Source organism: Megalobrama amblycephala, linkage group LG6, assembly GCF_018812025.1.
Source record: "Megalobrama amblycephala isolate DHTTF-2021 linkage group LG6, ASM1881202v1, whole genome shotgun sequence".
Taxonomy (NCBI): domain Eukaryota; kingdom Metazoa; phylum Chordata; class Actinopteri; order Cypriniformes; family Xenocyprididae; genus Megalobrama; species Megalobrama amblycephala.
The window spans coordinates 35,082,813-35,371,170 of NC_063049.1; the positions used below are offsets into that span (position 1 = coordinate 35,082,813).

A 288,358-nucleotide genomic window follows, 5' to 3' on the forward strand; every position below is an offset into this window, starting at 1 on the left:
GTTAATTTCTAAAATATTTTTGGGTTAATTTTTTAGCGAGCAATATAGTAATTTTTAAACAATAGTTGAGTTAAAACTACCCATCAGGTTGGGTTAAATGTTTGGGCTCTTTTGACCACTGGGTCAAAACAACCCCTCACTGGGTTATTATATATATAATACTGTTGTTGTTCATAATAAAACAGCTGATGCAACATTTAAAAATTGATTAGGATGCTAAGGAGATGGAGGCCCTCAGGTGCCCTGGGCAGAACATTTAGTCAGCGCCCACAGTGACCTGCGCTTAGCTCCCTGTGAGCTTGTTGAAAATCCAGCCTGGCATTTGTTTTCTATATTATCTGCAGTCCTGCCCGTCCTTCCAGATGGAACCAAATATCATCTCACCCTCCCAACAGCTCTCTACACTCAAGGGTTCTGCTTCCTCCTCCATCCCCCTTGTAATTACTCACCCAATGGACAAATAGACGGTTCCATTATCCGAGTCATTATCGTTCGTATAGGCCAGCAGCATCAGGCAATTTCATGCCCCAGCATTTGTCAGCTTTGTGCTCTCATAGAGATGCAAGGGTTGCGAAAGAAAAATATCTCATTTTTCATTATTGCTAATTATCCTCTACACACTGCCCTCTACTTCTTACATTCTGTTTAGTACATTTCCCAGGCTGTTAGCAATGAATGCCGAAAATATGGCCTAAAAAGGCACTCGACAGAAAATCTCTTTTGTCTTTCTGAGACGCACTCAATGCATTTTCATTAAAATTTCCACTGCAATAAAGAAGTGAACTTGAAAGCAACATATAAAAGCTGTTCCACAAACCAATTTAATTTGCCAACTCCTAAATGAGACAACAGAATTCATCAACACTGCACGCCAACACTCCTCCGTTATGACTCAAAGCCACCCACGACATGGTCAAGAAATAAATAACAAAATTAAATGCTTAAGCCACAAGACTTCTTACAGTGTTAAACCTATGTGCTAACCAATTAAATTTTTGTTAAAGCATATCACCATGTAAAAAAATCCAGAACAGCCCGATAAACAATATTTACTACACATCTCCTCAACATCGGACAAAGTAAATTTCAATGGCTTACATAAACAATGGACGAAAATACCCACTGTGCTAGTCAAACATACAAGGTCAAGGTTTGACTGATTAGCAAGACCCAATTAGCCCCTGCTAGATACTGTAACTACACCATCTGGACCCCAAAAAACTCAATCTTTTTCCATTGATAAATATGAACAAGTAAAATGTTTTGCAATCAACATATCTACAACACTTCATTGTACTATAGGGATCTTAGTGTGTAAATAAAAACAACTAAGATGTCATAGCCTTACAAGATTAAAGGTGCCCTCGAATGAAAAATTGAATTTATCTTGGCATAATTACGTAACAGTCGGGGTGTACGCCCCCAATATTTGCATATGCCAGCCCACGTTTCCAACATTATAAAAGGCATTAGACAAGGGCAGCCAGTATTAATGTCTGGATGTGCACAACCAAATCATCAGACTAGGTAAGCAAGCAAGAACATAAAAATGGCAGATGGAGCAATAATAACTGACATGATCCATGATAACATGATATTTTTAGTGATATTTGTAAACTGTCTTTCTAAATGTTTCGTTAGCATGTTGCTAATGTACTGTTAAATGTGGTTAAAGTTATCATCGGTTATTACTGTATTCACGGAGACAAGAGAGCCGTCGCTATTTTCATTTTTAAACACTTGCAGTCTGTATAATGCATAAACACAACTTCATTCTTTATAAATTTCTCCAACAGTGTAGCATTAGCCGTTAGCCACGAAGCACTATCAAACTCATTCAAAATCAAACAATATAACAGTATACAATACTCACATAATCTGACACATGCATGCCGCATGCATGACGAACACTTTGTAAAGATCCATTTTGAGGGTTATATTAGCTGTGTGAACTTTGTTAAGGCACTGTTCAAGGCAAGCGCAAGCTCTGTGGGCGGAGAGCACGGGATTTAAAGGGGCCGCAGCATAAAATCGGCGCGTTTATAATGATGGCCCAAAATAGGCAGTTAAAAAAATTTACTAAAAAAAATCTATGGGGTATTTTGAGCTGAAACTTCACAGACACATTCAGGGGACACCTTAGACTTATATTACACCTTTTAAAAACATAATCTAGGGCACCTTTAACATAACAATGTTTTGAGAGAATAAAGTCAAAATTATGTGTATAAAATCATTCATTATGAACTAATATTATGAGAATAAACTAAAATCGTGAGAATAAAATCATTGTATTGTGAGATTAAAATATTAATATTGTGAGGGGAAAAAGGGGGTAAGAACTGCTAAAAGAAAGTACCAAAGTGATGTTAATTTCTGCCTATTCCTAATCTATGATATATAATCACACCTTTTCTCACAATTGTGTTTGTTTTTTTTTCTAAATATTTCTTCTCCATTTCACACAATATAACTCATTTGATCTTCCAATTGTATGACTTTGTTCTCCAAAAGCATGGGTTAATCCACATAACTGTGCCATAATTGAGGTAGCACATGATGTTTATTCAACAGAGGAATAATTTTAACAGTCATGAATAGGCCATGACTATAACGCATTCAAAACTGACAATTAATTATTTACTTCAAAGCACCTACAATGTGCCACAAACAATTTCAAAGCGACACGCTATTTAGGTTAATCATCATGACTATTTTTGAGAAAACGATAATCTAAACGTACATTACATTATAACCATGCAAAATGCCATAAAATCTATAGAATTCATTCTTGGGCATACATTATGTTCTCTAATGTCGTCTGACTCTCTAAATCCTTATTCTAATTCTGCCAGCAGAGGTTGGTCATATAGAGAGGCTGTCAGGCTGAGTGCAGAGGCAGAATTCTCTTTTTGAAGAAAGATAAAAGAATAGAGAGCATCCTAAGCACTCTGGCTAATTGCATTTGACCAACAAGTCCATCCTTGCCAGCCATGTTCTCCTCTGAGGTTCAGCATGGTTAGACAGAACAAAGAGCTGGATTCACAGGTTTGTGAAAAGAGAGGGACTTCAGTAGCAAAGACAGGCGTTCGGCTTTGATCCCACATGAGGCCAACACTGACAATCCCCTATCCATTTGTCTTTGGCAGCATAAAAATTAGTTAATGATCTCAGCACTTGTTCAAAAGTTGCCAGAAGATGGTAGTAAATTGATTTTTAATTACGCACCAAGCAAAAGGAAGTTGTGCCGTGAGTTTGTTTAAAACATGACTCAGTCTGCCTTCCTATTTATAGAGTGGTCATTTTAGCCAACCACCTCGTCTGTAAACATAAATATTGATAGCCATTAACAACAGCTCATATTCTGCTACCGGGACTAGTTGTCACAGGTATTAAATCTCAGTCAATAATATATATATATATATATATATATGACTTCGATACCAAGTCGATACTGAAATTTTAAAAATGTGACGCTTTGAGTGCTGTTGAGCAGATTCGTAAACACCTCTGACTGGCCATTGTTTTCACATGCTCAACATATATGTCTGTGATTGGCTACAATGATCAATGCACAGGAGTGTTTGAAAGCAGTTTGAAAGTGAGAGCGGGAGAGTTTAAAAGCAGGCATCTGTCAGCGGACCGGTGCCTGCTTTCAAACGCTCCCGCGTATATCTGTTTAAGCGCTTGATGAAGAGCGTCATTGATGACTATTTACAACATGTTTTTTTAAGCGTTGATCATTTTAGCCAATCAAAGACATATATGTTGAGCACTTGAACACAATGGCCAATCAGAGGTGTTTTCTAATCTGCTCAACAGCGCTCAAAGTGTCACATTTTTAAAATTTCAGTATCGACTTAATATCAAAGTCTGTACTTTTGACAACACTAATATATTGTAAAATGATAGAAGTATGGGGCTAATTTATACCATTTAATAAAATAATTTTATATAACCCTCTACAGCACATCGTTGCCCTCAGGCAACGGAAAGTTTTATTAAGATGCAGGGTTCCTGGGTGCGCAGAAACACCCAAAGTGATGTGCAAAAATTGTAACATACACCTCTATTTCACAACAGAGAAGAACTGCTTTTTGAAGTTTCGGACGGAGTGAAATCTTATTACATGTAGTACATTATATGGCATGACACCCTACATGATACAGACCTATGCATGTATCAAATTCAATATATCAATGTCTTTCAAGTTTTTTTTCCCTTTTTACTTAATGATTTCTTGATATTTAAAAAAAAATATATATATATATTTTGATGATAATTTTCTCTATGATTCTGTACCACTGTTGCACAACGTTGCCCTGAGGCAACGAAAAAATATTTTGGGGTGGGGGGGCCAAAAAAGTTTTTATCAATAAAATGTTCCCAAATGAACCAAAAAATTATGTGGACTATTTTTTTTTCATGTGCCATCAACATGTGTGCAGTAGTGGGATAATTTATACACTTTATTATTTACAATATTTGATATTTTTACCTTTAACATTTCTGTTTCACTGTTTAAAACCTACAATAGACTGTTTAATAGCAGGCTCTATTAAAACTTATATACTGTGAAAACATGCCCCAGTATTGTGGCTGCAAAAAGTGACTGTAAGTTAATGGAAGTAGGAACTCTCTTTAAGCAAAATATGCATGCATAACTACCATTTATCTTCTTCTATCTTCTGTTCATTTGCCTCCCATCATGTGATTTACGGCTAATTGAACTCTCAGCGATAACAACAGCAAAAGGTTGTATTTCAAACCGCTGCAGTAAAAACAGCAGTATCTATAATTTAGTAAAACATCCCATTATGGTCCAATCCACCTCATTGGTATGTGAACAGCATAAGACCTGCCTTTAAATCAACAATATTACCAGCGAGAATTACCTACATGCTTGGCTTTTTTTCTCAAAAGTATACTTGTCTTATCCACTAAAATGCTGTTTATTTGATTTTAATTTCAGGACATGCATGCTTATTATCATACAGTTAACTCTGTGGTGATGTGCATATGGAATCATTAAATTGACAACTACAAATTTCAAAACAAACTCAAATGTAGTTTACTATTTAGCTGTCTGTGAATAGACATGGACATATTTTCTATATATGTGTGGTGTGTAGAGAATACGAACCGACGTCACGCCTCGTTGCATGCCGGTGTTACGAGATTTTCGGTTTCTGAGATTTTCGGTTTCAGAAGGCGGATCTTACATGAATATTAATGAGTTTCGCAGACATGCGCGATTGCACGTGCAACTGAGAATTTTAGTTCACATTGTATCTCAAGACATTAGTGGATTATTCCATAAAGGTAATTATATTCTCAGCGTCGCGGCTGACTTATGCCTAAACTACAGTTGTTTTCAACACGTAACAGTTTATAATGTGCTCATTAGTATGCACGATTTGTGCAGTCGTCTGTAACAATGACAGACGTTTCGTGTAACAGCAGAACACCTTCAGCTATCGTCTATAAGTTTAGCTAGTTGTGCTCTTCCATAGGCTACCTTGCGATGTAACTGCTGATCCCATATAAATGTGTCTGTGTGTGGACATAATATTTTTTGTCATCTACAGACTACTGGTGTGATTATACATGAGTTAGCTTACCTGTTCAGACTAATATTCTCTGGTTTTCCGGTTGGTGAAAAATTCTGAAAATATTGCTGAAAATATATTGTCTTTTCATGGTTTCCGTTTATATATATTAAAGAAAGATACACTGACACCACAAGGTTTAATTTTTCAATTACTCAATAAAACCAAGCATCCCAGAACACCTGAATGAGTTGAAGTAGATTATACTGATTTCATATAACAAATAAATGGGAAAATAAATAAATAACACATTGTTAAAAAATATGCAGTTGCCATTTCAATGATGTATTGCTATGTTCTTCTGTTAGCTAACCTTATGAAGATTTAAAATTAGGTCATCCCTCTGGAAATCAAAGAAATAATGTCTAAAATCAGTGGCCTAATAAAGATTTTTGCAACCTTTTGTTATTCTCTGCCATGCGTTGTTTTGACCATGTGTGACTTGTCTACCTGGATATACAATGATGATCAGTGATATAAATGGACAATTTATTTTGATACACAAACATTCATTATTTGACATGTATTAAGGTTGATCGGGAAACTTTTTCCCAGTCATCTCAATGGCCAAAAGTGTCCCAGTCAACCTGAATTCACTGGTCATTAATGTTCATAAACATGCATGTTCTTCATGGGGTTTTAATTAGGGGCACATGAAATTTTGAAATTGAAATTTTGAAAGAAAAAAAAATTAAACTATGTCAAAACATATATCACAAATCCTGGAATAAAGATGGCAATATGGCCTTGATTTGCTTTTGATTAATAGATGCTTTGTATAATGTGTGATGGAGTGAACATATGATATTATGTGAGACATTTAATGACATTTTGTTTTTGTACAAAAAGATGGGCATGGACTTGCCAACAACAAACTTTAGCTACTGTAGCAGTCCCTTAATATATGAAAATATGACACATAGGAAAGCTATTCTCAGATCAAAAAATTACATTTTTAGTCAAAGATTGACATTTTTACCTCTCTTTGAATTTTAATGACTTTATTTACTTAAAACTATTTTTATTACAACAAGACGTTATCTTTTTACAGACAGTGGCCCCCAAATAATTTACACAAATGCATTTGCATTAAATTACTATTTGAATGTCTGGAATCACTGTAGTTTTTTGTTTGTTTTGTTTTTTAAGAAATGAATTTCACAAAGATGAAGTTTATTCAACAAGGATTAATTAGATTTTTTTTTTTTTTTTTTTAAAGGGGGAAAAAACATTTCTAATGTTACAAAAGATTTCAATACTGTTCTTCAAACTTGCTGTTCTGTGAATCAACAGGCACTGTATCATGGTTTCCTTGTTTTCAGCACTGATAATAGTAGCATGTTTCTTGAGCAGCAAAACAGCATATTAGAATGATTTCTGAAGGATCATGTGACACTGAAGACTGGAGGAACAGGAATAAACAGCCATTTAAAATATATTAGAATAGAACACAAATTGCAATATTACTGTTTTGCCTATTTTTGATCAAATAAATGCAACCTTGGTGAGCCTAAACATAAATAATTTTAATCCTTTTGAAGAGCAATAGGCCTACATCATATCAAAATGAACAAGAATTTAAGAACAATACCAGAATAGATATAGCTAAGTCCTCAAAAACATTTATACAGGTTTATTTCAGTTGTTTCAGGCAGTGATGTACTTAATAACAACCAATAAAATACCGAGTTTTAAAACATTGCAAAGGAAGAGCACAAGGAGCAGAACTTATTGTAGACGATAGCTGAAGGTTGTTACACGAAGTATCTGTCATTGTTACAGACGACTGCACAAATCGTGCATACTAATGAGCACATTATAAACTGTTACGTGTTGAAAACAACTGTAGTTTAGGCATAAGTCAGCCGCGACGCTGAGAATATAATTACCTTTATGGAATAATCCACTAATGTCTTGAGATACAATGTGAACTAAAATTCTCAGTTGCACGTGCAATCGCGCATGTCTGCGAAACTCATTAATATTCATATAAGCCCCGCCTTCTGAAACCGAAAATCTCAGAAACCGAAAATCTCGTAACACCGGGGCGGCGCCGCCATTTTGACAGGATCGCCCTCTATTACTCGTACTGAAATTAATACGGATTCTTGCTTACCTTTTGTTTTGTTTCTGCCATTAAGTGGAACGTTAACATTTTCAATGGTATCGTTTGCAGGGAATAGAAGCTATTTTATCGCATCGCAGGATCATTTTATTTATTTATTTATTTTCACTGAAGTTTTGTAGAATTTAATTTACAATGTTGATCTGTTTACCGTGTCGCACGCTGGACGCTCACCGCTGCTTCAGCCATCGTATGAATATCCAAATAAATTCATGTGATCAACACACTGAGAAAGTCGATTCATTTATTTGTTTGAAACGTTTAAATGATGCTTAAATGAGCATATTGAGGAGGCATACAACTGTTGTCATTGTAATTCCCCTTTTCCACGATCACAGATGAGGAGAATCAGAGATTATGGGTCAAATTCAGAAAGAAAATGCTTGCATTTTAAGGCCCCGTCCACACGGAGACGCGTTTCAGTGAAACCGCAAAACCTTTTTTATCGGATAGGCGTTTCGTCCACACGGATCTGGCATTTTCGAAAGGTGAAACCGGTATTTTTTGAAACCGGGTCCCAGAGTGGAAACATTTGAAAACGCCGGCTTGCCGTTGTCGTGTGGACGGGGCAATCCGTATATTTTCTGAAACGATGATGTCATCACCCCACGTGTCGACCCCTAGTCAGACGCGCTAACAGCACCAACAACAGCAATAGCAGACTCTACATGCTTGCGTTCATGCTGCAGAAGCTACTGAACCAAAATAAAGTGTTATTTCTAAGCTTTGCTAAAGTTTGTATTCAGCGCGCAAGGTTTATGCGCATGCTCCAAGTCTTCTTCGCTGCTTTAAGTGCATTTCTGCGGCAGAATTACAGCGCCACATAATGGTCTGGCATGTATACTACATCGTTTTGAGTCGTTTCAGTGGTTTCGTGTGGACGCAGATATTTTTTGAGACGAGGGGAAAAAAATATCGGTTTAGGGTAAGCTCCGGCTTCGTGTGGACGTAGCCTAAGTGATACTGAAAGTTTATATTTTGGTCTCATCCGTTTTTTTCTGCATGTGCTTTATTTGTAAATAGAATAGAGTGCCCCAGGGATGATGCGTTTTTGTAGGCAAAACCCAGAAGCGAGTTAGCATTTTAGGACTTCCGGTTCCAACGCCGTCAAGTCTATGGGTTTTTTGAATGAGTTTTTGCTAAATCACCTGAAATAAGGTCTGTGGTTAACAAAGCCTCTAAATACTTTCACGTTTTGATCTATGACATAAAACACACCAGTTATAACCCACGTGATTTTTTTAAACTTTTACTGTGTCTTAAAATCGGCGGTTGCTAAAAAATTGCTAAAAGGGACTACTTCCTTTGGCGGGGACTTTAGACGTCATCATGACAAACAGGACATTTGGACAGCATTTCTCATGAAAAAGGGGATAAGTATTCATACACAGCGCAGATCATAATCAGTGAGCATGTTTTTAAATAGAGTTGTTTTCTAAATAAAGTTTGAGGAAGCTTGGTGGTGACGACGTTGATCCGCGACCATGGTGTGCTGTAGTCCGTTTATAGCCTACTGTTAGCCTTTTATATCTGACGACTTTATTTAGGCTTCAAAATCTATAAATGTTGTGTTAACTTGTAAAGATTATCTTGATAGACAAAACGTGTAAGTGTCATAACCCTTTGTTAAACACAGAGCTTATTTTCTGCGATTTTCCAAAAGTCTATGGGAAAAATGAATAGGCTTTCAGTCGAGGGAACCCGTGCGTCGCTAACTTCCGGGTTGGCCTACAAAAACGCGTCATCCCTGGGGCACTCTATTTGGTATCTTTAATATCAGTCTAAGTGCATTAAGTGTTTTGGGCTCATTTGCGTATCTCCACACAGTATGCTTTAATAAATATGTACAGAATTGTTTGTTTGTCACATGAAGCGTTTTTCTTGTTAAGCATTTGAATGTCCCCGTCAAGTTCTGCTAATTCACGAGCGCAGTGAGAGTCAGACTTTCAAAGGTAATGTTAATTATTAAACCAAACGAAATCAAAACACTTAGCAATGTCATTATTTTATTAAGTGATAAGCAGTGGGTTTAATCAGTGCCATTAATAATAGATTTGCCATACGGCGTCTTCTCGTCATCTCCTCGACCTGCTTCCCTTGGTGTTTTTACACTTAGGAAAGGCGAAAAAACGTTTTTCACTGTCTTGTTTTCTCTCAGAACGATGATCTGAGTTACTATCACAATTATCGATGCAGCATTAATGACATACAATGGTGACATTTTTCACAATCATGACAGAAAACAAATTACTGCACTAAACTCAATAACGGAAAGTCTGCGCAATCCTGTCAAGATGGCGGATAAACAAAGAAGTTACCCAGAACTCAATGCGGCGTGATGTCAGATTCGTATTCTCTGTAGTGTTGTGGAAGCTACTTCAAACTGGAGCTTGTCAAACTGTACAATAATCACAATATAAAGTAGTTCATCTACAGTCAATATACCCTGAAAAAGCAGTTAGCTACGCTACAATCTACTGTCAATTAGTAATTAACTACATAGAAGCTACTCAAGTTATATCATTTATAATTGAATCAGATCCATAGTTGGTACAAAAACAAGTTTTTTAATGAAAGAATAAATTGACGTTTGAAACAAACTGATCAAAATAATAAAAAAAAAAAACTTCTCCTTAATATAATACTCCTTAATATAAATAACTACGAGGTGGCTAATTCGTACAAATTCGTACAACCTAACTTGTAACAGGTAGGTTTAGGGGCTGGGTTAGGGGTAGGTCATTTGAACGAATTCATACAAATTTGGTAACTCATAAAATACATACAATTTAGCAAAAAACATACAAATTCATATGAGTGAGGTTGTATGAATTCGTAAGAATTAGCCACCTTGTAAAATACATATGAATTGCCTTCCTTGAGATCAGCTTGTTTTGACTGAATAAAGATTTTTATTTATTTATTTTTTTTTTTAATTGTCTACATAGTATTTATTAATTTTTATTTCAGTTTTAGTTTTTTAGTTCTCAAGTTAAACTAAATTAAAATGTTGCCTTGGCAACTAATTTTGTTGTTTTTGTTATTCTTTTGAACTGTCCCTTTAAATCAAACAACAACAACAATGTATATGGCCAATGTATAAGCCATGTAGATTAAACATTAATATTGGAATCACAGCAGTCAAGTCATAACAGAACATCTATCACATCACAATTTAGCCCATTTTCCTCATCACTGACAGCTTATATTCTGTGTGTAATATCCTCATGTTGATGTAGTTAAGCTTTGCCTCTATTTATTAATTCATGAATTCACATAAATTCACATGAATCTCTCAGCTTCCCTGACTAGATGCAGAGTAACAATGTGGGGAATTATGCTACCACAGATTGGTACACAAACAGTGGGCACTGCAAGCTTGGCAGAATATTCTCTGGAGGGAGAGAGATAGATCAGTGTGTGAACAAACTTCAGCTGAGTCAGTGTAAACAAACACAAATTACAAGAGAGTGCGCCATGGTGACACAGCCTTCATTTTTAACATAAGACTCAGACTGGGAATGAGATTTGCAAGGGTAAACAAAAACCACTGAGTAAATGGGTTTGCTATTTTCAAATTTCAACATTGTTCTTCTATTTATAGTTGTTTTTAGCTGCTGAAAAAACAAGGCAAAAAACACCTCCCACACTCACACAATTAAAGGTGTATTATTTCAGTTTTTGATTACCTAATTTTGAGCAACATGACATGACAAAACAAGCCCTCATATTATCAGGGTTCCATTATAATCAACAGGGATGTTCCTTTGCTTTCACTATACATTACATGGTGTAAACAGGAGATTTATTCAGCAGCATAGACAACTTCATTGATTATAATGGGAGTTTTCATGTATAGAAGTTTAGTGCAGCTTCGACAGCTTTGTTGATTATAATCAGAGCGTTCCACCGTAGGTTTGTCGCAATGCTCAATCGCTGTTTTCAAAATTAATTTGAAAAAAAAAAAAGTTTTGTTTTTGATGCTGCTTGGAGAACCGATGTTAAAGGGATAGTTCACCCAAAAATTTAAAATTTCTGGTAATTTACTCACTGATAGGCCATCTTTTTTTTTCTTCAGTAGAACAGTAAAGAAGATTTTTAACTGAAACCGTGGTCTTTAGTGATTCATATGATGTATGTCAATGGCTACTGTCATTTGGGAGTCAAAAAATACATACAGGCATAACAAAATTTAAGGGGTAGTTCATCCAAAAATTAACCCATCATCATTTACTCCCCCTCAAGTTGTTCCAAACCTGTAAAAATTCCTTTGTTCTGCTGTACACAAAAGAAGATATTTTGAAGAATGTTTGTAACCAGAACAAAGAAATGTATACAGTTGTCTATGCTACGCCATTTATATAGGTTGTGACATTCAGTATAAGCACAAGTAAGTACCATTTGGATGAACAATACAATAACTCCCTCTCTGTTGTAAACAAACACAGCGTCGGCTCACGTGTGAGTTTGCTCCTGTACTTACATCATACTGGAACAGGAAGCTCATGCTTCAGCAGTGTTGCCAAGTCAGCATTTTTTCCACGTTTTTGCAGCATTTTAAAACTTTTACACTGTTGCGCAGGTAGTTTTTTTAGTCTGCAGATTGAAGTGGATTGGGACTAGTTTTGGCCATGATTAAGTGGGTTTTGAACGGCAATTGGGTCGGTTTTGTTACACAAACCTGGCAACCCTGTGCTCCAGAATGCACTCAGTACTGTTTGCCAGGGCTGTGGATTACAGGTAATAATGTTGTAAATAATGTTCAGTTTCTTGCACAGACCGATCGTTTCACTTCATAAGACCACAATGTAGGCCTATCGTCAGCAGCCACGGGTATTAATTTTGTTTTGCTTGTATACTTTTTTTGACTCTCAAAGTGACGGTAGCCATTGACTTGCATTTTATAAATCACCAAGAAACATGGTTTCAGCTACAAATCTTATTTTACTGTTCTACTGAAGAAAAAGACACCTACATCTTGGATGGCCTGAGGGTGAGTAAATTAACAGCTAGGAACTATCCCTTTAAGTTGCCTGTTTAGCCACTGTCTTTACTTGTTTTTCTTTTTTTTAAATAACAGTATGACAAAAGCTGTAATAATAAGTGTGATTATAAAATGTTATATAAAAAATGTGTACATCAAATATAGGCTATGGCATGCAGTTGGCCCTCAAGTAATAATAAAAATTATTAAAGGGGTGGTTGATTATGATTTCACTTTTATAAAATGAGTTAGTGTGTAATGTTGCTGTTAGAGCATAAACAACATCTGCAAAGTTATGATGCTCCAAGTTCAATGCAAAGGGAGATCATTTCTTTTAAAGAATTCTCTGTTTAAGGACTACAACAAACAGCTGGTTGGGACTACAATGAGTTTCTTCTCGGGTTAGTGACATCACTAACCCTAATATTGACATAAACCCCGCCCCCAAGAACACTCAACAAAGGGGTGAGGCCATGTTGGGCTGCTTTAGAGAAGAGGAAGAGTTGTTGTAGTAGAGTGTTGTTGCCATGCCATCATTTTTTACGCCGGACTGCTTCACAAACGAGGGTCAATTCAAGGCTGGATTTGCACAAAAGATTAACATGACGGCACATGCTAGTCAATGAGTTGAATCAACTCCACAGCAACTACATAAATGTATCTACTAACCATACAGAAAGGTCCAGATGCATTCTAAAACTTCTTCCTGAGTCTCTCCATCAGTGTCTGACTCCGGTTTGAACAATGTAAGGCTGAACACCGTTAATGACAATCGCCATTTTGGCTGCGTGAGATTCTCCAGCTTTGTTGTTGTTGAGCAACCGAAGCGCGAGCTGTGAAAGCTCTGCCTCTTCTGGAAAGCGGGCCAGCAGCTCATTTGTTTTTGCTCACACCCAACAAGCTATAACAAATGGTCTGTGGGGTATTTTGAGCTGAAACTTCACAGATACATTCTGGGGACACCAGAGACTTATATTACAAAAGGGCATTATAGGTCCCCTTTAAAAAATCAAAAGGAAATAATTAACAACTATTGTTTATGTGCTTTAATCATGCAGCCCTAACATACAGACATTAAAATCTTATTACAAAATGCTTCATTAGTCAAGTCAAATGTTTGGCCTAAAGCTATACTAAATCCAAACCTTATCCCAACTAATGATTGCAGGAGTCTGGATCAATACCCATAATGCACTGGATCTTTAATTCAATTTGTACTCAACTGCAATGCTTAGTATTAAAAAAAGCTAGGTATTTCCCTTTAAACTGTACAAAAATATTGAGATATTGAGTTTAGACCTTTTAGAATGACAGCTTATTAAATCTGAATGAGGCACTGTCAGTCAGTTTGTCTGAGTTCATGTATACCTGTCAAAGTCCTGAAAATGGCAGCTTATATGACATAGGAAGTCATTACACAAAAGCTAAATGCACAAAGTTAACTCCACTGCATGCTGGAAGAATAAACTAATGAGCAGCTAATTAGCAGCTAAAAAACCATTTCAAAATACAATCTTAAAATACCATCTCAGCTACAATCTTAAGATGGATCTTCCGGCAGGCCTCACCTGTATAGCGGAGCATAATTTTCTTTCTGACTATTAAACTTTTTCATTGTTAACATGCAAGAAAGGCAGTTCAAACAGATGTTTCGGAAAATATCAGCCTCAACTTTACAATCTAACTAAATAACAGTCTTTTGAAATCTAGTCATAAGTTCCACCATATTATATGAAATGTAAAAAAAATCTGTTTCTGTATGTCTAACCCTCTGAAGCAGAATAAGAATTTAGCAGCAAGCATCTGTGTGGGAAGCATCCACTCTGTGCAACCCTTCCGACAGATGTCAAAGTCAGAGCTATTTGAATAGATAAACATATGTTGAGTGTTGGAAACACATGCATGCTGTTCTCATTTACATAACAAGATGAATTAAAAGTACAAAGGCTTTACAAGTAAGCTGAGGCATCTTGGGCTGAGATTCTTTTTCTACACATTTCCTCAGTTTCTTCTGGGAAAAGTCAACAAAAGCATTCAATTGCTTATTCTTTTAATTCAATGCATTTTACTTACCCTTTAAAAGTAGCCTTTCCATCATATTATAAACTTTCAGATCATCTATAATTGTATATTTAGGCTTGATGTATTATGAATATAATCTAATGATTTCTGAAGGATTATATGACAACTAAGACTGGAGAAATGGCTGCCTAAAATTAAGCTTTGCCATCACAGGGATACAATATATTCAAACAGAATGCCTAGTTCTGTTATGAAACTCTAGATGGAGCAGGCTGATGGGTCCTTAACCCAAGCTGATGATATTTACAGTTACGTGGCACAAGCTGATTGGTTCATGTTGCATCTGCAGCCAATGAGCTTGCTCAACATTTATCATTCACTATAGCAGTTTGCACCACACTTTCAGAGTTTGTCTAAAACCCTCCACCTTCCCCAGCTCCACCTGTATATCTGCTATAATTGATGCATGCTATTTGTGCAGCAGCAGTATGTGTACTCACAGCAGCATATCGACGTATGTATTGGCAGTAGCAAGTTAATCAAAAACAGCAATAATCAACAGCAGCAGCAATTCAGCAGCAGCAGCTTAGCAGATCTATTCCACCAAAACCAAATACATTAATGGGATAGTTCACCCAAAAATATTCCCATGATTTATTCACTCTCAAGCCATCCTAGGTGTATATAACGATCTTCTCTCAGACGAACACAGTCAGAGTTATATTAAAAAATATCCTGGCTCTTCCAAGCTTTATAATGGTAGTAAATGGCACTAATAGTGAATGATTTTGAAGCCCAAAAAAGTGCATCCATCCATCATAAAAATAATCCACACTGCTTCAGGGGGTTAATAAAGGCCTGTAAGAAAAATATCCATATTTACAAATTTATAAACTATAATAACCAGCTTCTGGCAAACATCCGTACACAAATCGACTTACAGCGGAAGCGTAACCTCTGACGTGACGCATGACGTATTGACGAACACAGCAGCGCAGAGGATAGAGCAAAACAAAACTCCAGTCACAAATTAGAAGTCTAAAATGAGAATTTTTAAATAGAAATGTCGGAGGATTTCAATATAAGAGAAGAGGAGCTTGAGTTTGTTGCACAGCCCTAATTGTTTGAACCGTGAGAGGTGTCTACTCTCACCTACTCCCACATCATAAATAGATTTAAAAATTTTATTATACTTTATTGAGTTGTTCAGTAATAATAATAATAATAATATTATAATATCTGTAGTCATTCATGAGAGTTATGCAGGATAGTTCTGTCCCTGCTGGTTTGTCCTGAGCAGTGAAGGTGCACACTTTTTTTTTTTTTTTTTTTTTTTTTACAAAAAACTTCCAGGAACTGTAAATTCTTTGGTTTTCTTGCATCCTCTGCACATTTGAATTCTGCTCAATAGTGGCTCTATGATGTTGAGATTCAGCTTCACTACTCAGTCAGGACAACTGATGGACGCAAGCACATAAACATTTTGCAAAACATTTGGTTTGATATTGTTGTGAGTCTAAATCAACAGAGGCCAACTTCTAAAAAAGCAATAGAAGCAGGGCTGCTGGCAATGTTATTCCTATGGTCCAAAGAGATTTTTTTTTTTTTTTATAAATATATTGTTTTACCTTCTGCTGCTGGCACCTCATGTCTTCACGACTTTTGGGACTTTGAGAATCTTATTATATGCAGAGCTTGTGTGCATCTCATTTAGAATCATAAAACAGTGCTTTTGACGTGGATCGCTGTTAGAGTCTCTGCGGTTTCATCACCTTGTAATCCCCTCTCTACTTTGTAAGCACAGCACTGACTAGCTGGTGAAAAGAATGCAAAGACAATAGCACAAGCTCTTTGATGGTTCATTTTTTTGTGATGGAGATGAAAGAATCCTTTCTTGAAAGGCGATGGTTATGATGTGCCCCTGTGTGTCCTTGTTGCCGCAGTGGCTGCTGAAGGCAAAAAGCACATATACACACACACACACACACACACACACATTGAACAAGTGTAAAATCATGAGTCATCTATGGAAAATCAATAATTATATACATGAATTATAAATAAGTTTCTGTCTCATTAAATTTGTCATCTACATCAGCTTTTTGTTTTAATATGCAAGCTATAACTAACAAAGTATGTAGCCATAAACTTTGTCTACACTAAAAGTAAAGGCATAGTTTACCCAAAAATGAAAATTTTGTCTAAGCTGCACTTTCCCATACCACAAAGTGGATGGTGATTTATACTCCTAAAAGGACAGAATACACCATAGAAATATAGTCTATATGATTCATGTGCCATACAGTATGTGCTGTTTGAGGAACAGAGAGAAATTCAAAGATGCTATTTGGTTGTGTTCAATAAAGAAAAAGGCTGAGCTCAATGTCGCTAATACCAAACATTATTGGTTCCCACATCATGTGATTGATCAAGATTATGAAGTGGAGTAAATGATGACAATATGTTCATTCTTGGCTGAATTATTTCTATTAATCAAGATGTAATGAGTGACTGACAAGATGATTTACTGATATAACTGAACATTAACGCAGCACGGTATTGTGTCGGTCTCTCACAGTAACTCCATGCTTGCATTGATAATTCACTGATCTTAATGATCCACGAATGATTTGGTTCAGTCTTTTCTAAAAGTCTTTGCTAACTGGTATTTGGGAAAAAATGAAAATAGATGGCTTCCAAGCTCATATAAATTCATAACTCAGGGCATTTATGAGGTACACAGATCAGATCTGAAAGAGATGAGAGGAGATAATGCTGATTCAGCAGTTGCTGAACAGCCAAAGTTATGCAGAAGAAACAACAGTGGAAGAATTTAAGTTGCCCTTTAAAGTTACTCATCTTTCCTAAGAGGAGTAATCAGGTGTGCTAGATGTCACAATTATTCCTAAAAAGGGTCTAATTAAAAAAGTTTAACAAAAACTATATTAAAATATAAACTATAGATCAAAAGCACAATCAGGTGTAGCGTAGCTGGACGTCACAAATTAATCATAAAAAGATTTTTTATTTTAAAAAAATTTAAAAATGTTTTTAATATTATGAATGTTTATTAAATTATAATAATAATAATAATAATAATAATAATAATAAAAAGTTACACAATATTTTAAGGTGCCCTTAAACATTTCATTCATTAATTCAGTTTATTCACTATAGTTTAAAAAAAATGGTAATAAAATATGACAAGATATCAGAGTTAAACTGTGTCAGAAAAATTAATCTTAATTATGTCAGATAACACTTAAGCAAAACATGGTCAGGTCAAAGTGTCTGAATAAGTTTTGGTTCCAAATTTTTGGGTATAATATGTCACAGTTTACATAAATTAACTATAGCACTAGTAAAAATTATGAATAATGAATAATTTTTGGTTTGACTGTATATATATATATATATATATATATATATATATATATATATATATATACTATGTGTGGAGTATTGTTACAATTGTTATCAATTGTTATCTCATTTTTATATATATATATATATATATATATATATATATATATATATATATATATATATATATATATATATATATATATATATATATATATATATATATATATATGATTCCTCCGATTCCGATATATATTTTAGGAAAACACCATGAAGGTTTGATATATAATGTATACTGACACTACACCCACTGTGTCTTGATTCATTGTGCAACATGAGGGTATGTGGAATTTATGTTTTTACATGGCTCTACAGCTGTAAAAATAGGCTGATGATAAAGCAAAACTGTGGGTACAGGGATGCATCCCTCTTGCTTTTCAGAGTTCTGCACACCACCTTTCACTTTCAATCACATATTCATCTGACCCATTCACGGTATCATGGTCAGAATCTAAGAGGAGAGATCAGAGGCAGGGACATGGTTCCCACTCCAGTTAGAAAGAATTTGGAATGATCCGATGTCACCTCGTTGCTTTCAGCCAACCTATTTACCCACGAAATACATGTGTGCTGAGGTGTGTCAGAGGTGGATTGCTTTTGAGCAGCCACTTAACACACCAGTGGATATGGTGAAGAGCGCCAGGCCAGCTGGAATGAAGTGAGCAGAATCTACAATGTCAACACAGGACTCATGGCGAGTACACAAGGGTAGATACATTCAGATCACAATGTTCTGGCATCTGTGACTGCTTCCAAACAGAAAAATCTGTAAACTCAACACTGGCTGCATCTGAAAACTTAGGCAGCGTTTGCGCAACAAGGTACCTCACTAAACTGATTTCAGACAGACTTCTGAGGCAGCGTAACGGTTTGAATAGAGTGAGATTTGGTGAGAACTAAACAAATATTTAATTACTACAGTAGTAATTTCACACTAGAAATGACATCAGAAGTGGAAAATGTTGGTTTACAAACAAACTGACCAGAAACCACAACTTTCAAATGTCATCTTTCTTATTCTAGCTCAACTGTCAAGAATGGAAAGCACAGAACTGTGGGGTATCAAAGGCAGCGAATGATACATCTATGCTACCTTCAAAAATCGATCAGATGAAGGTATCTCAGGAGACAGGAAGTTAAGCTAACATTGGATTCGGAGGTGTCTTGATTCCTTCCTACCTTGGAATGCATCCTCCGAAGGCAGCATTTTCCAGTTTTCGGATGCAGCCACTATCTCTTGCTTCATAATATCTTTCTACATGTTTATTGACCCTGTCAACAAGACAAACATGACTGGTCACAGTATGGCACTAGCAATGTCAAGATCAGGCTCAATTCCCAGGAATGATGAGGAATATCTTGAATGCAATTAATGTAAATTACTTTAGATAAAAATGTCTGTGTTAAATATAAATGTAAAAATGAAAATGCTGTCATTATTTACTCATTCTCATGTCAATCCAAACCTGTCGATTTTTAAAGCCAAAAGGATTTTGAATGCAACTTCTAAAACAACAAGACAAGCAATATTTTACCTCTGATAATTAATAAACTTGTTTGTTGTAGGCAAAACATATTCAGTCCTTCTGGCAAAATTCACAAAATGTCATTTACTCATGAAGAACTGATGAGTTTCATACAATGTATTTAAATGCATATATAATTTAAATGTATATAACGTGTATAAAATATATAATTGGGTCTAATTATTACAGTGAGAACTTGAAAGTTTTATAAAAAGCAATTATTTTATGTGGGTTTGGATGACACTTTTCTCATTATCAAAATGTCAAATCTGCTCAATTTCATGCAATGAAAATGTGTAGATCACTGACCTTCAAGTTCAGTTATAGCCTAATTTTGCTTTGTTTAGAAAAATATTATTACACTGAACAAAATTATAAACGCAACACTTTTGTTTTTGCCCCCATTTTTTATGAGACGCTGGACTCAATGTTGACAAGTGTAAGCTAGCATGTTTTAGGAGGGATTTATTAAACATAGATGCAGAAGAAGGTTCAGAACTGTCCGAATATGTGCAGTCACTGACTCTGCGGGACCGTGACAGCTATTTTTGTAAATTAACTTAAGCTTTGGATATTTCCTAGACAACATATGAATTACTTTCGGGTGGTTCGGGGAATTTTGTCAAGGCTTATTGTCTAATGTAACCTAACGCTGGGCTAACTATGATTATGGCTAGCAATGTGGATTATTTTAAGAGACCATTCAAACGATGGCACACACATCTATCGCTGTATGTTTGTTTAACATTTAAGCTAGCCAGTGCGCTGAAAGTTGGCGACATTTCACCTATAAAACAGAAACTTGCTGATTTGTACTAGATAAAACCAACACACCATTACATATGCATCGATTATTTTACCTGATATGAAGTGTGCACTGCAAACACGAGTATTATTTATGATCGTCTCCGTCCAGTCTGTACGCCGTATTGCATTCAACCACAATTATCTTTTTGATTTCTGTGAAGGAATGTCTGCCGAGATCTGGTAAAACTTTACTTTTGAACCAAAAGTCCTGTTCCTTCTATTCTGGCAGCCAAAAACACAACAAGACGACATTTTAAAGTCAAAACCTCAAACTTTTACCGCGCCTGCTATTAGTTCTTATTTATGTTTTGCCTCCAGCTAGAGCGGTGACGTCACAGTGACGCAGGCGATTAAACAGTCAGACGCGCGCCTCAGAAGAGACGCGCATTTAGGTCTGCGCATGCGCATTAGCTTGATCCAGCCTGAAAAATACAGTTTTTTTTTGTCATGATTCGAGCGTTTAGAAACTAAATTTATGAGCCGGTTGTTGTTAGATTTCATTGGCGATTTCAAATATGAAATTTAATCGTAAGGTTGGCGAACAGTTTTGGAGAATTTGATGTTTCCCCATTCAAAGAGATTGCATGATGCCCAGGATGCCCGAGAGGAGTTTCAAAGATGCCCGCCGAGTGAAATGACTTGTCTTAAAGGGACTTTAGTTCAAGCGAGCAAAGCAAAAGTGAACGCGAGTGTCCCTTCCTCTTTACTACGTTTCAGAACGAAATAAACACGAATGAACATCAGAAATATGTTGAAAGATACAGTACAACTTACCGAAATCCGTATCCTGTCTTTCATGTAATTCCTCAATCAGTGTTTCAACAACGAAAAGATAATAAAACAGTAGTAAACAATATCACGTAACCCAGAAAAGCCATTCGTTCACCATTAACTTGATAGTCAGCAAGAGTCCACTCGCCACCAAGTGGACAGAGTGAGAATTACAGTTACAAGTTACAATAGTGTAATCTATCAAAATGACGGATGGCTTTCAGATTTTTCAGCCACTGCTAAAGAAAAATCCATCAACGACGGATATATATATCCTGACCCTTATCATTATATTATTTTTATGATCAGCTCTGAAAATACTGATGGAGTAAATAATGACAGAATATTAATTTTTGAGTGTACTTTAACCAGCAGGACTATCTTGGTCAGTCAGCTTGACCAATGAGACCCTTCAGATTGAGCATGGAAATTTGAAAAGATGGCCTTTAGACCTGGTTAATCTGCTAATCACTCACTTTAATATCAGAATTATACCAGATCACTATGTGAGGTTGTGTACAAAAGCTTCTTATCAGCAAATGTCAACATGCCACGGTGATGATGGAGAAATCTAGAGTAAGATTTTGGCTTTAAGCGAATGTGTTGTCTGAGAGGTCAAGGGTTAACTATTCTCCTTTCAGGCTATTACTCTGATGATGGTGTGCTGTCGTAAATGAGCGGCAGGCAGAAGGCGTGAACACCCCATCGGGGGCGAGAGGTCAAGTGACTGCTGCTGATTCAGTCAGTCACAGTCTGTCCAGAGACTCTCTTCCTGCTCCTCATCATCATATCTGTTTATGTTTTATTCATTCACTCTCGGCTCTGGAAATACTGATAGGCTCAGCTTAGGGGCTGTTTCAATTTTTCATAAGTTCCTTGATAGGTACAATATCTGATCTGTATGGAAAACACAGTATATCTGATTTTATGGCGTTCACAGCCGCTGAAGAATATGGCGAACAGCACTTCTTCATACTGTAATATCAACAGCTTCAGAGGGGCCTGCGCAAATGGAAAACGCAGCCAGAAATTTTTAGATATGAGCAAATGAATATTTCAAAACATATATTTCAGTTTTGTTTTACATTTCTTGTTTGTTTCATGTAGAGCAAATGACAGTCATAAATATGATCTCATATTGATTTTGCAGTCCAAAGCAAAGCAAAAGTTTAGCTGACTTGAAGTCAACTTAAAGTTTCTCCATCCAATGTTTTTAAAATGACTGGATGATTTCCAAAAAGTTATTGGGCTCGTTTTATAGGCTATTATAGAGATTAAAATATTTTATCTGCTCCTATCAATAAAATACAGGCATTTCTTCCATCATGTGTGGAATTATGCATATGTACGCCAAAGGTTTTTAGCATATCTCTCAAATTTCTGAGAAAGATTCAAAAGATGTAGTTCTTTGTTCTTGTTATGAAAAGGGTCAAAAAACTTCTCAGCCCACCCACTCTTGATACTCAAGGCTAAACAACACGCTGCTGCTGTTTTCTCATAAATCACATGAAAGTGTGAATCATATTTAGTATTAAACAATTACAGTACATTCAATCGCTCTTAAACAAACTGTAACTATATCGAGACGTGGAGCATATGGGAAAAATCAGGCCGTCTCTCCACCCAAGATTTCTGACAACTCAAAATATTGTAAAAAATCCAGGATTAGCATTTGTACATAAAGTGTATACACTTAAAGGGATAGTTCACCCAAAAATGAAAATTTGATGTTTATCTGCTTACCCCCAGGGCATCCAAGATGTAGGTGACTTTGTTTCTTCAGTAGAACACAAATGATGATTTTTAACACCAACCGTTGCAGTCTGTCAGCCGTATAATGCGTGTCAATGGTAACAAAATCTACGAGAGTAAAAAAACATGCACAGGCAAATCCAAATTAAACCCTGCGGCTCGTGACAACACATTGCTGTCCTAAGACACAAAACAATCGTTTTGTGCGACAAACCGAACAATATTTATATAATTTTTTACCTCTAAAACACCACTATGTCCAAGTGCCTTGAGCATCCGGCTAGTAAGGTCAAAAAGCACGTTCTGATGAGGGAAGTGATCTCTCACGCTTTGCTTCAATGAGTGCGAGAGATCACTTCCGTCGTCAGAGCGTGATCAGATTTGATTTGTGCATATTTTTTTGACTCTTATAGATGGTGTTGCCATTGACACGCATTATACGGTTGACAGACAGCCACGGTTGGAGTTAAAAATCATCATTTGTGTTCTACTGAAGAAACAAAGACACCTACATCTTGGATGCCCTGGGGGTAAGCAGATAAACATCAAATTTTCATTTTTGGGTGAACTATCCCTTTAATCTTAGGATATCAATGTATTATTGACAGCATCTAAAACAGATTAGCAAAGCTGAACAATTTGTTGATGTTTTTGTTGATGGAGATTGACAGAAGGCAATGAGTTTATGGAAACCTGCCTGAGTTAGTTGTGTATGAGGTTTGGAACTTATGAAACTACTAAATTTCATAAAGTGAGTCAGTGAGCTGTCAGAGTCAGAATGAGCCTCAGTGGCCCAGGGCATCTCATCACACTCACTTTACCTGAGTTATTTAGCTTTCAAATTCAATTTACCAGTAATACATATGATTGTTTGACCAATTCTCGGCAGGCAAATGTAGCATTACTGGTTGTCACATAAGGCTCACTGTCCTTTTGTGAATATACACATCTAAATGTACATACATGCACATATCCCTCTAGTATGTAATGCAATAGGAGCATCATGCTCATTCAAATGGGATAAATGCTCCCTCAAATTTGATGGAGTTTCTACCCATGCAACAGATATCAAAATGTCAAAGCTGCTCTTTTCCTTCAAAAACTACAAAGTAAGTAAATAAACATACATATAGATACACACACATAATAAACAGAGTAAGCATATATAAATACATATAAACACAGCAATATACATATAAATACACAGACACACACATAAACACATCAGCATATTAAACTGATTTCAGGAGGATCATGTGACATTGAAGACTAGAGTAATGGCTGCAGAAAATTCTGTTTTGCCATCACAGGAATAAATTACGTTTTAAACTTATTAAAATGGAAAGCAGTTTTTTAAGCTGTAATAATATTTTACCATATTACCGTGTTTACTGTATTTTTGTAAAAATAAATGCAGCCTCTGTGAGCAGAAGGAAACATGATGCATTAAGAGCCAGGGGGATGAAAACTTTTGAACAGGATGAATGTAAAAATTTTTCTTGTTTTATTTAAATATCATATTTTTTCATTTAGTACTGCCCTTTGGAAGCAACAGAAGATAATTACATGTTTCCCGGAAGACAAATTAAGTACAGTTTACCTTGATCTTAGTGTGAAAACACCCCCTGGTTCTTAATGCATCGTGTTTCCTTCTGGACCATCAGTGAATGTTTAAGCCTTTTGTAATAGTTGTGTTTGAGTCCCTCAGTTGTCCTCAGTGTGAAAAGATAAATCTTAAAATACAGTCACTGCTGGAAAGGGATCAAATATGCAAAAGATGCTGGAAAACAAAAGAATTTACAGGACCTGGAGGATCATACAGGTAATGACACACAGTATAAAGAATTTGAATGGGGTCATTTTTGTAAATTCAGCTTCTTTTGGGGGGGGGGCTCATTTATAGCCTTTTCTCACAGCAGCTGCAATAATTAAACTTATCATTCAACTTATCATTTTGATGGCGGAATCTAATCCAGAAAGGTCCAAATGACAATCATCAGTGATAACTGGAGATTCACACGTAATCAAAAGCAAAAGACTTCAGACTGCGGAGTGGCTACAGAAATTAAAATCTACAGGTAACGCTAATACACGCTAAATACACATAGTAACACATAGTAATGTTGTTAACATTAACAATTTGAGAACTAAGTATAAAAATAATAATCATTTGCACGGTTTGACGTGATCCAAGCTAAGCGATCGTTAGATTTATTCACTATTGGCAGTGCGATTTGTGTTTTTTTTCTCTCAGATTTGTTTCTTGTTCAGATGACATTTTCTGGTGAAAATTCTTATTTTGGTCATACTTCCAAGATGTAGAATCTGTGATTCTGAAGTACAATATCAACACAGATGTGGTGATTGACACCAAACATTAGATTCATCTGCGCTGAGGAGCCATGCCAATGCACAACCCACGTAAAGGTGGTAATAACTGCAATTGCAGGTTTCAAACAAAGAGGCAAAACTTACAGACTGCAGCTTTAAAGGTGCCCTAGAATCAGAATTTGAATTTACCTCGGCATAGTTGAATAACAAGAGTTCAGTACATGGAAAAGACATACATTGAGTTTCAAACCCCATTGTTTCCTCCTTCTTATGTAAATCTCATTTGTTTAAAAGACTTCCGGAAAACACTCGGATCTCAACATAACACCGACTGTTACGTAACAGTCGGGATCATTAATATGTATGACCCCAATATTTGCATAATGCCAGCCCATTCGACGCATTAGACAAGGAAAGGCAGTATTAACGTCTGGATCTGTGCACAGGTGAATCATCAGACTAGGTAAGCAAGCAAGAACAACAGCGAAAAATGGCAGATGGAGCAATAATAACTGACATGATCCATGACATCATGATATTTTTAGTGATATTTGTAAATTGTCTTTCTAAATGTTTCATTAGCATGTTGCTAATGTACTGTTAAATGTGGTTAAAGTTACCATCGTTTCTTACTGTATTCACGGAGACGAGAGTCGTTGCTATTTTCATTTTTAAACACGTGCAGTCTGTATAATGCATAAACACAACTTCATTCTTTATAAATCTCTCCAACAGTGTGTAATGTTAGCTTTAGCCACAGAGCATAGCCTCAAACTCACACAGAATCAAACGTAACCATCTAAATAAATACTTTACTCACATAATTCGAAGCATGTATACAGCATGCATGACGAACATCTTGTAAAGATCCATTTGAGGGTTATATTACGTTAGCTGTGTGAACTTTGTTTATGCAATGTATATATAGTCGAGAGCTCGTGGGGCAGAGGGAGCGCATCTCTTAAAGGGGCCGTGCTGAAAAAATCAGTGCATAGTTAATGATGCCCCAAAATAGGCAGTTAAAAAAATTTATTTAAAAAAATCTATGGGGTATTTTGAGCTGAAACTTCACAGACACATTCAGGGGACACCTAGGACTTATATTACATCTTGTAAAAAAACAATCTAGGGCACCTTTAAAGATTTTGCAAGGAGTTTACAGACTTTCAAGAAGCACTGTGTGTATATACATACAATATATATAGGAGTAACTTATATGTAAGTTATGTGAAATATACACATAACTTACATATAAGTTACTACTATATACATATATATATATATATATATATATATATATATATGAGTAACTTATATATAATTTATGTGAAATATTGAAGCTGAAATCAAAATGTTTATGTTCAACATACAAATTAAGTTCATTGCATCTTAAGCCTGCACATGACTGATGTCAGCTGTATGCCCATATATTAACTCTGTGATGAAGTTTAGACTCATGGTTAATGGATCTGTCTCCTCATTATTTACTTCCTGCAGACATCTCTGCAGTGCCAGAAGCAGCCAATGGGAGCACAGAGACTCATTCGTATTTGTAAGAACCTAAAACAGTAAAACAAAATTTACCACATTTGTCCAACAAAAGCTAATGGGACTTGTAGAAGCAACCATGAGGAAACCAGTGAGCAATGCCTTTTTAAGAAGTGAACATTGGGCTGGCCAAAGAAAAAGACGAATGGAGTTTACACATTTCCTGGCATTGGAAGAAAAGAGCTTATTCATATTTCGCTGTCAGAGTGGGAGAGATTAGTTTGGAGAGAGAATATTTTTCTACAGCTTCCATTTGAGAGCATATATGAGGTAATATATGGGGTTACAATCACAATCACAAACATCTGGGCAGATCCAGTGTAGGTGAATAGCACACTTGCATTGAAGATTATCAATTGTGGAAAATGGTATTTTTGTATTTTTTGAAATCTATCATTCTACAAACAACAGGCTTACCTTTTCATCCATAGCATTCTGTCAAGAGAAAAAAGCAATGTTTTGTTCATTTATTTTTAAAATGGTAATAATGCAGCCATTTTGGTTTCATAGTTCTATTTGCTCTTAAAGGGGAACTTTTTTTCTTATTTTCTTAGATATTTTGCCCTTTTGCACTAAATGATCAAGACCACTCGATGTTTTATCTGCTACAGTACTGCCGATCAAGACAGCGACTCCCTAACTGTGGCGTTGTGCACTCCATTGAAATAAGCATACTCCTGGGAGTACACAAGAAAAGTGTAACAACATGTACTGCAGATGACAACACACAATGCTGGTCAGGCCTCAAACGTCTAGGAGCAGCTCACAGCAACACTATGATCATCTCATACAGATCCAAGCAGGGTCCCTGAATACAAGTCAGAGTAAATAAGCACAGGGCATTAGTAGTGCAGTTTTTTCTCCAGCGATTACCCAAGAAAACAGTCTGTGAGTGAGGCTGGTCTGCAATAATTCCTCATTCCGGGGTGCAAACAAACTATCAACAGTAATGTTTATTTACAAGCTTCACTGAATCACTAAAGCTTTGTAAAATCCTTTGTGGTTAATTATAACTGAGCTATGTTTTTTAGAGTGAAGCCATGTTATCTTCTCCTTTAAAATCAGTTTATTGTTTATATGAGGACATGCAGTAATATACAGCCATAACAGGATCCATGTCATTTAATGCATCTGTAATGAGTGCAATTCCAATAACACGTAGGACAGAAAAATCCCAGCAGAGATTTCTTAGCCGTTTCTCCTTGACAGCAATGAAATAAAATGGATTACATCAAATAGAGTTTTTCTCAAATCTCCTGCTTATATTTTCTAACTAAAGCAACCACTGAGAGTTTCAGAAGAGATCTCAACGTCTCAAACTGTGTTCAGATTGTTCAATACACCGGACATCTCTAATCACAAGTCAGAGATCTCAATTTGAACTCAAACACTTGATGAACAAATGATCTGATCTATGCTATCCACATTCATTTTCTAGCTCTATCTTCTTACTCTACATAACATAAATACTAGCTCTATATTCTTACACATTTCCTTTCATTTCCCCTTTTGGAAAGAGGACAAAATGTTTGTCACAGATCTTCTAGGAGAAACATCTGAGATGAAGTTGATACTCAAATTAAACCGAAATGAGAAGTGCATAAATCCTCATAAGTCATAATAGAGCAACTTCTGAGAAGAAAAACATTACTTTAGGGGACTCAATTGGCTATTGATAAAAATTCTGTCATCAAGCATTGTCCTTCATGGTGGACTGTATTAGTATTGTGGACTGTCCCAACTAAAGGCCGCTGTCCCACACAGGTGCGTCTGCATAAAGAACATGCCCATCAAGCATTCTTCACAGGGTGCTACCAAGGGATGTTAAATATTCATTGATTGCTATAAAGGCTTTGAACAAAGATATGCCTCACTTTGAAAGGTAATATAGGCAAAAATGAAAACAAATAATAAAGCTAAAAATTCAGGCTCTTCTATTTCAGATTGCATTTTCATTCTCCCCAGCGTTATGGAGATGAAACAGGGGTCCCTGAGCTATTCGTTAGTGCAGTCGCACAGAACATGCTCCCTAATAATGAGCAGGCAGCGGCAGCATCAGTGTACTGGCAAAGGTTAATTAAAATGCAAGAGAATAAAATCAGAGCTGGCTGTCTCCCACAAGGCAGAGTGATAGAGGACAAAGAGGGATCCTGATGCACCCAACAAAACTATCTCTAGATAATGTGTGACAAAGTTTTGATGACCAAAACAATGACCATGGTTTAGGGAATGGGTTTTCAAACTGGGGTCCGGGGACCCCAAGGGGGCACAAGGGAGTGCTAGAGGGTCCGTGGAAAAGTTTAGAGAAAAGCAGTGTAATAATAAATAAATAATAAAAATGTAAACTAATTAATTAAATAATCAAATATATCTTATTAAAATAAGTTGATAAAATAATATATTAATATTGTAATACATAACTAATACAAAAATAACACTAATAAATAAATAAATACATTTGACTAAAATAAATTCTAAAATATAAACATAAAAATAAATACATTTTTATTTTTAATAATACATAACAGTGCAGTACTACAGTAATGTAATGCAATCGACACATTCATAATATACTTTTTCCCAGTATTAATTTGGTCTTTGTACTTGAAAAAATTTAACCAACTTTTAAATTTAGGATTGGGGGGTCCATAGAGGATACTCATATTTGGAGGACCGTGGCATCTAAAAGATTGAAAACCCCTGGTTTAGGGAGTACCGTCTTCCTCACTGCTCAGGGATGATCTGAGGGTAGCACATTTGCGATTGATATATTGCTTTTATTCGAACTTACATATTAATTGCAACATTTCCTGTTACTTTGTCTGTTTTTTGCCCCACCAACGACAATAGTTCCAACAAAGCTGAAGCAGTCCAGTCTGAGCAACAGAATTAATCAGTGTTTTGAACAAATCGGTTGAGTGAATGCTTCAATGACTCGCTCATAAAAAAGATGAAGAAAAAAAAGGCTGTCACTCGTTTTGTTCTTAAATTAATCAGTGTTTGGAGGAATCAACTGAATGAAATGAGTCCATAATTCACTCATAGAGATGGTTACTTTTCGCCACCTACTGGTGTAACTATGTAACGTGCAGAGTGACTAATGCATCAATTTAAGGGGGTCATACAATGCCACTTTTACAAGATGTAAAATAAGTCTCTGATGTCCCTAGAGTGTGTATGTGAAGTTTTAGCTCAAAATACCCCACAGATCATTTTTATAGCATGTTAAATTTGTCACTTTTTGAGGGTGATCAAAAAATGCTCTGTTTTTGTGTGTGTCCCTTTAAATGCAAATAAGCTGCTGCTCCTACGAAGAGGACGGAGTTTCAAGAGCCCCTGTTAGCAGCATTGATTACCTCAGACTCACTGAGTCGGACAATGATAGAGACTCAAAAAGAAGTGACAACATATGCAACTGGACGTTTCTGAATGGTTAGTTGATGAATTTATGTAGCTGATGTGGAGTTAACTATCTTAAAGTTATTGATTGCATATTCTGTCATTATAATCTATAAATCGCTTGTGTGGGAACTGTTGTAAGATGCCTAGAAGAGAATATATGCTGCATAAAGATAGAACAGGTATAGTATAAATAGTTTAATTACTGTTATAATTTGTCATGTTGTCATCTTGCTTTTATGACATGCTATTGCATTTGTTACATACTGTATTGCAGTAACATGGCCTCACCCCTTTGTTGCATGTTGTTAGGGGCAGGGTTTATGTAAATTTTAGGGTTAGTGATGTCACCAACCCGGGAAGACGCTCGTTGTAGTCCCTACCAGCCATTTGTTGTATAGTCCTTAAACAGAGAATTCTTTAAAGGGTTAGTTCACCCAAAAATGAAAATTATGTCATTAATGACTCACCCTCATGTCGTTCCAAACCCGTAAGACCTCTGTTCATCTTCGGAAGACAGTTTAAGATATTTTAGATTTAGCTGAGAGCTTTCTTTCCATCCATTGAAAATGTATGTGCAGTATACTGTCCATGTCCAGAAAGGTAATAAAAACATCATCAAAGTAGTCCATGTGACATCAGTGGGTTAGTTAGTGGTTTTTGAAGCATCTAAAATACATTTTGGTCCAAAAATAACAAAAACTATGACTTAATTCAGCATTGTATTCTCTTCCAGGTCTGTTGTTCATCCGGATTCACGACTCGGGTTCAGTGAACCGCAGCGCACTGCTGACGTAAGACGCTGCTGACGTGTTATCTGGTGCGCCAGAGTTTCGTTTACAGTCTGAGGGAGACGCACGCTGTATTCAAGCTATTTTTAAAAATGGTGCATAAGTGTGCATGTCGCGGATGTCCTAATCGCCAAAAACAACGACGTAAAAGTGCATTACCAACGCTGACAGATGAAAGGATTCAATGGAATCAATTCAGTGGAATCAATTCAATGGAATCAATTCAATGGAAAGGATTCCAGAAGAGAAGACAATGCTGAATAAAGTCGCATTTTTTATTACTTTTGGACCAAAATCTATATAAGATGCTTCAAAAACTTCTAACTAACCCACTGATGTCACATGGACTACTTTGATGATGTTTTTATTACCTTTATGGACATGGACAGTATACTGCACATACATTTTCAATGGAGGGACAGAAAGCTCTCGGACTAAATCTAAAATATCTTAAAATGTGTTCCGAAGATGAACGGAGGTCTTACAGGTTTGGAACGACATGAGGGTGAGTCATTAATGACATAATTTTCATTTTTGGGTGAACTAACCCTTTAAAAGAAAATATCTCCCTTTGCATTGAAATTTGAGCGTCATAACTTTGCAGATGTTGTTTATGCTCTAACAGCAACATCACACACTAGCTAAAGTTAAAAAAGTGAAATTGCAATGAACCACCCCTTTATATAACACAAACAGTGAAAAAATGAAATAAATAACTAAATAATTAAATATCTGAAAGAAAAAAAGAAAAGAAAAAAGTATATATAGGATATATAAAAAAAACAAAATCATTCTTTGTTGGAGGTTGTCTTTTAGATCTCTGAACTCTTTTTTTTAGTCTTTTGTGGTTTTTGACCATTATTCCTTCAGGGGTAGGATTGATTGATGCATAGATTATTTCTTAAAACTTTCACAAAGAAGACTATATAAATGGTAATATGTACACTATATACATTGGGGTGCAAATAGATCTGCTATAAAACCATGTATGGTCTTTTTGGACACTTTGACAATAAATGGATGTTTGCGGTTAAGTCCGACGTCACACCACAAGAAAACAACAAACGGTGCTAATATACACACATGATGTGGTGTAATACTACCAAAAATTATAAACATAATATTTATCTCCATATCAGAATCCCAGATGGCCAGACAGTGATTCATCTTTTATAAATTGTTAAAATATTAATGTCTGTGATGCTGTGAACACGGAGACTGTTGTGTAGACTGTAAGTATTTAAAATGTTTAACTTTTTAAAATGTTAAATGTTTAATATGACTAAATAGCGCTCATAAACAGCCATCGAGATGGCATTCTCAAGTGAAACGACCCAGAAACGATGTTCCTTACGCCACCACTTAACAAGCGGATATCACACCAGTGACAGACTGGAGGAGACAGGAAGTTTACGTAGTCCTCCATATCCTGAGACAGAATGGAAAAGAGATGGTTTTGATATTAATGGATATAGATATATTATAGTTATGCCTACAGGCACAAAGAATCTTAATTCTCTGAAAGCTCATGGAGGTTACCACAGATTCTAATTTCATTTCATTTCATTTGGGGCAGTTTCAGTTAACAATATGAATACAGTACTTTTTAAAAAAAAGATTTAACATTTCATCAATGCTTCCATTCATTCTCCAGAATTCTGCATGATTTTACCTAAAAATCAGCACAGAAAATGTGAGAAAACGCTGAAGATTCTGTCTGGGCTTGTGCTGCATCACCTTTACCTTCATCATCAACACCGGAGGTTGGCAACATCTGAAATGAAGACGCTCTATTATTGTCTAAAACAATAGTAGATACTCACTGGCATGAACAAGACTAATATCAGACATGTTTCCTGCCAGCGGTGTCAGTGAAAGTCCAATCAGTTGATATAAGCAGATATGTGTGATAACCCTTGGGTCTGTACGGTGACTGATGACAGGACACAGCAGAGCATAAATATGCAACTAAATGTCAGGGTGGTGAAGCAGCCATAAATCTGTGAGGGGGAAAGTCTGGTATAACCTCACAGAAGAGCTGAATAATATTTCCAGAGTGTTATAGCAGAGGCTGTCCAATACATTATGCAGTCAGCACAAGCGGTCCCTGAACCATTTAATCACAAGGAATAAGCAGACTATTGTTAAGTGCACACAATGACAGGTCTCAGTCTATATATAGTCTGGGAATACATCTTTGATCATGCTTGGAGTGTCTCGCTGTCATTGTCCATACATACATAGACACGACATGACCAAATGCATGTGGATGCCAGACCAGAGTATGTAAGCAGTGCAGAGTGTAAGTGGAGTTGCTTAGGCTTCTGTTGGACCTATTTTTTGTTGGCAGAAAACAAAAACAACAACAAAAAACATTTGTAATTTTTGCCTGAAATGTAATTATTATTCTGTCATGACAGCTGAGTGTTTGGCATGGTAATGGATATGACAATGTTGATATGTTTGGTCTTGGTGGAATCTGCTACGCTGCTGCTGCTGCTGCTGCTGCTGCTGCTGTTGTTGTTGCTGCAGAGCATGTACGGGACTCGCTACTGCCAATATATACTAGTAAAGTAAGTAAGACATGCTGCTGCTGTACAAAATAACATACATGAATTACCAGTAGGTGATCTATACAGGTGGAGCTGGGGAAGGTGGAGGGTTTCTGAAAGCGTGCTGCAACCGCTACAGCAAATGTTGACCAAACATTTGAAGTTTGAGCATGTGAGCTCACTGGCTACTGATACAGCAGGAACCAATCAGCTGCGCTCTAAAGAGAATGATGTGATTGCAAACAGATTCAGTTAAAGGGTTGGTTCATCCAAAAATGAAAATTCTGTCATTAATTACTCATCCTCATGTCGTTCCACACCCGTAAGACTTTCGTTCATCTTTGGAATACAAATTAAGATATTTTTGATAAAATTCGATGGCTCAGTGAGGCCTCCATTGTCAGCAAGATAATTAACAATTTCAGATGCCCAGAAAGGTACTAAAGACATATTTAAAAAAGTTTATGTGACTACAGTGGTTCAACCTTAATGTTATGAAGCGACGAGAATACTTTTTGTGTGCCAAAAAAACAAAATGACGACTTTATTCAACAATATAAGTGGTTCGTAGTTTGTATCAGACTGCCAAAGTCACACATTAACTGACAGCTCTAAAAATACATTTTATATATTTTTTATAGACCCCACTTTGAAAACTCCTGGTTATACAGTGGGGCAAAAAAATATTTAGTCAGCCACCAATTGTGCAAGTTCTCCCACTTAAAAAGATGAGAGAGGCCTGTAATTTTCATCATAGGTACATTTCAACTATGAGAGACAAAATGAGAAAAAAAATCCAGAAAATCACATTGTCTGATTTTTAAAGAATTTATTTGCAAATTATGGTGGAAAATAAGTTTTTGGTCAATAACAAAAGTTCATCTCAATACTTTGTTATATACTCTTTGTTGGCAATGACAGAGGTCAAACGTTTTCTGTAAGTCTCCACAAGGTTTTTACACACTGTTGCTGGTAGTTTGGCCCATTCCTCCATGCAGATCTCCTCTAGAGCAGAGATGTTTTGGGGCTGTCGCTGGGCAACACGGATTTTCAACTCCCTCCAAAGATTTTCTATGGGGTTGCGATCTGGAGACTGGCTAGGCCACTCCAGGACCTTGAAATGCTTCTTACGAAGCCACTCCTTCGTTGCCCGGGCGGTGTGTTTTGGATCATTGTCGTGCTGAAAGACCCAGCCACGTTTCATCTTCAATGCCCTTGCTGATGGAAGGAGGTTTTCACTCAAAATCTCACGATACATGGCCCCATTCATTCTTTCCTTTACACGGATCAGTCGTCCTGGTCCCTTTTGCAGAAAAACAGACCCAAAGCATGATGTTTCCACCCCCATGCTTCACAGTAGGTATAGTGTTCTTTGGATGTAACTCAGCATTCTTTCTCCTCCATACACGACAAGTTGAGTTTTTACCAAAAAGTTCTATTTTGGTTTCATCTGACCATAAGACATTCTCCCAATCCTCTTCTGGATCATCCAAGTGCTCTCTAGAAAACTTCAGACGGACCCAGACATGTACTGGCTTAAGCAGGGGGACACGTCTGGCACTGCAGGATTTGAGTCCCTGGCGGCGTAGTGTGTTACTGATGGTAGCCTTTGTTACTTTGGTCCCAGCTCTCTGCAGGTCATTCACTAGGTCCCCCCGTGTGGTTCTGGGATTTTTGCTCACCGTTCTTGTGATCATTTTGACCCCACGGGGTGAAATCTTGCGTGGAGCCCCAGATCGAGGGAGATTATCAGTGGTCTTGTATGTCTTCCATTTTCTAATAATTGCTCCCACAGTTGATTTCTTCACACCAAGCTGCTTACCTATTGCAGATTCAGTCTTCCCAGCCTGGTGTAGGTCTACAATTTTGTTTCTGGTGTCCTTTGAGAGCTCTTTGGTCTTGGCCATAGTGGAGTTTGGAGTCTGACTGTTTGAGGTTGTGGACAGGTGTCTTTTATACTGATAACGAGTTCAAACAGGTGCCATTAATACGGGTAACGAGTGGAGGACAGGTGAGCCTCTTAAAGAAGAAGTTACAGGTCTGTAAGAGCCAGAAATCTTGCTTTTTTGTAGGTGACCAAATACTTATTTTCCACCATAATTTGCAAATAAATTCTTTAAAAATCAGACAATGTGATTTTCTGCATTTTTTTTCTCATTTTGTCTCTCATAGTTGAAATGTACCTATGATGAAAATTACAGGCCTCTCTCATCTTTTTAAGTGGGAGAACTTGCACAATTGGTGGCTGACTAAATACTTTTTTGCCCCACTGTATTTGCATAAAACCAATATCACGTTTGCAAACGTAGTGTTTAGGTGTCCACATACTTTTGGCAATGCGGTGTACTCACACTACCCACATTAGGGGTGTCCAGAATTTAAAGTCTTCGTTTAGATGTTGCGTTCTAATGCTCCTGTGCCCCCTGTGAAAATAGGGTTTCTTGTCACATAGCTCATATAAATTCAATATCATTTATATGAGCTTGTGTTTATGGTTCCTCAGAGACTTTCTCATTTCAAAGGCCTGCCTGAACAGTTTGATAGCTGTTTATATGGAGCTGGGTGAGAGGAGGGGCGGGAAGAAGAACCGAGAAAGAGAGAGAGAGAGGTGAATCCATCCGACAGTGGCAGTGGTCACAGAGTGACACGGTGACAGACAGCAGAGAAAAGAGAGGAAGATTGCAATCCTTTAAAGGGCTGAGGAAATGAGAGCGTAACTTTGCTCTGTCAATCACCCGGGCTGGCCTGTAATAAGCAGTGCACAGGTTTCTCCTCCAAACCAGCAACACGCCATCTCTTTGCTCTGGCCAGGCAGCTACTATGACCTGAATTTCAATTTACTCCCAGTCTCCAGAGGCACAGCAGCACAGAGTCTACTCACATCTGAATTTATAGTGGGCGCTTTCAATAATATAGACATTAATGGAGGGGTTCTTTTACAATTTAGGGAGAAAATTGTTAAGAAAACGTAAGCCAAATTTGAAATGTTCTGTGGTGCTTCTGAAAAGCTGTCTAGTCATGGCAGAAGTTGGGTGAGATTTATGATCAAGGGGAATCGGTCTGGTTGGCACCTCCTCAAGGACTTTGGCTGCTACCTATATGGTGGAGATCTACCGAGCCGTCACAATTCACAACCCCTGCACAATATTTTCCAAGAACTTAGGCACTGAATTTATCAAAAGGGCCAGTGCTACATATAGTATACCAGCCCAAAATGCAAATTAATAGAGTTTGGCCCCAGATAGCAAGCAACCATCGAAGTAATGTTAAATCAATGTTAATGTGTCACCGTTAACTGCATTGAATCAATATCCCTTTTGCACCCGCAATTAATGTTGAAAAAATGTTGAAATTTCAACAAAAGATCAATGGTAACAGCAGTGAATCAATGTTACAATGTGATGTTGCAACATCATGCTTGCACTCTCAGAAAATGAAACACAACTACAACAGACTTAAAGCCACACAGCCTGAAATCAACTGAAGATAAAAGAAGACAACAAATCTCTCAAGATCTCAGCAGAAGTTCTTATTGAGAATGAACAGAGGTTTAGATGTTGTTTTTTTGAAAATGTTTGGTCACCATTGTTGTGATCAGTGTTTCATTTAGTTGTGCAGTTTGTGGCCTTTGTAACAGTGCTTACCGAAACACATAATTTGTTGCAAAGAAAACCAGAAACAATGATGATTGAGTGATATAGTTATCATAAAGCAGAATAGCTCACTAATCTTGTTCCTGACCAAAAGTGGTTGTTATTAAAAGATAGTAGTCAACATTTGAAGTGGATCAAAAAAGTTCATCAAGTTGTCCTAAGAAGAAGGTTTTAGGACAACTTTGATGAAAGGTTTTGATCCACTTCAAATGTTGACTACTGTATTAAATTCACCAACAGAACTTTCTTGCCACAGATCACATTCAGAATTTTTTTAAAAATACAATATGAGAAAAAAAAAACCCATTTTGACACACACACAGACATCAAGAATCAGCATATGAATCTCAACAATGGTGACATCCTTCATGCCACAATGTATGCTGGGAGCCACCTTAGTATACAACCCATGACTCCCAGCATGCATTGTGACATGAAGCATGTTGAGATTCATATGTTGATTCTTGATGTTTGTGTGTCTAAAGATTTTTTGCACTTTAAAAGTCAAAATTTAGAATGTCTGATCTGTTGCCAGAAAGTATTGTTGATGAATGTATCATATCAATATTCAAAACAAATATACACTTTTGGTTAGGAGTATGATTAGTAATTGATTTTGCTTTATGATGATGATGATGATTCACCTGATTATCATTTTTTCTTTTTTTGTTTGTATGTTTGTTTGTTTGCAACAAATTATGTTTTAATAAACACTGTGACAAAGCCCACAATCTCACATAAAAAGCCAAGAGTCAAACTGCCCAACTAAATGAAACACTGATTACCAAAATGATTACCAAACATTTTCAATAAACATCAACATCTAAACCTCCGTTAATTCTCAAAAAGAACTTCTGTTGAGATCTTGAGAGATTTATTGTCTTTATTGTCTTTATTGTCAGTTGTGTTTTATTTTCTGAGAGTGCAAGCATGATGTTGAACCAACATCACATTGTAACATTGATTCAATGCCATTACAATTGGTTTTTTGTTGAAATTTCAACATTTTTCAACATTAATTCCGGGTGCAAAAGGGACATTGATTCAGTGCAGTTAACACATTAACATTGATTTACCATTATTTCAATCATTGCTTGTTATCTGGGGCAATAAAGGATAATGTAAAAATCAAAAAATAAACCCCAACAGAATGAGCAGGATCCTGATACGGGCTTATTAGTGACAACTCACCAAATAAATAAATAAATAAATAACAGGACATGAAAAATATTTTTGAGTTGAAATTCTGTGTGTGTGCAACTACATCAATAATATTAATAATACTAAAGTATGAAATGAGAGCATGAGTCCGCAATTTGATACGAAAGACTTGAAAGTAGCACCGGTTTCAGACATGACTCATGGATGACAGTGAGTAAGCAAGAAAGAATTCCAGAGAGCATTGTAAAAAAAATATATTATACAACGGATAGTTCCGGTCCTTGATTCTGATTGGTTGAGCTGCGTTCGAAGCCGTTGTAAAATTCCCGAAAACATACAGCTGACCGCATTACATGAGGATCGCTGCGCCACTGAATGTGTATGTTGCTGCATCTGTCTTAGCAACCACTCTTAGCAACGTAAACATATGTTTGTTCTCTATTGATTTTGTTCACTGAAGCTTACTGCATTTCTGTCAGGACCACTATCGTCAAATATGATAGATAATGCATAGAGTTTGTATTGGCGGTATGGTTCTGTTCTGGGCAAGAACTCCCTGCGCATCCATGCAGCCTAGCATGGATAAGAGCAGGGAGAGCAGCAATAAACCCCCTTAGGGTAAACAGAACAGGACCAACATATGCAGATATCATTAAATGTCATAATTTAAGGAAGACATATTTGAGAATTAGTCTGATTAGGGGAATAATAAGGCCAATCCTGACTGAAGAGAGGAGGAGTTGGGGATGGAGGAGGGCAATTGCTCCTGAGAATGCAATAGCTGCTGATAATACTGAGGAGCTTATATATAGATGCCGTGATAGGCGTCGTATTCCTATAGGTAGACACAAGTCACCTGGGAGTCAGCTGATGCAAGCTTGACTGACGTGACCTGCCAGAACTGACGCTACGCTAGATTGTGTAGAAGAGTATTGTGAGAGAGATACTGAGCGACTGAGTGAATTACCTGGATTCAGATTTAGCATTTTCCTTCAGGTCAGTCCTATGTTCATAATAAAAAATCAGTTTGAATGTCCACTGTGATCTTGTCCTTTTAACATTTAATGGATTTTACTGTGCCCTGCTGACACTGAGATCACAAAGTATTTGTCATATGCGTCTTGTTTCGTGTTCACAACAAGTTTTAATATAAGTTTGCGACTGAGTGACTCGCTCATAAAACAATCTTTGCTGCCATCTAATGGCATAATAAATGTAACTGTTGCTGTTCACAGCCAGGGACTACTTTTTCCAGCGGAAGGAAGGCTTTTAATGATTTTACTTCATTTATTCAGTTGCATTGATACATATTTTTTTGGCTTTAATATTTATATTGTGTGGTAACCGTTTTATAAAAGCAATAAGCCCTGTGAAGCCGTGGTTTACAGTGAATTTATAACAGCTAAGGGGGTAAACCACAGCTCTTGGGGCTTATTGCTTTATTAAGTGTGATAGTGTAAAGACAATAAAATATATATTACCTTACAATACAGATACTTAAGTCCCCTGAGGACATTTTCTCTACAATCGATAAATGATACATTTGTATGAAACTAGAACGCGAGTCCGCGGTGATAAGAGAGACTTGAAAGTAGGCCTAGTGCCGGTAGAAAACGTCTGACCATTGGATGGAGTAATTGATCAATCAGAATCAAGTATTTTAGACAGCAGTGTTCAATAAATGCTGCATGGAGGCTAAAGTTCACAGTAATGACAAATATAGACAAACATCAGTAGTCTACATTAATAGACATACACATTTGTGTTTGCAGTGCAAGCAGAGCGCAAATTAGAATCAACTACATGTAGGAACATTGCTGACAGAATCAATAATATCATTCTAATAAATTATAGAATTAGAGCAAGCTTATTGATTCTCTGTGTTTAATGCTCATTGCTTTGTTATGGTTTATTTGTAGGCTAGGTGATTTCTACTTCTCCAAGAGCAGGCGAAGGCATCGTAATTATTTCAGGATGATATCTTCGCCATATCTTTTGAATCTGATATGATTCTGTCTGCCTGGGTTGCTTATCTCTCCAGATCAGGCCGGTAATTACGCGACATCATGCAAATAACTGATAATGACGGCTGACACGATGAGAAGGCTTACGACGACATTCAGAGTGGGGAGATGAAATAGGTGATCTTGAAATATACATTTGCGTTTGATTTAAACTGTTTGTTTTAAACGTCTAAATGCTATGATCTCACAGAAAGATAAAAAAATAGAGCTGTCAGCTAGTGATGGTGCAGGTGGAAACCTGATCTCTGGGGCCTGCTGCCTGTTCAATGAGTAAACCTGTCATTTAGGGCAGTATATCTCTTTCTGGAAAGATAAAAGATGCAACATCTTTTAGCAGGGTAATCTCATTAGCATTTGTATGTATTTATGCAGTATGTGAACTATACATATTCTGAAACGTGCAAACAGCATGTAAAACATGAAACATTTTACAGATGTACAGCTAGAGGAAAATCTTTAAATCTTTTCTTTTCCTCTGACAGCTAGTTGGAAACAGAAATTCTAAATCAAATTCAATACAGACTTCAGACTTCTAGATCTTGTTCGAACTATTTTAGATATTCTAACTGGAAAATTAAAAGCAAAAAGTTTTTTTTTTTTTTTTTTTTTTTTTTTCTGGCTGTGCAAACAATCCTATATTGCCATTCTTATTTTTTAGTAAGTTGTCAAAATGTATTTAAACCTAAATACATATAGTGAAATGTGGCTGAACATACAAGGGAAACACACTGGCTATGTTATGTATCTCATATTAAAATGTAGATACCAACAGATAGCAACTTAGTGCTGGCCCAAATCCGGCCCACACCTGCCACGCGTGCAAGCGCGTAGGTTTGATTTCAACTTTGGGGGGGTTGAACGTTGGTATGGTTGTATTGTATTGGGGGGGTTGTAACTGATGGATTTGAATATTGGGGGGGTTACCTCTCCCCCACCCCCCCACAAACTACGCCCCTGCAGGCGTGGTATGATGATCTAGGCCACATGTAGCGTGGAATGATGCCACTGGGGCGGACCGCTCCTGTTTACCAAATCTGAGCCACAAGCAGGCAATACACTGTAAAAAAAAAAAAAAAAAAAAAAAGGAAGTTTCTTTAACTTAACTTTTTGAGTTATCTTTTTATATTGATTCAGTTAAGTTGTATTTACTTAGAATTTTAAGTGTTTTCAACTTGACAAATTTAGTTAATTGATCTTATAAAGTTTAGTTGGAATAACTTTACTAAAGTATAGTTTTCAATACCACAGCTCATTCATTTAACCTAATTTGACTTATTTCATAGTTTAAAAGGAAAATATATATTTATATATATATATATATAAATATATTTCTTTACATTGTAAAAAATGTCAATTGTAAATTATTTTATTTCAAATGTTTCAGCCATATTTTGTTGAGATCTTTTGCATTCAAATTCATTTCTATTGCAAATAATAGTTGATCTGATGTCAGCCACTGAAACATCAACTGCAAACAAGTTAAATCTCTCAAGATCTCAGCAGAGGATGATTAAACAACTTGATCCTTGAATTTTCAAAATAACTTTTTTTATGGCTTCTTTAACACTGTGTTTACACACAAAAATGCTTGCTGCATAAAGAAAGTATATGCACTATAAAGTGGTTTGCTTCATTTATCATATCTGAAACCTCATCACTTACTGTTAGGTTTTAGTGTTATTAGTGCCTCTAAATTTTTTGCTGATCTTGTGAGACTGCAGCATTTGCTCCAACAGTGTCAAGGCAATCTGATCATTTAAAGAATTAAAAAAACAAAAACAAAAAAAAAAAAAACATGCTGGACAGTTTTGAAATTCTGTATCATTCAGAAACACACTGACATTAAGAATCAGCATATGAATCTTAACAATGGTGACAATCAACAAAAAGCTTCATGCTGCAGTGCATTCTGGGTGCACCAATTAAAACTCATCCATGGCTCCTAGCATGTATTGCGGCATGCATTTTAGTAAAGTTGTCATCTGTACAAAGAAAAAAACGTATCCGTTTTTAGTACATTGTTGTCGTGTAAACGTGTTAGTTTTTCTCTTGCTGCTGAAATTGTGTTAGCTGTGGCAAAAATAGCAAGGGAAAATGTGGTCAGGTGATGTTGACAACTTGATGATGAAAAGGTTGTCATCATCTAGTGGTCCAATCTTACACAGAGTGTTTTTTTTTTTATCATGTAGATGTAGATTTATAATTCTACGTAAAAGGTATATGGTTGGAAAGATGGTTGAGAAGCTCTGCAGCGGTTAACCTGAAGCTTTCTCCTGCACACCCACTGAAGCTAAGCAGGGTTGAGCCTGGTCAATATCTGGATGGGAAACCTTCTAGGAGACTGGGTATCTGTGGGAAGAGGTGTTAGGGAGGCCAGCGGGTCTGATCAGCCTGTGGCCTGCGTGAGTCCTAACACCCCAGTACAGTCACAATAAACTGTACTTTATAAAGGGTGTCATCCTGGTTTAAAATAGTTCATACAGCACATCACATACTGCCCAACGCCCCAGTACAGTCACAATAAGCTGTACTGAATAAAGGGTTAAAATAATCCCCAGAAAATAAGGGGTGTAACCCTGGGGCAAAAATAATCCCTACATTACATTGCATACCATGCAGGTAGGTAGGTAGGTAATTAGTTAGTTTCACATCACAAATGATATAGTACTTTATTTAGTTCTTACAATTTACATGGAAGCACTCTATTTTTTTCATTACTATTTTTAATGTTTTTGAAAGAAGTCTCATTCTCATCAAGCCTGCATTTATTTGATCTAAAATACGGAATAATATTGTGAAATATTATTAAAATTTAAAATAATGGTTTTCTATTTTAATATACATTAAAATATTATTTATTTCTGTGATGCAAAACTGAATTTTAATCAGCCATTACTTCAGTGTCACATGATCCTTCAGAAATCATTCTAATATGCTGATTTATTATCAATGTTGGAAACTGTTGTGCTGCTTAATATTTTTTGGAATTTGTGATACTTTTTTCAGGATTCATTGATGAATAAAACGTTAAAAAGAACAGAATTTATTCAAAATAGAAAACCTTTCTAACAAGATAAGCCATATCACTTGTAATCAGTTTAACATATCCTTAAATTATTAATTTTGCTTTTAAAAAAGAAAATCGACCGTCATTGAAATTTTGTAAAGGAATAAGACTGACTGTCAAGTTTTGACTCTTTCCTTGTGCAATTCCCCACTTGAAAAGGACAATCCCTCCACATGAAGCTTTTAACTAGATTTCACTCAATAAACAGCCATGGGAACAGTTGCTTGTCTTTTATTTACCATTCCTTGATAGCAGTAAACAGGTGAAAAACCTCAAAAGAAATGACAAATACCAGTTATTATTTGAGCTGACAGCCAAACTAAACAATTTTCACATTCACCTCAGATAAACACAGTACCGTCATTACAAAATACAAGTTTTCCACTTTTAACAAGTACTTTCATAGTAAAGAACTATTCTAAGGCACCATTGTAGCCACACAACTATGTATCCTCTACAAAACAATCAATTGTTATTTCACTTTTTAGAATTTTCTTATCTTTTAACCAAGTATCTTTAGCCAAATAATTTTAGACTATACATTTTTAACTGAATTAAGAACTTGGTTTATTAAGATTTCTACAAAGTTGAAATTACTTTTAACCATTTCAAACCCGTTCTTTGTCAAACAATTAATTTTGGCTTTTCTTACTTTTCCTTTATACCCCACAAACAACAATTGAATTTACAAATACCACTACAAAAAGTCCTATCAAAGTCAACAAGAGTTCAGAGTTTGTGTTTTCCAGAGTACCATTAGCACTGCACTGCTTAAGTCAATCTAGCCAAACATGGCCAATATGATGCTTACCGGCTGTCCTTCACAGTATTGTAGAAGGCTTAATCTTGCACAGTCACCTTGATGACAAAGATAGTTTCCTTAGTCTTGTAGTGCATTCAATGCTCCTTTGACTGCAGTCTAAAGACAACAGAGCCAGATACTGACACGCTCAGATCATCTGGAATGTTTGTTCCACCTGGTTCACCACTGATTGAAGGAGGAGGAGTTTCACCACTGATTGAAGGAGGAGGAGTTTCACCACTGAGGAGCTCCCAGGCAGTTTGTCAGCACACTGACCACCATTGAGATCTCGCAAAGGAACAAAACCAACCGTCATTGAAATCTCGTAATTAAACAAAGGAACAAAATCTACCGTCATTGAGATCTCGTAAAGAAAAAACATCCATCATTGAACTCTCATACCCAACCATAATTGAAATGTCATAATAGAACTAAACAGGCTGCTACTGAAATCTTGTTAAGTCAATTTTATTCCTTTATGAGATCTCAATGACTATCAGTTTTGTTTCGCTACGAGATTTCAATGATGGTTGATTTTGTTCCTTTGCGAAATCGAACAAAACCAACTATCATTGAAATCTCATAAAGGAAAAAAAACAAGATCATCATTAAAATCATGAAGCGGAACAGAACTAACTGTCATTGAGTTCTTATAACAAAACCGTCAACCTTTGAGATATCTGATAACTGACTGTCACTGAGATCTAGTAAAGGAACAAAACCAACCATCATTAAAATTTCGCAATGAAACAAAACCGACCATCATTAAATTCTCGTAACAAAACAAAACCGGCCGGTTTTGTTCCTTTACAAGATCTCAATGACTGTCAGTTTTGTTTCATTACGAGATTTCAATGACGGTCGGTTTTGTTCCTTTGTGAGATCTCACTGAAAACCGACTGTCATTGAAATCTCGTAACCGAACAAAACCGACCATCAATGAAATCTCATAAAGGAACAAAACCGACTGTTCAATGACCATCATTGAAATCGACTGTCGGTTTTGTTCCTTTATGAGATTTCATTGACGGTCGGTTTTGTTCGGTTACGAGATTTCAATGACAGTCGGTTTTCAGTGTCTTGTAAAGGAACAAAACCGTCTGCCATTAAGATCTCACAAAGGAACAAAACCGACCGTCATTGAAATCTCATTAAGAAACAAAAACAGTCTGTCATTGAAATCTTGTCACAAAACAAATCGAGTGACACTGAAATTTCGTAATGGAGAAAACGGTCATTATTGAAATCTCATAGAGGAACAAAACCGACCGTCATTGAAATCTCATAACTGAATAAAACCGACCATCATTGAAATCTCATAAAAGAACAAATCTCGTACAGCAGAGTGGGATGCACTGTGTATTGACACAATTCTCCCATAACCATCATTAAAAATTTGGGTGACTTTTGCCACAGTAGACGTTCTGTTTGCTCAGACCAGATGGGACAGGCTTGGACGGCCAATACCCTGTAACCAGTTTGTGGTTTGTTCCTCCTTGGACTCTAGGTTATCTACCTAGACCAGGCCTGGGCAAACTCGGTCCTGGAGGGCGAGTATGGCAGAGTGCCTATGATGACGTGGTGGCACGTTGGTGGCAGAACTCGACCTTGGACCAGTGGAAGAAGGTCGCCTGATCTGATGAGTCCCATTTTCTTTTGCATCACATGGACCTGGGGAAGTGATAGCAACAGGATGCACTGTGGGATGACAACAGGCCAGTGGAGGAGTGTAATGCTCTGGACAATGATCTGCTGGGAAACCCTGGGTCCGACCATTCATGTGGTCACAAATTTGACACATGCTACCCATCTAAACATTGTTGCAGACCACACTGTCAGAAAAAAATGTACAGTGCTGTCACTTTGTACCCTAAGGTACAAAGGTAAAAAGGTACATCTTTGTACCTTACTTAACCCTAAATGGTGCATATTCGTACCTTAACGAATATGCACCCTTAGGTACATATTAGTACTTTTAAAGTGCATATTTTTACCTTAAAGGTACATATTAGTACCTTTTTACCTTTGTACCTTAGGGTACCGCCCCAGTGACAGCACTGTACCTTTTTTTCTGACAGTGCAGGTACACCCCTGACAATGGTGTTCTCTGGTGGAAGTGGACTCTTTCAGAAGGATATTGCACCCAGCCATACTGCACACATTGCTTATAAATGGTATCTCAATCCAATTGAGCATCTGTGGGATGTGCTGGACCAACAAGTTCAATCCACAGTGGCTCCACTTCGCAACCTACAGGATCTGCTGCTAATGTCTTGGTGCCAGATACTACAGCACACCTTCAGGGGTCTTATAGAGTCCATTCCTCAGTGGGCCTTTGCTGTTGTGGCAGCATGGGGAGGACCAAAAGCATATTTGGCAGGTGGTCATAATGTTTTGGCTTATTTGTTTACTGTACGTGCTTTTTGAAGAAGCACTGAATGAAATGGCTGTCATTGCGGATTTTTATTAGTGGAAATGGGACTTCATTGACTATTTATTTTCTTTGATGGGTCTAGAGAGAATTTAAAAAGGTTTTAAATGAGAAAAATCTTTAATTATTTAAATAAAGTCTTCCCTCTGAAGCCCTGTGAGCCTGGAGGTGTTTTACTTCCTGTGCCCATTTGATTTAACCTGCCTGTTTACACAAGCATATGGTCTACCTGTATTTTTGCTGTTGCGTCTCTTCAGTCCCTGTTTGCTTACGGGTTTATTCACCCTCCAGGCCTTTTTGACTATTTTTAATGTGTTATATAATCCATCAATGGGACATCATTTCACTCACTTCTAAATGACAGAAGTTCAGCTCAAACACATAAATATAACTATAATCTATACACAGCACTGTGGTAGATGGATTCTCATTTTGATGTTTATTGATTTTATGTGTTGTGACATGTATTTTGCATTAGTGGTTAACACATACTCTTTACATGGAGTAGGTACAAAAAATGTTCCTTCTCGAAAAAGAAAAACTCAGATCTCAGGAGTTTTGTGAAGTTCCTGTGTGCAAAAGATTCAAGAAAGTGTAACCACAATACCAGTGCCATCCATCTTACTGTTTGAATCAAATCAAGGCCATTGAACATGCTGAAGTTATGGCTCAAGTTTTACATGACATGCTCAAAAACTTTTAAAAGTGGATTTGAGATGAAAGAGCTAAGATGAGATGAAAAAGCAAGGAAAAGATAGTGAAGCTACATTATAATAGTACTATTTGTGCTCTGGTAAAATATAGTAGTCAACATTTGAAGTGGATCAAAACCTTCTTCTTAGGACAACTTTGATGAACTTTTTCGATCCACTTCGAATGTTACTGTATATTGTGTTCAGTAGTGTGGGTCCTGGCCCGAACTCATATAATATACACAGTAACTGATATAATACATTTCTTGTCATTCTAAAGATTGAAGCATAGCTGTTAGTAACACAATCAATTATCATAATTATGAGGATTGGCATAATTGGATGATTCTGTAAATATAGGCACTTTTTAAACTTTGGGAAAAAAAAAAAAAAAAAAACTCTTAAAGCAAACGTTTCGCTCTCACTATAGTTTATTTTGTCCACTAACAATACAACAGTGTATAAAAATGAGTAACAAGATTTCTGTAGTTTTTGTCATTTATCTGAACATACAAAAATGTAATTTTCATCATACATATCTCAAATTATGTATTGTTCAAGACATTCTCATGGGAATTCGTAACTATTTTACGTTTTGACAAACTGGTAGCAAAACTGTATTTGTACATTTTTGTACAATCTACTTACTCGTCATTGATGGTTAGTTCAGGTGCCTACTTTTTTCTAAAAATTGCATCTTTTTGTACAAATCGAATTGTATGAATTCATACCAATTCGCCAAAATGTAAAATAGTGGTTTTCTAATGAGATCTGGTAGTATTTTTTTTTTATAGCATTATGTGGTGGAAATGACATTTTAAACATTTATGCAATAAAACAATCTTGCTAAGGCTAATTTTAATGTTAACATGTTATGTATCATAAAAAACTAATTATTACATAATATAATTTTTTTTATATAATTTGACAAAATTGAACCTTCACCAGAATTGGGCAGCCGTGGCCTAATGGGTCAGACTGGTAACTCAAAGGTTGCAGGTTCAATTCTGAATACTGGCAGGAAATGGCTGAGGTCCCCTTGAGCAAGGCACCTAACCCCCAATCGCTCCCCGGGTGCCACAGTGAAAATGGCTGCCCACTGCTCCGGGTGTGTGCGTTCACTACCCAGTACTCCTAATGTGTGTGCAATAACTTGGATTGGTTAAAGGTGCCCTAGATTCAAAAATTGTTACGTAACAGTCGGGATCATTAATATGTATGACCCCAATATTTGCATATGCCAGCCCATGTTCCCAACATTATGAAAGGCATTAGACAAGGGCAGGGCATCTGGATCTGTGCAGAGCTGAATCAACAGACTAGGTAAGCAAGCAAGAACAATAGCAAAAATGGCAGATGGAGCAATAATAACTGACATGATTCGTGATAACATGATATTTTTAGTGATATTTGTAAATTGTCTTTCTAAATATTTCGTTAGCATGTTGCTAATGTACTGTTAAATGTGGTTAAAGTTACCATCGTTTCTTACTGTATTCATGGAGACAAGAGGCGTCGCTATTTTCATTTTTAAACACTTGCAGTCTGTATAATGCATAAACACAACTTCATTCTTTATAAATCTCTCCAACAGTGTAGCATTAGCCGTTAGCTACGGAGCATAGCCTCAAACTCATTCAGAATCAATGTAAACATCAAAATAAACACTGTACTTACGCGATTAGACATGCTGCATGACGAACACTTTGTAAAGATCCATTTTGAGGGTTATTTTACCATTATTACCATTAGCGGTTTGAACTTTTTTTTTATGTTGTTTAAGGCAAGCGCGAGCTCTTGGGGCGTTGAGCACCAGATTTTTAAAGGGCCACACACCCTGAATCGGCTCATTTCTAATTATGCCCCAAAATAGGCAGTTAAAAAAATGAATTTAAAAAAATCTATGGGGTATTTTGAGCTGAAACTTCACAGACACATTCAGGGGACACCTTAGACTTATATTACATCTTTTAAAAAAAAATTCTAGGGCACCTTTAAACTTCTAGCTCTGACACTGTTGTCTCCTTGGTAAACAAGTACACTAACTTTTGAAATAAAAAATCTGGTGCAGAAGTCTTGGTCATAATGAAAATGACACCACCAGTTGTAATTTGTGTAACAATTTATATAAGTAATTGTATAATATACATAATATTGAAATGGATTGTTGGTCTTTATTTAGAATATCATAGTTTTAAAATTTTAATATTTTAAAGAATGGCAATTTTGGAGGTTAAAATCTAAATATATCAATACGTCTGAAAATAAATTATGAAGCTAAACATTGTAATGTGACATTCAACCTCTGGGACACAAACGTACCTGTAGTTGAACTCACTTATTATGAAGGCACGTATGAAATATTTAGAGCCGCTGGGTGGATTCAGTCTTTTTATTTATTCGGAGATTAAATGGTATTGAAGGCTTTCATGTTTTGTTCTTTATATCAAACTTAAAAAGAGACAAGCTAGACAGCACAGCACAATCTGAAATTTCCCTTTGTTAGTTAGAAATTTGCGTCGACTACACGGTAGTTTCGTTTGTGATGCTATGAGAGTTCTTCACCGTACAGCTTTGATGGATTGTTTTGAGAAAGTTGCCCAGAATGGCCTGAGGCTCAATTTAATTCTCCTTTCTCAAAAGCATGGCAGTAACTTTTCACATTTCAAGTTTGTGAATTATTGATATGTCCTTTCAGACCTCTCCATCAATCCTCCTGTTAGCTGTAAGTGATTACCCCGAACCAACCAGTAACCAACTTCAAAAGCTGCCTCAGAAAGTTGCACGACTGGGAATTCAGTCGAAAGCTTTAATGTGAGACTAATGTGTCAAATAAGAAAAGTAACCCCATAGCTCAGAGGTACTGAAAGTATCACTGTTATGAGATTAGTTTCTTGCTGGTTTTGTATTAAAGAACACTGATAACTCATGCACTGAGCATAATATTTAATCAGATGTCTGTCATAATTTTAAAAACTAATTAGCGACAAAAGAAGAAACTGTAATTTAAAATCACTGATGTAACAAATGATTGAATTGCAGTACTGATAAGTGCACATCAGGGCAAATAAAAGTGATATTGTGCTCTTGGGGATTCAACTTAGATTCTGGCCACATCCTCGTTTCATTTTTCTCTTGCCCTCTTTTTTTTTTCTTATAACTGTCCTGTCCGTGGAAGCAAAAACTCATAAATAAAAAATAATAAAAAGTTGCTGTCCTGTAGTTGATAAGCACTTTGCTTTACTAGTAATCCATATAACTTAATTTCCATTATATCCTCCTGCAACTCTTCTAAAGATATTTGTTGAGTTAGTTTTTTTTTTTTTCCATGCAGAAAATAAACCACTAATTAAAGTTTAACACAAGAGAAGATCTGTGTCTTCAAATATGCATTTCATTTCATTCTTTAAAGCAGAGGTATATCCACAGGGGTCCTTTCTTTCATCTCTAATGAATTCTGTCTAGTACCTTAAGCACTATAAAAACAGTTTTAATAACTCTCTCACTATTAGTAGTAATAGTCAGGTTTATAATCTTGTGCAAAATTAGACCTGTATGATAATGTCAAGGTAAAGATTTGACACGAGACAGTGGCTCTCAACTGCTTTTGCTTCACTTTACATTATACATCAAATGGCAACCCAACACAGTACCAAAATGGTATATTGTACAAAATATTAATATTAATCAACCCAAGCTTTTTGGGTTTTTTTTTTCACATTGTTAATACGTAGGTATAAATATGTTTTGTGTCTTTAAAAGTTACGTACATCTTTGTACGTTTAGAAAGGTGCTGAAACATACAATATTGATGTATTTATAGCACTTAGACGTAAAAATTCTTAAATACTTAAAATATTTACGAATCTTTCATGTCAAAGATATATATGTATGATTTCCCTTTTATCGTTTTGTAGATAAATGTAAGATCCCTAAACCCCATCCTGAACCTAAACATACCCATACAGAATGTTAAAAGAATAAAACAATGGACAGAAACGTGTAAGAAAATGACAATTTTAGTAAAAATATAACATTAAAAGGATACTTTGAGCCACTAATCCTAAACCTACCCATTACCATTTCTTAAAACTATACTGTTAGAAATAAAAGAATAACAGACAAACAAGTGTAATCACAATAATTTATTTATTGCGAAAATGTCAAAAGTGGTACCAAAAGTAGTTCAAATGATGATGAGTTGCAGTCGCAGCATGCTAACTAGCTAGCTAGCTAGATATCAACCAGTTAGCATTGTTTGAAAATATCGTCATTCGATTTTTCTGGTCGACTTTTTTGGTGACACATTTTTTCCATCTTGTAATAAATGACAAAAACAGTGTTAATTGATTACATATAAATTATATATATTACATTATATATTATATATTGTTAACACTTAATAAAACTTCAACATTAATTATATCTCCATTATATTTTTTTGACACTTTTAAAAACCTTATTTGTCAATGACCCAATATTAATAATTACTAATACTACCATGAACTACATAGGCCCAAAAACTGCAAAATTATTATCATGACTGAAGAGGAAAACTGACAATTGTGTTTAGCAGTAATTAAACTGTTTAAAAATGTGTTTTTAAAATAAATTTCAATCGTTTCTATGCAACCCACCACATAAAACACATCGTGCTTGGCAGAAACCATGTTTACTCTCATTGCAAATTCATATTTGTAGTCTAGGTCATATTTTCTTTTACCTTGCATAGTTGTATTCATAGTTTTGAGGATGAGGATGTCACGCAACCTGCTCATGTTGGCATCTGTGTAATTTGCCTAGCATCTATGCAAGAACTTCCAAATACCGTAAAGTTTGATGAGATGCATGGCCTTGGGCATTAAAAAAACAAGATTTGGAAGGCATTTATCCTCCCTTTTAAAAGTAAACCTGGTAATTAAATGGATAAGCCTATTTATTTTGCTAGCCTAACTATGCACATGTAAATAGTTTTATAGATTTATAAAGATCATTTGAAACCCTAAAGAAAGAAATGCCTCAATCCTCTAAGCTAAAACCACTTATACCATTAGTTCTGAACTAAGCATGTAAAAGCACTTCAGAAGTGCTGCTGTAAGGTTAGTTTCAGAAAAATATTATCACACATGGTCGTGTTTCTCCTGATAGAAACCCATTCCCTGAGGCACCAGCATTCTGTACACACCTCTCAAAACATGAAAAATATGAACAAATCAATAGATTAATTATCCATCAATCATCCAGCTGTCAAATTCACGTTAGGCGCCGTCAGTATTTTTCACTCTGATCAGCCAGTAGTCTTCACACATGAGAAGACACACGTGTTCAGTGAAAATACGGATGCAGGGCTTGTGTGATCATAACACAGCGTAAATCTCCAGAAACCTTTCAGCCATTCGTTTCCATCAGGCCTGGCGGAGTGTGTCTACACTCCAGTCATGAGCGTGAGCAATGGTTTGCCTTTCCCTGAAGCAAATGCCATTATAACTTCACAGCATGTTTTGAACAGACTTAACTCTATGGAGTGGTGGAATAGAGTTACATTAAGGGCAGTTTTTCAATCAAATGAAAATTCCAGGAAAATAAAAAATAAAGACACTCTTATATTAAAATAAAAAAATAATAAAAAAGACCAAGATTGTGAAACTTTTCCAATATGCATACTTTAATAAAAGTCATATGAGGTCAGCTTAATAATTTATCTAAGCTATTTTGTTCTCTGCCTTTATAGGAAGAAATAAAAGTGTTTTCTGATCTTAACATAAAAGCACATAAGATCTATAGAATTAAAATTGAAATTAACATATAGTGAATTTATTTCAAAGTCATTCTCTAGACTAAGTATGCTGCTTGTCTTTCGATCAGATTATCAAAAGGTATTATTTTTTCTGCATTTTACTGAAAAATCTTTATATTCCGTATCTCGCCCAGTGTTCTGAAAAATGTATGACGTTTATGAAAGTATGTTATATATTTTATAATATAAAATAGATTGCATCATAAACAACTGTTTGTCCATAATAATTTATAATGGCTTTATCTTAGTAATTTATTTTTCCTTTAAAGGTAAAGGACAATTACATTTCCTGTGCTTATAAAAATGTATAATTATAACATATAGTTTATATCTTAGCAACTGTACTGATTACTTTTTGCAATGCTACTTTAAATTGTTGCTGTGCTCTTTTAATGACGCTGCAATTGCTTCAATGACAAGAGTGAAACATATATATCCTCGAAAGACATTATTATCCCTGAAATGAAGGGCAGTTAAGCACACTACTCAATTCCCTTCGCGTCAACAAGGTTTTGCAGCGTCGAGGTCCACAGGATGTCTCTGCATCAGAGTAAACTCTAGGGAGATTCATATCCTTTCTTCTCAGAAGGCAGCGTCAGAATCAATCAGGGAGAAGGTGGCGCTGCACACTGGGAATGCAGATTGCCAGAGGGTACTCACATAAAACTACTCTTAGAAAACTTTGGGCTAGGGAAAGGATACACCCTGAGGATGTTTAAAAGTTATCAACTACTGAGTTGCATAATAATGCTGCAAGTATGGGGAAAACTAGAATTGATAATCTCAACACGACCATCTTTGGCCTTACTGTTGACACGTCCCTCCCGGCACACTGACCTGTGTGTTCTCCGACCTTCGATGTACCTGTACTAACAACAACTGTGAAAATAATTTACTGGGGTGTTTTTAAATGACTATCATTTAAATTTGCCCTGTTCACAGTTTTACACCACTTTTTATTCAAAATGTCAAACTTGCCTACGAGGTTGCCGATAAAATGTTGCTAGTAAAATACTTTACTTTCATTTGTGCTTTACTGGCATGACAAATAATGGAACATTTAAACTGACAAAGTATCTGCAGCTTTAGCTACACTGAAATAAAATACATAATAAATATTTTAATTATCACAAATTACAATATAAAACTATTTACTTAAGGAAAATATCAAAAGACAAAACATAATTAAAGTAATTTAAAAAAAGACAGTATTTAGTATGATTTTTATTTTATTTTTGTTCTTTTTGGAGCTTGAAAGACACTGCCAACTACTTAAAAATGTCTTGTTTTGTGTCAGGTTTGTAAAATCATGAGGGTGAGTAAATGATGACAGAATTTTCATCTTTAGGTGAACTGTCCCCTTAAATAGATCAAAAAATGTTAAATTTACAGTTAATAAATATGCTTATCCAGCATACCTACTATTTCATCTTCTCACTCAAGTGCACATTATTACTCTGACTGGACACTAGCAAACATGTCACACAAGAGAGATAGTGTAGCTGAATTATTCAGAGACAACATACTTGCTCCCCTGTCTCCCATATAACAACATACGAGAGGAAAGAGAAAGATTGAGTGCATGGATAAGAGCCAGCTCCAGTACCTACATTCCTCTGCTCGCGTTATCAGTGAACACTAGAGTGGTTTCCAGAAAATGGAGATTTTCTGGGGGAATATATATAAATATACAGTGGGTACGGAAAGTATTCAGACCCCCTTAAATTTTTCACTCTTTGTTATATTGCAGCCATTTGCTAAAATCATTTAAGTTCTTTTTTTTCCCCTCATTAATGTACACACAGCACCCCATATTGACAGAAAAACACAGAATTGTTGACATTTTTTGCAGATTTATTAAAAAAGAAAAACTGAAATATCACATGGTCCTAAGTATTCAGAACCTTTGCTGTGACACTCATATATTTAACTCAGGTGCTGTCCATTTCTTCTGATCATCCTTGAGATGGTTCTACACCTTCATTTGAGTCCAGCTGTGTTTGATTATACTGATTGGACTTGATTAGGAAAGCCACACACCTGTCTATATAAGACCTTAAAGCTCACAGTGCATGTCAGAGCAAATGAGAATCATGAGGTCAAAGGAACTGCCTGAAGAGCTCAGAGACAGAATTGTGGCAAGGCACAGATCTGGCCAAGGTTACAAAAAAATTTCTGCTGCACTTAAGGTTCCTAAGAGCACAGTGGCTTCCATAATCCTTAAATGGAAGACGTTTGGGACGACCAGAACCCTTCCTAGAGCTGGCCATCCGGCCAAACTGAGCTATCGGGGGAGAAGAGCCTTGGTGAGAGAGGTAAAGATGAACCCAAAGATCACTGTGGCTAAGCTCCAGAGATGATCATCTGCACCATCACTGCAGCCCTCCACCAGTCGGGGCTTTATGGCAGAGTGGCCCGACGGAAGCCTCTCTTCAGTGCAAGACACATGAAAGCCTGCATGGAGTTTGCTAAAAAAAAACACCTGAAGGACTCCAAGATGGTGAGAAATAATATTCCCTGGTCTGATGAGACCAAGAAAGAACTTTTTGGCCTTAATTCTAAGCGGTATGTGTGGAGAAAACCAGGCACTGCTCATCACCTGTCCAATACAGTCCCAGCAGTGAAGCATGGTGGTGGCAGCATCATGCTGTGGGGGTGTTTTTCAGCTACAGGGACAGGACGACTGGTTGCAATCGAGGGAAAGATGAATACAGCCAAGTACAGGGATATCCTGGACGAAGACCTTCTCCAGAGTGCTCAGGACCTCAGACTGGGCCGAAGGTTTACCTTCCAACAAGACAATGACCCTAAGCACACAGCTAACAACTCTGTGACTGTTCTTGAATGGCCCAGCCAGAGCCCTGACTTAAACCCAATTGAGCATCTCTGGAGAGACCTAAAAATGGCTGTCCACCAATGTTTACCATCCAACCTGACAGATCTGGAGAAGATCTGCAACGAGGAATGGCAGACGATCCCCAAATCCAGGTGTGAAAAACTTGTTGCATCACCAAAAAGACTCATGGCTGTATTAGAGCAAAAGGGTGCTTCTACTAAATACTGAGCAAAGGGTCTGAATACTTAGGACCATGTGATATTTCAGTTTTTCTTTTTTAATAAATCTGCAAAAATGTCAACAATTCTGTGTTTTTCTGTCAATATGGGGTGCTGTGTGTACATTAATGAGGAAAAAAAAATGAACAAATGATTTTAGCAAATGGCTGCAATATAACAAAGAGTGAAAAATTTAAGGGGGTCTGAATACTTTCCATACCCACTATATCCCCACACAGGCACATACACTATATACATAAATATACATAAATACACTATATACACTATATACATAAATACACACACTTACAAAACCCAGGCATGGCAACAAGACAGTTTAGCACAACTAATAAGACAAAAGAAATATGATGTGATGTTGGTTCAAGAAACTCATAGTGATATTAAAGGGTTAGTTCACCCAAAAATGAAAATTATGTCATTAATTACTCACCCTCATGTCGTTCCAAACACGTAAGACCTTCACTAGATATTTCACAATATTACTGTTTTTGTTAATATTACTATCTTTGATCAAATTAATGCAGCTTTAGTGAGCTTAAGAGACTTCTTTCAAAAACATTTTTAAAGAATCTGAACCCCAACCTTTTGAACGATATGTAAATATAATGAAATTATTTGTAATCTAAATGAATAAGTCTATGTTTTAGCTCCTAAAGTGGCTTTTTCTCAGCCTCTTTGTTGACCTCTTTTGGAGCACAGAACTTTGGACCCTTTTATAATGTTTTACACACCCTGATTTACAAACAAGACTTCCTCAACACTAGAAACACCTATGATGCAAATACAGGTGAATCAGTTCATTTAGTGTTAATATCTCTCTGTATAGATCTAATTAACCTTTGTTTTATACAGGAATCTTCACAGCACCTGTGAGGGGAGTGTATGTATTCCGGGTTTTCTCAAAGGCCGTCGGAAAGCCGTTACCGCAGGCCTGTTTAAAAATGACCAGCATATGATTTCCACACATGGGCACCAACATGGTAGTTTCATCAGTTCTTCAAATGAAGTCTCTCTGCTGCTAGAAGAATGGGATAAAGTAAAGGTAATTCTCTATCCTGACCAATGGATTTTTGACAATGGAGAACACCATCAAAGCACATTCAGTGGACATCTGCTTCTCCCCATGTGATCTTACAGACAGTTTATTCACCCAAAAAAGATTTTCATACCTGTACAATCCTTTCAATTTACTGAAAACAACTAAATATAAAAAGTGGTTGTCATTTTCATATAACAAAAACAAAGCAAATATTCTTCATATCATGGCTTAGTTTAAAGGTGCAGTGTGTACATTTTAGCAGCATCTAGTGGTGAGGTTGCAAATTGCAACGAGCAGCTCAGTCCACCGCTCACCCCTCCCTTTCAAAGCACACAGAGAAGCTACGGTGGCCGACACAGGACAAAGATGTTGTTGTCTGAGACAGCAGAGAGTAGCTAGTCAAGCAATGAAGTTTCTTCTTACTTCTAACAAAGAACGGTTTCTGTTTTTAATAAACCAGTCGACTACTACTACTACTACTACTTCTTCGTGCGTATTCAACGTAGTGACGATGCAAGCTGCCTCTAAAAACACTAACGAAGAAGAAGAACAAAAACATGGTCACAAAATGCGCTCTGTAGAGCGTTTGTCCGTTTAGGGCAACTGTAGAATCATGCCGCCGCAAAATGGCGATTTAAACATGAAAGGGGACCCGTGGTGTATGTAGATAGAAATGGCTCATTCTAAGGTAATAAAAACATAAAGGTTCATTATGTAAGGTCTTTATATACCACTGAAAACATTATGTATATTATATTGCATTTCTGTCAACAGATCCTCCTAAATATTACACACTGTACCTTTAAGGCAATAGTATCATTAGTGCAAAACAAAGGGATAGGGTGCAAGTAAATGAAAATGTACAGAATGCAACATTACAACTGATTAAAGATTACGAATGTACAGACAATGAGGAAATCAACCTCTCCAGGACAGGAAGTACAGCTGACCCTGCATATCTCCGCAAACGAATTCCTTGGGGTTATGAGGGTTCACCTCCAGCACCTTGACAGGGCCTCTACACACAAACATGCCGACCTGAAAATGAGAAAGGAAATGGAATATACACTGGTATCTATGGCGGAAGAGTTGAGGTGATCGCAAATCCATCCCTTCAATATACTGTGCTTAAAAGAAAGAAATAATAAAAATACCTGTTTCTTAGTGTGTCTGTCCCACAGTTTGACGGTTCTGTCGTAAGACGCTGAGATGATGAGGCTCTCGGTTAGCCGCAGTACACTCACTTTGTCTGTGTGTGCCTAGAGACCAGTCAACAGCCCCCCAATTTATCAGCAACCCATGACTTTCATGACATATGATCATTATATCTACCATAGGGGTGCAACATTACACGGTACACGTCTTTTGGTTCAGTACACGTGTACCGACGAATACAGAGTTGTAGCCCATTAACCACTTTTAACCACCATTAAAAACGAATAATTGCAATAAGCTCTGTGTTTTGTTACTTTTGATAAGAAACAAAGTCTCATCCCCCAAATTCTTTCCATTTAATCACAAAATCCAAACAATAAATGCTGTTTTGTCGCTCTTTGATGTGGTGTGACAGATCGCCTTATAGGCGCCTCATTTCAAGCGTCAGCATGGAGCGTGAGTAAACACGATCATCTCTTCCTCTTTAATGCTAGTTACAGAATAAACAAGAATAAACATCTAAAAGGTATGTTGAAAGATACAGTACAACTTACTGAAAGGTATCTTGTGTAATCGTTCGATCAGTGTTTCAACCGCGGAAAGACATCAGTGAAACAGCTTGTAAACAATATGTCATGTATTTACCTCAGAAATGCCATTCAGTGTCCACAGCTTGCTAGTTTGCTAGAGAAATTAAAGGTGCCCAAGAATGCTTTTTCACAAGATGTAATATAAGTCTAAGGTGTCTCCTGAATTTGTCTGTGAAGTTTCAGCTCAAAATACCCCATAGATTTTTTTAAATTAATTTTTTTAACTGCCTATTTTGGGGCATCATTAACTATACACTGATTTTGGCAGCGCGCCGCCCCTTTAATTCGCCTGCTCCCTGCCACACGAGCTCTCAACTATATTACAGTGCATTTACAAAGTTCACACAGCTAATATAACCCTCAAATGGATCTTTACAAGATGTTCGTCATGCATGCTGTATGCATGCTTCGAATTATGTGAGTAAAGTATTTATTTTGATGTTTACGTTTGATTCTGTATGAGTTTGAGGCTGTGCTCCGTGGCTAACGGCTAATGCTACACTGTTGGACAGATTTATAAAGAATGAAGTTGTGTTTATGAATTATACAGACTGCACATGTTTAAAAATGAAAATAGCGACGACTCTTGTCTCCGTGAATACAGTAAGAAACGATGGTAACTTTAACCACATTTAACAGTACATTAGCAATATGCTAATGAAACATTTAGAAAGACAATTTACAAATATCACTAACAATATCATGCTATCATGGATCATGTCAGTTATTATTGCTCCATCTGCCATTTTTCGCTGTTGTTCTTGCTGGCTTACCTTGTCTGTGCAATTACCTTGTCTAATGCCTTGAACATGGGCTGGCATATGCAAATATTGGGGTCATACATATTAATGATCCTGACTGTTACGTAACAGTCGGTGTTACGTTGAGATCCACGTGTTTTCCGGAAGTCTTTTAAACAAATGAGATTTACATAAGAAGGAGGAAGCAATGGGGTTTGAAACTCAATGTATTTCTTTTCCATGTACTGAACTCTTGTTATTTAACTATGCCGAGGTAAATTCAAATTTTGATTCTAGGGCAACTTTAACTCTTTCGCTACATATATGCCCTATATTAGCCTATATATTCATTATATTTTACTTAACCTGTCTTGACTATTTAATGTATATGCTTAATGTATGTTTAAATAAATCTATCATGAACAGATTTAGAAGTCAATGTTTGCATACAATTTTTATGTGTGTGTTGATTATTATATCTAAAAATAAATAGCAACGTAATTTAATAATTTGGGCTCTGTTGTTAATTGTAACCTTTAATATTATAGTAGGCTTAATGAGCAAGAAAGGGCTCCCTGTATATAGTTTACATCATAAGCAGAGCTGGAAGAAAATTTTAATAATAATTGAATTTATTTACAGATAGAGACACAATTTGTTAAGTAAACCACTGTTTAGATTGTACCAAATTTGTACCGAACTGTGACTTCAATACTGTCATTTTTGTGTACCGTTACACCCCTAATCTACCAGGAAAGCTAAAGGATACTTGCCAGGTTTTTTTCAGTCCAGGTGGACAGATTAGGAGGCTGGTTGAACCATATGTTCCCGTTATAATCACCACACACAAAAAAGTCTGCAGAAAGAAAAAAAAAAAAACATGATTTGAAAACAACCAAATCAAGTCATGAACAGTTCACATAATGACCACTAAAAATCAATGGGTCGTTGTTTAGTTTTTTCTTTATTTGTTAAAATACATTCTCTTAACCCAGTTTATTGTTCATTAACTACTATTTGTATGCCACTGTATGCCATTCATGGGTTTATGTTCCCCAAAATTTCCAACATTGAGCCTCCCAGGCACTATCAAAACTATGAGTGCAGTCCGCTCAGATCTGTCAGTCTCTGTATAGCTCAACCTATAGCGAGAGTTTGGGGCATGGCTACTGTAGCAGGCAGAGGCGGAGCACCATGGACGCTTCAATATAACATCATCATGCACCCGTTTGCAAAGACGAATGTACCAGTTTATAATGTTTACTTAGATGTGAACTGCCTCAAACAGTTGTGAATATATTTAAAAGTAATTCATTCTCACAATAAAAGTGAGATATGGACTTGAACAGATAGCTCTCTTCACGTTTTACTGACCTTCTGACAAATTGATTTATTTATACTATATATTAAAGTGTAAGAAGAAAAGGTGTACCGTTTTGCATTGCTGCAGCTGTGATCCAGGACCTAATCGGCGCCGCCTTCCGGCTTGAAATTCGCAGCTTTTCACTTTGTTCCTTTCTGGTTTTCTCCAGCTGATGTTGCGGCTCCTCCTCCTGCTTCTGCTCCTCCTGCTGCTGCCGCGGCTCCTCCTTCCCCTGTTGTTGTGGCCCCTCCCCCTGCTGCTGCGGCTCCTCCTCCTGCATATTATCCCACATCTCCTCTGCCGTCAAATCCTCAGGCCTGTCACCCACCACATCGTCACAAAAGGTTAAGACGTAAGGCTGATTTGGATTCACAGTCAACTGAAAGACAGACCGTTTCAGATCATTTAGTTTTCAGACAGTTTTTACAATGTCAGTGTCACATGATAATGATAGATGATGAACTTACAAGGAAGCAAATGTACAGTGTACTCTTTTTCCGCCCCAACAGCCAAAAGCCCTTGATATCATTTGCCATCACGCCAATAGGACGTACCTTGTCCATCCAGCTTTACAACAAAACACACGTAATGTGTATTCACTTTTAATTACCCAATGAAGTAATGTTAACATTATCACAAAATAAGGCTTAACAGAAGAGTGCAGGACATATTTTATATGGGTAAAAATTATGTGGAATATGAAAACGTATAAGAATACATCTGTTCGCTTAACGGAGTAGTAGAGAACACATGGATGACTTCTCCATTCAGACATGCTCCATACAGACTGCTACAGTGGATCAAAAAGCTCACGGGAGTCTCCACTTTGTATGAAGACATCTTATTGAGCCTGGAACAAAATAAATATTAATGTTTTGTTGAATGTAAACAGATTATAACAATATTAAAAATGGATATTCATTCTGAGATTTAACAATATAAATTGTAATAAATAATATATTACATTTTAAAGACTACCTTTTAGTGATCTAATCCAAAATCACATACACAACATTATTATGAAATAAATATTATTGTGCCTGTAATCACGCTGCTGAATTCAAGAGCAAAATGCATTTTCAAGACTGAAATGAAGATTAAGTTATAATAAATATATATATCATAAAATGCAAAACATCTTCAGTGGTATTATGTTGACAAACCTTTTATTCAAATGCTTAATTCTAAGCCCCTCAACCCCCTTGTAAAATGGCACATTTCTCTAAATCGGCAACAAGTTTGCAAAACTAAAATATGAAAGTGAAGAGGGTTAAAAGTCAATACCCCACAATGCACTTCTTGGTGTCCCTCTCCAGTTTCCAGACAATTACAGAGCAGTCACTATAACCCACGGCTAGCTGATCATCTGGCATACCAGTGACTGCACATAAGCCACCATTACTGACCTTAGTGCAACACAAACAGAGCCGTTCATTCAGACATTTCCAACTGAAAGAAGGTAAAGAGCCCTCACACTATATTTTTAATAACTGTTTAACAAATAATAAACTCAGTTCCCAACCCATGATTACCTTCTTCCAGTAAACCATTGAATTATGATGCCATATCTCCAATCTGCCTGTGTCATAACCACACACCGTGAGCTCATCAGTATCAAGGAAGCACACAGCTCGGACGCCGCCTTTCTGGCAAGGAGGAGCTTCTGCGGATGATTGTATATAATTATTAATGCCAATCAAATATATATGTGGATGTGCAGTTGTAGTTTCATAAGAAACTGCAATGTTGTCATCACTTTAAATTCTGCTTTTGTTCTCTAGCAAAATGTTCTGAGGATTTGTTTGACAGTTTAGTTCAGTGAATTGGGAATGACTATTTTGCCATACCCACTGCCATGGTGACATTCCATGACCTGAGGGAACGATCCACAGAGACAGTGAGAAACTCCAGCAGTCCGGCCTCTTTACACACTAAAGCCTGGATTTCTGCACTGTGACCATGCAGAGATTTATGATGATGTACCTATGAGAACATAATTGAAAAACACATCAACTGGATATTTAATTATAAAATAATTTCCCCATATTTACATACATTTAGATGATCTTTGCAGCCATTAAAAATGCTCAAATTTTTCAAAATTTGACAAAAACGCTAACAGTTTGAATACCTAATAAATGTAATCTTTAGCAAATCTTTATTTTTATTTTGATATTTTATTTTGTCATGTATTACTCACCCTCATGTCGTTCCATACCCATAAGACCTTCATTAATCTTCAGAACACAAATTAAGATATTTTAGTTGAAATCCGATGGCTCCATGAGGCCTCCATAGGGAGCAATGTACACTTCCTCTCTTGAGATCCATAAAGGTACTAAAAACATATTTAAATCGGTTCATGTGAGTACAGTGGTTCAATATTAATATTATAAAGCGACGAGAATATTTTTGGAGCGCCAAAAAAAACTAAATAACGACTTATTTAGTGATGGCCGATTTCAAAACACTGCTTCAGGAAGCATCGGAGCATAAATGAATCAGTGTGTCGAATCTGCTGTTCGGAGCGCCAAAGTCACGTGATTTCAGCCGTTGGCAGTTTGACACGCGATCCGAATCATGATGCGACACACCGATTCATCTGTGCTCCGATGCTTCATGAAGCAGTGTTTTGAAATCGGATCTTGAGAGAGGAAGTGTACATTGCTCCCTATGGAGGCCTCACGGAGCTATCGGATTTCAACTAAAATATCTTAATTTGTGTTCTGAAGATTAAAGAAGGTCTTACGGGTGTGGAACGGCATGAGGGTAAGTAATAAATGACAGAATTTTCATTTTTGGATGAACTAACCCTTTAAAATTTTATACCATTTTATCAAAATAAAAATAAAGATTTGCTAAAGATTACATTTATCAGGTATTCAAACTGTTAGCGTTTTTTTAAAGATTAAATTTGAGCATTTTTAATGGCTGCAAAGATCATCTAAATGTATGTAAATATGGGGAAAATTATTTTATAATTAAATATCCAGTATCAACTGATCAACAATATGCATCTCTAGAATTAATCTCTGGGAATTATTTAAAATATCTGATTTGCAATTCATTTTATTTAAATAAATTATAATTAAATTATTAATGAAAAAGATACAAACATGAGAGTTGGTTACCTGCAGTGGATGCCAGAGTTTAACAGTTCCATCTTCTGATGCTGAAGCTATCAATAAGTCCTCTGGTTTAAAATTGTCTCCCAGATCTGTATGCAAAAAATGGTTTTGCTAAGAAGCAAGATACACTATTTAGAAATCAAGCTGCTGTCTGTGTGTATATTTGTGTATTAGTCATTGTACGTGGCTGAGAGACAACAGTGCAGTGATGGAGACGGGACTTGTGGGCCTGGATCCTGGTGACTTGTACACCTGATTCCCACTTCCAAACCATCAGCAGTCCATCTGTAGAGCCTGCCATAACAAGATCCTCCTACAGACATTAAAAAGTGCATAAATATCAACAGGTTCCCATTTTTGTACGTCTTTGTGACATTTTGTCCACTTTGTTTTAAGGTGCAACTGCCTTACCCAACAGCACAATGTGCTCAAAGATGAACTAGACAGGATCTCTCTGAGCAAACTTCCTGTCTGGATATCCCACATCCGCAGCTTACAGTCACTGGAGCAGCTAAGCTGAGGTGTGAGAGAGGTTTTGCGTTTGGTTACAGACACACAGAGTCAGATGTTATTGAAATGAACTAACTGCACTATACAAATGGATTTCTTACCACAGCAGACGAAGTCCAGGCACATCCCGTAATCCAGTCTCCATGGCAATGGGAAAAAGACTGGGAAAGAACTGGAGGGGAGGCGTTTACGTTCCATAACATCAAAGCCTATTGGAAGAGATTATGATAAAAATTGAGTGAGAGAGATATTGTGTGTTTTCTTCCATTCTTTCCAGTGATAGATGTGGAGTGGACCAAATACCTGATCTTTCCCTCCTGACAGAAGCTCTTTCCCAGTAGGACTGAAGGCAAGGCATGTGACACCTCCATTGTGACCTCTCAGAATACACATCACCTTAGGGACGATCCAGGGCTTAGAAGTCAATTCACTCTTCAACCACAGAGCAATAGTGAAGTCATCTGAAACAAAATTAATTTTTTTAATAAAATAAAATGAAATAAAAAATAAAATACAAATAAAACCAGCTGTTTACTAAATGATCTGATTAATCCACTACAACATATAAAGTACAGTATGAAAATGGATATACATTTTACAGTGTTATTAAATTATTAGTGCTTTTCGATGATGACAAAGATAATGCAAGTGCAAAAATAGGTTGAAAGAGTATGCAAATATTAAATATCCAATATGGACCAAAATCAATTGACAAAATGTTTTGTGTACACTGACCAGAAGCAGATGCCACACAAGTGGAGTTTTGAGCCAGGGCAAGAATAGCTCCATTCTGCACGCCAAAAGATCCTACTGACACAAGGCTTTCCGGATTTTCGCCTTGCTTTTCCCAGACTCTCAGACGGTAGTCCATGCCCCCAGACAGCAGCAGCTCTGTCCCTCCTCCCTCCATCCACACGAGGCAAAGCATGGACACCTGCAGCTCCTCACTGGCCCAGACCTTCTCTCCTACAGCACAAAGCATTTTGGGATGGGTTCTTCATCTGGTTACTCACAGTATTCTCCATTATTATTATAGGGGCAGTAAACAATTTCTGAGAAACGCTGTTGATTTGAAATCACCAAAACAAACACGCCCCTCCCCTAACTTGATAGCTCCGCCCACAAATTCATAAATACGCTATGCAACACAGGAACCCCCCCCCATGAGTGGACACGCCCCTTGCTGCTGATTGGCTACAAGTGTGTTTTGGTGCTCAGTCCAATTCACTTTCAATAGTGTTTCTCAGAAATCACTTACTGCACCTTTAAATTTATTCCATTCATGTTTTTCTCAAGATTGAGAAGCAGTTTAAATGTGAGCTCAGAGTATTTCTGGATGAGCACATTTGTAAATGCTGGATGCAAATATTTATTTACCCGACTTCAAATTGAACATTTTGATACCATCTCCATGGTAACCCACAGTGGCGTAGCCACTGGCCACAACCACACACAGAGCATTAGCTTCATCTTCATTTCCACGTCTGGTGCGCTTTAGTTGCTGCTGCAATACTGGTACCTGCAAATAATAATTCATTAATATCATGTCTGGTTTAGCATATATAAATCAGAGCTGCTTCGGCTGTGCATGAGAATCAATATGTGACAGTCTTTGCAGTGTAAAGAGTGCTATAGTTGGTTTACTAGATGTGAGATACATTATTGAGATACATATACAGTGGGTACGGAAAGTATTCAGACCCCCTTAAATTTTTCACTCTTTGTTATATTGCAGCCATTTGCTAGAATCATTTAAGTTCATCTTTTTCCTCATTAATGTACACACAGCACCCCATATTGACAGAAAAACACAGAATTATTGACATTTTTGCAGATTTATTAAAAAAGAAAAACTGAAATATCACATGGTCCTAAGTATTCAGACCCTTTGCTGTGACACTCACATATTTAACTCAGGTGCTGTCCATTTCTTCTGATCATCCTTGAGATGGTTCTACACCTTCATTTGAGTCCAGCTGTGTTTGATTATACTGATTGGACTTGATTAGGAAAGCCACACACCTGTCTATATAAGACATTACAGCTCACAGTGCATGTCAGAGCAAATGAGAATCATGAGGTCAAAGGAACTGCCTGAAGAGCTCAGAGACAGAATTATGGCAAGGCACAGATCTGGCCAAGGTTACAAAAAAAATTTAAGGGGGTCTGAATACTTTCCGTACCCACTGTAATAAGTAGAACATAGAATATAATCCAATTACATGATTAATTTGATCACATTTATCGCTATTTGCCAAAAAAAAAAAAAAAAAAAAAAAAAAAAAAAAGGGAAAACCATGATTTAACGTTTGAATTATCTTCATTTAGGCCCCCAAATTAAAATATTAAATTCACACTAAACTAAAAAGTTAAATTAACTATCATTATTCAGGTATACAAGTTTACAAAAACCAGCAGATAGCACACCTTGGGGCAGGTTTGGAGTCTGTATATCAAGCAGTTCAGGCTGAATTAATTGTTATATTTAATAACGATTATACTATTTATACTGCTTATAAACTACTTATTATAAATAGCTATTCTAATTTAAGAACATGAAAGTACCTTTTCCTCTCCCAGTACAGCAACAGATCGCCCTAGACCACCAGACCACACATTCACCTAGAAAAAAATAAATAAATATATAAAATACAGAGTATTTTAGGATGTAAATTAAGATTGTAAGATCATATTCCTCACCACACTGTCATGTCCAGCGCTCAGCAAAAGGTTTCCTCCCTGCAGGAAGTTTAGTGACTGCGTGGAGCCGCGGTGAGCATGATAACTGCCCACACATGCAGCTGCTGCCACTGACCAGAGCCGCACTTCTCCTGACAGACAGCCCGAGCACAATATGGAAGAGCAGGGAGAGAAAGACAGACTCCGCACTGAACTCTGATGACCTAACAGAGTCTGTAAAATTGAAAGGGGGAAATTAAGTTTTAGTGTATCAGGCATGGTAACATCTTTGGAGTCATTTCTCACCATAACATTTTTCTGTTCAAGCCAGTTCCACAAGCGAACAGCTCCATCCCAGCAGCCCACTGCTAAGAGATGGCCCTCAAGGTCAAAGTTCACACAGTTCAGAGGGGAGGGATTAATGAGAGAGGCCACCTCTGAGCTCTTCTGCACTGACCACACCTGAGCACGGCCACATAGATGATGAATATTTCAGAACAGTACAACACCACACTTAATTCAGATTTAAGATCATTTCTTTCTTGGTTTTACCTTCAAGTTTAAGTCTAATGAGACAGTAGCAAAGAGTTTTTTGTCTGGACTGACATCACATCCTGTGATCTTGTTGGAGTGGGCATTCATGTGGGCAGTTCTTAAAGTGACAGAAAATTTTGCACAGGTTTGCAACTTTAGTTCTTTTTTTTCTTTTTTTTTTTTTGACAAGTAAACTGTACATATGAGCCGAAAAAACATAAAATACCTGCAACCACTCGCAACATCCCACACCTCCACCTGCCCATCAAACGAGGTTGTTGCCAGAAGCTCCTCCCCAAGGAAGATACATCCAGAGATGCCATCGGCACTGCTCATTAATGACTTCACTTCCTGTTTGAAAAAAGTAATGGAAAAAAAGCCAATTGTGATGTCCACTGAATTATCCTAAAAATGCCAAAAATCATAGTAGGTGTTTGTTTACATCTGTTAACTGTTACCTGTCCAGTCTCTGTATGCAGAAAGTGAAGTGTTCCCTCATCGGTTCCCAATGCTACAAGTTTTCCATCAGGACTCAACACCACACAACTTGGTTCAGAGCGGAAGGTGGAAATCAGCTCACTGAGCAGAAAAAAACAATATTAAAATGCATAGAAAATATCTAGATAAACAACCTTTGCACATAGTGGTGTCCAGGAAGTCTGAAACCACATCATTAAATTTTAGAATTAAAAAAAAAAAACACAGTAAATAAATAAATAAAAATTAAAAGATGCATAAGTGTATGGTTTCTGCACATTTTACGAAGGTAAATTTAAGACTTTTTAAAGACCTTTGTAAGACTAAGTAAAGAAAATTGAAGGAATAAATTGAAGGGAACAAAATATGTTTATGTTCTTTAAATGTAAATTTCTAAGAAGCACAATGAGTTGTATTAGCAACACTTTAGAGTTTAAAAATGCATACATTTTTAAGGCCTTAATTTGTGTAAAGGCAAATTAAAGGGGTACTTCACCCCTGGAAAGATGAATGTGTATTTAAAATTGGTCATTTATGTAGTAGAAATATGAAATTATTTTTGAATTTGGAGCTTTCTAGACTGAGAAAAGGCAGAAAATGTATTTTTGACTAATGTGGATGAAAGACAACAACTCCCAGAATGCACTTGTTTTGCTACCCTTGCGAGGCCACGCCCAAACCACGCCTATCGGTTACAGCCGGCATTCAGGAAAATTCAAACAAATAAATCGTGAGTTAGTTCATACATTTACAGCGAAATGGTGCTAAATTGCTTTGTACCTGGATGTACACCCAAAACCAGGAAAGGACAAGTAAGTTTCCATCATTTTCCGATTAAGTTAAAGATTTGGAGCGATGTAAACAGTGGCTGCGGGCCATCAAACACCCGAAGTTTGGAGATGACACTATTATAGAAAACCTAAAAAAACGCAGAATATGTAGTCTCCATTTCAAGCACGAGGACTACGAACCAAATATCTTTGCAATGAAGAGAACCATTCTGAAGGACACCGCGATACCATCTATATTCACTTTCCCAGAGGACGAACAGCCTGGGCATCTGGTACTAAGCGTATTCGCTCAGAGGTAAGACTCGCTGATACTAGACTGATAACACAGTAGCCTATATGTAGTGTTGTAGGTAGCAGTAAAACTGCAAACTTAGCAAAGTAACGTTAGATAGACAATTACATATAAGTTGCATATAAGTTGACTGTTATTAAAGTAAAGCCTCTGTTCTGTAAAACTGAGTTTATTTATCTATTTATGCTAACGTTACCACAAAAGCCTGTTGCTGTATTGGTTGAGATGACTGCAGAGGCCGATAAATTTGCGAGGTGAACCACTGACCACTGCAGACAAAATAAAGTTAATTACTGTAAGCTTAAAAATATATTGACACCCACTTTTGATAAAATCTTTGATCTATGTCCATGAGTAACCTCAAACGCGCATATGTATGGGCGTGGTGAAAAAATGCGGAACTACCTGCTATTACTGGCTGTAGTTTTAAGCCTCTGGCCAAAAAAGCCTCCGATGACGCAAAATGACGATTTTTGCGTCATCGGAGGCTTTTTTACAGAATAAAAATGCATAAATCTCTCATCTTGGGCTGATATGAAGGGGGAAAGCACGCTAATTCGAAAATACTAGTGGTATTATACTAATACAAAGCTTAATGCTAAATCCTGAAGTAACCCTTTAAGACTTTAAGACTTTTTTAAGACACACAGAAACCTAACTGTGTTTTTATAGGTCAGCCATCATTAATCTGGACTTAGAACTGAATGGTTAAACTCAGAATATGAGAATAATATACCATTAATCATACACAATATTAGTACCTGACTTCTTTTTTTGCTGCATCTGTGAAGTTTAGCCATTTTACAGCATGCACCCCTCCATTTCTTGTCATGCTTTCAGCCCACAAATGTGCAGAGCTGTCACATGGTTCATTAAGAGCTGTTTGTACAAAGAGAGCAGGCCACTGGGAGAGGAGGAAGCTGTGTCGCTTCAGGAAAATGAGACGGTCTTCAAAATTCATCAGGTTACCTGGAAAAACACACATGAATTTGGTATAGGTTTACTGGAAAAACTATAATTTGAAGTTTCAGTACACATCTATTCTGAGTCCTTAATAATATCAGTCTAGTTGGGTTTTCATATTCATACCAAAAGCATAATATAAAAGTAAAATACCTGTTAATTTTTTGGTTCCATATTTTTTGGCTAAATGGATAAAATGAAAAACAATCAATATGAGAACCTGTGAACTAAGCAGGAAAAAAGAAAAATGTAGTAATACAAAACATCAGGCTTTACTGAACAAAATGTAGGTCTCCAGAAGTTGGTGAAGAAGTCCATGCCTCACATTAGCATAGAGGAAGTAGTAACTCGATAGAAGAAAACACAAAGGCTCCCACTGATTACTGCCCATCTGATCGGAGAGAGAGAATAGACATATCTTATGAGTTTAGTATCCACACATTAGACACTGAAGCTGAAAGATCGAAGAAGAGAGTAGGGGGACACTGACCAGGTGAGCAGGGAGATGAGACAGGATATCAGCGTCAGAGTGAAGAAATGTGTCCTTCCCCTGAGGATTTGACCGCACCCAAAGGTGAGCTGGGAAAAAAAGTTATATAGAAACAAATATATAATATAGTTGCGAGCAGCAATTATAGGGGTTCAAAGCTTTAAGGCCTTTAAGCAAATTAATAAAGGTAAAATGTTTTAATTAGCAAGCCTGTAACCATCTTGATCATAGATGGAAAAGACCATTTACAGCCAATAGAGGCAATTTACCACAGGAAATATATGGTTTATAAAGCTTTTTAACAGTTACCGAGGTCGAGTCAAAAACCTAGGACAAAGTTGGTTTTTGAAATAATCTCCATTATTTAACGAACGATTCAAAGGACAGCGGCGGTCATAGAGGTAAAGTTGCTCAGAATGAGGAGTTCTACCATGTGGTATGAATGTCGTGACCGTGTGAAAAATCGTGCCATACACAATTCTTTACACGTGTAAAAAATGCGAAGGCGCCCCCCTGGTGGCCAATTTCTTTAGAATTTCTCACAGGCCTCTAGGGCAGGGGTGGGCAAACTCGGTCCTGGAGGGCCACTGCCTGCAGAGTTTAGCTCCAACCCTAATCAAACACACCTGAACCAGCTAATCAATGCCTTCAGGATTACTAGACAACTACAGGCAGGTAAGGTTTATCAGGGTTGGAGCTAAACTATGCAGGGAAGTGACCCTCCAGGACCGAGCTTGCCCACTCCTGTTCTAGGGTCATGAGTCAAACAGGCCCAGCGAGTTTCATTCCGATAGACCTCCATTGGCCGATGGCAGACATGTTTTTGAGATACATCAATATCCTCAGAGACAATCATGGCACCTGGGACAAAGACACTGTATGCCAATTTTCAAGTCAATCAGACAAAGGCTGATGTAGTTATAGCCATTTTCCTGTCTTTTTCCTGTTATAGCGCCACCAAGTGGCCAGTCACCACGTCCTTTTTCATGCAACCACAGAATGAGAATGACCAATCGCGTGCCTGTCAGTCAAAACGGGGCTTCCCATTGATAAAAATCAGCGTTTATGTCAGTGTGTTTACATTTCTAAGCTTTTTGATTGGTTCTATACAACGTGTAACACCATATTTGGAGAGCAGAGATAGTGACGTTTCAGGGGATACCGGGAAATGCTCATAAGTGACCAGAGGAGTTGAGAAGTTCATTTCCAGTGAATTTAGTAAAACCATGTCAAATTTAATAGCCATTTAAATACCTTTACTCAATTATCTGGACTACGAAACTTTGAGAGATTATTTTTGAAAGTCTGTTCTTTGAAATTATCTTTAAAAAAAAAAAATCTATTTTTTCATTGTTTTTCCACATTATCAGCCCATATCTTAAAATAGAACGTTGCGACTTCCGACTCATTTCGCCAGAGCGGGTCACATAGTTTACGTGGCTGCCACATTCGACCACTCCAGACACGCATCCGCCATCTTGGAATGGTCAACACTTCAGATGCTGTCGTCACTCACAGTAAAAAAAAAAAAAAAAAGTTTTCCAAGAGTTTTCCCTCTGTTTGTAAAAATCAAGATTTAAATTCCCAAAGAAATTAGATAACCTTTCACAAGTGTGAATGTGTTGGTTTGTGTATTTTTATGTATTAAATCAATATTACAGATTTTTGAACCATGGTAATGTTTTAATGTCATGTTAGCTAATGCCTTCGTCTTGTATCCTATGAAAATCATCTGCTGAAGTGTACTGCAGATATAGATATTCATACTTGCGTATAAATATGGTTGCACACACTCAGTCAACTTGCTCTCAGTGTTCATGGCCCGAGTCTTTACTATCACTTTTGATCAATTTAATGCATCCTTACTGCATAAAATTATTAATTGACTTTCTAAGTATTAATAAATAAAAAAAATCTTAGTGTATAAAACACATAAAATGCATCAAAATTGGCATGCATCTTGTTTTACCAGCAATTATCAGATGGCTTCTGGTTCTACTCTCCTCAGTAGACAGGTACAGATGTTCAAAGGCTGACCTCACCTCCGGATGAGTCAAAGTCAGGAGGTCATCCGACCCCTGACCGCGAGACTGTCCAATTAGACTGGCGGTCAAATAAGAATAAATAATTAATTGTCAAAAATAGAAGTTATTTCTTAGGTCCATATATTTCACTGTGCTGTACCTGTGCAAAATTCGTGCCAGCTGAGAGAATATTGCCATAGGAACACGGCTCTGTGGATGCCTGGTGATATGGAGAATCTCCTGCCATGACAACAGCCCACCTCTGGAGTTTAAATCATTGCACATGTTTAATATAGTGTAAAGATCACTCTCGCGCAGCCCTGTCGAAGAAACAGATTAGAGATGAGAAATACTTATTTTAAATATTTATAAGTAAAAATGTTAACAGTTATTTAAATTGTTAAATAAAAAAGAAACATCATACAATTGAGCTTCTAACAACGTTACATTAAAAACTCTATGGCCTGGTTTCACAGACAGGGCTTAGATTAAGGCAGGATTAGGCCTTAGTTCAATTAGGACATTTAAGTAGCTTTTATGAACATACCTTAGAAAAAAAAAAAAAAAACATTACTGGTGTGAATCTTGAGATGGCACTGACATATTATAAGATATGTCAGTGCAAGTTACTTTCACTTAAAACAGCTCAAAGATGCATTTTAGTCTGAGACTAAAGGATTATATTAAAAAGTGAACTGACTTATCAAACTAAGTTAGCGATAAATACAAGGTCTTGTACCGGTAGGGCTGACAGCAAGAGTAGCTAATGCCCATCCCAGTCCTGCTCTGCAATATTCAGTCTCCAGCCTCCGCAAACTACGCTGCACCAGCTCACCAAGGGACTGAGGAAGAGACTGGAGGCTGTCCTTCATCTAAATGACAAATTTCCAGCATCATGTTCAACTTTACATTTCTTAAAGGGATAGTTCACCTAAAACTGAAATTTATCCCATGATTTACTCACCCTTTCAGACAAACACAGTCGGAGTTATATTAAAAAATATCCTGGCTTTTCCAAGCTTTATAATGGTAGTGAAAGGGGCTCGAGATTTTGAAGCCCAATCATAAAAATAATCCATATGGCTCCAGGGGGTTAATAAAAGACCTTCTGAAGCGAAGCAATGGGTTTTTGTAAGAAAAATATCCTTATTTAAAACTTTATAAATTATATCCAGCTTCCAGCAAACATCCGTACACAAGTTGACTTACGGGGGAAATGTAACCTACCAACATATGACTTATTGACAAATGTGGAAGCGCAGAGGATAGAGCAAAACAAAACTCTGGTCATGAATTAGAAGTCTAAAACAAGAAATTTTAAATAGAAATGTCGGAGGATTTCGATATAGGAGTAGAGTTGCCCATCTCTGTTTGTTTTATCCGCGAGAGGTGTCTACTCTCACCCAAGCTTAATCTACTCCTACATCCCGAGTCTTACGTTGGGTCAGAAGCCACTCTCCCGCTGTATGTCAACTTGTGTACGGATGTTTGCTGGAAGCTGGTTATTATAGTTTATAAAGCTTTAAATAGGGATATTATTCTTACAAAAACCCATCACTTCACTTCAGAAGGCCCTTTATTAACCCCCTGGAGCCATATGGATTACTTTTTATGATGGATGTACACTTTTGGGCTTCAAAATCTCAAGCCCCATTCACTACCATTATAAAGCTTGGAAGAGCCAGGATATTTTTTAATGTAACTCCAATTGTGTTCATCTAAAAGAAGATACAGAATACACCTCATTATGTACACCTCGGATGTCTTTAGGGTGAGTAAATCATGGGATAATTTTCATTTTTTGGTGGACTATCCCTTTAAAGGTAAATACAATTTTGTGGATCACTATAAAAGAAATGATTTAACAATTATTTTTTACCTTCTCAAATGAGGCATAATTCCTGAGCTCCTCACAGGCCAAATGGAGGTAGAATGGACTCCCAGAGCCTTTCTTCATCAGCAGTGTCTGAAGCTACAGGGGAACACGACAATGAATTCACTAGCTATGCAAAAACAGGTCTCAATTTTTCCTTATAGTATTCCAACAGCAAGAAAGCAAAGTTCACCTGGTTATTGAAAGCAGAATCGCCCAGTTTCTTTCCAAAGCCAACAAGTTGCTTCTGCACAATCTCCTTCTTGTCAGGTAAAGATAATTGCCCCAGTGGAAATGAAACGACACCTTTCCTTTTGCAAATAGTGTTTTGTAGGGATGATTCTGAAGTAACACTCAGGACCAAACAGACACCCTGAGAGGACAGTGAACACAGTAACTGGTTAATGAGATCATTTTTAACTACATTTATTTAAAGTGTTAGTTCACCCAAAAATGAAAATTCTGTCATCATTTCCATGTCGTCCCAAACCTGTAAGACTTTCCTTTATCTTTGAAGCACAAAAGAAGGTATTTTTAATGAAATCTGACAGATTTCTCTGCCTCCACTGAATGTCGATTCAGTCTATCTGAAAGTTTATTGACATATAAACATTAGCCAGGTTTCCATTACAGATTTGCACAAAACTTTTGCAATATTTTCTAAATGCTGATAAAAAAAAACATTGTAAAATGACAGCATTTCCATTAACTGATGTTATGTGACTAAAATTGTTTTGCGATATATGAGAGTTTTTTGCGAAAATTATGTTTCCATTGGGCGTATTTTCAATTTGCAATTTCAATTTGCGCAATTTGAAGGGTAATGAACCGCAGCCATTGACTGCACATCAAAGCAAGCATGATTGAACTTCCATATACCATATTTGAGTGCTCTATGTATATTCGCTGATCAATGTTTATATGTCAATAAAAGCCTAAATTAAATGTGTTCATCATATAAAGCAATCGTGTTTCTTTTGAAGACTTGGATTAAACTGCTCGATTCATATGGATTTCTTCTTTAATGATCACTTTATGAATGTTTTAAAGCATCAGAGTTTTGGGTGAATAGACTTTCAGTGGAGAGACAGAAATCTCTCAGATTTCATTAAAATATCTTCACTTGTGTTTTGAAGATGAACAAAAGTCTTATAGGTTTGGAACGACATTTTTAGATGAACTACCCCTTTAAGTTTACAGGTTTCTCTCTCACACCTTAGGGATGTGCTGTGGTATCCATTCTGACACCCTCTGACCTCGACCGTCATGGATACGGTCCGCCCCATCAACAAGCAAGGCCAGTGGCCTTTCTTTATTCAAGTCCTTCAAGTTCAAATGGAACTCAGACAACAAGTCTCTGTAATGCACCAAGAGAATAATTCTGAAATGAGTTTGCTTGTGTTTGCATATGACAACGCATGTTACATCAGATTCTTCCTTACTTATAAGATGAGTTTGGAGGCAATTCCACATCATCTTTTCTTTTCCTCAGCCACTGAACAAGACAGCGAAGAAGCTGCTCAACACTGCAAGCTGACTGGCTAGCATCTGTGGAGTAGGATATGACATCACAAAGAGGGGCTTTCTTGTTTTTGACAGAGGTTTTGAGTGCCTGGGCCAGGGCAGCCTTAATAAAACAAAAGATACAGAGAGATGTTTAGATGAACTTCAGTGTACTGCTAGTAATTCATCATACACTGGGCATGAATACATGAATATATAGATGGCCATTTGTACAAATGTACAGTTACCATGAACACAGTTTTGCCCTCTCCAGGCTTTCCCTCAACCATCAGAATTCCTTTTTTTTGCTGACATTCTTGAACTTTTTCTGTTGCCATAGAAATAAGCTTTGCCCTGCCATGAAACTGCCGCTGTTGGTAATCCTGATGGACTTCCTGTTCTTTAATCTCTGAGGTCAAATCTTCATCTGTCTCCTACAAAAAAAAGCAGAAGAAAAAAATTCCTGAAAATCCCTTCACTAATTAATAAATGTAAAAAAAAAAAAAAAAAAAAAAAAAGCACTTGGATGTATGGGGGCCCATATGCAGTGCCAGTCCTCCCTATACGCAAAGTACGCAAGAAAAAAAAAAAAAAAAAAAGTAAAAGCGTATTGACCTGCGAAAGAGACACTGTTCCCCAGGTGGCTTAGCCTGGGTGCCAGCCCGAACCCTGCCCACAACATTTTTTGGACGGGAAGTTCGGTCTGGACTCGATCCATTGTGGAGTAATTATGCTCGGCTCCCAGAAGGCCGAGCCAATCAAATTGCCAGGGCGGGCTTTAATCGATGATGGACAGGCTATCTGCGGTTACGTAACCACCCACGTCATCAAAGAGCGCTTGGGGAGTTTGATTGACAAGTGATCTAACCAATCAGAACGCCGCATCCGCCATTTTGTCCGACAAAGCAGTCAGGAGTTAGAAGATTAACATCGGTGGAGTTAAACTTGAAAAATTGTGCATATTGACGTCTTTCCGCGTTTGAAACAACATTCATTCTCATGTCCATTCATGTTTATTTGATGCTATAAATGGACTAGTAGGAAGAGATGATCGGTTAACGAGCCTCTTGAGCTGAGGCGCTACAGCAATCTGTCACGATCATAGTCACAACACATTAAAGAGCCACAAAAGGTTTTTTATTGTTTGAATTTTTTTAATAACTACACAGTTTGAAAGCTGGGACTTTGTTTAATATCATAAGTAACCAGCTCTGTCTCGTCTGTCGATGTGTTGTCAGTTTCCTCTTTGCTCCGCAATGTATTTTCCACTCTGTGTGGCGTGACAGCGCCACGGCTTGTCGGACAAAGCAACAGTAACTAAGGGGGGCGAGTCTTTGCGAAAGGTCAATTAGTTTACAACAATGATGGCTGTTGTTGAAGAACTGAGATGTGTAGATTCCGCCATCGCGTCCGTTATAGAAGATATCGACAGCGCATTAATTTTAAAAGAGGAACAGAGGACCGCGATCAAGGCATTTGTCGATGGGAAAGATGTCTTTGCCGTCCTTCCAACGGCATTCGGCAAAAGTTTGATTTATCAGTGGCCCCGATGGTCGCTAAGAAGAGTTCTGTTGACAACTATGCGTCGCTCAACATACGTCACTTACTCTATAGCTCTGATTGGTTGTAGGTCTATCCAATTGAGGTCTTTCCTGGATCGGTTGAAATACGCCCCCATAATCAAAGCCCAATGGAGCAGTATCAGACTCATATTCTGACTAGAATTGAGTATGACCACGTCAGGCTACAGGTGGCTTTCTGTGCTCGGAATCCGAGTGAAATTTGCGAATTTGCGCTTAAATGGACAAATACACACAAAAATGTGTCAAAATACCTGTCTTGGCGAGTTTTCACTTAAATGCAGTCGGTTATGTCTTAAGTGAACATAAACAGTTGGGAAGATAATCAAATGCTTGTCAGTATATTAGATCTGAGCATTAGGTCTTAAAGTGACAGCAGCCTAATAAACCGGCTGCTGTCATTTAATGTCAATCAAAAAAAAGAAAGAAAGAAAGAAAGAAAGAAAGAAAGAAAGAAAGAATCATTCACTGAATAACTTTATTAACTTTATTAAGAATCAATGTATATTTAATTCATATGGTGAAAACTATGCAGCTTTTTTTTATACATTTGATTACTTTATTCAATTTCTGTAGAGTAGGCTATTATTATTAGTCGGCTAAATTATGTCATTTTGTATCTTTTTTCAAATGTATTCGTCCTATTGTTTGTACTGACTGTTTCAACTCACTGTTGTGAACTGCTATGAAAGAATAGATTAAGGGGTTGGGGATCATTTTGGGTTTTTTATGACTGACAGGGGCCCCATCACAAAGGTTTGCTTAGGGCCCCCAGAAGTCTAGGACCAGCACTGCTCATATGTCAAGAAAAAAATTAATCAAATAAATTATGAAATGTGTAAACGAAGTTAAAATATAGAGATATGAATAGAATGAACAATTTGATAATCCAAAAATAATCTAATAAAACACTGATAAATAATCAGAAAATATAATGTACCAAATTGATATTATAGAAATAATGACGTGATTATGAAGTGACTGGTAATTGCATATTTAACAAATAATGTAGATAATCCCAATAAGTAGACTGCAGAATACCCTAATACCAATATTTAAGTAGAATATATTAAATATAGGTGAGCACTGAATTTGATTATTATACTTTCAATTTAAGTCTGATCTAAGATTACATTTTTTTTAATGATCAAATTGCAGACTCAAATCTATTTATCCAGATCATCCTTATTCAATGTTTTACATCTTTATCTTTCAATTGATGTATCATTTCTGTGAGTGGCCCCCATAAGAAAACAGTTCTTTTCATATCTTTTAATCAGACTCTGACCTCCACAAACAGCTGCTGTACGGCTTCCCAGATATCCTCCAGCGCTGCCCTCCCAAAGTCTTCCAGCCCTTTCACATAGGGCTTTCCATCCACCACTCCACCCCATTCACAGGGATAACTAAGAGAATATGAAGCAGGGCACAAAGAATAAACACAATGCCATTCCTCACTTGTGCATGGCAAAACAAATGAACAGAACTCACTTTTCTGTCACTTTAAACTCATTGTTCTGGATCCATGTTTTCAGGCTGTTCATTTTAGCTTCAGCTTCTTTGGATTCTGCCACAAAGTCTGTCCTCCATGCCACTGGCACTGAACTAAACATACAAACACACAAAATGTAGCTGTATCATCAGCTTGTGTTGTCCACTATTTAATTTCATTAGGGCCTACATCAAAACTGACTGAGAACAGCCAGCTGTCTGCCAACTATAGAATTTGATCAGCTGACAAATGATAAATTAATGCATACCTGGTGAGGTGGGGCGATCTGAAGTAGAAGAACATGCGGCTTTGGGCAGAGTCTGGATACAGTGCTTGAAATTGTTGAATCTCCATTTCAGTTATGGATAACCCATCAGAAGCAGAGTTCAACTGGCAGAGTGAAGCAAGAAAGCAATTCATGAAACTTCAGGACAAGGAGCTCAAGCCAGTAAACAATGTCACGTTATATTGCTTTGGCTACATATTAGTAATTTAAGGATGAACCGATATTGAAATTCTGGTTGATACAAATAATGTTAAAGGTGATAATGTTATGGCTGATAACTGATAAATGGCAATATTAAAATGCTATGCTTTGTCTAAATTAATTAAATTCTATACTATATTGTCAAAATAAAAGTTAAACAAAAAACTAAAAGCATTTTAAACCTACAAGTGGATCTAGGCATCACAGCATTATAATGTACAGTAACAAATTAATATTCATTTAGAGATTTGCTAAACATTACATTTAACACTGTTAGTAAATTATTTTGTTTTTAAAGATTTACTTTAAGTGAGCATTAGATGATGGCAAATGTTATCTAAATGTAAAAATTAGGTGAAATGACCATGATTAAACATCCAATATGAATCAATACTGATCAATTAAAAATAAATATCAGCATAACTCTTCTTTTTTCAGTGATTATCCTCTGAGCTTTTCTCTTTTGTAATGTCTCTCAGCCATCTCTCTTTCTACAGTCTCTTAAAGGTGCCCAAGAATGCTTTTTCACAAGATGTAATATAAGTCTAAGGTGTCCCCTGAATGTGTCTGTGAAGTTTCAGCTCAAAATACCCCATAGATTTTTTTAAATTAATTTTTTAACTGCCTATTTTGGGGCATCATTAAATATGCACCGATTTTTTTCAGCGCACCGCCCCTTTAATTCGCGTGCTCCCTGCCACACGAGCTCTCGATTATATTACAGCACATTTACAAAGTTCACACAGCTAATATAACCCTCAAATGGATCTTTACAAGATGTTCGTCATGCATGCTGTATGCATGCTTCGAATTATGTGAGTAAAGTATTTATTTTGATGTTTATATTTGATTCTCTATGAGTTTGAGGCTGTGCTCCGTGGCTAACGGCTAATGCTACACTGTTGGAGAGATTTATAAAGAATGAAGTTGTGTTTATGAATTATACAGACTGCAAGTGTTTAAAAATGAAACTAGCGACGGCTCTTGTCTCCGTGAATTCAGTAAGAAACGATGGTAACTTTAACCTCATTTAACAGTACATTAGCAACATGCTAACGAAACATTTAGATAGATAATTTACAAATATCACTAAAAATATCATGCTATCATGGATCATGTCAGTTATTATTGCTCCATCTGCCATTTTTGCTGTTGTTCTTGCTTACCTAGTCTGTTGATTCACCTGTGCAGATCCAGACGTTACTGGCTGCCCTTGTCTAATGCCTTTCATAATGTTGGGAACATGGGCTGGCATATGCAAATATTGGGGCGTACACCCCGACTGTTACGTAACAGTCGGTGTTATGTTGAGAGCCGCGTGTTTTCCGGAAGTCTTTTAAACAAATGAGATTTACATAAGAAAGAGAAAGCAATGGAGTTTGAAACTCAATGTATGTCTTTTCCATGTACTGAACTCTTGTTATTCAACTATGCCAAGGTAAATTCAAATTTTGAATCTAGGGCACCTTTAAATCTTACTCTTGCTCACTCTCTCTCCTCCCCCATGCGTGGACACGCCCCCTACTGCTGACTGGAAGTGCGTTGTGCTGCTCGGTTCCATCCACTTTCGACAGCGTTTCTCAGAAATTGCTTACTGCACCTTTAAACTTGAAGTTGTGCTGCATGAGTGTACGTGACTAATCACCTGTATCACACTTTTGATAAAAGCATCTATCAAATAAATAAATTAAATTATTACCCAGCTGTATTGAGGAAGTTCAGGTAGGGTGGGGCAAGGCGGCACAAGGCCATATCTCTCTCCCAGAATTCCCAGCAACAGCTGGCTACGGCAGACCTCAGATAGACAGAGCTCTACAACACGGTTAGACTCCTCCTCCGTAACGCCCCAGCGCAGCTCCACTTCCTGCAGGTAGAGATAGTGTGCCGCTGCCCGCCTTCTGAGCTCTGGAAACACACTACGCACAAGAACATCCCTCTCCGCATGCATGTCCCTGAACGTAGAAGAGATGAACACTCGCACACCTTTCCATCTATGAAGAGTGAAAGAAAGAAAAGAGAATTGACAAGGACAAATTTTGTTTAGCATTTCATTTCCAATGTACTTATATCTAGTCTGGTCTACATTGGAATATATTCTGGTCCACAACCACCCAACTTAGACTTAAAGTGATTGATGTACATTTTGTTTAATACAAGTAATTCATGGCTATTTGTATGGCCATACCTGAACTTTGGTGCTGCTGGCAGTGTGATGGCATCCGTAGCTCTCTCAAGTTCAGTTTTGCGCCCCTGTGGTGGAGGAATGTTATAGACTCTGTCCATGTGCTCCACGTGCTGCAGCATCCTTGAGGAGCCTCTCTCAGAGACAAACCTTTGGTCAAAGAACACATCTGAATGAACATCTGATACAACTCCAGACATTATCTCTCAAAACAGATTCAAGAGTAGATTGTAAAGATGTAGAATGTTTAATGCAAAAAGTAAAATACATTCTTGTTTAGAAAACAAACACAAAAAAGAGAAAGTTTATCATTTCTATTTACATGCAAACAGCTAAAATTTATTTATTATTAATTTACATTGTCTTAAATGATACACTGAAATGGACAGTTTGATTTTAACTCAACGAAACTCTAAACTCTTTAACTCTAAATCAGTTTTTGCAACTAAAGTTTAAAATAATTATACACTCTTATGAAACAAAAAGCATATAATATCATTGCAATATTCAAAAGTTCAAAAGTTTGGGGTCAATGAAGAAATGAACACTTATTTAGCAAGGATGCATTAAACTGATCAAAAGAGACAATGAAGTCATTTCTAATGTTACAAAAGATTTAAATTTCAAATAAATGTTGTTCTCTGGAAGTTTCTATTCAAAGAATCCTGAAAAAAAAAAAAAATTAGAAGCAGGAAGAAAAAGGAGATAACAATGGCAAAGGAAAAGAAAAGAAAAGATTAAGACAAAGACAAAGATGAAGAAAAAAGACAGAAAAAGTAGAAGACATATAAGAAGAAAAGACGAAGGCGACTACGAAGAAGAAAAGACGAAGACGTTGAAGAAGAAGAACTAAAAGTAAAAGAAAAAAAAGTAGAAGAGGAGGAAAAGACGTAGTAGCAAATCATGAGCAGCATATCAGCAAATTAGAATGAAATCTGAAGGATCATGTGACTCTGAAGACGGGAGTAATGATGCAGAAAATGAATGCATTAAAAAAAAAATAATAATACATTTCAAAAACAACTAAAAATATCTTACCAACCCCAAACTTTTGAACAGTAGTGTATATTGTGAATATTTGGTAGATACTACACTAGCTCTTTCAATTACATGTTTTTGTTTCTTTCAAAAGAAAATCATTTCAATCTTTTAACAAGAGAGAATATATAAGTACAACACAGGAATCAGCTAAAGATCTTACTTCAGGATCTGCTCACTAAACCCCCAGAGTTGTACAGTGTTGGATTCCAGTCTGTATTTCATTTTAATATATGGGCACCTGTTAAAAACAAACAATACAAGATTTATTTGCAACTATGGCAAATTTTGTGACATTTTTGTTCCAAACAGCAGATGCTTAAAGAAATGTTAATTTTGGAAATTGGAGATAGAATAAGTTTCACAGAACCTACCTTTTTCCAAGCAGCACCTCTATCACAACAGCATCAGGGTAGGTATCTTGCCGATAGTTATCGATATCCACCATCAAATCCCTGTTGGTGTAGCACTTTTCAATCACAACTATACGATCCAGCTGTGGGGAAAGAGGTTTTAACAGATATGCCACTTATTTTAACTGGTATAACAATGAATTCAAAGGGCTCACACCTTTATCTTCTCTTCAGTCATCCTAGTAAACAATGTAGAGAACGTTGGGAATTCAGATTCTCTGTCACAGTCTTTTATATCCTAAGAGAGAGAGAGGGACAGAGAGACAGAAAGGATCAAACACCAAAAAGGTGTGAAACCATGCAAAAAATTTCATTAAATGTTAATGTTATTATACAATATTAAATATTTAATTGTACAATTAGTGTTTTACTAATTAAATAAAATACTAATAATTGAATAACAGTAATCTTTAGCAAATCTCAAATTGAATATCCATTTTTCATACTGTACATTATAATGTTGTGATGCCTAACTTCACTTGTAGGATTTAAAATAACTGATTTTATTTTTAGTGTTGTATTTTTATAAATAAAATGCATGCATATTTTAATTGTTTTTCTTTTCTTTTATTGTTTTATTTTTATTTATATTTTCTAAAGGTATATACACAATAAAAGTGAACTTCTTACATTCACTTGCTTCATTGCTTGTCTCACATTATCCAGAAGGACGTCAGACTTGAACTTGAACTCCTGGAAGTCATGCTTTCTATGCAGTACGACTTGGGAATCTTCACTGCAGTAGTTAATCATCATGCATAAAAGCAGTGCAGCTTCCTGTACCTACAAAAGCAAATGAACAATAATTCACAATATGTTTCATTTTGACTAGAAGCCTAAATAATAATTGTCATCATTTATACAACATGTAACACAAAAATATAAATCCACAATCACAAATGTTCATATCTGACCGATGCTGGGAGTTTACTATTGTCAATGTTATCGGTGCTTTCAGGGGGCAAGCAGACGTCCTCAGCGCCACTCCAGTTGCGATCCTCTGAAAAAGTAGCATTACAGATCACAAGAGTGCGTCCAGGGAGAGGGGGGATGTTGTGTTTGCAGGAGATCTGCACAGCTTTCTCCAAAGCACAGCAGTACTTCTTCAGAAGCTCCTGAGTGTACAGTCTCTGACTAACAAATTACATTACAAAAAAAAAGTCAGTTCAGGAGTAAAACAAACTAAAATAATGTATTATATTATACCAATTATACACTGCCCGGACAAAAAAAAAAAAAAAAAAAAAAAAGTCGCTGTTTGGATTTAAATAGGCAAATCCTTAAGAGTTAATGATTGGACCATAATTGCAGTGCTTATGATGTTTCTAGCATGTTCTATGTTTGGCAACAGTTCTTCTAAATCTAATTGATGGAGTGTGTAGCTTTTCATTTCTTAACCATGTAGGAAGACACATCATGGCCATATTCTCCAGCATGACAATGTCAAGATTCATCAAGCTCAAATTGTAAAAGAATGGTTGGGAGGGAGCATGAAGAATCATTTTCACACATGAATTGGCACCTCTGAGTCCAGACCTTAAAAAGTCTTTGGGATGTGCTGGAGGAGACTTTAAAGAGTGCTGGACTCTTGCATTCTCAATACAAGATCTTCACCAAAAAATGATGCACCTCTTGATGGAAACAACATTTCTCATTCTGGAATATGGCCATAAAAAGCTACAGACTTCATCAATTAGGGTTAAAAGAACTGTTGCCAAACATATAACATGCTAGAAACATAATAATCATTGTAATAATGATCCAATTATAGACTCTTAAAGGGTTAGTTCACCCAAAAATGAAACTTCTGTCATTTATTACTCACCCTCATGCCATTCCACACCTGTAAGACCATCGTTCATCTTCAGAACACAAATTAAGATATTTTAGTTGAAATCCGATGGCTCCGTGAGGCCTTCAATAGGGAGCAATGACACTTCCTCTTTCAAGATGCATAAAGATACTAAAAACATATTTAAATCAGTTCGTGTGTGAGTACAGTGGTTCAATATTAATATTATAAAGCGATGAGAATATTTTTGGTGTGCCAAAAACCTCCCAAAAAAACCCAACTTATTTAGTGATGGCCGATTTCAAAACACTGCTTTTGGCACGATTTGGCGCTCCGAACAGCAGATTCGATACGCTGATTCATTTATGCTCCGATGCTTCCTGAAGCAGTGTTTTGAAATCGGCCATCACTAAATAAGTAGTTATTTTGTTTTTTTGGCACTCCAAAAATATTCTCGTCGCTTTATAATATTAATATTGAACCACTGTACTCACATGAACCGATTTAAATAAGTTTTTAGTATATTTATGGATCTTGAGAGAGGAAATGTCATTGCTCCGTATGCAGGCCTCACGGAGCCATCGGATTTCAACTAAAATATCTTAATTTGTGTTTCGAAGATTAACGAAGGTCTTACGGTTGTGGAACGGCATGAGGGTAAGTAATAAATGACAGAATTTTCATTTTTGGGTGAACTAACCCTTTAAGTCTGTTATTTGTAACATCACTTAAGATGTTATTTGTCTATTTAAATCTAAACAGCGACTTTTTTTGTTTGTTTTTTTGGCTGGGCAGTGTATTATGTAATGGTTTTCTTTAATAATAAATACACACTTTGCTTTTCTCAGGAGATTGCGTTTGATGTTGAATTTGCGGTATACGAAGGGCACTTGCATTGTAACCCTCATTCTCTTGCGCACTGTTGTGTTCCAATTGTGTCGTTGGAATCGTTTGGTCTTTGGCAATTTATTCAGAATGTCTCGCAGGATCTCTTTGGAGCTTGGCACCTCTTCCGCAGGCCCACCAGCTGAAAGTGGAGAACATGTCGCTCAAACTTCGTCAAGAACACGTCTATAAAAGACATTTACATTATTGGACTGTGATTCTTGATGAAATTGAAACCAATTAGACTACATGTTTTGTAGATTTAAACACTCTAAAAATCCCTAAAACACCATAAGTAAATCTTTAACATGACTGAATTAATTGTACACTACTGTTCAAAAGTGTAAGGTAAGGTTTTAAAGGATTAGTCCACTTTTAAATAAACTTTTCCTGATAATTTACTCACCCCCATGTCATCCAAGATGTCCATGTCTTTTTTTCTTCAGTCAAAAAGAAATTAAAGTTTTTGATGAAAACTTTCCAGGATTATTCTCCTTATAGTAAACTTGAATGGGCACCAAACAGTTGAGGGTCAAAATTAGTTTCACTGCAGCTTCAAATTGTTCAACACAATCCCAGATGAGAAATAAGGGTCTTATCTAGTGAAACCAGCGCTCATTTTCTAAGTTTTAACCTTAAATGCCCATCTTGAACTAGCTCTCTTCTTCTCTATTTGAATTCCAGCAGTGTAGAAACTGCTAAGTGTATTACTGCCCTCCACAGGCCAAAGTTTGAACTAATTGTTATATACTATTGAACTAGCATATTGCATATAAAAATTAGTTCAAACTTTGGCCTGTGGAGGGCAGTAATACGCTTAGCAGTGTCTACACTGCTGGAATTCAAATAGAGAAGAAGAAGAGAGCTAGTTCAAGATGAGCATTTCTGGTTAAAACTTATATAATTTTCAATTTTTTTCAGAAAATGAGCGCTGGTTTCACTAGATAAGACCCTTATTTCTCATCTGGGATCGTTTTGAACAATTTGAAGCTGCAGTGAAACTAATTTTGACCCTCAACTGTTTGGTGCCCATTCAAGTCTACTATAAGGAGAATAATCCTGGAATGTTTTCATCAAAAACTTGAATTTCTTTTCGACTGAAGAAAGAAAGACATGGACATCTTGGATGACATGGGGGTGAGTAAATTATCAGGAAAAGTTTATTTAAAAGTGAACTAATCCTTTAAGGTTTTTGAAATAAAACAACACTGGTTTGTGTTCTAAAAGATTTTAAAATGTAATTTATTACTTTGATAAATGATTTCTCATCCATCAAAAAACAGTCTAACATGCCTATTTGGTGCTCAAGAAACATTTCCAATGAATGTTGAAAACGGTGTCTACAAAAATACTAAGCAGCACAACTGTGACACATTTTTTTCCAGGATGTTTTGATGACTACAAAGATTAAAAGAACAGCATCAATTGGAAAGAGATGTTTTTTAACATTATAACTGTCTGAACTGTCATCTTTAATCAATTTCATATATCCTTGTTAAATAAAAGTAATAATTTTAACAATTTTGCCAAGCAGGACACGTTTCTGGATCAGTATCTTTTTCCTGATAAACAAAAATAGTCCTAAATTTTAATGACCTCTAAAATCAGTGGTAAATTATAACATGATAATGTTTTTGAAGCACCAACATCCGCTGCACCTAACCCTAAAATCAGTAACACAATCACTCTACACAACCTTACCAAATTTGCTGAGCTCCAAAATGACTTTATAAGCAGACAGGAAACGGAAGGGAAACTGCCTGCTCTGGATTACAGCATTCTGTAAGATTAATTGAAATCCGTAAATGACTTGATCATCCTATGCACGTTCCAGTAAGCGAAAATCTGAAGAAATGCTTCACCTTTGAGGTCAGTCTGTTGAGAATCACAGAATGATGTTTCTCACTGATGCCCACAGAAATCATGTTCCTCAGGTTCCTCAGCATTGCCATGAAAGGAAGAGAATTCCCATCTGCAGTCACAAAAAATAAGTATGTAATTAAGTATGAGTAGATGTTTTTTGGAACCAGTGCATTTTGGACACTCATTCACACCAATGAGTTTCTCCCAGGTGGCAGCTTTGTTTCCTTCCTGACTTAGTCTGCACTCCCATGTGTCGGGTTGCTTAAGTTTCATCCTTTTTCCAGCTCTCTCTCTCTCCCAGACCCCACTCAGACCACTGCGAGAGAAGGCCTTCGGATCACTCGGGTATCTGCATGCAAAAACAGGTAACAGACCTCATGGCTGAAAGTTAGACTGGACAGAGCAATCAGTTCAATAACATTAAACAGATCTGACTAAAATATATATGCCAGTTTGTAGGACTAACTTCTTTCCCAGAATGGCCATGACATGTTCTGCAGATTCTTTGATGTGAAGGCGCTTTATCATTTTCTTGAGGTTGAATTCAGTCTGTTTTTTATCCTTTGTATCATGATTCAGGCTCTCCAACTATATAATAACATACAGAACAGTATCAGAAGACATTTTGACGTGCAATAATCATTTTGTAATGCCGTTACATCAAACAGATGAAACTAAACATGGCAAAGCTCACATATATTTGGAGAATTGAGTCTTCCACTCTGAGATGGTCAGCCCACTTTTTCCACTGCGCAGCAGAGATTTTCTGAAAGAAGAGGGTAGAAAATAGAAGCATTTTAAAAGTCATGTGGAAAGAAAAAATGTATTCAATTATTGTATATTGATAAGATGTATGCTTTTCTAAAGATGTAAGATACAAAAGTATCCAAAAGTTCAAAAGTATTAGACAACATTGAAAATATAGGATTCAGAATATCTTTTTTTAAAAATTAAACCTGGAAATAAACATATTAAAGATTAAAGTATAGAATAAAACATTAACTAGAACAAAATTAAAAGCAAAACAAATATTTTTCAAATAACCATTTTCAGTGAACCCCACAATTTAATCTACAATATTAAATATTAAATGTTTTACCTCTCCTTTCTTTCGTTGCTTGTTGTGTTTGCAGCGATGTTTCCGTGTATCATATTTGGCCAGCTGATATTCAGTGAACTGCTTAAATTTATCCACTAGAGCTTTTTTCAGGCAGGAGGGTAAAGATTTACTGAAACACTGAACAAAAACATTTTTTAAAGCATGAAAAAACAAGAAAGCTCAACAAACAAAAACAACAATTAAAATAATACAGAGGAAGCGAAATTAAATCCTTATTTTGTACATCTACCATGCTAATACCATAATATTTTTTGAAGTACAATGCAAATATCATGGTAAGATATTCACAATATTAACACTTACCATGCTATAGATTCTTGCCACCTCCAGCCAGTCAGACGGCAGCCGCACAGCAGCACAAAAGTACCTATTCAAGTGTGGCTTTGAAGCAGGCAGATGGGCCGCCAGTGCTAGCAAGAAGTTGGCTGTGATACGAATGTTTAGTTGTTGCCTAGTATAGACTGCAACCTAAAACAATGCAAAAATGCAAAACCACACAAGTTGACAACATAACCACCTGACAACATAACCTACGTATGCGAAAACACCAACCTTGAGGAGAAACTCTGGGTCTTCTGTGGTAATCTCAGCGGCCAGGTTCTTAATAATGCCCCACACACTCGTCGTCTTATCCCAGTCCTTCTGGCCCAAGGTACAAGTCTTATTAACCAGGGAGCAGCACACCATATTCAGCAGGTTGTTCTGAAGGAAAAACAAAAGAAATGTTGTTTGATTTCACATTCACCCCTCTGTAAATCAATTATGTGGCATAAGAAGGATTACAAAAAAGTTTTGTCAGTAAGATTTTTCTGAAGGATCATGTGATCACCAATAGCTGCTGAAAATTCAGCTTAGCCATCACAGGAATAAATTACATTTTAATATATATTATAAATAAGTTTTATAATACATAATATGTAAAATCGCATTCATATTAAAACAGAAAAAAATATTACTGTTTTTACTGTAGTTTTAATCAAATAAATGCCTTGGTGAGCATAAGAGATAAATTAAAGGTGCTCTATGTAAGAATGACAGCAAGTGGTTGAAATGGGTACTGCAGTCCAAATTCAAAATATTGTTTGCCCCGCCCCCTTCTGTTCAGACTCGACGCTCTCGCGGGTTGCCAGTTTGAAGACACGCAACAGGAGCAAGCTCAATTGACATTGGAAGGTGAGGAGACTTACACACTGTAAGATAATTAGTTGATTTTTGATTTATGATGAGTTGATATTGCGTTTTAATATGCTCCCGTTCATAGAGATTTTTAGATGGATATTTTAGGTCGGGTAGAATCTGCAATCTCTGACCCAGTTTGTTCGCTGGCTTCCATGGCTGCAATTCGCTGCATGTGTTTTCCGCCAACTGGCAACCCAAATACTATTGGGTTGTGTCTTGCACAGACCAAAACAAAAACAGAAATTCCGACACAGATCGCAAATTTCAAAGTAAAATACAGCGCCCTCCACAAATATTGGCACCCTTAGTAAATATGAGCAAAGGCGGCTGTGAAAAAAAATCTGCATTGTTTATCCTTTTGATCTTTCATTCAAAAAATTCATAAAATTCTAACCTTTCATTGAAGGAAAAGAATTGAAAATGGGGGGAAAAGCTCATTATGAAATAAATGTTTTTCTCCAATACATGTTTGCCACAATTATTGGCATCCCTAGAAATTCTTCTGAGTAAAATATCTCTGAAGTATATTCACATTTACATTTTTTAGCACACCAGGGTGACTAGGAGCATGAAATTGTGCAGCCATGACTTCCTGTTCCACAGGAGTATAAATATGTGTAAACACAAAGGACAAATCACCTTAATCATTCATCACAATGAGAAAAAACAAATAATATAGTTCTGATGAGCAGCAAAAGATCGTTGAGTTTCACAAAATAGAAAATGGGTATAAGAAAAAAGATAACGCATTGAAAATCCCCATTTCCACCATCAGGGAAATAATTAAGAAGTTTCAATCAACTAAAGATGTTACAAATCTGCCTGGAAGAGGATGTGTGTCTAAATCGTCTTAATGCACACTGAGGAGGAAAGTTTGAGTGGCCAAAGACTCTTCAAGCATCACAGCTGGAGAATTGCAGAGATTAGTTGAGTCTTGAGTCTCAGAAAGCCTAAAAAAATTATCAAACAGCACCAACATCCCCACAAGTTGTTCAGAAGGGTTTCAAGAAAAATCCTTCTTTGCTCATCCAAAAACAAACTCCAGCATATTCAGTTGTCAGACAAGACTGGAACTTCAAATGGGACCGGCTTCTATGGTCAGATGAAACTAAAAAAATAGCTTTTTGGCAGCAAACCCACCAGATGGGTTTGGTGCACACATGGATAAAAAGTATCCCATGCCCACGGTTAAATATACTGCTGGATCTTTAATGCTGTGAGCCTATTTTTCTGCTGGAGGTCCTGGACATCTTGTTCAGATACATGGCATCATGGATTCTATCAAATACTAACAGATAAAAAATCAAAACCTGACCGCTTTTGCTAGAAATCCAATATTGGGCAGTGGTTGGATTGTCCATCAGGACACTGATCCAAAACAAACATCAAAACCAACACAAAAATGTGTCACTGAGCACAAAATGAAGCTTCTGCAATGGCCGTCCCAGTTCCCTGACCTGAAACCTAAAGAAAATGAGTGGAGCTGAACTGAAGAGAAGAAGCACCAACATGGAGCTGGAATCTGAAGGATCTGGAGAGATTCTGTATGGAGGAATGGTCTCTGATCTCTCCTCAGGTGTTCTCCAAACTCATCAGGCATTATAGAAGAAGACTCAGAGCTGTTATCTTGGGAAAAGGACATTGCAATAATTGGGTGCCAATAATTGTGGCCAACATGAACTAGAGAAAAACATTTATTTCATAATGAGCTTTTCCACCCATTTTCAATTCTTTTCCTTCAATGAAAGGTTAGAATTTTGTGAATTTTTTGAATGAAAGATCAAAAAGATAAACAATGCAGATTTATTTTCACAGCCGCCTTTGCTCATATTTACTAAGGGTGCCAATATTTGTGGAGGACACTGTAACTGGCTGCAGCAATGGTTTTCAGAGAAACGAGTGTGAACTCAGCATCTTTAATAAATATCTGCAAACATATTATGGTATTTTTATACTTTAGTACAGTCAAAAACTTACATAGAGCACCTTTAAACTAAAAAATTAAATAAGTAGGGCTAGCAAATTATTAATTATTATTTAAACCCCAAAACTGTGACCATTCGGCTCACCTTCCGGTCCATCAGTTCCACAAGTTTCTCATCCTCAGATGCTTCAAGCACCCCAAACTCCTCCTGAGGAGCTACGGTCTGCTCCCACTCTCTATCTAAATCCATATCCAAAACAGGTATCTCAGAGGACAGCATCTGGTCTTCCTCTTCCAAGCTTTCCTTGGAAGGCATCCTGATGGTGTCCTGTTAAGAGACAGTATAGTTAACTAGATTTGTATTTCGCAAAGAAAACACCAGTCCTTGCAAGGTATCTGTACATTTATGCAGAGGCAAAGTTTTAAATGAAATGCTACGTCAGAGTTGTCTTAATCGTATTGTTTCTTAATGTTTTTCAATGTGGTTAAACAGATGTATGGCCTAAAGATTAAATTATCAATAAAATAAATCCTGTATGTTTAGTGGCAAAGTTGAATTAGTAGCAAGAAGAATTAAAGGGGACCTATTATGCCCCATTTTTCAAGAGTGCATGCAAAAACATTCTGTTTTCATGCATGCGTCTTTAAATGCAAACAAGCTGCTTCCTTCAACAGCTCCTGCCTGCATCGGATACTCCGCCAAATACTAACAAGACATCTTCTTGGTTTTGATTATCATCTATATCGCGATCATGGTCACGGATATTGTAGTTCTTCATCATGGAAGTTTATTATCTGTATGCATTTTAAAGCTATATCAGTTTAAACTTCTAATTTATCATTTTCTGAGTGCACACATCTAAAGCACACACACAGAAAACTGGCTGTCAGACGGCACGTCGCAAGAGTATTAAACTAACTTCTCTTTCATGTCTCATAATGTATAAACTGACAAATACATACAAGGTTATGTCAAAAACACACAAAGTCCACAAACACAGTTGGTTATGTCTGTGAACGTAAACAGCAGGGACAGAAATCACATGTGTATATTAGATCTGTGGCGCAATCTCTTCAAAAATAAAACTAATCCACTGCGTCTTCAGCAGCTCAGATGTCAGTAAATGAAGATGTTCACTCTTACAGCCAACAACAAAACACCTCAATCGCTTACAAGACATTCTTGTCGCTACAGCTGCTCCAGCGTCGAGACAATGGCGGACAGTGCACAACTCGCTCAGGGAGGAAACTATGCTAATACGGCAGAGTCTGTCAGCAGTCGTGACGTCACATTAAACAGAAAATTAAAACGGCTGGTCCTACGAGACTGTTGAGGTTTTATGGGGATTAAACAAAAAAAAAAGGAGTGGGTGGATTTTTATGATTATAGGGTGGTTATGTAAACACACTGCCAACACACATTTATGTTCAAACACCATAAAAGTCCCCTTTAAAGAATTAAAAAAAATATATATACCTGTCTGGGTTCCTCACTACACCCCAGCAAGCCTTCAGGTGAGAAAAGCATGTCTTCCACTTCTCTCTTTTCATTTTTGCCTGCTTTATTCTCCTTTGAAGGTGACAAATAGGGGCAGAGTGTTGGGATGGCACTTGCAGTGGAATTTTTGGAGCAAAAGAGTAAAGGATTATGAGAATAGGTGGAGGTTAGGGAGAATGAGACTGGAAGGTGGAGTGGAGGCTCCATTAGAAGGGTATTCTTGGTGCTCAGCAGAGAGGAATGAGAGCTCATCACTGTGGACGACAGAAGAGATGAGGTGGCCTTGGTGGAGGACAGGCTGGTTGGCTGGAGTGCTGGACATGATGAGCAGGTGGAGGTCTGCTTGGCCCAGGATGGAGATGTGTACTGATGGTGAGATAATGCTGAGGGCGCTTGAGTCAAAAAACGGTTTTCCAGCCTTGGACTGCTGTAGTTTTGCTGTAGTCGGGCATCCGTATTCACCTTCAGATCAGACTGAAGAGGAGCCTGAGCCTTCATGTCTGCTTGCTTGAATAAAGGAGAAACATAGAAAGTGTGTTTTTGTCCAAAAACATTGCAAAAGCTAAAAGTACAATGCTAATCACTAATTCTTGAGACATGGTCAAAGTCATTCTTAATTTTATTAATCCTAAAAGTCCTATTTCCATATTTTTAGGAGTTCAACAAGCTCTGGTGAGTATTATGTTTCTGTAGATAATCTTTTGTGCTAACTGTTACAGCTATATGTAGGGCTGGGTATTGATTCAGATGTTCCATTTCAATTCTATTCTGATTCACAAGGCCTCAATTCCATTTAATTTCGATTCTCAATTCAATACATTTTCACTGGCCCCACCACAAAAAAGTAATAAATGAATAAAATAGTTATTGTTTTTGACCCATGTATCCTTATATTGTAATAAATAAGGTTATGACACCCAATTTTTTTTTTATTCAGTGAAGAGCAGGGATTGATTTTCTGTTTGTCTTGTGCAGTTTGATTAACATTAAAACACAGACAGCTGCAGGAAATTCAATATTAGGTTGCTGTCACTTTAAGTGTAATGCACGGGTACAATAATGATACACATGCATTCTTTCTCTGCTGCTTGCCATAACTGTAACCAACTATGGTTACCTAGATACTCACAAAGGTGGGCATTTTGAGATAAATTTTTGTGAATTTGTCTGTTCGGGTGTGTGCTGCAAACTTCTCACACAGCACGCGAGAGTTATGGAAGGATATTCCGGACAATTTTCAAAAGAAATTAAAAATTGAATTTGCATGTGGACGCATAAACTGTGACATAATCCAAATGCAATTAAATTGGCAAAAACGCGTCCAAATGATAAACTTAATCGATCGCTTTTTAAAAAACATTTTGAAATGTTGATTTTTTTTTGCCCAGCCCTAGCTATATGGAGAGGGGTAAATCCATCTGCCATGGAAAGATTTTACTACTACATGTCAACCCTGTCAGAAACTGTAAAGAAACAGTCTGTGATTTTAGATCATTTGCCTCATTTTAAATTAGGCTCTAATAGCTAGCAACACCAGAAAAACAAAATATCTACCCCATGGGTGATATAATAATATCTCAGAAAATTTGACAATAGGGAATAACGTCAGCTGCACATACTTGCCCTCTTCTCTCCGAGACTTCGACACAAAGTGACACACACACGCCTCCTCTCTCTCAGTCGTCTCATTCGCTCTGGTTAAATAGTGCTTATATTGTGCATAATTTTAGTCATTCCCGCAGGTCTCACGCGCTTTGTGTGAGTGCAAAATGAGTGGCTTGCTGCACTTAAACGGTCAAATACATACAAAATGATGTCAAAATGCCCGTCTTGGCGAGTATTTGGAACATTAAATAGTTCAGAAAGTGAACGCATGTCATATATTGGGTCCGTGCATAAACTCTTATAGTGACAGCAGTCCATATTCCTGCTGCTGTTTGTCATGTTAATCAAAGAACAAAAGACAAAGAAAATCACTTTCAGTTCTTGACTGAATATGTTTTATAACTTTAATTGTAGGCATTAATATGTATTTAATTTTTTACAATGAAGACTATCCAGTGTTATTTTACATTTGATTACTTTAATTTCTGTAGTATTTCTTACCTGAATGAAAACCTACTTAACCTGAAAAACTTACAAGTTTCATAGCTCTCTTTATTCTATTGCATTTATTTTTGTTTGTATGCTGTCAATTATAGTTCTTAAAAAAGAAAATCATAATCGTCAAAAATCGTAATCGGCAGGTCACGAACAAAAAACAAACAAACAAACAAACAAACAAGAAAAAAATTATCGGCCAAGAAATTGCAATTGGTGCATCTCTAATCTTAGCAACCACCCCGAATAACCTTGCAATCGCATAGCAACACCTTAGCAACCACCCTGAGTACCCTAACAACTGCATAGAAACACCATAGCAACCACCCAGAGTACCTTAGCAATCACATAGCAACACCTTTCACAACCACCCAGATTATCCTAGCAACTGCATAGCAACACCCTAGCAACCACAGAGCAACAGCCTAGCAATCATCCAGAATACATTAGGAACCGCATAGCAACCACCCAAGTATCTTAGCAACCTCCTAGCAACCACCCCAAGTAGCTTAGCAACCACATAGCAAAACCCTAGCAACCACCCAGAGTACCATAGCAACTGCATAGCAACAGCCTAGCAATCATCCAGAATACCTTAGGAACCGCATAGCAACACCTTAGCAACCACTCAGAGTGCCCAGCAACCACATATCAACCACCCAAGTATCCTAGCAACCTCCTAGCAACCACCCCAAGTACCTTAGCAACCACATAGCAAAACCCTAGCAACCACATAAAATGATACAGTATAACTCTATCTATCTATATCTATATATCCAGCTTTTAAAACTACTACTTTTCCAAGCCAACTTAAAGTTTGTCTATGAACTTTACTCATCTAGTTCATGTTGTTCGCAGTGTCTTTCAAACTGAACATGAAGAAGGCTACGCTCCCTTCGGATTGGAATCTCTCTTAAGATTTCGGAATACGTTATATAGTCTACTTCGCAGGGCACTTACTGTCGATTGGAGTGCGGGACAAAGTCCTCTATCTCATCTGATAATGAATGAAGAACAATGTGTTTTCTCAATGCGGTTCCTCGCCAAATACAATGCAAAATCATCACCACTCCTTCATTCCATTTAATGTTTCAAATGCAATCAAAAAATAAACTTCTGTATCACAGTGTGGCTCGTTAAATATGCAGATACGACAGACACACAGGTTGAGCAGTGATTAGACATGAAAGTTGCCGAGTAACACTGTTGTAAATAAACACACTATATTTGGATTATTACGTTACGTGAGACACGGTCTGTTCAGTGGTGTGACTAAAAAATAAAGACTCAAGAACTCACCTTTAATGCTTTGTGACCATGTATTAGTGTAAAATGAAGTAAACCGGTGAGCTGCTGATTGTACTAGTAAAACTTCATAACTTCCTCACCTGTCATATGTATGTCACTACCGTAATGAACCGAATATAGAAGCATTACAAATCTCAGATAACAAGACGCGACGCGATGCGATGCGATAGACAAGCGATAAAAGGTAGCCTATCTTTTCCATGTTAATCCAAATCAGAGTTTTTGTTCTAACCAGCCGAACAACAACACAAAGTATGACAATAATGATAATCTCGGGTACTGTTTATGTGCTTTCTTTAATGTTAAAAACATAAGTTTGAATATAATTTAGTGTGTCTACTGAAAGCAACAATGGACAATTTACCTCAGATCTTCAAAATAAAAGAAAGGAAACAAGACCGTTAAAGCCCGCCCAAAGCCATCTTTACAGAAGAGAGTAGGCTAAATAATGACAGAATTTCACATAGAGTGAACAAATAAAGTGTGAACTTTGCAGCAAATTTGTCACATTCCTCAAAAGCCTCAATTTACATTCAGCATTTACAATTTAATAAAATTCACATCTAAATCTAAATGCTAAACTAATATGCAAATACCTCTGGTTTAAGTTTAGATTAATTTATTTATTTATTATCACTAAAGCCTTGTCATAAGTTACAAGTCGATATTAAATAACATCAGAGTGTCTTCTATTTAAGTCCTTCAACAAATCAAAATTAACAACTATTCCAGACCCGGAGTACTATACCCAATTTAGTTTGACATTAATACTACAAAAATAAGCGCTAAGCGATTTTCCAGACTAGTGGTTTAAAGAGTTACACCAACTCTGCTTCCCTTGACATGGCAGTGGATCAAACACATCCTGTATAGCAGGTAACTACACACTGAGTAATTTAGTTGTGAAAGGTGACATGTTTATTTGCTGAAACAAGTCTTGGACGTTTCTTTAAAAATGACAAGCGTGGGTTTGGGATATGTCAAAGCCTGCTGCAATGTTTTCTGACAAACACAACTCAGGAGCTCTTCAAAAGGACTCCAGCTGACACAGGAGATTTGATGCACACCCCACAACTGCTTGAGCGGCAATACAATATCAGGGACCTCTCATTGTCTACAATGGAAAAACTCAATAAAACGGTATGATGATTGCAGTACCTCCTGATTGAAGTACCCCCTGAGATTTTAAGTTCAGAAATTAAACAACCCATTGATATGTTCACAGTAAAATATATGCAGTTCTCTCGCAAGCCCATGGAAAATCCCAAGGCAAAGCCACTCTTGACCACTTGTACCATGAAAAAAAAATCAATAAAAAACACTTTACATTATTTTGTGGTTGATTTCTTACCACCATCTTCACCTACACCTCCAAACCTGCCAATCAAAGAATGATGAGAAAGAAAATGAACCTGTGTTCTTGTCTTGAGTAAGACATGATTTCTATTTCAACCGAGATCCAAGGTGACAGCTCTGATGAAGAGGCCCACAGTAATCAATGGGATGAATAGCGGTCATCATCATTAACAGTAAGCTGTCCAATAGCTGAAAAACACTGCCTTTGCACATATGAAGCGATCAAGACATTGGCCAAATCCAGTCTTTGCATAGCATCTTGACTACTAAGAGTTTCCTTTATTTTCTTAAATTCCAAGTATATTTGACCAATTCTACACTCTTAAAAATAATTTGGCATTGATGGTTCCATGAAGAACCTTTAAAGGGGTCATGACATGGACAAATATATATGTGGAAAAAGGATTATTTGCAACCCTCATTCTGACCCTCTTTCTGAAAAGATCCATTTTTAAGGGTCGGCTCCTTTACGGTTTGTTGCTAAACGGCGACTGTTATGATTGGCTAACGTCATTCCATAGGAAACTGTGCAATAAATTTTTTTTTTTTTGAAAACATTATCCACATAAGATCTATCATCATTTACACACATTGCATTATGAAATCGTTTACTTACGGTTTGCATTGTCAGATTCAATACAGCTAACTGCTTCTTCTGTCAACAAAAGTTTCTTAGCGAACTCTCCATTGCACTGTACCACATTTACAAAACAATCTGCAGTCAAATTCTCTGAACAAACATAATCCTCTGTTACGATCCATTATGGCATTAAAATAATCCATCCACTTGTTCATGAGTGTCAGCAGTTAAGTGACATTCATCAGTGGGAGGGGGCCAGGGTCTATTTGTCGATGTCTTGCTCTGGAGGCAGGCATATGCAAATGTATTTGCCCATGTGACTTCACAAATACCACAGTATCCATACAAGCTGTTTCTGGAGCTTGATTAAATGAATGCTTTGATTATAATGAGGATGTTTTAAGCTATAAAACTTGCAGGAAGATTTAATGGTACAAAGATTGATTTAGATTATTATGATTGCTATGATTATTACGATTAATTTCAACCCTCATTCTGAAATGATCCGTTTTTAGGGGGCGGCTCCTTTAAGGCTTGTCTGTAAATGGCGACTGTTATGATTGGCTATTGTCATTGCATAGGAAACTGTAGCAATGCCCACTCGCTATTGCATGTGAGTAAGTGTTTTGAAAACTATCTATATAAAATCATCATTTACAGACAAAGCATTATGGAATTGTTTACTTGCGGTTTGCGAAGTAGCTGCTGTCAGATCCAATACAGCTAACTGCTTCATCTGTCAACAAAAGTTTCTTAGCGAACTCTCCATTGTGCTGTAACTCGTTTACAAAACAATCTGCAGTCAAATTTTCTGAACAAACATATAATCGTCATGGATTGCGCCAGATGGCATTAAAAATAAACCATCCACTTGTTCATGATGCTGGTATCCTTCTGAAGTCTCTACAGAAATTAACTGTTTAAACTGGACGCATCAAAGCAAACGTTCGTTTACGTTTCCATTTACTCTTCTTGGAATACGGACTCGGAATACGTCAGGTGGTGAACGGGCACCTGTATACTGTATTCAGTGTAGACAGCATCAGTAATTATAATGGGTTCTATTTGATTTTGACGAGAAGCTTGCATCTGGTGTAGGCAAGTGTCAGCCGTTAAGCAACTGACAGTGGTGTGATGATGTAAAGCTATTCATTGATGTCTTGCTCTGGAGGCAGGCATATGCAAATGTATTTGTCCGTGTGACGTCACAAATCCCAAAGCCATTTTTGGAGCTTGATTAAATGAATGCTTTGTTTATAATGAGAATGATGATTCTAGACTACTTTTTAAATGTTCACAACATTTAGGAGGACATTAGCATATTGTATAGGTGACCTTAAAGCTAACAGATTGACTAAAAGCCAAAAAGCCAATTTTTCAATCTGCCTTTCAGCACATCACATGTACATGACAATGTGTGTATCAAATGCACTTTTGACCATTTATGTAAGACCATTAGGGTGAGACAATTAGCAAAGTATAGGAGCTCAGGAGGTTTGAGAGAGGGCACAAAAATAGAAAACAGAAAGGGATTTCAGGGATGAGCTGATGAACAGATTTCCAAAATAACAGGATTTATGCTCTGCTGTCTAACCACGAAAAGCTTAAGGCATCTGATTTATTAGCCAGATCAGTTCAACAGTTAGCTCTAGCCAAGATTGTGTTTTAGGAGACAAGCCGGAGAGGATCAATTTATGGTCATATCGTGGGGTGGGTTTTAAGGGCCACAGTCCAGGGCCCATTAGTAATGGGATCTCAATCTCTGCCTCTCAGGAAAAACAGCCCACTCTTACTCTATTACTGGGATAACGAGCAACTCTTTTCCATCTGAGTGCAGCTGAATGGTGGTTGTATGTCAGACCCATCCTGCCTGATGTAAAAATCCCCAGGATGATATTGATTTTGGAGAGTGTGAGGCAACATGCCTCGTCTGTCTGATGAAGAAACCTCTAGAACTGGACAACAGTGATTGCGGTTCGAGGTGATTCTACTGGCATGGAGGGTGTTTCCATTTGTCAAATGACAATGATTTTGCGGTTTTCTCTGACATGTCATGCCATGTTCAATTCAGTTCCATTTATTTGTACAGAACAGTACCTACAGTACATACATATTGTTCCAAAGCAGCTTTTAAAAAAGTGCCTTACAAACCCCCCATAGCGCAGGGGTTTACAAACTTTTAGATGCCTATAATCCACATGGGGACCATCTTCCTTAAATATAAAGGCAGCTATATATTTTCATGCATTATATTGTAAAGACAACAAAATTAAATACTTATTTCCAAAATTAAATAATTATCTTTGTATTAAATAATTGACACTGTACTACAGTGAGTTATAAATATGCAGAAAATATAATGGCTATACCCGTTTATAATAAAAATGTTAACATCTACCAAATTGATCTGTAATTTTATTTAAATTTGGTACATATTTATTATTTGTCACCTGTTACAATAGTAAACTCATCAAAATAACATATTTGAAAATTAAAATGATGTATTACGTGTAATGTGTAGTTCTGTTTTGGTTTAGTTGCATTGTGTTTTGGTTCTCTTTTCCCTGTTCCCATTTGCCTGTGTTCCCTGTCATCGTAGGTTGACCTGCTAGTGTGTGCCAGTTCGTTCCCTTAGGTACTGATTATCGCCACCTGTATCTAATTGAGATCTCATTACCTCCTGTGTATTTATACCACTGGTTCTGTTCAGTTTCTGTCGGGTCTTGTTAATGTATGATTTGCGTTTATCCTGTGCTATCCTGTCTTTGTGAGTGCTGACCAGCAATCATGATATTATGTAACTACAAAATGTTAAATCAAATACAATATTTGAAATCACTATTCTTTGTCTAGATTCCAGCACTACACACTCTAAAGCTTCACTAAACTTCATGAGATTTTTATAAAAGTAATAATATGCATTGAATGCCTCACAGATTTAAAAGATTACACACACAAAATCACTATCTGATTCTTAAAGAGATAGTTCACCCAAAAAATGCATCCATCCATAAAAACAGAAAAACAAAAAAAAACATCCATATGACTCCAGTGGTTAATAAAGGCCTTCTGAAGTGAAACTATGCATTTTTGTAAAGACAAATATCCTTATTTAAAACTTTATAAAGTAAAATGAGCTTCCAGCGCAACAGTCATATGCATTCGACGTACGTCCAAAAAGTGTTAACTTCCACAACGCCATGACATTCTACACAATGGCACAATTTACTACGCGTTAGAGCATATAGTAAATTCATCAAAACAAAATGAGAATTATGTATTATATGTAACGTGTAGTTCTGTTTTAGTTTAGTTTCATTGTGTTCCGTGACATAGTACAAAATGCCGTGACATTCTACACAATGACATGACGTACTACGCGTTACAGTGTAGGACATAGTGTAGTATGTCATGGAAGTTAAAGTTTTTTGGACGTACGTCGAATGCGTATGGCTGTCGGTCCGGAAGCTCGTTATCTTACTTTTTAAATAACTTAAAGTTTTAAATAAGGATATCGGTCTTACAAAAACGCATCAGTTCGCTTCAGAAGGCCTTTATTAACCCCCTGGAGTCTTATGGATTCATTTTTATTTATGGATGCATTTTTTTTTTTTTGTCTTCAAAATGTGGCCACCCATTCACAATCATTATAAACCTTGGAAAACTAACGATATTTTTAAATACATCTCTGTGTTCATCTGAAAGAAGATAGTCATATACACTTAGGATGGTTTGCGGGTAGGTAAATCATGGGAAAATTTCTATTTTTGGGTGAACTATCCCTTTAAAGTTCAACGGACCAAAAATGCCAATGGCCAGGTATTGATGTTAACTGTATTATTATGCAGTAGTAGTAAAATTCTATTTAATCAAAAAGTTTAAGATAAACTCTTCTCAGTCTCTCCATGAAGCTAGGCCAAATTCACGCTGCTGGTAGGGCAATTGATTGTCACAGGAGTGAAATATTCCCACCGTGGAGAAATACAGAATTCAAGAACAAACCCCCCTGCAGTAAGGATAATTATATGGAGCTGTACGTGCATGAAATGTCATCATGCCTCTGAAAGAATGATGGCTATAATTACTCAACCCACAAACAAACAAAGCCCACATGGAATTAAAATCCTCAAAGGCAGGCCAGTGAACAATGAAGATGGGAGATACGAAATAAAAATCAAGCCATAAACAACAGAAGTGTTTTTAAAAGGACGTGCAAGAAGACCATGAGACCTATCCAATTTAACATCAAATGCTCCCACTACGTGTATCGAAAAATTAGAGGTTTCAGTCAATTGAACTGAAATCAAATTAACTAGTGATTTGCAGATTAAATTATTAGAGTGAACTGCAATTATTTGCAATTATTGCATATTTGCTTTTAAAGTCATATGTCACTGAACATAACTCTATCACATGACTTAAAAGCATGAGACTCACCAACAGCAACACATGAACAAAGCTAGACAAAAGACAATGGTAACATGAGGGCTATTTATATAAAAAAGATTACTAATGACTAACATGAAACACCTGAACACAATGAACCAATAAGAAAACAGAACTAATGAATCAAAAACCAATGAGAATCTGACACGTGAAACAAAGGAACCAATCAGAACAGGGGAAGCACATGACAGGATGACATGAGGGGAACAGGGAATCACCAGGAACTAAGACTTAAGGCCTTTGCACACTGAGTCCGAAATTTTCGTATGCATTTTTGCATATTCGTGATCCTAAAAATTCGTCACGCACAGAGACCTTGCACACTGGGTCCAATGCGTATTTTATTGAATCGACGTGGATCAACTTGTCAGATGGCATTCAGGATTTTGGCGTTCGCTTGTACGGTGGCTCTGAATTGTCAAAACATCTCTCAAAATGCATGCCACGGATGCAAAAAATGCAGAAAATCGAACCTAAAAATCAAATCCGAATGTTTTTATGATGGACGAACGTTTCAGAGGCAGTGTGTAAACGTGATTGACAACATGAGATCATATTTATTTTTGAACGTGCGAAAATTGCGGACGCGAATTTCGGAGAATTACAAAATAAAAGACATGAAAACAAACTAAACAAAACCACAAAACAGACATGACACCACAACAGCACTGTCCAAGGCACGCCAAGTAGTACATCTATATGACAATGAAAACATTTCAAAAGATAATCAGTGTAAGATCACATTTTTCATTACTGGCAGCAGTTCACATTTTGCTGTATTGAGAGCATTCATTAAACAAAACGGCACATATTACTTTGCTTAATTAAAAATAACGTGTCATTCTTCATATTAATGCTTCAGTTTAGTATAATGCATTTGGTGTGGAGGATGAACATCTGGCCATTAGTAAGTTTGGCTGAAAATCAATTACTGCTTGCAACAGCAAGGCATGGCCTTCCCATGATGTGCTGTGTTTAGAAGATTCCCAAAGGGTCTGTTCACATACAGGAGAACACAGATCCATCAAACTTTCATCCTACTGTCTCAGGGAGAAATCTGAATCAGATAATGCTTTTCATAGCTGCAAGGTGGAATCAATGACAATTAATTTGCCTAAAAAGATCAGCAATCATGTCGGACTAAAATACAAATTTATACATCACATTGACAGGTTACACACACGCACACAAAAAATGTGAAAAAAAGCTGTGAAACTGTGAATATATTTTACTGTGTAATTACAGTGTGACAACTATCCCTGATCTCTGGCATTTTATCACAAAGCTTGGATGGATGCATGTGTCCTGAATAAATTATTCAATATATAAATAATATAATCAGACCGGTCACTTTATAACCAAAACATAAATAAAATTACATGGGAAGAATCTCCGTAATGCTCATATTCAACCAGAAACCCTCTTTTGGTTTAAGGATTTTTCCTCCCTTTCCTGAGGCATTTAGCATGTTAAATTTCATTATATTTGAGGCAAATATTAATCTCTAATACTAATTTTGTCTTTCCCAGCTCTTGTGTTTACCCATTGTAATTTGATCCTAGTTCATTAACAGGTTCAATGATGACTGCTTATGAATTGTTTAACATTCAGAAATGAAAAAGATGGCTGCCTTGTAAAAAATACCAGAGTTAGAGAGAGCCAGACTGTACATTACCATCACATGAATCAGAATAAAGGATCATTCATCTGTTGATTGATGCAGCACAACAGACACAGATAGCAATTAATCTGTGCAATTTTGAAATGTGACATCATTGTCCACATGACAAAAACGTGGGTCTAAACTATTACGGATTTTCACAGAAACGTGCATTTAAATGCAAATCTCAACTCCAGCCCAAATGCTGAAACAAATGGTGGCAGTTTTAGACATGTGTCGCAGGAATGTATCAGACACTAAATTGAAAGCTTCTGGCTTTGTGCAGGAGTCTTTGTGGCTATTCATTCATGTGCTTTTCCAGCACAAAGCCCTACAATTGCAGGCATAAATCTCCAGATGGGATGAGCTAGGATGTCAGGGGCTCAGCGGAGTGTCCTTTTCAGTGTAACAACATAATATTCAGTATAATAGGAATACTGGACTGGCTGCTCGATTATGGCAAAAATGTCCTCAAAATTATTACACAAGACAAGTAAACAATCAGCAAAACAAAAACGGACAAATAAATACAACTGAACCAAAATACAAATTAAATAAACAGTGATTTAAGTTTTTCAGGAAAATGTACTAACTGTGGTAATCAGATTGAAAAATCAAATGTAAAATAGCACTGCATAGTCTTACTGTACACATTAAATATAGATTAATCCTTATTAAAGTTGCTTAAGTTATTCAGTTAAGATCAGTGAGTAACTGCCTTTGTGTCATTTGTTGTTTGATTATCATTAATGACAGACTGCAGCAGGTATATTAGGCTGCTGTCGCTTTAAGAGCTAATGCACGGATGGATCCAGCATACTGTTACACACACATTTTCTTTCTCATCTGTGTACCTTTATTTAGGACAAAACCCACTGCACTTATGTGAATACCCTCCAAAAATGACATTTTTGTGCATATGCGTTTAGGTGCGTATCTGAAGCCCCTTTGCGTATTCGTGTTCGGCCACCTGGGAAACAGTGTCAATGTCCCTCAGTTTAGCAACAGTAGACTGTATTTTACAACACTCACTTACAGTAGACTATTTGGCTGATTTAGGTGTTAAAGAGTTAGTTCACCCAAAAATGAAAATTCTGTCATTAATTACTCACCCTCATGTCGTTCCACACCCGTAAGACCTTCGTTCATCTTTGGAACACAAATTAAAATGTTTTGATAAAATCCGATGTCTCAGTGAGGCCTGCATTGCCAGCAAGATAATTAACACTTTCAGATGCCCAGAAAGACATATTTAAAACAGTTCATGTGACTACAGTGGTTCAAAATTAATGTTATAAAGCCAAGAGAATGCTTTTTTTGCACCAAAAAAACTAAACAAAAACAAAATAACAAACTTATATCTAGTGATGGGCAATTTCAAAACATGCTTCATGAAGCTTTGAAGCTTTATGAATCTTTTGTTTCGAATCAGTGGTTCGGAGCGTGTATCAAACTGCCAAAGTCACGTGATTTCAGTAAACGAGGCTTTGTTACGTGATAAGTATTTTGAAATTTCAATGGTTCACCACTGGGGGGCGTGACTTTGGCAGTTTGATACACTCTCCGAACCACTGATTCGAAACAAAAGATTTGTAAAGTTTCTAAGCTTCATGAAGCAGTGTTTTGAAATCGCCCATCACTAGATATTGTTGAATAAAGTCGTTATTTAATTTTTTTGGCGCACAAAAAGTATTCTTGTCGCTTCATAACATTAAGGTTGAACCACTGCAGTCACATGAACTGTTTTAAATATGTCTTTTGTACCTTTCTGGGCATTTGAAAGTGTTTCTTATCTTGCTGTCAATGCAGGCCATTTGTGTTCTGAAGATGAACGAAGGTCTTACAGGTGTGGAACGACATGAGGGTGAGTAATAAATGACAGAATTTTCATTTTTGGCTAAAATAACCCTTTAAGTTTGGACTTTTAGGGAGGAACAAAAGCGCACCGCTGTGTAGGAAAGGAAGGTGCGCTGGATGTAATGTGACAGCGGCACAATAATCGTTTTACCTCAATTATCTTGTTTCATCATAATTGGTAGCCATTAATCGATAATCAATTACGATTAATCACACAGCCCTACTGGAAAACTAAATATACCTATTTTTTTAAATCTTCTTTTGTGTTCAATAGAGAAAGAAAGTCAGTAAACGACGACAGTTCAGTTTTTGGGTGAGCTATCCCTTTAAGGTACTGGCTCACATCTAATTCTCACAATCCAGACATTTTTAAGGCTCTTTTTATAATGTTAAGCAAAGGTTGGCTAAACATTTATGTGTAAAAAATAGAGAAAGGGAGAGGAAATAAATTGCAAATACACAAGGATTAATGTTCCTTAAAAATGTTTGTCAACTGCTGCCAGTGTGAAATTGAGCTTTTGGCAAACCTTCTACAGTACATAGCCTGTCATTACCTACTCATATTCACAAATGATGGTCATTTGGTCACCTTTCAGGACCCATGAACACACACCATCATGGCCAGTTTACTTTCCACTATATTATAACTTTATATAATCACAGAGTTCAAGGAAACACTGATTTGTAGCACAAAGACTTTGAAGCCAATACAACAGAAAAGCAAAAGTGCATGTTACAGTATGTGACTAACTGCACACTACAGATTCAACAGATAATATTCATTTAAAAGAATCATATTAAAGGATTATTTCACTTCAGAATTAAAATATCCAGATAATTTACTCACTCCCATGTCATCCAAGATGTTCATGTCTTTCTCTCTTCAGTTGAACAGAAATTAAGTTTTTTGAGGAAAACATTCCAGGATTTTTCTCCATATAGTGGACTTCAAGAGTTACCAAAGGGTTGAAGGTCCAAATTGCAAATTCAATGCTGCGTCAAAGGGCTCTACACAATCCGAATAAGAGTCTTATCTAGCGAAATGGTCATTTTCTTAAAAAAATAAAAATTAGGTAAAAATAAAAATAAAATTAGGTCATGCGTGACGTAAGCGAGCAAGTGTTTACAAAGCGAATGTGCAAAGACCAAGTCAAACAGCCTTTAAAAAAAAAAAAAAAAGTAAAACGATGTCGGACGATTTTGAAGTTGGAGGAGAAAATTAGTTTCTGCCCTACCGCGGTACTCCTGCCTACATCATGCGTGACCTTTCTTGGGGTTAAGCATTGCGCAAGTTGTTGGAAATGTTTTTTTTTTTATTATATTTATGCATTCATTATGTGATATTAAGGTGTGTTTCTAAGGTAGGTTGTGTGTCATTTTGTAAATTCGATGGCATCACACTGAGTAAAAATTGAAGTGTATTTCTTAGTGTGGTGCTGCTTATACCTTTTTCATTTTTGTGAGAATGAAAAGCCACATGAAGCTTTATGCCTTCAGAGCTTTACCACTATGTCAACAATCAATCAGTTCATCCTCCAGAGAAAAGACTTGCCCAGTTTCAGTGAAACCATTTGTTGTGGGATCTATAATTACTTATGTCTTGTTCAGGGATAAAACTCCCTTGCTCTCTGCCAGGGCAAAAATGTTAAAAGTGTTTCCTGTTTTGTACAGAAATCATTTTTGAGGTTTGTAAATATTTTACTCCAATAGTCCAATGGGACCAGTAAAAAACCTAATGTGAATGGGTATTTTAAGTAGCCTATTGACGTTTTATGTATGAGGCAGAATGAAAGTGAAAATCTTTCAATCCCTTGGAATGTTCATCATCAAGAACACATACTGTACACTCATATTTATCCAACTGAGAGTCAAATAGGCCTAACCTTACCTTTACTTCAGAAAATTGATACATTACACTTGGCATGGTTAGTTAAAGGTGCTCTAAGTGATGTCACGTGTTTTTAGGCCAAAAAATTTTTTGTCACATACAGCAAACATCTCCTCACTATCTGCTAGCTGCCTGTCCCCTGAACACACTGTTAAAAAACGCGGTCTCTGTAGTCGCCACAAGCTCCGAAAACAGCAATAAAAATGCGCGTTTTAAATGCGCGTTCATGTTTCAGGAAGCATGGAGGGGAGGGGGAGGAGGAAGAGGAGGGAGGGTCTAGCTAGCCTCTGTTTTGTTTGACAACACTTCGAACGTCAACAGGAAGTTACAGTACATCCACCCAGGATCACTTAGAGCACCTTTAATATGGTCATATTCTTTGGGTTTTTTTTATGTGGTCTATTAAAGAAGTTAGGGTTTTTGATGCCAAGCCTTAAATATGACAACCCTTTTGCATAATCATCATTTGATACTCATCAAAATCATTATTACATTTAAAATGTATAGATTGCTTAAAGGATTAATTCACTTCTGAATGAAAATTTCCTTATAGTTTACTCACTCCCATGTCATCCAAGATGTTCATATCTTTCTTTCTTCAGTCGAAAAGAAATTAAGGTTTTTGAGGAAAACATTCCAGGATTATTCTCCATATAATGGACTTCAGTGGCGTTCACTGGGTGGAAGGTCCAAATTGAAGTTTCAGTGCAGCTTCAAAGGGCTCTACACAATCCCAGACGAGGAATAAGGGTCTTATTTAGCGCAACGATAAGTCATTTTCTAAAAAAATAATAAAAATATATACTTTTTAACAAATGCTCATCTTGCACTAGCTCTGCAATCTGCACACATGACGTAGGTTACAAAGTTACAAAGGTCATGCGTGATGTAGGCGAAAGTACCGATCCAGTGTCTACAAAGCAAACATGCAAAGATTAAGCTAAATGGCCTTTTCAAAAAAAAAAAAAAAAAAAAAAAAAAAGTTTTTTTACTCTACTGCAGTACTTCCCCCTACGTCACGTGTGACCTTTCAACGTAATCCGTGGTGCATCACAGAGCAGTGCAAGATGAGCATTTGTGGTTAAAAAGTACATAAATTTTTATTTTTTTTTAGAAAATGACTGATCGTTTTGCTAGATAAGACCCTTATTCCTGCAGAGTGCAGAGCCTTTTGAAGCTGCATTAAAACTGCAATTTGGACCTTCCACTCAGTGAACCCCACTGAAGTCCACTATATGGAGAAAAATCCTGGAATGTTTTCCTCAAAAACCTTAATTTCCTTTCGACTGAAGAAAGAAAGACATGAACATCTTGGATGACATGGGGGTGAGTAAATTATCAGGAAATTTTAATTCAGAAGTGAACTAATCCTTTAAAGACAATGAGCACTATTGCAGTAATTTTCACAGACATTATTTTAAACTTATACAGTATGCAACAACTTTGAGTTCCAATGCTATTTTAATTATTGACTTTTCTGAGAGGTGGTGGAAAAAGTTCACCTTTTAATATTTAGCATTTTTCTCCTATTTTTCACCTATGTTTAACAGCGTTGTCCCTCTCGAAAGAAGCTGCGCAACTCAAATGTAGTAACACACACAAAGGAGTTTAATGTGTGCTAGGTTTTACCACAAGATAGAGGGCTGTGCCTGAGTGTTTTTTCTGGGTAATTCCATACAGTCCACCCACAGGATTCAACCTGGTTGGCCTGGACAGGTCAGGGGGTGAAGGCGGCTCAGAATGGGACATTAAAGGGTTAGTTCACCCAAAAATGAAAATTATGTCATTAATGACTCACCCTCATGTCGTTCCAAATCGGTAAGACGTTCATCTTCAGAACACAGTTTAAGATATTTTAGATTTAGTCCGAGAGCTTTCTGTCCCTCCATTGAAAATGTTTGTACGGTAGACTGTCCATGTCCAGAAAGGTAATAAAAACATCATTAAAGTAGTCCATGTGACATCAGTGGGTTAGTTAGAATTTGTTGAAGCATCGAAAATACATTTTGGTCCAAAAATAACAAAAACTAAGACTTTATTCAGCATTGTCTTCTCTTCCGGGTCTGTTGTATATATCCGCTTTCACTCCACAGTGATGCTGCTTCTTCTTCTTCTTTCCTGTTTTACGGCGGTTGGTATCCAGCTTATTGGTGCATTACCGCCCCCTTCTGCTCTGGACAGTGACGCGATTAGGACATCCACGACATGCACACCTACGCACCATTTTAAAAAATATAGCAATACCAAAATACAAACAATGTAGAATAGCTTGAATACAGAGTGCGTCTCCCTCAGACTGTAAACGAAGCTCGGGCGCACTAGATAACACGTCCTCAGCGTCACTGTCTGGAGCAGAAGGGGGCGGTAATGCACCAATAAGCTGGATGCCAACCACCGTAAAACAGGAAAGAAGAAGAAGAAGCAGCATCACTGTGGAGTGAAAGCGGATATATACAACAGACCTGGAAGAGAAGACAATGCTGAATAAAGTCGTAGTTTTTGTTATTTTTGGACCAAAATGTATTTTCGATGCTTCAAAAACTTCTAACTAACCCACTGATGTCACATGGACTACTTTGATGATGTTTTTATTACCTTTCTGGACATGGACAGTCTACCGTACAAACACTTTCAATGGAGGGACAGAAAGCTCTCGGACTAAATCTAAAATATCTTAAACTGTGTTCCGAAGATGAACGGAGGTCTTACGGGTTTGGAACGACATGAGGGTGAGTCATTAATGACATAATTTTCATTTTTGGGTGAACTAACCCTTTAAAGTTGTCTTTGAAATGTTTTGCCAGATAGGAAGCTAGGACATGACGGAAGCTCCTATAGACAGTATGTCACATGCATGTGCTTTATCACTACACCACAGCTCTATAACTCAAGCTTCAACAAGACAAACTCTGTGTGACTGAAAATATAGGCATTGCAAATAAGTGCTTTAAAGACTTAAAATTAGCATGGGCAGAATAACAAACACTTGTAAATAATGAGAACAAAAAAGCTTTTAAAAAACAAGGTTTCCTTAGGGGGAAAAATTCCATTAAAAAAAAAAAAAGTATGTAAATATGTTTTATAAAAGGAGATGGAGGCCACAGTCAGATGAATAAAAACATTACACCTGCAACAATCACTTAAAACACCACTTAAAACACCTTCAGTGTATTGATGGTTTTGAATTGTTTTCATAAATTTAAATAATAATTTGAGGGCCTTCTAGACAAACATGACAGTGAAGCGGTGCTCTCCGTGACCTGTCAACAAAATCATTATCTCACCTGTGCATCCCTACCTCAGAAAGCATCACTGAAAGACACTGACATCTCATCAAAATCTCATTCCAGTCTCGTGTTACCTCCTTATACATTTTAATGACTCAGGACTAGATTATTCCACGTACAATGCAGTTAAACAAACTTCATTTTTTCTTCTCCTATTGCAGATATTCTGAGTACTCAAGAACAGCAAGCCTCTTTCTTTACACTGATGATAGCTTGCGGAGTGTCCCGGTGGATCTTTCTATCAGCAAGGTGCTTGTGTTTGGTATGCTGGTGGGTGAATCTTTTTCGAAACAAAGCTTCTATTCAGGTCCATTACTGCACCATTGATTTTCGCTCTAGGAGGTGGGCAGGGACTCCTTACTGAATATTTATGAATACACTGTGTCTCAGGCCACATGGAAGAAGTACAGGGACAAAAGGAAATTATTTTGAAAGGAATTTCAGCTAAGTTCGCTAAAGATAAGGAATGAGACAAATATTGACCGTATCAACAGATATATGATGACAGAAACGATAACTTGAACGCAAGCATTGCTGGTCACCATCATAAGTTGTGTTTACAGTGTATGTTGGTTTCCCTACTAGGCTTCCTCCCTGAACCAGAAACCATGCTCGTTTTTGCTGAAGAACAACATGGCTATGCTGGTCCATCAGAATAACATGGCTATGTTGGTCCATTCTTGGTCTTTTCAGCGGGGTAGATTGAATTAAAAGAAAACACTTGATTTGTAAATTTGTCGATAATTTGTAAACTGACGATACAGGACAAAGAACTAGAGAGAACTCAGGGCTTACAAATAGGGTAATCAATGTAGAAACAGAACAGGGGTGGGGAACTAATTAACAGCCATAGAAACAAACTGGTGGTGGGAAAATGAGAACAAAGGCAACAGGAACTAGAATTAAGGTGCGTTCATGCCATGTCATAATTACCACAATTACGTGATTTCAACTTGTAAAAAGCGTTAACGTCCTCACAGAGCTTGTAATTATAAATCACAAAACCGGCCAATAGTGAAAGCTGTGACGGCATCAGAGCTCGTGCAGCAGCTTTTGAGCAGCTGACTCAGCCGTCTGCTCTCGAATCACTCTCGCGGTTCTTTGATGCCATACGTCACAGTCACATGGCGTTGTCGCCGTCTCAAGTCGGACAAAATTTCTAACCAGCATGCACTGCTTCAAGTCAAACACCGATCGTTCTGCACAGCGCTGCATAAAGTCGAACACACCTAATTAGGATGTGGTTGTACATTCGCTCCTCCTCGCTGGACGTCTAGTGAGGGGGAGCTAACGTAAGCTCCACCCATTTGCTCTGCGGCGAGCACCTTCTCCACATGGAAGCTGGGGGTCAAGATGGCCACCTGTTACGGATTACAAAAACCCAGGCTGCCTGAGAGAGCAGCTGCAGCTGATAAGACCGGCAGCAGGGCCTAATAGAAGGTGTGACAATGGTGAAAGGTGTGTGTGACTGGGAAAAGACATGCACCTGTGTGAAACAAAGAAGATTAAGTTATTTTGTAGTGAGCTGAAGAGATTTAAGTTGAAAACCTTGTGTTTGATTATTAAACCCAGCCTGCATACCGAAGAGACTGTATTTACCGGGAAATTGCACATTACTATACATATATATCATTATATATATATATATATATATATATATGACACACACACACAATACTTTCTTAAAAATATGTATAAGAAGGCCTGAAAACAGCATAATCCAATATGATCCAGCACTACAGTGAACTTAAATGTGCCAATAAAAATGAGAATGTCATTTTTCACACTGTAACAGCAGAACAAACACATATTTCAGCTGTACTGTGTGTGTGACAGGTTTGCACAGACAAAGCGCTTAGAGAATAAAGACGTGATTTTCATCTGGAGTAAAATTGCAGTCTTTTAGAGGTCTCATGTTGTGAAAACTAGCTTTAATTCTGAACAGTTGGCCATAATTACCATAAGCACTCTTTGCAAAGAGGTTTCTTGTTAAGTCGGAGGAGGGGAAACATTATCCCAACGTGCAATCTCAGGTTTTGCATAAGCGGCCATAACTGCTCTCCTGAAAATTATTCCTACATAATTTTGCACAGAATTGCGGTTCTACATTCTGACCTTGTCATGAAAACCACATGAAGATGCTTCTGAAGGTTTGCAGCTTCGCTGGGGAATATAAAACAGTAGTATTTAGACACTAACAAATCCAAACACTAACACGGCCATTTCATGCACTTAAGGGCACTTAAAAAAGAAACAGGCACTGGTAAATCTTATATAAATCACTTCACATTTCATAATATTATTGTTATTGTTATGTTACTTGTTATATGGTGTAGTTATGACAAATAACCAGCAGGAGCAAACTAGCTCATGCTAATCAGCCTAACCTTGATCGCCTGTCAGAATCAGTTCATCTGTGTCACAATGAAAATGACTGTCACAAGAGGCTGTAATTTATCATTTAGTTTAAGGTCTTTGGATGAAAGCATTATGCCATCTCAGCCTCATTTTCCTTTAAGAGATCTGTGTTAAATGTCAAATGAACTGTAATTGCTGTAATCAGCCTGTGTTGGAAATGGGCAATGATCACTATCATATGAATAGCATAAATGACCCTCTAGAGACACATGCACCTCAGAGACTAATGATAATGTTAACACAAACATAATCTGTGATCTGTCTTAATACCTTGTATATCCAGATGTTTGACATAGATTTTATGAGCTCTTTTATTGGCTACTGAAACATCAGCTCTGTTCCGAAACCTATAGTGAGCTGCCTACAGTACTTCCTACTGCCTACATAGGCAGCTACCTTTTAAGGCAGCATCCTAAATGAAATGGAACCTCATTCATGACTGATTCTGAACACTCTGCTCAGCCCGCAACACAAATAGCATTAGACACAAATAGATGACTTAAGAAGTGATCACATTAGCAAAATGTTGAATAAATTGAAAATTGTCAATAGTGTAGCCATGCATGACACACAGTAAACACAAAAGACACTTTCAAAACCAAGCAGCTTTTCTGGTGGTCAACACAGTGAGTCAGAGAAAAACTTGAACCCGTTGCAAAATCTGCACTGATAAATCTTTCGCCTTCACGTGAAATTCCAGTTAGGATTTTACCTGTGAAAATGTGTTGAATACTGGTAAACCACACCTTTAGTGTTAGATGTTAGGATGTTGCTAAGATAGAAACCCAGTACTCAAATAAGCATAAATTACATAGCATACACAAAATATATTTTTTAAATTATATTCAAAACAGTTTAAACGCTGAAAACTATTTTTATTGATACTAGTATTAATTGAAATATAACTGTATAATTGTTTTATTCATTATATAATTTTAATAATTTTTGGCACTATATGAGATTGTCTTGTCTACATTGTATACATGTGATGTTACCTTAAAGTCCCCGTGTAGTCAATTATTTTATCCCTTAAGACTCATCTTTGATCACCAAAATGACATATTTAAAAAAAAAAATTTAAGTGAAAAAAATTTCTGCATGCCTTAAAATATCTTGAATGTAACTCTACACCCTTGCCTCATTTAATATACACGGATCAATGAATATCCAAATTAGCCCCACCTCCACTCGCTTACGCCAGCTCAGAGAGTCTACTGTTGCTCTAGTGATGTGCAATTTATTGTTTGTGTTGTGGATATATAAGAAAAAAGCTTGCTTCGCTTCGTATATTCAGTTTAATTTCTGACGCTTAAATTGTGTTTTAAAGCGGAACTCAGTAAGATTTGCAAAGCTCCCCCTACAGTTTCCTTCAGTGAATCACACTGTCATAAATAATCCAAGCGCAGCTCTGGACTACAACGACTACAACGCTCACCAGCGCAGTAGTTTTGCAAATACAGTACAAGAAATCTCGATGGAGGTGGGTAATTTTCAAAATTGTCTTATAAAGTCATAATATATACATTGTTTTTGTAAAGCATTTTGTCACTCTCGCGTGAACGTGAACATGAGGCGAGATTGTGTCGGGTCGGCGAAGCTCAACTTGCAAGTGCTGTTTTTTGGCATAGACTGGCCAGAGGGGGTTAGTGCTCGCCTCAAACACACCACTACAAGTCAATTAACCATCCTAAGGACTTAGAAAACTATTTATGAAGGTAAAAAAGTTACTTATTTCTGCTTTAAATTATGAATTGTTAAAACGCCTTTGCAAAACGGTCTGAATCCACTTGCATTCGTTTGAACTGCTCTCTCACTGAATCACCTGAAGCGATTTCTCAGTAAAGCAGACAGTATCGAGAGAACATGCGGCAAATGGATGTTTGACAATTTCGTTGCTTTTTGGAGTTTTCAGATTTAAAAAAACATTCAGATGAAATCTTGCAGGCGCCCATGCCTTTTCCGTACATTAAATAAATGCACATCCTTGAATGAGCGCGGATTTCCAGCATATTTACTTGAACTCATCAAGTAGGCTAATATCTATGGTTTGATCCATTCCAGAGGCAGCCAAAATCAGAATTTATAATGGACTGAATAGCTCTCTCATTTGGCGTGCGAGGACACGCTAACTGAATATGCACATGAATCACGGTCACACGCACACGCTCGGAGCAATATTGTTTCAGCTATGTTTTATAGTATTAAAATATTTCAAGACAAAAACATGAACTTTATTGGCTTTATGTCAAATCAGCTGTCACTTTACTTTGGCGCGAGCTCCTATGCGCTCGCACACTTGGCACAGCCCTTGCGACGGTTCTGTCATTAATTAATATGAATTAATATAATTAGCCTTTTGCTTGACTACGTTATCAAACAGCTAATAATGTGTTGTTAATGTTACACACACCGTTCCTGTTCTTTATCTCAGAATCAGACAGCTGCCTTCTAACAATCATTATCCTTACAAATGCTTTGAACAACTCAGAATATTGCTAAATCTACACAATTATTCATATGAAAAGAAAATATACCGGGATAACCTGGCTTCTCTTGAGACTTTCCTGCTTCAGAGCAGTCATAGTTAATGATATGCTAAAGCCTGCCGGCACGTTGTTGTGATTGGTTACAAGGTAGTCTGTGACGTCACAAACACCCACGATTTCAAACCGCGGATTTTAGACTGTCTTTGGTTTACTGCAGTTTCAAACATAAAATACTCAGCAATGGTGCTGACTATTTGCACATGGCTTGTCTTAAAGCATATTAAAAACACTACAGAGACATATAAATAACATTAAAAACTTGATTTTCACCACAGGGTGACTCCCACCTTTAAAGGTGCCCAAGAATGCTTTTTCACAAGATGTAATATAAGTCTAAGGTGTCCCCTGAATGTGTCTGTGAAGTTTCATCTCAAAATACCCCATAGATTTTTTTAAATTAATTTTTTTAACTGCCTATTTTGGGGCATCATTAACTATGCACTGATTTTTTCAGCGCGCCGCCCCTTTAATTCGCGTGCTCCCTGCCACACGAGCTCTCGATTATATTACAGCACATTTACAAAGTTCACACAGCTAATATAACCCTCAAATGGATCTTTACAAGATGTTCGTCATGCATGCTGTATGCATGCTTCAAATTATGTGAGTAAAGTATTTATTTTGATGTTTATATTTAATTCTCTATGAGTTTGAGGCTGTGATCCGTGGCTAACGGCTAATGCTACACTGTTGGAGAGATTTATAAAGAATGAAGATGTGTTTATGAATTATACAGACTGCAAGTGTTTAAAAATGAAAATAGCGATGACTCTTGTCTCCGTGAATTCAGTAAGAAACGATGGTAACTTTAACCTCATTTAACAGTACATTAGCAACATGCTAACGAAACATTTAGAAAGACAATTTACAAATATCACTAAAAATATCATGCTATCATGGATCACGTCATTTATTATTGCTCCATCTGCCATTTTCGCTATTGTTCTTGCTTGCTTAACTAGTCTGATGATTCACCTGTGCACATCCAGACGTTACTGGCTGCCCTTGTCTAATGCCTTTCTTAATGTTGGGAACATGGGCTGGCATATGCAAATATTGGGGCGTACACCCCGACTGTTACATAACAGTCGGTGTTATGTTGAATAAATGAGATTTAAATAAGAAAGAGAAAGCAATGGAGTTTGAAACTCAATGTATGTCTTTTCCATGTACTGAACTCTTGTTATTCAACTATGCCGAGGTAAATTCAAATTTTGAATCTAGGGCACCTTTAAAGCACCCATGATGCTTTAAAATGCTCCCTATGTAGGCAGCTCAACTAGGTTTTGGAACAAAGCAGTGAAATACAGCAGTACAACAATATTGAATGATAATGATGAACATGGAAAACAAACAAGCAAGCAGTCGATCATGCACAAAAATACTACTTTAAACAAAACTTATGTCATACTTCTGTCTTTTCAAAATTGTACATAATTTTGTTGTTTATTCTATTCAGTAATTATGTATAGAAACAGATGCACAGAATTGTGGTAACTGTGTGAAAAGACTTGGACATACTGAATCAACAATTTAGTGAATTGCAGCCATTTTAAAAATTGATCCATGTCTCAAATGCTGCAGTTTCTAGGTTGTAAAATGGGCACCGTGTTTTTGTGCACAAAACATAATGTTTTGTTTTTTGAGTCATCCCACAATTATATTATATGCACTGTTCGTTTAGTTTGGTCCGGTCCAGTGACCGGACCAAACTGTCTACAGCGTTTCTTCAGACATTGAAGTAAGTTACAGAACGGTACAGTTTACCACTTTGCTTATACAGTTGCCGTTTATGGTTTTTAAAGTGTCTTTCTCATGGGTGAATGCTGCCAGCTACTATCCATTCCTTTCATGGTGTATGATGTGCCATCTGTTCAAAAGAACCTTCTGGTGTTCACATGCGCACGAGCTGAATCTGGAAACCGTTTTAAGAGGGGAAAGAGTCTTATATATTGAGACAGCACTGCTGTGTCAGTCAAGAAGCAGATTTATAAGACCAAAACGATCAAATTGCTTTGAATGTGGGTATTTTTCAGTTCACCTAACTGTTTTCACCTGAACATTTTTCTCAAAACAGCAAAAGCAAGCCAAGAATTTGCTGCTGATGAACAAATCTATCATGAAACTTCATATTTCATAAATATAGATAGGAGTGTTTAAAATATTCATTGCAGCAAAATATGATGTTCCATTTGGGAAAATATGGTTATTGAATGTGATTTGTGAAAGACTGCATTCAAAGCCTTTTCATTTTGCATGTCTAAGGAACGTTTGCTAGCTTTCAGTGCTTAATGCATAACTAAGGGTCAAGTTAAGGACTTCCACCAAATAAACAGATTTCCATCCGCATTTCCATACTTCTCCGCAAATGATTTGACTCCCACCTGTATGGACAAGATAAGTACAACCCTATGGCCTCAAAAGCATCAGAGACATTTGTTCAAACAATCATTCTCCTCTATGTCTTACAGCTGAAATGAAAAATAAATAAGATGAAACAAAGCAGGAAATTGCAAAGTCACTTTTCCATATGGGCCTACAAGCAACTCATTTAAAGAATGTTTATTTATTTTCCTAAAATGAATTCATGCTTGTTTTTAGGATCCACATATTCCTGAACCTCTTAGAAAATAAACTGGAGTTATTTGTGTGTATTGCTAATATTTGTGGTACCATATGAGCTGATTCGGTCCAATCTTTAACTCAGTAGCCTATCTAATAAAACTCCTGCACCTCAGAAACATGGTATAGCATTAACATGGTATAGACCAAATACAGACAGCAGCACACCAAATCCAGTGGCTAGAAATAAACTAAAGATATGGAGTATACAGTAAACACATTCACACAAAGCAACAGAACAATAGATGTCATTTCTCTTTGAATGAAAGTGTAAAAAGTATCATTTACTGTGCATGTGTAAAAAGAAGTAATTTAAAATGAACACAAAATCTGTAGTCTCATTTGATATTTTGCAACATAATGAAATGAATATATCTTTAATATGCAATTGAAATTCAGTTCCTTCTAGGACTCCTTGTTTCTTTTCACTATCATTTATGCATGCTTCACTTGAATTTAATTCTTGAACTATGCACAAAATAAATGCACTTATCAGACAGAGAATAGAGAATAGAAAAACAGAGCATAAAGACAATGCACTTGGGATTAAGTAATAATAATAAATATAGCTGCAAGCAGCAATTCGGGGCCAAGCCCCAGAAGGGGCAGTAGCGCAATACGGAGCAGGTAGAGCAAAAACAGCAGAAATTGAATGTACATGCAAAACAGCTGGTTCAGAAGGACAGGTGGAAATGAAATGAAAATCAATAGAAGTTCAGATGAGAATGAACACAGAATGAACTAAAAACACTTGTATCTAATTCAAGAGGAATAAAGATTAGTACAATGCTTATTTGGATAAAAAAGGAATCAAAATGACTCATTACACACAATTGCATAATGACCACCCAACACGGGATTCGAACCCACAACCTCCAGGTCCAGTGTCCATTGCGCATGTCATTGCACCACTGTGCAGGTGACTGTTGACACAACTGCCGAAGTTCACTAGTTTATGTGAAAATGGACTCAAAAAGAAGAATTTTTATGAAACTGCACTGAATGTTATATTTAATAACTTTACTTTAGATCATTCTGCAGCTCATCATGCTGTAGCGCAATACAGAGCAGGAAGAAGAAAAACAGCAGAAAATGAACAAACATGAAACACCTGGTTCAGAATTATGGGCGAGAATGAACTCAGAAAGTACAGAAGCTTAGATGAAAATGAACACAGCATGAAACAAAAAGCATTTATTTCTAATCTAGAGGCAATAACGGAATCAAAACACACAATTTCATAAAACCACTCCACCCGAGATTCGAACCCACTATCTTTAGGTACAGGGCTCGTCAGGTACCTGGCTTTACACATTGAGCTACATTATGACACATGTTCAACATGTTGTGGAAGAGAACTTTTAGTGTAACAAAGAATTTACAAAAAAAACATTTCTTAGCATGCTAACCATATTAGCATGCCAAGCTAACTTAATGCTAATGAAGCTCATGGTTAACTTGATAGCTGAAGAGCCACATTAAAAAGAATGACAACTGGTTAGCATGCTAAGCAATTAGCATGCTAAGCTAACTAGCATAAGATAACAATCACAAGGAAGGTCACATTCAGAGACAAATATCTCGGGAACGGTAGCAAATATCAAAAATCCGTTCAGTCATTTCTGTGCGGCTCGGTCCAAAGATCATCTGAGCTGATTTTGGACAAAATTGACCAAAATTTGTGGGAGGAGTAGCGAAAAAACTGTTTTTGATTTAATTCAATATGGCAGACAGGTACATTTAAGGAAAATGACAAATGACACATCGTCGGAATCGGCATAAGCCAGGGAATAAAATGACATAAAGCATACACATTTTGGAAAGTGTTTTCAAAAGTTATAAGTGGTTTTGCAATAATCATTACATCTGTGGAACAGTAGGTGGCGCTGTGTTGAAACTTCTCAGGTACCTTCAGGACCTTCTAAAGGTCATACGTACCAATTTGTGTGAAGATATGTCAAATTGTTTAAAAGTTATTGCAATTTATGACAAAATTCAAAATGGCGGACACGTGGTTCATCCGATGTTGACGAATTCGATATCCTCGGATTCGGCATGGCACAGGGAATCCATAGACACCAAGATCTTGATTTTCTAATAAAGTGTTCAAAAGTTATTGGCCAAAATAGCCATTTTTCAGATCTCATGACCTGTAGGTGGCGCTGTTCCCAAATTTGGCATGGAACCTCAGATCATGGTCTTGATCAAGTGTACCAATTTTAGTTTCGATTTCTCAAAGTTTGGCCGAGATACAGCCTCTATAGCAATTTTGGGTCAACCTCGTTAACTTCGTGACATCATAACTTTTGAACAAAGATGAATAAAAAAAATCTGTTCAGTCATTTCTGTGCGGCTCAGACCAAAGATCACCTGATCAAAGTTTGGACAAAATTGGACAAATTTTGAAGGAGGAGAAGCGAAAAAAACAAATACTGTACTTTTCAAAATGGCCGCTACTGTAATGGGTGGAGACTTAATGTAAGAAGTTGAATAGCATCAGCATGAAGAGACGAATCAGATGAACTAAATTTAATTTTTCTATGACAAACAGTTCAAATGTTAAAACCGTTAGAATGTTGAAATTTTGAACTGGTGGTGGCGCTATAGAGTTGGTTCTAGAGACTCCAAATTTGGTCCAATCACTATTCATGAGCATCTCTACAACTGTGCCAAATTTCATCATTTTCTCATGTTCCGTTGATAGGGCTGCCATAGACTCCCATTCGGGAGGAAGAATAATAATAATAAAAGGGAAAACGTACAATTACAATAGGGGCTACAGCCCCTTCGGGGCTTGGCCCCTAATAATAATAAATCTTGACTACTCTGAGAATTATTGACTTCAAATCATTAAAGCAACTGAGCTATTAATTGTCAAGAAAAGTTACAGTCTCAAAAGAGACAGTTTCCTAAAAATTTTCTAATGTAAAAAATTCTATGAAAAATTTAAAAACAATATACACTGATCAGGCATAACATTATGACCACCTTCCTAATATTGTGTTGGTCCTCCTTTTGCTGCCAAAACAGCCCTGACCCATCGAGGAATGGAGTCCACTAGACCCCTGAAGGTGTGCTGTGGTATCTGGCACCAAGATGTTAGCAGCAGATCCTTTAAGTTCTGTAAGTTGAGAGGTGGAGCCTCCATGGATCTGACTTGTTTGTTCAGCACATCCCACAGATGCTCGATTGGATTGAGATCTGGGGAATTTGGAGGCCAAGTCAACACCTCAAACTTGTTGTGCTCCTCAAACCATTCCTGAACCATTTTTGCTTTTTGGCAGGGCGCATTATCCTGCTGAAAGAGGCCATAGCCACCAGGGAATACCGTTTCAATGAAAGGGTGTACATGGTCTGCAAGAATGCTTAGGTAGGTGGTACGTGTCAAAGTAACATCCAAATGGATGGCAGGACCCAAGGTTTCCCAGCAGAACATTGCCCACAGCATCACACTTCCTCCGCCGGCCTGCCTTCTTCCCATAGTGCATCCCGGTGCCACTTGTTCTCCAGGTAAGCAACGCACACGCACCCAGTTATCCATGTGATGTAAAAGAAAATGTGACTCATCAGACCAGGCCACCTTCTTCCATTGCTCCGTGGTCCAGTTCTGATGCTCACGTGCCCACTGTTGGTGCTTTCGGCGGTGGACAGAGGTCAGCATGGGCACCCTGACTGGTCTGCAGCTACTGTATACAGCCCCATACGCAACAAACTGTGATGCACTGTGTATTCTGACACCTTTCTATCAGAACCAGCATTAACTTCTTGAGCAATTTGAGCTACAGTAGCTCGTCTGTTGGATAAGACCACACAGGTCAGCCTTCGATCCTCACATGCATCAATGAGCCTTGGCCGACCATGACCCCGTCGCCAGTTCAACACTGTTCCTTCCTTGGAGCACTTTTGATAGATACTGACCACTGCAGACTGGGAACACCCCACAAGAGCTGCATTTTTGGAGATGCTCTGACCCAGTCATCTAGCCATCACAATTTGGCCCTTGTCAAACTCACTCAAATGCTTACACTTACACTTACATTTTTTCCTGCTACAACACATCAACTTTGAGGACAAAATATTCACTTTCTGCCTAATATATCCCACCCACTAACAGGTGCCGTGATGAAGAGATAATCAGTGTTATTCACTTCACCTGCCAGTAGTCATAATGTTATGCCTGATTGGTGGCATATGACTAAATGAATTTAAACATCTTGGACACATCAGAGATACAAAAACTGGAAGAATGCGCTCCACAGCTTTGCAGTGAAAACTGAAGCAGGAAGTCATCAGTATACGCAAATGGTCTTTGCAAGGGCAGAATGGCTTCCACTGTGAAGTGAATGCAGCCCCCATACACAAAACTACTGGCTGTCAGCAAAGGCTGCCCCTGTCTTCTACCTTTCTCCATACAATATTTCAATGGGTCATTGATTGAGCAAGATTAGCCTTTTATGCAGCGTGGTATTAAAAGATGCCAATCTTCAGCTACCATTCATGTCAGCTGTGATGCCCAGCTGCCTGGCCTAGTCTAGCGACCATTCAGACCCAAGGCACAGTAATTGCATGTAATGCCGTCTATTGTAAGGGAAGCAATCACTGAAACTGGGCCGGATTTACAATTGCATGTAAGTGTGTATGCTTGTGAAGACGGTAGTGTGGCAAGACGGCTAAGAAGATTGATTCATATTCTAACTAATATTCTCTGCTAAACTAATATACCCTATATATAAAACATATATACTATATATAAAACAGTGAAACATTTTACATTGTTACAAAAACATCTGAAATGAATGCTTTTCTTTTGAGCCTTGTATTCATCAAACAATCCAAAACAATCAATCTATTTTTGAAGGTTCATGTGACACTGAAGCCTGGAGTAATGGCTGCTGAGATTTCAGCTTTGCCATCACAGAAATAAATGATATTTTAAGACATATTAAAACAGAAAACAATTATTTTAAATTGTAATAATATTTCACAGCATCATGAAATTAGTTTTGTAAAATTTGTTCATCTTATCAATGATTAATACACTAAGGAAAAATTCTAAGTTTGCCCCCTTTGCCACAGTGGAAAAATATCATGTTAAATCACTTACTTAAACGGTAATGTAATGAGCCAAGCTGATAAAGTAGCCTACTGTACGTATTCTTATTTCAGTTAATGCAACTGAAAATGAACTGATAAATACCTGATTTTAGTTTGCAGTTGTCAACACAGCTTCAACAACCCCAGCACAATGGTTAAAAAAATATAGACAAGAAATCCATGTGAAAAAAACAGCAATGTAGACATTGGAAAAGCAGTGGTACAAAATAGGCCGAGAGACAGTAAAACTGACAACTATCACACAGTTAGAGAAGAAACAGAAAGAAAACGGAACAAAGAAACAGAGGGGCCAGTGTGAAGGAAAGACAAATAAAAAAAATGGTATCCAATAGACCAATAACAAACTGACAATCCACCTGCACACTTTAACAGATTTATAACACACCATGAAATGTGTTGCTGGAAAGGCCTGAAGAAAAGTTTCTCAAAAAAGCACAAGCACACAGAAGTCTCACAGAGGCTTAAAGCTTGAAAATGCTGAGAAAGTTGGAGGACAAAGATACAAACAATTCATCCAGGGGCTTCAATATGTGCACATTTTCAAAAATCGCAAGTCAAGAAACAACTGCAACTAAATCCCACCACACAGCTCTTTCTAAATGGTAAAATCATTCTTCGTGCATGACAATCTGGCATGAAATACAAGTGACAACACTGTTTTGACTGGGAATAGTTTAAGAGGCCCAAAAGCAAATGGAATCTCTGGGAAGGACAAAAACAGAAAAAAGGCTGGTCTTCAGTTTTACAACAAAACCAACAAAAACACAGTCAGGGCCAGTGCAAGAAAAAAAAAAGAAGAGGATTTTCAAAAGCAAGATGAAGAGAGTCACGAAACAAGAGGGAACAAAGATATACTCAATGTCAAACTAAAATGAAGCTTTTCCTGAAGTTTAAGAAGGAAAGTCCACTGGTGAAGCTGTCATGTGCTGTGCTTTAAAAAAATTGTCCTTTTCAGGCTGTGATGCCAACTTCACTTGACAGAAACACTTGCTTATGCAAGATCTGTTTGGGGGATACGGCTAGTGGTTCAAAACATGTCTGTAGGCTTAGCTGCTCGCACAATATATGTGTGTGTGTGGGTCAGCACTCTGTTACAACCATTTCTATATTTCAGAGATAAGAACTGCTGTTCATCACTTCTGTTGTTTAACAAGCCCAAACATTAACATATGTATCTTTACTGTGTGCATGATTCCACTGCTATAATATTCAGTGTGATCTCATTAGTCATTCGTATGTAAAGTGCGATTCTGACACACATTTAACACTCTCTGAAACATACATTATTGATGTACTGACAGCATCTAAAACTGAAGTATTTTATGTTTAAACAAATTTAGAGAAGTATGTTTTCGAAACCTTATATAACATTAAAGGTGCCCTCGAATGAAAAATTGAATTTATCTTGGCATAGTCAAATAACAAGAGTTCAGTACATGGAAATGACATACAGTGAGTCTCAAACTCCATTGTTTCCTCCTTCTTATATAAATCTCATTTGTTTAAAAGACCTCCGAAGAACAGGCAAATCTCAACATAACACCGACTGTTACGTAACAGTCGGGGTGTACGCCCCAATATTGCAACATTATGAAAGGCATTAGACAAGGGCAGAACGTCTAGATCAACGTCTGAATCAACAGACTAGGTAAGCAAGCAAGAACAACAGCGAAAAATGGCAGATGGGGCAATAATAACTGACATGATCCATGATATCATGATATTTTTAGTGATATTTGTAAATTGCCTTTCTAAATGTTTCGTTAGCATGTTGCTAATGCATTGTTAAATGTGGTTAAAGTTACCATCGTTTCTTACTGTATTCACGGAGACAAGAGCCGTCGCTATTTTCATTTTTAAACACTTGCAGTCTGTATAATGCATTAACACAACTTCATTCTTTATAAATCTCTCCAACAGTGTAGCATTAGCCGTTAGCCACGGAGCACTATCAAACTCATTCAGAATCAAATGTAAACAATATAACAGTATACAATACTCACATAATCCGACGCATGCATGCCGCATGCATGACGAACACTTTGTAAAGATCCATTTGAGGGTTATATTAGCTGTGTAAACTTTGTTTATGCACTGTTCAAGGCAAGCGCGAGCTCCGTGGGCGTGGAGCACGAGAATTAAAGGGCCAGTAGCCCTGAATCGGCTCATTTATAACGATGCCCCAAAATAGGCAGTTAAAAAAATGAATTAAAAAAAAAAATCTATGGGGTATTTTAAGCTGAAATTTCACAGACACATTCAGGGGACACCTTAGACTTATATTACATCTTTTTTTTAAAAAAAAGTATAGCATCAAATAATGATAAAACATATCATTTAAACATGACATCAGATTACACCTGACCAAAGTTCTGCTTGCCCGGTGGACTGAGGCCTGAGATCCTTTGACAAATGGTGTCCACCTCAGTCTGGTAGTCATGAAGATCTAAGGCCAGGATCAGCCTCCTGTTGCTGACACAATCTCTCTGAAGACCAGAACACACCGACACACTCATAGACTGCAGCATCCAGATATACCGGGTTCAAAAATGAAACCGATGGAAAAATTCTCTCACTGATGCCTAAAAACAAAGGCGGCATATATGTGCACTTATATTTAATTTATTTCATGTTTCAAATTCAGCTTCAAGTGTTTCAGCTTCAAATAAGGCACTACTGCAAGCACCTTTTGAATATAAATATACACTCACCGGCCACTTTATTAGGAACACCTCGCTTGTATTGGGTTGAACCCTTTATTTGCATTCAGAACTGCCTTAATTCTTCATGGCATAAATTCAACAAGGTACTGGAAACATTCCTCAGAGATTTTGGTCCATATTGATATGATAGCCTCAGACAGTTGCAGCAGATTTGTCGGCTGTACATCCATGATGAGAATTTCCCATTCCGCCACATCCCTAAGGTGCTCTATTGGATTGAGATCTGGTGACTGTGGAGACCATTTGAGTATAGTGAACTCATTGTCATGTTCAAGAAACAGTTTGAGATGATTTGAGCTTTGTGACACGTTATCGTAGCCATCAGAAGATGGGTATACTATAATCCTAATGGGATGGACATGGTCAGCAACAATACTTGGGTAGGCTGTGGTGTTTAAATAATGCTCAATTGGTACTAAGGGGCCCAAAGTGTGCCAAGAAAACATCCCCCACACCATTACACCAGCAGCCTGATACATACAAGGTAGAATGGATCCATGCTTTCATGTTGTTACACCATCTGAATGCCACAGCAGAAAACGTGACTCATCATCAGACCAGGCAACGTTTTTCACAATCTTCTATTGTCCAATTTTGGTGAGCCCGTGCAAATTCTAACCTGTTCTGACAGGAGTGGCACCCGGTGTGGTCTTCTGATTCTGTAGCCCATCTGCTTCAAGGCTTGATATGTTGTGCATTCAGAGATGCTCTTCTGCAGACCTCAGTTGTAACAAGTAGTTATTTGAGTAACTGTTGACTTTTTAACACAATCCAGTCTGGCCATTCTCCTCTGACCTCTGGCATCAAACAAGGCATTTTCGCCCACAGAACTGCCACTCATTGCATACTTTCTCTTTTTCGGACCATTCTATGTAAACCCTTGAAATGGTTGTGCGTGAAAATCTCAGTAGATCAGCAGTTTATGAAAAACTCAGACCCGTCCGTCTGGCACCAACAACCTTGCCATGTTCACAAATCACTTTCTTCTCCATTCTGATGCTCAGTTTGAACTTCAGCAAATCGTCTTGACCATGCACTGACAAATGCACTGAGTTGCTGTCATCTGATTGGCTGATTAGATATTTGTGTTAACGTGCAGTTGAACAGGTGGCCATTGAGTGTATATACATTACCATTCAAAAGTTTGGAATCTATTGTGAGTTGAATCTCCCATGGAGCTGTAGGCCTATTTATACACCAAAAGTGTCACTTTTAAGGTTCCATCTCAGTGACTTGGAAGGCAGCTGTCTATTTTGAAATGGAGCTTTAGCGATCATGTAAGAAACACATTGCTGCTCCTGATAAAGAAGTCACTAGTATAATATATCATTACACTACATACACATCTAATTTTTTGATCATTTTAAAAGGAATATTTCTCCCAGTTTCCAAGAAAACTGCAAACACTTGAATGAACTGCAAAACTGTATTAGCAATCGTACAGCATATCCCTATGGGAAGACAAAAAGCCTGTGTGCGGGCCACCATTAATTATAGCCATCGCAAAGAGTGAACAAAGAGGAAACTAAAAATGCACATGGTATTTTTACACCACTCATTATCCTTATTTATCCTTTCAAAAATAACAAAAGGCATCACTGAAATGCAGTCTAATTTTCTTCTCCATTGTCTCCAATTTTATTACCATCATTCTGTTTGCAATCTTCCCCAGAGTTTCCTCTGGAAGCAGGACTGACTTCAGGTGAAATCATAAAGCTTTTTATGTATGAAGACAAAAGAATCCAACACTGTGAACACTGCTGATCCTGTTGACAATCACTCACAAATCATTTTTGATTGGTAGGAATACAGAATGCTTAGTCCTTCTGTTATTTCTGACTTATTATCCTTTATCTTTTTGAACAAGTTGAACTTTATTTTAATGTGTAGCAGACAATCAAAAACTTCAAACAAAGTTACAATACAAGGTTTTTAACAACTCTCCATTGGTCTATCTGTCTGGATCTCTGCCTTTAAAGCTCTACTGTGTATAACAATAACAAGATAAAAGGACACTTTCTTACAGTCAAGGTTTTTAAAACTACAGAGATTTTGATTAAAGATTATGAGGGCACAAGATTTAAAAAAAAAAAAAAAAAAAAAAAACCTGATGTGCACAGATAAATCATTTATAATAAATACTGCAATATTGCATAAAGTTTGTCTTGACAAACTTTTCTTGATAATAACGTGCTGGTAGTTTGCACAGGATGGTAACAAAGAACATTTTAGTCACTTAATTCTTCTCATTTAAAGCACTGCCGCTCAAGTCACTATATTAGCACTTGTGTACAAATTCACTGCCTTTTACAGACAATTACTGACAGACTTTAAGGGGTCGTTTACACAATATTTTCAGCTAAAAAAAAAAAAAAAAATTACGCATTTTGACCATTTATTTACACGACAACAATGTATTGAGGGCCTGAAAATGCAAGCTTTTGAAAAGTTTTTTAAAAAAAAAAATGATACCATTATCCTCTCCATGTCAATGTTAATTTCATTAACGAAAACTATGACGAAAAATGTTCGTTGACGACCTTTATTCCATGACAAAGACGAGACGATGAGAGACGACACCAATTTCATTTAACGATGATGTGACTAAAACAACACGTGCAATATTGTTGATGAAAAAAGACGAGACTGAAATGTGGCTAAAAGACTAAAAACTTTACCAAAATCACTCTTTTGAAATCACTTTTTGTTTTTGTGGAATAAAGGAGAAAAAAACATTACAGACCGTTTTTACGAGCGTTCATGCTTACGGTTGCCAGATTTCCAGAATTTAAACCCCCCAATCTGAGCTTTTCTGTTAAAAGAACACGTTTTACTTAATCTTTGCAATCTGGACTAAAATATGAAAGACAAAAATGACTAAAATGTGACTAAGACTAAAGAGCATTTTTGTCTGAAAATAAATAAATCAAAAATAACTGCCAAAATTAACACTGCTCCATGTAAACTAAAAAAAAAAGGGAATTTGTGAAAATGGTGACGTCATGTGCATGTTTTTTATGCGTTCAGTCTATCCACCTTATTTTTTCAATGCCAAAGTAGGGCGTTTTCTGTTAAAGTGCGAGTTTTCCAATTTATTAACTGCTACGGGGAAATAATGAGAAGTATATCAAAGTGCAGTGAACTGTAAAACTGTTTGCGTTACAACCCAGCGTGTTTATAATTAAAGGGTTAGTTCACCCAAAAATGAAAATCATGTCATTAATTACCCTCATGTCGATCCACACCCGTAAGACCTTCATTCATCTTCGGAACACAAATTAAGATATTTTTGATAAAATCTGATGGCTCAGTGAGGCCTGCATCGACAGCAATAACACTCCCTTTTTCAATGCCCAGAAAGCTACTAAAAACACATTTAAAACATTCATTTGACTACAAAGGTTCAACCTTAATATTATAAAGCGACTAGAATACTTTTTGTGCGCCGAAAATAGCAAAATAGCGGCTTTATTCAACAATATCTAGTGAAGGGCGATTTCAAAACACTGCTTCATGAAGCTTCGAAGCTTTGCGAATCATTTGTTTCGAATCAGTTGTTCAGAGCGCCAAAATCCCATGATTTCAGTAAACGCGGCTTCATTACGTCATAAGTGTTTTGAAACTTCAATAGTTCACGTGACTTTGGCAGTTTGATACATGCTCCGAACCACTGAATCGAAACAAATGATTTGCTAAGCTTCGAAGCTTCATGAAGCAGTGTTTTGAAATCGCCCAAAAAGTATTCTCGTCGCTTTATAATATTATAGTTGAACCACTGTAGTTAAATTAACTGTTTTAAATATGTTTTTAGTAGTTTTCTGGGCATTGAAAAAGGGAGTGTTATTGCTGGCGATGCATGCCTCACTGAGCCATCGAATTTTATCAAAAATATCTTAATTTGTGTTCCGAAAATGAACGAAGATAGTACAGATGTAAAATGACATGAGGGTGAGTAATAAATGACATAGTTTTCATTTTTGGGTGAACTATAATACAATAATATGGTAAGAAATACCAGTTTCCAATATCAAGCAGCAAAACAAGCTGTTTGTACAGCTAAAAATAACTGGAAGTGAATGACACTGGAAGCCAGACACATTGAATTGCCACTCTTATCTGAAAAATAAGGTGGATTAGAGTGTAATATTTCTTTACAAAGTGACATCGCCAACTACTGGCCTGGCATAGTAAGCATTTTTAGTCGTTTTTATGGACCCATGTGAACGGGGATCGTTTTGACAATGTCGTTGTCTGTACGTGGAAAAGGCAAAGGAAAACTTTCCCATTTTTAGTACATTGTTGTTGTGTAAACATACAGTACCATAAATCACTTACAACGAAAAAACTAGTAAGAAAAATATCTTCTTTGTTCTACAGAATAACATAAGTCATACAGGTTTGGAATAACGTGAGGGTGAGTAAATGATTATCATTGGGTGAACTATTACTTTAAGTGCCACAAGATCAAGGACAATAAACCTGAATTGACTCTGATGTCACGGGAGGGTCATTAGGCTCATACGAGATGTGCTGAGGTACATCTCAGCGGTGGTCCAGTCCTGCTGTGTTTCCCATCATTCATTCTAGCTGAGAGTCTGTGCTGTGGCCTGAGATCGCAGAGAGATCCTTTTGACAAATGACTGGCGGTGTAGAAGAGCTCTGGATTGAGCCCAGGATCTGTGTCTGCTGTCATGCACTCTCTCTGGACACACACACACACACACATCCACACACTCCGTGAAGCAGAGCTACTCACCACGCGGCCTCGGGCCAATTTTTGTGGCTTGCGTGATGCTGTCATCATTGTGGCAATCACAACTGCAATAATCACAAACATGTCATCCTACCATAATAATAAGGAGCAGCTTGGCGGTATGACAAAATATACTGTGTGACAGCCCAAATGTACATCAAACGGATAAGGTATATATTTTAATTTGTAAAATATTTAAAGGGATAGTTCACCCAAAAATGAAAAGTTTATGTTTATTTGCTTACCCCCAGGGCATCCAAGATGTTTGTTTCTTCAGTAGAACACAAATGATGATTTTTAACTCCAACCGTTGCGGTCTGTCAGCCGTATAATGAGTGTCAATGGTAACAAAATCTATGAGAGTAAAAAAAACATGCACAGGCAAATCCAAATTAAACCCTGCGGCTCGTGATGACACATTGATGTCCTAAGCCACGAAACGATCGGTTTGTGTGAGAAACCGAACAGTATTTATGTATTTTTTTACCTCTAATACACCACTATGTCCAACTGCCTTGAGCGCGCACACAGCATCCGGTGCGTGAGGAGTGTACGTGCTAGTTTACGCAAGCGCCGGAAGTGATCTCTCGCGCGTATACGTCACTCATTGTTTACACAGTGCACAAACATTGTAGGTACGATGGCTAATCAAAATGGTACTTATTTGCGCTTATACGGATTGTTCAAACCGACAGTGTTTCCCAACCCTGTTCCTGGAGGCACACCAACAGTGCACATTTTGGATGTCTCCCTTATCTGGCCCATATATTTCTGGTCTTGGAGTCTCTACTAATGAGCTGATGAGCTGAATCAGGTGTGTCTGATTAGGAAGAGTTGGAAAATGTGTAGTGTTGGTGTGCCTCCAGGAACAGGGTTGGGAAACACTGAACTAAAAGATTACGTTTTCTCGCACATACTCATTCGGGAGTGGTGACTTTCCACGTATTCCCAACTTCTGAGCCTGCTCGCCTGAAGTTATGGTTGATTGCTCTTCGGCTGGATATCAACACACCCATTAATGTCCTAAAGTTGTTGAGCGTCTGCAGCAATCATTTTTCCCCTTATGATTTTACATACCCAGGAGAGGATCACGTACGACTTAAACCATCAGCTGTGCCTATGGTTTTTCCACATCCAACTGAGGTATGTGAACAAGATCTTTGTATGGTTTTATTTGTGAAGCGGCCCTTACGAAAAGTAACTAAATAAAATGAAGTTAATGTAATAAATGTAATAATGTAATAAAACCATGTTTTTTAGTGGTTTACTTCCATTTGTATAACAATTGTTGTACTACAGGCACCATGTTTAAACTACGCCAGAGTGCGTACACACCTCACGCACTGGTTGCCGTGCGCGTGCTCAAGGCAGTTGGACATAGTGGTGTATTAGAGGTAAACAAAAATTATATAAATACTGTTCGGATTCTCGCACAAACCAGTCGTTTCATGTCTTCGGACATCAATGTGTCGTCACGAGCCGCAGGGTTTAATTCAGATTTGTCTGTGCATGTTTTTTTTTACTCTCATAGATTTTGTTACCATTGCCATGCATTATACGACTGACAAACGGCAACGGTTGGAGTTAAAAATCATCTTTTGTGTTCTACTGAAGAAACAAAGTCACCTACATCTTGGATGCCCTGGGGGTAAGCAGATAAACATCAAATTATCCCTTTAATGTAGTGGATTAAAATACACATTACCAGTTACGTAAATAATTTCCAAATTATCACAGTAAAAAACATCTTTTGCTATTATATGTAGAAAGGTGTGCTGATGACTTGCTAAATTGGTATCTATTAACTTGCTTGCAATATGGATGTCTTGCTTTCAACAATCATTTACACAATTACAGCTCTGTTACATAATTTTGAGAGTTGCCTACTTAGGGTTTGTTCACACTTGTAGTTCACTTCTCTTAAGGATAAGTTCAACCTGATCGTATATCTTTTTTGACATATTTTGTGAAAGAATTAACTGAACATCCAAAACAATGTTGTGTGCTGGGATAAAATAGATGTGTGTGTGTATATATATATTGGATTATATTATATACATTATATATAATTATAATTATATAATATATATATAATTATATACATTGTATATATATATATATATATATATATATATATATATATATATATATATATATATATATATATATATATATATATATACACACACACACACTGCCAAATATATAGCACTAAAGTGAAACCCAGCTAAAGTCATTCAGTACTGTGGACATAAAAGCCCACTTTGGGATGACAGAGTTGCACAGGCTTTAACCAATGCCTCCTGACAAAATAACTAACAGCATAAATACACACTGCGTTTTCTCTAGAGAAAATTGCACATGTTCCCGGTTATCGGGCAGTATTCAAAGAAACCAATATTTTCTAAATGAGCTTTGCCGTTGGCCATTACATCTGCAGTCCTCCACTTAATGAATCCTCCTAATAGCTACCTGCTTGGGACACAGGTGCTCCGCAAATTGCTCCCTCTAAATGATTAACGAGCAGCGGCTCTTCACTAGGCAGTGTGTGCGGCTCTGTTGGGAGCCCAGACATTTGCCTGCCGATGACATGATGGCCGGATCACTTAAGCATACACTAATAATTTAGACAACTTTTCAAAACATGGAATTTGGGGGTGTGACCTTGGAAAATTATAAAGAAAGCATGCACCCACAGAACAATAACCACATCGGTTTAAATAACTAATGAATAATTAAGAATGCTATTGCATCTTTTTACTTCTCTGTATTTTGCTGGAGGAAAAATGTGCTTTAACCAAGAGTAAGCTGAGCAGAGCATTTAGTAAATACATATTCCCATATTCTCATTGATGTTAATAGCTGAAGTGCATAATTAAGATGATTTTGTAGAACAATACCCTAGTCTTCCTTCCTTTGGTCGGTCAAGTAGATAGTTCCATCTCAAACTCATACTAATGTCTGAACCGAATTTGGCTAGTCAACAAATGGCACAATGTTTTGAAAGCACAACACAGAGCAACTGTTTTTACACTTTCATAGTTGTCACTGCATATTAAGCTCGGACATGAAAAAGTATTTTAACGTCACAAAACATTACACACTTCTATTTTAGAGAGTAAAAGGTGGTTTTCTCAACTGTGAGGCAATATTATTTGTTGGATGTTTTTTTCTCTCTGAGTAAAACTATGAACTGAATGCCAGAGCTCTGCTAAGGAAGATTTTGTATCTGTTGAACACACACTGAACTCACAAGGCTGAGCTTTTAAGATGCACAAACAATGTAAAGGGAGACAGAAAGTAGCATCATGAGCCTTAAATGTTTAACAGATTGCCTAGACAGATTTCTCTTTAGATTTATAAAGAATGACTGACCTGCATTAGGAAGGGTGTTTGTTAGTGTTATAGATACAAACATAAAAAATACATATATACATACATACATACATACATACATAATTAAAGAAAACAATTAAAAATGGATTTTAAAATAAAAACTAATATTGCCTTTCAGCTCACCCCACAATTAAAAGGAGCCGTTCTATTCTATTCTATTCTATTCTATTCTATTCTATTCTATTCTGTCAATTATCACTGTATGTAACATGACATTTGCTTGTGGTAGCAAAATGATGAAGGCCATAGAATTTTAAATGAAGTATTTAATCAAACACTAAGGAAAATGCTGCTAAATAGTTTGTTCATGGTAGTGCAATCCGGTTTACTGCCTTCTTTACTGATTAACCTGAACATTCGGCAACCAGTGTTGGGGAAAGTTACTTTAAAAGCAGTGCGTTACAATATTGAGTTACTCCCTAAAAAGTAACTAATTGCATCCTTAATCATCTTTATAGAAAGTAATGTGTTGTGTTACTTTTGCGTTATTTTTTCTCACCTGGGCTGGTTTGCTTGTTTTTAAAAACAAGGGGAAAAAAGGTGTGAACCTAAATTGGTGTAAAGGCCCTTTCACTCCAAAGGTGAAATTAATGAGCCTCAGGGTGAAGGACATGCAAATTCACGCCTGTACAGTAGAGTTAGTCTACCTCTGTCATCTATCAATAAAACAATGAAACAACATTAATTATTCATACCTTATTGCATGCTGGGAAGAAGGTAACTGGAACCTCATAACTTTGGGATTTAAAGGTAGGGTAAGCAGTTTTTTAAGAAAACTAACATGATGCGTGGTCTCTCCTCTCCCTCTGAACGAAGTCCAATCTGATAGTTCTCAGAAAATGAACTGTAACTTATGAATACTAATGACAAAAAAATGACACTTATGTTTAAAGAAACGTTGAATTGTCAGGTTTTAAATCGTGCAAGTCAAATCGAAAACAAACATTCTGTGCTTATGTAATCTGTATGAAAAGAGAGCCATGTCAGAAGTCTGTGATTCAGCTCATTACCCGCTAATGCGGCCACGCCCACGGAGCCAGCGCTATTCAGACGCAAATTCAGAGGCAATACATGCATTCATCATCTCAATCGTGTATTTATTGTCTTGAAAAGTGTTTATTTGGATGTTAAAGCCATGGTTAGCGATCTGTAGAAGACATGCCGTTAGTTCCTAGTTCCTTTTGTTCTTTATATGAATTTGTGGCCTAAAGGTGTAGAGAGAGTACCCTCCGGCTGCAAGTATGAATTAAAAACACCATTCCTGAAATGTCCTCTTCTTCTTTAGAATAATTTGTGGACTAAATGTGCACAGAGAGCGCCCTCCGGCTGCAAGTATGAATTGAAAACACAGTATCCAGCACTCATATTGATGACAATAAATATTACTTCTCAGTATAGAAAATTGACATAAATATATAAGAATCCTCTCCAAATTAATATTTCTCCAAATGTGCATGCTTTTAAGCTAAAAGCCTATATGAAATGCCATAGAGGTAACATAATTGTTCAGACACTTTGCATCACAGAAATACATTATATTTTAAAGAATATAATAGAATACCGTTATTTTAAATTGTAATAATATTTCACAGTATTGCTGTTTATGATGAGCTGAGACATTATTACAGAGGTTTTTTTTTCACAGCCTACCTGACTGAAAGGCCTCATTAATATGCAAGTCATTTCAGGTCATTATTATGCGATTCTTTTGTCTTCTCAGGTGTAAATGGCCCATTATTCATGATCATTCACGCCTCCATGCATACTGTGTTTCTTGACAAAAAGTGTCTTACAAAAACTAAATCAATATATTGTTTTATATGAAGAAGTAGGCAGCATAATTTTTTACATAATTCTGAAGCAAAAACTCTAGTCTACAACCTCCAATACCCAAAAGTCTTGTGAACACAGATTTAATATACTTTTTGTGGCCTTATTTCAGTGATTTAAGTTTTTTGTTTTTTCAATAACCACGCATAAACATTATTCCTTCAAAAATACAAACATGTACATGTTCCTCACATATTATTGTAGCCTAGTTTGTGCTGAATACAGTGTAATGACACTTTTGTCATTTATATGTTTATGAACAACTGAAAAAAGCACAAATGTCAGGGCATGCCAAAACTTCCCCAAGCCCCAAATCAGCCTCAGACTCCAGAGGGTTAACGGTCAAGGAGAGAGAATGAGCAAGAGGGAGATTTGGAAAAAAAAAAAAGAAGGAAAAAAAAAACTGCAGAAAGTGAGATGAGACACTACAAAAGAGCTCAAAAGAATATCACTGGAATGAAGGTTTATGACTGGGCAAGCGCTTTAGGATTTGCTTTAATGTTAGAAAAGCTTTCCAGTGCTGCAGAGAGCTAAGTGGGAAGGCCTAAAAAAACAGACGCGAAGGCTGCTTTGATTCCGCTCCACATGTAAGTAACACTGGGTTTGATTGTCTGGAGCTGCTGTGCTGTTGACGACTAACAACGAACTCTTGTTTGTATTTACTCTTGTGTCCTGTACGTTCATTTTTTGTGTTTCCTTGTCGTTCGTTTCTCATCTGCGCTTTATTTTACGTGAAGCATTTTGTTGCACATCAGCTGTGATATACAGACATCCACTCTCGCATTGCGTGTGTAACAGAGGCCAGGTAGTGAGAGTTGTGCAGGTAAACCACTGCACACTGACGACCGCTAGAGAATGCGGTATTTAGCGTCATTGTTAGTGCACTCGCCTCGTATGCCAGCAGCGGACAGGCCGGGGTTTGAGACTGACTTGGAGCAGGGTGTTTAGGATTGGAAGGGGAGTTTTGGAGGGGGAGCAATGAAGAGAGAGGTGGGTTTGTTTGGGTTGATTTCAAATATCAACAATGTCCAACAGCAGTTTTGAAAAACTACTTACCCCACCATTAAAGCTAAAAAAAAACCTTAAAATAATCAAGTAAATCTTTGGTAAGTTTTCAGTATATATATATTTTTTTTAAATCTAAGAATCATTTTTCACAGTGTGACTAAGGTCCATATGACCTATGAGTTATGTTTATACTGTTACGGCCAGCTCGTTTCAAGCCACAACATAAAAAAGGGATGACACCACCGTGCAATCAATATAAATTAATTTATTGATTTAACAAACATAATAATCACAAATAACAAACATAAGTCTAGGGAAAAAAAAAAAAGTATCAAAGGAAATAACAAAATAACAATAACTAAGTCTTAAAGCTACAAGATATAAGAAATGTATAACTAAAGAAAGAGAGAGATGTCAAGAGCAACTCCTGGGAGAACCACCCCACCAAGAGAGCTAACCTCAATAAACAACCCTGAGTCCTTATATATTCTACACCCCTGATCACTATTAATTAATTAATCAATCAATCAGAAGCGACACAGAACTCCCGCAGTCTGCCACCAACAGGTAGGGAGGACTCTCCGGGTCGTCACACCTCCCACTCCAAAAAGAGGTTCCTTAAAGAACCGACAAAAATTTAAACAAAAAAAATACATACATAATCACAAAAAAAAAAAAAAAAAAAAAAAAAATGAAGGCCACTGATACTCATCTCTTGCAATCCTGTTCCATTTCACTCTTGGATCTCCTGGGCCCTAGGACATCAAAGAGAGACAGAGGAAAGGAAGAAAAGAGAAGGGCACAGCCAACACCACGCAAAAACACTTTAAACACGTGAGAGAGCATCGGCAATTAGATTATCCTTGCTGCGTATGTGCTTAATCTGTAGATGGAAAGGCTGTAAGGTAAGACTCCACCTCATAATTCTTTGATTTTTACCCCACATTCATCCAAGAAAGTTAAAGGGTTGTGGTCGGTATACACTATGATGGGGCCACAAATGGAGCTCAAGTAGACCTCAAAATGTTGTACAGCCAACACCAGGGCCAAGGCCTCTTTTTCGATTGTAGAATAAGCCTGCTGATGGCGGTTAAATTTTTTTGAGAAATAGCTAACCGGATGTTCAATTCCATCAGCATTTTCCTGTAAAAGAACAGCACTAGCACCATAAGCACTGGCATCTACTGCAAGGAGAAAAGACCTCTTAAAATCAGGTGTAGCAAGTACAGGTGCATTGGCTAAAAGGGCTTTAGCATTATCAAAAGCACACTGGCACTGTTTTGACCACTTAAATGGTTTCTTTGGACTCAATAAGTCAGTCAAAGGGGTAACAACACTAGCAAAATTCTGACAAAACCCTCGGTAGTAGCCTACCATTCCCAGGAATCGACGGAGTTCACGACGGGTAGCGAACTCGCATTTAGCAAGATTAATGGTTAAATTGGCTTCGGCCAGACGTACAAAAAGCTCTCTAATTTGGTCAAGGTGTTCGGACCAAGAAGAACTAAACAAAACAACATCATCCAAGTATGCCTCGCACCCTGACAACCCAGATAGTACTCTATTTACCAACCGCTGAAACGTGGCGGGAGCATTTCGGACCCCAAAAGGCATAACGGTGTATTGCAGGAAAACTGTCAGGTGTAACAAAAGCAGACAATTCCTTAGCACGGGATGTTAACAGCACTTGCCAATAACCTTTTAGAAGGTCGAACTTACTGACGAATTCTGCGGAGCCAACACGATCAACGCAATCATCAATTCTAGGTAAGGGATAGCAATCAGGTTTTGTCAGAGAATTGAGCTTCCTGTAGTCAGTGCAAAAACGATATGTATTATCAGGTTTATTCACTAAAATACATGGTGAACTCCAAGAACTAAAACTGGGTTCTGCCAGATTATGAGCGAGTAAATAATCAACCTCCCTCTGGAGCAATTGTCGTTTTATAGGATTTACTCGATAAGCATGTTGCTTTACCGGTTGAGCTGTACCGACATCAATATCATGCTCGATGATATGAGTTCGAGTAGGGACATCTGAAAAAAAGAGATGGAAAAGAACTTACCAATTTCATTATGTCAGTCTGCTCCGATTTGGACAAATGAGACAAATGGCAAGTCAAATTACAAAAAATTTCAGAATTTTTAAGTCATCCCTCCACTACTCCTCGAGAAGGACCAATTATCTCTTCCATAGCTACTGGACCTGACTGTCCCACCATCTCTTCAGAGATTTCTGAAGTGCTCTGACCAGCAACTGCAGTAGTGGACACAACATCAACAGATAGCGAAGTCACAGGAGTCACATAAGATTTCAATAAGTTAACATGACAAACCTGCACTTTCTTTCGGCGATCAGGCGTGTTTAATAGATAGTTATTATTGGGAAAACATTTCACGATTGTGTAGGGTCCAGTAAACCTAGCCTGGAAAGGACTAGTCAAAATGGGTAATAAAGCCAACACTTGGTCACCTACCTGAAATTCTCTAGGCTTAACCTTCCGGTCAAACAATCTCTGCATCTTCCCCTGAGACTTACCTAGTTTTCTTTGGGCAATAGCTCTAGCTTCATAAAGTCGATAACGAAAGCTACTTACATAGTCTAAAACATTCTCTGGCGGGTCAGAGGTCTTCCATTCGTCAGCAAGAACAGCAATAGGGCCCCTGACAGTGTGTCCGAACACCAATTCATTAGGACTGAAACCTATGCTCTCTTGTACGACTTCACGGATTGCTAATAACATCCAAGGAAGTCCCTCTTCCCAGTCACAGTCGAGTTCAACACAATAAGATCTCAAAAGTGACTTCAGGGTCTGATGGAATCTCTCTAGCGCCCCCTGACTCTGAGGATGATAGGCACTTGAGATGTTATGTGTTACTTTAAGTTGTCTCATGACTTTAGAGAAATGTCGAGACATGAAGTTCGAGCCCTGATCAGACTGAATATTTTTCGGAATGCCAAAGATAGACATGAAACTTGTTAGAGCTTTTAGAACTGATTTGGTAGTAATTGATCTCAGGGGATAGGCTGCAGGATAGCGTGTGGACTGACACATTACCGTCAATAAATAAGCATGTCCAGCTTTAGATCGCGGTAAAGGACCAACACAATCGATGATCAAATGTTCGAAGGGAGTTGTAACAGCAGCAATAGGCTGTAACGGAGCCAGCGGAATTTTCTGGTTTGGCTTCCCAGTCATTTGACATGTATGACAAGACCGTATATAACTGATTACATCTCGCTTGATTCTTGGCCAATAGAATTTTCTCAAAATTCTGTCATAGGTCTTTCGTACACCCATATGACCAGCTACACCTTCATGAGATAACTGCAGGACAGCTTGACGAAAAGTAACAGGAACCACAATTTGAATTCTAGGGTTGATTAAAATATCAGAACTCATAGGTTGTTGTCTACAGAGCAATCCATCTCGAAGAAAGTAGACTGGAAATGAATTCTGATCACCACTTCCTTCCTTCACTGAAGAAAAAAAGATCTTGGAGGGTGCAATCCGACTGCTGTTCTTTGATTAATTCATCTCGAGTTACACTATACAGTGGAGATAAAGAACAAGCATTAGCATTATCAAAGTAAAATATACTTTCAGGCTTAGAACGAGATTTTTCCACATTGTCAACAACAGATGGTAACTCAGACACAGGAATCACATCTTCATTATCAGTGTACACAGTATTACGGTCTGATTGGGAAGAATTCACAGAGGAAATAAAAGTATCACTAAGAATACTTTCATTTTCATCAGATATCATTTTCTTAGCCTTGGCTCGAGTTATGGCACATGCAGGAAATAAATTAGGACGGTCAGGGGAGACGTCCATTTTGTCTACATCAGGAACCACTATAGGTGGAACTCCACCGTCAGACTTTTCCCACACATTTCCTCCTGCTAGATCATTACCTAGTATAAAGGTGACACCAGGAACAGGAAGCACAGCACAAACTCAACAACAACAACAACAACAACATTACCTGACACCAGTTTTGAGGAGAGATGTATGCGGTGTAAAGGAACTTCCATAAACCCCATCTCAAACCCTCTAACTAGTACATGAGTTTCAGTAGCAGTACTATCAGACAAAGGCAGAAGCTGAAGATACTGCGCGGCCCCAGTATCTCGAAGGATACAAACAGGAACAGTCTTCTCAAAGCCAGGCAAAGACACAGTCCCCTCTGTAAGAAATGGTGCATAATCATTATGACACTTAACATCCTCAATCTCCAACTCGGAGATATCCCTCTGCTTAGGCTGTATTTTCACAGATTGGGCAAGACTGTGGTTCTCGCATGATGTAGAAATTAAGCCGACAGTTTTAGCAGATCTCTCCTTTTTCTTAAGAACAGCACAATCAGAAATTTTATGCCCCGCCCCAATCTCACCTTTTATGCGTGTATTAGCAACAGCATGATCAGTGGAAGAACTAGAAACAACATTCTGACGTACTACAGTCGCTTTGCTCTTACCAAAGACACTCATCTTAGGTTTATGCAAGTCATTTAAATGGCTAGTCGTACTTCGGTGAGTAAGAACAAATTCGTCGGCCATGAGAGCAGCATCGGACAATTTACTCACCTTATGCTCATTTAAATACATAGCGACAGCATTCGGCACGCAATGTTTAAACTCTTCCAAAAGAATCAGTTCTCTAAGCTGTTCTTTAGAGGTTACTTTCATCGAGGTACACCAACGATCAAACATGTTCTCTTTTTCTCTGGCAAATTCAAGATAAGTGCACTTCTCAGGTTTAAAGAAACTTCTAAATCTCTGACGATATGCCTCAGGTGCTAATTCATATGCTTGCAACAATGCAGATTTAACAATTTCGTAGTCACCGCTTTGCTCAACAGTCAGCGCTGAATACACTTCTTGTGCTCTCCCTGTTAACACGCATTGCAGCAATAATGTCCAAAATTCTCTGGGCCATTTCAGCGACTCTGCGACACGTTCAAAATGAGAAATATTTCTCTACCTCCCTCTCAGAAAACGGCGGTACCATTCTCATGTGTTTAAAAACATCAAAAACAGGTGCAGCAGAGACGGATTCATTAGAGGACACAGAAAGTGGAGTTTCAACAGTTTTTACAGTCATTTCTAATTCGAGCTTTCTCAACTGAAACTGTCTTTCTTCCCTTTCTTTTTCAAACTGCAACTCCAATTTTCGCATCTCTAACTGTTGTTGTAATCTCTTCACCTCAACATCTCTCTCCAACTCTTTCTCTTTCAAAGCACAAACGTCACGCTCTGCACGAAGCTTCTCCACATCAACACATAACTGCTTTTCTTGCAAAGACATCTCACTAAACATTTCTGTCAGTATCAAAAAGAGGAGACGTTAAAGACTCTTCAGGGTTAATAACTTTAGCTCTTACCTCTAAAACGCCCCGTTCGAAAAGCGCGCATCTCACAGTGTTCATCAGCGTTTCTCTAAGCTTCTTGTCGTTGCTTGTCACCTCCACGCCAAAACGCTCTGCAATCTGCAACAATTCTTCCTTGGTGCATCTCTCCAGTAATATTTCTGAAGGAAACGCGAAGAAATCTTCGACTACCGAAGGCATTTTTAGTACGCTAGAAGTTAGGCTAACAAACAAAACACATGCGAGAATGCCACTATAAACTACAACATTGAAACTACAAATCCCATAAGCCTCTTCGCCAGGGATCGTCGCAGCATAACACGCTCAAATTGCAAACCCCGCCCAGTTACAAGATAGATGCAATACAAACTTACCACAAGTCGTTCCCCACAACATCTTCATACTGGCAGACACTTCAAACAACACGGACGCAGAAAACAGCAAACAATGTCACCTTAAATGAAAATGAGAGACTTCAGTTCCTAACTACACGCTAAATGAAACTAACTAAACCTACCTAGTCTTCAAAGGTGTACCGGGCTCGAGGCGGCATTTAAACGCTAAACTCTGGGACAATTGGTACATTTAAACCAAAAGCCCGAAGCGTACCCCCGACAGAGATTTAAAACCTCCGCCCAGAATAACCTTTAAAAATAAGAAAGGCAAAATAACAAACAAAAATAACAAATAGTGTCTCGATGGAAGGATTACTTACAACCCAGCTGAGAACACACTAAATAACTGAAGTCTGCTCATTTGCACAGGTGAACACTGAAAACATCATACACTTACTTATACATGTAGCGATCCGTGACGAGCCCCCAATTTTATGTTACGGCCAGCTCGTTTCAAGCCACAACATAAAAAAGGGATGACACCACCGTGCAATCAATATAAATTAATTTATTGATTTAACAAACATAACAATAATCACAAATAACAAACATAAGTCTAGGGGAAAAAAATAAAGTATCAAAGGAAATAACAAAATAACAATAACTAAGTCTTAAAGCTACAAGATATAAGAAATGTATAACTAAAGAAAGAGAGAGATGTCAAGAGCAACTCCTGGGAGAACCACCCCACCAAGAGAGCTAACCTCAATAAACAACCCTGAGTCCTTATATATTCTACACCCCTGATCACTATTAATTAATTAATTAATCAATCAGAAGCGACACAGAACTCCCGCAGTCTGCCACCAACAGGTAGGGAGGACACTCCGGGTCGTCACAATACTGTAAAATAACTGCTTATTGTATTCAGCAACACTATCCTCATAAAACATGATCGCAGCCACCAAATCTGCATTTATAAACTTGGATGTGTTAACAGCTCTGACCGCTGAATGAATCACACAGACACCCCGAAGCATAGCTGTCTTGCTTTCCTCATTGGCAATAGAGCACACCGCAGGCTACAGATACTAATGTGTTGCTTTTATCAGATATTTCATGTGCACCTGTTTGCTGGGTCCCACTGCTGTGTCTTGTTGCATTAGTGGAGTGGAGTTGGCCATGTCCTTGGGCTGTTAACGACAGGATAATGAGGTTGTTCTACTCAGCTCTCATCTGCCTCTTACATTGAAAGTGTTCAGGACACATTACCTTCATAAGCTAGACATTCATCGTCAGCAGTGATGTTTCCTCTTAAGAGGTTGAAGAAAACATGGAAAAACAGGATTTGTTTCCTCTAAATGGCTCAAAATCTGACTGACTGTATGTATGAGGTGAGTTATTAGATTTTATTAGGTACAAACCTTTTCCTCATTGTGATTTCATTAGTATTCGGGTCATTGAAGAATAAGGTTTTAAAAAGTGTAAAAAAAAAAAACATAATAGAGATATAATTATTTTAAAAGTTTTATTAAGTGTTAACAATGAGATTATGTGGTTTTTATAATCAATTAACACTGCATTTGTCATTTTTTACAAGATGCATGACACTTTTGGTTATACCCAGGGTGCGATTTGTGAAAAAACCAGAGGGGGGGATGTTTTGAAAAGTTTTTTTTTTTTTGGAAAATGACACTAATAATTCTTCATTTCTGATAGAAAATGCAAAATCAATCGGTAGTTATTAATAGAATAACGAGACACAATCCTCTACATTCAATCGCGTTTGGTCCCATATATTTTTGATCACAGTGCATAGCTACACGTACAAAGTTTTAGTCCAAAAGTGCACATTTGGAGAAATGCACGTTTGCCTCATATTTCATTAGATATAAGCAGGGCCGTATGCAGGGTTTCATAATTACCGAGGTGATAAAATGTTGCTTGTTAGGGGGGTACAGGGGCATGCTCCCCCGAGAAAATTTAGATTTCCCTGGTGTACATATGTGCATTTTTAAGACGTTTTAAGGCCAACAAATTGGATAACAATAGCTTTAAACCATGTCAACAAATACATGCATGCACAGTTTTGAGGCAGCTTTAATCGCATGTTTGGTAATTTCATGACTAAACTTACAACAGAACAACAACGGTCATTGCTCGTAGTTTCTTTTCGCTTTATTTAAACTATAATAAATTATGCAGCGCGCCGGTGCATTTGCGCATGCAATTCTTAAGTGCGCGCCACGAGCACAGTATAAAGGCTGACTGGATATTCGTGTAAATTTTTCTGAGTTTTACCGAGTTTTTACTGCAGTTCACTGTTGTTCAAGTGAAGCTCCCTCGTAGTCACCTGTAGCGTACCTTTTCCGCGCATTTGACTCGACAGTTAAAGACCTGGGTGTTATATTAGACAGCAACTTGTCCTTTGAAAATCATATTTCATATGTTACAAAAACAGCCTTCTTCCACCTCAGAAACATTGCTAAGATACAGAATATGTTATCTATTTCTGGTGCAGAAAAGTTAGTTCATGCTTTCATAACGTCTAGACTAGATTACTGTAATGCATTATTAGCTGGTTGTCCTGCTTCCTCAATAAATAAGCTACAATTAGTACAAAATGCAGCTGCTAGAGTTCTTACCAGGTCAAGAAAATATGATCATATATCACCAATTTTATCATCTCTACACTGGTTACCTATTAAGTTCCGTATCAATTATAAAGTATTGCTAATGACCTATAAGGCTCTAAATGGTTTAGCTCCTGTGTACTTAACTGATCTTCTATCGCCCTACAAGCCTTCACGCTCTTAAAGATCACAAAACTCTGGACTTCTGGTTGTACCTAGGATATCTAAGTCCACTAAAGGAGGGAGAGCGTTTTCACATTTGGCTCCAAAACTCTGGAATAGCCTTCCTGATAATGTTCGGGGCTCAGACTCGCTCACCCAGTTTAAATCTAGATTAAAGACGCATCTCTTTAGCCAAGCATTCACATAATGCATCTCATATCAGATCAATTGCACATGACTATCTTTGCTTAATGTTATGAACAGCAGCTACGCTAATTATTCTCCATTTGCTTTTCTGTGACTAGAGAGGACTTCAGCTTCAGTTTGGATCCAGCCTCTTAAGAAGACCTCAGATGATCAACACCTATGAAGAGACGGCGCCAACTGCTGCGAGGATTTCAGAAGACGCAATCATCTGGATCAACATGCACATTGCCCAATTTCTATATCCTAATTATTGTTAATGTAATTCATTTTTCCAGGAGCTCATTACTTCTACGTTCAGTTAAACTGCTAACAGTGATTGTAAATGAATTGCTTAAATTATAACATTATTTGCTAACTGCATTCTTTAAATTGTATTGTTGACATTCTCTGTAAAGCTGCTTTGAAATATGTATCGTGAAAAGCGCTATACAAATAAATGTGAACTGAATTGAATTAAAGCTCCTCTCTACTCTTTAATTAAGACATAATTTTGGTAATTCCAGCAAATATTTTTTTCTTTTACTTCTACTTTAGACAGACTCTTTTAAACAGCCTAATAACTTTAAGTTTAAAATGTTGCTTGGAAAATTATTATAATATTATAATAACTATTACCTAGCTACTCATTCTATGGAAAGGCTGCAGGGTCAAACTTCTTGTGTTCTTTTTCTAGCAAGAAAACTTCAGGCATGCTCAAGGCTGATACAGTTAGGAGGACCTTTTTAGTTTTGTCTCCAAACTTCAGTGATATTTGAAAGTATATGGCTAATATTCCAACATTAAATCAAAAGATGTCTCCATTTGCATCCACAGGGGTCAATGGCCTAAAGCCCAGAATATCCACTGACCCTAGAACCACCCTGCTGATGATCCAGTTCCAAGGCTGTGTCCAAAATCTGCAAAATATTGCCTTCAAAGCAGTATATGAAAATGGGAACAAATGCCCAAATCTAATAGCATGGCATCATGTCAACTGAGATGCCTCCATATGGTTAGTTTTTTTGAAGCCAGCATTATCTTTTGCTGCCTATGATATTCCATAATCTGTAACTGAGCTGAATCGAATCAACATTGAACTGACTCAAGCTGAATAACAACACTGTTGTCCTCAGCAGAGCTGCTTATAGCTGAATTGAACTTGTTTAATAATGAAGAACTGAACTGAATTGAACTATTATCTTGCTATAGCTGCTATACAGCAGAATTTGAATTCATCTCATATTTAAGTTTGCATCATTAACTTTACTATTTATTACTGTGAAGATGCTTTGAAACAATTTCTATTGTATAAAGTGCTATAAAAATAAAGGTGACGACGATGTAAAAAATAAAAATAGTATCTGATGGAAAGGTTGAAATAAGTATTAATTTGATTCACAAATGGGCTACTGGTGATTTCATTTTTACTTAGAAATAAGAATTGTAGTCATTAAATATTCACGTGGTCATTTCTAGATTTCACCTGAAATTGTCTGAGATAATTTGACAATGACAAGATGTCACATGGAGCCCTTAAGGGGACATGGTGGTGGAAAACATATTAGATAGAAGGGGAAAAAATTATATTTCAATTTTGCGAGCGAGTGATCTCAAAGTCTCTTTGAAAAGTCTTTTCAAAGTCCATTTCTCACTGTTTTTTGGGTGAAGTTGTGAAAACATTGAAATACTGTATACTTTTTTTTCTGCCTGAAATCTGAAACCATTTCTTTAGAAGGTACCCTTATACTAACTAACTAACTAAAAGACTGAATATGTCCATTTTAAACAAAGCCTTGATTTTCACAATTTAGAAAACAGCCTGTAAGTATACAGACTGACTAAATAATTTACAGCTTTTAAAGGTTTGTTGTGAAAATGTTGAGTGCCTGGATGTGCAAGTGACTCTGGTTCGAAATGGAATATTTAATGTATGAAATGCCCATCAACAGACGAAAAGCAAATATTTTATTTTTTTATCTGGTTCATTAAATAAACATCTTTAATCCTTTATCATGCCAAAACATGCCTACAACATCAATTTGAAATACTACCGTCTCAAAATGTAATCCAGAATTACATGAATAATGTATGTGCTCTGTAAAAGCAGAGCTGGGTACATAAACAACATAAATATGACGTATCTATGGACATCTCTGAGGGGCGGATCAATCTGCACATCGATGAGCACTGCAGTCACACTTCCCTTATCATGCATTCCACCTCTCTAACCTTTCAACCGGCTGGCATTTGCGTTATATGACACCAAGTAATGCTGAGGATCAACAAGATCAGTGAAGCAAGTGTTGAATAGTTAGATGCCAAATGGCTCACCTTGGATGTCGACGTGAGTAGGCGGGTGCAGTAAAAACAGAGCTGTCAAGTCGGACGATTTCCACTTCACATAGTGGACCCAAAGAGATCTGTAATACATGAAGAAAGGTATCCATTAGCATTCATCTCAATGGTATTTGCTCAACTGGTGGAACTGTAAGGGATACACTTTATTTTGATGATCCCCTTGCACCTATGTTTCACCTAACTCTCATTAGAGTATTAGTTGAGTATTAGTAGACTAGTAGGCAATTTCAAAACACTGCTTCATGATGAAGCTTCGAAGCTTAACGAATCTTTTGATTCAAATCAGTGGTTCAGAGCACGTATCAAACTGGCAATGTCACGTGACTTCAGTAAACGAGGCTTCGCTACCTTATAAGTGTTTCGAAATTTCAATGGTTCACCACTGACTTTGGTAGTTTGATGCACGCTCCGATTCGAAACAAAAGGTTTGTTAAAGGTGCCGTAGAATGTCTTTTTGAAAGATGTAATATAAGTCTAATGTGTCTCCTGAATGTGTCTGTGAAGTTTCAGCTCAAAATACCCCATAGATTTTTTTATTCATTTTTTTAATTGCTTATTTTGGGGCATCATTAAATATGCGCCGATTCAGGCTGCGGCCCCTTTAAATCTCGTGCTCCCATCCCCCGGAGCTCGCGCTTGCCTTAACCAGCATAAATAAAGTTCACACAGCTAATATAACCCTCAAAATGGATCTTTACAAAGTGTTCGTCATGCAGCATGTCTAAGCGTGTAAGTATGGTATTTATTTGGATGTTTACATTTGATTCTGAATGAGTTGATGATGATAGTGCTCCGTGGCTAAAGCTAACATTACACACTGTTGGAATAGATTTATAAAGAATGAAGTTGTGTTTATGAATTATACAGACTGGAAGCGTTTAAAAAATGAAAATAATGACAGTCTTGTCTCCATGAATATAGTAAGAAACAATGGTAACTTTAACCACATTTAACAGTACATTAGCAACATGCTAACGAAACATTTAGAAAGGCAATTTACAAATATCACTAAAAATATCATGATATCATGGATCATGTCAGTTATTATTGCTCCATCTGCCATTTTTCGCTATTGTTCTTGCTTGCTTACCTAGTCTGATGATTCAGCTGTGCACAGATCCAGACGTTAATACTGGCTGCCCTTGTGTAATGCCTTGAACATGGGCTGGCATATGCAAATATTGGGGGCGCACATATTAATGATCCCGGACTGTTACGTAACAGTCTGTTCTATTCGCCTGTTCTTCAGAGGTCTTTTAAACAAATGAGATTTATATAAGAAGGAGGAAACAACGGTGTTTGAGACTCACTGTATTGAGTATCATTTCCATGTACTGAACTCTTGTTATTTAACTATGCCAAGATTCAATTTTTAATTCTAGGGCACCTTTAAGCTTCAAAGCTTCATGAAGCAGTGTTTTGAAATCGCCCATCACTAGATATTGTTGAATAAAGTTGGTATTTGTTTTTTTGTGCACAAAAAGTATTCTCGTCGCTTCATAACATTAAGGTTGAACCACTGTAGTCACATGAACTGTTTTAAATACATCTTTAGTAGCTTTCTGGGCATTGAAAGTGTTAATTATCTTGCTGGCAATGCAGGCCTCACTGAGCCATAGGATTTTATCAAAAATATCTTCATTTGTGTTCCGAAGATGAACGAAGGTCTTACGGGTGTGGAACAACATGAGGATGAGTAATAAATGACAGATTTTTTCATTTTCGGGTGAACTAGCCCTTTAAGACTTAGAATAAGTTGACGTACTTGCAAAGTTACTTATAGTCAGTATAATGTATTAAGCAGACAGTCTACTAATACTTTAATGACTGCCAGTTCACATGTAGTTGCAAAGTTACTTATAGTCAACAGAATGTCTTAAGGAGACCATCAAAATAAAGTGTTACCAAAGTAATATTTGAAATGGATTTAATGAAGTAGATTTAATGAAGTAGTAGTTTAATGAAGTAATGAAGTAGTAATTTAATGTAGTAAATAGTATTTTCCATCAGTTTTAAGCGTAGTTCGACATAATACAATATTTCTAGTCATTACTTTGCTAAATGGAATAAATAAATAATATATGCATGTGGCCTCAACCAGACGCATTAAGAATTGCATAATGTATGTGTTTCAAATCACATCATAAGGTGGTTTAAACCTTGGAGGGCATTTATACTTGGTCTTTTCATGATTGAATAGCCATCCAATCAGTAAATCATCATGATGTAACTACGTCTGGAATCAAACCTGCATCCTTTCCGCCACAGCTCAAGAACTTCAGGACAATATGCTGCTCTAGTGTTTATATTGCTACTTTTCAAATAGATTTAGGGAGCAATCTGGCTGAAATGCAACTTCAGCATCTGCTTTGCGTGCTTCACACAAAAGCAGTCATCCTTATCAGTGTTTTACAATATCACTTCGCACTGCATGAAACACATTTTAACAGTACTTTTAAAGTAAACACCCCAAAGGCAACTGGCGGGAGCCATCTCTGCTCACTACTGTAGTTTCAAAGGGTCCCACAGAGAATGCAACAAGAAGTTTAGAGCAGCAAGAAGGTAAGAGGAGCTTGACTGATGCCTCCAAGGGGGAATACAAAATTCATCCCATGGTAATCTCCCAGGATGCCTGTGTTTAAAAAAACAAGGTACTGTGTGCATATAAAGCTCATTCAAACTTTCAGCTTCTTGTTTGTGTAACTAAATCCAATTAGAGGCAAACAAATTCACTAAACAAGCTTAATTGGCCAAGTGACTTAAAGGGTGCTTGGCAGGCTCTAGTTAATATACGTAATTGTCGGGCTTGCTTTGGGTTTCTGCTCAGCATTTTAGACTTATCTTTTCCTATTTTCTTTCTTTAAATATCTTTCCATCATGATGGGCACATAAAAAAAATCTCCTTAAGACAATGTCTATATTAAATTTGGGCCGTTATTGAAAATAAATCTCCCTCTCAGATGCTGCTCGCAGAAGTGGCCGTCTATTGCTATTCTCTTACAATATAACTCATGCTTAGTGGTTTATTGTAAATCTTTAGATATTATTGAGGGGGAACAAGCTTTGCATTGATCCAACCATTAATGATTTCTATGGATCATTGAATAAGACTGGAAATAAATTGGATGGCTGAAATATGAGGATATGAAGTCAAGGTAAAAACTAGGAGAAGTAGCAAATGTAGTACAAGTTTAGTAAATCATTTTCAAGATATATTAGTTCAACTCAACATTTACAAAAGTAAATTAATTTAGAGTATGATTAACATTACTACAAGTAAAATATTGACTCAAAGTCTTTAGAAGCCACAGACCTAAAACCCACGCACACATCTACCCCACTTACCTATAGAAAACTAGCTGTGAAGTCAACTGACCTTTCTATGTGCAGTGATATATGAATTCAATTAAGACAGTCATACATATTCATGAACATACAAAACACTCCCACGTGCATTGGTGCACAAACACTCACACACAAACTCAAAGAGAGTGATGATAATGGTAAGAGTAGTGACTATGGATGGCATAGTGTGTTAAAGAAAATGTAGCTTTAATTAATTAATTCAACAACTTCCATCATTTTTTAAGAATCTTATTTTCAGGAACAGTTCTTTACTGGGAGGAAAGAAAAAATCTGTTCTGTTGAGTATATTCAAACTAGTGTAGTAAAGTACAGAATTGTGCTTGTGTTTATACTGTAGATAGGTTAAAACATCACTGAATGTTTAATATTTGCATGTTCAAGCACAGAGAAAAAAAAAAGCAATGTCAGATGACAAAAAATGTCATAAAAATGCAGAGACTTCCTCACTAGAATGATCACAAACCAATGCCACATTAATTTAGTCATCCAAACAGTTTTGCCGCTACCCTCTTAAAAAGGTTTCAAAAGGGGGTTTAAGAAGCAATATGGTGGTGATGGGAATAGATGGAGGGAGATATAAAGGTTCATTGGGGTCATCAGGTGGACAACCTCTTTTCTTGGCGTTTTGATTATATAGGCCCACGATACCTCCAGAGGGCTCATTGGCGACATCTGGCATCCCAGGTGTGCCCCCCTCTGCTTTTACCCCCCTCTGTGCCTCTGTTGTTGCGGGGCCCAGACAATGTCCCTCCTCTTAATCCAGAGCCGTCGACTCGCCTGTTCAGCGGCACTGGAGAGTGCCTTGACAGCTTGCCATTGGGCTAGGCCTTGGATTCCTAAGTCCTTAATTAATTTGATGGCAGATCTACCAACGAAGCCTCGACAGCCAACTACGACCAAGTAAATCTTTGCTTTCCAGCCATGTCGTTCCACATCGGCTGCTGGCTCAGCACACTTAAGGCTCTTGCGTTCGTAGGCCTCCTCCACAGCATCCTCCTAGGGCACAGTAAGCTCTATCATATACACAGTGCGAAGTGAGGAGGACCAAAGCACAAGGTCTGGTCTAAGATATAGCTACAATCTCGGATGAAGAGCAAAGCCTCTGATTCAGGTAAGCTGAAAGCTTCCAATCACAAATTCCATCCAACTGGCCAGTATCTGGGGTCTTCGCTTTGACCTTCCTTTCCCCATCCCCCTCAAATTCATTCACTGCAGCACGAACTGAGGAGGTAAGGCATTGATGAAAGTCTGTCTGGTCTCCAAAAACACTGCAAGAGACTTTAGCACTTGGTTATGCATCAAGCTTACCTTGCAGCTAACCAATATTTACTAAACATACACAAACCAACCAGGTACTAAATGTGCAGAATTTGTGCTGTGCCATATTTAAAATAAGCCATTGGTGTCATTTTTTATATAACATACTTGCCTCCTTTCTTTGCAAATTTGACTCATAGATTGTGCTTTATTTACACAAATCAGTGGAACTTGCTGTTTAAATTAATATTATCCAATTACCAGCTGCAGAATTACATTTTATTATAAAGAGGTGTTTGTGTATATTGCCTATTGACCATGACAGTATTAATTTATTAACTGATGGCAAAGAGTATTATACCTGGGCCGGACATACAGTGCTGCTTGAAAGTTTGTGAACCCCTTGCAGAATCTGTAAAAATGTGAATAATTTTAAAGGTGCCCTAGAATTAAAAATTGAATTTATCTTGGCATAGTTAAATAACAAGAGTTCAGTACATGGAAATGACATACAGTGAGTCTCAAACACCATTGTTTCCTCCTCCTTATATAAATCTCATTTGTTTAAAAGACCTCCGACGAACAGGCGAATCTCAACATAACACCGACTGTTACGTAACAGTTGGGATCATTAATATGTACACCCCCAATATTTGCATATGCCAGCCCATGTTCAAGCATTAGACAAGGGCAGGACGTCTGGATGTGCACAGCTGAATCATCAGACTAGGTAAGCAAGCAAGGACAACAGCGAAAAATGGCAGATGGAGCAATAACAACTGACATGATCCATGATATCATGATATTTTTAGTGATATTTGTAAATTGTCTTTCTAAATGTTTCGTTAGCATTTTGCTAATGTACTGTTAAATGTGGTTAAAGTTACCATCGTTTCTTACTGTATTCACGGAGACAAGAGCCGTCGTTATTTTCATTATTAAACACTTGCAGTCTGTATAATGCATAAACACAACTTCATTCTTTATAAATCTCTCCAACAGTGTAGCATTAGCCGTTAGCCACGGAGCATAGCCTCAAACTCATTCAGAATCAAATGTAAACATCCAAATAAATACAATACTCACATAATCCGATGTATGCATGCAGCATGCATGATGAACACTTTGTAAAGATCCATTTTGAGAGTTATATTAGCTGTGTGAACTTTGTTTATGCTGTTAAAGGCAAGCGCGAGCTCCGTGGGCGTGGAGCGCGCAATTTAAAGGGGCTGCAGCTTAAATCGGCTCATATTTAATGATGCCCCAAAATAGGCAGTTAAAAAAATTAATTAAAAACTATGGGGTATTTTGAGCTGAAACTTCACAGACACATTCAGGGGACACCTTAGACTTATATTACATCTTTTAAAAAGACGTTCTACGGCACCTTTAACAAAATAAGAGGGATCATACAATATGCATTTTTATTTAGTACTGTCCTGAGTAAGATATTTTTAAGTATTTTACATAAAAAATGTTTACATATGGTCCACAAGACAAAAAAAATAGCTGAATTTATAAAAACGACCTGCTCAAAAGTTTGTGAATCCTTGATTCTTATTACTGTGTGTGGTTACCTGAAGTTCTACGACTGTTTTTTGTGTTTTGTGATGGTTGTTCATGAGTCGCTTGTTTGTCCTGAGCAGTTAAACTGCCCAATATTCTTCAGAAAAATCCTCCAGGTCCCAAAAATTCTTCAGATTTCCAGCATCTTTTGCATATTTGAACCCTTTCCAGAAGTGACTATATGATTTTGAGATCCATCTTTTCACACTGAGGACAACTGAGGGACTCAAACACAACTATTACAAAAGGTTCAAACATTCACTGATGCTCCAGAAGGAAACACGATGCATTAAGAGTCAGGGGTGAAAACTTTCGAGCAGGATAAAGATATCCAGAATTTTCTTATTTTGTTTAAAAATCTTAAGACAAATTAAGTACAATATTCCTTGATCTTCAAATTCAAAAAGTTTTTATTATCGAGTTTCCTGTGATGATCAGACTAGGGCACAAACAACAAAACCACAAATTTCACGGCCATCAGCAGCTCTTTCTTTTACAGTCCAGCTTTTTGCATGAAATGTGACACAGGCACAAAACCCAACATAGAACAAGTGAGCACAGCTCCTCTCTGGCATTATTCACAGAGTCTGCAGCGCATTGGATTGGCATGCTGGATTTGTCCCTGCGTCCCCCAATTACCTCTGTTCACGCTCCGCAGTGCAGTCGTTGTCCTCCTGCTGCGCTTTTGTCTCAGTACAAATTTCACAGTATCCCTCTGTGAGTTACCATTTCAGTGCCACCACTGAGCACTTAAATGCATTTGTTTGTGTCGTGGGCTCTTATGTTAACACGGCTGTTACTGTCAGCTCGCCGGGAAGAGAGCAGTCACACGGATGTAAGGGTTTAGACAGCATGACAGTGATCAGGCGAAGTGGGTGGGTCTTGTTTTCAGAGCGTTTTTAGAGCAGTTCAACAGTAATGAAGAAAGAGAGAGAAAGAAATGAAAAGCCATTCACAAATTCATGTCTGAAACCACTAAAGATAGCAGATGGTGTTTCATCACACCTTATTTCAAATTGGAATGACTGGGTGACCGTTGTTTACACATGCAGTGGGGTCTAAAAGTCTGAAACTATTCCTATTTAATTCTGGAAATGAAAAGTAAATTCAAAAAGGATTTTGAAAATAAAATAAAAATGTATTATATTTAGGATTGTTTTTCATTTTTAATTCAACGTTTCATTCAAGTTGCTATGCAGTGAAAATTGTAATGAAAATGTTGGATCATTGCAAAGAAGCAAAACAGAAGCATTTTCACTAGTGGCCTTTATACCTCTTTATTATTCTGCATTTGTGGGGTAATTTTAGTTGAGACATTTATTCATATATAGGCAAATTGCAAATGCTGCACTTGTGAGTTACTGTAACAAAAGCAATTTCAGTTGAGTGAGAATAAAAGCTTAAGAATTCACACAATACTATCTAGAGCATCATAGTAAAAAGACTTCAAACTGCAGAAATTTCCGACCGGTATATTGCTTGCATTAATCTTCATTTGGATCTCTTGGACTCCCCAGAGGCGATATCCATATACATATGCTGTATTTTCTCTAACTTTCTCTTCCACACACTAAGAAACACAAAAAGTATAAATTACACTCAATGTTCATTTTATGGAAATGACTTGTGCTAGTGCCAATGAGTAAATCTCCTTTATTACAGCCGATTGGCTTCTAGGCTCACAGTGAGATCATAACAGTGAAGGCTTGCATTTTTATTGCCGAAGCTGATGGGACAGGAGTTTACTGCAGCACTGGGTAAAACATGGACATATGTTACATATTCCCAGGCATTACATAATTCCTGTAGATTGCTAGAAAGAGCTTCCAGTTTCATGCGTGATATGGATTGATCACACTGTTTTATCAATTTCTTTCCTTTCAAGATTGCATTGTGGATTATAGGTTAATGATTTTAAAATAATTTAAAATATTACATGAAACAAAAATTCTAAATACTTTTATTCCGCAAGGATGCATTAAATTGAGGAAAAGTGACAGTAAAGATATTTAATTTGTTACAAAAAATTTCAATTACAAATAAATGTTCTGTCATGACAACTCTCGGAGTGTTTGGCATGGTAATGGATATGACAATGTTGATATGTTTGGTCTTGGCGGAATAGATCTGCTACACTGCTGCTGCTGTTGGTTATTGCTGTTGCTGCTGCTGCTGCTGCCAATACATACACGACACGCTGCTGTAAGCAAGTAAGACATGCATACAGGTGGAGCTGGGGAAGGTGGAGGGTTTCTGAAAGTGGTACAGCAAATGCTGACCAAGTATTTGAAGGTTGAGCATTGAGCTCATTGGCTACTGATACAGCAGGAACCAATCAGCTGCGCTCTAAAGAGAATGAGGTGATTGCAAGCAGATTCAGTTAAGGACCTATCAGTCTGTGCCATCTAGAGTTTCAAAACAGAACTTTGTATTTCTTTTGAACATTCTGTTCATCAAAAAATGTATGTCTGTTTCTTCTGCTTTCAACATTAGCCACGTTTCCACCGCAGCAATTTTCCCTAGGAACTATGGACTTTGTGGTGGTACTCAGTGTGTTCCGACTGGTGGCACCAGGGTCTAAATGAAGTTCCGGGTAAAAATTTCCCTCTCAGAAAGTCCCTGCTCATGAGGTAGTACTTTTTCAAAGTCCAGGAACTTTCAGGTGTGGGACTTGGGCACTGAACATCCTGATTGGTTGAGTTCACGCAGCATTTTATTTCAACCAGTCTGTTGCGGTGCATGCAGTAAGAGTTGTTAGCTATTCGAATCAACAACGAAGTTTAAAAAAATACAACCGATGGACCGGTGAGGAGGTTCAGGATTTATTAAGCTTATATACGGAGGACAAAATCCAGCAGGAACTGGAAAGTTGAGTGCAGTCCTACGTCAACAGACTTAATCTTCATGGTACTTTATACCGCGATGGAAACACAGACAGCAACAGGTCTGGTGACAAAAAAGTTCCTAGGAAAAAGATTTCCTGGGACAAATTGTTCTGGGTAATTTCAGTGGAAAAGCGGCTATTGATAATATAAAGAAATTATTATTGAGCACTAAATCAGCATATAATGAATCAGAATTATTTTTGAAGGATCAAGATAAAGGATACTGGAGTGATAGTTGCTGAAAAGTCAGCTTTGCCATCACAGGAATAATTTACAAATTACAACAGTCATTTTAAATTGTAATAAGATTTTACGATATTACCGTTTTATTTTTCATCAAATAAATGCAGCCTTGGTGAGTATAAGTAAAATCTAAATGTACAAACTTTTGAATGTTAGGAGAATAGTGTATATAAATATATTTGATATAAAATAGCATAGAATTTTAAAAAAAAAACTAGTATGCAAAAAAAGGAAGATAGAGCATTACACCATTTTTAGCGAGATCTGATATTTAAATTTAATCAATTTCAGTCTTAAAATAGTAGAATCCTGCAAAATTAGTTGAACGCAGCACCCGAGTGTTGTTTCAGCCTAGTTGCTATAGATTTTATTATTTCTTCATAGATAAAGTCTTTGGATGATTTGAAATTTCCCAATGGTTTTACTGCTCGGCATCTGTCTAGTTAGAAATACCAAAGGCCATTCTTCAAGAGCTTCTGTCTGACCTAATTTCCAAGCTAATAAAACCTGGCCCTGACATTATTGTAAAAACCCTTTCCTGCAGTAAATCTGATTAGAACATGCACCAACAGAATTTGAATTTGTTGCCCATGCAGCTCTCGCTGTAATTCCCAGTGGAGTTATGGGTATGGACGGCTAATGGGCTAGTTTGGATGCTGAGGTCATCAGATTTAAGTAAACTACATTTTTTATTCTACCCTGAACGTCTCAGCTGCCATTGGAAGTATTTTAAGATGAAAGCAGAAGTTTACGAGTACTGAGTTTATGAGTACTATTCCAGTTAGCTTTGGGGGAAAAAGGCAGTGAAAAGGATGGTTGGATTTATAATTTAAGACTAGGTAGATGCTGAAAAAAAGAGAAAAAGTTGGAATATAAGAGCCGAGGGTACAGTATGCTCTTGATGTGTTATTTAATATACAATCTACATAAGCGTAAAAAATAAGCAAATCATCTCTATGAAAACTGTATGAGTGGCAACATATTACTTTGCACATTACGTGATGTATCTACCTGGAAGTTTTGGTGTCATTTCATGATTTGACATATGAATAGGGACAAAATCCCAGACTATCCCCCCTCAACATTCATCTTCACAGCTGGTGGAGATACACAGACTCACCTAACAGCTTTCACAGGGAGCAATTTAGAGTTTGTCCTTTTTCAAGCCCAGGAAACTACAGCTTTTAGGATGACAGTGTGATGTTTCAAGATGCTAACTGTGATAACCTTTTGCTCTGTCATTTTGAATCCTCTAACATGAATTATGGATTACGACTTCATTTTGTACCATGGTATAAAATATTCTTGGAAATGATGCAAAGTATGGAAATGTTACCCAGTAAGAATTACTGATGTGGCTAAGGCACCTTTTCTTAGCATTGTATAATATACACTCCTGTTCAAGAGTTTTGGGTCAGTAAGATTTTTTTTTTTTTTTTAGCAAGGATGCATCAAATTGATCAGAAGTGATAGTAAAGACTTACATTGCTACAAAAAAGAATCCTGAAAAAAAATACGTATCACAGTTTTCACAAGAATATTAATGAACAAAATTTATAATAATAAGAAATGTTATTTGAGCACCAAATCAGTATTGGAATGATTTCTGAAGGATCATGTGACACTGAAACATGAGTAATGGCCATTACTATAATAATGTTTCATAATAATGTATTATAATGATTTGCAATATTACAATTTTTACTATATTTACTGATCAAATAAATGCAGTCTTGGTGAGCATAAGAGGTTTCTTTCTAAAGCATTAAAAAAAAAACTTCCAGACCCCAAACCTTTAAATGGTAGTGTACATAAATCTGCAAAATAGTACCTATAATCCATCCAAAAATGTAAGTTGTGTCATTCTCTAAATACTGTGGATGTTCTTTCAAAACAGATGTTTCAAAACATCTGTCTCCCATACATTTATATGTGCGACACACATATTCTACATCTTTTTTTTTTCTGTGCAGCATAGAAATAAACAGTAACAGCATGAAGCATGTGCTCCTGTCCTATACATCTATGAATATGTGTGACAAACATTCTATACATATTTTGTTCCACCCCTGTATTACTTTCCATGAAACATAAAAGGAGACATTAGGCAAAATGTCCAAGCTTCTGTTTTCCATACACACAAAGTGAATGGTTATTTATACTGACAAGCTCAAATAAATAAAAATGTTAAGCAGCACAACTGTTTTCAACATTGATAATAAGAAATGTTACCTGAGCAACAAATCAGCATATTAGAATGATTTCTGAAGGATCATGTGACACTGAAGACTAAAATAACGATGCATCACCAATCAGCTTTGCATCAATAAATATGATTTTACAATATCTTAAAATAGAAAAAAGTTCTTTTAATTTGTAATAATATTTCACAATATTACTGTTTTTACAGTATTTTTGATTAAATAAATGCAGCCTTGGTGCACATAAGAGATAAAAAAAACTTGTAATGTTTCCAAACTTTTGACATGGTACTGTAAAATAGGTTGCAAACAGCATTTTATGTTGACTTTAAATGTGCATGTCACTGATTGCAGCTGGGACAGATGGCATTTCAAGACCCCTTTCGACATTTTTAGCCTTGAATAGAGAATGTCAAACACATGAAAGGTCAAATATGCTTCTCCTAAAACAGCATTATTTTTGTTTTTCAATTAGAAACATGAACTATTGATAGAACAGAACAAACACTGCATTTTTCACTTGAATAAGATCTCAGGTTAATTTTGTAATTATCGCCAAACCTGGCACCATCTCCAGACATAATTTCAGGGGCCATTTATTTTACCTTCTGTCACTGTTTCCATTGTCATTTATAGTCCTGTCTCCCTTTTCAAGAAATTAAGGTGAAATATGGTTACTGTCCTTCCCACTCTAAAGATTTTTCAATAGGATATGCTCAGAGATAAACCTATGAGGAATGCATCCTCTATACTTGATACTCACTGTGCTTTTTAATAACATATTTCATTTCTGCGAGTGGTTGTTAAAGTGTGTTAGCTAAATAGAGATTCAGATCTTTCAATGCTACCAGCAAATCCCAAACAGCTATTCAGGTTTAGATTTGTTTTAACAGTGAAAGAGACAATATATACAGTTATACACAGAAATCCCCGATCCCTGCAATCTTCTTCCATTCTTTGCCAGTCTGTAGGTTGATTGTTTAACAGTTAAGAAACATGCATTTTAAAAAGTGTGTGTGAGTGTGAGTGTGCATTTCAATACCAGGGTTATTGTAGTTAACTAAAACTATTAAGTACTATTAAAACATTTCTGTTAATTGAAATGAAGCTGAAATAAAATCAAATATAAATATCAGTTACTAAAAAATGTGAAATTTTGCCTTAACTGAAATAAGTTTAAGTTGAAGCACTAAAATAACAAGAAATAAATACAAACTAAAACTAACTAAAACCTAAATAAAAATAATTTAAACCTAAAAAAAAAAAAAACTTTAAAAACATAAAATGACAAAATCACATAAAAGTTAAACTAAAATTAACATGAAAACTAAAAATATTAAGATAAAAGCTAAATCAAAATGTTAACAAAAGTAATACAACTAAAATAAAAACTAAACTGCATGCTAAATACACTACAAAATTAAATACTTAATAATAAAATATACTGTATATATTTATATGTGTATGTGTGTGCGTGTACATTTTCATTTTATGCTAATGATGCTTTAATGACTTTTAAATATAAAAATAGAGGGTTTGTTCACCCCAAAATAATACAAATTCTGTCAGTGTTTTAATCCTGTATGACTTTCTTTCCTTCACAGAACACAAAAGGAATTGTTATAGGGGACCAGGGACAGACGTCACTATTAGCTTACATTATTTGCAGAAAAGAAGCTTAAAAGCAATAAAATAAGCCATGAAACATCATGAGGGTGAATAAATGATGACAGAATTTTATTTTTTGTATAGTAACCACTCCTTTAAGGCTCTAAAATGTCAACTGATTGCTGTGTTTTGCAGTGTAGATGTTGCCATGCATTTTTAATGTTTTTTTTGCTTACAAAGTAGGATAAAGCAGAAGTAGAGTAGAGAGTAAGTAGAATGTCTGAGCCTCAGTATCAGTACAATGAAAGTGGATGTTGATTTACAGTATACTGCCAAATGAATTCAACAGAACATAGTAGAACATCTCTCAAAGCACACCAATTATAAACGACTCACACAGTCGTATTCTTAACAGTACCCCCTAGAAACTAATATTAAGCACTATCCCACACACAAGTCATGTGATTTGGACCTTTCACACTGCACACTAAAGTTAGCTTCAGTTTGTCAGCCCTGATCAATTTGAGTAAAGGATTTGTGGGTGAACTGGGGTTCCTGCTGTAAGCTTTCTTCCAACTAATTATGTTCCACTCTTTTTTTCTCTCTCTTTATTTTTTCCCCCCAGTTTGAGCTACTCAGTTTCCACCCTCCAACGGATCAAACACCCCGTGAAGAACACAGCCTCGTCTGTTTTCCCTTTGGAGAAGAGAGATAGACACCCTTCAGGGGTCAAACAATTGCTCTTAAAACTGCAGAGTCAAATATGCACCAAAAGATTCAAACTGGAAGCACTTCAAATAAAGAGGAACAACTGGGTGAATCAAACGAAGAGAAACTGATCAAATAAATTACATTTTTTCAAGATGTTTTTTTTTTTGTACTGTGACATTTTCATGTCAATTATATTCATTATTATTATTATTATTATTATTATTATTATTATTAATACAGTAAAAAAATAGTGTAATTAAAGTAATAGGAATCTAATGAGAATCACCAATTGACCTAGGAGCAGAATTATTTTTAAATCCTGGAGCATTTATGAAAGGGTTTCTTCTCGAATGTCTAATGTTTTAGTGTAGTGATTTTTATCATGATTATTTGTCAATTTATGTGTAAAATAAGGTTGTCACTTCTTGAAAAGAAGTAAATATTCTACAACATAAATTAAACAGCCATACCACAAACATAAAAATACCAAAAGACATAAGGAATCGATGAAAAAAAAAATTGCCTTGCAGATTGGCTTACAAATTTAAATCATATATTATACATATATATATATATATATATATATATATATATATATATATATATATATATATATATATATATATATATATATATATATATATATATATATATATATATATATATATATATATATATTAGTATCTCACAAAAGTGAGTACACCACTCACATTTCAGCAACCATTTTAGTATCTTCTCAAGCGACAATACTATAGAAATGAAAATTGGAAATACTTTAGAGTAGTCAGTGTGCTGCTTGTATTGCAGTATAGATTTACTGTCCTCTAAAAATAACTCAACATACAGCCATTATTGTCTAAATAACTGGCAACAAAAGTGAGTGCACCCTAAGTGAACATGTCAAAACTATTTCCAAAGTGTCAATATTTTGTGTGAGCACCACTGTTATCTAGCACAACCTTAATCCTCCTGTGCATGGAATTCACCAGAGCTGCACAGGTTGCTGCACAGTAAACTATTTGCGGGCTTTCTTGTGAGCCTCAGAGAGTTCTTTGCCATGAGGTGCCATGTTGAACATCCAGTTGTCAGTATGAGAGGATTCTACTCAAAGCACCAAATTTTAACTGCTCTAATTCAAGATATGCAAATTTGTATGGTCCTATCAAGAAGACAAAAAATGTATATTATGAATAGGACATGTGGCTTTGCATGGTTAAAAGACGTAGAGCTGTTATCACTTAGGGTGTACTCACTTTTGTTGCCAGCTATTTAGACAATAATGGCTGTATGCCAAGTTATTTTCAGAAGACAGTAAATCTATACTGCTATACAAGCAGCACATTGACTACTCTAAAATATATACAAGTTTCATTTCTATAGTATTGTCCCTTGAGAAGATATACTAAAATAGTTGCTGAAATGTGAAGGGTGTACTTTTGTGAGATACTGTTATATATATATATATATATATATATATATATATATATATATATATATATATATATATACACACACACACACACTGTACATTTCCCTACATACTTATTATTCTTGAGTGCTGTTCGTTGTACCATATCTCCCCCTCTTCAATGGATTCCACATTGCAGATAATAACTCACATGCCGATAGTAACCTCAGATTTTTCTTTCCCCTGTCTTCAAAATGGGAAATGATATTTCTAAATGACATTCAGAGGAGGGGGTTCAACTGCTGCAATTTTAGCTGCTGTTCCATGGGGGCAAATGAAATGTCAAAAGAATCTCATTTAGACTGAAGCGTCGGCGCTGATAAGGGAAGTCCTTCTCTCAGAATCTCCTAATAAATTAAAACACTTTTGAATAATCCAGCATTGCTTCGTCCCTCTGGATTGCTTTATGATCCTTAAAAAGTCATCAGTCTCTTGCAACACTCAGTTCATTCGTTACCACACTGAATAGATGGATTATTAGAATGGATTATTTTTCTGCGGATAATGAAAAACCTTGATTGTTTACAGACTCACTTGACAGGCTTCCCCCACTATTCAAAAGAGTTGAATGATCAAATGTTTGAAGACTTTAGCAGGCCATATCGACTCATTAATCGGCCAGATGACACATGATTATGGCCGAGTCCAAGCGATGATAAGACATTAGGCAAATAAATCAGAGGAATGGCAGACGGTGGAGAAAGGGAGCTGAATAAACCCTTAATGTAATGCTAATGCAGAAGCCAACTGCCTTGTTCTTTCACAGGCGCTTCAGTCACTCATCTACGGGATATTGTTGGTACATTTCATGCTCTGATTACATTAACATGGCTCTCAGACTGAAGCCCAATGTTTAAACATTTGCACCAGGACAGTAACATTTGCTCTCCCTCTATTTTAATAATGTTGCCTGTGCTAACATGTTAAAAGAAATAACTGTTATCTGTCTACCACTGTGTCCAAGACCAACTGAGCCTTAAACACTATTAATATGGGATTTTATGTTTAAACATGTAAACGCCATGCGAGTTACAATTATGTACACAAATCCAAATGTTTAATATCAAATGTGATATTAAAAATGTTATATATGTAATTAAGGCAACAAATTAATAAATGTGAGTATAATATCTGATGCTGCTTGATTTTGTTTGTATTTAAACATTACTGTTCAAAAGTTTGGAGTAAGTAGACTTTAAAAAAAAAAAAGAAATTAATACTATTATTAATCAAAGATGCATTAAAATTAATCAAGTGACAGTTTTCACTTGTGAAAACAATCATGGCCACCATATTAAAGGATCGTTCCAAACCGAAGTGCTCAAAACTGGCCACTTCAAATGGCCCTTCAGAATGAAGGATTTCGAAGGGTACAACTGATGGACACTTTGGGCCCCCATGATCCTTTGCACAGGGAAGGCATCACAGAATGGGTACAGGAGGCTCGGGGTTCGATTTTACCTATAAATGTATGTATAGTATTTTTCTATACTACTGTAATATTTATACGAGTTAGATTTGGTACATTAATTTGGTCAAAACAACATTGCACTTAAACAAAAATACTTTGCATCTACCTTTATCAGTCCATTCAAATGTTTCAAATACATAGGCATAATATACAAAATGCTGCGATAAACCAAATATAAATAAATAAATAAACTAATGTTAAACAAAAGGCGCAGCTTGCAAAATCTACTCATCGTTCAGAGCAGCGTTCTAAATGTGCGATGAAGGCACCTCCTTGATTGTCTTGTTAAGATGACGCAGAAGTGCGTTTAAAAAAAAAAAGAGGGTTTTTTTGACCCCTTCATCCCTTCGAAGCTCTCCGGAGTGTAAACCCCTTGAAGGGATTAGGGCATAGGGATGAGCCCTTCCAAATGGAACGCAGGGAAATCTTAGAATAGATTAAAATAAATGTTAAGTATATGTTTATGTACACTAGTAAACAAAACCATATATATTACTGCAAAAATCTCACAGTTGAAAAAGCTTATGTTGATAAGTAGCGCTGCCACAAATGTTGTTCAACATTAACTTCTCACTTATAACAATTCATTATGAGACTAGATGTACTGTGAGTAACAGTGTTCCATAAACTCTCTTTGGCCTTACTACACTTCCAATAAACTCTGGGAGAGACTTCACCACAAATTTCAAATATCAATTTAATAAAAATCAACTGCTGGGGGAAACACCTCCTGTAGCTCTTCACACAATTCAATTCAAAAGCCACCTACTGAGAGCAGCATTATAATATTTGATCACAATCTACATAATGACGACTGACAGCTTCCAAACGGATATAGTCACTGATGCTTTCAACTATAAAACAGAAATCTAATTTTTATTAAATGGAAGCAGCCCACAATGGGCTTCAGCTTTTAAATGTACACAGGCTAATAACATAAATCAGTATAACCTTATAGAGAAGCTTTTTATGGGTTTTATTTATATTATATTTGTGTAATGCACTAAGGGTTGCACCACCATCCACATTTCCATCTTCCCTAACTAAACTAGCTCAGGTGTTTATTCAGCCCCGAGGCTTTTTGAAAGAGACTGCCGCAATGGTCCAGACAGTCAGAATAATACAAGGAACAGAAATGTAGTAAAAGGATAAAGTGCTGATTAATATGATAAAATCTTAAAACTAATACTGCATGTAATTAGAAATAAGAGCACATGAAATGGCTTCCAGCATCACTTTACTCCTTCTGCATGATGATCATAAGCCAAGTTGGTATAGACCAAAAATTCTGATACACCCCCCCCACACACACACATCTCATCGTGATATAGCCAAAATGTATTATTGTTAGGCTTAATTGTTTACTTGACCCACCAAGTCACTCTTTGTACTGCATCATGCTTAATAAAAGCACATTGCAACAATATACTCTTCAGTTTACAGTTCACAAAGTATAGTTCACAAATTAGTCTAATAAGACATAACCCTCTTGCTGATATAATCATGGTCCATAGGGAAGGATACAACAAACTACCAGATGCATGTCTTTTTCTTTTGCTACTTTAAGCAAAGTCTCTTCAACACAGACTGAATAGGCCTATGACAACTGAACGATTGGATTTGTATTAACAAACTGTTTGCTGGCATCCAGTGTTACATTTGGTCATTGTTATTCACACTGACTTAATCAAGTGAATGTAAGAGCAAGGGTAGCCTGAGGTTAAGACTGACTTGATGGAAATGAATCATCTTCCTCACCACAATTATTAGTATGTAAAGCTGCGCCCTCCTGTTAAGCCTCAGATGTGTCTGTAAAAGGAGCCTGTTGTGCTGAAGTGTTTAGATAAATGGTGGCTTCATTCCTGTTTATGCTTAATGAATTTCAAGCATGTGAGATTTTATACATTTCTTTTCATACTTTTTTGAACATAAAGTGGGCTTAAATACAGTATTAAAAAAAAAAAAAAAAAACGACACAAAAAAAAAAAAAGACTTTGAAGCAGCAGTCGAGCAGATCTAGTCCGCCAAGCAGGGTTGCCAGGTTCTCACAACAAAACCCACCTAATTGCTACTCAAAGCTAGCCCAATCGTATTCAGGGGGGTCCCATGGTAAAAATGACATTCTGGGGGGTGGGGTAAAATCTGTGCTTCTGGCAGGGTTCCCCTGGTAAAATTCACATTCCAGGGGCTAAATACCATGTTATTTAAGGTAGCTTCAACCCACGGACATGAAAACCCATGGCAACAGTGTAAAAGTAGCCCAATTCCGTGGGAAAACCACAGACTTGGCAACACTGCCGCTAAGACCAAACCTATGTACATTCTATTTACATCAATAAAAGTTAGTTAATTCAAGAATCAATTATTGTTTATCATTCATTTTGGTCTATTTCTGCCAATCTCATGTTAATCTTGAGTACATATAGAGTAGTAGTGCATCCTTCATATCTCTGAAAAGTCTTTAGTTTTATCATATTTATAAAAGATACATACGCTGTAACGAGTCTTTCCGAAAACAGCCGAGCGACTGGAGGCATACCATGTGAGCGGAGCTAAAGAGTGATGAGCATGCGCAGCTTTTGCGTAGCAATCGTCTTTAAATTTTTCTAACAAGAAGCTAAAACAAATAAGCATCTAGAATGCCAAACGTTTAGCATGCACATGCAACGAGTGCTGAGGGAAGACAGGTGCTCAAACTACAACAACAAACCACAAATCGCAGTAGATCCTAGACAACTGCTGGTGTTAACTACCTGTCCAAGAGGAAATGGAAATAGAATCAGATTGATCCACAAGGTTGTAATTTATTTAGCCAACTAAAAATAAACTAAAACAAGCACAGCTCAGCTAGCTTTAAAATATTTCTTGCAGTGCACATTTTGTCAGCAGTTGAATTGCAGTGGAGTAAAAATAACTTAGCCTCAGAATTGCTAAAAGAGACGTGGGCATTTACATGTATTCATTTAGCAGATTGTTTTCAAAGCAAATTTCAGTCCTAAAAATGAAGGATCAAGGTTCTGTTACAACTTAGCCCACAAAGGATGACGAAGAGAAATGTATCAGTTCAAAGAGCAGAGTTAGCTTTCATTCAACAACACATAAGAGAGAATCAAGGTAACAGTGTGTACTTTAACAACACCAAACAAAGAACACAGAGAACTAAAGGTCTTAAATACACAAGATAACAAACTCAATGATAAACAGGTGTGCTCTAATCAATAATATAATGAATTACTATGACAACCAATGGCAAGCGGGAACATAGGAACAACGGTAACAGGAAACAAAGAAAAGCAAATTAAAAGTCCTTGAAAATGAAACCAAAACACAGGCAAAACATGACAGGTTCATTTTATTAATATCGTTCAGTATTAGAAAAACGAAATACAGTTTTACCAAGGGAGCCAAGGCATCAAACATCCACTGAGATGAATGGGAATGCTAACAGCTCTCTCAAGGTATTGCAAAAATCCTCAGCATATATAGAATAAGCGAGAAAGAAGTAAAGATAAAAAAATATGTAAGAGAAATCAAATAACAGTATAAATAAATGGGCAAGAGGTGATTTGTTAGCAAAGAGCAAGCAGACACAGAGACAGGATTTTGCAGCATATGGAACATGAATATGCAAATGAGCACTGTAAAACAGGGGTGGTGGGTCGAACAATTACAAACAGACAAAAGATGAAGAAAAAAAAAGAAAGAACAGAGACAGTGCAGACATTACCATGCAACAAGTATTAAAGCAGACAGGTATACCGTTGTGAAAGAAAAGTTAATTTTCCAATTAGTTTTAGACAAATATCATGGTGCACCTTTTCACATCTTTGGCTCTGTAATTATCTCGAAACAAGACAGCGGTGATATCAAATTGATCCAGAATACCAATATAAAGACTCTAAATAAGCTTCAAACGTTATAATAGATTCTCTAGTGTGGTATTAGTGGCATAGCTGTGACTAACAAACCTAAAATGAGGATACTATGCTGGTTTTATAAGTTGAAAATGAGTACGGCACAGAAACTTGTACTGACTTTTATCTGTGAACCACCAAATTGTTCCTCTTGAGACAATCTCATCTCAGTTCAGAGGATTCTGTCAATGTTTCTGCAAACTTTAGGCATATACTTGTATAATAGGATTAAACATATTGTGATATTTTTAAGCCCCAATAAACTCTAATAAGCGTACAACAATACATAAACACAACATGCCAATAAACATACAGTCACAATAATTTAATTTAAAAAAATGGCGAAATAAACCATCATAGTCACAATCGTTCATAAGACAAGTGTGAGCGAATTGCATTTGAGATCACTGATGTTAATTCTGTCATAGTGGTTTTTTGAGATTATAAAGTATGAATGACATCTAAGAGCTTTGAAAGAAAGATTTCCAAGGGGAAATAAAAAAAATCTAATTCACTGTTCCTCACAACAAGCTTTTGGTGCTTTTGTCATTTTCTCAATCCTGAAAGTAAAAATCAGTGTCCTGTTTTCTTGTATGAAAGACTCCTTTTGCAACTATCTGATGGAATTTTTATTTTAACCCTTAAAGATTGGACTTTGTGATTCTAGTGCTCCAAAATGAGGTCTGCTTCAAAGTGACGTTTTGACTATGGCACAACAGCGACGTTTGGTAGTTCTGGATAAATAAACAACAGTGAAAGTGTGTTGATATGAGATTCTTGGAAAGTCACCTGTAAGTATTTTTGAAATGTGAAATGTCTCCAGCTGCCTCTCGCTTTGTCAGAGAAACTGCTTGGGATGCACCCCGGGTATCAGCCTGTTGTCTGTTCTCTGCCTCACCCCATGATGGTTTGCATACAGAGAAACGGACAGATCCATCTGTTTGTCAGAGAATGCAGAGGTGCATAGGAAAAGGGAACAGACCTCACCCTCACACTGGCAGCTGTTTTGGTAGATAAAGTCTAAAGCTGGGCATAAAGGGAATTGAAAGAGTGATTGGTGCATGCTGTGGAAGTCAACTTGTAAAGATGTTAAATAGCAGAAAGAGATGGACAGGAGGCCTGGACCATATGTAAAGAGATTGAGGGGTGGAGATTGTATATGTAATGACCCAAAGGGATTAGCATGGATGGGCTCAAGGTTATACAGTCTTACAGAGTAGCTAGTTGTGAGTCAAGGGTTTCTGCACCCACAGCAATAAAGCAATTCCCCTAGATTTTGAGTAAATGGTTATCTTGAATATATTGTAATATTTCATCAAAGTTATTCTTGTTTACAGAATACATTATATGATTACAGAAATGGAAATTATTGTATCTGAAACTATTTACTGCCCAGGAAAAAAAAGAAAGAAAAAAAACATACTTCTTCATGCATTTTAGATGCTGATCATACATTTTTCATCATCTTCAGCCTTGAAATTGTCATTTGGGCATTTGTGTCAGGTGTCTTGGTTGTAGTAAATTGCACAAGGAAAATACTAATATAATCTTTAATGCTCAGGGAACACAGGAATATATAAACATCAACCAAGTTAAACTAAGACGACACAGAGCGATGAACGGAGGAAACTAATGGCTTAAATACACAGAAAGTAATCAACAGAACAGCGAACAGGTGTGGAAATCAAATCAGCAACCAAGGTAAATAACAATAAACAGGGGCTGTATCCGAAAACTCAAAAATGCTACCTTCGTAGGAAGCATCCCAAGACAGGAAGGCAACAAGGCACGTCCGAATCTAATGTCTGTCTCATGAGATACCTTCATCTGATCAATTTTTGAAGGCAGCATAGATGTATCCTTCACTATCTTTGATATAACACAATCCTGTGCTTTTTTCCATTCTGTGACATTGGAGCTAAAAATAAAGATGGAGTCTGAAAGTTGCGGTTGGTGGTCAGTTTGTGTGTAAATGTACATGTTTTACTATTGTTTTCCCCTTTTGATGTCATTTCTAGTGAGAAATTACTATTGTAGTAATTAGTTCTCGCCAAAGCTCGCTACCTCAGAAGTCTGTCCAAAATCAGTTTCATGAGGTACCTTCATGCGCAAAAGCTGCCTGCAGAGTCATTGCCTGAAAGGGCAGCGAGGCAACAAGTCTGCTGCCTAAGTTTTCGGTGCAGCCGCAGGGAAACACTGGCAAAACAGAAACAGGGAAAACCAAAACATAATGGCCCGGTTTCACAGACAGGGCTTAGATTGAGCCAGGATTAAACCTCAGTTCAATTAGGACATTTAAGTAGCTTTTATAAACATGGCTTAGAAAAAAAAAAAAACATTACTGGTGTGTATCTTGAGACAAAACAATGGCTCTGACATATTTTAAGATATGTCAAGTTGCTCTTAGTTAAAACAGCTCAAACATCCATTTTAGTCTAGGACTAGCTTAAGCCTTGTCTGTGAAACTGAGGGATTAAAACTGAACAGACTAAAGCATAATTTGCTTAAAATATAATAATAGCTAATAAAAATAAGAATCATTTAATGTCTCCTTTATACTTTAAATGAAATAGACAAATAATATTTAAAAAAATAAAATAAAAAAAAATTCGGTAGGGGTCTCAGAATTTTGGACCCCAGTGTATATAATTCGCAGTGAAATTTGCTGTTAAATCGACTCTATAATTAAATACAGAAAACACAGCATTTTTGTATAATAAAACATACAATGTAAGTAATGATTTGATACTTTAAATACCTTTAGCATAAAGGTGGATCGGATCAACATTGCTGTGTCCTGTTGTGGGATACTTCCTCAAGATTTATTTTTGTTCTTAATTTTCTTCACAATTTCCATACACTGCACAGCACCGGAGTTGTTGCGGTGGCCACTGACACTAAATGCTGAAGCAATTGTACATACAGTCCATTGTGCCATTGTGTGAGCTAATATTTTCATTTAATTTGATCTCATTTCCTAGTCACGCAAGAGTGCTTTTCTCTCAACTGATTGCTGTGACCTTGACCTCTATTAGCCAAAGTGAATGACAATAAAAGAAGCAACATGCTTTCTAGCAGAACAGATGCTAACTCTGAATTAAGGAAACATCTACTCTCAGAGAAAATATCCTCACTTTGAAGTTTGAACCAAGGGTGAGAATGAATGCTGACAGTTTTGACAAGGCTACATAATGTACAACTCATTATGCTGATCTAACATCTATCTTCCGAAGGGTTTCTCAAAATGGCACTGCTCAATTGTTTTCAGTGCTGCACTCTGGCTTATTCTAGTCTCAAATCAGACACTATAGCAGTAACAGCTCAAATATTCATTCAAATAACCCTATTAATCCGCACTTTATAGTCCATGGCTGTGTCCGAAATCACATACTGTTGAGTAGGAATAAGTAATTACTTCACAACCGCTAAAAAAAAGTATGTTCTATCTTGTATGAATGTAATCCGGACGTACTGTGTTCGCCATTTTGTCATTATCATGTGACCTACCAGCATCGGTTGCGTTGCTTCACTGCCATTCATAAATCCTCTTTTGTGGACCCATGGGATAGTTGGCTCCCTTCCGATTTAGGAAGTACCTGACAGGAAGAGGAAATGATTGAATTTGAATTCAAAGAACACCGGTAATGCATTCTGGGAAATTAAGTTTTCTTCCACCTTGATGGAAAAAAAAAAGTTAATTAAATATGATGAAATATGCTAAATAAATGCAAATGTCTACAGATGGCATGTCATACAGTTAAAAATTGCAGTAGCTGAAAATTACAGTTATATGAGTTTCTTTGAATTTCAATTCCATTTGAATTCTACTTCCTGCTTGTGTGATATTGGTTAATATTTTGAGCTTAACAAGCAGAAAATGCTAATCAGTTCTTCAAAATGCACAAGACAAGCAGAATTCTGTTTTCATGAAAGGGGTTTAAGCTCATCTGCTGGTGTGGGTTAAATCAGAAACATTGTGATTTCAACCACTAAATTAGCTTAAGGTAATCACGGTGACTTGTGTCTAATGTAGCTAATGTAAAAGGTTGATATGGTGATGGCAGGATCTGAATGCCAGGTACAAACAATTTTCTTGAGATGAAATTAAGTTCACTAAACTAATAACCTCATGAGTATTCAGTCCAGGCTCCCTGTGTTTCCTAATGAGAAAATGTGTTGCCTATACCGAAGCCACTGGGTTGTGTAATTAACTGAATGCTTTCATACAAAATGGCCTTCTGCGATAAAAATAGAACGTATTCCTGTTGAGGGGTGAAGAAGAATAAAGCAATAAATCTATCCTAAAGATATGAGGCTGCCGTTTGTTTTTGTTTTTTCTTTTTGGTGTGAAAAATAACATACATTTTGCATCACTGAGTCCCAATACTCATATTAAATCTGAATAACAGACTGATTTGAAACAGACTGCAGCTGATTAAATTCCACATTATTTCTTTCATTTTCCACATTCTGCTTAAATCTCTGCCTCTCGAAATGATAAAGTTCATCTGTGAATGATGTGCTTCTGACCTTTACAACCCCTGCTCAGGTATCTGAACGTTTAAGACGTTAGATGGCAGCGAGCATTAAAACTGTATTTGAAGTCATTTATTGCAGTTCACTTCAATAATGTTTTTAACAGACCAGTGAATAGGGTTTTCATTTCACGTTTGGAGACTTAAACTACAGTATATTGAGTGCGTAACCAAAAAATCTCAAAAATGAGACACTGAGACTACAAATAGACATTACGAATCAATCAGACCATCCATCTTTTCTGAATGTTTTAGCAGCTTAATCACTCACACAATCTGTTCTCATTTAAGACCAGTCTGTTTTGGTACTGGAGTTTTGCTGAATCTTTTACAGTATTGATGAAAGTGAAAAACCTATTTTGAATCATTTTCATTACCTCTTGACCACAGGGTTAAACTGCCAGGTCGGGCTGGCAAGGAAGCACAAAGGAGAACTAAAGCATAATCTAAACTCATGGCTTCTGTGCGCGACAGCTCTTCAACACTACAAGCTTCTTTTCAGAATAAATAAGTGCATTGTTTTTTTCATAATTTCACTCTTCAAAAAGATTCACTAGTACCAAAAGGTTGTTGAGTGTATTTCACTATAGTGTTAAGCCCTGGGTATACCTTTTTTTTTTTTTTTTTTTTACGCGTATACAGTCAAATACACAGCCATGCAACGTATACTTCATTTGACTCGTATGCATACACAGTCGTTCGACGCATTCACACCAATGTACATCTTTGTATTCTTTCGTGCTAGAGTTAGGGTCTATTTCTAACCTCTTTGCACAATCTCTCGTCTCTGTAGGCCTCCATTGTCGCTGTAGCTTGCATGTGTGCAGGTCGAATATGAAGTCTCTGTGGAACAAAAGTGGGCATTTTTGTATTTGTGGGTGTTTTCAAACTGGTGGGTGTTTATATATCATGCAATGAAAATGATCCCCTTCACCCGACCCCACCCCTAAACCCTACCCACAAATCAGGGCAAATCAGGTAACGCTCTCAAAAACACCCCTCTGTTTATGGCCTCGCCCACTGATCATTACTGTCCTGCAGAGACCTGTGCTGCGTCCCAATTCGCCTACTTATACTACGCCTTAAAAGTATGTACTCTTTCTGTGAACAAAAAGTACTTACTTTTGAGTGTGTAGCAAAAGAGTATAGCTTTGGGACATAACACGTCATACAATCGCGTCTTTTCTCTCTGTCGCATCCTGTCACCGTAAACTGCCCTGTCAATCATCTTACATCCTCCACATTTCATTTAGTTAATTTCCTACCGTATCGGAGAGAAATGCAGCACGTTGATCTGCAGTTGCGGGTCTTTCATGTGGTGAACTCTCCTCATGTTAATGCATAATGATGCATTTAAAAGTTAATGGCCATTCGGATCTTTATAAAAGTCCACATTGGTATTTGCAGATGAAAAATAACACGGGTAACATTAAATATATATTTTCTATAAGGTTGAACTGATTATTAGTCACTCAAACGTCTCAGCGTCGATCGCGCGTATCCGCCATGTTTTGTTTTTTACTTTTTACTCGTGTTTGTAGTTCTGAACTGAATCTTCGTCCAATGCGCAATGGGTTATGGGCAATATTAGCCTCTATAGTGTGCACGGATCCACACTTCGAAAATCTACTGGAAATAGTAGACCATCCGGGGACTTTTGGCATACTCTTTTCAACATACTATGCTTTGGGACACACTTATTTTAATCTCACATACTATTTAGGATGGATAGTATGGACATTGGAACGCAGGGCTGTACTCATGCAGGTCTGTTCTGTTTATGCAGTTTTTCTTGACTACCTTGTGACGATTTTGTTTTAAAGAAATTAATTCAGGTTTGTCATCACAGAATAAATAATGCTTAAAGTCCCTGTAAAGTCATTTTAAAGTATGTGTTCTGAGTTTGTCACACCACAGAAAAATGTGTTATTAACCACCCAGCCAAATTTGAATGATTAAAAAAATCTGCAAGTAAATTAAATAAGTTATCAAAATTTCGAAAAAAATAGGCAGCGCTCTCTGCTCTCAAACGCTGGGGGCGTGTCCGCTGTCGGCGCTGAAACCACACCCACTCGCGAGAGCTGCCGTCTCAACTTACTTGTCTAATGAGTCAAACATACTGATGCATATAAACAAAAGAATCACGTTAGAGGGTTGCACTTTTTAGTAGAGTTACTGTGGACTACCTACTAATTATAACACAAGCACACACGACAACTTACACTCATTGGGCACGTACGGACTGTTGTCGAGTCGACAAATGACGGCGCCGCGAGACGGGAGGATGAAGGCCGGGGCGGGAGAGACTCTGTCCGGCCCCATATATCATCGGTTATCGTCGGGACGGTAAGAAGGCCGAGGCGGGAGGGGTGGCCGAGGTCTGTTCAGTGACATTCACCAAAAACAGCGGATTATCTGTGAATCCCAGCTGTCCGATTAAAGTTTGTAAAACTATCCGGTGTAGAACGATCACTTTAGAATCCTTCATATCATCCTTTAGGAAATTTAAATAAGGAGACCGCATTTGTGTGACGAAGGCATTACTAGCTAAATGTGGACTTTAATGACACTCGAGATTGAGCGACTGAACCGCTGTAGAGTTAGAGGCGGCGCCACGCTCGGTGCGTCATCGACAGTTATATAGTGTTGGGGAGGGGCTATGCTCGGGGGACGATGTGCGTCATCAGACCCCCGTTATAGCTCCGCCCAAAAAATCCTGAGCAGAGACTTGGTGAAAAACTGTTTAACGCTCTAACTTCACAATTAAGCATTACACAATTCACAGTCTTTGTAATGTGTTTCAGCAATACATAACATTTATAAAGCGTTTACAAAGAATTCTCAGAATTGACTTTACAGGGACTTTAAAAAGGGAAACAGTTAATTTAAATTGTAATAATATTTCACAATATTACAGTTTTTATTGTGTTTTGGTCAAATAAATGCAGTCTTGGTGAGCAGAGATTACTTTCAAAAACATAAAAAAAGCTAGTCAATTCCAAACTTTTGAGTATAAACAAAAAAATGGCTTCTGCTCTCCCTGTTTTCAAGGTAAAGGCATATCAAGGCATAAGCATTCAAGAGTCCGTGTGATTTTCCTACAAATAGCAGAAAACATGCACATGTTGATGAATCCTTTCAAAGAATGAATAAGAAAATTATGATTGCTGAAAGATTAGAACTGAAAACAGCTCCACTATAATGGTCACTTCCTCTTCATTCCCATTCCTAAACAAAATTAATAGTATTAACTAATAATTTGATGTTTATATATATATATATATTTGCTAAAAAAGTCTCTCTTTTTAATATATTACATTTGCAAAAAAAAAAAAAAAAAATTAATATTAGCTAATAGTTTTTGTTTTTAGTGTACTTCATTGAATGTTGTGGACACAATGGTACTTCTTCATATAATTACTCCTGTAAGAATAACTTGTAAAACCTGTGGGCTTCAATTAGCCTCTTCAGCAAAGGCATTAAAAGATTAGTATTAATTAATGTTACAGGAGTCAAATTTAAAGTGCCCTTTTATGTGTAAAACTATTGAAGGAAAGAAAACAAGAAACATTTGAAGGAATACAAGACTGCTAACAGCATTAAACATCAGCAAAACTTTTTAAGAGCTGTCGTAGCTGCGCTCGCAGGCCATTAAGATATTTACATACACCTAAAGCATCAGCTTATCACCTGCCTAGAACGAATAACTTGAATCAAACGCTCCTATATATATATATATGTGTGTGTGTGTGTGTGTGTGTGTGTGTGTGTGTGTGTGTGTGTGTGTGTGTGTGTGTGTGTGTGTGTGTGTGTGTGTAAGAAAAAAACATTACATCATCAGGCATCAGGGAACTTCATGTATTCCACTTATGAAACATCAAATATTAGACTAGATATAAAAACAAACATATTCAACAACTCTTCATTCCATCCCTGAAAGCTTTCTCTGAATCCTGATGAACTGAACGAAGCACCTCATATTATAATTTATAATAATAATAATAATGTTCCTGGGGCAGTGTCTGAAAGAAGAATTTGTATTGTTATTTTCTTCAACATGTTTGCACATTACATGGGTCAGAAGTGGGTCAGAGGGGCTCTATAAAAGTAGGCTCTTCCAGCATATATAGGAGCATATATCGGAGCATATATCCATTCTGTGGCCAAGCTTTTATTAACTGTAGATCCATAATAGGACTTTGAGATGCACTCTGGGGAGATAAAAGGGCATGGAAAATAGCAGTGGTGAGAGGCTTCAAGGCAGTGAATGGGGAAAAGCAACTTAATGCAGCTGGGCAGCAGTTCAGAATGCAGAGAGTGGGAAGAGAGTTCTAATTCTCTTGACGGCAACTTTGATGACATATTCATGGGTTTCCATGCAAGTGGTTTAAAGCACTTCGCGTGGGACTAAAATTTGACTAAATACACCCGAATTCTGCTACTGGGCTCATTTTGCACACATCTTGTGTAATTGAAATGTAGACTTTAACTCATTTACTTTAGTATATATGGCAAATGACTTCAAAGAATGGTCCTTTCCTTTCTAAAGAACTTCCTTTGATGATATTATGGGAGTGCTGTTGAATCTGTTCATATTTCATGTAAAGAGTTAAAGGGATAGTTCACCAAAAATTACAATTATCCCATGATTTACTCACCCTCAAGCCATCCTAGGTGTATATGACTATCTTCTTTCGGATGAACACAATCGGAAATAGATTTAAAAATATCCTTAGACCTCCAAGGTTTATAATGGTTGTGAATGGGGGGGTACGTTTTGAAGTCAAAAAACAATGCATCCATCCATAAAAAAAAAGTAATTCATACGACTCCAGGGGGTCAATAAAGGTCTTCTCTTATAAATTCAAATAACTAGCTTCCGGCGGACGACCGTACGCAGAATGCGCAAGTCGATTTGCGGCGGAAGAGTATCCTTTGACCTGACGCACAACGTAATGACGAATGCAGAGGCGCAGAGGATAGAGCATAAGAAATCACCGGTTACAGATTATAAATCTTTAAAGAGAAATGTCGGAGAATTTCTATGTAAGAGAAGAGGAGCTTAAATTTGTTGCACAGCCCTATTTGTTTGAACCGCAAGCGGCATCTAAGATTACAATACTCCAACATCCTACATCGTAAATAAATAAATATGGATATTTTTCTTACAACAACATATTGCTTCGCTTCAGAAGCCCTTTATTAACCCACTGGAGTCGAATGGATTACAGATGGATGCATTATTTTTGTCTTCAAAATGCAGACCCGTGCATTCACTGCCATTACAAACCGTGGAGGACTAAGGATATTTTTTAAATATATCTCCGATTGAGTTCATCTGAAAGAAGATAGTCATATACACCTAGGATGACTTGAAGTGAGTAAATCATGGGATAATTTTAATTTTTGGGTGAACTATCCCTTTAAGGCGAACTGACAATGTGGTTGCCAACATCTCATTTTTATATTCAAAGAAGACAGGAGTAATACGGCTGTTTAGAAACATATTTTAAGAGAGTTGACCACAACACGATGGAAATTTCATTTCAATTCTATTGCATAGCATTGTTCACAGCACATATTGTTCTAAAACAGTATGTAAAAGTTACTTTAAACAGAAGTAATCCAGTGTCAAATAATTAATAATATTGATATACATTGTTCAATGTAGTGATGTACCAAAATTTCAGCATCTGACAACATTTGGACTGAAAAAAATCAGTTTCGGAGTGTGCAGAATCAACAGTGACATTTAATTAGTGCTTCTCCGATGAATGATGTTTTGATTGTGCACACAACATGGATAAGCTACAACAGGTAGACATGTCAGTAGTCTGGGCTCACTTCACCGTGTCTAAAATTGACGGCAGAGTAGATTTAATTTGTTCAGCTGAAATATTGAGAGGCGTGTCATGGCAAAAAAAGCTTCATTATGTTAATTTTTTCACCTATGAACAAAACACCCTGAACAGCATAAAAAGTTCAATTAGGAGAATGGGTATGGTTGTAACATTCTTCTGTAATTTTTGAGCTTGAGTGCTCAAACTTTTAAACAAAGTACCCACCATTGTTTACTACAAAGGAAACCAATATAAACCTCTGTAAGAGGAATAGCACAGCCCTTATGAGTTGATGTCAAATACATGGTGTGCCTTTGTTACAACCTACCCCATGCTGGTGTAAGTTGAAACAATTAATTAAACAAAAAAAAAAAAAAAGCAAAAACAGAAGCCACATTATGCAGTATGCTTCAAACAATCCAAAAGAACAATCCAAAACAATGCTGCCCCCCCCCCCCCTCTCTCTCTCTCTCTGTGACTGACCATAACTCAAATTCACTTTCTGTTTGACTCAGGAGTGTGTGCCTATGAGTGTAAATTAGTACAAAACTGTCAATGTGTGTGAGTTTGCGTATCTATATGTGAATATTCTCATTTAGAGTCACAACAGTGGCAAATGTCAGTGTCTTTTTCATTTTCTAGGAATTCGGAAAAAGTGTTAGACCTCTAACATACAACTAAAACATTTTCTTTTTAATAATTTTAAACACTTTGTAAAATGTACAACCCACTCCTCCCCTGTCAGTCAGTGTTTAACCAGCCATATTAGCATAATGGTTTGAAATCAGGATAAAAATGCCTCAAATTTGCCTGAGAAACTACAATTTAATCTAATTAAATGTTAAATGGTTTTATTTGCAAACGTTTATGTAGGCCTACTCAACACAATCTGGTTTTTATGTCAAATTCTTACATTTAATCAATAAAGTCAGATGATACATAATGAGACAATAAGGGATGTTACCAATCAAATGAAATTAGTACAAAATCCATATTTGCAATGCAGAAGTGTCACAGAAGCTGCATCTGAAGTGGCATTTACACAGACAGCTTAATGCAGCTCAGAGGTGACAAATGCATTTAACCTGCAGTTACAAATGCATAAATACTGTTTTGATGTTTTAAAAATAAAACGTTGAATACTGATCATTTTAAAATTTAATAGATAGCCTTTAAATATGAAACTAACACCGGAAAGTCACTTTTAATGATTGAGTCATTCATTCATTCAACCGATTCGTTCAAACAGCTAATTGTTTCAGTAGCCCCTCAATGCAGAACACGAGATCCGGGGTGTGGAGACTGGTAGGTTTAAAGGCAGGAACACACCAAGCCGATGGTCGGCCGTCAGGGATTTTTTGTTCGTCGGCCGACTAAGTTTTCTCAGTGTGTTCCGCACGTCGGCTGAAGTTGGTCCTTGTCTGCTTTTTTTCGGTCGATTCGAAATGTTGAATAGGCATCGGAGCTAGTCAGTCAGTCGGGCCATCTGATCATTCTGATTGGCTGTTCAGCTACTGCCACCTGCTGGTTCGGAAAGGCATTTCATCTCACGCAAGCGCAGAATGGACGTGCTACTTGGCCGTCGGCTGTCGAGCGTTGGTTTTGGTGTGTCAGGCCAACTTTGGACACAGAAGCTGCCGACATGAGCCAACCCCGCAGTCTGCTTTCGTTGCCACTAGTTTCGTCGGCGTCGGCTTGGTGTGTTCCGGCCTTAAGGATTTCAGTAACACAGCATTTGACTCTCTTAACGAGTGAGTAATTAAATCGTTCATTCAACCGATTCGTTCAAAATGACTGATTCATTCAGTAAGGAAACATCGCTGTGTGTTGACAGAGACGCAAAATAGTTCTACTGTAGCTTTGTATGTAACTATTTACCTTGGCGAAATTGAGCAAAAACAGGTAATATTGTGTCTAAAATGCAAGTCACTTAATACTTTATTTTTATATGTTGTATAAAATCAATATCACATTTGCAAATGTGCTGATTTTGAACAAAAGATGTCTTTGTGTGATTGCTTAACTATATCATATGATATAAATATAGCCTTAAAAACAAATTCTTATACATTTTTACATTTCCATTTCAAAATAGTAAATCACTCACTCAGTGACAACATGCACTCAAAATACGCACGTGCAATAACCTTTTCAACGGCTCTACTCACCCCTGTATGCATACACTCTCTTGGCGTGCTTTTGTTTGGTTTTTCCAAAGTGAGGGACATACTGGATAATGTCAGATCGCACGTCCTTAAAACAACAATTGCTATATTATCGTAGACGATATATATCACAGAATTTAAGGACTTTGATGTCATACGCCGATCGGTCTGCGCAGCGCCGATGCATTTCGAACAACAAGCCTTTTGTTTTCATTCAAAAGTACCAGGTACGCGTCTCATGGCGTGACGTCACAATGCATCGAACGCAGAACGTGTCGTCACGCTTGACTGTAGCTTATTTAAAGGCTTGAGGCTCACCAGCTCATTTTGTAGGTTGTTCGGTGTATTCTGTTTTCTAAGTGAGTTTGACGTTACGCCCGAGAGTATTTGAAGGCTTGAAACGCACTTGCTCATTTTGTTGGCTGAAGTTTCGGAGTATTCTGATTTCGGACAGAAGTGAACTTGAAGTTTCGCCTGAGAGTATTTGAAGGCTTGAAACGAACTTGCTCATTTTGTTGGCTGAAGTTTCGGAGTATTCTGATTTCAGCGTGAAAACAGTGTTATCATGGGACAACTAAGTTCGCGACTAAAGAAAGCGACCTGTGCGGAGCACGTACACGAACAACAACCCTGTGTACTGCTCAAATACACCACCACCACGGCAGAAAACCATCCTCATCAGCTCGATGAGACGCCTGGTGGTGCTGGTGAGATTGATGAAGGGAGAAATGAGGCAGGGAGAGACGAGGAAAAGACGACGACGTCTGGGAGATTCCGCCTTTTTCGCAAAAGAGCTGGAAAATACGACCTGGTTCAGGCTGAGAAGGTGTATCAGAGTGAGGCGGGATCATACCAGAAAATTACTGATGGTAAAGTCACACATGATGACAGAAGTACTGATTATAGTAGATTCTTCAATTAGCTAAACTTTTGTTGTTCTTGTGTAACTTACAGCTGGTCTTTTTATAACAAACAATCCGCAGCCCAAATCAGAGTCTCTTTCAAGTTTTTGCCCAAATAATGCTGTCATTTTCACACTAAACATTTTAGAGTGACAGTTTTGAAGATCAGAAATGAAATTAATGTAAAGATTAATATATATATATATATATATATATATATATATATATATATACTTGTAGCCTACTAAAATAACTAAAACCATTACAAAACAATATACAATAATGAATAAAAATGACAAAATCATACAACAATATTACTACTAAAACAAAAATGTATACCAATAATAGTTTCCTTTTTAGGTTTCATTACCAAAACAATATCCATCAATATTTGGGAATTATAATTCAGAAATAAATAGATTCACATTGTTTAATGATGTTTAAATTTTCCAGAATTTTTATTCATGATTTTTTATTTGATTCATGTTATTAATATTACCCTCTTTAGATCACACTCCTCTACAACACATCACTATTGTGGAGAACCCTGATCATCAAGAAGCTCCCGCCTCTGAAGTCCTCCCTGATGCTGAAGAACAGCTGGAGCAGGACGTCCTCCAACCTCAGGATGTCGACGCTCCACTTACTTCGGCTGAAGATGAGAGCATGGAAGAGCTGGACAAGGGTAAGTTCAAAAACATAAAAATACACACATTCCTAGTTGTTGAGAATAGCTTTTTTAGGTGTCATCACCAAACCAGGTATTTTTAATTCAGAAACAAATCCATTTACACTACATTGTTTGGAGATGGTTAATGGTTCAAAAGTACCTCTAAGTAAAAAGCTGCAGTATTTTATTCATATTATTGGCATTTCCCTCTTTAGATCAGGTGTCTCTACCGCACATCGTGGAGATCCCTGATCCTCAAGAAGCTCCAGCCTCTGAAGTCCTCCTCCCTGATGCTGAGGAACAGCTGGAACAGGACGTCCTCCAACCTCAGGATGTCGACGCTCCACTTCGTTCAGCTGAAGATGAGAGCATGGAAGAGCTGGACAAGGGTAAGTTCAAAAACATAAAAATACACACATTCCTAGTTGTTGAGAATTAGCTTTTTTAGGTGTCATCACCAAACCAGGATCAGTATGTGGGAATTTTAATTCAGAAACAAATCCATTTACACTACATTGTTTGGAGATGGTTAATGGTTCAAAAGTACCCCTAAGTAAAAAGCTGAAGTATTTTATTCATATTATTGGCATTTCCCTCTTTAGATCAGGTGTCTCTACTGCACATCGTGGAGATCCCTGATCCTCAAGAATATCCAGCCTCTGAAGTCCTCCTCCCTGATGCTGAGGAACAGCTGGAACAGGACGTCCTCCAACCTCAGGACGTTGACACTCCAGTTTGTTCGACTGAAGATGACAGCATGGAAGAGCTGGACATGGGTAAGTTTACTGCCATAAACCAAAACATTATACACGCACATCCCAGTTGTTGAGGATTGTTTTATTATAATGTGTCATTACTAAACCGTATGTGGGAATTTTAATTCAGAAACAAGTGCATTTATATGATTTAGAAATGTTTATTTTTGTCAAAAGTCACCCTAAATGAAGAGCCATGATTTTATTCATATTATTGGTATTCCCTACTTTAGATCAGACTTCTCCACAGCACATTGGAGAGATCAATGATCCTGGAGAAGCTCCAGCCTCTCAAGTCCTCCATGCTGCTGAGGAACAGTTGGAGCAGGACGTCCTTCAACCTCTGGATGTCAACGCTCCAGCTGAAGATGACAGCATGGATGAGCTGGACAATGGTACGAATAATAAATGCATGAGAATTAGAAAATATTAATAATAAATTATAAAATGCTTAAATTGTATTCCATGCTAACTACAAGTGCTTATCTTTTAATAGGCCACATTTTCTGGCGATATGAATTTGGACACAAGCTGGGTCAAGGAGGTTTTGGCTATGTGCAAGCAGGGACTCGCTGCAAGGATGGCGTTAAGGTATAAATTTTTCTTTACACTTTTTTTACTTACAAAACTTTGCATACCTCTTCAAGATTTTTGACTGGAATGATATAAACCTGACATGCTAATTGTTTATTCTTTGTTTTGTTTTTTTAGGTGGCTTTGAAAATTGCAGAAAAGAAGCCAAATATGCCATATATATTAGTTGTGAGTACACTGTGTTATTGCTTCTCAGTCACTGTTTTCAATTTACAACATCTTATATTCATGTTAATCTGGGAAATCACCTCCATCTAACTATTATATGTTCTTTATTTTAGCCTGGTCATCCCAAACGCCTCCCCATGGAGATCGGCCTGACATTAATGGCCAATAAGGGCCCCCGAGTTCCGCAGATAATTAAACTGCTGGACTGGCAGGACGACCCGGACCACTACATCATGGTCATGGAGCGCCCCATCCCATGCACAAACATGTTAAGCTTCATTAAACTTCAAGGAGGACGTCTCGATGAGAGGACTGCAAGGCACGTTATGCAGCAGGTCATTCACGCTGCTAACGTTTGCTGTGAGCGCGGAGTCTTCCATCGAGATATAAAACCGGAGAATGTCCTGATAAACCATGACACCTTGGAAGTCAAACTGATTGACTTTGGGTGCGGTGAGCTCATGAAGGAGTCTGCCTACGTGGCCTTCCGTGGTATGTATTATGAACCATTAATTAGCGCACAGAAACACATCCTACGTATAGTCAACATGCTGTTGTAAAGTATTAAACATCATACAAAATCTCTTTCCAGGCACAAGAGTGTACTGTCCACCGGAGTACCATGTCAACGGCGGTTACCATGCGAAGCCGGCGACAGTGTGGTCACTAGGGATCCTCCTGTTTGCTACGGTGTGTGGGTATTATCCCTCATATGATGACCTGCTTATGATCAGCGAAGACAAATGGTGCGAACCTGGCCTGTCACAAGGTGAGATCTTCATTAAAAAAAAAACAAAGAGGGCCAATTTGAATTCTTAATCATACAAAAAAGGTATTACAGTATGAGCTAATAATCAGATGTCTCTCTCATCTTTTTGCACAGAATGCTGCCAGATGATTAGTGCTTCTCTGCAGCCTGATCCAGAGCAGAGACTTAGGCTGGAAGAGATGCGGCTCCATGACTGGTTTAAGGTACTAAAAGTAAAGACTAATTTTTGTCTAATGTTTTTTCATATCATCCTAGACTTTTTGCCAAGTCAGATTTGCTCTAAATGTAATGAATGTATTTATATAAATAATGCTGATGTATATGTTTTTGTTTTTGTTTCAGGTCATGGTGTAAGATGGAGAATAACAGAAAACAGCTCCATCACAGCCACCCTTTTGTGTCAGTCTTTAGTCAGATTTGCGTCTGGTGGGCTGACACAAGTGGCTTTTCCATACCAAGGAAATGTATTTATTTATTTATAAGAAAACGTATAATTTATTTATAAGAAAATTTATCAGAAAATGTATAGTTTTATATATTTATAAGAATATGTGGTCCCACTTTATATTAAATGTCTTTATCTACTATATACTAACATTTATATTTATTAAAAAGTGTGACCGAGAAATTTTATAATTTATTTAAAAGAAAATCTATAAGAATATGTCCAATTTGTATATAAGAAAATGTATAATTTATTTTAGAAAATATATTTATTTTTTTAAAAAAGAATAATTTATTTTTTAGAAAATTCATAAGAAAATGTATAATTTGTATATAAGAAACTGTATAATTTATTTAAGAAAATATATTTATTTTTAAGAAAATTAAGAAAATGAAAAATTTATTTTTAAGAAAATGTATAATACAATTATATTTATATTAAACTTATATTTATTATGCATGTTGTTTTTTTATGGAATTTCATAGTGCATTCCTCTGATATAGCCACCCCTAGAGGCTCCTGCAAAAGTAATTTCTGTCAGATTTTTAAACAATGAACATTTGATATGATTTGACAGTATAAACTGAAAGTCCTACAAGACATATATCCAAACATGTCTTCTGAAATGTAAGTTGCATATCTTCCACCATAGTAGCCTAGTCAAACCTTTATGTTTTACATCTTTATTCATGTGATACACAAATAGTGGTAACTGAAGCAGTGTGGAAAGTGGAAAGGCAAAACAGGAGCTTGTAAAGTCAGGATGTGTGTCTCAAGATGTGGGTATAGAACAGGAAAGGAAAAAGCTGTTAGTGTCTGGATGGAACTAAAGGATGTATGAATGTAAAAAACAACAGAAACAATATCTCCCAGCATACAGAGCTGCAGAAAGATCAGAAGACAAACTATTCGTCCGGCTCAACAGATTAGTCTTCACTTGAACACAACAAGCTAGGAAGGCTATTCTAAAATCATGTGGTTTGAAAGAAGGTACCTGCTTTATGTCCCTTGACACAAGCACCTATAGAATCTGATGAATTAATCAGCGTTAATGCCAAGTCAATGCATTACTTCTTGATAGTGTTATTTACCCTCATCTTGAAAAACCGGGTGAGATTGTGTGTTCAGGGTATGAATCAATTCAAAAGATAAGGTCATTCAGTTTATTCTATATAAATGCAATGAGGGCACACACTGTGCCTTCGCTCCATTTGTTAGCATTTAATGTGATGTTTTTCATTCATGCTCTCACTCTTTCTTTTATTCTCATCCTGCCTGTCTTTGTTTCTCAGTCTTTATCTTTAACTTAAATGCCTCTAAAACACACACCAATCTCAAAACAACAGGTTCCCACATTTCCTGTAATCTGAAGGCACGGCTGGTGGTGTATTTTGACAGACATGCTTAAAATTGAACATAATGTGACTGTTAGAGTTAGGATGATTTCTTCAGATTTAAATAGGTCACATTTCACACGTTTAGTTCACACTGTACGATTTTGGCCACGATTGGGCAAAAAGCCGAAGTGTTTGATAGCTAGTTTTACATGTTCACCTATAGCTGATTGCTCAGTCCACCACTCACCCCTCCCTTTTGAAGCATAAAGAGGAGCTACGGTGGACAAAGATGTCATCGTCTGAGACAGAAGAGAGAAGCCAGTCAAGCAATGAGGTTTCTTCTTACTTTAACAAAGAATGGTCTCTGCTTCTAATAAACACCAACTAAGAAGAACAACAACATAGTGAAGACGAAACACACTCTGTAGAGTAGTTTTTCCGTTTAAGGCTACTGTAAAATCAGGCCGGTGCAAAATGGCAACTTAACATGAAAGGGGACCTGTGGTGTATGTAGATAGAAATGGCTCATTCTAAAGTAATAAAAACATAAAGGTTCATTATGTAAGGTCTTTAAACACCACTGAAAACGTAGTTATGTATATATTGCATTTTTGTCAATAGATCCTCCTAAAATTTACACTGAATCTTTAAAGGGAAAGTTAATCAAAAAATGAAAATTCTGTCATCATTTACTCACCTTCATGTTGTTCCAAACCTGTATGAGTTTCTCCTGAACACAAAAAGAAGACATTTTGAAGAATGTTGGTAACCAGACAGTTAACTGTAGCCATTGACTTCCATGTTTTTTTTCCTACTACGGAAGTCATTAGCTACCGTCAAGTGTCTTGTTAACAACATCCTTCAAAATGTCTTCTTTTGTCTTCAAAAATAAAAGTTTCTGCACCAATTTAGTTTTTTTATGGTCAATTTCCACCATCTCTGACTGTTTTTTGCTAAATCCTAGATAAATCAGTCGATCTCACTCATCATTAGTCGGTTGTTGAAGGAGTAGTCAATTAGTTGACCATTGTGATCCATGTCTAGCAGCCTAATTAAGAATGATATTATTTTAAATGGGGTGGATGATTAAGATCACGTCCAGTACGATTACTGTATCTTAGTAACCCTTCCAATTATCTGACCCTTTCTGTCAGAGAGTAAATTAATATACAATAGAGAATATAACACTACTGACTGCCAATCACTTTTGAAGCTGTGACTTTTTAATACATAATAATTTACAAATAATAATAATAAACACATTAAAAATGTGAAAATATATGACTGAAAATGTGATAATATATGCATTTATTTTAATAATCAAAATACAAATAAATAAAATTATATATTACAAATTATTATTATTTTTATTTAATATATTTTAAAATGCCCTTTATTTCTGTGACGGCAAAGATGAATTTGGAGCATCGTGTCACATGATCTTTCAGAAATCATTCTAATATGCTGATTTGGTGCTCAAGAAACATTTCTTATTTTTTTCAGAATTCTTTAATAAATAGAAAGTTAAAAAGAACAGTATGTATTTGAAATAGAAATCTTTTTTTAACATTATAAATGTCTTTACTGACACTTTTGATCAGTTTAATACATCCTTGCTGATTAATCGTATTACTTTCTTTAAAACAAGTTTAAAAAGTGTTCTAGCTGAGTGCATTCACAGGATGAGTCATATTTCTATTTCAACAAACAAACAAAAAGTCTGAGTTCACATTAAAGATGTACAAACACACTTACAGTACCAAAAAATGCTAATTTAACAAACATCATACAGTATCATTCGATATGAGAAAGTCCACTGCAGGCGTTTACTTACCACAGTACTCAAACTTATTTTAATACTTTTATGTCCACATATGGGTGTTTATGGAAATGTTTTGGCTGGCAGCTCTAAAACATTCTGTCCACGGTCTCTTGGAAGGGTTTATGTCAGAATGTCATCTTATTAGCCAAGGTAATTGGATTTCTGAGCTGCCCCTGCTCATGGTTGTGCTCTCTTGTTATGCAGTCCAGTAGCCTCTCGATTCTCTCTGCCAGTCTCAGCTGCTCATTCATTTGTTTATCAGCAGATGGCTTGTTTACATTACAGCTCTGATGACTATGTACATCCATTCCTCAGTTTATTAATCGTTTGGACCGTCCTTCAGTAGTTGTCAAAGTTTAAAAATAATACTTAGCATCATAAAACATTTTTCATCTGTTACTTAATTCGTGTTTATGCAGGCAGAACAGTCGTTCACACTACACTGAATTACATTCTCTCATTAATGCTACAGCGACTAATTAAAAGAAATTCTATTTTGTTTTGTTTTTTTTTGTTTTTGGTTTGTTAAATGAACCGTAATTAAGTATTTAACAAGCAGAACTTCTTGGAGGCACTAGTGCAACCAAAGTCCATTGAAATGTCACTCCAAAACTCTAATGTCATTTATATTAAGTGTATGCTGTAAATCCTTCAGCTAAGACATAGATGGCATTGCAAGTAAGGGTGAAACATGCTTTCTTTGTTAATATGGAGGATGTTCAGGATTGACAGATGCTTGCTGAAAATAAGAAAAATACACAAAGTATATAAATTATATGTAGTAATAAATAAGACTTAAATGGTGCTGATGCATTTTTGAATACCACGCAGTGAGAATAAGATTGACATTCCACAATCACAGAATGTTCTGCCTCCGCTTTCTTCTTTTCTTAGTCATTTAAGTGTAGGAGAACCACAGAAAATGTTTGGTTACACAATCACTATGGATAACAATTGCAGTTTTCAAGATCCGGCTTTGTGTTTGCTCAGGAAAAAGTTTGGACGACGTCAGAGCAGGACAATGGCTTGTCGGTTCTTCAAAAGAAGCTTATGGATAGAAGCTTACCTTCATGATGTTCCATACCTCATCCACACTTTGGGAAACACACACACAAATATGTTTGAACCGTTTTTGTCCATACAATGAAAGTCAGTGGGGTCCAAAACAACAGGAGAAAAAACACACACAAAAAAAAAATATCATTTTGAGTCTCACAGAAGAAAGAAAGTCACCCAAATTTTGACATAACAATTCATTTAACACAACAATGTAATGTCTTTGAACGATCTACATTTTGTTTTGTTTTTCTCACATATATTGATTTATGCAAATAAAGGATTAGTTCACTTTCACAAATTTCCTAATAATTTACTCACCCCTGCATCATCCAAGAGGTTTATGTCTTTCTTTCATCAGTTGAAACGAAATTAAGGTTTTTGAGGAAAACATTCCAGGATTTTTCTCCATATAGTGGACTTTAACAGGGTACAACAGGTGTAAGGTCCAAATTGCAGTTTCAATGAAGCTCTAGACGATCCCAGCAGAGGAATAAGGGTCTTGTCTAGTGAAACGATCAGCCATTTTCTAAAAATACATTATATAATTTTCAACCACAAATGCTCATCTTGCACTGCTCTGCGATGAGCCACACATTACATAATCATGTTGGAAAGGTCACGCATGACGTAGGCGGAAGTATCGAGCATTCGTTTACAAAGTGAACATGCAAAACAGTCGAACACACTTTACGAAAAAAGGTAAAACAACAATGTCGTACAATTTTAAAGTTGGAAAGGTCACGCGCGTCCTTTCCAACATGATTATGTAATGCGTGGTGCATCGCATAGCTAGTGCAAGACGAGCATTTGTGGTTAAAACAAATATAATTTTTTATTTTATTTTTTTTTTTTTAGAAAATTACTGATCGTTTTGCCCGGCCCCAAATGGTACCCTAAACCCTCATGGTCTTCCTCTGAGTCCGCACTTTCGTGACGTAATGCAGCTTTGACTGCCGGGTAAAGTCCTCTGTGTAGCTCGCAGTCTTGGGGGCTCAGCTGAAGTGCGCTTCGAGGGCGCATAGCGGCCGCAAATGGGGCGCTCGCGAGCACCCTTCTGAAACCTAAAATGATGAATGGGACACAGACATGCGCACATGGCAGCCATTGTAAGTCCGAAAGTGCATAGAAGTGTGCCATTTGGGATTCAGCCTTATTCCTCTGCTGGGATTGTGTAGAGCCCTTTGAAGCTGCACTGAAACTGCAATTTGGACCTTCAACCCATTGTACCCTGTTGAAGTCCACTATATGGACAAAAATTCTGGAATATTTTCCTCAAAAACCTTAATTTCTTTTCGACTGAAGAAAAAACGATACACATCTTGGATGACATGACGGTGAGTACATTTTTAGGAATTTTTAATTCTGAGGTGAACTAATTCTTTAATTGTGATTAACTGGGTTATGTAATGAGCATATCAGAAATTTGAATTAAACTCAATCGATTTACAGTGCTAGCTTTCTTAATCTATTCTTTCAGTTGGGCACCCAAAAAGGTCTCTATGACAAGAGGATAGTTACTGAACTACGGAAGAGGATTAGGGCCAAGCAATAATAAAAAAATAAAACCATCTCGAGATTAAAGTTGTTAAATTTCGAGAAAAAACTCGTTAAATTTCGAGAAAAGAGTCTAGATAAAATGTTGAGAATAAAGTAATTAAATTACAAGAAAAAAGTCGTTAAATTACGAGAACAAATTAGTTAAATTATGAGAAAAAAGTCGTTAAATTACGAGAACAAATTCGTTAAATTACGAATTTGTTCTCATAATTTAACAACTTTTTTCTCATAATTTAATTACTTTATTCTCATAATTTAATGACTTTATTCTCAACATTTTATCTCAACTTTTTTCTCAAAATTTAACGAGTTTTTTTCTCGAAATTTAACAACTTCAATCTCGAGATGGTTTTATTTTTTTATTATCGCTTGGCCCTAATCCTCTTCTGTACTGAACTTCAGTTGCTATGGCCTGCAGTTGGAAGAAGAATTTTGAGGACAGTTGAACTCAAAGCTATAGTCCACATGGTTCATATGTGATAGGTCAAGAGCAGTCAAGTTAGTCTGAGGATGCTTTACTGTTAGATATTCTGAAAAGGCTTTTCCAAAAGCTGCCAACCGCTTAAAAGCAAATGTTATACAGGCTACAGACTCCAGCTTTCAGATGTACAGCAAGGGCATGAACCAGACTGCAAAGTGCTTTAGACTGTAAAACAGACTAAATTGAGAGCCTTGAAAAACGAAAAAGAAAAAAAAAAGTATGTATAAAATGACAACAACAATGCTGGGTTTCTGCTTTAGACAGAAACCACGTCAGAGCTACACCATTTGGATTTTAGGACAATCCCTCTTCTGCATCAGTGTAACTAGAAAAGTATACAGTTTGATGTGTAAATACTGTGCAACATTTGCAGTATTGTGTACTACAGTTTGGTGTACAATGTTTAAAGCAAGTAGCAGTTTCCCTTAAAATTGCTCCACTGAAAAAAGGTCCCAGCTCCCAATAGCAAAGGTGATACAAGTGGGCATGAATTAATAATAAATAAATAAAAACACATCTGACAGCTGTCAAAGTTTCCTCCAGACACACATTCTTACATTGTTTCAATGAAAAGCAATAAAAGTTTATAATTACATTTTTGGTGTGCTGGCTGACATTGGTCCATATTACAAATAGCAAGTGCTTGGCCAATGTGTTGCTACAAAAAGGTGAAATCCCTGACTTAGTCCTCTACAACCAATGCAATTTACTATGCCCTTCAAAATGAGACGACACGTCCCCTATATAAAAGGACGTGTGCTGAAAGAGTTCCAATGGCGCAGAGGTCACAAAAATGTTCTCTTAAAAGATGTAGTCAAAATGTAAAGAAGAATTAATATTTCATGGCAGGGTTAGTCATGAATTCTATATGAGGATATTGGGGTAAAATGTGACACTTTTTACTTGAAAATGTCCTTTAGGCAAGGAGAAATGAGAGAGAGCTAAAACTACCCCTAATTATATTTGAGGATATCTGCTATCAACTGAAATGAGAAGAAAGTGTAACACCATAATTGCAAGCTTCAGCTTCGAGGGCTTTTTTTGCTAAAAGCAATTGTAAACACAGTTAATAATGTCGTTGGTTTTACCATATCAGTTCGAGCCAGAGTTCTGAAAATGCGGATGGTCGAGTCAAACGATCGGAACCAACTTTGCAAGCAGAACATTTCACATAAGCACGCTAGTCTTTGTCAAGGCATTGTACTCTCCCAGGTTCAGGAAGTTGTCCTCTGTAAAATGCGCTGTGCACAAGCAAAATTTTCAATTGTACTACTCAAGAACAGCTTTATAAATAAATCTTAACCTCTAATTCCTAATTTCATCCATTTCCGGAAGGCCAAACGAAGCGGTTTTCCTTTTGCATCCAAACACTCAGTGTTTCCGTGACATGATGACAACATTTACTGATCTAATCAACTAAAATGCATTTAAAAAATGAATTTGTAGGCTGTTTTTTTTTTTGTGGTACAATCAAAACATTGTACTGTACATGGTTTGAGCATCTAGACTAGCCCAACAGAACATCATTAGCAAAACTAATGGTGTGAAGTTTGGGGTGGGACTATCAAATGGTGTGATAAATGGCAGGTAAGGGAGGTTTTGAGGAAACTTTTTTTAAAACAAACAAAACATTATTTTTGCAATTACAATTGTTGCAGCGAGTGGCACACTTCGGTTTTAAGAGAAGACTTGCAATGGCTTGAAAACACCACAGACGTTCTACACATATGCCCTGCAACATAAATCCTTCTTAGAATAAAATAAAATATATTAGAATGCAGAGAAATATTGTGGAACTTCATCCCCAATCACAATGCAAGCAGCCATGACAGGCATTAGTGAGAAATGTCAATAACTGAGCCCATAATCCTTAGCAAGAAAAGTGTTTGACATTCTCTACTGAATGACAAGTAAAAAGGCTGCAGGCACACTTGGTCTGAATGAGGAGCTGTGCTTATGTTAATGGATTAAAAAAAAAAAAAAAAAACACCTCCCAAAATGGAACTGAGGTACAGATGACATCTGACTGGCTTGACACAAACATGTTCAAAATAAGGCTAGAAAAGGGTAGAAAAAATGTCAAGCTTGATATGATGTTAAACTTCAGGTCACGGTCCAAAGAAAGGTTTATGAAAAAAGAAAGGTACTTTAAGGATATCAAAAGCTTCTGAGAATTTCTCTGTTAACTTCAAAAATGTAATAAGACTTCTCTAGGGTTAATAAATAATTATTTCTAAGCCCTACATTATTTATAGGCATTGCTGCCCATTATGTTGCAGGACATATAAGTAGATCTGTGAATATTAGCTGTTTTTATAAATTCAAGTGTTATAAAATAATAATAATAATAATAATAATATATGTATGTGTATATATATATATATATATATATATATATATAAATTACAGGTATGACAACTGACAGGTGAAGTGAATAACACTGATTATCTCTTCATCACGGCACCTGTTAGCCTATTAGTGGGTGGGATGTATTAGGCAGCAAGAGAACATTTTGTCCTCGAAGTTTATGTGTTAGTTTATGTGTTACAAAATGTGATGGCTAGATGACTGGGCCAGAGCATCCCCAAAACTGCAGCTCTTGTGGGGTGTTCCCGGTCTGCAGTGGTCAGTATCTATCAAAAGTGCTCCAAGGAAGGAACAGTGATGAATCGGCGACAGGGTCATGGTCGGCCAAGGCTCATTGATGCACGTGGGGAGCGAAGGCTGACCCGTGTGGTCTGATCCAACAGATGAACTACTGTAGCTCAAATTGCTCAAGAAGTTAATGCTGGTTCTGATAGAAAGGTATCAGAATACACAGTGCATCGCAGTTTGTTGCGTATGAGGCTGCATAGCTGCAGACCAGTCAGGGTGCCCATGCTGACCTCTGTCCACCGCCAAAAGCGTCAACAGTGGGCACGTGAGCATCAGAACTGCACCATATATATATATATATATATGTGTGTGTGTGTGTGTGTGTTTTAAACACTTATCAAGTATTATGTGCATTAAAAAAAACGATGATAAAAATAATAATAATAATATGTTCTTTTATACAAAACACCTTAACGGTTGACAAAAAACTACTCTCCCAAAACCTTAACACATCTTAACTTCTTAAAGGTGCTACAGAGGATCTTTTCGTCGACTGAGAAACCAAAGACTGTTACTGAGTTTAAGAACAACCCCCCTCCTTCACAGCTCATTTCGAGGGAACGCCCTCCCAAAACTCGTGCACGAGTATCGGAACACGAGTGTTTACCACCGGCATTCGCTGTGTCGTGTTAGTGGATTCATTATGTCGGACTCACCGCAGGTAACTCATAATCTGCAGTTGTTACTCCTGACAAAAACATTGCATGCGGCGCCTGTGGAGTGTGGAAAGTTACTGGAGCGCGCAGCCACGCACGTCTCGCACAAGGAACGTAATGGCAGTGATTGACAAGCCAGAGGGCCAATCGTTTATGCGATGGCCCTACCTCGCGCACAGATGATGTATATTAATATTATTCCTTTCAGTGCACCTAATAAATAGTCTTTTATCAGTTAGTAAAGACAGTTTCAAGTAATATTGCAAAAATGTATAAAACAAAACATCCTCTGTAGCACCTTTAACACTAGAAATATCATCCATTTATGTATATTCAAAGTCTCTTTCAGGGAGAAAAAAACAAAAAAAAAAACAGTGGCCATATTTGCATTTTGTGCATCCAAGAACAATTCCGATCTAATTGAATAGGGAAATCCTGAAATCTCAAAAACTGTTTGCCAAAGTCGCATTTAAATAACATATTTCAAATCAGCAACAAAATCTGACATGAACTGTCCCATAAATGTCTCTTGCGCTCAAATAGAATTGTTACAAATAGCATGTTGCACAAAATTATTTTGTTTGACAGTTACATTTGTATCCATTTTCCCCTTTAATATCACATAATTTAACAACATCTGTTTCCTGGAATATTTTACAGAGTTGTCTCACTACCAGTGTTGGGGGAAACATATTACAAGTAATCTGAGTTACGTAATCAGATTGCTTTTTTCAAGTAACTTTAAAAGCATTACCTTATTACAAATATCTGAATTATAGTTTTTCAAATAAGTAATGCAAGTTACTTTGTTTTCCCATTCATAGACTGACCCCTCTCCTTTCCCGTTGCTGAGAAAATGGGGAGTAAGGTGCAGTTGTGTAAACATGATGGTTACCATAGTTCTAGATTAAATGTGAACATGTTTACTTCCCTCACTTGCACAAAAACCAATTCAGTATTCCTCAAAACTAATAAAAATAGCGAAATGCAAACTCAGAATATTATGTTAAATAACACAAATACTTTGTATTAAATCTCACTTTATTAGCCAATGCCTTTGCTGCTGACCTTCAATGATCCAATTCAACCATACTAATAAGCAAATATGATTTTAAATAAACTTCATATTTGTGTTTGGTTTGTTTAGGCTGCGCCCTCTACTCGGGCGTGAATTTACATTTCCTTCAGCCTGAGGCTTATTAATTTCACTTTTGGTGTGAAAGAGCCTTTAAATTTACCAAAAAAACACAATTAGTTACTTTTTTAGGGAGTAACGCAATATTGTAACATATTACTTTTAAAATCAACTTTGCATTGACTCCAATAAATCACATTTCATTAGGAATTGTTCCTTTTGTGTCTTTGGTAAAATCTTAAAGCTAAAGTTTGCATCATACATAGCTCTGTAAGTTCCAATCTACATGTACAAGACACCCTGTACTTTTACAATGTATAGAGACAAAGAACCTTTCACTGTAATTGCAGTCAAGGATTAATTTATAGACACTGTACTTAGGCTTTAGGTGCAAAGATGACATTTTCACACTGTATGATAACACAGATTTCCACAGATCGAAGTCCTTTAAAGGCCACAGTCAATTTTGACAGTTTGACTTTTGGGGATATGCTTAAATTCAGTGGTTCCCTTTAAATTACACATATATTTTCTTTAGATTCAAAAGAAATACAAGAAAAGTATCCTACTAACTACCTATCTTCCAGTCATTGTCATCTGACTGTCCTATTGCTATTGACGACTTTGAAATTGGAACACTGCTAGAATGTGTGATAAGGTGGACCAACTTCATCATTGCTGCCATTTATATCCACTATTGTTTTTTTGAGCTGAAGGAAGGAAGAGCCAAATGCATGATTCATCCAAGTGTTTCAACCATATACTTGTCCAATTTGTGAGCAAATAATTCTCTTTAGTCAGATATTATCAATGAATCCCCAGTCTAGTTCACAAATTTTAAGGCATATATTGGGATTTTGGAACTATGCCATCCAGCATGTCATCCAAAATTTTCTGCAATCTGCCTAAATGTTTAATCAATCTGTTCAGCTGCAAATATAAGCAGATGGAGGCCAAACGAGTCCATGGCCATGACATGGCACCATCATAGTTCACTATGCCAGCAGATTAGACCCTACCATACAACACCCACACACAGAGCCCAAACAAACGTCAAATCGTTAATCACTTTGAAGAAGCAATTTGCAGAGCACCTGTCTGAAGCAGTACACTATTAGGAGACTCCTGGAGAGGAGGACCGTGGGTCTAATAGCTGAGAACAGAGCTTATTTCTACACATATTGGCTAGAACAAGGTGGACTGTACAAACAATTTACTCCAGAATTGAACCTGTGCTCAGCCACTAAGAACCAGCATGAAATGGCCATTTTTCAAGAGGACTATTCACTGGGGTAAGGGTGGCTTGGCTTGGCTTTGCAATGTCTTCTGAAGTTAATGATTTAACCTAATGTACTGTGTGTCTTTAATACAGACAGAGAAGGAGAGCAGTATAGACAGTAGTGGGCCTGTTGCTGGGTAAGGCTGCAGGTTCCTTAGAAAACTAACCATCCTACAATGATGACTAAAAGCTGTTTCACACTGCCCCAACAAACAGCATCATTTTAAACACTTTAGTTAGCTGTTGTATTTACAGTGTTGAAAAAGATTTGTCATGTTCACGCCTTGATTAAGTGATTAATCAATTATTTCTCAGATTATTTGTCTAAAAAAATGTATTTTCTGTATTTTATATAAAAAAATGTTATTCCACATCCTATATAGCCAATGGTGTCCACCAAAAATGTGCAATTTATAAGTAAGCAATAAGGTACTCAAAGCTAGTGCTCAGTGTTGCCAGATCTCGCGAGACAAATAAGCAACCAGGCCTGTGAAAACAAGCCCAAAACAAGCGACTTTTTCTACGGAGCCCAAAATGATTAACCTCGGTGTAGTTAAACTTGAAAAAATGTGTATATTGACGTCTTTCCGCGTTTGAAACAACATTCAATTCTCATGTTCACTCATGTTTATTTGACGCTATAAATGGACTAGTAGGAAGAGATGATCGGTTTACGAGCCTCTTGAACTGAGGCGCTAGCAATCCGTCACGACCATGGTCACAACACATTAAAGAGCCACAAAACGGTTTTTATTGTTTGAATTTCTTAAACTTCACAGTTTTAAAGCTGGGACTTTGTTTAATATCGTAAGTAACCTGCTCTGTCTTGTCTGTCGACGTGTTGCCAGTATCCTCTTTGCTCCACGATGTATTTTTCACTGTGTGTGGCGTGACAGCGCCACGGCTTGTCGGACAAAGCAACAGTAACTAAGGGGGGCGGGTCTTTGCGAAGGGCCAATTAGAAGCAGGATGTGGGTGGGGAAAAACTCTCCTGTGTGTATGGGGACTGGGGGGGACAGAGAGAACAGGCTAGACAAACTCCAACATTTAAATAACATATAGAAAATATTATGGAGCTGGGATCAAGCCCAAAATAAGCAACTACACTTTAGAAACAAGCCCAAAAAAACGCGACCCGCGACTACCAATATTTGTAAGCGACTTTACAGAAAAACAAGCCCAAAGTCGCTTATAATAAGCGGACTTGGCAACACTGCTAGTGCTTTATTTAAGTCACGGCTGAAGGGCGTTGTTTGCTTCGCTTCACGTCGTGCCATGCAACCCCTTCAGGCGTGACTTATTCATGATACAGCACTAGCCTTGAGTACCTTATTGCTTTTATAAAACGGTTACCACACAATACAAATATTAAAGCCAAAAATATGTATCAATGCAACTTTCATTAAAATATTTCACCAAAAATATTTCCTTCCGCCCGAAAAAATAGTCCCTGGCCGTGAACAGCAACAGAAGTTACATTATTACGCCATTAGATGGCGGCAAAGACTGTCTTTATGAGTGTGTCAGTCAGTAGCTAAGACTTTTGCTGAAAAGACTGAAATGAAAGCTCAAGCGTAAGTTCTGCCAGGAATATGCTAATGTTACGTCACTTATTAGTTTAGATCTAAATAATCATTATCTAACACTTGGAGTATAAAAGATCGGTACTTACACATGTCTGAGTTCGGAGATGCTGACGCCAACCTCCACCTCCATCCTCCCCACCACCGCAGGATGGTCCCTGTCCATACCTCCCGGGGGGTCGGCTACGCCCCTGCCTTTATCTCCAGGCAGGAAATGCAGAGCCCACAACCCCTGACCTGAAGTAAAATGCTAAATCTGAATGGAGGTAATAAACTCACTCACTTGATCTCTTTCTGACAATACTCTTCTACATAATACAGTAAGATTCAATGTACAATATCAACTGAGAACATATTTTTTACGTTGCAAAGAGTGGTGGATAAGGGTGTTATAGCCGTGTTTTATTGTGAATCAAGGACAGCAACCAACCGTTTTATAAAAACAAATATAGACCCTTTTCACAGACTGTGAAGACGCGTTTTAACTAGGGCTGTGCTCAGAATATCGATACAACGATACATCGTCATGAACTCCTGACGATGCGCGTATCGATACAGCAGCTGCCGTATCGAGTCTGTCTTGCATTTAAATCTAGCCAATCACGTGATGTCAATTGACGCTAGCAAGCAATGCAAGCAGACATTCACGTTTCTGTGAGCTTTCATTCGTAAATAATCAGCTGTTTTATCGCGAATGTGAACAGGAAATGCGCTCTCGAACGGAGAAACACGCGATCTCCAAGTCATCGATCAAAGCGTGCTAACGTTTTAGGACAGGTCGATGGTATATAAATCATGCCCGAACGTTAGCGTTTGTCAATCAAGCCAAACCGTCCATTTAGAAACCGAGAAATTTGGAGGCCGATCTCTCAGGTTGACGCGCGAGCTGGCTTGACTTAAGTTTTCGTGAGGATATAGTTTATGGACTGTTTTGATTTCGGTAATTACATCTAGAAAGGTAAAAGCAGTGATGACATATATAATAGAGATATCTGAAAGTGAAACGAAAGTGATATTGGCCTCGTCCAGTGGGGAGGACGCACGAGAGGAGACCTGCGCATTTAATTGGTATGTGTATACTGTAATACTGCATTTACAATGCTTATAAGTGGCGTGCACTTTGATCGTGAAAGTGAAAGTGCCCTTTGCGGTCACATCGCATCATTTAAATCTTGTTAACATTAGTTAATGCACTGTAAACCAACATGAACAAACAATCAACAACTGTATTTTTTAATAACTAACATTAACAAAGATGAACTAATACAGTATGTATTGCTCATGGTTAGTTCATGTTAATACATTATCTGATGTTTAATAAATGAACCTTATTGTTAAGTGTGTATTGTAAACTCATGTAGCCCATATTTTGTAGACCACGTTAATAAAAAAAATGTTGTTCTAGAACATATTTTGAGTTGATATCCAAAAAAAATCATTTTTACAGATGGAAAAAAAAAACAGGCAGTATAGACATTATTATAATATTATAGCCAATATAATTAACCAACTTAGTTTTCTAACAGTCAACTTACTGTTGCAAGTGAAATTAGTCATTGAGCTTTGTTGATATGCTTCAGTGTCACTATAATTGTCAATTCAGTTACTGAGGGAGTGACTTTAAAAGCAAGCTTTTAAAAGAAGCTTTTTTGTGACAATTTTTTTATATTTAATTTAAATCATTGTTTTTTTTTAATGACAAAAACAAAATAGTTTTTCAGTTATCACGACTGTTATAACACTGGTTATTCAATAAACACATATTACTGTTACTAAACTCTGCTCAAAATAAATTTAAATTCTAAATTGAACCATATCGTGATACGTATCGTATCGTGGCTTTAGTATCGTGATGCGTATCGTATCGTGACATTGTTGGTGATACACAGCCCTAGTTTTAACGGTCATCAATATCGTAAATCCTGCAAAGTTTTTTGTATTTTCATTTTTTTTTTTTTTAAGTATTATAACAATACACTTAGTATTATATTACCTTTGCATCAAATTACAAAAAAAAAAGTTAACTGCTGTGAGGGTGTTCCTAATACAGCGGCTGGGAGTGATAGTAAAAATGACATTTTTCTCTTCTGACTGCTGTTATCAATCGCTCTCTATTTTTTTCCTCTTTTTGAAAGTTATGAAAACACTATTGTGGAGTTTTTCTTTTGATATTTGAGCAAATGAAAACATAAAAAATATATTTAATGAATTCTCTCATTCATCGCTATAGAATTTTACCCAACTATGACGATTTCCGTTTCTGAGAAACCCGGAAATGTGAAAAGGGTCTATTATATCTGTGTAGGCTGACTAGGCTCTGCTACGTTCTCTGCAAAAAGGACTTAAAATATGAACATTACATTTCAAGTAAATAACTGTTTGTCCACAGTTTTATAAGCAAGTTCTTTTTTTTTTTTCTTTTTGCATTACTTGTAGAATTTTATACCAAAATTGAATGCCCAGCAACATAAAATTTTAATGTTTGAGTCCAAATTATTGCTGAGGAAAAATGTATTGAGATAAAATCTTATGTATTTGAGACAATCAATGAAAATCTGCAATAATTTTTTTATATTTCCATATTGTTTAATTTTTCCTACAGTTCATGGATGCAGTCAGATTTTGAACTTTTTTAGTCTTGTAAATTTAGAGGGGAAAAAAAGTTATTTTTAAATAATCAAAGACTTTATATTTTACCTTCATTCACTGCCTTTATACATCCTACATGTAAAGTGCTAGTGCCATCCACACAGAACCAAACTCATTCATTCAGGACCACATTTTAAACATAAAATATACAAATACATACCTGAAGCAATTTAGATAGTGTTGGCAGTATGGTTATGTTGTAGACAAAACTCCCTGCCCATGGCTGGACAGAGTGGAATGAGCCAATTTTGAACCCCCAAAACAAAAACAAAAACCATACTCATCTGATGCTGAACAACATTTTCTGTATGCATCACTATACAGCCAGCTGGAAAATGCTAAGAGCTCAATGCATTACAAACTCACGACTAGAGACACCTGATGGAAACATATCCAACTGGGGGAAGCATGCACCCTGCAGGCAGCATATTTTAAGCATTAAAGAAATAGTTCACCCAAAAATGCAAATTCTGTCATTATTTACCTCATGCTGTTCCAACCCATGCAATATTATTGTAATTTTCAAAACATAAAAGAAATCTTAGAGTCTCTGCAGCTTTTCTATACAATTAAAGTGGATGGTTATTTTAAATGCCAAGCTCAGGACATTCTGCTCAAGATCTCTTTTTGTTTTCTTGAAAGAAATAAAATAATACCATGTTGTAGTGACACAAGATAATTTATTTTATTTTTCAAGTGAATTATTGCTTTAAGCAACAAACAGGTTGCTGTTAAATCAGAATGCTTTAAAATGCACACAAAGACCAGTTAAATAACCAGCCTTAGTATCTCACTTTTATTATCCCTTAAAAATTGGAATTGGAAATTGGAACAAAGGGGTCTCACAATGTGCAGAAAAGTGCAATATGCCACCAGACAATAGACCATTTTAATGGTGTATTCAATAGTCTACACCTAGAACCAGAAAACACTTACAGAAATACACAAACAAATAAAAACAATACTTAAAGGTGCACTATGTAATATCTTCTGTCCGTTAGAGGTCGCTAGATGCCCATCCAAAACAAAGGCGTAGCTTGATGATGCCAAGTTTGAGTGCCGAATCTTGGGACATGTGGTCTTCACCTCAACGGCTGGTGGAAAATAATCTTGATAGGACTCAGGAAGAAATCATGTTCATGGATGTGATTATTAACATTACTGTAGTATGAAGCAGAGCAGGACCGAGTGTTGTGGGAGCTGAACGAGGCCGCTGGAGCGATCGCGCAACACACTCCGTGAGCAGCGGGACTTTTATTATGCCACAGTCGCCGGCGCCGCTTCTGCTTTTCCGGTCATGAGTATGAGGTAACGCAGCTCTGTTTATCATATTAGATACATTTGAGTGTGTTGAAAATGTAATAACGTTACTCTGTGCGTTCACTCGGCGGCTGCTGTGAGACACTGTTGCACACTGCAGTAAGCTGATCGATTTTAGAATATCATATTAATAAATGCTGGATGGCTTGTGTTGATAAATGGCATGCAATTAATTTTAATATGTATTGTATGATGGAGAAAATTCTGTATTACTAAAAATAAAGCTGCATCTGATTATGCTATGTTAGCTATTTAACAAAATAGTGTTTTTCTCTGAGGCATGGTAAAGCATGGTACTCGCAGAAAAACAAGAAAATTAGATTTAAACAATAAGACTAAACGTGTTGAGCTATATAACAATAATTCGATTTCTGTCTATAAATGTAACCAAACAGTTGTTCCCTTGTCTATTAAGACTTAAATATTAAAGCGTCTTTGGTGTTTTCTACAAAATAAAACTGGAAACCGAGGGTAATGCGGGTATGACACAATTGAGAGGCGACTCCTCACACGTCCCGGCGCCTTGGTTAAAATTGCAATTTTCTCACAATTTACAAATAGTTGCAAACATTTGGGATGTTGTAAGTACTCAAGTGAACAAAATATATAACACTGGCCTAGTGGTTTTTGGATATTTTACTGCAAAATTCTTACATATTGCACCTTTAACTGCTTCTTGCTTCTATAACAAATCACATATACTGTAACACATCTAAACAACAGAGAAAACATATACAGCTTAGGCCAGTGCTGGCTTCTCTCTTTCTTGGCTTTCCCTGAATGAAATGCCAACAGGCAGTGTTGGGAATAACACATTACAACTACAAGTAGCTTGAGTTACGTAATTGGATTACTTTGTTCAATTAAAAATGGAACTGGCACTGCATTTATTCCATAAGTTGAATAGAGATACAGCATAAGCTTTTTGAAGAGTCCGGAAAGCCAGTCTGGCGGAAGCACTTGCGAGACAATCATTTCCGTTTATAAAGCATCTACATTTTTTTTTTTTTTAGAAAATGACCGATTGTTTCGCTAGATAAGACCCTTATTCCTTGTCTGGTAACATTTAAAGCCCTTTGAAGCTGCACTGAAACTGTAATTTTGACCTTCAACCATTTGGAGACCATTGAAGTCCATTATAAGGAGAATAATTCTGGAATGTTTTCATCAAAAACCTTAATTTCTTTTTGACTGAAGAAAGAAGGACATTGACATCTTGAATGACATGGGGGTGAGTAAATTATCAGAAAATTTTTATTTGAAAGTGGACTAATCCTTTAATCTTCTAACTCATGACTGCTTTGTCGGACAAAATGGCGGATTCGGTGTTATGACTGGTTAGATTGCTTGTCAATCAAACTCCCGGCGAAGGGTCAGTTCCAAATATAGCGGGATCCTCTGTCTATCACACTGTTTTGATTGACATCATCATGTGTTGTTGTTGACTATTATAACTCATGTGACATGCCAGAACTACTTTTTTTGTGCTTAAAAACATTCAAAAAATATTATGATAAATATAATTAATTAATTAATTAATTATGATTAATCGCGAATTCTATGGCGCTTTTGGATGTGTCGCTCAGCGTTGATTTCTCGCATGTCATGTGACATGATCGCCAAGTATTTAAAAACACTGTTATATTTTGATTATTAGTATAGATGTGAATAATCGCTAAATTTTCATTTGTGGTCGAACTAATTTGTCATTGGAGAATATTTTTATCTACCTTTTTTTATTAACCATCAACATAATAATATATGTATATACAGTACATAAGTAGCTATGTGTAGGTATATTTAACCAAAAATAATATAAACCAAAAATATAGTATTATTATTGATAGGCAAACTGTTCCTATTAGAGCAAACTAATTTAATGTAATCATAATCTATGACATATTATCTGTGCTGCCAATTTGCTGGCACCACAGTCATGTTTTGCTTTGCTCTATGGGAACAGACCATGGAAATGACAAGCTCCTCTTTGTGAGTGTGTGTTCTCGTGTTCAGAGAGCCTGTGTATGTCAGCAGCAGGAGGCTGATCCTGGACTCAGTCCAGAACTGTCCTACACTGCCAGCCTGGACACCACTTGTGAAAAAGATCCCTCTTCTCTCACAGTGCACAGCAGGGACTCTCAGCCAGGAGTGTGATGGAAGGCAGGCATTTTCTGGATTTGAGAAAGAGAGAAGGAGAAAAGACACCAAAAGAAATGGATAAAGAAAGATAAGAAGTGAGATGCAGAAGATTTGTAACTTTTGTTCACTCTTGCCGCAGTCTTTTATAGTGCATATGTGGAGTTTCATTAAGGAGCAGAGGTGAAAATGTGCAGTCTCTAAATGTATGCTCATAAGCCAAGCAGTATTAGAGACAGATGATATGAGAGTCAGTCAATGGAAAAAGTTATTAATTTGACAAAATGAGTGGGATGGATAAGTCAGTCTGGACTCTTATTAGAAATTGTGAATACATGTATTACTAGAACACACTGGAACTTTTTGATGCTATAGAAAAATGTCTATAATGTGTCTCTTCGTCATTGCTCACGACCATAATCAGAGGCATCTCATTAGTATTTGTAGGTTTTTGAATGTACAGTATACAAATTTGTTTGGATAGACATAAAACATACTATCAATGTCTAAAAAATACTATAGTGTGCTATAAAACAGCTATAAAAACTAACTAATGAGAGCTGTTTGTCAAAGAGAGGGGAAGTATATCTCACTCTTTTTTTCTGCCCTTCTCTCATTTGACTCTATTACTCTTTTACTCTACTTCCCTTAATGTCAAATTACTCTCACAGATTGGCGGTGACTCAGTTAAGGATTAAGGTGCTGTCTGTCTGTCATTCGGCCGGTGGTGGAAGGCACTGGAGAACCCCAGGGATCTGGTGCCGTGTCACTGTGTGTGGTATCAGCATAGACAAGGACAAGAGTAATCAATACGATTCGCCACTTCAAATGAGACTCACTCAGCCATTGTTCAACACCAAGCAGGCCAAAAAGAGGCTGATGTTTTGTCCAACTTTTTCTGTCATTCTAGAATAAAAATAGCCCTGTTTCGATGTACCACAGAAAATCTGCCAAAAGTGTGCATCAAAGGCAATTATACCTGTACAGGCCTCATCCACTGCAGCATACTGCACATTTCTGTGTTTGAAAGCATGGGCAGCTATTTAAGTTTTAGCAACAAAAATACATAATGAAGAAAGCAAAGACTCCTCAAAGATAAGAACTTTTAAAGCATTTAGGAAATGTAATGGTTAATCCAGGTATTCTATCCATACATAATTTGTGTTATTTTTACAGAAAAGTACTGTGAAAATGCTGGAATAAAACCTGTTAAAGGCACAATATTTAAGACTTTTGGATTAAAATATCCAAAAACCACTACAATGTTATATATTTTGTTGACTTGGGTACTTACATTATCCCAGATGTTTCCAAGAATGTTTAAAGGTGCCCTCGAATGAAAAATTGAATTTATCTTGGCATAGTTAAATAACAAGAGTTCAGTACATGGAAATGACATACAGTGAGTCTCAAACTCCATTGTTTCCTCCTTTTTATATAAATATATTTGTTTAAAAGACCTTCGAAGAACAGGCGAATCTCAACATAACACCGACTGTTACGTAACAGTCGGGGTGTACGCCCCCAATATTTGCATATGCCAGCTCACGTTTCCAACATTATAAAAGGCATTAGACAAGGGCAGCCAGTATTAACGTCTGGATCTGCACAACCAAATCATCAGACTAGGTAAGCAAGCAAGAACAATAGCGAAAAATGGCAGATGGAGCAATAATAACTGACATGATCCATGATAACATGATATTTTTAGTGATATTTGTAAACTCTTTCTAAATGTTTCGTTAGCATGTTGCTAATGTACTGTTAAATGTGGTTAAAGTTACCATCGGTTATTACTGTATTCACGGAGACAAGAGAGCCATCGCTATTTTCATTTTTAAACACTTGCAGTCTGCATGCATAAACACAATTTCATTCTTTATAAATCTCTCCAACAGAGTAGCATTAGCCGTTAGCCACGGAGCACTATCAAACTCATTCAAAATCAGAAGTAAACAATATAACAGTATACAATACTCACATAATCCGCCGCATGCATGCCGCATGCATGACGAACACTTTGTAAAGATCCATTTTGAGGGTTATATTAGCTGTGTAAACTTTGTTAAGGCACTGTTCAAGGCAAGCGCGAGCTCTGTGGGCGTGGACCACGGGATTTAAAGGGGCCGCAGCATAAAATTGGCGCGTTTATAATGATGCCCCAAAATAGGCAGTTAAAAAAATTAATAAAAAAAAATCTATGGGGTATTTTGATCTGAAACTTCACAGACACATTCAGGGGACAACCTTAGACTTATATCTTACATCTTTTAAAAACATAATCTAGGGCACCTTTAAATCCAGAGAAATAAGCAAAAAAGCACACGGAGCGTGTCTGTGCGTCGCCTATCAATGACATCCTAACCGCGTTACCCTTGCTTTCTGGTTTTATTTTGTAGAAACCATGGAAACCCCAAAGACGCTTTAATATATTGTATTTGATTAAACAGCTGAGCAACTGTTTGGATGGATACATTCATCGACAGAAAACTAACCATGTTATATAGCTCAACACAGTAAGTCTTCTTGTTTAAATCTCGTTTTCTCGATTTACCACAAGTACCATGTTTTACCATGCCTAATATCTATCTAGCTTACTGCAGTGTGCATTAAAATGTCTCATAGTAACCACAGAGTGAATGCACAGAATAGCATTATAACAACTTTCAACACAAATGTATCTAATATGATAAAACAGAGCTTCATTACTCCACATACGTATGACCAGAAGAAGTGGCATAATAAAAGCTCCACTGCTCTCGAGCCGTGTGTCGCACTCGTCTCTCATTAGCAATCGCTCCAGCGGCCTTATTTCGCTCCAACAGCTTTAAGCCATACCCTGCTTCATACTACAGTAATGTTAATACATCTTTAATACATTAGCTCATCCATGAATATGATTTCTGTCTGAGTCCCATCAGATTATTTTCCCTCAGATGTAGACGTGAAGACAACACCTCCCATAATTCAACGAAATCAAGGTGTTTTCAAGCTACGACTTTGTTTTGAATAAGCGACCTCTGGTCAAAAATTACATATTGTACCTTTAATAGGTTGTTTGCAATCACGGTTCTGGTGACGCGCGAAATTCCGGTGGAGGGCAAGCAGTGAAAATTAGAATGGAAGAGATGGGGAAAAGTCCTTTGTTTGCTGGTTTAGAAAGGTATAAACAGAAAATCACAACATATGTTGGACGCGATCCTTATGCTATGAAGAGGAGCGACTTTTCCGCTGAATTAAAAGACTTTCCTGCCATCGAGGAGACAGATATAACTTAGAGGATGTGAAGCTGCATCCTCACGCCGTGTTCAGTTCTAGTATGGGTTTGTTTATATCGCTCTGCCTTAATTTCTACTAGTGAAGTTAGAGCAGTATTTTATTTTCTGTCGTGATTGTGAAAAATGTCGCCATTGTAGGTCATTTATGCTGAGTCGGGAATTGTAATAGGAACTCACGATATCGTTCGTGGAAAAAAAATGGACGGTAATACAATTTTCGCCTTGGTTGAGAAGGTGAGGGAAGACGACTAGCAAATGTAATAATGTCACTAAATAAACCCATTGCCTTTCACTCAAAATAATCACATACTTTATGTATTTGGTTTTTGTGAAATAATAAACATTATGTTTTAGAGTATGATCACTCGGCTTGTGAATGATTATAACTTGCACACAGCCACTTCAAAACTGTTCACGAGCTTCTATGGGTTTGATTTTGGTTGTCATTGGTTGAAATAAATACAAAAATACAGCGTGTCTGTGTCCTGAACGTGACGATCCGATTCTCCTCCGTGGTCATATGAGAAAGTGAATATTTACAAAAACAACATTTAAATTACACGCTTCCAACAAATAAATGGATCGACTTCTGTCAGCTTGTTGAACACATTTATTTTATTTGGACATTTTCTACCATAAGATGGCTGAAGCAGCAGCGCGTGACACTGTTCTCACCAGATCAACATTGTGAACATACTACAAAACTGAAGTGAAAATACCAAATTATAATTAAATAGGATAAAATATCTTCTCCTCCCTGCAAACGATAGCATGAAGAATGTGAATATTTAACCAAGTCAAAAAAGTAAGCAAGTATCCATATTCATTTACGTTAAGTATCAGCAGACGCAAAACGCTATAAAAGGCGACAACTTTTAAAATTAAAAAACGAAATAAGTTATAAAAAACGGTATAAATTATGTAAACGATATAAACACCTTATGGGTTCTCGATTTTATCGATTTGAGCAACCATAAACGACGCAAAACATGCGAATTTTGAGTTTTTGATAGGATTCCCATATAGAAACATCACTCCCTGCCCTCCAGACTCATTCGCGCTGCTGCTGTGACGTCATGTGCAAACAACCTATTGGTAAGTTACCTTACTATATAGCCTACCATGAAAAAAGGTAAATGGTTTAACATAGCAATATATGCCAAAAATACTGTCAAATTTATGTTTTTTAGAAGAAAAAACTATGGATTACCATATAATTTACGGTGAAAAACAGTTAAAGAATTCCTAGAAGTCTCTGCGGGACATCACATATGATTATATTATATTGAAATAGTTTTGTTTATTCTTATTTGTGTCACTAATAATATAAGGGTTTTAATACAAGTGTTCAAGGATCAACATCTTTGTTGATCCTGGAACAACAGTCCAATCAACCAATCAGATTTGAGGGACAAATTTACAGTTTATGTCAAGTTTAGGTTAGTTCAGGGTTAGGTGCTTCTACATCAGTGTATGATTTTCCCACTGATTTTAGGAAGAAGTTATGGGTAGGGCTAGGTGAAGAGGTAGGGATAGGGTTAGTACATTTTCGGACAGGAATGTTGTTCCAGGAACATGTCTTACTTGGCAAATTCACTGTGACCCATAATAATATGAGTAGTATGGAACTATGTTAATAACCAGAAACATCGACCTCCACTGGACGTGCATGGACACTGAGCAAAGGGCTGTCATGTTCTCACTCATCCATCACCTTTGCTTGTTAAGCACTATTAATTGGCCACTCATGAACCGTTAGGAATTGTGTATTAATTAACATCCCATACTCATTACACCATATCAACGGTTACAAGGCAAACAGTGAACAATTAATCAGTGTAGACTCCCTTAGTGAGACACACAGCAAAGTCTTTTATCACAGTTCATTTTGTGAGCAGTGTGGTCGCTATCATAAACCTGGAAAAACAAATGATTTAAAAAATATGGGATGAATTTTGAGAACGTAATCATTGATGGTAATTGGATGCATAGTATTCTTGCAATGCTCAGCTGGTACCAGTTCCAAATACCTGGAATTGAGACATGTACGGTAATCTCGTTGCATTAATCGATACAAATTGCATGAATTAGATCTGTAATAGATTAGCTGTCATGATGATTTATTGAAAGTGATGAACTCTGCATGTGGTTCTTTGATAACAGCAGCATCTCTTCTTAGATTGAGCCGTTTGATCCTGTGGTTTCAGTTGTTCTTAGTACACATGTCTGTATCATGTCTCTAGTCTTTTTTGAGATTTTGGGACAGAGTGTGAATGGGTTAGTCTATTGGATCTGACATGAGAGGCAGGCTACTGCCACTGAGACAAATGATGCTCTTAGAAACTCAAGCTTCTCACACTGGGCAGTGATGTGCAAAGAGATTTGAGAAATGGGTTTTACAGAAGTAAAACAAAACAAACAAACAAAAAAATCTTTTTTAATCATTATTTTTGTCTTGCTATCTGGTAAAAAAAAAAAAAAAAATCTTCCCCTTACATCCTTAAACAAAAATAAATTTCCTTGAGAAGCAAAATGTGTTTGTGCTTCAAGTCTTGAAATTTTAAGCAGTTTTGCTTCTCAAGGAAATGTATCTTGTTTTATGTATGTTTAAAGGTGCCCTAGATTATGTTTTTAAAAGATGTAATATAAGTCTAAGGTGTCCCCTGAATGTGTCTGTGAAGTTTCAGATCAAAATACCCCATAGATTTTTTTAAATAAATTTTTTTAACTGCCTATTTTGGGGCATCATTATAAACGCGCCGATTTTATGCTGCGGCCCCTTTAAATCCCGTGGTCCACGCCCACAGAGCTCGCGCTTGCCTTGAACAGCATAAACACAGTTTACACAGCTAATATAACCCTCAAAATGGATCTTTACAAAGTGTTCGTCATGCATGCGGCATGCATGCGTCGGATTATGTGAGTATTGTATACTGTTATATTGTTTACTTCTGATTTTGAATGAGTTTGATAGTGCTCCGTGGCTAACGGCTAATGCTACTCTGTTGGAGAGATTTATAAAGAATGAAGTTGTGTTTATGCATTATACAGACTGCAAGTGTTTAAAAATGAAAATAGCGACGGCTCTCTTGTCTCCGTGAATACAGTAATAACCGATGGTAACTTTAACCACATTTAACAGTACATTAGCAACATGCTAACGAAACATTTAGAAAGACAGTTTACAAATATCACTAAAAATATCATGTTATCATGGATCATGTCAATTATTATTGCTCCATCTGCCATTTTTCACTATTGTTCTTGCTTGCTTACCTAGTCTGATGATTTTGTTGTGCACATCCAGACGTTAATACTGGCTGCCCTTGTGTAATGCCTTTTATAATGTTGGAAACGTGGGATGGCATATGCAAATATTGGGGGCGTACACCCCGACTGTTACGTAACAGTCGGTGTTATGTTGAGATTCGCCTGTTCTTCGAAGGTCTTTTAAACAAATATATTATATAAAAGTTTAAAAATATATTGTAAATGAGATTTATATAAGAAGGAGGAAACAATGGAGTTTGAGACTCACTGTATGTCATTTCCATGTACTGAACTCTTGTTATTTAACAATGCCAAGATAAATTCAATTTTTCATTCGAGGGCACCTTTAAATATTTGTTGTAGAAAACAAGACAAATACATGATTAAGAAGATGATTTTATGCAATGCATGCTTTTAGGTTCATCTGGTCACGCAAGAGACAGGGCTGTCAGACAATATCAGCAAGAAAAGCTACAGAGCTAGCTCATTAATGTATCATGCTGGGTTATCTCACTATTCTCTTGGCAAACAATGTCTTGGGCAAACATGATAAACAGCAACATTAAAAACAACTAGTGCCTGCACTGAATGCCCTTAGTCAACGCCATAATATTCTGCCGACAGCTTCAGACATTGCATAATGAAATCATTTCTGCATTGTGAGCAGATAAAATGATCTAGAGTCAGTTATACTATTATGTCTTTTAGTTGTTGCAAATGTTGTAAATGCTGTCACAATCAATGCTAAAATGATTTTCATCCCATATTCAATACAAATGTGAACATACAATTGAATATTTAGGTTGCACTTTAGAATATAGGGCTTGTACCAGTGGACGTAAGAATTACTTGTGTGTGTGTGTGTGTTTACATTATATACATATATATAAAACAATGCTTGAGGGATAGACTTACATTCTTTACAATGGCAAGCACTGTATCAAGGTCCTTGATCACGCAATTTTCACAACTCAGAACTTTCAAGATGTTTTATGGAGTTTTTATCTACTGATTTTTTTGTCATACATTTGGTCAGCTGAACGATGTTTGTTGTTAAACATTAGTACAATGCAGGGCCGTAACCACCATAGGCATTGAGGGGGACAAATCCCCCCCTCAATAATTGGAAATGGACAAATTGTCCCCCCCAATATTTGATATTTCTTTATGCTGCTCTCCATTATGCACCGCTCTGTTTGTTGTTAGGATGGCAGACAGTTTAAAAGTGTACATTTTTAGGCTGGTCTGCCTCAGCGGTCTAACAGCGCTCATCAGTGTCAAAATTATGGCCAATCATATCAGAGAAGCCGGGGTTTATTATTCACTGAAGATGAGTGTGAATTCAAACATGTTACTTTTAGTTTTTACAGTGAAAGAGTGATATAACTGAATGTGACGAGACAAGAAACGTTTTAGACATACAAACAAGAGTGAATGTGTGCATATTTTTAAATAAAATATTATTTCAAAAGAGTTTAAATTGATTACTTTATAGGCTATAATTAGACCATTATTTCTTCTTTATTCCATTAAATCCATTTTAATCCTTTAATTATTTAATTTTCTTTAAATAAAAAAACCTCCCCCAAAAACCGTTGGTCCCCCCAATGTTTAAGACATGGTTACGCCCTTGGTACAATCACAGTACTTCTATCCTTCACCGCCTCATGTCAAAACTTAAATATATGGCGCTAACCTGATTAAAGGTGCCCTAGATTATGTTTTTAAAAGATGTAATATAAGTCTAAGGTGTCCCCTGAATGTGTCTGTGAAGTTTCAGCTCAAAATACCCCATAGATTTTGTTTTATTAATTTTTTAAACTGCCTATTTTGGGGCATCATTATAAACGCCCCGGTTTTATGCTGCGGCCCCTTTAAATCCCATGCTCTCCGCCCACAGAGCTCGCGCTTGCCTTAAACAGTGCCTTAACAAAGTTTACACAGCTAATATAACCCTCAAAATGGATCTTTACAAAGTGTTCGTCATGCATGCGGCATGCATGCGTCGGATTATGTGAGTATTGTATACTGTTATATTGTTTACTTCTGATTTTGAATGAGTTTGATAGTGCTCTGTGGCTAACGGCTAATGCTACACTGTTGGAGAGATTTATAAAGAATGAAGTTGTGTTTATGCATTATACAGACTGCAAGTGTTTAAAAAATGAAAATAGCGACAGCTCTCTTGTCTCCGTGAATACAGTAATAACCGATGGTAACTTTAACCACATTTAACAGTACATTAGCAACATGCTAACGAAACATTTAGAAAGACAGTTTACAAATATCACTAAAAATATCATGTTATCATGGATCATGTCAGTTATTATTGCTCCATCTGCCATTTTTCGCTATTGTTCTTGCTTGCTTACCTAGTCTGATGATTTGGTTGTGCACTTCCAGACGTTAATACTGGCTGCCCTTGTCTAATGTCTTTTATAATGTTGGAAACGTGGGCTGGCATATGCAAATATTGGGGGCGTACACCCCGACTGTTACGTAACAGTCGGTGTTATGTTGAGATTCGCCTGTTCTTCGGAGGTCTTTTAAACAAATGAGATTTATATAAGAAGGAGGAAACAATGGAGTTTGAGACTCACTGTATGTCATTTCCATGTACTGAACTCTTGTTATTTAACTATGCCAAGATAAATTCAATTTTTCATTTGAGGGCACCTTTAAGGTCTATTTTGTTTTTTGTTTGATACAATTCAATTCAGATATTAAAGCATTCTCAATTCAATAATTTATGACGTATAACCCTCTCACTTCAAAAACATCACATTTTTTAAATACTTAACATGATCACTGTAATGCAAAAGTTGCGGAATCATCTAGAAACTTGTTTTGGGACAAAACAAATGTTTTCATTTTAAAACTAGCCTGGGGACTCCAGGAAGTTAGGAGGACATTGGTCCTTTCACCATGTCCTGGCTGTGTGGTGACTTCTGCAGACCTCAGAAAGATCTCTGTTCTTGTTTATACTCTTTGTCCTTTGTTCATACCTGTGAACAGTTCATCTTTCAAGCCTGTCACTTTCAAAAATCAGTTCTGACTTTGTAACTATTGAGCTGTAAATTGACCAGACATAAATTCCCTGTGGATAAAGTTTGCAGACCCATTATTCAACTTCTTTCGTGGCACCCTTTGAAAACTTTCACTGCTGACCAATAAAAAGGAAGATGTCTTTTATATAGTCAGTGCCACTCAGTTGCCTGAAATTCCTTCCATTTTCTATTACGCTAAAGGGTATATTGGCTTCTTGGCACAAATACATATTGTCAGTCTTTTTGACTTCAGCGATCAGAACTGAGCCCTCACAAATATTTATAGTCACAAAAACCTTTTTTTTATCCCAGTGAATGGCCTTGACTAATAGGACAAACAAGTCATTATAGTATTTCACTGGCCTTTTTTCGTATTCTCCTCAGGGATTCTGCAGTCACTGAACCAGAGGCAGTTAAATTTTAGTCGGTTGTTTGTAAAGGCTTTATTTATTTCCTGTGTGAATGAGAGACCTTAATATTTACTCCTTTTTTACTTTGCATTTCAAACGTCATTTAAGAGGCCTTTGATTTGGCATGTGTGTGATGTGGATGGAATCAAAAGTGATTCCCAAAATAATAACTTAAAAAAAGTCAGAAATGACAGCAGCCGTGTAACCCAAGGCCGGCATACCAGACGATTGTTCAGGGTACACAATCGCATTTGGTCTTAGGCACAAGGTGCCCTAATTTTATGTCACAGTTTCATGTAAAAAAAAAAAAAAAAAAAAAAAATAGGAAAGGTTACACTCCACAAAAAAGAGCAATTCAAAGATTTTTTTTTAAATCTGTGAGACATTATGCTCAAAGGCAATGATGCTTACTGACTTTGAAGAATCCAGCCTGCTGACTTATCTGAATGCAAAACCTGCGGGAACAATTGTCATTGAATGTTTGTATACCATCATAAAACTCTGAATTCTCTAAATACATGCTAATTGTCTATGTATCTCTTACATGGGGTTTATTTGCTTTTCCACATTGAAATTTAATTTGGTATAGGCCTATAAATAATTAATAGCTCAAACTAAATGGCTGCTAAAGTAAAAAACTGTGTTTTCTGCATAATGTACAATGGGTATGTGTCTTAATAATTGTAATAATAAATGTAGAAGTAATAGTAGCTTTTAATGAACTGAGCTGGTTAATGTTTTCATATTGCAAACGCTGGGTTTTTGGTTAAAGTTAGACCAAGTTCAGTACAATTTCAATCAACAGTGTTTGTGGAATAATGTCAGTGACCACAGAAAATTATTTTGACTCATCCCTTGACTTCTTTAAAAAAAGAGAAAATGGAGGTTATAAGAAGGCACTTACTCTGGAAATGAATAGGGTCAATTTTTGGAGAATTTAAAAACAGAAACAGGAAGCTTACAATTTTATAATTGGAATTACTTGCATTAGTTCTTGTGTATGTTTAACTTGGGTATTACTATATCGGTAAAGCTTTTTATTCATCCTTTTTACAGTAGTTTTAAGGTGTACGATGTTGCACTGTCTTGGTGACACAGATGTAGAATTGGATAGAACTTTACACAGAAGGTTAGCAAGCATGTCTTGAGGCTATACCTTCAACACAGTATTTGAACAACTCTTTCACCTCCATTGTAAGTGCCTCACTGTAATCCAGATTCTTACTTTTTTTAAAGAAAAGACAGGTGGGAATTAATTTTTATCCTATAGCTCAAATGTTAGAACAGGCCGCTAGCAAGACTAAGGTCATGGCTTCGATTCCCATGGAATGCAGGAAGTGATTAAGTGTCTAAAATTGAATGCAATGTAAGTCGCAGATAAAGGCTTCTGTCAAATGCATATGTAACAGGCCAGCTAGTAAGAACTGTATGTGTAAAACCGCGACTGACACTAGAGTAGAGACTGCAGTCTTTAATGTCCTTGTTAACACACCTGCCTCCCATGCTGACGACATTGGTTTGAATCCCACAAAGTGCGAATAGGACCTGTTACATTGGTGCCGTGACCCAGATGGGAGTAAGGTTTAGGGGGGTGAGTGTAACGGAGGCCAGGTAGTAAACAACTGTGCAGGTAAACCTCACTCCCCTGGCCTCAAGAAATGCACTAGTATGTAAAAAAAAAAAAAAATGTTACAACACTGTCAACAATGCAATCAAGTTTAACTTGTACTGTACTCAGAATATGTCTTTAGTCAGAGACCATTAGTCATGGTATAATGACAGGAATATATATGAAAAGCCAGAGTAGTTTTTAAACGTGATATTTACATAAATTAGAGAGAATAAAATTAGCATGGGTAGTGTTGAGGATTTGATTATTTAACTAAGTGTTTCAAAGATGCCAGCAATAGTGCTGTGTTTTTCACTTGGCACATAGCTCTTTCACTTTTTCATAAATATATGACATTGTTGAAAACCTTGACTTTGCTCAGATTCTGTTGTTGAACGTGATACTCTGTCACAGCATTGACTGCTGATTTATTTTCAGTTAAGCTGGCTTTAGTGAAAGGTCAGGTCTCTATCTAACAAACCTTTTTTTAATTCATTTTTTTGTTTTTGCTTTACCTCCCATCCCATCCTATTCAAAATGTGTCACACTGTCTGTGATCTTACCTCCCTCAGCAAACTGTTCCTCTTTCTTTAGCTCTTGAAGGACTTCAGGTCATGATGGAGGTTTAGCTATATCTTGAGGAATCACTTTGATCACCTATTGATGAATTTGTAGCTTTGAAGTGAAGTTTATAAAGATCAACCTCTTTAGCCCTGTCTTTTGTGCACTGGTTTACAGACCTCATAAATTTAATAAGGACTTCATCCTAGAGCTTTTGTCACCCCTGGTATCTCACTCTGACAGGCTGAATTTTAGGAGATATGAATATTCACATTTGCTGTCCATCTAAATCCTTGGTTAAAGATTTTTTAAAATCTTTTGGACTCATTTAACCTTATGAAATAAGTTTTAGGCCACACACACCAGAAACAACACAAGTGAGAATCCAATGTTATCAGCTGTTGTTTTTCTGTGACTTTATGTATATTTGATGTTGGTATTTCTGGCCACAATCTGGCTGTGTTTGAATTCATACTGTCCACTGCCCATACTCCCCCAGAAGTTATCTGATGCCTACAAAGCCACCCATCTGTCCCATATCACGAAAACCCTTGTGGTTTGGACACTGAGCAGTTGGTGAGTCTCTTTAACCCTTAACGTACCAATACTATCCATACTGTTGCTCCTCTTAAGCCAAGGAGATCTAAGGCTCTGCACTGGCTCAATGAGTCCACCCACAGTTTTCGGCATGAGTGTAGATCCATCTTTAATTTGAAATTCTCAGAGACTGTCTAAGGCAATATCAAAGATCTGTAAAGGCAGAAAAGTCTATTTTTTTTTTTTTTTTTTTTTTAGTTAATTGCTAGTAATGTCTATAGCTGTAATGTAATAGTTGCCTAGACAACAGAGCTATAAACATGCTGTAGTTATTACTTTGCTGAAAAGACTGACCACAAAACTGCAGGCCGATATCCAAGCTACCCGTTATAAAACAACAAGAATAGATCTGTTCAGTTCGTTGTTCTTAATCACAGAAAATAATTATCATTTTCAAGCCATGGTTTCCCTCTGAAAAATAAGTTTGAATGATTGTTCAAAAGTTTTGGATCATAAGACTGATTGATTGATTGAGTGATTGAGTGATTGATTGAGTGATCGATTGAGTGATTGGTCGATTTATTCATTCATTCAGCAAGGATCATTGATCAAATGTGACAGCAAAGACTTCTATTGAAATTCTATTACAAATGATGTTCTTTTGAACTTTTTATATTTCAGAATCTTGAAACTCCCTCACAGTTTCCTCAAAAATATTAAGCAGAACAAGACTGGAATAATGGAATGAGGAATAAATTACATTTTAAAATGTATTAAAACAGAAAACAGCTATTTTAAATTGTAATCATATTTCACAACTGTATATTTTTAAAAAATTGTGATCGGCAGGCCTATTTGCTACATTTGAAAAAAGTTGCATTTCTCTGACATTTTGATTCTGGATCTTGTGCCGTCTTAGTCCTGCTAGATGCAGCATTTGACATGATTGGCCATGACATTCTTTTAAAAAGCCTTGAGTGTTTGATTGGCATCCAAGATCTTGTTCTAAAATGTCTCTTGCCTCAGGTATAAGAACTTTTTCTTTTAATAACGGCAAACTACCTCATCTACAATTTGGACAAGACAGCTGGTCCCTGCAATTTTCTTTAAATGCTCAAATGTTATAAATAAACTTTCTTCAACATAATGAAAATAAAAAGGTGGATCCTGCATCTCTTGGTGTCAGTAATCAACTAGATCACTTAACTACCAATCTGCACTATGACAAGCAAATCTTCATTATATTCTTTCCATATTTTGATTCTGAGTTGCACCAAGGCTGTAAATTCAAACTTCAAATCTTTCTTTTTCTTCAAACTTCAAATTCAAATCTTTTCTTTTTATTGTGCTCAATACATTTTTTATCTTATAAATATTATTTATTTTTTTTGTTGTCTCATTCATCATTTCATTATTTCAGTGAATTTATTTTTAATTGTTTGAAATATTTGCCAAGGTATTTGCTTCACCTTGGATTCTCTTCTCTTGTTTTTGCACTTCATAAATAAACATGACTCGACTTGACTGTGCATACGGAATATGGCACAATGTTTTTTTGTAAAAACAAAACATCTTTGATAAAGCAGCTGTCTCAGTGTCACAAACATCTGCACAAAACATATTCTTTTCATGACTTGACCAGGGTGTGCATAACTATAACGCAACTCAGATATACAGATGTAGAAGGAATAATGACCCAATGATGTAAATTCTGTCATTATTTACTCACCTCTATGCTGTTCCAAACCCATATGACTTCCTTTTCTTTCATGGTGATACTTTTGTTGTTGTTATTATTTTGGAGCTTGACAGCCCAATTCCTCATTCACTTGCATTATATTGAAACAAATGCCCAGGACATTCTTCAAAAATAGGCCTATGTGTTCCATGAAAGAAAGAAAGAAAGTCAAGTGGTTTTAGAATAACAGTCTATTTATGAGTAAATAATGACAGAATTTACATTTTTGGGTGAACTATTCATGTAAGAGAGGTGCTAATAATGACCGATCCTGGGGTTCATGAGGGTCCAACCTGCCATTCGCACAGGGAATCATGTGGAGAGAGGCATACTGAGGATTTGAGAACCTTAGTGTTAATTAGAGCCAGCAGGAACAGGGCTGTCTGCAAGCCCTCAGCACGCCCACAGTGACAGGTGAGCCTCTGTTCACCGGGAGGGTGGAGAGATGGGTCTCAACCTCTCAATTATTCCTCCTTCTTAAACTAAAACCATGTGAAAAAAGGTTATGGGTTTGGAGAACTATGTGACTATTTTAATGTAAAATATGAGGTTCATAAATATCTCATTTGTCTGCTCATTTTCAAGAGTTTGGTTTATTTATAGTCTTAAACCGCTGACCCTTCCAGAACACATATGGAGAGAGCTATAAAAGGACAACTGACTCATGGGTTTTTTACTGACAAATCTCTCTCACGTTAGGACAGATACTGATCTGTATCAAACGATCTCAAACTGCCAAAGTCATGTGATTTCATACTCTAAAAAATAAAACATTGGTTCAACAACAAAAAAATTTTTTTAACGTTTTCCACTAGAATTTTTAACTTAAGCCAATTGTCACCATGATGGTAAATCTCCAAAAACCCACATTAACAGAAACTCTTCTAAATTAGCATAACAAAACACTAATTACTGTTACATCTCCCTTACCATTAATCTTGTACAAAAAACATTATATAACACTTAATTTTAGCATTTACTCTCCCTTTCAAGTGTCATGGGCAAAGCATGACGGGAAATATAAATCCCAGGCCAGTTTCACTTAACTTAAGTTCGTCGAAATTAAAAGAAGTGTTCATACAACTCAAAACAATGAAACACGTTTACACGTCATCAGATTGCATTTTACAATAACAGAACTTAAAATTAAATTTGTGATTAACTAAAAATGTTAAACTATGACAAGTCATGATAGTATATCGAATCAATAGGCATAATTTGTGTGTCATCCAAGCTCAATAAAATAACAATTACAAGTAAAAAGTCTAACAGCATTTCAGAACTTGATTTTTTATTTCACAACAATATATATATTTTAGTAATGACTAGGTCCCCTGAATTAGTTTTTAGAGTGCAGTAAACGAGGCTGCGTTACATGTTTCAAAATTTTAATGGTTCACTATTGGGGGGGGCGTGACTTTGACAGTTTGATACACGCTCCGAACCACTGATTTGAAACAAAAGAAAGTCGATATTTTTTTTAATTTTTTTTTATTTTGGGGGCACAGAAAATGTATAAGTATAGCATAATAAGATGAAATGTTTTAGTTAATCAACATATTAGAATGATTTCTGAAGGATCATGTGACACTGATGACTGAAGTAATAATGCTGAAAATGTAGCTTTGCCATCACAGGAATAAATTACATTTTAAATTATATTCAAATAGAAAACAGTTATATATTGTAATATTTCACAATATTACTTTTTGAAACTTTTGAACAGTAGCATATTTGAAGACTACTATTTACCAAATACAGTAGACTCCAAATATGAGTTCTGAAAAAAACTGCTAACAAATTGCTAAATGTGGACTAAAACCACAAGGATGTGAGTTTACGTGCTTGAAGAATCTAGCAACTTTTAGGAACGTATGCTATGATCAAGCTGTTAAAGCCGTGATTCAAAAAACCTATTTGAATTTCCAGACTAAACCCACGTCAGATTATCCTTCTGAATCGGTATACATATCAGCGTCATGACTGAACAGCTCTCTGGTTTAAGGAGGAAAGAAGACAAAACAGCCGCAGGAAGCTCTTGTCTATGGTGCTGTTCATTTTCCTTTCAAATTTCCTTTCACACACTATTTCCATTTTTCATTTCAAGTATTTCTCACTCAGTTTTCTTTATTGGATCTGGCATTTTCACTCTGGCAGTTTTGCTTAGTGGGTGTGACATGTAGAGTGTTTTGAGAATATTTTTTCTCCATGCCTGTATAGTATGTGATGTACAACAATAACATTCAGTAACACATCAGTCATTGCCTCAGTAAAGCATTTATATCATTCCATTTGAATATTACATGTGCCCTTCAGACCCTGTTTCAGTGTTCTAACACATTGACACAATGTCCTTCTTCCTATCTACTTGATGAATAACATCACAGAAATACACTGAAGAGAAAGGTTGTTTATTTTGTGAAAACCCAACAAATCTTCCAGAAAGGCACATGCAGTTGGACTGATAGACAGTCTACTCAAGGCAAAATGGCCAAGAGTGAAATTGCAACAATTTACTTCCTTTTCCAATTTTACAGGCAGTATCATTTATTGCTTTTTCTCTTTATATTTGGACTTTGGTTGACAGCATTCAGTCAATGTAATGTATAAAAGACAAGTATACGTTTGACCTAGTGACTTCCCAGAAAATGCAGTGTGCATATAGCCTCAACTGATGGCCGAATAATAAACAGAAAGTTAGTATTGAGTATGTTAGATTTTAGACATAATGGCTCGGTTTCACAGACAGGGCTTAGCCTAAGCCAGGATTAGGCCTTATTTCAATTTAAGTAGATTTTATAAATGTTCACTGGGGAAAAAAACATTACTGGTGTGCATCTTGAGACAAGACAATAGCACTGACATATTTTAAGATATGTTAGTGCAAGTTACTTTCAGTTAAAACAGCTTAAACATGTATTTTAGTCTAGCTTAAGCCTTGTCTGTGAAACCGGGGGAATATTGCCAGTTACTTTGACTATTTTTGTTATGCCAACCAAAAAGTTTAGCAAAGCCACGGCAGAATATCACTTTGTGTGTCTCTGAGAAACACACAGTATAGGTGTTGCATCCCTGAATGGATCAATGTGTTTGAAGGAAACTGTACAGTGAATCACTCATAAAGACAGTTGTCTCGTTCCCGATAGAATCAATGTGTTTGTTTGAATGACTCAATGGGCCCTATCTTGCACCCAGCGCAATTGACTTTGTACACCGACGCATGTGTCATTCCTATTTTGCACCCGCGCAAAGCGCGCTTTTCCCTCCACAGAAGCACGTCGCTAAACTAGTGAATGAACTTGCGCTCCCTGGGCGGTTCAGCGCAAAAAAGGAGGTGTGTTCAGGCGCATTGCCCGCGCATTGCTATTTTAAGGAGCTGAAAATAGACTGCGCCATAGACCAACTCAAACATAGTCTAAAGTCAATGGCGCAATATTTTTTTGTTAGAGCGCGTTGGTAGAAACTGCGCCTCTAGGCGCGTCCACAGTGCGCGTTGACTTTGCTTATTACACACAGGGATGCGCATCACACAAACATGCCAAATATTAAAAACAAAAGGATTACAATGTAAAAGAATATTATTGTGTACATAAATATAAAAATGTAATGATGAATAGTCATTGCGTGTATTAGAATTAGACTACCTATTTTCAATTCAGCCTATTACTACTTATAATGATGTACGAAATTGGCTAATTAATTGAACAATCGTGCCAATACACACACACACACACACACATATATATTAACTGACTCATCGCGTGTACGCCATGTAAATAGCAATCCGCCATGGCGCGAGCGCATCTCGCTCTTAAAGGGAATGGGAGATGACACTCTGATTGGTTTATTTCACGTTACGCCCAAACCACACCTATGAATAATGAAGCTACTTCAGGACAACCCATTTTAGATTTGCGCCGGGCGCAAGAGCCATTTATCCCGCCGGGAAAATAGCAACAGCGCCGAGACCCGCCCACAAAGTTACTTGCGCTTCGCGCTTTGACACTTGCGTTTCAGAACGTTAAAATAGGGCCCACTGAGTGAATGATTCAATAACTCACTTATAAAGACAGTGGCTATGCCCGAAATTGCATGCACAAAGAATCAATGAAAAAATGTAGTTAATGTGGATTTTAAGTTTAACTGCACAATGACAACAAAGCCAGCAAAGATTGCAGTTCAATCTCAATGTTATTGTTTACACAGTTGTCAAAGATATGTAGAGCGAACGTGGGCAGCCACACCATCGTTTTCAAAAGTCTCCGTTTTGGTCCGTTTATACTAAAACGCAATCTCTGCGTTTTCAAACTAAAACGGGGTCTGCAGCGTTTTCGAAAGTCTCAGTTTTCGAGGTTCGAAAACGCCGGTGTAGTGTAAACATAGCAAAACTAGTGTAAACGGGGCCTTAGAATGATGATTATTTGATATATTACAGTTGTAATTTGATTGTAGTTTACTTAGTTAATAGCATTTTCTAAATGTGGATGTCAGCCCTCTTACAGTAAATGTGGTAAATGATAAAAAAGTGGACTTTTGAGGTCAAAAACAAGAGATACTTGAATTGTTTTCTCATCCCGTTTAAACATTAATAAGCCTATGTATTTGGCAAGTTTAACTGTGTATGATTATATGGTTGTTTGAATTTTATTATTTACAATAGATTTAGCATTGTGTCTATCAGAACAGTCCCATTTTTTGGGAGGGTCAAGATCCAAGTGATCTAAGCGATTGTTTGATTGAGTGATTTCCCAGCAGGGAAAGATTCTGTTTAATGAAATATGCATCCTGAACTATTCCTTTGATCATAAATGCTTTAGTGGTATGCCTGCTTAAATATTTACATTTTGGGGAGCAGTGCTGTCAGTTATATCAGACTTTATTCGGCCTAACTATTACAGTAAAGCGCACAATGCACTGTAGTGCCGCACCACGAGAGCTGCGATCTAAAAATAAGGTGGACTTTGCCCTATCCATAATGCATGGCTGGCAGATTTCACGCTCCATTGACAGTTTGTGTAGCACAATCTTCCACCTGAGGGGCACAAAAGAAACAAAGCGGGATTCAGGACCTCATCATTGACCAGACCATGTCGGGTCCTTCTAAGACAATGGCTCTTGAGACACTGAACATGCCAGGAGTCAGACTGGACAATCGAATGCAAACAGAAGCCACATACTTGTTCGCAAAGCAAATATTTAGCACTTAATTAAAGGTACTGTATGACATTTTTTTTTAATGTTAAAGGTGCCCTAGAACGCACTTTCACAAGATGTAATATAAGTCTAAGGTGTCCCCTGAATGTGTCTGAAGTTTCAGCTCAAAATACCCCATAGATTTTTTTTTTTTTTAATTCATTTTTTTAACTGCCTATTTTGGGGCATCAAAAAGCATAAACATTTTGACTCTGGTATGCTTTAAAATTGCATTTTATCTATACAGAATGAAAGCCTTAAAACAGAGCTAAGCTAAAACATTAATACTATTATTTTACTGGATAAAATATTATGATGTCAGCATAAAATTTGCATTGTAATTGGCCTTGTTGATCACTGTAACTTGCATAATGTATCCGTCTATATAGCATTTCATATATATATATATATAAAGGTACATTTTAATTCCATTGAGATTTTCTCTGTATTTCTTCATTATTGTGTTACTATACCAAACAGATCTAGTTGCCAATAAGATTCAAATGCCAATGAATCCCCCCAGAGATTCATTTAGTGTAAATCAACTTTGCTGCTTTGGAGCAATTTGTATTCTGAAAAGCGCAATAAAAATAAATTGAATTGAACTTTAAAGTTCATTTAACACTGTTGTGTAAATTTGCATCATTAAGGTATCCTCTCTCCACCATTAAAATGTGGCTTTCAGAAACATATATAGTTTTTAGGAAGCTACAGTAGGCATATATTGGGGGGGGGGGAAACTGAGTGTTCATTTGCTGACCACTTTCAAATGTCATTAAACACCCATTCTTTTTCATTAAGGTGACATCTACTTTTCCCACTTCATAAATCATGATGAATTACACAATAAGAGGCCGAGCCCTTTAAGATGATCATTTTATTGTATCATCTATGAAGAGGAAATTAAATTAAGCAAACATTTAATCATTTGCAGAGACAAAACTTCCATGATGCTTTAATTGGCTAGCCCAAGGTTGTTTGCTTTAAAATCAAATACGAATAATTTGGCCAGTTGACGAAAAGTGGCTTCATCTGTCTAAATTTAAAATATATAAGTTGGTCCCATATTGTTACATCATCATGAGTCATATTTATCTCTCATGATTTAACTTTTCTGTTGCACACCAGCTCTACATCATTGTAGCAACTCGCCATGAAGTGTTATTTTATGGACTGCAGTAAAAGCATCACAAGAATACTTTTTATGACCTCCATTATACTAAAAGGTCGCTTCCCTTATGGCACAGCTCTGTGTCTGTGACAGACTTATCACTCTTTACAGCGAACATCAGCTTCACTCTGAGCCGCTTCATGGCTAAAAGAAATCCCTAATGTGACAAGAGAAAATTACTGAAAAGTGTTGTTTCAATCATTGACTTAGATAATTAACCCTCGGCATGTAAATGTGCAGTTCAGGAAATGACTACAGGATTCATCTTAACCCTACAAATCATCTTAACACTGATCATTGCTTTTAATTGGATAAAATTGTTATCGTGACCTACGCTGGTTTATCTGCATATTTTTCATGCAGGTTGACTGCTGTTTCTCAGAGAAATGCATTGTACACTACCGTTCAAGAGTTTAATTACATTTAAAATGTAATTTATTCCTGTGACGGCAAAGCTGAATTTTCAACAGCCATTATTCCAGTCTTCAGTGTCACATGATCCGTACAGAACTCATTCTAATTTGATGAATTAGTGCTAAAGAAACATTTCTTATTATCAGCGTTAAAAGTTGTGCGGCTTAATATTTATGTGGAAAACATTTTCTCAGGATTTTTTTGAATAATTGAAAGAACACCATTTATTTGAGATAGAAATCTTTTGAAACATTATACATGTTTTACTGGCATTATTGATCAATTTAATGTGTCCTTGTTGCCCGTGTTTTGTGTTCAAGGACTCTTATTTTTATAATCTGTTGCCTTGCTGTGTCTGATTTTCATTTCCTGTGGTTTAGTTCCTGTTTGCCTTTGTTTCCTTAGTTACCCTTGCTAGTCACCATAGCAACTCATTACCCACACTTGTTTCTTGTTAGCCTATGTACATACCCCTGTGTTTCAGTCTTTGTTTGTTGGACGTTGTCTTCACATGTTTCATTCGTCACTGTGAAACTGGGGTTAGTGACCCCACTACCACATCAGAGTGGTCACAGTTCACAGAGGTGGTCCCAAAGTGTGCACCACTGATGCATGATCCTCCAAGGCGACTGGTGCCGACATCAACCGGATCCACTGACGATGCCAGTATGAGCAACTGAGCACTCTAAGCACTTCTAAGTCCAGGGGTGCCAGAGCCTCCAAGTCCGGTGGTCTCATCCCTCCCAATTCAGGTGGTCCCAGCACTTTTAAGTCCGGGGGTCTTAAGTCCGGTGGTCCCGGAGAGCCTTCCACTGTCAGCTGCCCTTCCTGTGATGGTAACCGCCATCATGTGTGTTTGGGCTGCAAACACTTTACCTGCTCCTCCTGAGGTGGCGCCGCCCGCTACAGCTCCTACTGAGGTGGGGTCGTCCATTACAGCTCCTCGGGAGGAGCTGTAGCAGACGCCGTCACCTCGGGAAGAGCTGTAGTGGACGCCGCCACCTCGGGAGGAGCTGTAGTGGGCGCTTCCACCTCGGGAGGAGCTGTAGCAGACGCCGCCACCTCGGGAGGAGCTGTAACGGATGCCGCCACCTCGGGAGTAGGTGTAGCAGACGCTGCCACCTCGGGAGGACCTGTAGTGGACGCCCCACCTCGGAAGGACCTGTAACAGACGCCGCCACCTCGGGAGGAGCTGTAGCGGACGCCGCCACCTTGCGAGGAGCTGTAATGGATGACCCCACCTCAGTAGGAGCTGTAGCGGGCGGCGCCACCTCAGGAGGAGCAGGGAAAGTGTTTGCAGCCCAAACTACAGCTACACTACAGCTCCTCCTGAGGTGGCGTCATCTGCTACAGCTCCTCCCGAGGTGGCGGCGTCCACTACAGCTCTTCCCGAGGTAGCGGCGTCTGCTACAGCTCCTCCCGAGGTGGCAGCGCCCACTACAGGTCCTCCCGAGGTGGGGGCGTCCACTACAGATCCTCCCTAGGTTGCAACGTCTGCTACAGCTCCTCCCGAGGTGGCAGCGTCCTCTACAGGTCCTCCCGAGGTGGCCTTCCCTCCATCACAGCCATGGAGGCTTTTCCTGAACTTTCTATCTGACTGTCACAGCCAAGAAGGCTGTTTCTGAACCCTCTGTCTTCCCAGTTATGGTCATCTCCATCTCAACCTGACCCACTGAGGTTTTCTGCTCTGCCATGGTGGTCTCCTGCTCCGCAGTAGTGGTCTCCTGCTCCAGTTCTGCCATGGTGGTCCACCAGTGGTGGTCTCCTGCTCCGCCCTTGTGGTCTTCTGCTCAGTTTCAGTCTTTGTTTGTCAGTCATTGTCTTCATGTTTTGTTGCTGTGAAGCCGTCATGGTTCGTGTTCCCTCTTCCATGTTGGATTATCTTCTTTGTGTGGATTTTCATCTTCATTGTGTGGATTATCTCCTTTATTTAATAAATACACCATTTGCGATTAGATCCTTGCCTCGCCTCCTTACAGATCTATTAAGTGTGAAGATCTTAATAATATTAATAATTAATATTATAATGTTTGCTGTGATTTTATGTTGCTAACTTGCTAATGTAATCACAAAAAGGTATATAGACAAAGAAATTTGTATAAACACTATATTGGTATATTGTAGCTATTTTGTGTATATATAAGAGAGGCGTAAATCTGTCAGTCTTCCTATCTGGCCTGTCACAGAATAGATTGACCTGGGCAGCAGTCATTCTAAAACTAAAAACTGGATTTCAAGAGTCTGACTGAGTAAGGCCAAGACAGAGCACAGCAAACAGGGTAATATGGATAGAGGCTAGAAAATTGATTTTAACACCCAGGCAAGTGTAACCTCAATGAATAGAGGGGTCAGATGTAATCCTGTGTGACAGCACTGCTGATTGGTGGAGGCTGCAGCAAGAGTGAGAAAGATCACAACAAACACCACCTGGAAGAGAGAGGTGACTAAATGTGACTGTCCAGCATGTCACAAAGAGGCTGTAAAAATCAGCCAGTGGCTAATGATTGCAAATCTTAGGTTAATAACTTAAATGTAGCAAAAGCTAATTGTACTTTTATACATCTCTTAAAAGATAAATTAAGGTCAGGATTTATTTACAGTGTTGTAACCATTTCAAATGGGTGATTCTTCAATTAGGGGCACTTTTGGTATGTAATATTTGATATTATGAGTATAAACGAAATAATTTTAAAAAGTATAAATTATATAAGTAATAAAGTTTTATAAGTATAAATTATTATTGTTTTTTTTTTTTTGTTTGTTTGTTTTTTTGATTGAGCCACAAAAGACATTTTGCTTAGAATTGTATTATAAACATTTAATATTAAACATATTTTCAGTCAGAAAGACTTGGCAGATGGAGCTTGAAAGCTCTAGAAGTAGTACAATAAAAAAGGAGTTAAAACCTAATCTAAGATTTGTACAACTGTATGTTAGCTAGCCAACATGATTACCAAGCAGCAACCTTAAAGTTTTAATGGAATGATTTTAAATGGCACTAACAGAGCCGTGACCATATTAAAATGCATTAATCACTGTCACCTGCTACAGTTACTATTAAGTTACGCGTGGCTCTAAATTACTAACAGCAATGAAAACAAAGCTCCAGAACAAAAAACAATTCCTCAACCTTAGGAAAAATGCACATGTGCAGAAGTACGTTTTGATATAATGCAAGATTTATTCCAGGAATGTATTTATTACAGGAATGTGGTTCAAATGAGTGGCATGTTGCTTTAATCAATTTCATACTATAGTATGTTATTCTGTAAGGCAAAATAATTATGTAGTTCTTTCCCCTCTATCAGTTTCGCACACCAATTTCAGCACACTTTTCAATGCTGTCGCGCGGCTGTTTGATGGTGCGCATTTGCACATAATGAAGTACTGTGAAAAGAGAGCAAATCAGCTTGTGAAAGTGTTCAACAAATATGTGGTTAAGGAAATTACAAATGACAAGTGCGGAAAAAACCTGGACCTCAACAAATGGTGTGACATTCTTTCCACAGCACTTTAACATTTCACCAGTATGCAAATAACCACTTTGTTATCTCAACTGTGTGAACTAAATGTCACCGAAATGTTATTGTTTTGCCATTAAAAAGACTCTTCTGACAGTATGCCAAACCTTGATGTGATGCCTCATATGATATGTGGGGAAATTATATGCCTGCGGAATATATGAGGAAGATGAATTCTTTACGCTTTATTTCTTTGATTATAAACCTAATGTGAATCTAAATGGGATTTAGCATGGGCTTATGTTGTCTATCACACAAAAGTGCTTCAGCATCTAGAATTGCTTGGGTGGAATTGTGGCTGTTTCAGTTTTACTAGTGTTATATTATATGTATATAGTTATGTTATATTATTACTAGTATGCTAGTATAATATATCATTTGAATGCATTGAACTGAGTTACTTTGAATAAAAACATGGCAATTGCCCAAGAAAAAAAAAAAACATTTTTCAAAATATCTTCTGTTTCTACAGAAGAAAGAGTGTCATACAGGTTTGGAACAACATGAGAGTGGGTAATGATGGAATTGTGCAAATTGTGCTAGGTCCCCTTTAATTATGTAGATTGATGGTTGCATCTTAAAAGATTCAAATGAAAAACTACATTTTTAGTTTTTTCAAACCTCTGTACATTTCTTTCTTCTGTGGAAGGTTGGGGTCCAAACAACATTAGACCCCAGTGGCTTTCAATGGATGGGTAAAAAAACACAGACATTTTTCAAAATAATCTTTTGTGTTTGTGCATTCCACAGAAGAAAGAAATGCATTCAGTTTTGGAATGATATGAAGGTGAGTAATAACCTGATGTAAGAATTCTATCCTCAGCAATAGCTGAGCTTTAACTTAAGCACAAAATTGGAATGTTGCTTGAAACATTTGCGAATAAAGCAGCGTTTCCATCTCAAGTGTTCAAGAGAACAAAATCGTCACTTCCTGGGAAATTGGTGCAAAATATCTGTAATAAAAATGGAAGTTGCTGCAATCGCGAAAGCCACTGTGGCTCTTTTTTTCCTACATCATAAACAACTTGCGTCTCAGAGCGCACAGACGAATCGCAATAAACACCGTCAAGTTATCTTGTGTTCGGAGGCGGATGCCTGGTGTTTGGGAACGCAGTGATGTGAGACAGTTCTGGGAGGTCATTATACCAAATCATTCTGATGACAGACTTTGGCTCAGGCATTTCAGAATGATCAAAATAACATTTGAGATGCTGTGCAATGAAACTGATCCACTGGTTAGTCCAGTTATCCAATCATGTTGAGGCAAAGTTTTGTTGTTGTTGTTGTTGCAAATCAAGAGATTTTTTCTGGAAATGTGTTTCTATCATAGTTTAAGCACATGTCTTCTTATAGGATAAAAAATGTATCTTATCTGAGTGCATAAGTTTCTTATGCGCATTTTTTGAATTTATGTGCATCTTGGCATTTCCATCCAATGTTTTTTTATGCTACCCCAAAATGTGCATAAAAATAGATGGATGGAAACATAGCTATTAAAAATAAGTAGCTGGGTTATGATCCAAACGTGAAGCAAATCTTTTCAAAGTTTGCAAAAAAAAAAACACATGCAAATTAGGTGTGTTTCCATCAAGTTGTTCGAGTGGATGACAGTGGTATTGGTAATCTAGTAACCAACAGTAATTAAAACACCATCAGCAGAAACAGACGATTAGTCACAAGGGTTTAATGTTCACTATGTCAGAAATTATTTGGCAAATGCGTTTCCATCTCTCATTATTCACATTAACTCTTTTTCGCACAAGTCTAAAACCACCTCAAGCAAGCATAAAAACTTATTTGCAAATTATTTTTTATTTTTCAAAATTTGGCAGTTACATCACTCGTTTCTGATGTGATACTTTAAATGCGCATAATAATAGTGTGATGGAAACATAGCTAATGGCTTCCAGTTGCTTTGTCACTATAAATCATTCTCAACAAAAACTCTCTTTTACAGCACACTAACGGCAAGGAAAGATTCCTGAAGCAACTTCGGGTGACATGTAATAGTGACATGGATTCCCGGCCCCGATCCATAACGTCTTAATTTTCCATGGAAGATGCTGTTCAAGGTGTGACATTTATGTCAGCATTGAGTTGTCATGTGTCTGTCGGATTCATCCCACTCATCTCATTCCATATGCATTAGCGGCATTATAGTATTGTTCAGTTATCCTCTTTTAGTAATCACCGCTTGTCAGTATTGTTCGATTTAGCATATATCCCAAAATCCATGTCATGAGATTTGTATGTTAAACCAGGCCAGAGTACTCTGACTCTGACTCTGACAGCTCAACTACGTTTGTTCCTTGGGGAAGTATGGGCTCATGATAAGAATGGGAATAGATTCTTAAAGTGTGATTAAAACAGCAAGTACAAGAGTAGCTCGTAAAAGTGCTCTTTTATCAGACACTATACAAAGCAGCTTACAGCCGCTGCCAGGACAGTGACTTCAAATAATAAGTCCTCAGATTCAGGATTGAGAAGAAATGTTAGTTCACTTTTGATTCAGTGTGTAAAATGGATTTTATATGGATATCTATGAATTTTAAATCATTTTAAATGATTGTCCATTTCTTGATTAAATATGTCAATCTGAGAGCACCATCGTTTTGGATGCCCATTTCTTAAAATGACTTTGGCTCTAGGACAAACCGACTGCCTAATTTCAATTTTGCCCCATCCATTTGATCACCACTCTACAGCAAGACCACACCCCATTCAGTTCAGCATCACTTTTCCATGGACACTTTTTCCCCTTTTTATAACATTATGTTCATTTTTGGATGGATGGATGGATGACCACTGTGTCTGTCCTTGTTCACCCCAGCAGAGGCTCATAAAGAGGCTTGTGAACTCAAGTAATTCATCAGAAAGAGAAAACAAGTTAATGTGCATCAGCTGATCTTTGAGGATTTATATTACTATGGATAGATGTCCAAGGAAATTATGAATACAAGCATGAATCTGTTTCTCGGATAGGAAATGTCAACGTTGACATTTAATTACCATTGTATCCAGAGAGAATTGCCCACAGAATCATCTGTTATCTTTGGAAAATCCACATCTAAATATCAAAACAATTTCATTACGATTCATTTGATTACAAAGAAACATAATATATATATATATATATATATATATATATATATATATATATATATATATATATATATATATATATACACACACAGTATAAGACATTACCGATCAAAATAATTACATTTTTTAATTTTTTTAATGTTTATGAAGGGTGTTTAATGTTTTAATGTTTATCAAGGGTGCATTTTAAGCTAAAATATTTAGACTTCAAAATAACTCGCTTATATTGTGAAAACTGCTTATTTTCATACTCCAAATGGTCGATCCCTGGCAGATGGATCAGAGATGTCACCTTCTTTTCCTGCCCAAGCTATTACCCATAACAGCACTAGATAAAATTACAAAATATTTATATGTAGGAAATGAGGGATCATTTCCTCATTGATCCTCAATTTTCTACTCAGGAAAATGAGAATCAACATTTCTAGATTTAAGATGCTAATATGAATAATGTATCTCTGATGGATTATAGTGAGACCATGCCATTTTCTCATCTCCCACTGCAAGAAGCCAAATGTATTACTTTTACTCAGGTTGATGCAGAGATGCTGAGGACTGCAGCCATGCAAATAAAGTCATCTGCCTGTTCACTTGGTTTCAAGTTTTTAATTGTATGGAGGAAGATGTTCTGTCTGTTGCAGTTTTCTCCCTGCTCTAGTATTGTCTTCCTGCACTTTAAACTGCTATGGCAATGCCTCTCATTAGGAAAAGTAATTTAGGTCTCCTGATACTCAGTAATTACAAGCAATTCTAAAATCATCTTTTTTAAGACTGTATTTTTGATAGATGTTTTTAAATCAGTCCCTAATTTCTTTTTATATAATACCTGGCTTTCATGTACTTCACAGCATTCTAGTTATTATACTGTAGATGATATGTGTAATTTTATGGAATATAGCAATTAATTAAATGAATCAGAAATAATTACATCTTAATATTTGGTGAAAAAAGTTCCCAAATTAAGATAATTTAAGACGATACATTACTGAGGAAAGCACAATAAATGTATTGGCCGAACAAGGCATTTTTGCATTTAATGAATGAACAAATTCAACTTGACAAAAAGTAGTATTTCCAGTGTTTGAGAGAACATAATGCATCACATTGCCTTGATTTATTTATTTATTTTAGTTTTCTCAAAGGTTCCTTTTTACAGTTCAGATTAAGAGCGGTCTAATAATTCTGTATATTAATGATCATTTGTTTTGGTTACACTCAGTGTTGCCAAGTCTGCTGCTTTCCCACATGGAATTGGGGTACTTTTACACCGTTGCCTTTGTAGTCTGTGGGTTGAAGTGACCCCATCCCCATTCAACTTCATAGCCACGCCCTAGCAACCAGTTACAGCACCCTAGCAACCACTCATTTGACTTTGACTGAAAAAGGGTGAGAGGTCTGGCCACACCCTAGCAACCATATGGCAGCATGAATAAGTCATATCTTAGCACCACAACAGACAAAGGGAGTTTTTTTTTTTTTATTGTTTTTTTTAAACTAGTCTGTAAGTATCACCATGGTAACAGTGTAGCCACACCCTAGCAACAATTTAGAGCATCCAAGCAACCGAACACGCCATATCTCAGCATCAGAACACAGACTTTGGACTTTTGATGGTCCCCTTTAGATATTCTGTTGATGTTTCACCTACATGCCAACTAACTCTCAGTATTAGTAGACTGTCTGCTTAAAGAGTTAGTTCACCCAAAAAAGAAAATAATGTCATTAATTACTCACCCTCATGTTATTCCACACCTGTAAGACCTTCGTTCATCTTCGGAAACACAAATGAAGATGTTTTTGATAAAATCTGATGGTTCAGTGAGGCCTGCATTGCCAGCAAGATAATTAACACCTTCAGATGCCCAGAAAGCTACTAAAGAAATATTTAAAACAGTTCATGTGACTAAAGTGGTTCAACCTTAATGTTATGAAGCAAAAAGAATACTTTTTGACTAAATGACTTTATTCAACAATATCTAGTGATGGGCAATTTAAAAACACTCATGAAGCTTCACAAATCTTTTGTTTCGAATCAGTGGTTCAGAGCGTGTATCAAACTGCCAAAGTCACGTGATTTCAGTAAACGAGGCTTCGTTACGTGAAAAGTCGAAATTTCAATGGTACACCACTGGGGGGCAAGACTTTGGCAGTTTGATACACTCTCCAAACCACTGATTCAAATCAAAAGATTCGCAAAGCTTTGAAGCTTCATGAAGCAGTGTTTTGAAATCGCCAGTCACTAGATATTGTTGAATAAATTCATTATTTTGTTTTTTTGGCACACAAAAAGTATTCTCGTCGCTTCATAACATTAAGGCTGAACCACTGTAGTCACATGAACTGTTTTAAATATGTTTTTAGTAGCTTTCTGGGCCTCTGAAAGTTTTAATTATCTTGCTGTCAATGGAGGCTTCACTGAGCCTCCGGATTTTATCAAAAATATCTTCATTTGTGTTCCGAAGATGAACGAAGATCTTACTGGTGTGGAACAACATGAGGGTGAGTAATAAATGACAGAATTTTCATTTTTGGGTGAAGTAACACTTTAATATCTGCTAACACTTTATTTTGATGGTCCCAACAGACATTCTACTGACTATAACTTTGCAACTACATGTCAACTTATTCTACTAACCCTAACCTAACAGTCTACTAATACTCAACTAATACTCTGAGATTTAGTTGACATGTAGGTGCAACTTTATTTGTACAGAATGTCTAAAGGGGATAATCAAAATAAAGTGTAAAACAGAGTTTTGCCATGGCAAGCAACATTCACATTATCTTCAGAAAATGTACATTTCTAGTTATAATTACTGTTTGATTTAATAGTCTGGATGTCAGTTATTTGTTTACCTGTCTATTTTGATTTCTCCATTACACTTTGTGCTGTGTTTGCTGAGATTTATCCTTGCCACTTGCCTCTCTTTGGAAAGCAATTACTGGATTTGTCATTTGTGACCCAATAATAGACTCTGTGTTAATTTGACCCCCTATTCTATTATCAGTTTCAGTCACTATTTCATTTGTTCCACAGATAAACTTTTTAAATCTCGGACATCTGGGCATCATGATAATTCTGCGGATACACAGTTTGCATATTCATGGCATTATATTTGCATTAGCTTCTTCCTGAGATTTTATGCTCATAATCTTTCTTTTTTATTTATTCATGTATTTGTAATATGTGTATCATTTCTTAATTTAACCAATTATCTGTATTAAATCTGATTTATTTTTTCTTAACACTGCTGTTTATCCTATTAGTTTTCCATGGTGCCATGTGAAACATTTATTAAATGTGTAAATAATAAATACATTTTAAAAAATATTATTATGAAAGGCAAAGTGTGTTTTTTGGAAAATTAAATAAAAAAGGTAATTAAGAGAGACCTATCTTATTAATAAACAACATAATAAATTAATATGAATATGTTTCTTACTATACTTAAACTTTGCTAGGAAAATGAATTTATTTATGCAAGTCAGTTCCTCCCTGCAGGGTTTAAAGCACACATTATTGTCTTATCACCAGTGATTATGTTTATTCATAATGTGTGTTATAAGGGCTCTTACCCTTATTTCAAAGAATTAGCAATCAAGCGCATTTTTAATCAGAGGGCACTTGGAACAGCAACCCCTCTGAAGCCAATCAAATATGTTCATAACACTTACCGACACAAAACATACGCCCATAATCAACCACATGCTAGCATAGATTACATAAATTAAATAAATACATAGATTACAACCTAAAAAATACATATATATTTTCTTTCAGGTAAAGAAAACTCAAGGAAAACTAATTACACTGTTGAAGCGATGACAAATAGTCCTGCAGTGGTTGACCAAGTGAATCATGATCATTTGCATACAAATTTTCTCTTCGTTTGAGTCAGATTATTTGGTAGTACTGAGCGTGTGTTTTGAGTGAAAAGAACCAGCGTGTTTATACAGCGTGACAGATGACGGAGCCCTCCTGGGGACCGGGGTTATCAGAACAGCCCACATGAGGAAAGAGGATCATGGCAGCAACTGCGAGAGCATTAGCCGAGTGTAATCCCCCTGTGTGATAGGAGCTCTTACCCTGGCAACATCCTGAAGTGCCTGACAAACTCATCCCTGGTGGGAGTCCATGACTTTCCTCCTGCTCCTCTCTGGTCAGTCAACATGAATGTATGATGTGGTTTATATAAAAAATTATATTGAAAAACTCTGTTCTCCTTGCCATCTTTGGCTTGCTTGCTAAGGAGTTTAGTAAGGCACTCTTGTTTGTAAAGCTGCTTTGGAACAAAATATATTATGAATAACACTTTACAAATACATTGAATTGAATTCTTTCATACTACCAGTCAATTGTTTGGACAATTAACACTTCTATTCAGAAAGCATTGATCAAAGGTGGCAGTAATGACATTTATAATGTTATAAAAGATTTTAAATGTTGTTCTTTTGAACATTCTATTAATCAAGAATCCTTTAAAAAAAAAAAAAAAAAAAAAAAGAATCACCATTTCCACAAAAATATTAAAGCTGCAGTCTGTAAGTTTTGGCTCTTTGTCGCCATCTCTGTTTGAGACCTGCAATTGCAGTTATTTGCGGAATTATCATCTTTACGCGGGTTGTGCATCAGCACGGCTCCTCAGCGCGGATAAATCTAATGTTTGCTGTCAGTCGCCGCACCATTGTAGATACTGTACTTCGGAATCGCAGATTCTATGTCTTGGAAGTATGACCAAAATAAGAATTTTCATTGTCATCTGAACAAGTAAGTAAGATGTCTGCCACTTTTGTTCTGACCAACTGAGAAAAAAAGCATAAAGCATGCTGCCATCTGTGATTAAACCTAACAATCGCTTAGCTCATATCATGTCAAACTGTGCAAATTATTATTATTGTTATACTTAAATTGTTAATGTTAACAACATCAGCATTGTGTGTATTTAGTGTGTATTAGCGTTACCTGTAGATTTCAATTTATGTAGCAGTCCGAAGTCTTTTGCTTTTGACTACGGGAGAATCTCCAGTTGTCACTAATGATTGTCATTTAGACCTTTCTGGATTACAATCCACCATCAAAATGATAAGTTTAATTATTCCAGCTGCTGTGAGAAAAGGCTATAAATTATCTGCCACCTGCAGCAAGTTCACATGCCATATAGCCTACTTGCTGGGACTCCTCCTTTCTGTTTACAGACGTGACGTAATGATCCATGGAAATCCACCAGTACCGATAAAATTATTACAAGCTTACCGTTGTGAATCGGGCTAAGGTAAGGAGATAGTTTTGAACACTGGCTGGTTATGTATTTGCACAAAAATTTATTTTGGATCATTTTTAACCAAAAAATGTTACGGACTGCAGCTTTAACTGACAAAACATCTTCCAAAAAACATTCAGTAGACAAAAACTCAAAATAGTTTTGAATGTTGCCAGTGTCGAAAAATACATATGGTCTAGGACCTTGGTATACCGTTGTAAAGACTGTAAATCTGTGTAAAATTCTATCCTGACTAAGGTCTATTGTGAATACTTAATGGCTTTTTCCATGCAGTGCTAATATGTTAAAATGGACCTACATATAATACAAATCTCCAGTACAGTTATTGCAATCATGATCATTTAAAACACACTGGTGAAGACATCAAACAATGACCACCATACTGAGTAGTACAATCATCACCCATAGGCAATGACAAGGAGTTCAGAAGTGGACTCTAATCAGTCTAATGACAAGCAGAGAGTCTCATATCTGAACACTAACTTGGTCATTTAGCATTGCAGTCCAGACTGAGTAGCCTAGAAACGGGCTATTCTCCTTCCAACACAGTGCCAAGTCAGAGCACTCCCTATTTCACAAATGTCACAGCCGAGATAAAAGCACATTTGTGTCTGAATTTCTTTTATGCATGTTTGAAATATGAGAGCCATCCTCGTAACGGACAAGCTCCTGTCATTATACATCTTTCAAATGGTTCCGGCTCCTGAGCCATTTGTCTCCATGAGTGCACGAAGGCTCATCTATTTTAGTTTTTATTTCCTCGTTTCAGCACCACAGGCCGAACTATGGAATTCAAAAGGGCATCATGACCATTTCGGGTGTCTAGATGTACAGCCTTGATTAAAGAAAAGAAAGAAATAGATATAGACACCCTTTGTGGAATCTGAGGTATTTTAAAGCATCCTAGAGTTTTGCTGTAGGAAACAGTTCTGACAGAACTCTTTACATATTCCCTAAGGCTCGTATCTCTCAAGAACTTTTACCCCTGTTAAATTTACAGCAAGAACTGATGTACTTGCCAAAAAATCATCGTATGTGGTGAAAATGTTTCCAGTCATTAAAGGATGGCATTTTGGTGCTTGAAATGATCCAGTTCTTAACTGAATTTACAGTATCATTAATTCATTTAATAAGTCAACCTATGCTTCAACTACCTAAATTTGCTTAACAATTGATTTTCCTAAATATTCATGGTTAGTAAAATTTTATATTTTAAGAAAAAAAAAAAACTATTTAAACAACATTTTACTTTTAAAGTACATCAAAAATTTGGGAACTGTAAGATTTTTTTAATGCTTTTGAACATTAAAATCTCTTATGCTCAACAAAGCTGCATTTATTTTTATCAAAAACAGTACAAAAGTGAAATATGTATGCAATAAGGTACGAGAGGCTGTGCTGTATCGTGAATAAGTCACGGCTGAAGGGTGTTGTTTGGATGTGTTGCATATGTTAGACTTATTCACGATACAGCACTAGCCTCTCGTACCTTATTGTTTTTATAAAACGGTTACCACATAATACAAATATTAAAGTCAGAAATATGATTCAATGCAACTTTCATGAAGTAAACTTTTTCTAAAAGCCTTCCTTACACTGGAAAAAATAGTCCCTGACCGTGAACAGCAACAAAAGTTACATTATTAAGCCATTAGATGGCAGCAAAGACTGTCTTTATGAGTCTGTCAGTCAGTAGCGAAGACTTTTACATTGAAAAAACTGAATTGTTGTGAACACGGAACAAGACGCAATTGACGGGAAAACACCTTAAAGGGTTAGTTCACCCAAAAATGAAAATAATGTCATTTATTACTCACCCTCATGCCGTTCCACACCTGTAAGACCTTTGTTAATTTTCGGAACACAAATTAAGATATTTTTGTTGAAATCCGATGGCTCAGTGAGGTCTCCATAGCCAGCAATGACATTTCCTCTCTCAAGATCCATTAATGTACTAAAAACATATTTAAATCAGTTCATGTGAGTCCAGTGGTTCAATATTAATATTATAAAGCGACGAGAATATTTTTAGTGCACCAAAAAAACAAAACAACGACTTATTTAGTGATGGCCGATTTCAAAACACACGTGCTTCAGGAATCTTCGGAATGTTATGAATCAGCGTGTTGAATCATGATTCGGATCGCGTGTCAAACCGCCAACCTGCTGAAATCACGTGACTTTGGCGCTCCGAAATGCTGATTCGACACGCTGATTCATTACGCTCCGAAGCTTCCTGAAGCAGTGTTTTGAAATCGGCCATCACTAAATAAGTCATTATTTTGTTTTTTTGGTGCACCAAAAATATTCTCGTCGCTTTATAATATTAATATTGAACCACTGTACTCACATGAACTGATTTAAATATGTTTTTAGTACCTTTATGGATCTTGAGAGAGGAAATGTCATTGCTCCCTATGCAGGCCCCACGGAGCCATCGGATTTCAACAAAAATATCTTAATTTGTGTTCCGAAGATTAACGAAGGTCTTACGGGTGTGGAACGGCATGAGGGTGAGTAATAAATGACAGAATTTTCATTTTTGGGTGAACTAACCCTTTAACTGTTAAAAGGACAAGATGAAACATCGGACATTTAAACAGATTTTTTTAAACAGGACTGACCTGAAGGAAAATGCTAAATCTGAATGCAGGTAATAAACTCGCTCACTTGATCTTCCTCTCACAATACTCTTCTACATAATACAATAAGCTTCAATGAACAATATCGATTGAGAACAAACAGTTTACGTTGCTAAGAGTGGTTGCTAAGGGTGTTGTGTAGTGATACACAGAACTGTTGGGTGAAGCGGTCATAGCCGTGTTTTATTGTGAATAAAACACAGCTATTGACCAATCAAAATCAAGGACAGGAATTAACTGTTTTATAATACAATTTAAAATATATATATATTTTAAATATAATTATTTTAAAAATGTATTTTGTTGCTGTGATGGCAAAGCTTAATTTTCAGCCTCATTACCCCATCTTCAGGGTCACATAATCCTTCAGAAATCATTCTGATATGTAGCACAAAAAAAATATTTATGCTTTTTTCAGGATTTTTGATATAGTACATTTAAAAAAACAGCATTTATTTGAAATAGAAATCTTTTGTTGCATTATAAATGCCTTTACTGCCAAAAAAATCTTACTGATCATTTGAATGGTAGTGTATATGGTCTTTTAAGGCAACATGGGCAACAAACATGTTTTCACTTTATCCATTTTACAATCTTTTTCAGTTTTTCCTTTTATTTATTTATTTATTTATTTACAGCTCAGAGGGAAGCAGGTACAGGACCCAAGGCGAAACCTTTTTATTGATGATCGTAACCCAAACAATCTACTCAGCCACTGCATGCAACGTGTGGAGCATGGCAAACACCAACTACACATTATACAGATGAATTCTTTATGGCTTTGAATACATTAGCTCTGTGCTAATAGTATCATTAGAATGGTTGGAATGCTGCCACCTTGTTATTCAGACATTTGCTCATGGAATGGGTGACAAATAGACCCTTCGAACAAGCGCATTTTATACTCGTAAGCTGCCACGCACGATGCCGTTGCTCCACCGCTTCGGATGATACTCGAAACCTTGGGCGTTTTTTTCCTTGTAAATCAATAAAATGGTGCAACTGAGCTTTATAGCAGAAAACAACCGTGGAGGCCAAAAGCGCAGGTACAGCCTCCTTGTGTGCTCTTTAAGTGTTTTGTTCTTGTAAGACAGGTACCGCAACCCACTGAACACCAGCCTAAACAGATTAAAGTAACGACCATAAATTATAAAGAAGACAGAACATCTAAAAGTGCTTCAGTGCTTTCCAGCATAAAATGATGTACCTCTATAATGGCATTCCCAATGGATGACACATCAAGAGCCTCAGCAGAAGACGCCAGCTCAGTTATAATTCAGCCAGGCACTTTACTTACGAAAATTCAAAACATGTTCCATAAAGAAATTCAACTTTTCATGTTCCCTGAATCCCGTTCTTTGGAGAAATGCACGTAGCAGTCCTCGCCGGAATAGAAAAATGAGAAATGCAATTTAAAAGAAAAGGAGGAGTGAGACGATGCAGGTATTTCTGAGAATGGGAGTTGTTTATGTTCTTGTAATGGGTATTTAATAGACTTTAACCTTGAGCACTAAATGAAAACATTTGAAGATGCTGCACTAAAACACCAAAACCGTATTCAGTGGGGTATGTAAGCTCTGTGAAGCTCTTTCTCTGGAACGTACAATATACTGTGCCGTCTTTTGGAAATAATTGAATGGAATTGCAAATTATGCGCTTGTGTGAATGTGCACAACATCTAGAGACTGAGAGGCAGTGCCCCGTCGTCCATCTTGACAAATGAGATCAAATTGGTCTGCTATAGGAATCATAATTGCGGAGTTTGCATGGCTCTGCTTGACTCTTTTGCTGCATTTCATTTCTTCCATTAGAAATATTCTCAGAGTGGATGAACCCTGTATAGTGGGTAAGTTTGGACTGACAGCTATTCTGGCCCAGAAAAGGCATCAGTGAACAGGAATCAGATAGGCCTACTCCAGAGAGGAAGCGCTTTTATGGTAGATCAGGATTCCCAGCCTCCCTCATTTAGCACATCCTGTCAGCTAGCAGTAAGAGTGATAGCTTCATTTCATGTTTTAAGGGACAGAGCAGTTTTGGATTGCACATGCTGCTAGCAAGCAAAAAATATAGGGTGTACTGTAGAGCAAAGCACAAACCAGACACTCTGCAAAAACCAAAACCTTCTCTCGTAAGTCATTTCTGACTCTTGATTTTGCATTTAGAGCTAACCAGATGCTGTTCTACAAGCTCACGAGACTTAATGCTGGAGTTTTCAGTTATCAGTTCAATTTAAACGTGCAACATTTTTTTGTTTACATTGTGCTGATACTTGTCTTCGAGCTGCGTGGATGCAGAATCCTGCAAAAACAACCGACATGCAATTGTAAAAATGCAAAATGCACTATTAGCATCCAACCCTTTTTAAGCTCTCTAAATAATCAACATGATCATTATCAACATGATTTTTTTTTTTTTTTGGAAAAGTCATGTTAAAATGAGTATCAAATATAATTCATCAGGCTTTTAGGAATATTTATGTATCTCTCAGTCATTGTAGCTGTTGTATTATGTTTTGCCTCCCAAAAGAGCTTTGATTTTAATATTGAGCATGTAAATATCATCTTACACTGTTAACTCGAACAGTACTACTTATAAAGATTGAGTACGCTGCAATTAAAGTCTGTTAAATCACTGAAGCAACTTAAAACAATTACATTTTCTGAACAAGGAGTTTAGTTTTATTTTTGTGTAGCTCAACATTTTTAAATAAACCCTTATGCTTAAATTATTATTTTTAAGTTTACTGAGCGATATAAAGTGAAGTCATCCATGTCACGTCGTTGCCGATGTTACCGACATAACCAACGTTATCAGAAGAGTCCACTCAACATTAAACTGAGTTGCAGCAGATTTCAAGTTCCCAGCATGCTTTGCTTCACCCTCTGTAAGGGAGAATAAATGTTGAAATTGAGTGTTATTTTGTGTGTTTTTGCTCAAGATTAATACAGGGGAAGATGTGCTATTGTTTTATGTTCTGTTATTTTGGTATTTTATGTTTCTGTGATGTTTAATTTTTAGGGAAAGCATTGTGGTGAAGAGAAGTGCCTGTGGTTAGGTCGAGAATAGGCTGTGAAAATCAATGTTGATTAACAGTTCATGTAAGTGATTAGTGATAGTTTCTTTGACGGTTACATTAACGCATGATGGTCTGCTGTCACTAACTAACACTTAACTGTAAAGATTAGGTGTTAGTTTATTCAATATTATGATGAAATTGTAATTAGTGAATTTGTGTAGTGTAAAGTATTTTTTTAAAGTTCTACTAAAATAATCTTTGAGTTGTTTACTTAAATGTTTTGAGTAATCTGAATTTACTGGGTTTTACAACCACTGCTTCAAAATAATTGAAAATTGAGACGCAGTATGTATGGTAAGCAATAGTTTTAAGTACAGTAGAGTGAAGTTAAATTTTTTAGTTTGACTTAATTGTTATTTATAATTATTGTTTACTTTAATTTTTTTTTTTTTTTTTTTTAGGTATTCTGTGTCTACAATAATTTTGAGTATTCTGAACTTATCAGGTTTTACAATGTACTATTCATGCTATTCAACTTGGCCTTATTGGGGTGACAACTGGTATTCACAGTATATGCATTTTATTTAAGTAGTCTTTTATACTGTAAAAATCTAATTTATTTACACTATCAGAATTACATCTACATATTTTTGCTTAAATTGGACCTAAATAAAAAAGTGTTTTTTCCTCCTTGAGCATGAGTTTCATATTCTCACTATATCATATATGGACCATAAAGAAGATTTTCTTTCTTTAGATTTTTTCATATTTTGTCTAAAGTTCAATAAACTGTTCAGTTTCATAAAAATAAAAAAAAATTCTAATATTTTATATGTCAGGCTTTATTTTATACCATGAACCAAAGTGTTCTGATGTGTACAGATTACTAATATAACCTAATACATTTTTTTTTTTTTTGTATGTATATGGAGCAGGTCACCTCATGGGGGGGTGCCATATTGAAGTCACATGATTAGCTGAATATTAAGCCCAAAGTATACATAACTTTTTTTTTACGTGTACGCAAGAGTCAGCATACAGTGCGCTTGACGCGAATTCCGTCATCAGAAGAGTACTCACGTACTGTATTTTTGTACACAGGCAGATTTTTGTACTTTGTACGTGCAGGTCGCAAATGCGTATTTAATTTTTTTGCAGTAATTAGTTTATCCAAAAGATTGCAACCATGGCCTGGGGCCGTCGATTCACATGGTAGTCAAAGAAAAACTGCATAAACAGAACAGACCGGAACTCATGCAAGCTACAGCAACATTGGAGGCCTATAAAGACGAGAGACTGTGTGAAGAGGTTAGTACCCTCATTTGTACAACTATAGCATGAAAGAATACAAAGATGTTTACATTGGTTGTAACTCGTGGCGCGAGATTGCTCAAAACTGCGCATACGTCGAATGCTTACGCATACAAGTCAAGTGAAGTATACTTTGGAAGGCTGTGCATTCGAAAGCGAAGTACTGCAGCCTTCATCTCAGGTGAGTCTATACAATTGTAATCTTATTATTCAAAGGTAATATTCATTTCACATTCTCAAACAACTCAGATGATCATTCTAAAATTACTATTATAAAATGGATAGTTCCGGCCCTTGATTCGTGTTTGAAGCCGTTGAACTTGTACAATTCCCGAAACATACAGCTGACTGCATTATTACATAAGTATCGCTGTGCCATTGAATGTGTATGTTGCTGCATCTATCTTAGCAACCACTCTTAGCAACGTAAACGTTGATTTTGTTCACTGAAGCTTACTGCTTTGTGTAGAAGAGTATTGTGAGAGAGATATCGAGTGACTGAGTGTCTTACCTGGATTCAGATTTAGCATTTTCCTTCAGGCCAGTCCTATATTCATAATAAAAAATCTTTTGAATGTCTGCTGTGATCTTGTCCTTTTAACATTTAATGGGTTTTCCTGTGCCCTGCTGAACTGACAAAGCATTTGTCATTTGCGTCTTGTTCCGTGTTCACAACAATTCAGTTTTTTCAATATAAAAGTCTTTGCGACTGAGTGACTCGTTCATAAAGACAATCCTTGCCGCCATCTAATGGCGTAATATATGTAAATTCTGTTGTTGTTCACAGTCAGGGACTATTTTTTCCAGCGGAAGGAAGGCTTTTAATGATTTTTCATGAAAGTTGCGCTGATACATATTTTTTGGCCTTAATATTTGTATTGTGTGGTAACCGTTTTATAAAAGTGATACGCCCCGTAAAACCTTGGTTTACAGTTAATTTATAACAGCTCTGTGGCATGCCTAACAATGCCACTTAGCTGTTATAAATTCACTGTAAACCATGGCTTCTTGGGGCTTATTGCTTTCTTTCATAGGGGAAATAAAAACATCTGTTGACATACAATAAGAGTGTAGAACTATAATTTGGTTTGGATGAACTTCGAGTTTCTGACTCTCTTCTGAAACTTTAAAGGAGACGTGAGATTTTTGGTCCTTTTTCATAGGTTTTCAACACAAAACCATACAGTACATACATACATAACCTCAGAAAAGTCTGTTTTCTTTCCATTTCATCTCAGTGTTGTCTAGAAGACACAACTGAGAAATTAAATGGAACTCATTTGAGATTTTTCATGGGTAATGTTCCAAGCACAACCAAAAGCCTGAGGAAACTGTTGATCTAATGTTTTCTGATTCTGTTTTTCTTCCAAAATGTCATCTTGAAAGTCCCGAAAAATCCTCTGACGCTCATTTTCTTCTCACCCTCCCTCACCCCATAAAGGTTATCATAACTGTGACACTAAAGTTCAGAGATACCAGATGATGATAAATTTCAGAATATTCACAATCAGATTCATTGCTCATCCACAGGAGGACAAGTCTGATAACATTATCATGAATGAAGGAAGACCAAAAGAAAAAAAGGCCATTGTTTGGCAGAAATAGGGAGGGAAAGTAGGTAGGGAAATTAAGCAACCTTCCTCTGTGAGGGGGAAGAATTCAGCCATTTTGAGCACACTATAGAAGACAAATACCAAACTGAAAATTTCACTGTTTTGTGTACAACAGAAACATAAAGTTCTCCCTCCAAATATGTCTCGATATGCATCTAACAGGTAGGTGTATTACTCAGCGTGCAAGATGTGTAGCTCAATGACCACCACACATACAAACAATTCATACTAACTGTCAAACCCTGAAGATTACTCACACCAGTGAGAGTGATGCTATCCAATAAACATTTATCAAGGCTGTGCTTGGGTTGGAGTATTATCTCACACAGATCTTATATTTGATCAAATCATCCATCCCAGCCTTCCCCTGAGTAACAGAATTTGCTCAGCAATATTTTCCAATTGATTGCATTTACCTTGGCAAAAGGCGATATGATTCACGGAAACACGTTTAGCATTGATTTTACATCACTTCAGTCATCCAATTGTAATGTAAATAGACTAACCACTCATAGCAAACAGAATGACAATGGGAGACCACAGATTGTGAGATATTCAGAGCAGATAAATTATTTTTGGTCTTTCCAAATACTAAATTGAGTCAATTGCTCATTACTTCCTCAGTGGCTTTACCTAAATAACATAATTATTGTTGCTTGTTGGTACATTGTTTTACTTCTTTCAGTGGCCGCTGAGCTGTGGTTTCCCTGCAGGGGAGGCTGTAATTCATTGCAGGTGAGGCATGATGTTATTGCCACAGGATAAAGAAAGCAAAGACTAGATCTATGACATGAATGAAAGATGTTTGGATAGCTACTTGTATGTCTCAGCAGACAAACAACAAACTGAAATGCTATTTTTAACATAATTCTGTTTACAGGCAAAATCCAGCAGTCTCTGCATTGAACTAGTGAATAGCATGCAGAAACTTAGGAAGGGTATATATATAACATGGTCAGCAACAATATGCGCTGAACAATATTCAGGCTGGTGGTATAATGGTGTGGGGGATAACAAATATATAACAAACCTGATATATATTTTAAATATCTATTCGGACAATCACATGGCATCAACTTTGTCAAATTTGGTCAAGTTGATCTGCTAAAGTTCAAACTGATATCAGAATGAGGAATGTGGCATGGTTGTTGGTCTGAGTCTGGTCTGAGTTTTTTAGAAACTGCTGATCTACTGGGATTTTCATGCACAACCATCTCTAGGGTTTACAGAGAATGGTCAGAAAAAAATAAAATATCCAGTGAGCGGCAGTTCTGTGGGCGAAAATGCCTTGTTGATGCCAGAGGTCAGAGGAAAATGGCCAGACTGGTTCAAGCTGATAGATAGGCAACAGTAACTCATTACAAATGAGGTCAGCAGAAGAGCATCTCTGAACGTACTACATGTCGACACTTGAAGCAGAGGGGCTGCAGAATCAGAAGACCAAACCGGGTGCCACTCCTATCAGCTAAGAACAGGAAACTGAGGCTACAATTTGCACAGGCTCACCAAAATTGGACAATAGAAAACCGGAAAAACATTGCCTGGTCTGATTTCCGCTGCAACATTCAGATGGTAAGGTCAGAAATTGGTGTAAACAACATGAAAGCATGAATCCACCCTGCCTTGTGGTTCAGGCTGGTGGTGCTGGTGTAATGGTGTGGGGGATATTTTCTTGGCACACTTTGGGTACCTTAGCAATTAAGCATTGTTTAAACACCATAGCCTACCTGAGTATTGTTGCTGACCATGTCCATCCCTTAATGACTGACTTCCAGCAGGATAACGCATCATCACAAAGCTCAAATCATCTCAAATTGGTTTCTTGAACATAATGAGTTCACTATACTCAAATGGCCTTAAAAAAAGTAAATAGTGACAGAAAAAAATTAAGTAAAAAAAAAAATGAGAGGAACATTTAGAAAAATGCAAGTTAAAAAATGACAGAAACATTTAGAAATCATACCTTATTAATTTTTTTTTATGGTTTTAGTAGTAACTTTAGAAACTATAGTATTTTGGCAAAAACTATCATGGAAAATTTTTGTAAAGGTATTAGGACTCATTCTGTTAACACACACTAATTCTGTTGACCGACCAGGAGCTCCTTAAAAGTCATAGCAGGTTCACTTTAGCATGCAGAGGGTTGGTCTTTGTAAACACTGTTCAATCACTCTTCCTAAATAGCAAGGACCATTATCATAATCATCACTGCCGTTAGCAGCTAGGTGCTCCTGCAAATGATGACAAATAGAGAGCTAGAATTAGAGAGGTCTGGGGTTGTTCTCCGAGGTCAGGACAGGTTTAAACAATCCAGACATGTTCATTTGCGAAACAGTGCTTTTTCTCTCCTTGATCGGTTTCTTGGTAATGAAAGTGTCTGTTTTTCTGTGGCCATGGAAGTGCACTCACTGATCTCAAAAAATGGGATCTCAATGAGTCAGTAATTAGCATAATGCACCCTAAAACATCTCCATACAAGGGCTTTACAAGCAACCTTTCCTGTATAAGCTATTCATCACTCTCCGCAAAAATATCTCTCTAAAGATGCACTCAAGATCTTTGAAAAGTGTACTATTCTCAAAATCTGTTTTCACCTTTTATATAGGCTTACACATGATTAGTTGCATTTTACATGGAACCAAGGGTACAATATGCTATTAAAAGTTAAAAGTATATATATATATGTACTTTTAACTTTTAGTATGCAGCCTTGGTACAGAAAGTTGTCCTGACTGTCAACAATGGTGACAACATTTTAAATTATTGACAGTCAGGACAACTTTCTATGGTTTTGTTCCTGCAAAACTTAAGCTCATAATAACCACAATAATGGAATAATAAATTTTGGCAGCAGACACAAACAACAATGCTAAATCAAGACTAAATCAACAGATTCATCATAGACTCTTAAAAATAAAAGTTCTTCATTGGCATTACACAAAGAACCTTTAACATCCATGGAACCTTTCCACTTTACAAAAGGTTCTTTATAGTGGAAAAGCATTCTTTAGGTTATTAAAATGTTCTTCACACTAAGAAAAAAGGTTCTTTTAAGAACTGTTCACTGAAGGTTCTTTGAGAAAGGTTCTAAGAGTGTAACCAGTGGTAATTTTCATAGAGTAGTAGCAAGTAATCGAGTGCTGTTTGCAGTATTTTATATGGAAACTTGTGCTTACCAATCATTTATTTTGGTCACTCCAAATTCTCAAAAATAACCTCCCTTTAGGAAAATAAATTGTAGTCAAACTTATTTGAGGCTCATTCTGTGACCATGTGGCATCAAACTCCTTCGGAACAGCCTCTGCGTCGACTGTATTATCATGATTGGTGTTCATCAGGACAAGTCCATTTTCAGTCTGTTGTCAGTCATTCATGAGATTAGCGTTTAGGCAACTTAAAAATGAAGGACCACTACCAATTTGCCAACATATGCCGGTTGGTACAGCCATACCATGTATCGCTATGTAATCTACATGGGTATTTTTGTTCTTTCTTTATTAGTCAGTGTGATTTCATTACTCTGTTAACTGAAAATGTAAATAAAGAGTGAAAAATTGTTAAAGGTGCCACAGAATGTAGCTAAGCAAAGTAAGCGCACCCCTTGTTTCTAAACTCATGACTAGTGATATCTGATTCACATACAAATGACTCTTCTGAACTTTTGAATGAGTCAGACAAAAAAATTAACGCAACCGAGAATTAGGGCTGAATCCCAAATGGCACACTTCTACGCACTTTCAGTCTTGTGGACTTTCAATGGCTGCCATTGTGTTAATTCGTGTTAATTCCACGAGACCGTACCCACGTAGAAGGCTACGTTCTCAGGACCTTGCGTAACGTTCCCTAAAAGTTCTCTAAAGGTGACTAAAATTCTGAACCTTTACAGAACATTCGGGACGTTCCTAAAACATCCTCTTTTGGTAATGAAAGTGCTGCAGTTCAAGGTTCCTTATATGACTTTAGGGGGACGTTCCCATTTGGGTATTTTATGGTCAAAAAAGAATGTTACAAAGAGGATATTTGGGATATTAACAGAACGTTCCCACATGGTCCTCTGTTGGTTACATAAAAATGTTCCCGATATGAGTTTAGAGGGATGTTCTATTTTGGTTATTTTATGGTCATGCAAGAACGTTACAAAGAGGACATTTGGGAAGTTAACAGAACATCCTATAGTAATAGTCTTCTAAACATTCCCAGAACGTCCTGAATGTTCCCTGAAGGTCCACCAAATAACGTCCCCCAAACCTTAAAAGAACTCCACATCATGATCGTCTCTGAACGTTCTGGGAACATTACTAGGTGACAGGTTACCCTGCTAGAAATTTTACATTCCCAGAACATTTTCAGAACGTTCCCACTGGTGTTAAGGATGTTGTCTAGTAACGTTCCCAGTACGTTCAGAGACGGTCATGATGTGGAGTTCTTTTAAGGTTTGGTGGACCTTCAGGGAACATTCAGGACGTTCTGGGAATGTTTATAGGACGTTCTGTTAACTTCCCAAATGTCCTCTTTGTAATGTTCTTGCGCAAAAATAAAATAACCAAAATAGAACGTCCCCCTAAACTCATTTCGGGAACGTTATTAAATGACCAACAGAGGACCGTGTGGGAACGTTCTGTTAATGTCCCACATGTCCTCTTTGTAACTTTCTTTTTTGACCATAAAATAACCAAATTGGAATGTCCCCCTAAAATCATATGAGGAACCTTGAACTGCAGCACTTTCATTACCAAAAGAGGATGTTTTTGTCCCAAATGTTCTGTAAAGGTTGAGAATTTTCATCACTTTTAGAGAACTTTTAGGCAAAGTTGTGCAAGGTCACGAGAACGTCGCCTTCTACGTGGGTGTTTAATAGAAAATAATAAAGTTTGAAGTCACCGTTATGGAGGTGAGTGTTTGCTTTAGATGGGCTTTTAGATGGGCTCTTGATTCTTAACTTTTTAACATTAGATTTTCTCTGACTGCTTTAACTGTGGTTCCAAAACAGGCTTGTTATAGCAAAAACATTCAAGAGAAAGTCTGATCAGATGACTTTGGTTATTTAGTGATGATGATTTAATCATCATGGAGTGTCCTGTTTCACTGATCCAGGTTCAACTATGAGTCTATTAACTGTTAGTTTTGCATTAATTAACGGTTGCTTTTTTTAATGAGTTTTATTTTTTAATTCATTATACAGACAAGAGTTTTGAGCAGTGTTTTTTAGACTCACACGGACATCATGAATCAGCTTATGAACCTCAACAATGGTGACAATAAACAAAAATCTTTTTTTGTGACTTCAGTAGCTTGTTTTGTGATGCTCAGCATTAATCTGTTTATCTGAAAATGTTGTCACCATTGTCAAGGTTCATACACAGAATCTTATTGTCTGTGTGTGTCTATATGATGCTGTCTGAATAATTTCTGCACAATGATAAAAACTTTAAAAATATCAAAGCAGGACAGAATTTTATGCATTATCATAGGACTACAACAACATGAAAGAAATGCAATATTCAGAGATCAGTGAGAGATGAGGAGCTACTGCGTAATTTAGCGCTTTGAATAAAACCCAATCAGTGAATCGTTCAGAGCCCACAACGTGAGTCATTTTTAGGTTATGTCTGATTCGAAAGCATACAGCATACCGTCGTAATCAATTATCAATATTACTGTAAAAACTATTCAATATTTTACAAAATATTATTGGTATTATAGCCCTGCTTGCACAAATACAGTGCATGATGCGCACGCGCATTCTCAATGAGATCCAGTGTAGCTCGAGAGCCTTTGGAATATTAAAGTTTAAACAAAACTTGCATGGTCGTTTCATTTTTGTGACAGCTGTCTGCAGGGTGTGCTTATTTGAGCTGTAGGTAAATATAAGACAGTGTGCTTGAGGGAAGAATCTGATGCGTTATTTATGCTTAGAAGGTAACTTTTTTCTTTCCCCCCTATTTCTCACCTTACCTTGCTTCAACAATTCCGTCCTTTCATAGAGATGTGAGGGGCGAGTGAAGTCTCTAGAGGAGGTGTGTCATTGCGAGCAGGAGAGAGCAGGTGGAGGGGGCATTAATTGCTGAATCAGAGCAGGTCCTCTGCCCTGCTGCGGTGCTGATAATTGGGAGGGGAAGCTTGCTGACAGCGCAATGCCAAGGTCAGAGAAAGAAAAAAAATGAGAGATAACTGAATGAGAAGCGGACAAAAATACCAGGAGAGAAATAATTTAAACCTGCACATGAGAACAACAACTGTAATCGGATATCAGATACAGTAACGACAATTAGCAAAAGATTCTTTGACGTAAAAGTACACGGCTTTACGACCCATTTGTCTTTCATAATCGAACATAGGCCTATTTACGAATGAAACAGATATTTAATATTTAAAAAGAGAAATGGATTGGATTATGGATGACTGTAGCCTATAACTTGATGATGTGAAGCAGAGTAGATAGATAGATAGACAGAGGGTGCGATTTGTAGGGGATGTCAAAAACGCAAAATGTTTTTTGTCTCGTCACATTCAGTTATGAATTACATTAATCATATTTTAATTAAATAATAGCATTGTTTTCAATTAAAAATGCTGAAATTTCATAAAAATGTTGGGTAGTTTTCATCACTGTATATTACTGTCGGTCGCTGAATATTTCAGTCGTAAAACAGATATTAAATGTTTAGCTATTTACTCGACTCATACTCTTTCACTGCTAAAACGAAAAGTGTCACATTGGAATTTGAATTTGTTTCATTACCAGATCTCAATGACTGTCAGTTTTGTTCCTTAACGAGATTTCAATGATGGTCTGTTTTGTCCCATTACAACATTTCATTGATGGTCAATTTTGATGATGGTTGGTTTTCAGTGTTGGATTTATCTGGTTTTCAAGATTTCAATTTTTTGCTCCATTGTGAGATTTGAACGACGGATGGTTTTGTTTCGTTATGAGATTTCAGTAACGGTCAGTTTTGTTCCTTTGTGAGATTTCAAAGATGGTCGGTTTTGTTTCATTATGAGATTTAAATGACGGTCGGTTTTGTTCCTTTACGAGATCTCAATGGTGGATGGTTTTGTTTTTTTATGAGATTTCAATGACAGTTGAAATCGTAGTAGTTCTTTTTTTTTTTTCCATTATGAGATTTCATTGACGATCAGCTTTGCTCCATTATGAGATTTCAACAACAGATGGTTTCGTTTTGTTACGAGATTTCAGTAACAGTCAGTTCCCTTTCGTGGGAACTATGGACGCTACGTCGGATGACGTGATGGGAACCTTCCGTATTTTGTGTTCGTGAAGCACCTCTGTATCCAACCAATGAAAAGACGCGACGTCAGAGGCGGGTGACGTCACGGATCAGGAAGCTATAAAGCACACCTGAACACAAAGCACGCCAGCTTCTGTTGTCTTCAGCAAGCGTTCTCTGTATCTTGTCTGTCTTATTTATTGTTGTCTGTCTGATATATATATATATATTCACACAGTGATCTCTTCGTCCGAGGACAAGAGTTTCTAAGCATAAATAAGACAAAAACATTATGGCGGAAAAGCAGCAGCAATTTAAAAAGTGTACTCCTCCTTGTCCACGTTATATAGTGACAGGAGACACACACGACATGTGTGTAAAATGCCTGGGGGTTGAGCATGCACAGGCGGCTCTCGAGGGAGCCGTCTGTGTACACTGCGAACGGCTCACCCTCAGAGTGCTGCGATCTCGCCGGGCGCTCTTCGAGGAGAGCGCCGAGGCGAGTGTCCCCCGCGGGTCTGGTCCCGCTGCTGCCGAGGCACAGCGAAGGCTGCACTCATGGGGTTCACAAATGGATCTAGCAGAGGGGGAAGAGACGGGCGCTGCCCTATCGCTTCCCTTACCCGCTAGACCCAGTGTCTCTCCTTTGGTGGCGGAAGCACGCGTAGCGGTTTCTTCCCCCCGAAGAGAGGCACCGGCACTCAACATATCTTCCTCCGAGGAGGTTGATGTGGAGAGTGTCGAGGAGGAACCGCCAGCCTCATCCCCTGCTTATGAGGAGCTATTAGAGGTAGTGACCAGGGCAGTAGAAAAGTTAAAAATCGACTGGCCCGCGGAGAAAGCTGAAAATAAACCAAAAAGTAAGCTTGATGAAAGGTTTCTTCCCGCGCGGTCACTACCTCAGCGCCGGGGTCTGCCGTTTTTTCCCGACCTCCACACCGAGGTGTCGAGGTCGTGGAAGCGGCCAGTACAATACAGACTGTACAGCCCACAGACATCACTATATAGCAATATAGTTGGGCTGAAACATCACGGCTATGGGGCGATGCCTCGGGTCGAAGAGACGCTCGCGAGCCATCTCTTGCCCGAGTCCACATCGTCCCTTAAGACCCCGACGCTGCCCACCAAGCCCCTAAAGACAACTTCCAGCTTGGTGGGCAAGGCTTATTCGGCGGCAGGTCAGGCGGCGGCATGCCTTCACACTATGTCCATCTTACAGGCATACCAAGCCGACCTGCTGGGGGAAATTGATGACAGTGGGGAAGCGTCCTTTGAGGCTATTCACGAGCTCAGAAAAGCAACAGATTTAGCTCTCCGGGCCACCAAGGAGACGGCCAAATCCATCGGCCGCTCTATGGCAGCCCTGGTGGCCACGGAGAGGCATCTCTGGCTCAACCTCTCAGACATCAAAGAGAGAGACAAAAATGTTCTCATGGACGCGCCGCTGTCTCCTGATGGCCTGTTCGGCGACGCAGTGTCGTCGACAGGTTTCAGGAGACACGAAAGCAGACAGCGGCATTCTCTAAAATAATTCCCCGCCGCTCTCATCCCCCCGAGGCTGCTGGGCGGGAGCAGCCTCGGCCGACAGCCAGCTCCTCAGCACACAGGGTGCAACAAAAAGCCAGTGTCGCCTCCCGTGCTCCCCCACAAAGATCTGGGGGCCGGGGCGGGTGGCACAGGCGAAGCCTTCCGGAGGTAGGACGGATCTGAGGACCGTCATTATCTCCCGGAAGGCTTCAAAGAAGAGGTCCTGACCTTTATAGTGCAGGATCTCTCGAGGGCAGCCCCCTCCGGGGGGATTCGAATATCGGGTCCCTCCCGGTGCCCTCAGGGGACCGTCCTGTCAACCCTGCCACCCAGCGTGCGTCAGGGCACAGCGGTCTCCGCCGATCCTCCGAGGAGGGTCGGCCAGCACGTGATTCGCCTGTCTGCTGGTGCGCCGCGTCAGATGGACGAGCCAAGTGCTCAAAAAACACCAGAGACCAGCCTCGAGAGACTGGTTCCCTTAGTAGAATATTTGGAAGAGTGGAAAAATCTCCCGAATGTTTCGAAGTGGGTGCTGCTCATGGTAGAACAGGGCTACAGAATTCAGTTCGGCTCACGACCGCCCAAGTTCAATGGGGTTCTTCCTACGGTGGTAACCCCAGAGCAGTCTCTGGTGATGGAGCAAGAAGTAACGACGCTTTTGCAAAAAGGGGCTATAGAAAGGGTTTCCCCTCCCAGCAAAATGTCGGACTTTTACAGCCGCTACTTCATTGTTCCGAAGAAGGATGGAGGGTTGCGTCCGATCATAGATTTACGTGTGTTAAATCGATCAGTAAGGAAGTTGAAGTTCAAAATGCTTACACTCAGACAGATCATCCCTCAGATCAGGTCCGAGGACTGGTTTGTAGCGATAGATCTGAAAGACGCATACTTTCATGTATCCATCCATCCTTCACACAGGAAGTTCCTCAGGTTTGCTTTTGGGGGCGAAGCTTACCAATACAGGGTTCTTCCGTTCGGCCTATCCCTCTCACCCCGCACGTTCACGAAGTGCGTGGATGCAGCGCTGGCTCCGCTGAGACTCCAGGGCATCCGCGTGCTGAACTATATCGACGATTGGTTGATACTAGCTCAAACAGAACAATTGGCAGTTCAACATCGAGATGTTGTTCTGTCGCACATGAGAAGGCTTGGGCTGAGGCTCAACGCCAAAAAGAGTGTGCTGGTCCCGAGTCAGGTTGCAAACTACTTAGGTGTAATCTGGGATTCCACCACGATGCAGGCGCAGTTGTCCCCTGCTCGTGTGAGTTCCATTCTCGGGGCCGTGAAAGGGGTGAAATTAGGCCAGTCACTCACTGTAAAACAGTTTCAGAGACTGTTGGGTCTGATGGCAGCTGCGTCCAACATCATTACTTTTGGCCTCCTGCACATGAGACCCTTACAGTGGTGGCTCAGGACCAAGGGGTTTTCCCCGAGGGGAAATCCTTTTCGCATGATCAAAGTCACGCGGCGATGCCTTCGTGCCCTGGTCATGTGGAGAAAGCCTTGGTTCCTAACCCAGGGACCCGTGCTGGGGACTTCTGGTCGTCGTGTAATGCTTACGACAGATGCTTCCCTCACGGGCTGGGGAGCGGTCATGAGTGGCCGCTCAGCTCGGGGTCTGTGGGAGGACCATCAGCGCTCCTGGCACATAAATCGGCTGGAGATGATGGCGGTGTTTCTTGCACTGAAACACTTCCTCCCAGACCTGAGAGATCACCATGTGTTGGTCCGTACGGACAACACTGCGGTGGTCTCGTACATCAACCATCAGGGGGGCTTGCGGTCTCGCCTATTATCAAAATTGGCCAGTCGCATCCTCCTCTGGTCCCAGGGAAAGCTCCTCTCGCTGAGAGCAGCTTATATCCCCGGGCGGTTGAATGTGGGAGCAGACGCCCTGTCGAGGCAGGGCGCGAGACCGGGGGAATGGAAACTCCACACCGAGGTGGTGGAGTTGATATGGAAAACTTTTGGTCGAGCTCAAGTCGATCTATTTGCCACAGAGGAGTCAGCTCAGTGCCCTCTGTGGTATTCACTTCAGCACCCAGCACCTCTAGGGCTGGATGCCATGCTACAGACGTGGCCGAGGCTGCGTCTGTATGCGTTCCCCCCAGTCTCAATGCTCCCGGGAGTTCTGGAGAAGGTTCGCCAGGAGAAGGTCGACCTAATATTGGTGGCCCCTTACTGGCCGACCAGAGTATGGTTTTCGGACATAATGTCTCTACTTCACGGCTCTCCCCTAGAGCTTCCTCTCAGGCAGGATCTCCTGTCTCAAGCGGGCGGCACGATTCTCCATCCCCGCCCAGAAATGTGGAAACTGTGGGCCTGGCCCCTGAGGGGGCAAGGCTCATAGGTACTGGTCTCTCAACCGAGGTTGTGGAGACCATCCTTCACTCCAGAGCTCCCTCCACGAGGAAGTTGTACTTATATAAATGGAAACTGTTCTCTATGTGGTGTGAACAGCATAATTTGGACCCGGTCCATTCTTCTGTCTCTGACGTGCTTCAGTTCCTTCAGGAAAAGTTCTCGGAAGGTTTAACCCCTTCCACGCTGAAAGTATATGTGGCCGCTATTTCGGCTCATCATATCCCTGTAAGGGGCTCCTCGCTGGGTCGAGACCCCCTAGTAGTACGCTTCCTCCGTGGTGCACTCAGGTTGAGACCTGTGGTGCGCGCGAAAACTCCGACCTGGGACCTCACTATTGTGCTCCAAGGGCTGGCTGAGGCTCCCTTCGAGCCAATAGAGGAGGTGTCAGACAAGTTCTTGACTCTTAAGACCATTTTTCTTCTGGCCGTCTCTTCTCTGAAGAGAATCGGTGATTTACAAGCGCTGTCAGTCGCTCCATCTTGTCTTGAGTTTGCGCCTGGTATGGTGAAAGCCTTTCTGCATACCAGACCGGGCTATGTCCCAAAGGTTCCGACGAGGGTCCCAGGTCCCATCGTACTTGAGGCTTTCTGCCCGCCTCCTTTTGTGAATTTGGATCAGGAAAGAAAGAATCTGCTTTGCCCTGTAAGAGCATTAGATGCGTATGTTCACAGAGCTGCCCTGTGGAGAAAAACAGAACAATTATTTGTATGTTATGGGTCCCCTAAGAGGGGGGCCCAGCATCTAAACAGCGGATGAGCAAGTGGGTGGTCGAGGCCATCTCACTTGCGTATGAAACGGTGGGGCGCCCGTGTCCTCTGATGGTGCGTGCCCACTCCACGAGAGGTATGGCCGCGTCCAGAGCTCTCCTATCTGGTGTCTCTATGGACGACATTTGTGGTGCGGCTGGATGGTCATCCCAGCACACCTTTATCAGATTTTACAATCTTCACCTTAACATCACTCCGGGGGCCAGGGTGCTACAAGATAGCAGCCAGGCACTCGGGGATACGGCGTAGTTGGGATTGCGTTCCCATCACGTCATCCGACGTAGCGTCGATAGTTCCCACGAAAGGGAACGTCTCGGGTTACGGGTGTAACCCTTGTTCCCTGAGTAAGGGAACGAGACGCTACGTCACGTGGCCGTATCTCCTGCATACCTGGTGCGCTTGCTTCAGACAACCTGCAGAAGCTGGTGTGCTTTGTGTTCAGGTGTGCTTTATAGCTTCCTGATCCGTGACGTCACCCGCCTCTGACGTCGCGTCTTTTCATTGGTTGGATACAGAGGTGCTTCACGAACACAAAATACGGAAGGTTCCCATCACGTCATCCGACGTAGCGTCTCGTTCCCTTACTCAGGGAACAAGGGTTACACCCGTAACCCGAGACGTTTTGTTCCTTTGAGTTCCGTTTACAGTACAAACCCTGTTACTGCAACAGAAAATCATACTACATTGCAGAAATTAGTCAGAAGATTAAAAGACAAAATCAAATAAAAAAAAAAAAAGACCAAAATTAGTCCAAGCTGACACACAAAGACATCAAGAATCAGCACATGACTCTCAACAATGGTGACAATCAAAAGTTTCATGCCGCAATGCATGCTTGGAAAAACAGTACAAAACTCTCAGCATGCATTGCAGCATGAATAAATTATGCAGCTGAATTGTCCTATTATTTTCTTTAATTCTAACTATTTGCTTTTAGTTTTTGCTGATTGGGAGTTGGGAGTTGATCTGATTGTTTGAATATTTGTCATCACCATTGTCGAGATTCATACGCTGATTGCTCATACCCGTGTTTGTCATTGTAGTTTGTAGGTTGTTGCTTTTTGTTTGTGGTTTTTATTTTCAATTATCTAATTAAAATCTGAAATATAATGTGGTTTTATGTTGCAGTAAAACAGGGATTGTAATATAAATGTATCAATGGCATTATTATTGTATGCAAATGACATCAGTGATCCAGGCTATTTCACAATGAATATAAACCATCAATAGCTAAAAATCATCATCTGATCTTGTTTCAGCTTTTTTGTTACTGCAAATGTGTTTGACAAACACTGTCACAGCAGCCAGCAAAGACAAGCATTTTATGAGTTAAGAGCCCAACACCCATATGTTGACTTTAAATGAAATGAAACAAACATGAGCGTTAAACTTCTGTAGATGAATGACCAAAATCATCGAGATCATCATACCACGCGTGGCAGATGTGGGCCGGATTTGGGCCAGCACAAAGTTGCTATGTGGAAAGTGTCATTTGGAACTCATTTATAGAGTTCTATATGTTGATAATGATTAAATACTTCAGTGCCCTCCAAAGGCAGCATTTTAGGTAGCCTATATAAAGGGATGGAGTGTTTGTGTGTGAGAGAGAGTGTTCACTCCAATACTACAATGATATAAATAATTTAATGAATAATTTTTCTACATTCTTTAAACCAATAAATAAAAATATTTAAGGCACAGTAGCTGGAACTGTTTCATTGTTTTGAGTTGTATGAACTAATTTTAATTTAGACTAACTTGAGTTTAAATGAAACTGGACTGGGATGTCTATTTCCCAGCATGCTTTGCCCATGGCAATCAAAAGGGAGATTAAATGCTATAATCAAGTGTTAAATAATTTTTTTGGTGCAAAATTAATGGTAAGGGAGATTTAGCAGTGATTAATGTTTTGTTATGCTAATTTAGAAGAGTTTCTGTTAATTTGGGTTTTTGGAGAGTTACCAACATGGTGACGAGTTTCAAGTTGCTGTACTCATTCAGTAAGTGCTAAGTATCATGGTTTTGTTAACAGGTTAGCGAATTAGTATTTTCTGAATTTTCTTATTAGGGTTTGCAGTGAAGTAAATAACTAATTTGGTTTACAAAAACTCAAAATAAAAAAGTTAATTAACTAAATATGTTAATTGTTATCAAAATGTATGAGTTAGCTAACCCAGTACTTCAAGTTAGGAGCAATTAATGTGCCTAAGTACTACAAGCTCAAAACTTGATAGTTCTGCTTACTTAAAATTGGGAACATCATAATTCAAAAAACTTATTCTGGTTTACAGTGTATAAGTTAAATAATATATATTTTATTTGACATTTTTCCATTGTTAGAGATTTGTTTTTATGTTGACTTTAACTACATGTACAGGTGCTGGTCATATAATTAGAATATCATCAAAAAGTTGATTTATTTCACTAATTCCATTCAAAAAGTGAAACTTGTATATTATATTCATTCATTACACACAGACTGATATATTTCAAATGTTTATTTCTTTTAATTTTGATGATTATGTCCAAGCACATTAATAGAGAGGCAAAGGGAAGGAAAAGATGTGGTAGAAAAAAGTGTACAAGCAATAGGGATAACCGCACCCTGGAGAGGATTGTGAAACAAAACCCATTCAAAAATGTGGGGGAGATTCACAAAGAGTGGACTGCAGCTGGAGTCAGTGCTTCAAGAACCACTACGCACAGACGTATGCAAGACATGGGTTTCAGCTGTCGCATTCCTTGTGTCAAGCCACTCTTGAACAACAGACAGCATCAGAAGCGTCTCGCCTGGGCTAAAGACAAAAAGGACTGGACTGCTGCTGAGTGGTCCAAAGTTATGTTCTCTGATTAAAGTAAATTTTGCATTTCCTTTGGAAATCAGGGTCCCAGAGTCTGGAGGAAGAGAGGAGAGGCACACGATCCATGTTGCTTGAGGTCCAGTGTAAAGTTTCCACCGTCAGTGATGGTTTGGGGTGCCATGTCATCTGCTGGTGTTGGTCCACTGTGTTTTCTGAGGTCCAAGGTCAACGCAACCGTATACTAGGAAGTTTTAGAGCACTTCATGCTTCCTGCTGCTGACCAACTTTATGGAGATGCAGATTTCATTTTCCAACAGGACTTGGCACCTGCACACAGTGCCAAATCTACCAGTACCTGGTTTAAGGACCATGGTATCCCTGTTCTTAATTGGTCAGCAAACTCGCCTGACATTAACCCCATAGAAAATCTATGGGGTATTGTGAAGAGGAAGATGCGATATGCCAGACCCAACAATGCAGAAGAGCTGAAGGCCACTATCAGAGCAACCTGGGCTCTCATAACACCTGAGCAGTGCCACAGACTGATCGACTCCATGCCACGCCGCATTGCTGCAGTAATTCAGGCAAAAGGAGCCCCAACTAAGTATTGAGTGCTGTACATGCTCATACTTTTCAGTTGGCCAAGATTTCTAAAAATCCTTCCTTTGTATTGATCTTAAGTAATATTCTAATTTTCTGAAATACTGAATTTGTGATTTTCCTTAGTTGTCAGTTATAATAATCAAAATTAAAAGAAATAAACATTTGAAATAGATCAGTCTGTGTGTAATGAATGAATATAATATACAAGTTTCACTTTTTGAATGGAATTAGTGAAATAAATTAACTTTTTGATGATATTCTAATTATATGACCAGCACCTGTAATTCTGAACCTTCTTGACAATTTTGACTGTTTTTTAGAAGCTAGCATCTATTTCTTGCAACACTTGATAAAACATTTCATTTCCAAATTTCCCATTGCTGTGCTAAAATAAGATTCGTTGCAGTCATGAATAGTGTTTGCCTTTCACATACTTCAAAATCTCTTGAGCCTGGTGGCACTTTATAAAAGCAATTTTCACCACAGTGGTAACCCTGTATTTGAAGGTCTACCAAACAATGCACACTCTTTTATTTGCCACTTTGTTGTTAGACGTATCTGTCAGGAAAGGGGTGTGAATTGAAAAGTATATGTGACCTGAGTGGTACCACGCTTAAGTATGTTTTCCTGTCAGTTTGTTGTGTTATGTTGTTTTAAAATAGTTCAAAATAGATTCCAGATGAACTGAGCTATATTAGACCCCGAGGTGATGTAAATAATAAATGTAACTGTGCATTTCTCTGTGTGTTTATGTGTGAAACTGTGCCAATGAGTCAAAGGAGGGGAAAAAATAGTGACAATTCTGTATATTTTGCCTTACAGGAATTTCTTGCCCTCATTATACCATAATGGCCCTCTGGGTATGCATTCCATTTATTTCTACTGAAATATACAGAATCTGTATTTACTATATAAATACAGATTCTGTGGTGTTCCTTTCCCAAATGCTACATGTTATAATGATTCCAATTCCAGCATTAAAAAAAAACATAGTATTTTTTAATTTTTTTATTTTATAATAATTTAAATGTATTAAAGGAAATTAATTAAATGAATCAGATTAAGCATTACACTGTAAAAAGTAATACGCTCTGTCTACTCAAAATTGTGGAAACAGATTACACGCAATATTATTAATTAAATTCAACATGTAAGAATTGAGTTATAATTAATCAATTTAATTCCTTAAAAGTCAACCATTTAAAATGCATAAAAATACCAAACAACATTACAAAAACCACAAACTGTCATAAAAAGCAAAGAGTCAAACTGCCCAACTAAATAAAACACTGATCACCATAATGGTGACCAAATATTTTAAATAAAATCATAAACCTCTGTTAATTCTTGTGTTTCTCTTTTCTTCAATGATTCTGCTTGTTATCATCAGTTGTCTTCAATGTTGGCAATAAAAAAAGAGTTCTTAATTCATCTTTGACATCTGTCTGTTATTCAGATATTTTTGTTTTGTTTTAAATGGTTGACATTTAAGGAATTAATTTGATTAATTCTAACTCAATTCTATTAGTTGAATTTAATTAATAATATTGCTTGTAATCTGTTGCCAAAATTTTATGGAGAAGATAGAGCATATTACTTTTTACAGTGTATGTAGAAAAAGTTGTAGAACTATGTCATCACTTCAGTCTCGAATGTAACTCGCTTTATCTGAAATAAAAGCTCTATCCGTGAAAGCCAAGTCATCTCATCACTTCATTCTGTTTCCTTTGGCTTGGAGGAGGCTGGGGTGATGGGATTCGGGTCGGATGCTGAGATCAGACATGACACAGTATCTCTCAGCACTAATTGGACCTTTCATGTGGTCAAGCATTGACCACAAGCTCCATATTCTGTAGTCTTTTTGACAGTTGTACATTTCTTGTCTACAGCTGTTATGAGCGATCATTTACAAGACATATAAACCTGGCTTCCATCTTGTAACCAGCCCACATGTATGTCCCTAAATTCAAGCGCAGTTTGTCACTAGGCTGCTGATAAGATCACAGCATTGCATTAAGGGTACAGAAATTGCATCTTGATAAGAGACAGATGCTTCAGGTGACATTTGCAGCATGGTAAATGATTTTTCAAAGTTGTTAAAAACAAATATTGGAGTACATTTTAGAAAATATTATTTAAGTCTACTTCAAAAAAATCATGTTTAATTTAATGTGTTACTTGTCGTTTTTCTTTAAATATTAGTGAAAATTTACTTTCAAATTCAATATGCATCTTTTTTTTTCAGTGAGCCTCAGGTTTTGTCCAGGATGCCACTTTAAATTAAATTTCATTCAATTTTTCATGCTTCAATTATTCATTCAAACCTCATTGTTTTTTTTTTTTTTTTTTTTTCCTCTTTAAATAGCTTCACTGTATCACCATTTTGTTAGTTCCTTGTACTGTATATAATATAGCTAACTTTTTCAAAAAGGTAACTGGACTGTAGTATAAATTATGCGTAGTTTGCACTCTGCAAAGCTGCAGTTTCAAAGTAGATTCCCCAGTACTGCAAGCCACGTACCCTAATAAAATATTCCATATACTGGCTGAAGAAAGGATCTTGGGAACATTCTGCAGCATTTGTGTCAGCCCAGGAACTCTGTCCCAGGAGACACTCAGCCAGGGCCTGTCACTGTAGCTCTCTATGCCCCATAAATCTTCACATAGCATAGCCTTGTGTTACTCTGCCAAAAAGAATTAGGACTGGAAAACAAGAAGCCATGACATGAAGACAGAGCATCCACCTGAACCACAAGGGACATAGAAGCATATGTGCCACACAGCCTAACGCTGAGCTGTTTTTTTTTTTTTAAATTAAAAGCTATTATATGTAAAAGTATTATGTAAAATACTTTAAAGCTATGAGAGAGAGATAGAATGAGCGAGTGTGATTACCTGTATCTGATACAGCATTCATTATTTAAGTCAATATCATATTCATATTATGCTGAAGAAAGCCCTATCTTTGCCTTTCAACGGTTATTGGGATTTCCAATAACGACGCTGGTCAATTTGGTTGCGTCTTACAATGTGTTGTTGAAAGTAGCCTAACAATAATGGCTTTGTTTACAACCTTGTTTCAGTCTCTTTCAATATACAGGTGCTGGTCATATAATTAGAATATCGTGAAAAAGTTTTTTTATTGTAAATTATTTTTAAAAATGAAACTTTCATATATTCTAGATTCCCTACATGTTAAGTAAAACATTTCAAAAGATTTTTTTTTTTTTTTTTAAATTTGGATGATTAGAGCGTACAGCTCATGAAAGTCCAAAATCCAGTATCTCAAAATATTAGAATATTTCCTAAGATCAATAAAAAAAATGGATTTTCAAAACAGAAAAGTTCAAGTTCTTTAAAGTATGTTCATTTGTACACTCAATACTTGGTCGGCAGCACATATTACAGCAAATGACTTGCTCCTAGCACAAATTACAGCATCAGTGAAGTGTGGCATGGAAGTGATCAGCCTGTGGCACTGCTGAGGCACTATTGAGCCTTCAGATCATCTGTATATTGTTGGATCGACTGTTTCTCATCTTTCTATTGAAAATATCCCATAGATTCAGGGGTCAGGCATGTTGGCTGGCCAATAAAACACAGTAATATCATGGTCAGCAAACCACTTGGAAGTGGTTTTTGCACTGTGGGCAGGTGCTAAAGTCCTGCTGGAAAAGGAAATCAGCATCTCCATAAAGCTTGGAAGATGGAAGCATAAAGTGCTCCAAAATCTCCTGGAAGGTGGCTGCATTGACTTTGCACTTGATAAAACACAATGGACCATCCCCAGCAGATGTCACGGCCCCCCAAATCATTACTGACTCCAGAAACTTCCCACTAGACTTCAAGCAGCTTGAATTCTGTGCCTCTCCAGTCTTCCTTCAGACTCTGGGACCATGATTTCAACATGAAATGCAAAATTTACTTTTATCTGAAAAGAGGACTTTCGACCACTGTTCACTGTCCAGTTCTTTTTCTCCTTAGCCCAGGTAAGATGCTTCTGACGTTGTTTCTGTTTCAGAAGTGGCTTGGTAGTCCTTTTTCTGAAGATGTCTGAGTGTGGTGACTCTTGATGCGCTGACTCCGGCTTCATTTGACTCATTGTGAAGCTCTCCCAAGTGTTTGAATCGGCTTTACTTGACAGTATTCTCAAGCTTGTGGTCATCCCTGTTGCTTGTGCACCTTTGCCTACCCAATTTCTTCCTTCTAGTCAACTTTGCATTTAATATGTTTTAATACATAACTCTGTAAACAGCCACCACATTCAGTAATGACCATCTGTGACTTACTCTCTTTGTGGAGGGTGTCAATGATTGTCTCCTGGACCATTGCCAAGTCAGCAGTCTTCCCCATTAGTGTGGTTTCAAAGAACAAGAGATACCCGGAATTTATACTGTTGGGATGGTCATTTAATGAAACTCAAATGTAAATATTCTAATATTTTGAGATACTGGATTTTGGACTTTCATTAGCTGTACGCTCTAATCAACAAATTTTAAAAAATAAACTTTTGAAATGTTTTACTTTACATGTAGGGAATATAGAATATATGAAAGTTTCATTTTTTTAAATAATTTACAATAAAAAAAAAGGAACTTTTTCACGATATTCTAATTATATGACCAGCACCTGTAAAAGTCGCTACTGACTCACCCATAAAGACAGTCTCTTGTCACTGTATAATGGTGTAACAATGTAACTTTTACTAAAGTCAAAATCACCATCACTATAATTTATATAAAACATTATTTATTGAACAATAATATTTAATAAACAATAGCCTTTTTAAAAGTTACAATTCAGTCAAAAGTGCAAAAGCAGTGTTCTGATACAGCATTTTATATATATACTATATTGCCATGAAAATCACATGAATGGCAGGACCCAAAGTTTCCCAGCAGAACATTGCCCAAAGCATCACACTGCCTCCGCTGGCTTACATTCTTCCCATAGTGCATCCTGGTACCATGTGTTCCCCAGGTAAGCAACGCATACGCACCCGGCCGTCCATGTGATGTAAAAGAAAACGTATTTCATCAGAGCAGGCCATTGCTCCGTGGTCCAGTTCTGATGGTCACTGTTGGCGCTTTTGGCGGTGGACAGGGGTCAGCATGGGCACACTGACTGGTCTGCAGCCCCATATGCAACAAAATGTGATGCACTGTGTACTCTGACACCTTTCTATCAGAACCAGCATTAACTTCTTGAGCAATCTGAGCTACAGTAGCTCATCTGTTGGATCAGACCACACGGGCCACTCCCCACGTGAATCAATGAGCCTTGGCCGACCATGACCCTGTCGCCGATTCACCACTGTTCCTTCCTTGGAGCACTTTTGATAGATACTGCAGACCGGGAACACCCCACAAGAGCTGCAGTTTTGGAGCAAAGTTATGAAACTTAGCCAAAACTATTTGCTCTGGAACCAATAACAGATTAATGAGACCAAAGATTGCTCAGTAGATATACCCAAAATGAATAATATTTCATGTTTAACCATTTTAGAGATATAAGAACCAGCAAATTCCAGAAGAACTGGCCAAGATAAAGCTGTTCTCAGTGGGGTACATGAGAGTAGAATGGCCACTGACATCTTGGAGCTCACAATTCCGAAAATGTTGTGATTTGCGCTTGCGCGTGCCTCAAAAGAGGGCTTACAGTGAGTTACGAAGATACGTAACAGCTACAACTCTACACTACTTGCTATGCAAGCAAGATATAGGATAAATCACTATACAGGATTTACCCTATTATACATTATCGACACGAATTGATAGGTGAAACAACAAACAGCCACCCACAAATATAAACAAAGCATGAATATAACTGTCTTTGAGTTAACATGAACAATGGTTAAACTCGTCAGGCTACAGAACAATACCAAAATTCCTCCGTTCAATTAGGTCTAATACATCAAGTCACGCAGAGCTATAACAACCCAGCCACAACACATAATTGCGAATAACATGCCTTACCTTAACGCAAGCCTGGGGTCAGCTTCCTTTGCTGTTCGAGTAAAAGGATTAGTCCACTTTTAAATAAAATTTTCCTGATAATTTACTCACTCCCATGTCATTCAAGATGTTCATGTCTTTCTTTCGTCAGTCGAAAAAGGTTTTTGATGAAAACATTCCAGGATTATTCTCCTTATAGTGGGCTTCAATGGCCTCAAGAGGGTTGAAGGTCAAAATTACAGTTTCAGTGCAGCTTCAAAGGGCTTTAAACGATACCAGATGAGGAATAAGGGTCTTATCTTATTTATTTTCGAAAACAATACAGCTGTATATGCTTTATAAACACAAATTATCGTCTTGCACGTGCTTCCGCTTTCCGCATTCTTTAAAAAGCTTACGCCGTATATGTCCTACGCCTTCCCTATTCTACTTATGGAAAAAAAATGAAACTTGCACCGCGTTTGTTCCGTAAGTTGAATTTCTTTTCCTTAATTCCTTTTCGACTGAAGAAAGAAAGACATGAGCATCTTGGATGACATGGGGGTGAGTAAATTATCAGGAAAATGTTATTTTCATGAAAACAAAATTTTCCTGATAATTTTATCAGGAATAATTATCAGGAAAATTTTATTTAAAAGTGGACTAATCCTTTAACATGCAGCCTACTAAACATGAGTGGAATTTGCACCGCAGCGCCCCCACACCTTGATGCTCATGACAAGAATAGTATAGTTATCTTTATTGAAGTGAATTAGGTTTAAATCGCCGTCATGCATGAATGAATGATATTTTTGCAATTTTACATATAATAATCCATGATGATCACATTACACAAAACTGAAATTGCACACCAAAATAACGCATTGTGAATATTTTTTGAGAACCCCAAAATTTCACAAATCACGTTTTCAGGGGAGCCCACATCTTATTAAGGGGAGCCGAGCTCCCCCTAGCTCCCCCGTAGTGTGCACCCTCACTATGTGGAGTTCTTTTAAGGTTTGGGGGACGTTATTTGGTGGATCTTCACAGAATATTCAGGATGTTCTCTGAACATTTAGAGAAACATATTTTATTTGGAAATGTTGTCAGAATGTCCCTGCTGCAGTTGTCAAAAAATTTAATTGAAAATTAGAGCTAAATTGACTAACAAAAGCAGCTGTTCGAAAAAAAACAAATTTTTTCTTAAATATCGTACAAAAAAATCTCTTTACAGGCAATTCCTGGATTATTATTATGAAACCTTCCCTTTAAAATGTAAATCTTTTGCAATAAATCATTAGCTGACAAACAGCACATGCATGAGCTAAGGTAACTGCTGTATCAGCAACTGCACAGTTAGTGTCTTTAAATAAAGCAACATGCAGCAGAACATCAGTGTTTCTGGATCATCACTGACTGAAGCACAGGCGCTACTCTCCAGCACAATGGTAACCTCACAAAACTCAGATAACAGAAACAGAACATTAAACACTAACAGATCTCTCTAGATCTCAGCATCTTCACTTAAACCACTCTGACCTTATTTCTTTAATTCAAAACTTCTTAATGAGGTGTTGATGTTTTATTAAAAATGAAGTTTAAAGTCACTGTTATGGGGGTAATCACTTGTTTTAGTTGGGCTGACCCTTTACATTTTAGCTTTAATTTTTCTTCAGTTGTTGTAGCTATAAGTTACTGAAGCACATTTGTTGCAAAAAAATTGTGAGAAAAAAATCTGATCAAATGGATTTAGTTGTTCATTGTTGATTTTATCATACAGTGGCCTTATTCATCTCCGAATATTGTATTTTTTTCATGTTGTTGTAGTCTTATGATAATGCATAAAGACCTGCCTGCTTTGATAATTTGAATTTTTTTTTTTTTCATTGTGCAGACATTTTTCAGACAGGATTCATGATGTCTGTGTGAGTCTAAAAGACACTGTTCAAAACTCTGTCTGTATAATGAATAAAAAAAAATAAAAAAATAAAAAAACTAACCATTAATTAATGCAAAACTAACATTTAACACACTCATAGTTTAGACTTTGGTTATAATCAGTTAATCAAGACACTCCATGATGATTGAATCGCCATTATTAAATAACCAAATTCATCTGATCAGACTTTCTCTAGCAATTTTTGCTGTAACAAGCATATTTTGGAAACACAGTTAAAGCAGCCAGAGAAAACTTTAATGTTAAAATTTCAAGAATCAAGAGCCCATCTAAAGCAAACACTGACCTCCATAACGGTGACTTCAAACTTCATTATTTTCTATAAAACACCCATGTAGAAGGCAATGTTCTCGTGACCTTGCGCAACGTTCCCTAAAAGTTCTCTAAAAATTCTGAACCTTTACAGAACATTCGGGACCTTCCTAAAACGTCCTCTTTTGGTAATGAAAGTGCTGCAGTTCAAGGTTCCTTATATGATTTTAGGGGGACGTTCCAATATGGTTAATTTTATGGTCACATAAAAACGTTACAAAGAGGATATTTGGGACATTAACTGAACGTTCACACACGGTCCTCTGTTGGTCATTTAATAACGTTCCCGATATGAGTTTAGTGGGACGTTCTATCACTGTCTCTGAACGTACTGGGAACATTACTAGACAACATCCTTAACACCAGTGGGGACGTTCGTTTCGAGAATGTTCTGCGAAAGTAAAATTTCTAGCAGGGTAACCTGTCAAACGTTCCCAGAACGTTCAGAGACGGTCACGATGTGGAGTTCTTTTAAGGGTTGGGGGACGTTATTTAGTGGACCTTCAGGGAACATTCAGGACATTCTGGGAATGTTTAGGGGACTATTACTATAGGACGTTCTGTTAACTTCCCCACTTGGCCTTCACATGTCACTTTCACTTTTCAGTTAAAATTTACTAAAAATTCTAGATTTCTGCATTTAGATTTAATTGAATAATGAAGATGTCTGAAAAATAATGAAATTACAATAACTCCACTAACTATAATAGTTTAATTAATTAAGGCATGATATACAGTTAGCATAGGATTCCCAGACGAATGGTTAGTTATAGTGTTGCTACATGCATTGGACTACAGACATAATTTAGTAATAATTTAGTCATAATTTAGAGCCGTGTGATAAATAATAACAATAAAACCAGCAACAACATGCCTCTGGGGATCTATTGCCCTAGTTCTAAGGAGGTCATCTTTACCCAACTTTACCTTTTCACTAAAACAACAACTTTTTTTCTCCCTGCAAATTATGAATACATACATTCATTATTAAAAAAAACAAAGCTAACTTTTTATATAAAACAAACAAACAAACAAACAAACAAAATAATTACTGAACCCAAACTTTTGAACAGAAGTATATGGTCAAGAGGAGAATTAAGAGTTAAGTGGGAGGCATTTTGCCCCCATCTTACTCTATCATCTACTGTATATGCATAAATAACACATTTTATCAAATAATAGAGGCTCTATCCACAGTATATTTAGTATACAACCAAACAAGCATTCAAAAATATCTTGGCCTTGCAGATGTTTCAAAAGTCCATACTTACTTATTTTCTCAGAAACACTTCACCAATCAAGCCTCAGTCAGGTCAAATGTTATCTCCACTCATCGCCATCTGCTGCCGTGCAGATGAACCCAAGCCCTTCGCCAGACAGCCCGTGAATGTTCAGAAGTTGTTCTCTCAGGATAGGCCATAGTGCACGCTCTGTCTAAGATAAGACAGGTGATTAATAATCCTGTCCTACATGAGTGAGAAACAATTCCAAATCGATGTTTGTATTTTCAACAGTGAAGCTTCTCTAACTGTTTAGCTTTTTAGTGAACTTGAACAATCTGCTGCACTGAATTTATTCTATAAAAAAAAAAAAACATGTAAATACAGATGTTAAAGATACAATGTTCCTTCCCCAATATCACTTGCTACAGATGGCTATGACATAAACCAAAACCTGCATTAAAAAAATTATAACAAATAATATTTATTTAATAATGAATAAAGTGTTAAATTAAATAAATTAAATAATATTATTAAGTAAAATTAATAAAAGCATTTCATAACAAACTTGGTTAAACATTAAAGCACACTAGTGTGATAAACAGTGCAATTGAATATTGACAAAATTTTCCAAAAATACTACTTTTTTCACTTAAAGCTGCAGTCCGTAAGTTTTGCCTCTTTGTCGCCATCTCTGTTTGAAACCTGCAATTGCAGTTATTTGCGGAATTATCATCTTTACGTGGGTTGTGCCTCGGCACGACTCCTCAGTGCAGATTAATCTAATGTTTGCTGTCAGTCACCACATTGGTGTGGATACTGTATCTGTAATGTTAATTTGTTAATTTACAATCCACCATCCAAATGATAAGTTAATTATTGCAGCTGCTGTGAGAAAAGTCTATAAATGATCCGCCTCAAATGCCATATAGCCTAGTTAGCTGGGACTCGTTCTTTATGTAAACAGAAGTGACGCAAAGACAAACGGCGACATGCTTGAATTTCCTGCGAAAACCCACCAGTACCACCTGAATTATAAAACATTATTACAAGCTTACCATAGTTTTGAACACTGGTTGGTTATGTACTTGCTCAATCAAAGTTACGGACAGCAGCTTTAAGCTCAGATCAATGCAGCCTACGATCAGTCAGTTCCAGAAAGAAATACAAAACCTGTCCTAATTGAAAGAAAACAAGTCGACAAAAAGATTGAATCAAAAATAAGGTGATAATATAGCATAATGAAAGATTTATAAGCTATTTTTTGTAGGCCGGTCATTTTTTACCTGTGAATACCACAAGTGTAACAAGGTGAGGAAAAATCCCAAAAAATATCCCAAAAAATTTTGGGAAGAAGTTATATCCTATGTGAGCAAAGACAGTAAGTTTTAGTCCAAAGTGATAACATTAACTGGAAACCTCTCCAGGTCAAAATGACCTGAACACAAACGTTTTGTAGAGGAAAACCTCAAAATTTAGGTTCTAGCGAAAGATATAAATAGCACAAGCTAAACATATTTTCATTATTTATCATGTCTAATGCACAAATTGGTCACATTACTAGCATTAGCACAGTTTTTCCTCACTGACTGAGCAAAACACCTCTTAATTGCCATGCACTTAAGTGCAAGTTCTACTTTTCAGTACAATGGGAACCACAACAACTTCAAAGTAATAGAAAAACTTCTAAATCTTCAACATAATTGACAACATTAAAGTGCCCCTATTATGCTTTTTTCCCCAAATAAACAGACAACTTTATATAAACTCAGTTTTAATTTAATTTATCAGAGTTGCTAACCTCAAATAACCTCAAGGCCCACAGATGGGTTGAATCTTGGCATTGGTTTTTGAGCTATTATGAAATTGAATTAAGTTAATGCACATGTCTGGTCTCCGACTTTGACTTTATTTACTGATGTGATCTACATTTATCTATCTCCATGTCAGACATGTGTCCTTGCTGGCCGCTGTCTTCTCTACTAGCTTCCTATACAATTTAGAATTCTGGATTGTAGGCTAATATCTATCAAACAGAATTATCTGATTATATGTCTCCCTTTGTAGTCCCCATTTTCTTACATACAACGCTGGAATAGTTTTAAACAAAATTACCTTTTATCTAGGACCATTATCATTTGTTGCGGGCATAAATAGAAACAAGCCATCTCTGTGATTTACCGTTTCACTAGATTTATTTCCCCCTTTCCAATCACAGAGAGTGGAAAAATCTTTTAAGTCTCAACTCTGCACTCTCCATGTTACATTTCAGCAGTGATGCACATTGAGAGGCCAGTGACTGAATTTTTATATTTTATGATCTCAACCTTCCATACTCATTGAAGGACAAGAGCTCTATAGCTTACTAGAGCATATCCAACATATATAGCTTTTCATTGGCAGTGAAAGGCTCTGATGATCAACAAATGCACAGGGTTTTGGGATAAGCCTGATGAATATGGTTCAATGCAATTGTATTCTCATTTAGTTTGGTGTAACCTTTTGACCCAGCAAAGACTAAAATAAAGCAGGTCAAGTTTGACAATTACAGTCAGAAACATTGAGCAGTGGTGTTCATGTAGGTGACAAGTTTGAATCCAGAAATTTTGAAATTTCCCAATCGTATCATATCCTCTCTTATTTAACACAAAACACATATCTATGGTGAGATGTAGCTCTAACAGCAAGTGTTACCAACATTCATTGACATGCTGACTGATGTATGTAGTCATGAGACCCTCCCCTTCAACAAAATTTAATCACAAGCGATCACGAGAGACACATTTGAGATGCAATGTGCAACACTAGGTGTTGAGGGTCATTGAGGTGTTGATTGGATTTTCCCTGTATTGCAATGCATTCTGTATAAAATAGATGGATAACTACAGTATATGCTGGTATATGTGTAGTTTTATATCTATGGCAGTTTTCTGTTTTTGTTCATTATATGAACTCAAGAGTTACTTTTAATTCAGAAATAACTCTATTCTTTTTGTCCAAACTATCCAATGATAGACCTCTGGAGCGCTGAAAGGTGTGGGGCTCAAAAATTACCCAGATAGCAACTTTGTGTCGGCCCAGATCCAGCCTACATCTGCCATGCATGGTATGATGATCTGGACCACATGTGGCATGGAATGATGGCACTTTGGCGGACCCCTCCTGTTTGCCAGATCTGAGCCACAAGCAGACCATAGCAATGCCACATGTCAGCCAAGAGCAAAGAAATAAACAAGCTTCACATATTATTAACCAGATTGACTTTATTTCTATCATTCATCTACAGAAGTTCTTACTAAGAATTAACAGAAGTTTGACACTTATGTTTGTTTCATTTGAAGTCACCATAATGGTGATTGGTATTTCCATTAGTTGATGGAATTAGATTTCAATAACAGTTGGTTTTTGCTGGGTTATGAGATTTCAATGATGGTCGGTTTTATTCAGTTACAAGATTTCAATGACAGTCAGTTTTCTGGGTTAAAAGATCTCAATGATGGTTGGTTTTCATTTTCAGTCGGTTTTGTTCTGTTATGACCTTTCAAAGATACTCGGTTTTGTTTCATTATGAGATTTCTATGATGGTCAGTTTTGTTCAGTCATGAGATTACAATGTTATGTTTTATTCGGTTAAGAGATCTCAATGGCAGTCATTTTTTTTCCTTTACAAGATTTCAATAACAGTTGTTTTTCATTGTCAGTCAGGTCGGTTTTGATCCGTAACAAGATTTCCATGACGGTCGGTTTTATTCAGTTATGAGATTTCAATGACGGTTGGTTTTGCTGGGTTATGAGATTTCAGTGATGATCGGTTTTGCTAGGTTATGAGATTACTATGAGTTTCATTCCGTTATGAGATCTCAATAACATTCAGTTTCATTCCTTTACGAGATCTCAATGACTGTCAGTTTTGTTTCATTATGAGATTTATGAGAGTACGCATAATCTTTTGATGATGAAATTCGCGGCAAGCGCACTTTCCAAATTTTTAAGTTTTTTGCAGTCATTTCTTTTTTGAAAGGAAAATTAATTTTTGCTTATACTGTTAGAAAAGATTTCTATTTTTAATAAATGCTGTTCTTTTTAACCTTTTATTTATCAATGAATCCTGAAAAAAGTATCACAGGTGATACCATGTAACTTGTAAGAATTAAATAATGTACTGTATCATTTGCGATGTGAAACTAACTAACTACCTGCTGGTATGTGATGTAATGTAGGGATTATTTTTGCCCCAGAATTACACCCTTTATTGTCTGGGGTTTATTTTAACCCTTTATTCAGTACAGCTTATTGTGGCTGTACTGGGGCGTTTGGCCGGTATGTGATGTGCTGTATGGACTGTATAGATATTAGCCTACAATCCAGAATTCTAAATTGTATAGGAAGCTAGTAGAGAAGACAGCGGCCAGCAAGGACACATGTCTGACATGGAGATAGATAAATGTAGATCACATCAGTAAATAAAGTCAAAGTCGGAGACCAGACATGTGCATTAACTTAATTCAATTTCATAATAGCTCAAAAACCAAGGGTGACACCCTTTATACAATACAGCTTATTGTGACTGTACTGGGTCGTTAGGACCCACTCAGACCACAGGTTGATCAGACCAACTCACCTCTCTAACACCTCTTCCTGCAACTACCCAGCCTCCCAAAAGATCACCCATCCAGATATAGACCAAACTCAACCCTGCTTAGCTTCAGTGGGTGTGCAGGTGAAAGCTTCAGGTTGATCACTGCAGGGCTTCTCAAACATCTCTCCAACCATAGACCCTCTTATGTAGAAATATAAATCTCAACAATGGTGACATGCTTCATGCCACAATGCATTCTATAACAGGCTATTATTAAGTTGAAATGAACTGCATTACATCTACATAATCAAAAACAACAACAAAAACACTTTGTGTACGATTAGACCACTAGATGATGACAACCTCTTTATCATCAAGTTGTCAACATCACCTGAACACATTTTCCCTTGTTATTTTTGCCACAGCTAACACAATTTCAGCAGCAAGAGAAAAACTAACACTAAAGGTATGTTTACAAGACAGCGATGTACTAAAAACAGATGTTTTTTCTTTGTACAGATGACAACGTAACTAAAATTCATGCCTCAATGCATGCTGGGACTGATGAGTTTTAGTTAGTGCACCAATTTTGTTGATTGTCACCATTGTTGAGATTCATATGCTGATTCTTGATGTCAATGTGTGTCTGAATGACACCATATTTCAAAACTTACTGTCCAGCATGTTTTTAAAAATGGCTTTAAATGATGAGATTGCCTTGACATTGCAGGAGCAAATACAGCAGTCTCACATAATCAGTAGAAAGCTTAGCGACACTAAAACCTAACAACCAGTGATGAGATCTCAGATATGATCAATGAAACAAACCACTTTATGATGCATATATCATTATTAAGCAACAAACATCTGATTTCCATCTTTCTTTTAACACAACAAGTGTGTTTCCTAAACACAGTGTTAAAGCAGCCAAAATAAATTTAAATTGAAAATTCAAGGATCAAGAGCACAACTAAAGGAAACGCTATTCACCAAAATGGTGACTTAAACAATATATTATATTCAACTGTAAATAAATAAGTGAAGCTGGCAAAGAGTTGTTTAATCATCCTCTGCTGAGATCTTGAGAGATTTAATTTAATTGTTTGCAGTTGATGTTTCAGTGGCTGAAATCAGATCAACTATTATTTGCAATAGAAATGAATTTGGATGAAAAATCTCAACGAAACATGGCTGAAACATTTGAAATAAAAGAATTATTTACAGTTGACAACAATTTAATTAAATGAGGTTAAATGAACATGAGCTGTGGTATTGAAACCTTAAAAAAGTATTCCAACTAAACTTTATAAGTTCAAATATCTAAATTTGTCAAGTTGAAAACACTTAAAATTCTAAGTAAATACAACTTAACTGAGTCAATGTAAAAAGATAACTCAAAAAGTTAAGTTAAAGAAACTTCCTGTTTTTTGTTTGTTTGTTTGTTTTTTGTTGTTGTTTATTATAGTGTATGGCCTGCTTGTGGCTCAGATCTGGTAAACAGGAGCGGTCCACCCAAGTGCCATCATTCCACACCACATGTGGCCTAGATCATCAAAACACGCATGGCAGATGTGGGCCAGATTTGGGCTGGCACATAGTTGCTATTTGGGAAGTATCATTTGAAACTCATTTATAGAGTTATTTTTATTAAAATGTTGTTAATGATTAAACACTTAAAGCTGCAGTTAACACTTAACCAACTTTTTTTTGGTTAAAAATTATCCAAAATCAATTTTTGAGCAAGTACATAACCAGCCAGTGTTCAAAACTATCTAATTTTCTTTTCTCGATTCACAACGGTAAGCTTGTAATAATGTTTTATAATAAGAGCGACATGGCGGATTTCCGTGGGAAATTTGAACATGCAGCAGTTCCTCTGTGCGTCATTACGTCACGTCCGTAAACAGAAAGGAAGGAGTCCCATTCAGGCTAGTCGGTTTTATCACGTGAGGATGCTGCTTGTAGCGGATCATTTATAGCCTTTTCAAACAGCAGCTTAAATAATTGAACTTATCATTTTGATGGCAGATTGTAACCCAGAAAAATCCAAATGACAATCATCAGTGACAACTGGAGATTCAGCCTTAGTCAAAAAGCAAAAGACTTTGAACTGTGGAGTGGCTACAGAAATTGAAACCTACAGGTAACGCTAATATTTACATTTACATTTATTCATTTGTCAGACGCTTTGGAAGCGACTTACAAGTGAGGAATTCAACAAGCGAGTCGTCACGACGAGGCAAACAGACAAGAAGTGCTCACAATAAAAGTTATAGGCAGTGCTCAGAGTATCATACGGGTGTGTCTCATACGTCCTGAAAAGTGAAGCTGCGGGCTCTTTGATCGCCCCCTGGAGGCTGGATGCAGTACAGGTCATAAAGCCCGCCCTCTCAATGCAGTCGAATGAGACTTCAGTGAAAACTTAAAAATACATTCTGCTTCAAATAAAACTTTCTGAAAGATGGTTTTGGTCATTTAAGGTAGTTGTTATCAAACTGATATATATTCAATTGTTCGTTTTTGTGATGATTTAGATTTTAGCTAGCACTTTGATGCTATAAAAACGGGCCGTGTCGTCATGATTCGCAGTTGATTGACAGCTTCTCTGAGGACTGTCAGAGCTTCGAGGGGAGATTGAAGATGTATTAACTAACTGTTAATTTTCGATTTCTTTGTTATTTAACACCAACAAAATGAGTTGTTCAGCAGTAAACTGTACTAACCGACCTACAGGATCTGATGGATCACTGAACTTTTTTTCTGTAATATTAAATGTGGGCGTTATAAGCTAATTAATAAATGTTATTAGTTAAGATAACACACTTAATGTTAACCATGTCGGGAAAAAGCAGGTGATCGTTATCTGGCAGTTACTTATTATTTTTATGGGTATAAAATAATAATTAGCAAGACAAAACTAATGATAGCTTACTCTAATTACAGCAATCGATCTCCTGTAACGTTAGCTGAACTTGATTTAAAATGGCAGGACCGTTTCTGATGATTTAGAGTTGTTTCTAGTGGCATATTATATTGAGTTTATCTACTGAATTTGCTGTTTCAAAAATATTATTGCTCTAGAAACAGAATAGCCTATTATTTTATAGCCTATTATTTTATAGGTAGAATTTTAAATTGTGTATAATTTTTATAGTCTATTTAAAATACATGAATGATGACGCATTCGTCTGGGCCAGAGCCATAGAGATCTCTATCGGTGCGTTCCAAACGGGATATATCGCCCTCCGAAGGGCACTTCAGAGTGAAAATAATCATGGCCGCCATATTGAAGGGTCGTTCCAAACCGAAGTGCTCAAAACTGGCCACTTCAAAGGGCCCTTTGGAATGAAGGATTTCGAAGGGAACAACTGATGGACACTTCGGGCCCCCATGATCCTTTGCACAGGGAAGTTTGACGTCACAGAATGGGTACAGGAGGCTAGGAGTTCGATTTTAACTATAAAGGTATGTATAATATTTTTATGTACTACTGTAATATTTATACGAGTTAGATTTGGTACATTATTATGGTCAAAACGACATTGTACTTCAACAAAAAAACTTTACAGCTCCCTTTATCAGTCCATTCAAATGTTTAAAATACATATATACAATATAGCCTACATGCGATAAACCTAAAATAAATAAATAAATAAACTAACGTTAAATAAAGGGCGCAGCTTGCACAATCTACTCCTCCTTGATTGTCTCGTTAAGATGACGCAGAAGTGCGTTCCAGAAAAAGAGTTTTTTTGACCCCTACACCCTTCATCCCTTCGAAGCTCTCACTCCGGAGGGTAAACCCTTTGAAGGGATTAGGGCATAGGGATGAGCCCTTCCGAATGGAACGCAGGGTATGGCTCTGGTCTGGGCGGAAGTTTGATATTGCAACTCCGCCTCCGGGCTCCACCATAGACAGTAAAAGAAATGGACACAGCGACCCCATTGGAACTCAATTGAGACAAGTGAAGCCCATTTTTAGCGATTTTTAGCACTTCCGTTTCTGACGCGCAGACTCAAACTAAGCTTGATGACGTCAGCAACCTGTCTGACAGATGTAAATCTTCTAGTAGCTGTGCGTGCAAACTGCCATCGTTAATCTTGCAGAGACGGCGAGCTTGAGCGGGGAGTTCTTTGGCGTGAGTGAGCAGGAGTAAGTATTCTGATTAATTATTTTGTATAGTATTTTAAAATGTAACGCCAGTACGCCATATTAAGTTAATACATACTATTGCCTGCGAGCTTCTCCTCCTGTCTGTACGGTAATTTCTCTACTGTGCGACAGAGAGTCGAGTGGTTATGACGCAATCGTTAGCCTATTTTTACAAAAACTGTTTCTACGGGGCCATAATGTAACATAGAAGGTAATGGAGCCCTTTATACATTGTCGTGTATCTTTAGAAATAAATAATGGACAAATGGAGTCTTTAAACGCCTCAGATGTAAAGTTATTCGCTGTCAAAGTGACGCCAAAATGAATGGGAGTCAATGGGATGCTAACGCAAGTGAAGTTCTGCTACAAGATGGCGGCACGCGGCCGACTTCAACTTCCGGTCGACTTCCTTGGGCACTGGGCTCCACTGACGATTCCTTCTGCGCATGCCCAGGCTTTTTGACGTAATGCGTAACGTGTCAGCGCCCATTCATCGGCCCATTTTGGCTTCAGTTCAATACAATGGAAGAAAGCGGCGTCGCGTCGTCTATCTTTTTTTACAGTCTATGGTATCATAAGCTACAATAGAGAGGATAAGATACACATAGTCACGCAATGCTGATGTTGTTAACATTAACAATTTGAGAACAATATAACAGTAATAATAATTTGCACGGTTTGGCATGATCCGAGCTAAGCGATCGTTAGATTTAATCATCATTGGCAGCGTGATTTATTGTAGGCCTAATGTTTTTCCCCTCAGTTGTTCAGAACAAAAGTGGCAGACATGTTACTTACTTGTTCAGATGATATTTTCCAGTGAAAATCCTTATACTGGTCATACTTTCAAGACGTAGAATCTGTGATTCTGAAGTTCAGTATCCACACCGGTGCAGTGACTGACAGCAAGCATTAGATTCATCCGCGCTGACGAGCTGTGCCGATGCACAACGCACGTACAGATAACTGTTCCGCATACGACTGCAATTGCGGGTTTTAAACAAGAGATGGAGAAAAAGAGGAAAAATCGCGGACTGCAGCTTTAAGTGCCCTTCAAAGGCAACATTTTAGGTTGCCTATATAAATGGATGGATTGTGTGTGTGTGTGTGTGTGTGTGTGTGTGTGTGTGTGTGTGTGTTTGTGTGTGAGAGAGAGATAGAGAGAGAGTCTGGTGGTCACTCTAATACTACAATGATATATATAATTTAATGAATAATGCCTAATTTATTATTCTTTAAACCAATAAATAAAAATGATTAAGGTACTTCTTTCATGTTGTCATTATGGGGTATTGTTTGTAGAATTTTGAGGAAAATAATGAACTTAATCCCTTTCGGAATAAGGCTGTAACATAACAAAATGTGGAAAAAGTGAATACTTTCCGGATGCACTGTAGATTTTCTAAAAATTTAAAAAGTGTTCTATCAAACAATACCTACCTTTTTACTCTCCTTGCTATAGTTTTGGAGTTATGACTCTTTACTTTTGTGTATGTCAATCAGAAAAAAACAACTCTTAGCAACTCTAAAAATGCCTTCAGGTCTTAAAGGGATATAAAGGTGATTTTCTCAATATTTAGATTTTTTTTGCACCCTCAGATTCCAGATTTTCAAAGAGTTGTATCTCAGCCAAATACTGTCCTATCCTAACAAACCATACTTCAATGAAAGCTTATTTTCAGCTTTAAGATGATGTATAAATCTCAATTTCACAAAATTGACCCTTATGACTGGTTTTGTGGTCCAGGGTCACATTTTGTAATTAAATTGCCTTTAGAGGTCAAACATTACAGTTTAGTTAACATAACTCAGGACACTTACAATGCTGTAATCATTTATTTATCAACCCTGCCCTGCCACACAATCAATAAAACAGCTTTGGTACATGATACCTTCACTATTTGTAGTGAACACTACTGCCATACTGCACAAGACACTATTTATATCAGTATTTTATGTTGTATGGAGCAGTCAATTACACTTAATTGGACTTGCACAGTACGTTTCTTTCACAACAATAGACTAGCTAATTATCGGAAGCCTACAAGCACAAAAGGTTACAATGTAGAGTAGTGCAATTACCTCCAACGTTCTTAACGTAACTCCGCACACTCATATGGTCTCTTTGATGTGGTACAGTAAAAAAATCTCATTATAGTAGCCATGGGCAAGTTAAATTGGTCACGACTTGAGGAATATCTACTAAGACAGGTGCACAGCAACATTCTGCCAGCTAGCATTGTTCCCTACGCTGCTGCTGGCACGATACGGCATTTGTCTGCGGTTTGCTTTTAAACAAATTCAAATGGAAGCAATGTGAAGCCATCATGCCTTAGCCACCGGAAGCCAGAACCAGCTAGAGTTTCAATAAGATATCTCAGGAGTTGTGCAGTTGACTGATGGCATACAGGTGTGGGGAGGGGGATTGTGCAGAAGACGAATTTTTCATCTAACACCACAGGCTCTTATTGATGGATGCCACCTATTTCTTCTCCTCACACTGTACCACCTTCAGCCAGCAATAATTCACACAGCTGACTATTTTACCTATTCTCATTTCTGCATAAACAGACAAAACCTTACACACTGCTTCAATGCACAGCACATTCACAATTAGCCAAAAGACAGGGTAGATCATTATCTCAAGTGGCTTATTTGAAGGCAGCGGCTTTTTGATTCGACTCTGTGCTGATGCGCGTCGACTGCAAATATTGTGATGTTGACTCTGCAGAATCATCTGTCTCAAAGTCTGGCAGGAGCTGGGCCACCACCCACCATATCCATCACAGCCTTTGCCAACCTGGCATCTCCCCACAGTCATCCCTTTTCCAAAGTGCCACGTCATGTCTTTTCTGAAGGACAACAGAAGCAAATAGTTGACTGTTGTAACGCAGATCAGACGCTGCCCCTCCAGCAATACAGCAGTGACACAACGTCAACGAAAGTGAGATCGCTAGTCGCTTTAACAATGATTGATCAGGCCCTCATGAAGCTCCCTCAGGTGGCATAACACATTCACAGCATGGCACACATTTGCATCTTGAATTGCTGCGCAATTAAAGGTGAAAAACATTGCAACTCAGGATTTACTAAAGACACGCAGTGAAAAATTAGCGCTGAAAAGCCTTGGACACAGCCATTTTTGAGGCTGACCTTTTGCATATGCATTTGTAGAAGTTTCCCTTTCAGATGCAAAATTTATGGTAGGAGAGTACTTAAATGATTCATGCAAGGTGATTTACTAAGGTTCGCGCTAGTCAATTTACAGTTATTTGCGGCATTATTTAATGGCCAAAAAAAAAAAAAATCATGTCTTAAATCAGATGCTAATTTGTGCTGCTCTTGGTAGATTGCATTGGTCATTATGGAACTATGGAACTATTATGGACTTTCCAATCCCATCTGCGTTTTTTTGGAATTGCAGACTCATGCTAATTTGCCCTGTTGAGTAAATCTGACCCAAAAGCGTGTTTTGGAAAAACTGGAAAAATAAAAATTACATTAAAATAATCCACTAATTAAATAAAATTAAAAAATCATTTTAGTTTTTGATACATACAGTGGGTACGGAAAGTATTCAGACCCCCTTAAATTTTTCACTCTTTGTTATATTGCAGCCATTTGCTAAAATCATTTAAGTTCATTTTTTTTTCCTCATTAATGTACACACAGCACCCCATATTGACAGAAAAACACAGAATTGTTGACATTTTTGCAGATTTATTTAAAAAGAAAAACTGAAATATCACATAGTCCTAGACCCTTTGCTCAGTATTTAGTAGAAGCACCCTTTTGATCTAATACAGCCATGAGTCTTTTTGGGAAAGATGCAACAAGTTTTTCACACCTGGATTTGGGGATCCTCTGCCATTCCTCCTTGCAAGTTATATACAAGTTATCTTTGGCAGCCCTAAAATGCTATAAACTATGGAAGCCTGTTTCCGCCATGGAATAAGAAATAAAAAAGGTAAGTGCAACTTTTTATCTCACAAGTCTTAAATTGGAAGCTGCAATAATCCTTTCAATTATAATTTGACAACATTTTTTATCCATATCAGATACATTGCATATGAAACAATAAAGTTTGCTCTCTTCTCTCAGTTCACCAGTCACTTAAGTTTATGTATTTCAGGAAAAATGGATGAATTTACGTGATGTAAATCCGACAGATCCTCTGCTTTATCAACTAACATGATCATTAGGTGTTTAAACAACAAAACACATTCACTTCCATATATTTGACAATCGGAATATATCATATAATTCATGATATAGTTAACAAGTTTGACGAAACAAACGCAATACCTGTCATGGTGTTGCTGCATGACACGCCACCAAGGAATTTAAAATAATGTTCTAAAATAACATAATATAGAGCCCCTAGAATATAGATACTATTGGTTTGAGTAAGACAAACTTAAATTAAACAAATTAGTTCAGTCAAATTAACTTTTATAAGTATTTAGAACTTTCTTTTTCTTTCATGTTCACAGAACTGATATATTTTAAGTAAACTGAACTGTTTCATTGTTTAGAGTTTTAAGAACTTATTTATTTTAATTTAGATGAACTTAAGTTTAACTGAAACTGGGCTGGGATTTCTATTTTCCAGCATGCTTTTACCATGGCACTTGAAAGGGAGAGTATGTTAAATGCTTTATATTGTTGTAGTCATTCACCAAGTGTTATTCCATGCTATTGTTAACATGTTAACAAATTAACAAGTTAACATTTTTTAAATTAGCTTGTTATAGCTAGCTAATTTCACTCTAATAAAAATGTTTACATTGGGGTTACATGATAATTTTAAGTTGAATGTATAAGTGAACGCAAGACTTATTCAAATGTATGAGTAGTACAAAATAAAAATCTGCCAGTTCTGCTTACTTAAACTTTGAATTTTTTAACTTAAAAATTGAGGCAACTGATTACAGTGTACTTAAAACTTTGAGTTGCATTAAATTAAGATGAACAAAAAACTAAATATATATTTTGATTTAAATCAATATTTATTTGTAATTTACAGTTATTCAAAAAAAAAAAAAAACTAGCTATGCTTACTGATGATATTTAAGTTTGTAAACTTACAAAAATATAGGCAATCAGTTGCCTCAAATTTTTTGAGTTAGTACAACTTATCCAGGTTTACAGTGATATAAACTTGCAGTTGCGAGAAATAAATTAAGAGATGTAAACTCTCATTTATGAGAAAAAAAGTTTGAAATGTGAAATATAAACTTGCAATTATGAGAAAAAAAAAGTCTGAATTGTGAGATAAAAAAAGTCAAAATTACTTTTTAATTTTTTTGTTCCGTGGCAGAAACAAGCTTCCGTATATAAAAAAAACTGAAAATAAAATTTTAAAAAGTGTAATGTAATGTAATATTCAGCACTAAATATTACCAACAACCATATTTTTCTCTATACTATATCTCCATGTACATAAACCTTCATCCAGATCCCTGAAAAGTGCTAGAAACATATTAATAAACTCTTTGCTGCCTTTGGTTTATGAATTAACATGGATATGACAGTCCTTTATAACTCAGGCCTGAATTACTTAACTCAAACTGACAGTTTCTTTATTGGGCATTGGTAGTAGTAGCTAGGAAACCAGGGCGGCATCTGGTATGAGAGAGTTGGAAACAATATCCAAATTGAAGGTAGACCGCTAAACAGATATCTAAATACCACTATGGTAACTTTTAAGCCTCTGTGGCATCATGGATTTCAAATGTACAGTATACCATGATTCAGTGATTTAGCTTTTATAAAAGAGCAGCTCCATGTTGCAGCACAAAAGAGCTCTGTTCTGTCAAAAGCAAAACATATGCTCATTTAACTGAGTATTGGACCAATGATGTAAAAAAAATGGATGACTATTTAATTGACTGATTTAATTGAATATAGTGTAAGCCCTTTTCTTTGCTAAGGTTATTTTTGAGTGTTGTATTCATAACACATGTTTATTGCTAAATGCTTCTTGACACACAGTTCCTCAGGTCCCCAATGTGTTCAACAATGACCTTGGAAGACTCATGGGCTCTCAGACACTAATGCTCTGCTGCAGAGGAGGCACAAATCAGGATTCCAGGAGCATTTCTGT

General features: G+C 37.1%; 2 protein-coding genes and 3 long non-coding RNA genes across 11 annotated transcripts; 2 read left to right on the forward strand and 3 right to left on the reverse strand.

The window, feature by feature from the left end:
- Positions 1-13,628: 13,628 nt before the first annotated feature.
- Positions 13,629-21,404, reverse strand: LOC125270582. Its single transcript, XR_007185388.1, has 3 exons — positions 21,271-21,404; positions 19,343-19,435; positions 13,629-16,689 (listed from the first exon to the last, which is right to left on the reverse strand). It is a non-coding gene; the product is annotated as an uncharacterized LOC125270582 (long non-coding RNA).
- A 36,406-nt stretch (positions 21,405-57,810) lies between these two features.
- On the reverse strand, positions 57,811-176,588 carry LOC125270583 (telomerase protein component 1-like). Of its 6 annotated transcripts, none has more exons than XM_048194330.1 (60): positions 176,378-176,588; positions 175,878-175,955; positions 174,085-174,173; positions 171,367-171,514; positions 149,861-149,949; positions 93,926-94,453; positions 92,594-92,776; positions 89,898-90,047; positions 89,649-89,813; positions 89,325-89,462; positions 88,920-88,991; positions 88,692-88,813; positions 88,417-88,574; positions 88,225-88,334; positions 88,064-88,142; positions 86,312-86,504; positions 84,600-84,819; positions 84,316-84,468; positions 83,843-83,923; positions 83,647-83,768; positions 83,436-83,513; positions 82,238-82,384; positions 81,752-82,043; positions 79,834-79,955; positions 79,565-79,678; positions 79,362-79,479; positions 76,742-76,927; positions 76,433-76,617; positions 76,206-76,347; positions 75,184-75,363; positions 74,997-75,089; positions 73,857-73,989; positions 73,278-73,437; positions 73,063-73,196; positions 71,094-71,182; positions 70,880-70,994; positions 70,757-70,786; positions 70,402-70,609; positions 68,539-68,659; positions 68,307-68,431; positions 68,099-68,198; positions 67,853-68,008; positions 67,568-67,780; positions 67,433-67,489; positions 66,245-66,386; positions 65,603-65,833; positions 65,171-65,328; positions 64,969-65,076; positions 64,769-64,873; positions 64,541-64,670; positions 64,361-64,446; positions 63,077-63,212; positions 62,762-62,892; positions 62,514-62,635; positions 61,948-62,079; positions 61,697-61,796; positions 61,299-61,608; positions 60,640-60,722; positions 58,536-58,640; positions 57,811-58,419 (listed from the first exon to the last, which is right to left on the reverse strand). In XM_048194330.1, exons 6-60 carry the CDS (start codon positions 94,442-94,444, stop codon positions 58,300-58,302), a joined length of 7,962 nt encoding a protein of 2,653 aa, XP_048050287.1. In that variant the 5' UTR covers positions 94,445-94,453; positions 149,861-149,949; positions 171,367-171,514; positions 174,085-174,173; positions 175,878-175,955; positions 176,378-176,588; the 3' UTR covers positions 57,811-58,299. The 6 variants fall into 6 exon arrangements, with proteins under 6 accessions (XP_048050287.1, XP_048050282.1, XP_048050283.1 ...); XM_048194325.1 differs by having other exon boundaries at positions 64,346-64,446; XM_048194326.1 differs by having other exon boundaries at positions 64,346-64,446; positions 171,367-171,603.
- A 5,973-nt stretch (positions 176,589-182,561) lies between these two features.
- On the forward strand, positions 182,562-187,739 carry LOC125270584 (serine/threonine-protein kinase GRIK2-like). 2 transcript variants are annotated; one of them, XM_048194332.1, is made up of 11 exons: positions 182,562-183,986; positions 184,528-184,704; positions 184,905-185,078; positions 185,292-185,465; positions 185,678-185,839; positions 185,941-186,035; positions 186,156-186,206; positions 186,320-186,698; positions 186,799-186,975; positions 187,090-187,187; positions 187,318-187,739. In XM_048194332.1, exons 1-11 carry the CDS (start codon positions 183,683-183,685, stop codon positions 187,327-187,329), a joined length of 1,803 nt encoding a protein of 600 aa, XP_048050289.1. In that variant the 5' UTR covers positions 182,562-183,682; the 3' UTR covers positions 187,330-187,739. The 2 variants fall into 2 exon arrangements, with proteins under 2 accessions (XP_048050289.1, XP_048050290.1); XM_048194333.1 differs by having other exon boundaries at positions 182,569-183,986; positions 187,090-187,178; positions 187,318-187,737.
- Positions 185,112-185,780, reverse strand: LOC125270585. The gene is made up of 2 exons (XR_007185389.1): positions 185,673-185,780; positions 185,112-185,455 (listed from the first exon to the last, which is right to left on the reverse strand). It is a non-coding gene; the product is annotated as an uncharacterized LOC125270585 (long non-coding RNA).
- Positions 187,740-201,796: 14,057 nt separating the features above from the next.
- Positions 201,797-208,300, forward strand: LOC125270586. Its single transcript, XR_007185390.1, has 3 exons — positions 201,797-202,052; positions 207,076-207,187; positions 207,761-208,300. It is a non-coding gene; the product is annotated as an uncharacterized LOC125270586 (long non-coding RNA).
- The last annotated feature ends 80,058 nt before the right edge of the window (positions 208,301-288,358 follow it).

Bases quoted from the DNA above. Each gene is read 5' to 3' on its own strand.
- LOC125270583 (XM_048194327.1), bottom strand. From the start codon at position 94,444: ATGAAGGCTCAGGCTCCTCTTCAGTCTGATCTGAAGGTGAATACGGAT. The intron at 70,995-71,093 runs GTCAGTGTCCCC...CTCTCCGATCAG, and splicing joins CTCATCTCCCTGCTCACCTG to ATGGGCAGTAATCAGTGGGA. The intron at 64,671-64,768 runs GTAAGGCAGTTG...TAATGTCTGTAG, and splicing joins TGAGCACATTGTGCTGTTGG to GAGGATCTTGTTATGGCAGG.
- LOC125270584 (XM_048194332.1), top strand. From the start codon at position 183,683: ATGGGACAACTAAGTTCGCGACTAAAGAAAGCGACCTGTGCGGAGCAC. The intron at 185,079-185,291 runs GTAAGTTCAAAA...TTCCCTCTTTAG, and splicing joins CATGGAAGAGCTGGACAAGG to ATCAGGTGTCTCTACTGCAC. The intron at 185,466-185,677 runs GTAAGTTTACTG...TCCCTACTTTAG, and splicing joins CATGGAAGAGCTGGACATGG to ATCAGACTTCTCCACAGCAC.